This window comes from Trichomycterus rosablanca, chromosome 5 (genome assembly GCF_030014385.1).
Source record: "Trichomycterus rosablanca isolate fTriRos1 chromosome 5, fTriRos1.hap1, whole genome shotgun sequence".
NCBI classification, from domain to species: Eukaryota; Metazoa; Chordata; class Actinopteri; order Siluriformes; family Trichomycteridae; genus Trichomycterus; species Trichomycterus rosablanca.
In genome coordinates this window covers 45428756-45717113 of record NC_085992.1, presented here as the reverse complement: position 1 = coordinate 45717113, position 288358 = coordinate 45428756, and the positions used below count along the sequence as shown (strand labels likewise).

Below are 288358 nucleotides of genomic sequence, written 5' to 3'. Positions count from 1 at the left end.
CAGACAGACAGACAGACAGACAGCTCTCTTCAGAATACAGTCAGTTTTATTTGCTCGCCAGCTGTGTGATACACTGTGTTCACCAGAATGAAGTAAAAATACAAACAATAAAAACAATAAAGAACTTAATACAGTAAAAGCACACAGCTGTAGTCAAGTGTTACATCTGGTACAATATGAGATTTAACCAAACGTAAAATAGCGCTAACGAGTTTTTGTGTAAAGATACTAATTGCTATAGTAACGGTAACAATAGTATTTAATTATGGTAAATTTGTAACTAAAACGCTGTGATATACTCACTAAATATTTACAAACAACTGAGAATATAAACGCCACTACCTACAGACGATGCTTTGGTATTATACTGCTAGATAATTATTTATATTTATTATTATTGTTTACATTACTACCTGCGTTCTTTTGCCGTAAAAATCACATGGCTTCTAGCGAAGGTCAAAGTTAGTTGCCATGACTACGATGTCCCGTTGTCTCTTAAAGGCGCAGGAGCGCATTAAATTATAAGCGCGTCTCTGTAACGACTCGAACCATCACAACAATCATACAGTCGTTTAAGCTCTCGCGGGCCGGATCAAATGACGCGGCGGGCCGGATCTGGCCCGCGGGCCGTGAGTTTGACACCCCTTCCCTAAAGCATCTCAATTTAAAAACTTGACACCTGGCAACCCAAAATGCCTTTACTAAGGTTGCCAGATTTCTGCCTTAGAAAATCACTTCCACAACATAGCACGATACAGTGTCCAGTCCAAACGCATCTCAATTTAAAAACTAAACACCTGGCAACCCGAGCATAACTTAGCTGCACTATGGTAAACTTTTTCAACACATCGCACGATCCGGTGTCTACTCAAAACCCACAAGCATTTCAACTTAGAAACACCTGGCAACCCAAGCTGTGACACTTTCTTTACACATCAAAAAATAAATGCAAGCAAAAATACCCAGTAGTCAATGGGAGAGTCTTCTTTTCAGGTTTTATATCTCGCTGTCCCTGTGGCTGCACCAGTGTGGTGTTTATCAGCTCTCTGTTTATGTATGTATGTTGTATAGTGTCTGTGGGGAAAAGGCATGACATAGGTTCACTAAAAGTGCACATGTCGCTCCACTTTTTATTGCATTTGACTGACTTCAGTTGATTTGGAATGTCCCAGGTTATTTAAGTATCGAGTATTATAAGTTTGTGAGACCTAATTCATGCCAATGCAGCTTCAGGTAGAAATACATATTTTTTAGGACCAGGATCGTACTTGCTGTTTGACTATACAACAGGTTTGATTGGAACAGCACTGGCATGTGTTCCATTTGTGTGTCTGGAAGACTAAACATCATATCTGCTGGGTGGTAGAACAGAATCAAAACGTTCTCATTGCCATTAGGAAAAATTGTAGGCTGTGATCTAGCATGTAAGTAGTACACTTTGTAAAGCACATGCTGATATGGAGTGCACTAGCAATAGTGGCATTGCTGTTTGGAGCAACAGGAAGGTCTGGTTTTATTAGGAAACGCTGGTGCAAGGCACCTATATTCTGGAAAGGCTCGGCCACCTTCACCATTTGCCTCCCAATAATGATAGGCTATCATTATTGGGGGGCTGACGGTGAAGGTGATAGCCAAAAATTAGCCAAAGTAAGGACGTAACAACTAAACACACATTTTATTGATTACATTAATTACAATAAAGTGGTTTACCATTTACTCCCAATTTTCTGTGTCTGTGTGAACCCAATTCTGCACTGATTATGCCAAACAAGTACAAAATCAGTCTTGGGTTTCAAATCTGCTTCAAATGCGCTTTCCTAAACAGCTATTTTGTAACCGGACTATTTTTAAATGTCCAGGATAAATTTAACAGTTCTTATTCTATTTCATACCTTAAGACTCATTGCTGTTAGTTTATCTTCCAACCCTGTGATAATACACTGATGAGTCAAACATTCAGACCTCATGGACTCCACAAGACCTCTGAAGGTGTTTTGTGAAATCTAGTCCCAGAACATCCATTGTAAGGTGGATTGTTCTACAGTGCATCCTTGAGCCAACTCTTTCACAGGTAAATGATGCAGACCAGTCAATCTTCTTCCATTGCTCCTATGTCCAGGTCCAGTTTCTGCATGTCCAGTGTAGGAGCTCTCATCAATGGACAGGAGTTATCATGGGCATTTTGACTGACCTGCAACTATGCAGCACCATACACAGAAGGGTTCAGTGCTCTGTTCATTGTGACACAATCACCTCATCACCAGGATTAATATGGTCTGCAGTTTTAGTCAAAGTAGCTTTTCTGTTGGTCAGTACTAGACAAGTGTCTTTGGCATCAGTGAGTCTTGACTGCCCAACAACTTGTCGGCAGGTTGTGGCTTGTCCCTTTTCTGACCACTGTCAGTGGATCCTCAACCCAGTTGTCTGGCTGTAACAATTTAGCTCTTATCAAAGTATGTCAGGTCTACTGCATTTATCACTTGGCCTAGAAGGAACTCCCATCAGCCCAACATTTATTTTCCTGACCATGACCTGCACAATTGTAGCAATTGTAGGGTTTGGTCACAATGTTTTGGCTCATCTTTGTAAACGTGTGTAATTTGTCAGTTCTGTTTTGTTCAAAATGCCTCATCTCACTATACTGCCACCACTTGAAACACTACGGTACCACACTTATATTAACATTGCATAGATTCCTTGCACACAAACGATGCATCAATTAAATGCACACACTGCAACCATCTTATCTGTGATGCATAGTTAACAGCAAGTATGATCCTGGCCTAATTCTGCACATTGGTTCTGTTACGTCTGTTAGGGAAACTCCAGACTTTCATTCAGTGCTTTGTGTGTTTGCATTTTGAGGGAAGTATTTCTTTAACCTCTGTGGTTCACCATCAGTCCTGAATGGTACCACACAAGCCAACTGGTGTGCATGGGACTGTGTGTTTAAGCAGGGATTCGACTGAACTGTGCAGGACAGAGTGTGACAAACTCTTGTATTATTTTCCTTCCAAGAGAAACTGGGTTTAGATCAGCATAAAAGCAGAACCCTCGTTATCGCTCATCAGTTTCTTTTTTTTTTTATCACTTATGAATATTTTATAAACTCTGATCTATACCTTCTGTCTGATTTGCCATGTAAATGCATAACCTTCCTACAAATCAGCCAAAAATAATTTTGGTTGATTTTAGATCTGTCAGCCGCAAAAACCATAGTGTATTATTAATCATTTTTATACTCATCAGATAATCACTGACTGCTCATGCCATGTGAATGGAGGTATTGGAAAGGCTTTGCATTCACAGCACAAAATGGGCAGGAGGCACAGATCAGGTAGCAACAGTTCCCCACAAGCATTACAGTCAAAATGTCCTGAAGTTTTGGTGAACCTTACTGCTGTAGTTTTCTCACATACCTTCCTGATCACTAGTACAGAAGCCTGACCACACAGCTGCTACTGCTCTGCTCTGCCCTAAACATCACAGCACTATCCCGCTAAACCAGGAATGTCCAGTGACCCCATTTTTGAGACCCGACACAACACTTCAGCCCATCAGTGGAAAGGCCATGCTTTGGGGCATGTCCATAAGGTAAAGAACCTTTACGCTTGAAGGTCAGGCTGCCAGTAACTGTTCATGTCATGTTATGAAGTGGACATTTTTAGCCTGAGAGATTTTAGTCAGAAATGATCCACCATTGTGGTTCAGCTAGCAGTTTAGCTTAGACTTTGGCATCATTTACTTAAAATGTAGGAATTGATTCTGATTCAGGCTTCATAGATACACTTTAATATCCTTAAATTACTTCAGGGGACCAAATCCGGTCCATGCAGGAGCAGTAAGTTGACAATCTGATTGGCCTGAGTTGCATGCTAGGCTAGCTTGGCTCTTGTAAACAATAGCAAATAAAATAAAGTTTTAGCCTCCAACACTTCAGTAGTTTGCACTTTTATTATTTTAAATCACTGTGTCTTTTAAATACAGTCTCTTAAGAAGTTGGTGTCACACTATTGATCACAGACATGAATCCAACCCAAAAATGAAAACTCAATAAAATGTTGCCTGGAGTTTTAATCACCTCTTTACCCTGTGATGTTTTTGGGAAACCAAGCTTAGTCAGTCATCATTAAACAGCCAGAAACACAAGCAACAGTGTCTTGCCTAAACATTTGAGTCTTTTTAAGTACTGATTTTATTTGCTTAGTAATTTCTAAATGGCACTATTTAATATTTGTTTTTGTAAAAACATTTATCTTTTTTTATTCTTCCTCTTCATCAAGAGAAATCCAGTCCGCTTTTTAAGACGAGTCCATTTTTTGTAATTTTTTTAAGAACATATATCCTTGTTGTTGCATATCTGCACTTTTAAAAGTGACTCTGTGTCTTTGTTTGCGTCCTTTTTATTTGTGCTGTTGTTGCTGTGTAGTGTTTTCCAGAAAGCAGTTTTAGCCATGAATATCAAAACTCTACTGGAAGATTCAATAAAATTGTTTTAATATTTTGGACCTACTTTCTTCTTTGAACTAAATGTGTATTAGAACATGTGATTTTATTTGATTATCTTTCTGTTTCAACCAAGAAAATCAGTATTTTATTTACAGGATTGTCAGTGTGTGGTCGGCGTTCCAAAAAATCCAAAAAGGAGGCGGTGGCTGCTTATTTACATTTTCATTTCCAGCTTTAAGCAGATGCCTTTATCCAAAGTGACTTACAGTACTGTGACAGTATACAATCTAAACAATTGAGGGTTAAGGGCCTTGCTCAAGGGCCCAGCAGCAGCAACCTGGCAGTGGTGGGGTTTGAACCAGTGACCTTCTGATTACTAGTCCAGTACCTTACCCGCTAGGCTACACCTGCCCTGCTCATGTTCAACATGGACCACTGGCAACAATTATTTATTCTTTAGGATTTTAACATCATGTGTTACACATGACGTTACCTATACGACAGGACAGGTAATTACTGGTTACACAAGATTCATCAGTTCAAGTTTTTAAATGTCAAACACAGTCATGAACAATTTTGTATCTCCAATTTGGTTTGGTTTATGTTTAAATTTTTTTAATTATTTAAAAAAATGATGTCTTAAATTCAAAATGTCTGCTGCCAGTGCAGTGAAGGATCCAGTATGATGTTGGCAGTATTTGATGGAAAGCCTGATTGTGTAAGAACCAACAATTTCAATTTAATAAACAGTAAAAGCAATTTTAAATCAATGTCAGGTGGTTTAAAGTAACACTATTAATTAAAACTATAAGGGTAACCAAGTGTTTTGCCATTTAACCATTTTAATGCAAATATCTACTCTCAAATTTACATATAATCTATTTAGTAGAGGGGTGACACAGCTGTAAATTACAGTTGCCTGTTACTGCTGGGATCCAGGGATTGGGTGTCTACATACAGACGTGACTGGCTGTGTCTGTGTGGATGGCTGAGGCCTCGTGATGGTTTGGCGTCCTGCCCATGGTGTGTTACCGAATTGCTCCCACTGATTCCAGGGAAGCCAGACCCACTGCAACCCTGACCAGTATAAGACAGTGGCAAAACATAAAAAAAAACATTACATGAAAAATGTATTTAGTACATACTGTTAGATAGATGATAGATAGCAATTAGATAGATGATAGATAGATAGATACTTTATTGATCTTGAAGGAAATTAAAGCCCCAGTAGCATAATACAACAAATAATTAACAGTACAAAACAAAAAAAACAAAAGCGAACAGAAAAACTAGAACTGAGTATTTCTTGTAATTTACATAAAATGAATAACTGGTAACTGTAATGATGCATGAGGTATAGTTTCAGTGTAAAGATTGAATAGTAATTAAATTATTAGTAATTTAGGGTTAAAGGCTTTGCTGATGGTCCCGACTGATGGCTTTGGGGCTCAAACTAGCAACATTTTGATTACTAGTCCATTATCTTTACCCAGACTCTCAAACTCAAAGGAAGCTTTATTGGCATAACAAATAAGGACATTCGTATTACCAAAGCTCAGTTTCCTGATAAATTATAAAAAAACATTATAACAATTCAGTACAAAATAATATAATCGTTTCTAATCTTATTTGTGTTCCCTTGTTTTTATTTAAGCAAAAATAAATCACGTAAATATAATGACTTTTAGTTTGACACAATTGAACCTTTATTTTGACATGCGGTGCGACTCGGAATGAGACGTTAAACAAATAGCGTTCGAGCTCAATGTCACTGTGTGTGTCCCAAATAGCTCTAGTGTTGCTATGTTAGTGCTGTACACCATGAATAAACTAGGGGTCTTATCTAGCCTACATAGTGCACTAGCATAATAGTAAAATGCATTGTTTGAAATACGGCCACTATAAACAGGAGTAGAGAAGTTTATGAGGTTCTGTATTTTTGTGTCATTTTATCGCTAAAATAATGTGATGATTATTTGTTGTCAGTGAAAGATTTGATAATAAACAGGTAAGATTTAATATTTCAATTTAAACTTATCAACGAGTGTTTTGAATTTGTTAGGTTGTGATTGAATGTTTTGAATGAATTACTAAATATTTTCTGTTTTTAAATGTTATAGTTGTTAAACATGTTATGTGTTTATTTGTATGTGATATTAATAAACGGTTTGTCTGCTCAAACAATTATAGACTGATAATGTCACTGAGTTGAGCAATATGTTTCAACAAGATGTTTCATAATCCACTATATGGGCCAGGCACTCCGGGCAGTTGTAGCCTACCGGTTAAGGTACTGGACTAGTAATCAAAGGTTGCTGGTTCGAGCCCCACCACTGCCAGGTTGCCACTGTTGGGCCCTTGAGCAAGGCCCTTAACCCTCGATTGCTGAGACAATAAACTGTCACAGTACTGTAAGTTGCTTTGGATAAAAGCTTCTGCTAAATGCTGATAATGTAAATGAATCACTGGGCTCAAGACTACAAAGTGTGCTAGTCCATAACAGGACACCTTACACAATATGGGCAGGAGGAGAACATGCTAAGCACGAAAATTCTCAGCGCAAGGTAGGTGTGCACCCTAAACAGGATGTTAATTTACTGCAGGACAATTCATCCATTCATTTACTCAAAGTCAAGAGCTTGATTTTCTTTCTACATGATTTGTAGCAGAGCTGTGATTCAAACTCAAGAATTCAAGATGTCAGCTCTGGTGTACTAGCTTGTTTTTACTGATGCAGCACTTTCTTATTTTTTTGGTGGTGATTCCAAAGTACAGACAGATCAGATCAGAATATGCAGATAAACCAAAACAGTCCACTGTGGTGACTCCATATTTTTTGGGAGCAGCCAAGTTACATCCAACCACCTGAACAAATTCCCATAGAACACAGGGTAACAGATCAGGTTCTTTTTATTCTGTATGTAAACCTTTGACCTCAACTGTACCTCTCTGTCTAAAAGTCTGTGTGTGTTTTAGGACCGTGATCAGACCACAAATGGCTCCTTTAGGCATCCTTCCTCTTCAGCGCATGACAACTTTTAGTAAATGTTCCTCCCAAATCCTCCAAAGGACCAGACCAGAGGTGCGACGTGGTTCTGTTTGCGTCCTGTCCCACTGGAGAAGCGTCTCTGCGAAGCAGGCTTTAAGCCACCACGTGCAGGATTTAACAGACAGAGAGAGGACTGTACTCGACCGGCTCTACGATGGCCTGGTCAGGGGTCAGAGGTCATCACTGGCAGAGTGTATAACGTTGGTGGAGACGCAGCATCCGCGGAAAAAGGAACTGGCCCAGGTGCTGCTGCAGAGGGTTCTGGCATTTCGGCAGGAGCGAGAAAGGATCAGAAGGGAGAAACCGCTGGCGTTCAGAGTGGGTAAGTCAGGGGGGCAATGAAGGTAATGTTCAGGCGCTTGGGTGGCGCAGTGGTTTATTATGTTAGCCCAACAGCACTGAATTACATGGGGAACATTATTATCATGCACAAAGAGTCACATACTGATGCCCGTTATCCCCCGTCTCTGTTCATGAGGAATCCTTTCAACCTGCCCTCCCTCAGACATAGCCAGCCGTGTCTTGTAGGCACCCGGCTGGCTTATAGCAGAGCTAAGATTCGAACATGAGAGCTTGAGAGCTCAAGATCTAAGCGGTGGTGGTCTAGCGTTTACTCGAGCACCCCTGTTCTTAATTTTTAATTGAGGAAAACAAAGTGAGGTGTAGGAACAAAGATAATTGCTTTCTGTTCAATGTGGAACTGTTGTTACTGCTGAATTAAGGTCATCCTGCAACTTTTTTAAGTGACTGTAAGTTTTCCATTGCTGATTATTAAACCAGCTGCCCTGGCAGAAATGTTTAAGGTGTTTGTTGTGGCTCTGTAACTTTGTTTAATCATTTTGTCCCAGAGAACATAGCAAAAACGTTTGCTTTGACCGTGATTGCCGTTGTGTGGAATCTTCCCAACCCAATGAAACCAACTGAAACATGCACAATAATCTTAACATATTTAAATAGAAGCTTTACATATTTACATTTTATATTGCTGTGGATATATAGCTAGATCAAGCCCCACCACTGCCAGGTTTTCACTGTTCCACTGGTCCTTGAGCAACACTCTTAACCCTTTAACGCTCAAACTGTATTCGGTCACAATTATTAGATGCTTTTGATATAAGCATCTGGCAAATGCTGTAAAAGTAAATGGATGTATAGTTTTTCACCTACCCATTATCTCACACCTCATGAGTCAGCCCCCTTATTATCTATTGCTACTGAAATGCTTACAGTTATTATAATTATGTATCATCACAGGTCTGTCCGGTCCCCCTGGTGCTGGGAAATCCTCCTTCATAGAGGTGCTGGGCAAAATGCTGACTGGACGAGGCCACAAAGTCTCAGTGCTGGCGGTGGATCCATCTTCCTGCACTACAGGAGGTAAAATCATTCAGCTGGGGTGATAGTTTTTGAAATTGTCATTTTGATTTCATTCAGATGTAGTTTGAAACCAGTCATATGAATAGTAGTAGGAATTTAGTTGCTTTATCCTGGTTGGGGTCACGACAGGTCTGGTTTCCCTAGAATTACTGGGGGCAATGTGTTAACACACCTCAGACAGGGGCCGATCCATTGCAGGGCCTAGGCCATTCCTACCAGTATGTAGATGTCCTACCAGTCAATACCCTGCACATAAAACAGTTCAAAAAATAAATAAACTGATAGGAAAAAATTATTTAAACACCACAGATAATGATCTGTTGCAAAGCCCTTGTTGGCAATAAAAGCTCAACTGTGTCTACTCTTAGAAATATGTAGCTTTTTGCAGCATTGTGGTTGAATTTTATTAAAGAAACCAAACCTAGAAGTCATGTGACTGCAGCCTGTGTTTGTCACCTGTGGTTTCCTAAACTTTACATTTATTCCATTTATTTTTTTTATTTACTTCCCCCCTTTCCTTCCCTTTATCTCCCCAATCTAGTCATTTCTAATTCCCTCTTGTATATTGCAATCCCCCGCCGCTTACACCACCCCGCTCTGGCCACAGGATGGCTGCAAACTGTCACCGGCCACACTATTCTCCGCGTCAGTCCCATCCCTCGGTCAACGTTGACTGAGGGATGGGACTGACGCGGAGAATAGTGTGACTTTCTGTGGCTTTTGACTTTGAGATAGTGTTTTAAAGTGGCAGAGAGGAGAAACCCTGTCGACCTTCCCTTTAAACACTTCCAATTGTGTTTGATGGACGCTCGGTCAGGTCAGAGGCGTAGCTGAGATTTAAACTGGGATCTCAGCGGTGATGTGTTAGAGCTTAAAAACTCTGAGCCACCTGAGCGCCTCTTATTCCAATAATCAGACCAGCTGTACTGACAGGGACGTTTTAGATGTTTGCTGTGATTATGTTGGTTTTTCCACTCCAGTGTTTATTAATATTATCACTGAGAACTTCCGGAAGCTTCTTCACCTTTACCATGATTTCTACTCGTTGTGGGACGTCTTCAGCTGTAGCATTTATATCAAAACTTGCTTATTTTTATTGTCAACTTTACATGCACACACACACACACGTGTAACTTTGTGTGTTTATAATATAGTGTCTTGATAGTTCTCTTGATAGCTTTGGTAATTGTAAATAAAGAATTGTTATACATAATTGCTATGCATAATACATTAGTTGTGAAAAGTCAATATTTATGACCTCATGAACCAAAGCTAATTCTAGTCATTTTGCTTTTGCAGGATCTTTGATGGGGGATAAAACACGAATGACAGAACTCTCACGAGACATGAATGCCTTTATCCGCCCCTCCCCATCCTCAGGTACACTCGGTGGAGTGACGAGAACCACCAATGAAGCCATCGTCCTGTGTGAGGGTGCGGGATATGACACCGTCCTAGTGGAGACAGTGGGTAAAGAGATTTTCTCATTCTGAACTTGTATTTTGTAATTTGTGTTATTAATTTTAGTATAACAGGTGTTTTTGTATCGTGCTTAAACTAAAGTGAATGTGAATTTACATGCTGTAATGTGTGCAGGTGTTGGACAGTCTGAATTTGCTGTGGCTGATATGGTGGATCTTTTTGTTTTGCTGATTCCACCAGCAGGGGGCGACGAGCTGCAGGTAAACAAAGCTTAATGTAAGGTAACCATGTTTCGGTTTTCAAAAAATAAGACACTTGGGGCAGCATGGGGCAGATGGGCACCTGTACTGGGTGGAAGGTTGAGTTCGGTTGTGGGGGTTGAATTGGCAAAGTAATTGAATGTAATTGGTGGCAATATGGCAATGTGTATGGGGTAGGGGTTTAAATATTTGACAAATGCATCGATAACCATGTAACAATGATATTGAACTTTAATACATTAACAGTTACTTTTTAACAAGACAGCTACCAAATGCATTTATGGTCAGATAATCTTATTACTTTCAATTCAGCATTTGGCCCTAAACAATAATAATAACAAATAAAATAGTCCATCAGAAGAGCTATTTTGACAGAATGTGGCGCTATCATAGCGTTGAGAATAACCATTATCTTAGTACACGCACTTGTTCGGGCTGTTTCAGACTTTTTATCAAGGCAGGCATGCAGTTTATTGATCTACATATAACTGTTGTGATGCTTTGTGGTGTGAAATGCAAAAAAGTCCCTCTACAGCAGTAACAGCATCTTCTGTTTTACCCGATCTTACAAAATAGTTTTTTTTTTTTACCAAATTTACCTGACAAACTCTCTTTAGCTGCAGTTTTGTGTTTTGCTGAACTGGCACCTTTATTTAACACCGACACACGTGCCAGCTTTCCATGCTATGCATTCTGCTTCCCAAGGATCTGGATTTTTGTTGTAATTCATCTGTGAATTTGTATTTGCAGTTGGGCATTTTTTAAGAGATGTGCCAGAAGGTGTGACCTAAAGAAAAAAGTAAAGTCAGGGTAAAAACACACAAAGAATAGCGTTCACAGACTACAAAAACTGAATCCCATACATTTTTGGTGATTTAGAAATCCCGGCCGGACACATTTTTTAGGTCCAAAAAAGAGGACGTATGGTCACCCTACTTAATGTGGTTATTGGTACTTATTAAACCAAAACTTTCTTCTTTATTTAGTTTTTTACTGCACATATTAGAAAAAACGAGCTTGTTAACATTCCTGCCATAACATTCTTTTTATTTACACAAAAGGGAATCAAGAGAGGGATTATTGAGAAGGCCGACCTGGTGGTGGTGACAAAGTCAGACGGTGATTTGGTGGCTCCAGCTCGTAGAATTCAGGCGGAGTACATAAGCGCTTTAAAACTGCTGAGAAACAAATCCAAAACCTGGAAACCTAAGGTGAGATTCTACAAGAGAGTAGTAGTAAGTGTTTTGGTTTCTAAAAACAGAAATGCTTTTGTATGCAACTACCACACCAAATAAATACGTTTGATAACTGTAATAGTACATAAGTAGTAATATTATGGTACTATGCTTTTGTCAACAATACACACATGCATGAACTTGATTCACGACATTTAGCTGAGACTTTTATCCAAATCGACGCACTTGGCCCGTTTTGACCAATGTGAAACGGTTTCCATTGCAGTTTGCGCACCAGATTGAACAGCAGTTACCCATAACACCTCCCTACCTCTACTGCGCTGACCTCCACTCCTGACTGAGGAGGGCTGTAAATAACACACGCCGTCTTCAACATGTGTGCAGTAGTCCAGTGGTCCCTAACCTTTTTGGCACCACGGACCGGTTTCATATAAGATATAATTTTAGAATAGAATAACTATACTGCTCACAAATGAGCTTTTTTTGCTGCACCAACATGCTGCTTCTACCTGGGGGTGATATGAGACGATAAACACCTGTGTGTTGGAAATAAAAGCAGTGTTTTCATTGCTGATGTAGCGATCTCTAATTATTTATTCTTTCTGTGCTGCCCGGTAATAAATGACCCATAGACCGGTACCGGTCTGCATCCCGGTGGTTGGGACCACTGCAGTAGTCGACCGCGAGGTGGGTTCATATGGGGATCTGCATCGCTCACAGAGAGTCATGCACCAATCTTTGTGAAGGCGGCATTGACCGACCAGCAGAGGTCGTAATTGCAGCAGTTATGAGAAATCCCTCCTGTCCTTTCCCAGACAAGCCAATTACTGTCCGCCTAGCCGGACAATAGCAGAGCTGAGATTTATCAAGACTCATGATAAATTAGAAATTATTGTTTGTTCAGCTTTAAATATAACTAGATTATTGCTTTCTTCATGACTTTATTTTGTTGTTTCCACTCAACGCACCCTTAAGTGAGCAAAGAAAATAATCGCTCTGTCTTTTCCTGCCGCTTTCTTCTGGTAAGCACTACAGATCTATAAAACCTTTAAAACTCGCTTTTAAAACAGCTTTTTTTCCTACTGCAATAAGGTTACTAAACTGTTTTGAGTTGTGCACATAATCAGGCAAGGCAAGGCAAGTTTATTTGTATAGCACCTTTCATACACAGTGGCAAAGTGCTTTACATAAGGAAAAATTAAAAGCATTAAAACATTCCTGCCGCTCAGGTGGCGCAGCGGTAAAGTACGCTAGCTCACCAGAGTTGGGGTTTCGAATACATCGTATCGAATCTCAGCTCTGCTTTTCCGACTGGGCTGGGCGGCAGTATGAACAACGATTGGCTGTTGTTCAGGGTTAGGGGTAAGAAAGTCAGGTCATAGGTCCTCATAACTGGTGCGATTGCGGCCCCTGCTGGCTGACTGATGGCGCCTGCACAGGGCTGAGGAATAATGCTGATGGGGGTGTGGCCCTCCGTACACAGTGCCCGTCAAGTATATGAACTCGACTTGTGCGGGTGAAAAATGCAGTCTGTACTGACTGTGCGTACCGGAGGGGGCGTATGTCAGTTGAGGACTTGTGGGAGGAAACCGGAGACACAATGAGAACATGCAAACTTCAGACAGAAAGAACCCAGTCACTTTGGCCAGGGAATTGAACCCAGGCTGTAAGACCTATTTGTATGATTCTCCTGAACCAGATGTGTATTGTATTGTCTATTGTTTACTGTATATGTATTATATTGAGTTGAATTGGATGCAGTTACCACTGGCACATCTTGTGGCAATAAAGGAATCAATCAGCATTCGAGCAACTCATCTTTGTTTGATGGCTTGTGACCACCCGTGTTCCTCTTGATAACATTTCAGCATTTTTTTAATAGGGTTCAGGTCTGGACATTAAGCTGGCCATGACTGAGTCTTAATCTGGTGGTCATTCATCCACACCTCAGATGACCCATCTGTGTTAAAAAACAATTCTCAGAGATAAGGACCACGGTCACAGCAGAAGGAAGCAGCCTTGTACGCGGCTTTATTCTTGCGTCCATTACAAAGACAAATCCTCCCTGATTCCAGCCCTGCTAAAGCACCTCAGGTCACCGATTCACCACCACATTTCACTGTGGATGTGAGACACTGTGGCTTGTAGGTCTTTAGGTCTGCATCCATCCACTAGATGACCAGGTGTTGGGCCATGCTGAACTAATCTGGACATGCTGGACTAATCATAGATGATGACCCTACTCCAGTGCTCTATGGTCCAGTCATTCTGGTATTTTGCACACCTCAGCCTTGCTCTTTTTTGCTTCTTATTGATGGGGGGGAGGGGGCGAGGGGGTTCAGCCCTGTGTCTAGGGGCCTGTTTTACATTTACATTTTCAGCATTTAGCAGACGCCTTTATCCAGAGCGACTTACAGTACTATGACAGTATACAGTCTGAGCAATTGAGGGTTAAGGGCTTTGCTCAAAGGGCCCGACACCAGCAACCTGACAGTGGTGGGGCTTGAACCACTAGGCTACAACTCTTTTACACTGCCCTTGCTTTGTGCTTTACCCTAGCTGCTGTTTGCCATTTTTATTTTGTAGGTTACATTCTGTCATCATATAGTTGTTTGAATGAATTGATGGTATTCCGGTTGGTTAAGAGTTGTGTTCGCTCTCTGCCAGTCTGTAGCTTTGTTGTCCCCAGTGTCTCCTGCTTGACTTTGTGTCCCTTTGGTCATAAAGACTGAATTTAATTCAAATTTTTTCCACTCTTTTTACATGTTTGTTTTATTCCAGTTACTTTTAAGGTACCACTGGCTTTGTTTTGCCACCCAGGTGGTCACAGGTGGTCCTACTGTGAGAGGATAGTGATCACTGGCTTCTATATTTTTCCTTCTTGATAAGATTTGGTTCAGGTAATATTTTGCATTTTTCCCCCAATTCTCCTCCCAATCTAGTTGTATCCAATTACCCAATTGCATTACACTTCCTCTATACTGATGTTGACCCCCCACTCTGACTGAGGAGAGCTGTAACTAACACACACCCCCTCCGACACGTGTGCAGTACCGACTGCATCTTTTCACCTGCACAAGGAGAGTTCATATGCAGATCAGCGTTGTGTACAGAGAGACACACCCTGATCCCATTATCACTCGTCTCTGTGCAGGCACCATCAATCAGCCAGCAGAGGACATAATTGCATCAGTTATGAGGAATAGCTATATTATAGAAACTGATGTGTGGAATTTAACACACATTGGAATGAATTATCCTCAGTTTCCAAAATACTAAAAAGTGTCATTAATGTAAAAGGTGATGTAACACAGTGGTAAACATGCTTCTGTCCCAAATGTTTAGTGTATTGCAGGCATCAATTTTTTTTCTATTTTATTTATGCATTTTCCCAATTTAGCTTAGTCAATTTGTCATCCGCTGCTGGGGGATCTCTGATTGCAGTCGAGGTGGGTATATTGCTGCTCATGCCTCCTCCGACCCGCCCGCATCTCTTAGTGGAACCCTTTTTCACGTATGCACTCTGTGCCTCTCTATCTGCCAATCAGGGTCCTTACACAGAATTTGAAGACCCCACCCACATAGTCCGGTCATCCCGCCCTAGCAGAAATGGGTCTGCTGCAGGCACTGGCAATTATGCTCGCTCTGTGCTGGTGTGCTAGCAGAATATCTCACTGCGCCACCTGGGCCCCCTAAATCAGCTGCTTTTTGGTGCATTTTATGCCGCCTCAACCAGTTAATTATTGGGAAAAGAACTCAAGGAGTTCAAGGAGAACAAAAAGCAGCTTGTTGAGATATCTTATGAATGTATATAGTCTGTTTGAGACTTCACCTTGATCATCAAATCCAGTCCCTGTGCTGCCCACATCCTCTTAAACATCTTTATTAATAAATTATTTCTTCTAAATTTGATTTTTTTTTCAGTCTCAGTCTGAGCTGGAACCTACTTAGTCATTTTGTATATAATCTGATCTGACACTGATTGCAATGGAAACTGGCCAGGATCGATATTGCATCTCAAAAGTGGTCTTGGTGGTTGAAACTGGCACTTTGGCCAGCAGGAGAGGCTGTTTTGCATCTATTAGAATGCTTGCGCTTCCATCTCCGTGCATGCGGTCTGCAGATGTCAGCCGGGGACGCAAACCGATCCTCATCCGTAATACAAATAGCAGTTGCTATATACAAAGAGTCGAGGCGAGTGTGTGCACATTTCTGCTTTTATCCTGGCATGTTTGTTTATTTGCAGTAATTAGCACTTGTGCAGGAATGCCAAAGCTGGTCTGCATGGCAGGATGAGTGAGATCTACTTCCAGCCAGTACAGAGCATTCTTTCCTTCACATGTCCAACAGGATGATGATTCACATGCACACGGTTTAGGATGGGGGTTGGGGGTTATGTACTGTATATAGCCACTTGTAATGTCTAGTTTTCCGGCATGCTCGGCTCTTTGGACACACAACCCTTTGGGCATACAGCCCTTTGTGTTCTGCCCCTACAGCAGTACATCTGCTTACTGGCACTGTGCCAGCATGGCATTTCACTGATTAAAGGCCACCCACTCGGACGAGAGTCACTCACGTCTTTGTCCACGGCGCACTTTCAGTGCAGCATCCCTTTAACTAGTCGAAGCCTTGGCCGTATTGATTTCTTCCCCTCCTCTTTCAGCCTCCCTGAAGACATTCAGCCTGTAGTTCATCAGTCATTGTAACAGAGACGACCTGTGTGGGTGTGCTTAACCATCCTGCAGGGCCATCATCAATATTTTTAAAGGAGATATAGACACCTTCTGAGCCTATGAATTTATAGGAATATGAGCTAATATACAGGGTTGTGCAAAAGTAATTGTGCTCTTTCTGATCGCTTCTGTTATCACACAGTCACACCAAATGAAAACCTTAGCATTATGTTTAACATCATTTATTTCATTTATTGAAGCAGCAAAGTTATCCAACACCCATATCCCTTCTGAAAATCTAATCATCACAGTAACCCAGTTGAACAGATAACCAGATTTAATTTGTCAGCCAAAATGTAGCTAACTAACCACAACCAGGTTTTATCAGCATTTTACATTTCCATCATTTAGCAGATGCTTTTTATCCGAAGCGACTTACAATTGTACGAGGGATCTTCAAAAAGTTTGTGCACTTTTTAGCACCATCTGATTTCCACCTTTTTGGACGCTCAAAGAAGCTTTGAAGAAGATGTGGAAGAAGATTTTCATGTGATGATGATGTAAAAGCAGCGCTGCAACAGTGGCTACGAGCTCAACCAAAAACATTTTTTGCTGATGGCATTAAAAAGTTGGAACGATGCTGGGAAAAATGCATCAGGACTATGTAGAATAGTGATGTCATTTGTTGTTGAAATTCTTAATAGAGTTTTAAAAAAAGTGTGGAAACTTTTTGAAGAACCCTTGAATTTGAAAGCACTGCAAGCAATTGAAGGTTAAGGACCTTGCTCAGTGGCAGTTTGGTAATAGGGCTTAAACCAGCGACCTTCTGATCAACAGTCAAGTATCTTAATTGCTTAGCTACAGTAAAGAAATCATAAATTTTACTTTCAGTCCAGCCTTCAGTATAAAGTTTGTATAGCAGCACTTTACCTTGATATAAAATACAGCTGTTAATGGTCATGTTAAGACTTTCAGTTTGGTTCCCTTGGTCCATACCAACCAAAAATGACACAGTTACATTAAGATAGTCGGGGGGATATTAAATAAACAATGAAACAATAATAACAATAATAATAATAATATGTAGAATAAATAATTGCTAGCATTGTAATTGGTCACAATAGTAAGACACTTCAGATAAAAGCGTTTGCTATATGCTGTAAATAGATAAAGGTCAAATCATTATGGCCAGGTGACTGGGTTCTTCAAAACAGCAAGTGGTGCTTACAGGCAGCCATGCTGAGTACCAACCAACAAAGGTCTGAGGAGGGACAAGCCATAAACGGCTGACAGGTTGTTGGGCGGCCAAGACTTATTAATGCCGGAGGAAATAAAGGCCATGAGGTTGGTTAGAGATCAACAGAGGAGCTGTGTCTCAGAATGCATGATCTAAATCAGGACACAATGGGGGTGAAAATTGTAAAAATTGAAATTAAATGAATAAAGCTGAATGTTATGTATGGTGCAGATATGACTGATGTGATTTCATTTGTTTATATGATTAGGATTTTGGTGTGCTGGTCTTGTGTATACAGTTTTTGAATGTACTGGATTTACTAGTACTTTCTCTATATATCAGGTGGTGCGGGTTTCCTCTCAGACGGGGCAGGGTGTTCCTGAGCTGTGGGACGTCATGCTGCAGTTTCGGGATGCCATGTTATCCAGCGGTGAGCTGCAGTTCCGCAGATCTGAGCAGCAGAAGGTCTGGCTTTGGAATCTGATCCAGGAAAACGCACTTCGCCATTTTCAGGAACATCCGGCAGTGCGGGAGACGCTGCCCGAAATGGAACGGCAGGTGATGCAGGGTGATGTCTCGCCCGGACTGGCAGCAGATCTGCTTCTCAGAGCTTTCAGGAACACCCAGTAACACAAGGTCCACAAGTTCATGCAAACATCTGTCTGAGGAACTGGGAAATGTGGAATTATGCTGCTCATTTTTAAAGGTTTTGGACAATAGGCCTTTGTCAGGACTAACAACAGTTATTTGTGGAACACAGAAAATCTGTAATATAAATGGTAAATATTTTAGTATTTTGTGTGCTTGGGTATTGGTATTGGTGCAGGTCTGCAATCTTCTGCACTGTTAAAGAAATTCTCTTATATGTCTGATGCAGAAAATGTGAAGTGCTAAAACTAAAGAATGTGCATTAAAACGGTTCTAAAATTTAATAAGGTCATAATCTGCACGAGTTTTAATGCCATGTTATCCAGCGGTGAGCTGCAGTTTCGCAGATCTGAGCAGCAGAAGGTCTGGCTTTGGAATCGGATCCAGGAAAACGCACTTCGGCATTTTCAGGAATATCGGGCAGTTTGGGAGACGCTGCCCGAAATGGAACGGCAGGTGATGCAGGGTGATGTCTCGCCCGGACTGGCAGCAGATCTGGTTCTCAGAGCTTTCAGGAACACCCAGTAACACAAGGTCCACAAGTTCATGCAAACATCTGTCTGAGAAACTGGGAATCATTCTGCTATATGGAAAAGTTTAATGTTTTGGACTGACAGTAGGCCCTTTTCAGGGCTAACAACCGTTATTTGGGGCATACAGAAAATCTATAATATAAATGTTAAATATTTTAATTTTTTGTGTGACTGGGTATTGGTGCAGGTCTGCAATTTTCTGCACTGTTGAAGGAATTCTCTTCTCTTATACATCTGATGCAGAAAATGTGAAGTGCTACAACTGAAGAACGTGCATTAAAACGGTACTAAAATTTAATGAGGTCATAATCCGCACAAGTTTTAAAGCCCTCTTGGAGGAACATTCATAGTTTACATTTACATTTTCGGCATTTAGCAGACGCCTTTATCCAAAGCGACTTACAATATACAGTCTTTAAGGACCTTGCTCAAGGACCCAACAGCAGTAACCTGGCAGTGGTGAGGCTTGAACCAACAACTTCAAACCATGTGCATTTCAACTCTGAATAGCTGAATAACTAAATGGCATAGACATTCCGGTGACACAGGGGTCTACTACACTAGCCCACGACCGCTGAGATCCGGGTTCGAATGTAAGCAGGTGCTATTTGCCAGCCGGGTACCTACACAGACAGGATTGGCTCTGTGCGAGAAATGAAGACAGGCTGTCCTGGGTGTTTTCCTGCCTTGTATGCGTGTTTTCGGGAGAAACCAGCCCACCGTGACCCTGGCGGTGGTAGGTGGTAGAAAATTAAAAATGACTGAATAGCAAATATAATCAAAGTTAAATTTAAACACTGATGGTTAAATGAAATGTTTTATTTATTTCAGTGAAAATAAGGTAAGAATTCCACTGTGTAAAAGAAGTTTCATGCTTAATTACTGTTTATTTGCTTAATTAAACATATTGGAAGAAATACAACACATTAAGTGTGGTTTGTTTGAAACAGATGTTGTCTTTCACATAATTTACCAGGTTAAATAATGCAAAATGTGCACCAAAATAATTACAAAAATAGTTTATTTCTGGTCGAGGACATGCTACTTTTTTCTTTTTACTTTTCATTTAACAAAACATAGAGTATCACCAGATGTGATTTTTGCAAGAATCAGTAAACTGAGAAAGTGTAATAATAATATAATGTAATATTAATAATATTTTGTCTTTATAAACCACTGGTACAAAACATGGATACATGTTAGAATTTGCCCAGAAAATGATTTTCATCATGTTTTGTAATTGAAGTATTAAGTAAGTAATTAGTTCCAGCCATAACATTAAAACCACCTTCTTGTTTCTACACTCACTGTCCATTTTATCAGCTCCACTTACCATATAGGAGCACTTTGTAGTTCTACAATTACTGACTGTAGTCCATCTGTTTCTCTGCATGCTTTGTTATCCCCCTTTCACCCTGTTCTTCAATGGTCAGGACCACCACGGGGCAGGTATTATTTGGGTGGTGGATCATTCTCAGTACTGCAGTGACACTGACATGGTGGTGGTGTGTTAGTGTGTGTTGTGCTGGTATGAGTGGATCAGACACAGCAGCTCTGCTGGAGTTTTTAAATACTATGTCCACTCACTGTCCACTCTATTAGACACTCGCTCATCTATTGCTGTTTGAGTTGGTCATCTTTGAGATCTTCATCAGTGGTCACAGGACGCTGCCCACATGGCGCTGTTGGCTGGATATATTTTTGGTTGGTGGACTATTCTCAGTCCAGCAGTGACAGTGAGGTGTTTAAAAACTCCAGCAGCGCTGCTGTGTCTGATCCACTCATACCAGCACAACACACACTAACACACCACCACCATGTCAGTGTCACTGCAGTGCTGAGAATGATCCACCACCTAAATAATACCTGCTCTGTAGTGGTCCTGACCAATGAAGAACAGCAGTGTCACAGTGGGTCAGGCTTCCCCAGAAATACTGGGCACAATGCAGTAACTCACCCTGGACAGGATTCCAATCCATATTCTATATGGTAAGTGGAGCTGATTAAATGTACAGTGAGTGTAGAAACAAGGGGGTGGTTTTAATGTTATGGTTGATCAGTGTAATTAATTAAAACATTATTTGAAACGGTTCATTTAGGTGACGCAGCGGTAAATTATGCCGGTCCATTACAGCTGGAATCCAGGGTTTGACTCACCAGTGGTGCTGTCGTCTGTTTGGCATCTACATACAGACATGGTTGGCTATGTTGGGACATGGCCGAAGCACTTCGATGGATTGGAATCCTGTCCAGGGTGAGTTACTGCATTGTGCCCAGTATTTCTGGGGAAGCCTGACCCACTGTGACACTGACCAGGATAAAGCAGTGCAGTGGTAAAATATGAAAATGACATGTTAAGTTGTACAACACACTAAGCTAACCAGTTGTTCAAACCATGTCTCAATTACATTTTCAGTAATTAACTGAAGCCTTTATCCTGTTTGACTTACAGAAGAGCTTCCACAGTAAACATTTCCCTACTCTAAGTAAACAACAGTCCAAGAAATAAGTAAGTGGTAGTAGGTACATGTTAGTTCTCAGTTTAAGTGCTTAGTAAAGAGGTGATGAAGGTCTTTAATTGTCTTTTGAAGACAGTGAGAGACTCAGATGTTCGGACAGACATGGTAAGCTCGTTCCACCACTTGGGTGCAAGTACAGAGAAGTGTCTTAATGCGTCTTCCTCGAGTTCTGGGTGGAGGATCTAGCCCGTGATGAGTTCTCTAAGGTAGCTTGGGGCTGGTCCATTCTTGGTTTTTTACGCAAACATAATTTTTCTCCCTTAATCTAGTCGTGTCCAATTACCCTGATTACGCGTCCTCTATACTGATTCGGCCCTTCACCGCTGACCGAGGACGCCTCTCAACTGACATACGCCCCCTCCGGCACGTACAGTCAGTACAGACTGCATTTTTCACCTGCACGAGTCGAGTTCATACACTGACGGGCACTGTGTATGGAGGGCCACACCCCCATCAGCATTATTTCTCAGCCCTGTGCAGGCGCCATCGATCATCCGACCTATGATCCGACTTTTTTACCCTCTAACCCTGAACAACAGCCAATCGTTGTTCATGCTGCCGCCCAGCCCAGTCGGAAAGGCAGAGCTGAGATTCGATACGATGTATTCGAAACCCCAACTCTGGTGCGCTAGCGTACTTTACCGCTGCGCCACCTGAGCGGCAAACATTATTGTTTTAAACAATACAGCTACAGGAAGCCAGTGAAGAGAACGCAGCATTGGGTTGATGTGGCAGCGTTTAGGTTGGTTGAAAACCAGGTGAAGAACTGCATTTCAAATGAGTTGCAAGGGTTTAATAGTGAACATGGGTTAACCTACCAGGAGGGAGTTGCAGGAGTCCATCCGTAAGATTACTAATGATTGGACAAGAATCTGAGTGGCTTTCATGGACCTCACTTTGTACACTCGGGCACAGTAATGCTTGAACAGAAATGGGCCTTCAACAAAATATTCCCACGGAGTTGGAAGCACAGAGTTCATTTTATCTTATAAGCACAGAAACTTCATGATTAGTTGCATTTTTACCTTTCTGGAAATATTGACAGGTCAACACTAGATGGTGCCATCAGATTGGGGAGAGGGACTTGGTCATTATGTAAATAAGGGTTCGTGCATGCCACAGCTGTGAGTCTCAGTCTGCAGTGGTTTGTCATGAGTGTGTTGTGCCAGTAGGAGTGTGTGCTGCATTTATCAGTGCTGGTAACCCTCTCACATTCTGTCTGTGGTCCTACAGGGGGTTTGAACATTGGAACTATGTTTAAGCTTTATATACGGATGATCTTGGGTTTCACGTTTGAAATAAACACAGAACTGCACATGCATACAAGCTTGCTTGGTAACTCGTCCTTTGTCCTACGAGGATTTTGTGTGTGTGTGTGTGTGTTTGTGTGTGTGTGTGTGTGTGTCTGTCTCATGCAAGTGCCCTCTGTCTTATGACTCCATTCAGCATGCATGGTGAATGCTAATAAGCTCTTAAGACCTGAGGACCTCCCTCCCTATCAATCACACACAGGAGCTCGTCTCCTTCGCTCTTCACGTCGAAAACACTCTGGACTCCATCCATACATCGCAAATGGATTGATGCTCTGCTGGAACGCCCAACCTGTATTCTGTCATATCCTGTTATGCTATTTAGCCTAACAGCCTAGCGTAGCATACATATGTTTTGCATTTAGAGTGGTTGGTAGAGCATAAGTGGAGAATCAAGGTGAGGCCACGTAAGGGCTTGTTTTGCCCTTTCTTCGGGAAGGATTGTTAAATTTTATTTATAGTTTCATCCTGGTCAGGGTTGCAGTCACTCTGGCACCACCTAGAAACAGTCGAAGGTGTTTAGTCCTGCGGGACAGGGTGTCAGTCTATAATAAGGCAGCACCCACACATTCACCAACTTAATCACACTTAGAGACAATTTTGAGCAGCCGGTCCACCTTCGGCATGCTTTTGGGAGGTGTAGGATGTACCCGAAGAACCTGAAGAATAAATTTCAGTGACCTGTGACAAGGATCGAACCCCAGTCCTCAGGACCCATCTTTCTTTGTGGCATTCACATAACTTACTGTGCCACTGTCCTACTGTCTGGAAAACACTGAGCTTGTACTTAGTTCGTAATCCTCCAATATCCCACTACAGTGGTCCCTCGCTACTTCGCGGTTCGCTTTTCATGGACTCGCTGTTTCGCGGGTTTTCACTTAAATATTAGTGTAAAATATTTATCGCGGTATTTTCGCTGTTTCGCTGGTTTTTGCGGTACTCGTTCTTCACATGCGTAGGATGAATACTGTACACACCAAAAACGCAAAGTAGGACCTACCCAGCGGCCGCTTGAGATGCTACTTGCCGACGTGAGATTGTAAACAACACATGATTGGTTGACTGATGGAAAGCAACCAACCAGAGAATGCTGCTCTGTATACCAGTCGCTGATCAAATTTTAAAAATTATGTATCTAGGTTTAAGAGTTTAAAACACTTTTAGTGTACAGTATGTATGAACATTTAAGGAGTGTTTTAAAAGAAACAGGTACAGTGGGAAAGGTTATTAAGGGAATGGGAAAGTGTTATGTAGTGTATAAGTGAGTGGGGAGGGTTTATAAAAACTTAAAATAGTGTATAACTACTAAAATAATGTATAAATATTAAAATAGATATAGCGTCGCTACTTCGCGGATTTTCACTTATCACGGGTGGTCCTGGAACGTAACACCCGCGATAAGTGAGGGATCACTGTACCTCCCAAAACATGCTGAAGTTTAATTAGCTGCTCTAAATTGCTCCCAGGTACACTATGTGGTCAAAAGTATTTGGACAACTGACCACAAGCTTGTCGGACATTCCATCTCAAAACAAATGGTATTAAATTTGTGACCTATATGTGATATTTTCAGCTATAACAACAGCCACTCTTCTGAAAAGACTTCACAGGACATTGAAGTGTGTCTGTGTGAATTTGTGCCCATTCAGTCAATTTGTATGGGTGTTGCAGCGGGATATTGTGCTAGTACACCAGCGCCGGGATTCTAAACTGCTACCAGTCGGCTGAGTATCATCTAGTGGGCACGATTGGCCACTGTGTCTGCTGGGTGGGGAAATAACCAGACTAAGTGGGTGCTATTTAAGGACCCTGGTTAGTGGATAGAGGCGCCTATGTAGAGCACTGGCATAAAGAAAAGGCACGCTAGGACTGCGCACGTGTAGAATGTATGGCTTTGTATGGCTGGGCACTGATATTGGTCAAGAAAGGCCTCAATTGGAAGCCGCTCAGGTGGCACAGCGGTAAAGTACGCTAGCGCACCAGAGTTGGGTTTCTAGATGCATCGTATCGAAACTCAGCTCTACCTTTCCGACTGGGTTGGGCGGCAGTATGAACAACGTTTGGCTGTTGTTCAGGGGCTTAGGGGTAGAGTCGGAGCATAGGTCCTCATAACTGGTGTGACTGCGGCCCCTGCTGGTTGACTGACGGCGCCTGCACAGGGCTGAGGAATAACATTGAGAGGGGTGTGACCCTCCGTGCGCAGTGTCTCTCGGTGTATGAACTCGGCTCGTGCAGGTGAAAAATGCAGGCTGTACTGATTGCGTGCCGGAAGGGGCGTATGTCAGTTGAGAGGCGTCCTCAGGCAGCGGTGAAGGGTCGAATCAGTATAGAGGATGCAATCAGGGTAATTGGATACGATTAGAATGGGGATAAAAGTTGGGGGGAAAAAGTGTGTGGGGGGGGGGGTCCTCAATTGATGTTCTAGTTTATTCTAAAGCTGGCTGAGGCCAGGGCTCTGTGCAAGACATGTGGTGCATTCATAATGGAACAGGAAAGAGTCTTCCCTAAACTGTTGCTGCAAAATTGGAATTTGGTGTGGCTGAAACACATGAATTCAGTCGTTAGAATGAATGTCCCAATACTTTTGTCCATATAGTGTATGAATTAATGTGAGAGTGTGTTTGCTCTGTGATAGGTCCTGAGGACCTCAGTTCAGTCCTTCACTTCACTTTGTCTGTGGGTATTGTGTCGTATAGGGTATCATATAGGCTTTTTCCGTTTTCCCTCAATAATCCAAAACCTTGCAGAAGGTGGATTTGCTGCTCTTGCCTAGGTGTAAATGAGTAAATAAATGTGTAAACCTGTTGCCTCGTGATTGGCAACCTATTCAGTATATGGTCCTTCCTGGTGACCAGTGTTTCTGGTGGTGCCAGATTCACTGTGATCCTGACCAGCATTAAGCGGTTGGTGAAAGTGAAGGGAAATAAATGAATGCAATGACAGGATGTAAACAGGTTCTCAGATTAGGATGGAAAATACTGGGGAAAATACCATGAAAAAATCTGCTCAGCCGTCATGACAAAAGCCTGCTGGGTTTGCTGTACCCTTCCCTTCGCTCAAATACATTCACACACTCACACTTACTCACTCACACCGCCTGTCAATGACTGCTCAACTGCCTGCCTTTGTATCTGGTGACAGATGAGTGTGTGAAGCATTTTCTCCAGGGTGGTGGGCTCCGATTTAAGAGTTAAAAAAAAAGAAAATCTCATGAGTGTGAGTAATGGTGCTGGAGCTGTTCTACAGGATTTACAGACGCGCTAGAAGTGCTTCTGTTACAGAAACCCACTTCAGTTCCCTTCGGCCACAGCAGGGAATGAAATGATCAGTGTTAGGGATTCTAGCCAGGAAGGACTAACAGATTAAGTCATGCTTGGTTTTATGTAAAAGCTGACATGCCTGTAGGTGGTCAGTGTGATAAGACTTTATTAGATGCAGTAGAAACCCATGGGCATGAGTGCGGATCTCAATTTCTCTGTGTAATTCCCCTGTCTGCCTCTGGGCCGTGCTTCATTCCACAGAGGAAGCGCCGACGGGAATAATCAAAGCTAACAGTGAGCTGAGACGAACGCTGTAGACCTCTGGTAATGGATCAACGTGAATAATTATTTCTAGCTAGAACTGGGACCATGCTATCACAGAAAGATGAGTTCTACTCCATGACTCATTGGCATAAAGGGAGCGATGCCTGCGCTCAGTTAATGAATTCCATCTGGTCTCCATCACCAAATCAGCACTGGATCAGACCAGGGTCTCCTGCTCTGGCCTTTCTAAGAAACCCTGATGCATTTCCCTCTTTTAGACCCATTTTGGCTCCTCCCCTCGGTCTTCTCATTTATCCTGTCAGCCCCTCGGAATAGCTCCTGCTTACCATGGTAATGAAGACTCTCAAGTTGGCGCCCGGACCTTCCTCAGGCCAGAGGAACCCAATCTGTTCAGCTCTGCCCTCTAATTGCTCAGTTTGCCAGTTTAAGAGAAAACAGCTGTATGCTGACTGCAAAGCCAACCCAACCTTTCATTACATGCCAAAACGCCATGTTACAGATGTATGCATTTTAAAATAAGCAAGCAATGATGGCAGCAACATGGCAGCCTGCCTTTTACTGAGATGAACACAGTTTTTTCAAATTGTCAATTTATATAAAGTTATGGTACTCAAAGTCTATGACACTGTCAGTGGTCTGCAATTTTATTTATAAATGGGTTCCTATTTTACTCATCACTTGAATTTAAGAAGTTTAGCATTAATACACACAGAATTTAAAAATTGTAAATTGATATTATATATATATATATATATATATATATTTATTTATTTATTTATTTATTTATTTTTTCTCCCACGCATCCAATTTCTGCCCGTCAATCATCCTCTCACTAATGCTGGTCCCTGCTCCTGATTGGGGAGGACGAGGCAGCTCCATGCATCTTTCGACATGTGCACAGCAATTGAACATCTTATCACCTACACTTGACGAGTGTAGCGCGGCACAGCGCTGTGTACGAAAGGCCACACCCTCTACCGCACTCCTTCCCCATCTCCGTGCAGGCGCCACCAACCAGCTAGCAGAGGTCGTAATCGCACTAGTCTGAGAGAGAGTCCCCATCCGGCTTAGTCCCTCAGTCCCCGGCTGTAAATGGATATTATACTGTACTTGATGCAAAGTAACTGTGCTAACAGCTTCCTCTTTCGGAGAGATGTCTATCTGCCAAATGACTCAGGTACCGTTGCTGTATGGGACATGTCAATTTTTAAAAAAATTGTATTATGTCTGAAACTGTTTTAGAAGGTTCTCAACTCTTTTGTAAAATATTTACATACAAATAATTTAGGAAGTATTCAGACCCCTTGACTTTTTGCATAATTCATTGTGTACTGAATTAAATTTTGCACAAATATTCTTCAGTCAATACTTTGTAAAAGCTCATTTGGCAGCAATTACAGTTGCAAGTCTGCTTGGATATATCTCTACAAGCTTCTGGATTTGGGCAGTTTATCCCAATCTTCATGGCAGATCCTTTTAAGCATTGTCAAAATGAATGACAAGCGTCTGCTATTAGACATTTTTAGGTCTCTCCACAGGCTTCAGCTGGGCCACTCAAGAACATTCAGAGACTTTCCACAAAGCCACTCCAATGATGTCATTATGGTGTTAAAAAGTGAGTCTCCCCAGTCTGAATTTGTAGTCAGGTGAAGTTTTTCAACACACATAAGTGGGTGTTGTTTTGGCCATCAAGTTTGTTGACCCAGCAGATCAGAAAATCTTTTACCTGCTATTTAACAAACCCCAAGCATGCTGTTAGCCAAGGTTAAGCCAAGCTACTTCCATTTCAAATGGTGGAAGACCCAGGTGTGTGCCTTTTCAAACCATGTTCAGGCAATTTAAAGTTCCAGACACATCTCAAGGACAAGTAAAGTATTTTTAATTCTTTGATTCATTTAAAAACATTTTCTATCATTAAATGTCGATTGATGGGTAAAAATGCCAATTACATCAATTCAAAATCAAATACACAAAGTGTGCATAAAGTCAAGGGGTCTAATACTTATATATGGGTGCATTGTATATACACTGATTAGCATGACCAAGCTTTTCTCTATATTGTGCATGTAATGATCAGGGAAATATTAAACGTTGGGCTGATGATAGTTGCTCAGAGTGCTTGTGTTAAATGCAGCAGATATGGGCAGCATAAAGACCTCTGTGAATTTGACAAGGGCAAAATCATTATGGTCAGACAAGTTGAAGTATGTCCGAAACAGCAAGGGGTGCTCACAGGTAGCTGTGACAAGCCATAAGGTCCATAAGCAACAGGTTGTTGGGCATATAGGAATTATTGGACATGAAGGCTATGGTGTCCACTACAGACTAAAAGAAGCCTTTTTTGGGTCTGCATAGTTGCAAGCCAGTCGAAGTACCTAGGCTAACTCCTGTCCACTATTAAAAGCCTCTGCAGTGGGCACACAGGCATTGGAAGTGGACATTAAAGCAATGAAATAAAGTCGACTGATGCACTGCTGAAGAGATGGCACCAGAAGGCACCTAGGATTGTTTCCACATTACATATAGTGTGGAAATATATTTAAAAAAAAGATTTAAATTTCTGCATGCTTTGTTAGCCCCCTTTCATGCTGTTCTTTAATGGTCAGGACTCTCCCAGGACCACTACACAGCAGGTATTATTTAGGTGGTGGATCATTCTCAGCACTACAGTGACACTGACATGGTGGTGGTGTGTTAGTGTGTGTTGTGCTGGTATGAGTGGATAAGACACAGCAATGCTGATGGAGTTTTTAAACACCTCACTGTGTGAAGTTTGCATGTTCTCCCTGTGTCTGTGTGGGTTTCCTTCAAGAGCTCCGGTTTCCTCCCACAGTCCAAAGACGTGCAAGTGAGGTGAATTGGAGATACAAAATTGTCCATGACTGTGTTTGATATTAAAGACTTGAACTGATGAATCTTGTGTAACGAGTTATTACCTGTCCTGTCATGAATGTAACCAAATTGTGTAATTTAAATCAGACATTTAAATCCAAATAAATAAATAAAATATCCGTCAAAAAAATAAAAAAATAATAAAAGGTGATGGGTTCTACTTTCAGGATGCAGCAGCACGAATGCTACATTCAATTGCACCTTCAAGTCTCTTACTTTTCTGGTTTGACGCGAAGGTCAGTTCTCTTTCTTAGTTAGCCTTCTTTGTTGTTCTTCATCGTTAAAGAAAGTTAATTCTGCTTACTATACCAACATGGGCAAGAGAGGATGCAGAGAGGATGCATTTTTATTGAATTACTATAAACCAGTGGGTAAAAATTCAGCCTGCAAACGTCTTGGCGTCGCCATTTAATTACAAAAATACAATCATCTTACCAAACAGTCTTTGTGTATGTTTTTAATTGAATGTAATTGAATATACTGTAAATACAACATTTATACAGATGTTTAAATTTTTTTTATACGGTTCCAATTTATACATTTGTAAATTTAAGTAGTCGCTACTAGATAACACGGGTCTTTCTGATAGCACTTGAATGTAGCATGAACGTATGACAACCTCGCCTGTGCAGGATCAGTGATGGAGCTTATAACTGTGCTTAATGAACTCCAGGTGAACTACAGGTGTAACGTGATTAATTACAGACCGGATGTGGATTAGTTACCTGGACGAGTGTGGTAGATAATATACACTGTTCAGAATCAGACCTGTCCGCCTTTACTTTCTCAGAGTTTATAAAAAGCACTTTTTTATTACTGAGAATTGTTCAGGCGGGTTGCGTTCAGTTTCTCAACTTCCTAAAAAAAGAAAAACCCACTTTATTTAATGCACCGTTCAAATCCTTCATTACAAGCTCAGAGAGCTTAATAACAGTTATGGTGCTGAGATGGAGTTAATGTTTGGACTCTAATTCATCCTATTGTAGGTATTTTATCTGTAAGTGCAGATGTTTCCTTCAGCTGGACTCTTTGCTGATACAGACTGTCTTCTTCTTATTTGGGGTAAATGTGAAAGACCCTACTGCCCCTACAACCACACCAAAGATGATGCAGGTAAACTTGCTTTGTGTTTGTAATGCACTATCACAGCTTACCAAGTCTTGGTAGGGTTGTTGTACTAAAGCTTGTAGTGAATTAGATTAGGGTAATTAAATAAAACACTGACTCATTGTTATCAAGTATTTTTTATCAACATAATTTTGTTTCTTAAGCCAAGACGCATGCAAACCATGCTACTCTTTCTAATACAGTTAATATGTATGTTTGTTTATTAGGATTTTAACATCATGTTTTACACTGTGGTTACGTTCATGACGGGGAACAGTAGTTACTCATTACACAAGGTTATATTGAACACAGTCATGGTCAATTTAGTGTCTCCAGTTCACCTCACTTGCATGCCTTTGGACTGTGGGAGGTAACCGGAGCACCCGGAGGAAACCCAAGCGGACACGGGGAGAACATGCAAACTCCACACAGAAAAGACCCGGACCGCCCCACCTGGGGATCGAACCCAGGACCTTCTTGCTGTAAGGCCACCGTGCTGCCCAATGCTTGTAGTCAATTAGTTTAAGGTAATTAAACTTAACTTTTTAAATGTATAATACTGTCTGACTTATTGTTATCAAGTACTTTTTAAACATAATTCTGTTTAATTTTGGTTTATAAGCCAAAACACATGCAAACCATGCTACTCTTTCTAATACAGTTAATATGTATGTTTGTTTATTAGGATTTTAGCGTCATGTTTTACACCTTGGCTACATTCATGACAGAAATGGTAGTTACTCATTACACAAGATTCATCAGTTCACAAGGCCATATCGAACACAGTCTTGGTCAATTTAGTGTCTCCAGTTCATGTTGAAGTTGCATGTCTTTGGACTGTGGGAGGAAACCGGAGCACCCGGGGGAAACCCAAGTGTACACGAGGAGAAGTTGCAAACTCCACACAGAAAGGACTCGGACCACCCCACCTGGGGATCGAACCCAGGACATTGCTGTGAGGTGACCGTGCTACCCACTTAGCCACCGTGCCGCCAATACAGTTAATGTAAATCTAAATAAATACCTTAGATGCTTTGTTTTAATGTACAGTTAGTTTCTATTACACTGATGTTCAGGTTAGGCAGAATCCCAAATGATTTACTTTCTCTAATAATAATAATAATAATAATACATTTTATTGATATAGCGCTTTCCAAGTTACTCAAAGACGCTTTACATTTTACATAAAAAGCAAATAATCATAAAAACGATACAAACCGTACAAACTGTAGTACAAAATTCACACACCACAATCAGCTTCAAGATAATAATTAAAACATACTAGGAGGAAGAAGAAAAAACAGCATTAAGACATTTCATTAAAACATATAAGCAACAATATGAGAGGTATAGATAGAAGTGGGGGAGAGTAGAAAAACAAACAGCAGTAAAACATACACTAAAACATATCAAAAGAATAGAAAATTTATGAATAAAAGCAAGTACATTGTTACAAGTTAAATGCAGCTCTAAACAGGTGGGTTTTACATTCATGCACTAAATATACTGTAGTAAACCAATGTAGTCTCTTTGCACAAGCTCATAAACACTGTAGCCAATTTGAATGTGTACTATTGGATCTGTTGGAGCCAGTAAATGGTGTTTGGGAAAAAAAGTGAATTCAGTGTTGCGCTTTGCTATCTGTCACTAACCGCTGTCACTTGAATTAAATACTCCCCTGCCAATTTGTTGTTTACTAGTGTGTATTGTAGGGTTTGTGGTACTTTGTAGTTCTACAATTACTGACTGTAGTCCTGTAGTACTTCTATATGGTAAGTGGAGCTGATAAAATGGACAGTCAGTGTAAAAAAACAATGTTATGGCAGATCTGTGTATATTGTTCAGTGTTCAGTGATATCTGAGCATAATTTGGCGGTTCAGCAGTGACAAAGTAATTCTGAAGCATGAAAAAATTAACTTTAATGCGCTCTCTACCAGCATGGAGTGTCATTTTTTTCCTCCACCCCACTAATAGAATAATAATCATTGTTGATTCCTTTCCACTGCTGAATAGGGTAGAGCTGGTTAATGATTAGGCCTAGGAACAAATTGTAAGTTGTCTGTAATATTATCTGTAATATCTACATGAATATTTTTTAGATTGCATTATGGCTGAAAGTTGAAGCGTGACCGTGTGGTTAAGTTCTTGGAGAAAGCTTTTATAAGTGTATTAAATGGTAACCATTTCTTCTTTTAAAATGTAGGTCATGGCAGTCACAGCACCACTAGTGGAAGCCTCGACAACCAAGAACCAAGCCAAACTTGTCTTTTAGAGCTGGAAAGGATCAACCAACAGATTGAAGCAGTTAAAAGTGAAGTGGAAAAAGAACAAAAGCGATTGTCTCGTTACCAGGCAGAGAGTGCTGGGGCTAGCTCTGAGGAATATTTAAAGAGCAGTTCAACTCTGTCTAAAGACCAGAATGGAAACCAGCTGAACTGTAAAAAGCCAACTGCTGCTGCTCTTAAATATGTGGTTGATCGCACCAAACCCAAAACCGATCTGGAATATGACCCTTGTTCAAATTTCTCTGCTGCTTTGCGATCTGGCAACTTAACAGATAAGGTGAAGTCAGCCATTAAAACTGATATAGAGTCTGAAACTGGCCCAAGTGTGGCTGCAGACCTGGTTCAGCTTTCTTCTTGTAACTCTGAGGATTCTGATGATGAGCGAATGCTAGTTATTGACATTCCACCTATTGAAAATAATAGGAACAAATCTGGCAGATCTCAGAAACAAGGCATAGCAGCCAGTGAAAACGCCACACAAAAGCACCGCTCCGTTGGTGATACACCACCTCTTCAAATGACAAATGAAACATTTTGTCTAGCCAAGAATGGTATAACTAACTCCACTGATCAACTGGATTCATCCCAGGAAGACCCAACCTTTGCCCTGTACCAGGAAAAAGATCAGGGAATACCAAGGCAGTCTATGCTGCAAAAGGTACAAATGTCTTCTGAAGGAGTCAACACCCCAGAAGCTCAGCATAGACTAGCAAATAATGATTCTAATTCATCAAAAAGCATAATGGAAATTGATTCTTTACATGTGGACGGCAATCAAAAGATGCATAAAAGCCTGAAACAAAACATGACCACTTCTAAGAGTGACGAGACCAAGATGGAAATCTTAAACTGTGTCACCAAGTTGTATGCAAGTACAGAATTCTCCTTAAGGGCAGATATTCCAGTGTCCTCAGAAGTATGCCAGTTGGAAAGTCCAGCCACTATGTATTTTCCTGCTTGTGAAAAACAAGCACAACATGGTGGAAATGTTGCAGAAGATATTTACACTTGTCTGGATCACCTAAGGCGTGAAAGTGAAAATATCTTTTGCCCTAATGGTGTGGAAGATCATAACTATATCCCCTCAGCCCCTGGTTCCTCAAACGTGGATGATTTTGCTTTAAGACCTCAAGTCCAGGTTTGTGCTCAAACTGATCATGACTTAAAAAACAATACTTGGCTTTCAGGAAACTTGACTGACACACAGTCAAAACAAAAAACTGATACCTCACCACAAGAGCCAACCACATCATCTTTTTCAGATATGCCAAAAGATCCCGAGCCGGCTCAAACCGAGCTGACTTTTGTTCAAGCAAGTTGTGCATCTCAACAGAAAGGCCACACTGAAATTGTCCCGAACTTACCTGGCTGCTCTTCAGGAAGCAATTCCATAGCCATTCCTTCTGTGCAAACAGTCATCAACTCCAAATGTACACCTATGATTTCATCTCAAGACCAGCCTTCATCTGCTGAGTTGGTTGAAGCAGATAATGAAGTGATACAAATTAATTCCAGTTCCTCTGATGAGCTTAATTATTCAGACCTAGACATTTCTGACAGTGATCCAATGGAGGAGTGCTACAGAATATTTATGGAAGAAAAAAATGCTGATCCAGGTGGCACACCAGTAAGTGAATGGGCATATAATGGGTGGGATAAACCATAAACGTGGATCTTGACTTTTTTGTTTGTTTTGTAGGATGAGGTTTCAATATCACCAGAGCCTGAATTAGCCAAGCCACCTCCTGCTCAGAAGAAGAGGGTAGCCCATGTGGCAAAGTTTGAGGTAAGTGTTCAAGTGTTTTCTTTGTTTAAGTAAAATGGCTACATTGGTTCTCATTTAAAGTTTAAATAATAATACCAACAACTTAAAATGGGACCTTTTGCAATTATGTTACCAAGAAAAATACCAAAATGTCTGTTTCTGGTGCTTTGCTAAATTGGACAGAACTTTACAGCCAAAGGGGTTTCCTTTGTCTACTGCTGGATCCCCAGTCATAGTGGCATAGAAGGAAATGAAAAAGCAGACAGCTTGGCAAAGGAAGCAGGAAACAAAGAGATTGCTTGGAGATACATCCCAATAACTGATGCTTACCCAGAAATCAAAGTTTACTACAGTATAAAATGGCAAGAAGGTCCACCAATACCCAAAACAAACTGCATGAAATAACTCCCAACATCAATATTAAACACGAGACTTCTTAAATAGGAAAGACCAGACAGTTATAACCACGTGCCGAATTGGTCATACTGCCCTTAACCACGACACCTCGTGGTTGGAGAGCAGGCACCAACCTGTCAGTTCTGTGCTACACCCCTGACAATATTAGAATGTCATACAATTTCAGCCATCAGAGACAATTTTTATAGGGTTGAGAACATAAAATAATTGTTTGAGAAGATTCCTCCAGTTAAAATTCTGAACTTTTTAGAAAGTCTTGATATTAAACAAATGACCTGAACATATAATGATTTACAGTTCCAATATCTGTCTCTGCCATAAAATAGCCAATATGTTGCTGATATGGCAATAAACCCAAAATAACAAACTGGTGCTTTGCAGTGTAATGTTGTTGTTATTTAGAACAATACTAGCTTACTGAGAAAGCCCTTGCTTGGATCAAGATCTTGTCAAGTATCAGCCAGTCTGTACAACACGAATGCCAATACTAAAAGATGTCAGGAGGTTCATGTACAGTGTCTTGCATAAGAACCCAGTATTCACTACCTTTAACATTTACACATTTTGTACTGCTAAGAACCCAGTATTCACTATCTTTAACATTTACACATTTTGTACTGCTAAACCTGCAACTGAAAGAAACATCACTGGGATTATATTTCATAAATTTACACAAAACGTCTCTTAATAAAGTGAGGAAAAGATTAATAGTTTGCCAAATGATTTTTTTTTTTGTACAAATATAAACAAGTTGTAATATTGCAACTATTTACTGCTATTACTGTGAATCTCCATAATTAGTTTTGTTTCAATATGCTGCCATCAGAAGTCTCATAATTAATTGACTGGGATAAAGTTGCAGTTGAAAGCACCAAAGTTTGTTAAGAACATACACTAATCGGCCATAACATTAAAACCACCTCCTTGTTTTTTACACTCACTGTCCATTTTATCAGCTCCACTTACCATATAGAAGCACTTTGTAGTTCTACAATTACTGACTGTAGTCCATCTGTTTCTCTACATACTTTTTTGGCCTGCTTTCACCCTGTTCTTCAATGGTCAGGACCCCCACATGACCACCACAGAGCAGGTATTATTTAGGTGGTGGATCATTCTCAACACTGCAGTGACACTGACATGGTGGTGGTGTGTTAGTGTGTGTTGTGCTGGTATGAGTGGATCAGACACAGTAGTGCTGCTGGAGTTTTTAAATACTGTGTCCACTCACTGTCCACTCTATTAGACACCTACCCAGTTGGTCCACCTTGTAAATGTAAAGTCAGAGACGATCGCTCATCTGTTGCTGCTGTTTGAGTTGGTCATCTTCTAGACCTTCATCAGTGGTCACAAGACGCTGCCTACAGGGTGCTGTTGGCAGGATATATTTTTGGTTGGTGGACTATTTTCAGTCCAGCAGGGACGGTGAGGTGTTTAAAAACTCTCAGCATTGCTGTTTCTGATCCATTCATTCCAGCACAACACACACTAACACACCACCACCATGTCAGTGTCACTGCAGTGCTGATGATCCACCACCCAAATAATACCTACTCTGTGGTGGTCCTGTGGGGGTCCTGACCATTAAAGAACAGGCTGAAAGAAACAGATAGACTAGAGTCAGTAATTGTAGAACTACAAAGTGCTTCTATATGGTAAGTGGAGCTGATAAAAAGGACAGTGAGTGTAGAAACAAGGAGGTGGTTTTAATGTTATGGCTGATCAGTGTATCTAAACAAACATCACGAAGAACAAGGAGCTTTTTTAAACCTGTCTGGGTAAAAGGTAGAGCATTTAGAGCACTATTAAATCCAGTAATTACAAACTAAAAAGAAGATTGCCCATAGGAAGTCACCTTTACGAAAGGATGACAGAGAAGAAATTGAATCGATAAATATAAATTTGAAAAAGCTGGAGAGAGCTACAGAAAGCGAGGCGCTATGGAAAGTTGTAAGAAGAAAGAAGTTATGTAGGAGACTCCTTTGAGAAAACCCTTCACCTTAAACCCCATCCCCAGTTGAGGTGGCAGAATTGTGGGATTTTTCTATTTTAACACACTGAAACTCGTCAGGACAGTGTGAAGGGATGAATCCCAAAAAAGATTTGAGACTTAGAAAGTTTTACCTTCCAATAGAGTATTGAGCCATTGAACCACTTTCTAGAGTCAGTTTTGTAAGCAACACTGTATGGACAAAACTATGTAGACACCTGTCCATGAGCTTGTAAAACATCCCTTTCCTACCATGGGTATTAATACATTAATCCCCCTTCGTGTCTATAAGAACCTCAACTTCTATTTGGAAGGGAGAGATTTTGGCAGTTTGTACACAAATCCCAAAGGTGTTCAGTGGAACTGAGGTCAGGCCACTGAAGTTCCATCACACTAAACTCAACAAATCATACAATCAAGGATATTGACTTTACACGGGGCCACAGTCATGCTGGAACAAAGAGTCTTCTGCAAACTGCTGCAACAAATTTACTAGTTTAAATTGAATGTAAATACTTGTTTGCAGTGGATAAATGTAAAGTGAGTTTAAGTGAAAGAGGTGATATAAAAATGCATTTTCTTGACTTGATCTAATGCAGTATAATTACGGTTGTCGCTCAGCAGGCCAGCCGGAGCACAGCACAGGTCATCGTACCTCTTCGAGACGGAGGTTCTCAGCTTCCCGTACCCAGCCAGACTCAGCAGTGCCAGAAGAGAGCAACAACCCTTTCAACTGCAGTGAAGGGGTGCCAACCCTTCATTGCAGCCACTGCTACCAAGAGAGTCATTACACCTAACGTCATTCATTCAACAGCTGTGCCAAACGGTGAGTGTTTATTAATATGATTTTTTTTTTTTTTTTTTTTATGTCAGAGCCGAAACTGAGTGGGGGACACAGACAACAAACAAACTACACGAGATACATCCAAATATACAGGTCCTTCTCAAAAAATTAGCATATTGTGATAAAGTTCATTATTTTCCATAATGTAATGATAAAAATTTAACTTTCATATATTTTAGATTCATTGCACACCAACTGAAATATTTCAGGTCTTTTATTGTTTTAATACTGATGATTTTGGCATACAGCTCATGAAAACCCAAAATTCCTATCTCAAAAAATTAGCATATTTCATCCGACCAATAAAAGAAAAGTGTTTTTAATACAAAAAAAGTCAACCTTCAAATAATTATGTTCAGTTATGCACTCAATACTTGGTCGGGAATCCTTTTGCAGAAATGACTGCTTCAATGCGGCGTGGCATGGAGGCAATCAGCCTGTGGCACTGCTGAGGTGTTATGGAGGCCCAGGATGCTTCGATAGCGGCCTTAAGCTCATCCAGAGTGTTGGGTCTTGTGTCTCTCAACTTTCTCTTCACAATATCCCACAGATTCTCTATGGGGTTCAGGTCAGGAGAGTTGGCAGGCCAATTGAGCACAGTAATACCATGGTCAGTAAACCATTCACCAGTGGTTTTGGCACTGTGAGCAGGTGCCAGGTCGTGCTGAAAAATGAAATCTTCATCTCCATAAAGCTTTTCAGCAGATGGAAGCATGAAGTGCTCCAAAATCTCCTGATAGCTAGCTGCATTGACCCTGCCCTTGATAAAACACAGTGGACCAACACCAGCAGCTGACATGGCACCCCAGACCATCACTGACTGTGGGTACTTGACACTGGACTTCAGGCATTTTGGCATTTCCTTCTCCCCAGTCTTCCTCCAGACTCTGGCACCTTGATTTCCGAAAACAGTACTTTGGACCACTGAGCAACAGTACAGTGCTGCTTCTCTGTAGCCCAGGTCAGGCGCTTCTGCCGCTGTTTCTGGTTCAAAAGTGGCTTGACCTGGGGAATGCGGCACCTGTAGCCCATTTCCTGCACACGCCTGTGCACGGTGGCTCTGGATGTTTCTACTCCAGACTCAGTCCACTGCTTCCGCAGGTCCCCCAAGGTCTGGAATCGGCCCTTCTCCACAATCTTCCTCAGGGTCCGGTCACCTCTTCTCGTTGTGCAGCGTTTTCTGCCACACTTTTTCCTTCCCACAGACTTCCCACTGAGGTGCCTTGATACAGCACTCTGGGAACAGCCTATTCGTTCAGAAATTTCTTTCTGTGTCTTACCCTCTTGCTTGAGGGTGTCAATGATGGCCTTCTGGACAGCAGTCAGGTCGGCAGTCTTACCCATGATTGCAGTTTTGAGTAATGAACCAGGCTGGGAGTTTTTAAAAGCCTCAGGAATCTTTTGCAGGTGTTTAGAGTTAATTCGTTGATTCAGATGATTAGGTTAATAGCTCGTTTAGAGAACCTTTTCATGATATGCTAATTTTTTGAGATAGGAATTTTGGGTTTTCATGAGCTGTATGCCAAAATCATCAGTATTAAAACAATAAAAGACCTGAAATATTTCAGTTGGTGTGCAATGAATCTAAAATATAGGAAAGTTTAATTTTTATCATTACATTATGGAAAATAATGAACTTTATCACAATATGCTAATTTTTTGAGAAGGACCTGTAAGCACTAAGCCAGGAACACACCAAGAAAGATGAGTGGACCAAGTTACACCGATAAGTCATAACATTAAAACCACCTCCTTGTTTCTACACACATTGTCCATTTTATCAGCTCCACTTACCATATAGAAGCACTTTGTAGCTCTAGAATTACTAAAACATATTCTAATCGAATGCCCCAAATACATCAGAGAGAGAGAGACAACAGCTACACATACCTGGGACTGTTAAAGAAGGCCGCAACCAAGAGGAGCACAAGAGCAATCCTAAACTTCCTGGCAGAAACAGAATTAAAAACAAAATTATAAATGGAGAAAAAGAAACAAAAAACTGATTTGAACATAACACAGATCATGCCATAAATAACTCGGTCAAGTGTATAAAGTGGCGTAAAAAAATCATAAATATGTCAGAGCCATCTTTACTTTAAGTACCTTAATTTAACAAAACCTGTGAAGTTTAGAAAAGTTCTCTGAAGATTGTTTTGTTGAGATTACTAGTGAAGTCTTCTGTGATGTCTCGAAAGATTTTATATAGCCTGACTATGTTCCCAACCAGATATGACTACTCTGTGGTATAATGGAATGCTATTGAATATAGCGTTTGTCTGCATTGCATTTGACCAATCCATTGTCTGCACTATTGCTAGCTTTAGACACATACTTTTTGGTGTGCATGTCCCAATCCAAATCTCCATTCATTTGGACAATATAAATGTCTAACTTCTGTTAGGCAGTACAGTGGCTAAGTGGGTAACACTGTCGCCTCACAGCAAGAAGGTCCTGGGTTCGATCCCCAGGTGGGGCGGTCTGGGTCCTTTCTGTGTGGAGTTTGCATGTTCTCCCTGTGTCCGCGTGGGTTTTCTCCGGGTGCTCTGGTTTCCTTCCACAGTCCAAAGACGTGCAAGTGAGGTGATTTGGAGACACTAAACTGCCCATGACCATGTTTGATATAAACTTGTGAACTGATGAGTCTTGTGTAATGAGTAACTACCGTTCCTGTCATGAATGTAACCAAAGTGTAAAACATGACGTTAAAATCCTAATAAACAAACAAACTCTTCTGTTAAGTTTTTAGTTGTGTACCTTGTGTATAAATGTCAAGTCTGCAGGGTGGCAGGGGTGGACGTGTATGTAATGTGTAACTGGAATGCCTCTTTAGGCAAGTTCTTTTAGCAATGATCATAGATTTAATAATCACCACTCTCACTTAAGAAACTGGACTGGTAATCAAAGGGTCACTGGTTCAAGCCCAGCCACTGCCTGGTCACCACTGTTGGGCCCTTGAAAAAGGCCCTTAAGCCTCTATTGCTTGAACTATATGTGATCACAAATGCAAGTTGCTTTGGATAAAAGAGTTTGCTAAATGTTAAATGGATGTGGCTGAAACACCTGAGCTCGTTATCTAGGAGGGGTGTCTACATACTTTTGGCCACATTGTTGTTGTTTTTTTTTTTTTTTTTTTTTCTCATTTTAGTTCTGTGTTCCAATAAATAAGCAACCTGTTTGTCAAAGGAATTAATTGGTGCCGGGTGAACCAGACATTAGGCAGACAACTTTATGGTACCCCTCACCCCTGTATGCTTATATGCAGGTGTTTGCATACATTTTTTAGAAACTACCTTGTATATTTTGACCGATTAGATACCATGATAATAAATGATACTACAGATAATGAAAAGAAAATGACCTGATTTCCTGATTGTATCAATTAATTAATATGTTATCTGTACTATGAAACATTGGATGCTTTATCCTGTTCAGGGTTCGCGGCAGGTCCAGTATTACCAGGATACACTGCGCACAAGGCAGAAGAACCCTGGAAGGAGCACCGGTCTCTTGCAGGGCTTTTGCAATGCCCCCTCAGACATAGCCAATCATGGTTGTGTAAATGCCCGGCTGGCCGATAGCACAGCTAAAATTAGAACCCAGATCTCAGTGGTATCAGATTGCTGTGCCAACTGAGCACCTCTGAGCTCTGAGCTCATGTATGATTTGATTCATGTGATTAACAGATCCTCGTTTTTTATGTGTAATAGTTGCATTGTTGGATACGTCTGTAAGCAGGATACATAATTCAATATATCACCCGTCACTTGCGCTCTGAGGGAGCCCAAGGGTGAGTCTGAATTCAGCATTGCTTCTGGACTTTCTGTACTGCTTGTGATGGAGCTTTAGCTCTGCTCTCAGTTCAAATCAACCATCAGCTGTTGGACATAAGTTGAAAGGGATTTTAAGCCATTTTTAAGCATTTATTGAACAATGCCACATTTGTTGGTTATTGGTTAATTAACAATCATACTGCAGTGTTATTGATTGGGCTTTTAACTGACTGGCTTATTTTAAATCACTATTTATTATGATATTATGTAGTATAAATCAATTCACCATGCAGTAATAATGACACCCTGTTATCACAGCATGAAACATGTAATAAAATAAAATCAGCAGAAAGCTGATTAATCTTTGTAACTCTATCCCACTAATGCTGCATTTTGTCACAATGTTTTAAAGGTGTTTTGTCTTGTAAATGTTTGTTTTTTAACTGTAGGCTGTGTGAACATCATCCCGGCTGGAGCAACCCTGCAACTCGGCCCAAACCTGCACCTGATCGTACCTGAAGGGGGCTGTGCTTTACCTGTTACAATCATTCCTGCTACTGCTGCTGTTGTACCTGCACGTCCGGTTCATCAACCGATACAACAGCCAGCACAACCAGTCAACTACACACCTGCCAAGGTGGGCACTGCTTGAAAAATAAGGCTTTCAGATTTCAGTGATCAGCTATCTATCTATCTGTCTGTCCGTCCATCTGTCCGTCCATTTATCCATCCATTCATGCTATCCTCCAAATCCAATTTCAGAAAAGTCGGGCCTTTAGGTGAAAAGCAAAAACAGAAAGCAGTGATTTATAATCTCTTTACAGGATTTTGATTGAAATTGGCACAAAGAAGATTTACATTTATGCCATTTGTCGAATGCCTTTATGCAGAGCGACTAAATACATTGCAAGAAGTTTAGGGAGCCAATAGTGGTAACTTGGTGGCGGTAAGGCTTGAACCAGCAACTTTCTGTGCACTAGAAGAGTGATGTAAAAGATAGAAGTGATGTAAAAAATGCCATGTTTAACCTTGTCAACTTAAATATACACCGATCAGGCATAACATTTCCACACTCACTGTCCATTTTATCACCACTTACCATATAGAAGCACTTTGTAGTTCTACAATTACTGACTGTAGTCCATCTGTTTCTCTACATACTTTTTTTAGCCTGCTTTCATGCTGTTCTTCAATGGTCAGGACCACTACAGAGCAGGTATTATTTAGGTGGTGGATCATTCTCAGCACTGCAGTGACACTGACATGGTGGTGGTGTGTTAGTGTGTGTTGTGCTGGTATGAGTGGATCAGACACAGCAGCGCTGGTGGAGTTTTTAAACACCTCACCGTCACTGCTGGACTGAGAATAGTCCACCAACCAAAAATATTGAGTCAATAGCGCCCTGTAGGCAGCGTCCTCTGACCCCTGATGAAGGTCTAGAAGATGACCAACTCAAACAGCAGCAATAGATGAGCGATCGTCTCTCTCATGATGCTCTCATTTTTGCCAACATATGCTGCCATCTAGATGTCTTTCAGAAACATCTCTGTTCCTGTTAGCAAGATGATTCCCAGTCACAGTTTCCACATGGCTGCGTAATAAGAGAGTACAAGTGCTAGACTGGCCTGCCTGCCATTTAGACCTGTCTCCTGTAACTGTCTTCTGCTGCCCCAACATTTTTGAAATATTTGTTAGTATAGTCAAGTTTATTTAATAGCAGAGTTTGATAAAACAAGTTAAGCTGAACTGGTATCCTGTTCACCTTGCACATTTTTTTTCCAGTTTAGTCTCTGATCAACCTAAAGCTGTTACTAAAGAGGAAAGATTGAATGAAACCTGATCCGGGTTAAATATGTCATTTTGTTGACTTGTTTTCCAGGCAATACCTACCAAGCGAAAAGCAAAAGCCCGTCCGGAGGCTTGCACGAAGGTTCCACACGACGTACGGCAGCGCTATGTGAATCTGTTCGTCGAGGAATTTTTAAAAACCTCGGCTACTGTGCAAGAGGCCTTTGAAAAGGTTTGCATAAGAATATATTAAAAGCATTTTTTATTATACTTGTACGCATAAAAAAATGCATTTTTGTTGGCACGTTTACTTCATCTCAGGCACTGGCAGAAGAAAAGACGGTGTTTGATCGCAGCATCAATAAACTCAAGTATCTAAGCATAGCGGTCAATGCACTCAAGAGGCTTAAAAACCAAAATGCTGCTCCTGCCAAATGTAAGTCAATTTACCAAGAAGCCTTTAGCCAAAATTTTTAGGCTGGTTTTATCTTTAATATTAATTTATGAAATATGCTAATTGTCAGTCACTAACCTCAACTTGATGTGCAGTTTCCTGTGAAAGAGATGTCCGGGCATCTAGGGGAAATGTACCACTCAGTACTCAAGCTCTTCTGGGACAGGGTAAGAGCACCATTAGCTTTTATTTTACGGTCAGTTTTATCTCATCATGTATAAATGCTTAGTGTTTAACACTGAACCTGAAATTGAAAAGATATTAACAGTTGGAGTGAATTATTGCATCCTGTAAATAATTATAAATTGCTCAGTGTTGATGCAAATTCTGTTAATGAAATTACACGGCAAATCAAGCAATTTACCAGTTTAATCAGCTAATTCTCTTGGCATCTGAATCTGAAGTAGAAAAAGGTGTGTAGAAAAACCAACACTCCTGTATGTAGGGGTACAGTTATTTAAAATGCTAAAAAAGAACTTCATCCTGGTCATGGTTGAGGTGGGTCAGACATTGCAAGGCACTGTGTACTCACGCAGGGGCAATATAAACATATAGAATTCGTCACTGTGACTGGTGATGGTGATCATAATGGACCTTAGTGACCTGGGTTTGTGTGTCACCAACTCACCCTAGCAGAATCACAGTTACCAAAAACTATAGCTACTTTTACATACAGTACTTCTATTCAACTTGTCTAACTTTTGCACCTCTAAGCCTCCACTCTTCTGGAAAGGCTTTACACAAGATTTGGAAATGTCTGCAGTAACTGATGCCCATATTGGCAACCATTTGTGTGGTGCTAATGTAACACGAGAAGGTCTGGCTTACAATCAACAATTTAATTCATCCCAGATTTGTTCACTGGGGTTGTGGTCAGGCCTCCTTACAGGCCACTGTACAGAGTTGTTCCTCTTCACGTCTGTATAGGTTCACTGTTATGTGGAAACAGGAAAGGCTCTCCCCTAAACTGTTGCCACAAAGTTCAAAACACATTTATGTTGTTGGTTTCATACAGTTGTGGCTGAAACACCTGAACTCAAAAATTAGTAGGATTGTCCACGTACTTAGCCATATAGTGTGCTTAAAAATGATCAAAACCATTTAACATAAGTAAATGGACACCAGTTTTAAAACAGTGATTATGAATATCCATTATACAGAGGGAATAGCTTTCGTCTGAGGGGAAAATGTGTTAATTTTTCAGTAGACCACTTTTACAGCTTTTACACCACTTGTTTAGATATACACCCATCAGCCATAACATTAAAACCACCTCCTTGTTTCTACACTCACTGTCCATTTTATCAGCTCTATTTACCATATAGAAGCACTCTGTAGTTCTACAATTACTGACTGTAGTCCATCTGTTTCTCTGCATGCTTTGTTAGCCCCCTTTCATGCTGTTCTTCAATGGTCAGGACTCTCCCAGGACCACTACAGAGCAGGTATTATTTGGGTGGTGGATCATTCTCAGCACTGCAGTGACACTGACATGGTGGTGTGTTAGTGTGTGTTGTGCTGGTATGAGTGGATAAGACACAGCAGCGCTGATGGAGTTTTTAAACACCTCACTGTCACTGCTGGACTGAGAATAGTCCACCAACCTACAGCGCCCGTGGGCAGCGTCCAGTGACCACTGATGAAGATGACCAACTCAAACAGCAGCAAAAGACGAGCGATCGTCTCTGATCTACATCTACAGGGTGGACCAACTAGGTAGGAGTGTCTAATAGAGTGGACAGTGAGTGGACATGGTATTTAAAAACTCCAGCAGCGCTGCTGTGTCTGATCCACTCATACTCAATGGTCCTGACCATTGAATAACAGGGTGAAAGCAGGTTAAAAAGGAATGTAGAGAAACAGATGGACTACAGTCAGTAATTGTAGAACTTCAAAGTGCTTCTATCTGGTAAGTGGAGCTAATAAAATGGACAGTGAGTGTAAAAACATTGCATTATGCAATACACCTATTGGGAAGTTCTGCACGTTTACCCAGTGTTTTCCTTTAATTTGTAACTTCTATGGATGTCTAAGAAGGTGCTAAATCTGTACTGTTTACTCCAGGTGATGCCGCTCTGTATGATCAGCTGACTGAGCATCTTTTAACCAAAGCCCTGCTGAGAGACAATAACTACCCACATAAGCACCCCAGCAAAGCTGGATTTGCTATCCAGTACAGTGACACCAAGAAGAGCATCGCTGATGGTGGGTCTACCGACAAAAGAATTTTCAAAAATGCTGCAGGATTTACTAATGCAATTTCTAATCCTGCCTTTGCCAAGGGAACCATGTTGTAGTTTCATTTCTGGTTTTATCTGGATTTTCTTTAAACCAATGAGGGATTTCTTCTGGGTACAAAATGTGAAAGCAGCCTTTCAAAAGCAGAAATATAATCTATTCTTTAATACATATCACTTTTTGGAATTTACACTTAAATACACAATGTACTGATTTATTCTGTGGAATAACTGTATACCCCTTGACTGTGGCCACAGGTTCTAGGAGAATCTGCTGTCGCTGTGGAACTTCTTTCTCTGTTAGCCAGACAGGAAAGCACACCCGTAAAGAGGAGTGTAACTACCATTATGGGAAAGTCATCGAAAACAGAGGTGAGATCATTAGGAATGTTTAACATTTCATATCTGGATGTCATATATTTATAAGAAAACACATATCATTGATGCTAAAGGCACTCTAGGATGAGTAGGATTGGAGGACAGGTGGCAACAGCTTTAAATCTTGTTAAATCCTGTAAGAAGGCAGCCAGACCACCTCTGGAACATCAGAAGAAACTAACTCTGCTCTGATGAAAAATTTTGGGTAGCAACTAGTGCTGTTATTGTTGTTCTAGCTTTTAAATGCTCTATTCATTTATTTATTAAAAGTCAGCAAGTGCTTTATCCCGATCAATGCTGCGGTAGGCCCAGAGTCCCTCTGTAAACACTGGTTGGTGCATCACACACATACCCAGTTATTCTAAACCCCCTTTCCTGCCATGAATATCACAAACATTTAAAAAAATTATCCAAAGCAGCTTACAAGTATGATCGTATACAATCCAAGTAATTAAGGGCCTAAAAGTGGTAACCTGGCAGATGTAGGGCTTGAATCAGCAACTTTCTGATTACTAGTCCTGTACTTTAACCACTGCTCTACCATTACATGCCTTCCATTATTAGCCTATCACAAGGTGACAAATGTTTGTTTGAAGGGTGGGGTGGATTATTTTTTATTTTTTCTATACAGTGTCTTCTGAAATGCATTTTGTAAAGAATTTATTTTACCATTTGGCTCAGTGGGTAGCACTGTCGCCTCACAGCAAGAAGGTCCTGGGTTCGATCCCCAGGTGGGGCGGTCTGGGTCCTTTCTGTGTGGAGTTTGCATGTTCTCCCCGTGTCCACGTGGGTTTCCTCCGGGAGCTCCGGTTTCCTCCCACAGTCCAAAAACATGCAAGTGAGGTGAATTGGAGACACTAAATTGTCCATGACTGTGTTTGATATAACTTGTGAACTGATGAAGCTTGTGTAATGAGTAACTACCGTTCCTGTCATGAATGTAACCAGTGTGTTTGTTTATTAGGATTTTAACATAATGCTTTACAAACAACTTTACCCCTCATATTTCATTGCTTACTAGTTTTAGGATTTGTCCATTGATATTTGTATGCTTACTGCAGGAATAACTGCAAACTAAAATAACACAGTTTAAATAAAAAGTAGAAAATTAGTGTACCTATACCTATACATTAGTGTACCTATACCTATACATTAGTGTACCTATGTCCATTAGTGGAATTATCATGACATGAACTAGGAGCCATTAAATCTGTCTCTTTTTTACATTATCATGTTTACTGTCAGTTCTGTATATTCCTGTATTCATTCCTGAATTTGTCTATTAAATCTTATAAATACAATAATGAAACATAGTGTTAGCTATTTATGGAAACTATGTGGAATACATGTAATTTATACCTGGTAATCCTAATCATACAGACAGAAACTCTCAATTTTCAAAGGAATAAAGATACAAATCTAGTTTAATAGTCTTTTTAGATGAAGACACTGGTAAACTGTGTAAAGCGATACAGCTATTGTATTTGTTGTGATGTTTTGGGCATCATGGTTTACCGTTGCCACTATTTCCCAGCAGCTTGTCAACTATTCGCCTCAAGCTAAATGTGATTAGAAGGCCATTCATGTGCAATTTGTGTGATGAGCTAATACATAAATGCTAATTTTATTAGCACATTATGCAGATTGGCACTTTGTACATGTAGTCCTTATTTTTATTTGTTGCCTTTTGCAGTTCCAGGAGGGGTGGAGACGCGCTATAGCTGCTGTGAGAATGCGGTCGGGTCACCAGGATGCCAGACGTTTAAGGTACAAATAGTCTGAGTCAACTATTATGGTATGTTAATAATCCATGAGATAATAAAATTTTCTTTTTTTCATACAGCGAGAACTGGACACTGTAGTTTAAATGTTTTCCTTACAGTTTACAAGTTTAGATTAACAGTAAAAACTACATTGTGCACCACCTTCAGATCACCACCAAATTGTGCAATAATACTGTGGTTTGTTCATGTGCAATACAGCCGCACTTCTTTGTATACTTTTTATATATATATATATATATATATACTTTTGCTTTTTATGTTTAGACCTTAATGTTTACAGACTTAATTGTTGTGTATTTTTCACCGTTTTAGTGTGTATGTAACAACGTATGTTTCTTGTTTTCAAGTAGTTGCACAGAAAATTCAGTTATATACACTGATCAGCCATAACATTAACATTCCTTGTTTCTACACTCACTGTCCATTTTATCATCTCCACTTATCCTTTAGGAAGAACGTTGTAGTTCTACAATTACTGACTGTAGTCCATCTGTTTCTCTGCATGCTTTGTTAGCCTTTTTTCATGCTGTTCTTTGTTGGTCAGGACCCCCACAGGACCACCACAGAGCAGGTATTATTTGGGTGGTGGATCAGTCTCAGCACTGCAGTGACACTGACATGGTGGTGGTGTGTTAGTGTGTGTTGTGCTGGTATGAGTGAATCAGACACAGCAGTGCTGATGGAGTTTTTAAACACCTCACTGTCACTGCTGGACTGAGAATAGTCCACCAACCAAAAATTTCCAGCCAACAGCACCCCGTGGGCAGCGTCCTGTGACCACTGATGAAGGTCTAGAAGATGACCAACTCAAACAGCAGCAATAGATGAGCGATCGTCTCTGACTTTACATCTACAAGGTGAACCAACCAGGTAGGAGTGTCTAATAAAGTGGACAGTGAGTGGACACGGTATTTAAAAACTCCAGCAGCACTGCTGTGTCTGATCCACTCATACCAGCACAACACACCACCACCATGTCAGTGTTACTGCAGTGCTGAGAATGATCCACCACCTAAATTATACCTGCTCGGTGGTGGTCCTGTGGGGGTCCTGACCATTGAAGAACAGGGTGAAAGCAGGCCAAAAAAGTATGCAGAGAAACAAACAAACAGTCAGTAATTTTAGAACTTCAAAGTGCTTCTATATGGTAAGTGGAGCTGATAAATGGACAGTGATTTTAGAAACAAGGAGGTGGTTTTAATGTCATGGTTGATTGGTGTATACAATGACAATAAAGGTGTTCATTAATTAATTAATTTATTCACCTTACAGCTCCATGTTCACGATGCAGTTAGTCTACAGGGCTTCATAAGCAGTCTGCCTCAGACTCATCCAGGCTGCCCGGGCATTTACGCCATCGATACTGAAATGGTAATTTTTTTTTCCCACTTATTGATTTTATTTTTGATCTTATTCTGTAAAACTCATTATGAATCAAGCTTTTCCAAGTACATCTGTTTCAATAGTGATCACTTCTCCTGTCCCATCTTAGTGCTATACCACTCAAGGCTTGGAGCTGGTGAGAGTAACCATGGTGAACAGCAGTCTGCAGGTCATCTATGACATGTTTGTGAAGCCCAATAACGAGGTCATTGACTACAACACCAGGTATTTATTAGAATTTTAACGTCATTTTTTACACACTTTGATTACATTCATGACAGGACAGGTAGTTACTGGTTACACAAGATTCATTATTTCAAGTCTTTAATATCAAACACAGTCATGGACAATTTAGTGTCTCCAATTCACCTCATTCGCACGTCTTTGGACTGTGGGAGAAAACCCATGCAGAGAGGAATTCCCGCTCCACCTGGGAATCGAACCCAGGACCTTCTTGCTGTGAGGCAACAGTGCTATCCACCGAGCCACCATGCCGCCCGATATCAATTTAATGTTACCCATCAATATTACATTACACACGGTGAACCAAATACAGCGGAACTGTATTCATACAATGCAGAACAAATAAAGATGCAATTATGCCAGGCCTCTGGTGTCTTACAACTTTACAGGAGTGCTTCAATACTTGTCACACACTCTTCAGCACAGCCCAGTTTTCACTATCTTACCAAAGCATGTGATGAATTGAAACACAGTGGGGTGGCACAGTGGTTTGATTCCCAGGTGGAGCGGTCCAGGTCCTTGTGTGGAGTTTGCATGTTCTCCCCGTGTCTGTGTGGGTTTCCTTCGGGAGCTTCAGTTTCCTCCCAGAGTCAAAACGCGTGCAAGTGAGGTGAATTGGAGATACAAAATTGTCCATAACTGTGTTTGACATTAAAGACTTGAACTAATGAATCTTTTTTTTTTTTTTTTTTTTTTTTTTACCCCTTTTTCTCCCCTTTTTAGCGCATCCAATTGTTCAATTAGCATCGTGCTTCCTCTCTGTCTATGCCGAACCTTGCCCTGACGGAGGTGATTGAAGCTAACCCGTATCCCCTCCGAAACACGAGCAGCAGCCAGATGCATCTTTGCCACCCACACATTGACGAGTTTGGCGCCACCTAGCGTTGCATGCGGAGAGACACACCCTAAGGGCACCCTCTCCCATCTCTGTGTAAGTGCCTCCAATCAGCCGGCAGAGAACGCAATCGCATTCTGACCCACATCCGGTTCTTTGTCCCACCCCCCACATGAGCAACCAGCCAATCGTTGCTCATATAGCCACTCAGCTTCGAACCGGTAAAGCAAGGCTGGATTCGATACCACGCTTCTCAGAATCGAGCCCTGGTTGCCAGTAATTACCTGTCCTGTCAAGAATGTAACCAAAGTTAGAAATATGACGTTAAAATTCCATATACATACATTGAAACCCAGCCTTAGTTTCATGGTACTTGTAGTAAGGTAGTAATTCATTAGGCAATCTCAAAGTTTGTAGATGTGCTTATCACTTATACACATCATAAAGATGCAAATACTTGGTTGTGGTCCATATGTTAATCTGTACACCCCCTTTTCCTCCATCATTGGTAAGGTACCACAATCATTTTTTTAAGGTAATGGATCATTTTCAGCACTGCAATGACTCTAACTTGGTCATGACATGATAGAGTGTGGTCTAGTACAAGTGTGTCCAGAACAAGTGTTGTTGGAAAATTTTAAATACTGCTTACAGGCCTCTTTATTGGGAAAACATGCACTGTTGAACCTTGTTTGAGGTGTATAGATAGACTAGCACTATTTTTGGTTTGAGGTTTCAGTACTGCCAATGAGGTATTTACAAATCCAACAACACACCTGCACCTGACATTCATTCCACTACAACACACTGCCATGTCAGTACTGTGCTGGATGGTTGACCACCCAAACAATATCTGGTCGAGAAATTAGGGGGTCTATGGAGTTCCCTTTCTATTGGTTGATGGGCTGATAGTGTTTTGGTAACTTTAAGAACTCTTTCTGTTGCTCTGTACAAAGGGCATCATAAAGACAGATGCACCTATTAGGGTCACAGATGGGTGTGTATGTGTGTATATATAGAGAGATTTTCATTCATTCTACAAAGAACTGAAGCTGTTCTAATATCTATTAGTGTGGTGCTCCTAATTAAAAATAAAACTTCTCAGAAATATACCTGTGGGTAATTATTGATTGTTATTTTTTATTGGTTATAGGTCTTAGTGAGTGTGATGCCCTGAGATTGGTTCAAACCCTGTGTGTGTTCACACTCAGCATGTACACTGTAGTGTTTTTGGGTAGGCTCTGGACTGACCGTGACCCTCACCAGGATAAAGTGGTTACTGTTAGTCACTGAAGTCAGTTGTATTATTTTGCTGACTGGAACTGAACACGTTTGTTCATAATATAAGTGTTGAGATGAATGAGATGGTCTCCTTTTTTGGTCCAGGTTCTCAGGTATCAGTGAGGACGATGTGAAGAACAGCAGCTCGTCATTGCAAGATGTCCAGGCTGTGCTCTTGAGCTTTATCAGTGAGGGCACCATTCTGGTTGGACATTGTTTGGAAACTGACCTCTGTGCTATCAAAGTGAGTTCTGTAGTTGCACACTTTGTTATCCACACAGTTTTGGTTCTGCTCAGATTCATCTGTTGGCACTCAAATATTTGTGTGCTGTCGTTTATCTGATAAATGATGCATTAAATGATATTGAAGAGGATCTAAAATTCAAACCTGGTACTGTTTTCAAAGCGCACTAGTCATCTAGTATTTGTCCCCCATGATTCTAATGCTTTTTGTGGTTTTTGTGAACCAATGAGAAGCAATTTCTCTCCATGTCTGGTTTATATGACGTAAACAGAAGCAAAGAACAATGATGGACACCGAGTCTATAGCAGATTTTCACCTCACAAACTAACTGTAGTAGGTACAGGACGTGGGTACATAAACAGGCACTTGCTTTTTGTAGACTAAAGGGTCATAAAACAGAGTTGTGAAGACTGTCATGTTTATTGCTGTTTTTAGCTTATTCACAGCGCAGTGGTTGACACATCTGTGGTGTTTCCTCATCGACTCGGTCCACCACACAAGAGAGATCTCCGGAGCCTGACGGCTGAGTATCTGAGGAAGATAATCCAAGAGGACGGTATGTTTAGCTGAGTAATATATTTGCCATGCAAGTCCAGTCTTTAATCAATCACGTGATTGAGTGTGGCTCACAACGGCAGGTTCTAACCATTTCTAATGTTGCTGTGCCTTTTTTATTTTTTTATTTATTTTTTTATTCTTTTTTTTTTTTAGGCTGCATTGTGTTACATTATGAACAGCATATTCTAATACCCTTTTGATTTTACCTCAACCCCCTCCTGACATAACAGCTACCAACCTGGGATGAGGACTTCTTCTGAGAAACCTGAACATCAACCATCATCTCTTCTTTAACTGTTATACATAACATAATACAACATTATTATGTTATACAACATAATAGAAAAGCACTATTATTTTCCTCAGTAAGCGTGAGCTCAAAGATTCTCTGACAGGACGTTGCAGCACTGTTTTGTGGTCCATGAGTTACCTGGTACCTGGTTTTCCACTGCTAAACATTACGATGGGTTTTGCTGTTGCATGACCTGGGTGTGTTTGCTTTACTCTTCATTGAAGTTATTAGTACAATTTAGCCAATAGTTTGCTGATTAAGTAAAAGAGATGGAGCCAAAAAGCTGTTTAGCTTTGAATCCATGTTAAGAATAAACGGCATAAAGCGTGACCATGTACAAGCCTCTAAAAATGACTTTGAACTGACTCATAATGAGCCAAAGATGGGCTTACAGTGACAATATGACTTAAGCAACTTAAACTGTGTACTATGTATATGGCACAGGAAAACATGAAAACATTTGCAGTAGTTTCATCACTGTTAACTTACTATTTGGTATGTAAAGTTTTGTTTATAAAATATACACCGATCAGCCAACAGATTAGAAATACCATCCAAAATGTACATGGCAATGTCTGTTTTGTAACTCTCATGCATGTTATAGTCAGGGAAATACTAAATCTTGGGCTGATGCTGGCTACTTGTGTTACATGTATATGTAACAGATATGATCAGTATAATGACCTGATTGAGATAACCACACTGATGTAGCCCATAATAGAAAAAAAACAGCAATAAGTGCTCATAGGCAACTGTGGGGAACACTCATTGACAATGGTCTGAGAAGAGATAAGCCCCAAACCATCAACCTTGATGCAGTGGGACATAAAGGCAATAACATCTGGTACTGACCAACAGATGAGCTAGTGCAGATCAGATTGCAGATTATTTTAATACTGGTCGCAACACCCTTAAGTGTAAGGGGCTGCATAGTCGCAGGTCAGAGTGACTGTTGCCTGCTGCCCGTTTAAAGTACTTTCAACAATGGACAGGAGTTATGGAAACTAGACATCAGAGCAATGGAAGAAGGTTGACTGGTTCGAAAGAAGCCTGCTTTTTCTGAGATCATGTTAAAGTCCAGGCACTTTGGCATTGTTCACCTTGTGGAGAAGCTGGCACCAGGATGCATTTCTTGATGGTCCATTTCAAACTTACAGATGTTAAGGGACCTGGAGCTAATGACCTGGTACCACAGGACACAGGTGGCAGATCACTGGCAGACTAATTAATTTATTTACTTAATTTTAACTAAAGTGTAACCATAAATATGCACTTTTATCAATACACAATGGACACAGCACAACTTTACAGATTCCAGGAACTTTCACTGAGGAAGCTGAGCACTTGATAAACATTACAAGAAGAAACCTTGAGAGGAACCAGACTCAATAGGAACCGCCATCCTCCTTGAGTATATTTGAAAAAATGGATAAATATTTACCAATCTATTATTTGGCAAAATGGATTGGAGATGTTTGTTAGGCTGGGAAAGAGTGTAAATTAAATTTCTAGTTTATCACAGCTCAGTGGCCAAGCTGTGCCATCTGCAAAGTAACAGACACATACTGACCACATTCAACAGACTCACTTTTTAGTTAAAATAAGTGCTACTCCCTAACCTAAATCATGTTAATTGCCTAAATAAGTGCTCCTTAAATGTGCTTTCTTGCCTTAAAGGATCATTTTGTATTTGTTCACAGTAGAGAGACATGACACACGAGAGGATGCTACTGCATGTATGGAGCTGATGCTGTGGAAGGTAAAAGAAGATGCCAAAGGAAAGAGATGGTGACCTGAATAAAAGTTCATCCTCAGTCCAGATGTGCACTGCAATACTGAAAGTTGTATTTAAACTTGTGTGTGAATGTGCTGTTCTTGTTTTCATACAAATAATTTATAGTTCCTTGCATATTAAATTACTGAGTCTAACACTTTTTTGTTAAACATAAAGGTTTGATTTTGTATTAAAGTCTTCAAATAAGGAGATTGTAGAAGGGGAGGGTCACAAATGATGCACTATGTAAAAGACAGTACACGTATACACTGGGATAAGAGAAGTAAAAGCACCGCAGTGAATCTGGTGTCATGTGATTTGTTAAAACCTTATAAGCAGCAGCTGTTGCCTCTTGAGCACCCACGTTACCTCGTTAATGAATTAGTTGGTTTAGTAATTAGCTAATTGGCTTTAAGGCCTGAATTGATACCATGTGCCAATAAATGCCCTCGGGTTAAGCCTGCTTTCATTCAACGATTGATTCTCACGCTTAACGTGTAGCAGCATTCGTTAGAGACCCAACAATAAATGAACAGCATTGCTGTTAGTTAATGCATACGAGTTTATTGAGAAATGTGCAAGCTAATTACTGCAATAACAGGACTCTATACACAGTTCCAACTCTCACTATAAAAGACACTTTGAATGCTACCAAATTATGAATCTGGGTCATTTATGAACTGTCTGTTAAGGTAACTCTCTGTCTTCTGTACTTCATTACATTTCTGCATTGATTACTAATAAAATGTGTTCTGATTTACACAATTTAACTCCTTTATTAACACAGCTGTACTGTTTATGCCTTTTATAGAGTCAAATGTGGTGGTGTGTAGATGTGGGGCTGCTTTGCTTCTGAAAGATCTGGATGATTTGTCTTAATGGACTGAACCATTAATTCTGCTCTCTATTAAAAACAAATCATGAAAATGTGATCCTTACATATAGTTTAATATCCTTGCTCTGATGTATGGCTTGCAATTTGATCACAGCGATCCAAAGGCAGTTAATTGGAATGTATGGCCTGGTTTTAGTCCTGACCATGCAGTGTATATTGTGGGCTCTTATAGACCAGGCTGTGTGTCTTTAATCTATTAATACAAACAGTTGTACTGTTCATGCCTTTTATAGAGCAGTCAAATGTGGTGGTAGTGTGTAGATGTGGGGCTGCTTTGCTTCTGCAACACCTGGATGATTTGTCTTAATGGACTGAACCATGAATTCTTACATATTGTTTTAAATCCTTGCCCTGATTAATGCCTTGTATCTTGATCACAGAGATCCAAAGACAGTTATTTACGGCTTGGTTTTAGTCCTGATCATGCAGTGGATAATGTGGGTTCATATAGACCCGGGTGTGTGCCTCTCCAAATTCTATCTAGTCAATGTAAATTGCAGCAGGTGGAGTTTAACACACATCTTAAGGATCATCAAAGCAAACTGGATGAACCTGACCACAATTTGGACTGCCACAGCAAGGGTCTATTCTGATTTTTCATTATTTAACTCTAAAGCAAGTTTTTAGGCGGCACGGTGGCTCAATGGGTAGCACTGTCGCCTCACAGCAAGAAGATCCTGAGTTCGATTCCCAGGTGGGGTGGTCCAGATCCTTTCGGTGTGTAGTTTGCTTGTTCTACCCTTGTCTGTGTGGGTTTCGTCCGGGAACTCCGGTTTCCTCCCACAGTCCAAAGATGTGCAAGTGAGGTGAATTGGAGAAACAAAATTGTCCAAGACTGTTAAACTTGTGAACTAATGATTCTTGTGTAACAAGTAACGTCCTGTCCTGTCGTGAATGTAATCAAAGTGTGTAAAACATGACGTTAAAATCCTAATAAATAAATAACTAAAGCAATTATGAGCAATTAAGTGTAGATCCATAAGTAAAAAATACAATTAAATCTGTAAAAAGTACAATTAAATCTGTTCATAATGAAATCCACAACACAAAGGGTGAAAGTCAAGATGTCTGAATACTTTCTGAATCCACTGTATTTATAGATGACAAAACACCAGCTTGTTTTGAATGTGACAGAGTCTGAGTAAAGAAAATATTACTGAGTCAAGCACAAGCACAAAACGTCAGAGAAGCAGACTCGAGACTTCCAGCCCTACTTGAACCTCGTCACTATCTCTTTTGACAGGTGTATGTGTGTGTGGGAGGCAGCTGATCTTGTGAGCTTATGTGGGCGCAGGGCGAGGCCAGCGTGCGAGCTGGCATAACGTTGTTCGGACATGGCCGGGCGCAGTGCCAGACCACCGCTGCTCCAGTCCGTTTGGGCTCAAGCTGCGAGAACATGGTCCAGTTGGCAGATGGGCACAGCTCAGTGGCAGCCATGGGCAACTGTAACAACGGTCAGATACACACTCTCACTGCTCTTGGCACTGGTGAGGGATGCCAGGTGGCCATTTCTGAGCCAGTTATGTGCATGCTCATTTGTGAATCTGATTGGCCTGTCTTTGTGATTAATGCATAAATGACATTTTCATTTGATTTCACCATCTATGTTGTTACATGTATTGTGATTGAGTGATGGCAGAGTTAAGAATGTTGAGTCAGGACTGTATGGTTAAGGATCCTGTATGAAACATGAATGGGGAGGGGCGTTTGATTTGGAGGAAGCAGCATTGTCATCTGTACATGCCGAGATGATTTGTAAAAACACATGGGTTTACACACGCCTAAAAATATGTGTGCTAGACTGCAGAACTACTCGTTCAGCAAAGTCACTTTGTAGTAATTTCAGATTGTGGGGTATACACTCTAGGAAACTTAGAGTTAAAGGTCTTGCACAAAAGCACATCAGTGGCACTCGGATAGTGGTGTGGATTGAACCAGTGATCTTGTGGTTGCTGGTCTTGTACCACTGAGCTACCACTGACCAACCTCTCTTTTGGAAAGGCTAACCATTGCTATTTTTAAATCTTACTGTAGGTCCCTTTATGCAAAACACCCCTGACATAACCCATCTAAATTCTAAATTATTTTATGACAACTGAATAAACAACTTGGTTTACAGTTGATCAGCAGACTAGATCATTTACCAAAATGATGGTCAGATTGGCTTCCCTTGATAATTGAATTACCATCCTTCTGGTAACCAGCAGCTCAACTTTCTAATCTGCACAGATTTAAAATTCTGTCTTCAAGATTTAGCATCTCATAATTCCAAAAAGCTGTGGCCATGACATAAAGTTCTGATGGATCCCAGGACACTGTGACATTAAAGGAAATGAACAAGCAGACCTGGCAGCAAAGTAAGCTGTAACATCCTTGATCCAACAATGCCCCTACCTGCCATTCAATCTCAGACCAGTTATAAAAGCATACACCACAGCAGTTTAGCAAAAAGAATGGGAAACTTACACCGATCAGCCATAACATTAAAACCACCTCCTTGTTTCTACACTCACTGTCCAATTTATCAGCTCCACTTACCATATAGAAGCACTTTGTAGTTCTACAATTACTGACTGTAGTCCATCTGTTTCTCTGCATTCTTTGTTAGCCCCCGTTCATGCTGTTCTTCAATGATCAGGACTCTCCCAGGACCACTACAGAGCAGGTATTATTTAGGTGGTGGATGATTCTCAGCACTGCAGTGATACTGACATGGTGGTGGTGTGTTAGTGTGTGTTGTGCTGGTATGATCAGACACAGCAGCGCTGCTGGAGTTTTTAAACATTGTGTCCACTCACCTTGTAGATGTAAAGTCAGAGACGATCGCTCATCTATTGCTGCTGTTCGAGTTGGTCATCTTCTAGATCTTAATCAGTGGTCACAGGACGCTGCCCACGGGGCGCTGTTGGCTGGATAGTTTGTTTGTTTTTTAAAAATGTATATAATTTCACATTAACAATGAACCGCTTTGTTCAGCACTCGGCTTGAGCGGTGCGGTAATACGTCATCAAAGTGTGATTATGAGACTAATCTGCATTTTTGTGGAATAACCGTTAGATTCACTCTGGAAGCTCTACATGTATCTGTGTTTAGCTGGATTCATTCTTACTGTTTCACTTTTAAACTTGTGTTATAGCTCAGGGTTCGGAGAAACTCTGAGAATCAGCTTTTTATTTTAGTGTTTTTATATTATATGTGTGTTATTTTCCGTGTAGAAGTGTCAAAAACAACCCCATTATTTTACATGAGCCTAAAATATATGCAAGTCCACGGGACCATGGAACACATTAACAGGTTTCCCATATATTCTTTTGGGAAAAAATACCTTGAAACTCAACGCCAGTTCCAAAACCAATTGACGTTGAGTTTTAAGGTATTAAGGAAATCTTCACCTCAGTACCCCCCTAATTCTTGGAAGCACTCAAAACCCCATAAAAGTTATGAAAAAACAGTTAAACTCTACACCCTCATAAACACTTTAACCACTATATACACACAAGAAAAGAAAGCAAATTAAATAATACAATTAAACAAGCAAACAATCTATCCTTCCGGCTCTACCTGTAATTTAGGATTCTGATCGAGCTGATAATAACTTGCTTTCCTCCTCTTGAACACCCTTGTCTAAACTGGTCAGGTCTTTAGGGACTTGTTGGTGATTCCTCTCTCTCTCTCACACTGAAACCACCCATTGTGCCTCCAGATTGACAGACCCCCCGCTAAGTGTTCTTGTGCTACAGTCTGGGTCTAATTTGCCGAGCGACATCACGGCTCTAGGTGCAGGCCAAGAAGGCGTGTGTCAGGTCAGCTGAGGATGGCAATAGGTGTCACCACACATCCTCTTGGAGCCCAATTTGCAAGCCACACTGTTTGGATTAGTAATCTCAGTCTGTGAATCTCTGGTGCCAATTACTGAGTAAACACACGAGCCGTGGCAGCATTACACCACATCGATCGCCTGATCCTCGGTTTCTGGTGGTTCTTCTATGCTCAAATATATTGAGAGGAGTGTAGAGGAGCCAAAGTTCATGCCTGTGGTATTTCCTCCAGCCTTAATCAGTTACAGAGCTGGATGATTTCTGCCTCTTTCTCTGTATACTGAGGTCAGACTCAAAATTCAGCACTCCTGATTCAGCACTTTTGATGTCTATAAAGCTGTGTGATTCTAAGCATTACATGAAAACGTGAGCAACCAGCTGTAATTAGCTGTATTAGTCACACTAAATATTTTACATACACAGAAATATCAGATGATTGCAGCAATCAGATTTTGGCAATTACATTATTGTCTGAATTACATGCACTCCAGTAATTTATACTGCAGGCCTTAAATTTGACAGGATCCAATGAAAAATTTTATTTCTTAGGTAGCGTGAGAGTGCTGGAGCTGTTATTTATACTATGAGGCCAAAAGTATGTGAACACTTGACTATGAGCTTGCTGTTCATCCCATTCCAAAACCAGTCAATGATATGATGTTACTTACTACTAATTCTCATATATTACGCTTATTACTGACTAACACATTAGAAACATGAAGGAAGAGATACATTCCCTTTGTATGTATTGATACAATTATGTACTGATAAAACATGTATTGATAAAACCATTTATTGTGTTGTGAGGTGTAAGGAGACCAATTTAAATGAAAAGACCCAGTAAAATTGACCAATCATATAATTCCTCATTTCATCTGTCCTCTGCTGCTTGGGGATCCCCGATTTTTTGGGGTGGGTATACTGCTGCTCATGCCTCCTCAGACCGGCACGCAGCCTTTAATGGTACACTTTTCCCCCCAGTCACTCAGCACAGGCGCCTCGATCTGCCAATCAGGGTCCTTACACAGCGTTTGAAGACCCCGCCCACATGGTGCGGGCATCCCTCCCTGCAGTCACTGCCAATTATGCTCGCGCCCAGCTGACCAGTGGCAGAATCTCGGCGCTGGTGTGCTAGCGGAATATCCCGCTGCACCACCTGGGCGCCTCGTTTAATTTCTAAGGTTGAAATTTTGTCTTAATTTTTGTTTCTTTATATTCTTAATAGAACAAGACATTTAAGTTTAAACTCATGTTGAAGAACACAAGCTAAGGTAAGATTTAGTATTTCTTTTCTTTGTATTTTTGCAGTGAAAACAGCATAACCAAATATTAAACTTTTGATTTTGAAGTTAAAGATTTTGATTAAACTTATTTATTTGAAGCAAAATGGCCAGAATAAATGTGATTGTGATGTGTTTGATAAAAACATTGTCAATGTTGATAAAAATACAGCTTTGTAGTATTGGTATGGGTCCTGCCCATGTCTGTGTGGGTTTCCTCTGGGTGCTCCAGTTTCCTCCGACAGTTCAAAGACATCGGAGGAAGTCAGGTACACTGGAGATACTAAATTGCCTTAGATGTGAAGACTGGGGTTTATGATTCATGGTTTGCTCTTGGCTTCTGTTTTACCTAGAAGAATTTTTAAATACATTTCTAGATGCAGCGACCAACTAACTTAACTAACAGGGTTTTTTTTCCCGAAGTTTTCACAAGCTTATTACAGAAGCATGTTGGTTTTTGACTTGTTCAAGGCCTGTGGGCAATCGATATTGTTTTTTTAGCCTCGCTCTTTACACACAGAGATTTCTCCAGATTATCTAAATCTTTTTATAATTTTATGGACTGTTGAACTGTTGACTGATTCCTTGCAACTGTGCACAGAGAAGCATTGCCCTTAAACGATACTGACTCATCCTTGTTCATAAACAACTAAACCTTTCCTTAAAGCTGCTTTTATCCTCAATCGGTGTTAGATGTTTTATTTTAGAGCGCTACTGGTCCCAACTTTTTGAAGTGTGCTGGAAATCTTTTAGAATTGGATGTGTAAATGCATCTAGTGAAGAACAGTTGCTGCTGGTATGAAAGCAGGGTTAAAGTTCCAAATATATAAAGCAGCTACAGTGCAGGCGAGTAGAACTGCTCATAGAAAAATAATAAATCAATGAAAAATGAACAGATGAAAGAACAAAAAGGAAATGACTAAGCGAGAAAACAGAGGAGGAAGAGTGTTGGGGGGGGGGGAAACCAACAAAAATTAATCAGAAAGCTGAGAAAAGTGGAACAGAGCTTCCTACCGCCAATCACTACTTTAAGCAGCTTTCTTCTCAAGGCCAGGTCACGCAAGGTCACGTCAGGATTACGGTTTTGGCAAATAGCAGAGAGCTCCACTCCTACAGCGGAACGAGAGACAGCAGCTCCCCAAAGACTCCGATCTGGCTGTAATAAAGCTGCGGCTGGCTTGAACCTACAAACAAAAAAGCCAACGGCCTATCGATCGCCTCTCCAGCGCCCATGTTGGGAGGTTGCCTCTCTGCACAGACACACTCCCGCCTCAGGTTGTGCAGAGAAAAACTAGCCGCCTGGCTTCCGAACCATATATGACCAACGCCGTTCTTCACACATTAATCCCTGACCTGCTGGAGCAACATTTGGGCGTAGAATAATATAGAATCTCATCCTCAAGAGAAAAAAGCTTCCTCCCGGTCAGAAAGAGACAAATAGTCCTAAGTATGCGATGATAATTTTGTGCTTAGGTGCCCGTAAGACTAAATTAGCCCAGTGTGAGATAGATAGCATGTGTATGACCTGATCACTCCGGAGACCTACTTCTTAATCAACGTTTCCACACTAGTGGGGGTCAGGCAGAGCCGAGACGAGCCGAGCTGCTTCCTGGCCTCCAGTGTTGCTTTGAAGTTAATTAAGATGTGTGGGAGCATGGTGAAGAGGATTCATTACAGCTAACAGTGTGTCGCTTCAGAGTGGACATGCCATCCAGCAGGAGTAGGAGCCAGAAGGAGAGGTTACACCTATGAGGCAGCACATGTAGTCAGAGAAGATGCCAGGAGCATTTTAGCAAGGGTGCTTTAGGGTAGCTGGAGGAGTTTAAGCACAGAGCTGAAGTTTAAAGCACACATACACTACATGGCCAAAAGTATTTGGACAACTGACAATGATCTTGTTGGACATTTCATTTCCATAACAGTGGGATCTGCTTTCCTATAGATTATGTGTGTGTCTGTGGAAGTTTGTGCTTTAAGCATAGGAAGCCTAGCCAAGGGACTGTAGGGACTGGTCTTCATACTGGAACAGGAAATGACCTTCCCCAAACTGTTGCTATGAAGTTGGAAGCAAATAATTAATTGTATGTGGGTAATTTTACACATCTGTTAGCAACAGGTGTAGCTAAAACAATGAATTTGAAGGTTTGGAAAGATTGTTTACTTACCTTTGGTCATGTTGTGTATGTCACTCTTAGAATTTCTGCAACTGTTCTTTTTCTGTGACAGAATACATTTAATGTGGGTGTTTTTAATATTGAATATTATTGGTGAAGAAGGTCCAATTTTGTACCCGATTGCATTATGCTTCCTCTCTACTGGTGCTGACCCAAGCCCTGATTGAGGAGAGCGACCTGACACCCCCTCCGACACGTGTGCAGTAGCCGACTGAATCTTTTCCCCTGCACAAGGCGAGTTCATATGTGATCAGCCTTGTGCATGGCGAGCCACGCCCCGATCAACATTATTCCTCTACTTTGTGCAGACGCCATCAACCAGCCAGCAGAGGTCATAATTGCACCAGTTATGAGGTCCCTATCCGGCTCCCTACCTGTATGAACAACAGCCAAACGTTGTTCATATAGCCGCCCAGCCCAGCCGGATGGCAGAGCTGAGATTCAATACGATGTATTTGAAATCCCAGCTCTGGTGTGCTAGCATATTTTACCTGAAAAACAACACTTTTATGCTGTTATTATACAAGTGATGCCAATTACACTGTGGGTAATGCTGCACTGTGGGTAATGCAGGCCTGGGTGGTGGGTGTGAAATATTCTGCAGTGACACGTGTGCTTAATTTACTGGAAATGAGGACAAACATAACGTTGTGCTTTGGCTACAGAGGACAAAACGTTGTATGAACATGAGAATTTACAAAGCTACGCTGACATGAAGCACAGTGTTGTTTTTCTGGTGAAATTCTCATCCAGTTTGCTGGTCACACACCTACCAAGATGGCGGCATTCAAGATGGCAGGCTAACATGTTTCCCCCTTCCACCACAGTTTGTGTCTGAAATTTGATCTGCTATTACTTCCAGACTGAGCTGTAGCATTAGAAGCATTTGCGAAATGTATAAAAAAGTGAATAAAGCTGCATTGGAGCCAAACTGTGTGCTGTTAATCATTAGCAACGATGCTGAGAAGTACAGCAGTGCATAGGAACACTGATAATTGTGGTGGAAAAACCCTGAATAACTTGGAGACTGTAATTTTTATTATGAGTAGAATAGAGTTTTAATCTTGTCTGTAGAGAAGGATCACACTGACAAATGTGATAAGAAGGAAAGAAAATAATCATGCTTTATACTCCCATCAGTGAGCTTGTAGGACAGTGGATAATTCCATCGTTAACAGAGATTTCTTAGCTAGAACAGGAACTGGTCTAAACCAGCTAGAACTGGGTTTTGGCTGTCATACAATGTAATTGATGCACTTCTTGTCACGTACACCAGGTATGCATCCAGTAACATTCCATTGTAGCAATATTCTTGGAATATTGGAATATGACTACTGGTAATCATGCCCTAGATATATCTACACATTCTAAGCATTAGTGTAAATGAACATTTCTCTCACACTAAAGAGAACTAAAACAAATGGCATGTCTATTTCTGAAACATTCATCTTTAAGTCTTGGCTAGTTTGAGTTCAAGACGTTTTGTGTGAGTTGGGCTCAATTGTAACACTGTCCTGTATGGCCAAAAGTATGTGGACACCTGTCTGGGCTTGGGTTCTTAAAGTCTCAAAGTTTTTGGGAAGGCTTTCCACCATATTTTTGGCTAATTCAGTCAAATGAGGAGTACATACTGATGTTGTACAAGAAGGCCTGGCTTGCAGTTGATGTTCCAGTTCATCCCAAAGGTGTTCAGGACTTAAAGTCACTGGAGTTCCTCTGCGCCAAACTCGACAAACCAAACCAAACCAAACCAAACCATGTCATGTCATGTCATTTTTTACTGACTTACCCAAAATGTCAAATCTTGATAAGAGAATGGAAACTGGCCTTGCAAAGCTAATGAACTTGTTGACCTTCTTGATGAACATAGTTTTTCCTTATTGGACTTATTAAGAAAATTCAAAACTGATTTAAAACTTATTATCTGCAAGAGCTCCTACATCCTTACATTCCCTGTTGCTCCTTAAGGTCCACAGGTGGTGGGTTCCTCTCTACACCTCTGACTAAACTGTCCTCAATGGGTGGCAGATCTTCTAGTGCTGTTGCTCCTAAGCTCTGGAACTCTCTGCCTCAATTCCTGCGAGATTGCTCTTCTATCTCTTCTTTTAAGTCCCTACTGAAAACATCTCTTTGAGCAGTATTTTTGTTCCCTCTCTGCTGTAAAGCCACCTTGAGACTGTAAAAGGTGCTGTATAAATACAACTTATTATAAAAATTTTAATTCCTAGTTTAGTTACTAAAAACCCCAAGTTTAAGGCTAAATACTTTTTTAAAGACACTGTAATTCAGAACTGCTTCTTTTTTCTACATTTAGCTCGTAACACATGATAAAATGTGGATAGCTGATGCATTCTGTAGTATCACAGCTCATGGCAGCGGATGGCGCATATAAATATAATGGGTGAGTAGTGGCTGAGCGGGCACTAAGATGCTGGGTCTCTGCAGTATGATTGAAGGATGTGGGGAACGAGTAGTCTCTGTACAAGGTGCTCTGAAGCCCCCGGGCTAAGCGTGATGAATGGAGCCCCTAATGGCCAAAAACACTTTATCTCTGCTTCATCTGTTTTCATTAGGCAGCCGCAACCTTTGGCTCAGCCCGAGCGCTCAGCTGCCTGCTGGACTGCTGCAGACGGGGTTCACCAAGCTCGCCTCTGCCTTCAGGGCTTTAACCCCGCTTTCTCCACTGCTGCTAAGAAAATCGCTTCAGAATATGTCTCAATTCAAGTCTGGAGTCCAAATATAGTGCTGCTTTAAACCTGAAACAGTTCGGCTTGAGTTAAGTGAGCAAAATTTTTAGATTTAATTCAGCCAAGACAAGTTTAGACAAGAATTCTATTTCTTTCGTTTGCACCAGAGCTTTAGGGCATGATAATTGAATTTGTAATGGTGAGATAAGATAAGGTATGAACCGATGCTAACTCTTCCCCAGTTGTGTTGCACATGGCCGTTAACGTGGCTCTGTAATTTGTGTTTGTAATTAAAATCTAGCAACAAGCTTTATTATAAAAATACTGTATTAATATACGATGATCCAAACATTAGGAGCACTCACCTAATATTTTGAGAGTTTTGAAACCCTAATACATGGATACATTACCAGCAGGTCCTTTAACTTCTGCATGTTGCAACGTGGATCATCCTACAGTGCACATCCTCCACAGGTAAATGATGCCCACGTCCCCCGGCTGTCCACACGATCTTGGCCAAAACAGGATTTGTCAGACCAGTTTACCTTCCTCTTTTGCTTTGATGTCCAGTTCTGATGCTTGTGTGGTTTTAATAGTGGACTGTTCATGTAGGGGCCCAACCTGCCGGATGGCAGAGCTGAGATTCAAAACGACGAGTTCAAAATGTCAGCTCTGTCGTGTTTTACCGCTGTGCCACCTGAGCGGCCACGTTCATTTTTTATTCAAATACAAACTGTTTCATGTCTCCTTACATCCTCTATAGATTGTACACTTCTAAACGGAGCTAAAAAAAAGACCAGAAGACACGTTTAATATCTGATGTAAGCTTTACTTTCAAATCTTGTTACATTTAGAACTGGCAATCTGAACATAAGAAATGTCAAACCGAGGAGAAAATCATACAAAACAAAAATGAAGGTACAAATGGTCTAATCACCAGTTATTGTCACAAACAACCCTGTACAGCCTTAAGAATGACGTAATAAAAAAAGCTTTTTACAGCATGTCTTAGCATATACTGAGTGCCAAAATAACACAAAATGTTCATCGAGCCTTATTGAGTCATAAAATACAGCAAGGAACGCAAAGCAAACAAAAATGTGCTGAAAAATAGCAAGATAAATGCAAAGAGTTATTTTTTTAAGGAAGAAAGAACATAAGTGCTACAAGTTAGAAAAAAGATCAATTTCATGCATCTTTTGTAGGGCTATAAAGGTAGTCTCGCGTAACGCACAATGACGTGGAAAACAAAAAGTGTCGCTGCTTTGTAATTAAGCAAAAGAAACCGGAACCGAATAAGTGCTCATACATATTGGTGTCAGCACAAGTTGGCATTTTCGTCCCCCTCTTCCGGTGCACACGATCAGACGGGGCCAAGCTGCAGCCATCATCTCTAACACATCATCATTATCTAACTGACTTCTTTTTTTTCCCCCAATTTTCTCCCCTAATCTAGTCGTGTCCAATTACCCTGATTGCGTCCTCTATACTGATTCGACCCTTCACCGCTGCCTGAGGACGCCTCTCAACTGACATACGCCCCCTCCGGCACGTACAGTCAGTACAGACTGCATTTTTCACCTGCACGAGTCAAGTTCATACACCGACGGGCACTGTGTACGGAGAGCCACACCCCCATCAGCATTATTCCTCAGCCCTGTGTAGGCGCCATCAGTCAGCCAGCAGGGGCCGCAGTTGCACCAGTTAGGAGGACCTATAATCCGACTTTTTATCCTATAACCCTGAACAACAGCCAATCGTTGTTCATGCAGCTTCCCAGCCCAGTCGGAAGGCAGAGCTGAGATTCGATACGATGTATTTGAAACCCCAACTCTGGTGTGCTTGCGTACTTTACCGCTGCGCCACCTGAGCGGCCTGACTGACTTCTGATCTGAACAAACATCTGACAGTAAGGGTCCTGAGAATCAGTCTGACTTATTCTGGCCCACTGCTTTTCCACCAAGTGGCACTACAGCATTAAATAAAACTGATGTTTCTGAAGCTACAGGTGAAGGGTTCTGATAGCACTTCAGTCTGCACACTGGGCATCTATCCAGACAACAGATCACATCCATGGCATGGAAAGGAAGAAAATTTCAGAAATAAACTACAGCTTTTTTATGTAGCATTGTTGGTCAAACCAACTCACAAGCTTATAAATTCACAACTTGGTCGTAATAATTCATATCGTCTTGATTCACCTTCTGCAAAGGCAAAGAAGAAGAAACTTAATTAGAAAGTGAATCTGTTTCCCTTTTTCAAACCTGAGGTCACCTCTGTGAGTAATGCTCCAGGCTTTCTAATAAGCATTATTGCCATCTGTAAGTGAACTCCAGTGCCAAGAAATATTGATACTAAAAAGTGATTTATAAAGGAGTACATGCGAAGCACAGAGCTTAACAGATGCTATACTAATAATGAAAATGCTAAGAAAGTGACTTACTGATTTATAATGTATTATTTCTGTCATTCATTCATTAATTTCATCTTATTTGAGTATTTCTTTTTATTAGATTTCTTCCTTTTTAATCTTTTATTTGAATTCTTGTAGCTGTCCATTTTTCTGTCATTGTAAAGCACTTTGAACTGCTGCTGTATGAAATGTGCTACATAAATAAAGATTATTATTATATTATACTATTATTTTGCTTTGCATAATGCATCACACCTTTTCAGTAGGAAACAGGGCTGGAGTGCAAACAGGCGATCCAAAACAACAAAATAACAAAGTGCTGCTTGCTATTTCATATTCCAGTCTAACTTTTCTAGGATTAAGTTTTGTAAACCTAGTTTTTCAGTTTTTATGCAAGTTGGTCCACAAAATCCTGACTAACATGCAGAACGATGTAATCATACGAATAAAATACCACAAGTTAGATTATTATTACATACTGCTCAGAAACTCACTTACACACTTTCTTAACCGCATATCTGCGGGGGTGGGTTTGCTGAAGACTATGCCAGCTTTTCAATGGACGCAAGGCACACAGTAACACCCTGGACGGGGCGCCAGTCCATCGCAGGGCAGACACACATACACACACACACCCATTCATTTTTAAGGCAATTCAGTGTCTCCAATTTAACTGACGGCATGTTTTTGGACTGTGGGAGGAAACCGGAGCTACCAGAGGAAACCTACACAGACACGGGGAGAACATGCAAACTTCGCACAGAAAGGAACCGGACTGCCCCGCCTGGAGATCAAAACCCAGGACCTTCTTGCTGTGAGGCGAAACTACTGTAGGCAAAATAATCTAGTTTTTTAGGCTTTTAGTGCTCTACAAAAGTCACTTGTGTTCAGGTGTAAGGGAAACATTTGAATTGATGATCCATTCAGAAAAAGGAAAGCTCATGCTCATCAAATTGGTATTTAATACCATTTTTTCCCCCAAAATACTTGGCTAACAGTTATGTAGTGAGTCGAGTGGAACACTAATAGAATCTACATTGTGTAAACCATTGTCTAGGCTGGAAGACCATTACCCAGTAGCTTTAGTTGTATTTGTATAAGGTCAAAACTAAAACACTGATAACTGGTATACATGCACTGAGCAACATAATTACTAGACTACAATGACATGGGCACCTTATTAATTTATCTACATTTACAGCACTTAGCTGATGCTTTTTATCCAAAAGAACTCACAATCGTGACTGAATACAATTCAAACAATTAAGGGTTAAGGGCCTTGCTCAGGGGGCTAAAAGTGGCAACCTGGCAGTGGTAGGGTGAACTGGAAACCTTCTAATGTCTAGCCTAGTATTTGCTATTTTATTTATGCATTTTTTCTTGCATTATTATTATTATTGCATTTTCTCCCAATTTAGTGTAGTCAATTTGTCTTCCGCTGCTGGGGGATCCCTGATTGCAGTCGAGGTGGGTGTATTGCTGCAGTCCTTAGCGGAACCCTTTTTCACTTATGCATTCTGCACAGGTGCATCTCTGTCTGCCAATCAGGGTTCATACACAGCGTTTGAAGACCTCACCCACATAGTCCGGTCATCCCACCCTAGTAGAATCGTGTCTGCTGCCGCACTGCCAATTACGCCCAGCTGACCGGTGGCAACGTTGAGTTTTGAACCGAGGAGTTCAGAATCTCGGTGCTGGTGTGCTAGAGGAATATCCCGCTGCACCACCTGAGTGCACATTCTTTTTCTCTTATATTTATGCATTTTCTCCCAATTTAGCGTAGTCAATTTGGCCCAGTATTCTAATCTGCCCAGCGTGCAAATCTAAGCTAACACCATATCAGATAAATGCTGGAATAATGGTGAGATAATTATTGGATTATAAATGTGCATGTAAACTCTAAGAGTTCTGGTACAATAATTTTGTTCTGAGAGACACAAGTATGTCATTTTTTTCTTTTAATTTATAAAACGATGTTGACTAAAGTGAATCTGTACCCTGTAACAAAGCCCTGTATTAGCTGCGAAGCAAGTTTTGGAATTTTTTTAACCTGGAGCATTACTACAGTGTGACTTCTCAAGATCCTTCCAACTAATATTTGAGGTTGACGTTGTTCACCGTGCTTTTAATCACTAAGTTTAAATTCTACTTTTGATTCACTGATTTATTTGTAATTGTGCAACTTTTAAACAGCACTGTACAAAACTGCCGTTTTAAAATTTAGCCTGGCTCTTTTGTTCCCAGGTAAAGGTTTTATGTTTAATTTATTTATTTGTGCATAAATAAGCTTTATAATTTTCAATTTACCAGCCTGTATGGCAGACACTGAATCAGACTTTGCATAACCGACTATGCTATGGCCAGACACTTGGCATTAAAGAAAATCTGTGATTAAGTGCTTATAATTGAAACGTTTTAAGTGCAATTAAAATAAAACAGAAAGTGAGAGGGGAACACAGTACCATGTTTGCCCGCTTTAGAAAAAGCCATGCTTTCACAAAAAAAAAAAAATCATCCTCAATATAACGGCTACCTCCACATTGCACGAGAGCCATTATCCAACGGGATTTCATAATAGCTTGTTAGTACTGGATATATATTTATATATTTTACATTTCAGGCTCGTGAAAAGGAAAATAAGAAATAAAAACAAGCTAAAAAAAACAACCTTGAAAAATTAAAACCGATTTCCCATTAGTTCTTATATCGATTTAACAAAGCCCATCTTATACCCATCTACCTCTGCATCACTTAAAACAAAAACCAACAAAAATGTACATTCATTCAAGTCATTTTGGAACAGATTTCTTCTTTTTTTGTACACAAAAATTACAAAAAGCACCATTGAATCGGCCTGGTGTGACGGATATTTGGGTCTCTCCCCCCAGCAACCTGCCACTTCATAAATCTTTGTAAATATTTTCCTACATAGGTGCGTTACATATGATAGCTATGCACACGGCACTCGACTGCTCGCTCATTTCATTACCTCTGTTAAATATTGGCACAGTCTGTGGCAACGGGTAGTAACTGCTCCGGTAAAAGAACGTAATAAACATAATAGCTTGGGCCACTGGTGTAACCAAATGGCTTGTGGTTAGTTTTTCTTTTTTTAATAATGCCAGTATTTTCTGTCATGGGCTGTACGTGACGAATCCAAGCTCAGATTTTCAGGAATGGCAAAGTTACCAGTCCTGTAAATCATTCAATATTAAGTAGCACAGATTTGGGACGTGAGGAAAATGACTACAAAAAGCTATATACAGTTCGATAAATAATCAATAATAATCAAGTGCGTGATTTGAGGCGACTTTTCAAAAGAAGCAATTCCAAAATTTATTTTCCTTTTTTGTCGTGCTGCACACGGGTCACTAATAAATCCCTAAATGACAGAAAAACGCAGGCGAGCATGCAACCCGATGCTTGGCAAAAAGACATATTAATGCACAAAAGAAAAATTCAAGCGCTTGATAACTTGCATTGTTGTTTTTTTGTTTTTTTTCATCAAAAAATAAAAAAACGTCTTTAAAAATATCCCACGGAAATCACTACTGTCGGATTCCTGGTCGAGATCTGCAGAGAACTTGAACAGAAAGTAGAGAAAACGAGCAACAAAAAGGCAGAACTGGGTTAATTATAGAGAAGGAGAAGCAGCTTTGATATAAATTCATTAAGCACATACAGCCTTTTTCCTTAATGCTTCACATGTCTGAGTTCAGTTTCTCTGGAGCAACTTCCTCTTGATCATGGTCCTGGTGCTGCAGTGAAAAAAATGGCAAATTAACGAATGAACGAATAGAAATGGAGAGGTAGGTTATAGACGGGCAGCTCAGACTGTCTTCGCTCTCTCCGTCAGTCCCAGATACGCTAGGAAGGAGTGTTTGGGCGACATGGATAAAGGCGGGGTCTGTGAGGATGGGCGTGGCCAGAGTCTGGAGAAGGGCGGGGATTGTGAGGGAGCAGGGCTATGGAATGTGAAGCGGCGGCGAGTGCTGAAGAGCGTGGTTAAGGGAATAAGATGAGCCGGGTCCGAGTTCCTAAACTGCTCGAAGTAATGAGCAGCCAGAGTCGCTGTTGGCGTCGACGTTGGTGAGGCTCCGTTGGCACAGAGGTAGCGCAGGGAGGATGCAGATGCGGGCAGCATTCCCGAGACGGACAACGCGACCGACTGCAAAGCCTGCGAGGCGGTCAGGCTCAGAAGCGGGCTGCTAGTACCACTTCCAGGCAGGAACAGTGGCTCGTTGAAATTGGCGCTGAGTGGACGTGCCGTTACCGATCGGTTCTGGTTCTCCTCCAGGATGCTGCCCTCCCCGGTCTCGTGTTTTCGGACGTGCCGGCTATAGACGAAGGGATGCGTGGTGGTGAAGGTGCAGCGGGTGCAGCCGAGCTCGTGGCGCGGCGCATGCTTGAGCCTCTTGTGTAGGTTCAGGTTGTCCTTGCGCTTGCAGCTGTAACTGCAGCGGTCGCAGTGGAACGGACGCTCGCCCGTGTGCACGCGCCCATGCTCGATCAGCTTGTTGGCCGTTTTGGCCAGGTAGCCACACTGCTCGCAGCGGTAGTGGTTGCCCAGGCGGTGGGTGCGCGCGTGCCGCTCCAGTTCGGCCCGGCTCGCCCACGCCGCCTGGCAGATGCGGCAGCGGTGCTCCATCTTGTAGTGCGTCTTCAGGTGGCACTCCATGGCCGCCGCCCTGCTGGTGGAGTACATGCACAGAGGGCACCTGTGCACAAATGCATCAAGCACAGAAGGACGTTTTATTATTGTGGATGCCAAACATGGCATTCTTTAGTGGCATTTTTAGTCTTTTAAAAACGATAATGGATAACATGCACAAACACACACACACACAAACACACACAGAATGGACGAAGGGAAGGAATGAAGGATGCACTTAATGTACTTGACCCTGAAAGTGTACACAGCTACAGTCTATGTGTGTGCAGCCTTATGTGTGTGTGTACTGTATGTATGTGTGTGCGTATATAAATCTGTGTGTTTAAAGTGAGTTTACGGACAGGTTTGAAACAGGGGGGATTCAGACGGAGGTTAAGTGAATAAATGAGGAGCACTTACATTTAAATAGCACCTTTCATCTGCTCAGGGCCCCAAAGCGCTTCACAAACCCTGCAGAACAGAATGACCTCAGAAAGCACACCAAGAAGAGCGCTTCACTACACTAGACTACACTACACTTCCTCAACCCTAAATCTTAGTGCTCAAACTCAACACTGAACCTCAACGCTGAACCTTTACACTTGACTTTAATGGTCTCTAGTTCCCTCGTCCTCAGTGAGAAGCAGAGCAGATGTAAACGCCCAACTCTTGTATACAAAATTAAAATGAAATGATCTCAAAAATGATCTTCCTGCTGCTCATTATTGTTTTTAATTCTGTCTCTAAGGCTGTAAAGCATTCTTCGACATCCTACAATTTTAATTCAAAGTCCCAGGAAACATCCAGATGCTCAGCCTATAGACCAGTGCGGGGGTGATGGAGGGGAGCTGCAAACTAGCGCCTGTTGCTGTCAGGTCAATTAAACATGACTGTTTTTAATGTTTAATATAATTAAATACAATTACTAAATGTAATGTTTTTTACATAAACTAAATTTAGGAGTAAACCAATTGATTTTCATAGTTATTTACAAATCATATGTTTGCAAATAGAAAGAAAACTGTTTACAATTTAAAAATGACTTTTGTTAGTTTTCTACAGAGGGCTGCAGTGTGTGTGTGTGTGTGCGTGTGTGTGTGTGTGTGTGTGTGGGAGGGGCATTTTATCAGGTACACCATCTATTCTGACTGTAGTCTATGTGTTAATATGCACCATTCGATAGACTCAATCACCATGAGACCATCACAGGGCAAAACTCAAACTTACAGCACCTTGGTAGGGCTTCACTCTTAGTACAGCAGTGACAGCAGTAATAACCAGAACTACACAGTGTTTAATAAAACTGTACCAGTGTTGCACCCGCACATAAACCAATACAACACACATTATCATGTCAGAGCTGTGCTGAAAATGGTTCACCACCCAATTTCTATCTGGACTGTGGTGGTCCCACACATGGAATTAGGGCCCTACAAATCATGGATGTTTCATTTTCCTACCTTATAAGTATGCAAAACCTTATAAGGTAGGATTTAATAACTATTACACTAATACCCTATTTATTTTATCTAAACAAGTAGATTTCATGGAAGTCTTGAGATTTCAGTGATTATTAGTAATTTAACTGTGTTGTTAGTGATTATGATTGACTAAATCCTGTGGCTTTTTTGTGCCCAAATAAATTGGACTAGTTTTACTGCACCCAATAAAAAGTCTCTCTTTGCCAAAGTTGTAAAGAAAGTGTCGTTTTAGATAGATAGATAGATAGATAGATAGATAGATAGATAGATAGATAGATAGATAGATAGATACTTTATTTATCCAGAGAAAAATTATTCAATCCCGAGGGAAATAATAAAAAACTGGAAATTGTTATTATTATTTTAAGTTCAGCACCAATAACAGATCTGCCTTGAATAGTTCCCGACTGGAACACAGGTGAGCCAGTCCAGAATCGAGCAAGCTTAATAATAATAAAAATAATATTATAATTAATAATAATAATCACTATTTTAAGTTTATATTTACCAATGACTATTCTTACAGATTTTAGTGCCAAGCTAAACAAATTTCCTTTCTATTTTCTGTCCTTTTATTTTAATATCACAACTCTAGTATTTACTTAAATTCTAGTATTTATTATTTTACATTTATGAATTAATTCCATTTTCATCAGCACTTTAATCTGGTCAGGATTGTCAGGAATGAGTCACATGGAAACACTGGGTGCAATCATGCCACCCTTCATAGCCAAACATGTCTGTGTCTATGCCCAGGCAGCACAGCTGAGATTCAAACCCGGGTCTCAGAGGTGGTAAACTAGCGTAATACACAGCTGCGCCAACAGAATAGAATATAGAATGTTTTTATTTGCCATATATACAAATACAGGTGTATAGCCCAATGAAATTTATTTTTTTGCATATTCCAGCTTGTTTGAAAACTGGGGTCAGAGCGCAGGGTCAGCCATTGTACTGAGCCCCTGGAGCCAAGAGGGTCAAGGGCCTTGCTCAAGGGCCCAACAGTGGCTGAATGGCAAAGCTGGAATTCAAACTCTCAACTTTTCAGTTGATAGCCCAAAGCTCTACCCACTAGGCTACCACTGTCCCAGAGCATCTCATTTATAAATTCATGCTAAAATATCATACCGTTGTTTAGACTAGATGTCTGAAGGAAGACCTACAATTCTGAAATGAAGAAATGTTTGTAAGTAGGGATGTAACGATGCACCACAAGACAGTTAATAACCGATTCGAATTCCACGATTCAAATCGATTCGACATGTAAAATTAATCGATATTCACTTTAAACAGCAGAGGGCACTGGTGCTATATACCTTTGCCCGGTTGACGTCACTGGTGCTATACGCCTAGTTGCCAGATTCGGGGGTTTTCAGCCTAATTGGGCTTAATTCAAAATTGTTTTGCATGTTTTGCATAGGAAAAAATCTTATTGTGAACCCAGTATCGTGAATCGCATCACACTGTGGGTAAATTGTATCGTTACATCCCTACTTGTCAGACTTTAAGTGTAGGAGCATGAATAAGTGGATCTTGACATAGAAAAGGTTTAGGATTGGTGCTGTAAACCAGGCCACAACGTTAAATGAAAGATTAGAACTTACTGCACCACTAAATTAATAAGCTGTTGTATGTATAATTTTGTCCTAGATTATTTTTTGGAAACCAATGATAAACTTTTTAAAGAATTTGAGTAACCAGTATGCATGTCAGTGGGTCAAAACAAGCAGCAGAAATCATTAAAATTCCTAACACTGGTACCTAAGCGGGTGTGTAAACTTTTAACATCAACGGTAACTATTTTACTCTTTGTTCCCTGGGACAATAAAGGTAAACAGGTATACAGAGACACAGTACTCTGACCTCTTATTGACCTTTGTGTAATTACTAAAATACGAGGTTGAGTCTAAGTTTTAAAACTAGTTTTAATATGTTAATAGTGGAAGAAATTGAAATCAGAAAAAAGCCAATGCACTCTGCTCTCGCCCTCCTACGCATGTCTGAGACTGTCCCAAAAGGCATGGCTGTCACTTTCTAACTCCTGCTGTGCGATTTGCTAAGCTCTAACTCCAGGCTAAGGTGGCTAACTACAGGCTAAGGTGGCTAGCATGGGAAAGTACAGCCATATTGTGACGATGATGAAGCAATGACATCTGAAATACACACAGGACTCTGCAGACATGAATAATGTATGTCACACAGCTAGACAAATACCACAGAACAGGAGAAAAGACTGGACTGTGTGCTCTACAGGGGAAGAAATGGTAACCACAGAGGGGTCAGTGTGTGCGTTTGTGTGGCGTGTGTCTGGTGGGGTGTAGTGTAGCTGGGCATGTGTGTAGTGTGTGAGTGTGTGCGTGTGTGTGTGTTTAGCTTTGTGGAAGTGCTGGCGACTGGGACAGGCTGGGAAAGAACAGTGTGAACTGTAGTCAAATAGTCTTGGCAGTGTGTTTGTTTAACAGATGGACTGGTGCTGACTAGGTCCTCGTGATTTCTTCACATTTTGCACATGCAGAACCAGACTTCGTGCTGGAATGAGCTACTGTCGCATGGCAGAGACAGATTTGTTCCTGAAAGTGCTTCAGACTTTGTGCTTCAAAGCAACACTCCAGTGTTTTTCATTATAGTGTCTATTAAACCTTTTAAATATTAAAATATCCAAACGTATTCCAGGTTTCATTTACTTAATCTGGCTTTAAATGGGGGGAGGTGAGTGTTATTTAGATTAAAAATTAAATATAGATGTTGGTTGAACATTTTTTGTTCTAAGCCTGGTTTATTGTACCACTCAGCTCGGTATCTGGTTTAAATTGGGTGGCGCTGAGGCCGATCATAAAACCAGTTTTTTGGATTGTCAAACCAGAAAATTACGAGCATCTTAGTAGTAATTGCTGAGTAAAGATGTGTGAATGCTCGGCTGGCATGGCTTCATGAAAGAATTACACTCTTTTCTTTATTACTACTGTTTGATATATAAAAAAACATGCTGCCTTGTGCACATAATGTAAAAATAGTTATGATCTGAATACATTTTACTGTATTTTCCCCCATATTTCTCTCAATTTAATCATTGCAATACCCTTCCTACATATACCGCCCCCGCACTGGCCAAAGGGAGCTGAGACTATCAATTGCTCCTCCGACAAGCGCAAAGTCACCTGTCAGTGGTGGAGTCTCACAGATAGCTGTACCGTGTATGGACAGACATGCTATGAACTCTACGAATACGCCACCACTAGTGCAGGCGCTGTGACCAGACAGCAGAGGTCAGAACTGCACAGCAGAAATAAATCCCTCCCTCAGGCACAGCCAATTGTGTCTGTTTGGATGCCCGGCCAGGTTGATAGCAAGCATGACATTCAAACTTTCTAGCTCAAGGTTTTCAGTATTCGCACCCAAAGTAAAAACAATGTAATGGGCTTTTTTTTATAGCTTGATATTTTTGATACATTACATACATTAAGCCATGTAAGTTTGTGGGCTTTAGAACTACGATGCTAAAGAAAACTGTTTGCCTTACCATCTGAAGATTACTAGTTCTACTACACTTAAGTCTTATTAACCTTCTAAATAAACTACTATAAAGGACAATTTATTCTATTTTTATACTTCACTTTAATTTTCATCCAAGTTTCCTCTAATTTGTGGTGATAATAGCTCTCACTGGGGTTCAGTAAAGTCTTTAAAGCCCTAGAAGTGGCAATTTGTAGACAATTGGTGGGTAAATTTTAGACTGAAAATGCTGGAGTGTTACTTTGATTAATCTGGTTTGTATGTGGTCTGATTATTGTCTAGCTCTGCTTGCTATTAGAATCATTTAATTAATACTAATTATACAGTTTATTAAAGTTTGTGTTTGGGCACATTCAGGAGCTTTCTGTATTATGTTTCATTCTGTGAACGTGTTTCCCTAAATGCTGCTATCAGATCAGGTGTTTGAACCAAAAAAAAAGATCTCATATCTACCACAGTTCTTTATTAACTCTATGCACTAAAGACGGAGTCACACTTAGAGAGCAGTATTGTGTATGGAGAGTCACGCACTACTGTCCGTGATATTTACCCCATCAGACACAGCCAATCGTTTCTGTGTAGGTGCTCAGCTGGTCGATAACACAGCTGAAATTTGAATGCGATTGCAGTGGTGGTTGTGACTGATATATTTATGAGCCATGAATATTTCACACATGCTTTGCTGAGGGCAACTGGTACAAGATTTACGAAATATTTCACTTTTCTTAATTGGGACTAATGGGTACAAAGATTGACCAGTAGGCACCTGCATTAGGATTGAAAGTTGCAGCTCTTTTACTAAGACTGATAGATACAAAGGTTATCCTTCACTGGGATTGATGCCAACAAAAGCCTGCATTAAGACTGCCGGGTTCGAGAGGCCATGAATCCTTCTTTAACAATGAAGGGTAGAAGGGTTAGGCACCACTTACAGGGACTTGTGGGCCCAAAGTCTGACTAACAGGAACTAACAGGTACAGAGGGCACACCTCTTTTACTGGAACTAACAGGTTCAGAGGGCACACCTCTTTTACTGGAACTAACAGGTTCAGAGGGCACACCTCTTTTACTGAGACTGGCAGGTACAGATGGCACACCTTTTTTACTGGGACTGACAGGTACAGAGGGCACACCTTTTTTAAAGGGACTGACAGGTACAGAGGCCACACCTTTTTTACTGGGACTGACAGGTACAGAGGGCACACCTTTTTTACTGGAACTGACAGGTACAGAGGGCACACCTTTTTTACTGGGACTGACAGGTACAGACGGCGCTCCTCTTTTACTGGAACTGACAGGTACAGACGGCGCTCCTCTTTTACTGGAACTGACAGGTACCGACGGCGTTCCTCTTTTACTGGAACTGACAGGTACAGACGGCACACCTCTTTTACTAGGACTGACAGGTAGAGAGGGCACACCTTTTTTACAGGGACTGACAGGTTCAGACGGCACACCTCTTTTACTAGGACTGACAGGTAGAGAGGGCACACCTCTTTTACTAGGACTGACAGGTAGAGAGGGCACACCTCTTTTACTAGGACTGACAGGTAGAGAGGGCACACCTCTTTTACTGGGACTGACAGGTTCAGACGGCACAACTCTTTTACTAGGACTGACAGGTAGAGAGGGCACACCTCTTTTACTGGTGTGTGGAACTGTATGTGGACAGGTCTGATCCGAAAGCAGCATTGCAGGATGGTGTGGTGGCTGATAGGGGTGTGTGGTGTGGTGGGAGGGCAGAGGGGTGGGGCAGATAGGAGAAAGGTGGGGTTTGTGAGGTGGTAAAGGAAGCTCGTGCTGTACTTGCTTTCCTTACTTGAGCCCTCCGGCAGGGACCGTGTGGCACTTCTTGTGTTCAAGCAGCTGCTCGGGCGTCTTCATGAACTTGTGGCAGACGTCGCACTCGAACATGCGGGTGATCAGGTGGATCTGCAGGTGCCGCTCGTACATCGCCCGCGTCTTACACACAAAGTTGCAGAACACACATTCAAAGCCTTTGGAGAGAGGGGACATACATAAATAGGTTTATGCAGATAGTACGCACTTGGCAGATATTTGAATCTACAGCAAAGCAAAAGTGTGCAGACAACAGATGGTACAAATGCACAAAAACAAAGCAACACTGTTTTAAAGCCACACTCCTTATTTTTAGATTAAGGGCGCATTCACGTGAGAAGCGTTTTGCACTACGCTTACTGTTAGCCTCGACGCCAACTGCCGCTTTGTTTAGCCCTCGGCTTGAGCATTGCAATACAACGTCATCAAAGAGTGAATATAAGACAAATCTACATTTGTGTGGAATAACCAACAAAGTCACTCTAAAGCATCCACATGTATCTGTGTTTATCAGTATTTTCCACACTGTTTCACTTTTAAACTTGTGTTACAGCTCAAGGTTCTGAGAAATTGTGAGAATCAGCTTTTCAGAGAGTCTAAAATGTTTATTGTTAAAAAAGCTTAATGTGGTTTTATGTACCAAAAGAACAACATAAGAACACTAAACTCCTCTTAATTATTACTGCTCACAAGTTCTCTCCAATAATGAAATTTCTCAGTCACTGTTTTAATACAATAAGTCACTTTAAGTTTTGTTCACGTTAACTGTTGTTCGTATGGCCTGAGTTGCTTTAACTGCATCATATCAAACAGTTCGTCTCATTGGAGGCGCTTTGAAAAGGTCAAAGCTCAATCAGGTAAATAATTGGAAAATTTAATCAAAAGTGTGCACTGTGCAGCACTTAGGGAAGCGCAGCGGCAGGCAAGCTAAGCAGAACTGCCACACACCATAGGAAACAAAAGTGGTTTTGCAGCTGCTCATGTGAATACGCCCTTACATATGTTAAATTAAAAAAAGCTAAATCCTTTTAACAATTGAAAGTTTAAAAATATCTATTTACATAAATTGTACGAACCCTATTTCCCCATTCGCTGAATCTTTTAATAATACTATGTATGGTAGATGGTGAATGACCTGATTTAGACTGCAACGGTCTATTACGCTAGCCCACCATGCTTAAGCCTGGGGTTTATCAGGGTACACCTAGAGTTACACTTAAATCCAATTAGACCACACAGTGTTTTTTGTTAGCGAGTCTTGTGTGGTGTAAATCTATCAAAGCACATCAGTCAGGTAACCCCGTCCTGACAGTAAAGTATGGAGGTAGTAACATTATCTCAGAGGGATGCTTTTCAGCAGTAGGTACTGATAAGTGTCATAAGTGTCAGAAATTTAAGACATTCCATGGATGCTTTTATCAACAGCACAAATACAATGTGAGAAACTCAGGGTGGCTTACAACTTGGCAGAGGTGGGGCTTGGACTTGGACTTGAAACCTTCCAGTCAATCATCCAGTACTTTAACAGCTTATCCACAGTCCTTTTTTCTATTGGTTACTCTCATATTTAGGGGTCGCCACAGTATTTGGGTCAGCGTACTCAATTTGGTGCAGTTTTTCTGCCGGATGCCCTACCTAACACAACCCTTCTTATGTTTATCTGGGCTTCAGAACAAGTGCATCTCCCAGTAGCCAGGCTATTTGGCCATAGCCCATTCCCCAAATTCTCACAGACATACTTCAAAGTCTTGTGAGAAGCTTTCTCAGAAGAGTGTATGTTTTTATCACTGAAAAGATCACATAGAGGTCACTCTATCTTAATATAATAGTTTTTTAAATGGGATGTTCACGCTCCCAGTCAGGTGACAGGTACTTTTGGCCTTATAATGTATACTGTGATATAAAAACCCAAAAAAAACAAGGGGGTTCCCTTTGAACCCACACCAACTAGAACCTTCACATTAACCAAACAGAAAACAAATCTCAGTACATGAGGAAGTATTTAAAATACCCCCCACCATCACAACACTGAATGTCAACTTACCTTTTTCTGATTTCTCCTCTGTTCCTGACGCTGAACTCGATTGGCTGCTTGCGGATGAGGGTGGGGCCAGCAGAATTTTGAGTTCCTCGCCACCCTGGGTGACGTCTCCACCCTCCGAGCTATTCAGGGAGTCGCTGAGAGCAGAAAGAGATGATGAGGTGCTCTTACTCTCGCTTAAGGGACTTCTCGAATTCAGACCTGCCCGGAGAAATCACAGACACCGAACGTCACTCATCACAAACCATGAATCCCAGTTACAATCCCAGCTGCACAGGTGAGCGTGTTAGCTTGACCACTGAAGTAAAATGAGGTGCTCTGTGATCGGTTCCCAATGAAAACTGTACATCATGGAATTTTAATTTACATTTAAGTCTTTCCACAGACACTTTAATTCAAAGCAACTTATAATTGTGACCCAAATACAATCAGAGCAACTGAGGGTTAAAAGCCCTCAGGGGTCCAACAGTGGCAGCTTGGTAGTAGTGGGGCTTCAACATGCGACCTTCCAGTCAATCATCCAATACCTTAGCTGCTTATCCACAGTTCTATTTTCCCTATCGGTCACTCCAATATTTAGGGGTCAATACAGCAGATCACAGTTTTTACGCCCCATGGCACAAGTGCACCTACCAGTGGCTAGACTGTTAGGCCACACTCCTCAGAAAAGTATGACTATTGCAACCATTTCTTTATCCTGGTCATGGTCACGGTGGGTCTGGTTCACCCAGAAACACTGGATGCAAGGCAGGAATATTCTGGACAGGATGGGAATTTATTGTCGGGCTTCGGCCAGCGCCCTCTCAGACATAGCCAATTATGTCTGTGTAAACCCCCTGACTGGCCGACAGTATCACTGAGATTCAAACCCCGGACCTTAGTGACACCTTCTGTATTTGTAAGCCCAGCCCAGGATTCAAACCCTTTAGAACACAGGCTTCTACCACTACGCCACACAAACTCACCCCTATCTGTTGACCTAAAGGGAGCACAAAACAAGGACCTGTGATATAGTAATAATATGGTCTGCTACATCAACTTTTACAATATTGTTGGTGGGTTAGCGTATTAGACTGATAGCACATCCTCCACCTGAACGTCATGGCCCTGTTTTAACAAATGATTGCTGCTAGAACACCAGCGCTGGGATTCTGAACTATCTGAGTTTAATCTCAGCTCTGCTATCGGCCAGCTGGGCGCCCCCTAGCAGGCACAATTGGCAGACAAAATAGGCCACTAATCTGCTGGGTACGAAAAGACAGGACTAGAAAGGGGGTGGGGTCTTCGATGCTGTGTAAGGACTCTGGTTAGTTGCTGAGGCGCCTGTACAGAAGTAGAGGACTTCCTGTACATCAGTGCATGACTCTCCATGCGCAGGACTGGTGTCACGCACAAATCTAGGGTTATTAAAGTATAGGTGAATAAGAAGGGGTCAGTGGACTGCACATGCATCATAGGGAGCGTGTGACAGATGAATATAGCCTCCTTGGATGCAATCAAGGTCCCCAGCAGTGGAAGACTAATTAGCTATGCTAAAATTGGGGAAAATGCATAAATAACATAGCAAAAATGCAATCTCATTTGTACTCGGTAGTCACCAGCGCTGAGACAATTCACTGCTATTCATTCCATCTTTATCTGGATGAATGAAGAGCCTGCTATATTGATGGATGACCCCGAGCTATGCAAACACTACCGTATGCGCCTCGTTTGAAGAGCCTCGTTTGAAGAATGAAGAAATAAAAGCGTGTTTGAGAGAAAAAGCTGGTCTGTATTTCACACCAACGGTGCGGCGCTTGCTTGCGCATTATAAGGTCGTGGATCCTGATCTCCCGCAGCATTAGCCTGTCGTCTGTATGCAAGCAGGCTGAATTATCAAGGCTGCTCCGTATTGATCTAATCCGTCTGCGGGAGCCGGAGGGCGGGGGCGATCGGGTCACGCCTGCTAGAGCTAAGATGGAGGGAGCATCGCAGGGCACGACTCTCCCCCAGGGCTCCTTCAGCTAATGAAATGGCCGATGCTAGCTCACCAGCTCGGTCTGTGTGCACCGGGCCAGACTTTCCATCCAGACCGGGCTGAGCAGAGCAGACTGGGTGAACACGTTTAATCCTAGGCATATTGGATGATGTGATTTGAAGAAATTGGCTATAATCGAGTGCGAGTGAAGTCAGCGGCCTCTATTACGATACGCGAAGCCGATGCTCTGGACGGCGAAGATGGATTAGCATCCCAAATGGACAGAAAGCTCGCAGGAGAGAGAGAACAGCTCTGATTTCTGAAATGAACACCAGCCGTCAGTCCCATTCAAACACACGTAGAGCAAATGGCCAAAAGTATGTGGACACCTGGCCATGGGCTTGTTAAAAAGTTCCACTTTAAAACTATGGCCATTATTATGAAGTTCCTGGGAGATTCCATTTATTAGGATTTTAACGTCTTTGGTTACATTATTGACAGGACAGTTAGTTACTGGTTACATAAGATTCATCAGTTCAAGTCTTCAATGTCAAACACAACCCACACAGACACAGGGAGAACATGCAAACTCCACACAGAAAGGACCCGGGCTGCTCCACCTGGAAAGTGAACCCAGGATCTTCTTGCTGTGAGGCAACGGTGCTACCCACAGAGCCACCCGGTATGACATACGGTATGAGTCACGAATCCACCCTCTCTTGTGCAGGCTCCTCAACCAGCCAGAAGAGGCTGCAGTTCCAGCAGCAATGAGGAACCCATTCAACCTCCCTAACCCCCTCATGCCCGGCCGGTATGATAGCACACTGAGATTTAAACTCAAGATTTCAGCAGAGGTAGGCTAGCACAGTAGACCGTTGGGACTCCCAATTCCAGAATGACGCAAAATTATCTGCCATTATATTTTTTACAAAAAACTAATAGTAAAGAGTACAAAATTAATATATTTGCCTGATTTTTGACAAGTCAAGTCAAGTCAAGTCAACTTTATTTATATAGCACTTTTTACAATAGACATTGTCTCAAAGCAACTTTACAAAATCCAGGACCAACAGATACAAAAACCCCTGTTGAGCAAGCCGAGGGCGACTGTGGCAAGGAAAAACTCCTTGAAAATTACAGGAAGAAACCTTAAGAGGAACCAGACTCAGCAGGGCCCATCCTTCTTGGGTGGCCTGGAGGATACTTTAAATAAATACACGATTTACAAAGAGCATACAAACAGAATTAAATGATCTAAAAGTTATAACTGGTAATAAATAGATAAATAATAATAGAGTTGTTCTTCGCTCTAGTCTTCAATAAAGTCTGTAGTGATTTCTTGTCATTCTTGGTGCAATTACTCCAGACCCGTCACATCCGGCAGGAGCAGCATCGGTTTTGCGGTCCACAGAAAAATGAGTTTGTCTGAAAACCTAGTGATCTCTCTACATAGACGCATTTTACGTCATCCTACACACGCTCCCGAGAATAAGGCATGTCTAAATTCTTAGATACCTTAAAATGCTGCTTGCTAAGGTGCCTTATTCTGAGCAATAATCTGACTGAATAACAACAGAGCATCCGATGCTTCCTTAGCGGTGAAGGCAATGCCAGCATTCAGTGCGACACAACTTTTTTCACAAAAAATTACAAATACGGCACCTTTAATTTGTATGAAGGTGCACAAGTGTAATTCATTTACAAATTCGGGCTCATAATTTTTGAAAGACGGTTAGTGGGCCGCCTCAGTTCATTGGTTTGAATTTAGTTAGGGCAGTTGTAGCCTAGCGGTTAAGGTACTGGACTAGTAATCAAAAATCAAAAAGTCGCAGGTTCAAGCCCCACCACTGCCAGGTTGCCACTGTTGGGCACTTGAGCAGGCCTCTTAACACTCAAATTCTTAGACAGTATACTGTCACAGTACTGTTAGTCGCTTTGGATAAAAGTGTCTGCTAAATGCCGAAAATGTAAAGGAAAATGAATGGCCTGAGGCTAACTGTGTTAGCTTAGTGAGCTAAAACTGCAGTGACATAATCGCAGTAATCGCTGTGTAAGTAGTGCGTCTAAATAATCTGCCTCATGAGTTGATGTCTTATTAGAATCCTCTCTATTTAGGCAGCTGTCCAGACAGACCTATTGTTTCCAGTCTGAACTTCATGCAGTTAAAATTTCAGTTCCTCTCTCAACACACTCACACTCCTGAATCTGGCGCTGTGGGGACAGACTGATTAGAGGTGAGCTATTCAGTGGCCGGTAGTGTCCCTGGCACAGATCTAAATTACACCTGACACGCAGGGCTGGCCTTTCTCTGTCATTCTGCCCAGTGGACACGCCGCTCTGGCACGCTGTAAATGCCAGCGGTGGGTGAGAATGAGTGGGAGTCCTGGCCTGGGTGAGTGCACAGGGACTGTACTGGCTATTGATTTCTCAACCTTCTGTGTCTGATAACGCCAGGTCTAGATAAATACACACACACACACACACACACACACACACAGCTGTTTCTGGCCCACCCTCAGACAGAAAGTGTGGTAACAGCAGGCTGGTGCACCTTGGCGATGAAACTATCAAGCTCTTATTGTCAAAAACACTGATATCGACCTTCAGATTTGGACTGAGAATCTATAGAAGGTTAAATGTTTGAATCTATGGGAGGATAACAAAGCTCTGTTTACCCGCTGTTCTCTTAAATCTGTTGTTTGCCAATGAATTAAAAATGCCAGCTGTAACCCAGAATATCTTGGTTAATTACAGATTGTATCCACAAAAAACATACATAATGACAAAAATAATGATTTTTATGCTTATTGACCAGCAAGTGGATGTAAAGAAGACATGCTGGCAACCTTTATTTTTGTAAAGCAGGGGCTGCACAACTTATTGTGTTTATTTTAGGGCTGTCATTAATTGTGTTAATTAAAGTGATTAACACATTAAAAGTTTAATCACGTTTAAAAAATTTATTGAGATTAAAATTTTTAATCAAAGATTTTTATTGGGCTATGTTTGTACCACTTTAAACATAAATCACTGTAGTAATTTGTGCTGTTTTAACACAGCAACATTGTGTTTATACTGTATAACGATAACACCGGTCTTTTTCCAGTTTGCGGTCGTGAGTTAGAAATCACTTGAGCTGCTGCTGCTGCTACATATTGGCGAAATATAAGGTTTTAAATAATTTTTGTTTTCAAAAAACATGAGAAATCATCACTAGACAAAATTACAGTTATTAATAGATGCTTTAATATCATCTTTGGTCAGAGCACGCATTTGTCTCGTTGGGCGTCTGCGTGCATGGATACGCGTTACAGGCTAAATGAGCTCAGACTCAGTCTAACTTTATTTCAGAGGAATTTGGATGGAAAGTCCATGAACTGTACACGTCGTGGGATCATTACAAACACTGGTGTTAAATGGATCGCAATGGACTGTAGACGCTTTAACATAGTTAACGATGTGGGTCTACATGATGTTATACGTGTTGCATCTAGAAATGGTTGATTGTAGTACCCTGAACGCCTGTTTCCAGTGTCAGGGTTACCAACAGGAAAAGATTCTCACTTTTGCCAGATAATGTGAACAGACTTGTCATTTTAAATAACTGGCTGAAAGATGGGTAGCTGTTAACAGGCTTTGTAAATATAATTTAGACTGAATAATTTTATTATAATTTTATTTTTTTTAAATAAACATTTTCAAACTGTTCAAATCTTGTTTAGTTATTTTTGCAGTCAATTAACCGCGATGAATTTGGTTCTTTAATCACGATTAATCTCAATTAAAAATTGTAATCGTGTGACAGCTGTAATTTATTTATTTTATGCTTATGATTGGCGTACATTTACATTTGTAGCATTTGGTGGACGCTCAACAGTGGCAGCTTGGTGGTGGAGGGGCTTGAACCAGCATCTTTCTGATTACTTATCCAGTACCTCAACTGCTGAGCTACCGCTGCCCTGTTGTTTGAATAAAAGTTTAGTCCAGATTAAAAAATAAAGTTATAATATTATAGGGTCTTTTTTTTGCTCATGGGCCTTTATGTACATACACACAACATGATGGACATTAGAACCCTTACAAATAATTAAGTTGCTGTTCAATTATTTATTTATGGAAACACTGGGTGCATGGGAACCTGGACAGGGTGTCAATCCATCGCAGGGCAACACACACACACACACACACTCACACATTCTATGGCTCGCTGACTGACTCGATCAGTTTAAAGCAGCCTGTTTACATCCTGCTGGTTTTCTGAAAAGACATGGGGAGAACATGCAAATCTCCCCACAGAGCAGAGATGTTCACAAGTCACAAAATACGAGTCCGAGTCAAGTCATGAGTCTTTAGACTAGAGTCTGAGTCAAGTCACGAGTCAATATAATTGACACAAAACATATATTGGAAATGTAGCGTAGAAATAAACAAATCATATTTAAGTTCAGATAAAAACAACAGATTAGAAACTGTATTTTGCAGTTTTACTTAGTGTCTTTACTTTCCTAGTCATTGTGCAAATGAATGTAATTTCCGTAACAAGAAGGTTCCAGTTAAAAACTTAAACTGATACGTTTTGTTTTCATTGCAAAACAAAAGCACGTGATAAATCACGGCACAGCGGCCAAAATCCAAAACACAGCAAAAAAAATCATAACCATTGCTTACCTTAGCTTTTGTTCTTCCAGATGCTATTAAATGTATAACCGTGTGTCCCATTAGGAATATAATCTGTTACTTTGTGAATGTGCTTATAATTAAAAACATCCAAGTTTTTCCCGGATGTGAAGTAAAACACAAACTCGTTAGAAAGCCAATCAAGCGTTTCATTGACACATCATCTGTGTGACCCAAACTGAATGAATGCAAATAACAGCATTTCTTACTAAAAATTAAATTCAGAAGGTCTGATTGGTTAAGAAAGCGGTCCTTTAACCATTAGCACCAATTCTGTAGGAGCGTTCCAGTCACACCAGTTGTTCCTGTGAAGTGCACTACGTAGGGTATTGCACCATTTTAGAGTGAAATTCCAATCCAAAGGTAACGAAAATGTTCAAATGAAGTGAACTTCAAACTGTGTAGGGAGTAAGGAGCGACGCTTCATCACTACGCCTGAAGCTGGCTGTAACATTTACTGATTGCGTGCGTTGCGGGTATATATGTATATATAATTGTAACACGTAACAAATGTTAACACATGCTGACGCTAGGGACTATTGTTGTTTATGAGTCTTTTTTTGCGATGAGTCGAGTCCGAGTCTGAAGTCGCTGTGTGTGCGACTTACGTGCGACTCCCCATCTCTGTCACAGAGAGTGACCAAAGGCTAGTATCAAACACTAAATTCAAGAACCTATATTGCTATGCCAGCGTGTTACCCCAGTGAAGCCTTTAGTTCACGTGTAATTACAATAGCAAGGTCATAGTGTTTATTAAAAACTCGATTTCTTCTTTTTTTCATTTTCCTTAACCGCTTCATCCAGGTCAGGGTTGCAGTGGGTCCGGTTTCACCATAAAGCACTGGGCACCAGGCAGGAATAGCTCAGATGAACACCAATCCATAGCAGAGCTTTGGTCATTACATGAAATGTGAATGTCCAGTGTGAATTTCTACCTTATACACAGTGATTCCAGACCCACAGTGACCCAGACCAGGATGAAGTGGTTAGAGAACAGGAAAACAAGTGTGAGTGTGGTGATCTTGTGGCGTGCAGGAAAATCTGACCTGTGTGTTCAGCGTTGATGTGAGTCTTCATCTCAGCCTCGTCCACTCCCACGTATTCACACGAGTTACAGCACAGAGAGAACATCCACTGCTCCTTATCCACATGCACAGACATGTGGCTCACGAACTTCGCGTTCAGCTCTGTCTGGAATCCACACACTCCACAGCTACACACACACACAGTTACATTGTTGGCATCCTCCAATAACAAATTGATGGCATAGATTTCAGTAAGAACGTGTAGTTAAACCACACACACCAACATGAGTGTTGTTAAAATGGTTTGGAACTTATTAAAAAAGGAACTCAGGAACAAAACTCTAAATAATCAACCCAAGACTGAGATTAGAAATAAATATATTCACTTAAGCAGCATCTTTTACCCTTTTAAACAACATTAATCTAAAACAATGTCTATACATTTTCAAATACAGTTATGCATTGTTTCATTTTTATCAACCAACAAGAAACACAGTGGGACAGTGGTAGCCTAGTGGGTAGAGCTTTGGGCTATCAACCAGAAGACTGGCGGTTCAAATCCAGGATCTGCTATGCAGCCACTGTTGGGTCCTTGAGCAAGCCCCTTAACCCTGTCTGCTCCAGGGGCGCCGTACAATGGCTGACCCTGCGCTCTGACCCCAGCTTCCAAACAAGCTGGGATATGTGAAAAAGAATTTCACTGTACTGTACATCTGTATATGTATATATTTCAAATAAAGGATATCTATATTGATATCTATTGAGGACACAAGGCAGGAACACACCTGGACAGTGTGCCAATTCATGTCAGACATAGGAATACCCCTCAGACGTAGCCAATCCATTATTCCCCGTCTTTGTGCGGGTGCCACCGATCAGCCAGCATCATTTAACCTGATGAACGAGCCAATCATTGTACATATGGGCGCCCTGCCTGCCAATCACTTTCATACACCTGCATGAGGCGAGTTCATATGGGGATCTGTATCGTGCACAGAGAGTCACACACTGATCTCCACTATCCCCCATCTATGTGCAGGCACCATAGACCAGCCAACAGAATTCATAACTGTAGCAGCCAATCATGTCTGCAGATGCCCAGCAATCCGTCAGCACCACTGAGATTTGAGACTTAATCTAGTTGAATCCAATGACCTGATCAATGATCCTCTACTGCTGCTGACCTCTAGTCCTGATGAAGTAGAGCTGTATCTAACACACGCTCGCTCCGACGTGTGCAGTAGCCGACTACATCTTTTCTCCTTCACAAGGCAAGTTTATATAGAGATCCGTATTGTGCATGGAGAGTCACGCACCTTTCTCCATTATCCCATTATCTCTATTATCTCCATTATCATTGTGCGTATAGGCTCCCTGCCTGCAAATCGCTTTCTTTCACCTGCATGAGTGAAATTCATATGGGGATTTGAATCGCACTGATCTCCACTATCCTTCGTCTATGTGCAGGCACCATAGACCAGCCAACAGAAGTCGTAACTGCAGCAGGTATGAGGAATCCGAACGGCCGTTAGCAGAACTCAAGATGTCAGCACTGATGGGCTAGCATGCCTTACTGCTGCACCACCCGAGCGCCCCTTTTAAGTATCAAGGTCATTTTAAGGTTGTTTAAAATAAACTCAACAATTTATCAAATAATGGGACTAAAACACTGATAAACTGAAAGTCTTTTATTATTACGGGTGTGTTCGAAAACCGAGGGAGCTGCCTTGCTGTCTTACTGCCTACATAGGCAGCTGCCTCAGTAGAGAGGATTCTAATAAGTCAATGACTTATAAGTCAGGTTATTCGAACGCGCTACTTAGACAGCGATTCCATCGGGTTTCGCATTTAGCATCTTGTCATTCAAACCAATAGGATGGGGAGGCACAGCGTGCTAGCATGTCAACTAACATCTCCCTTCGTGCACCGAAAACAGTTACATTCACTGACAAGCCCGAACTTGCAAATAATTCACACTTGTGCAAGTTTATACAAGTTAAAAATCAATAAAAATTTAAGTATGTTTGAAAATAACTCCATTCGTTTCCCTGCACCGTCATCCATGTTTTCTTTATTTTTCTGTGAGAGAAGAGCTGCCGCACTGAATGCTGGGATTGCCTTGATCACTATGGACGCTTACGATGCTCACTCGTTCTTGAGTCAAAATGACATTGAAATTTTAAGATGCCTAACTAGACAGCTTATTAAGGCATCTAGGATTTCGAACAGCCTCCTTCTCGGGAGCACGTGTAGGATGACGTAAAATGCGTCTATGTAGAGAGCTCACTAGCTTTTCGAACACACCCATTGTCTCAACTCTCCAAGTCAATTGGAAAGAAAGGCTCTTGTCTTTAAAATAAAGACAATAAAAATAGAGGTGTATTTAGGTCGACTGCTTCTTATTGGCCTGGTTATTATATTACTTTACATCATGTGAAGAATAAAGCTGGTTACCTGTAGTAGTAGGGGCAGTTCTTGCGTTCTCCCCTGTCAGTGGTAACCGAGTTCACTATGTGCTCCGCGTCTGTGCTCACTAGTTTGACGGAGTGGATGGTGAGGTGCTGGTTCAGGTTGGCACGGCACTTTGCTGCATATGGGCACAGATGACACTTATACTTTCTCTCATCTAAGAAAAGACACACATATAACACGACAAATGCAAGAACAGACATACACTCAACGGCCACTTTATTAGGCACACTTGGGCGTTTATGTACGTATCCAGTCAGCCAATCATGTGGCAGCAGAACAGCATAGAGAATTTAAGGACTTAAAATTAAATCCTTAGTTAATGGTCACACAAGACATTAAAATGATGAAAAATGGGATCTTAGTGACTTTGGCCAAGGTATGATGTTTGGTTCCCGGTGGTCTGTGGCATTTTGTACGGCCAAAAGTATTTACACACCTGACCATGAGATTGTTGGACACATTAATAGTATTAACATAGAGTGACCTCTGTGTGATCTCTGCAGCCGTAAACCTTTGAAGAATTTGTGCTCATTCAGTCAAAATAATGGCTGGGCACTGATGTTGGTCAAGAAAGCTTCAGTTGATGTTCTAGATTATTCCAGAGTGGTTTAGTGAAGCTGAGGTCAGGGCTCTGTGCAGGACACTGGAGTTTCTTTACATCAAGCTTTTCTTCATGTCTTTATAGACCTTACTTTGTAAACATGGGCACAGTCATGAACAGGAAAGGGCCTTTCCTAAACTGTTGCTGCAAAGTCAGAAGCATATAATTTCATGGTGGCTAAGTGGGTATCACAGCAATAGGGTCCTGGGTTCGATCCCCAGGTGGGGCGGTCCGGGTCCTTTGTGTGCAGAGTTTGAATGTTCTCCCCGTGTCTGTGTGGGTTTTCCTCCGGGAGCTCCGGTTTCCTCCCACAGTCCAAAAACATGCAGTCAAGTTAATTGGAGTCACTGGATTGCCCTATAGGTAAATGGGTGTGTGTATGTGTGTGTGTATGTGTGTCTGCCCTGCGTTGGACTGGCGCCCCGTCCAGGGTGTTACTGTGTGCCTTGCGCCCATTGAAAAGCTGGGATAGGCTCCAGCATCCCCCCGCGACCCTGATTGGATAAGCGCTTAAGAAAGTGAGACGTGAGTGAGTGAGTAATTGATTTTACACCTGGTAGCAGCTGTTATGTAATAAACACATACATTTAAAAATAAGAAGGGGTGTCCCAATACTTTTGTCCATATAGTGTATATCTGTGTATGAACAGATTTGTGTTCACAAATGTTAAATTTTTTTATTTTATTTTACTTTTTTTACTTTAGGTAGTTTTGGAAGTTCTCTCACCTGTGTGTAACGAGAGGTGTCTGGAGAGAGTCTGCTGGCGGCCGAACACTTTGCCACACACCGGGCAGGGATAGAGCTGTTCGTTGAGTCTCCACTGTGCCAGGCCATTACCCGTCTCGCACAGCGGCTTATCTGTATCTGCAGAGAAACACACAGAGTCTTCGGTAAACCGCCAACACATCAACAGCTCAACAGACACTCCAGAGTCACATTACATCCAGAGAAACACAACACAAAGAAACATCACTCACAACAAAACTCTAAACTGTTCACTAACAGTCGGGGTAAACATGTGCTAAAGGAACTGGCAACTGGACGCTTGAGTGGACAGTGGCCGTTGGGATACAGGTTTTAATTTCGGTGGTGCTGTCAGCCGTCTGTAAATCTAGACAGACATGATTGGCTAAGTTGGTGCCCAAAACCCTGCAAAGGATAAAATCACTCACTCACTCACTGTCTTAACCGCCTATCCAATTAGGGTCACGGAGGGTGCTGGAGCCTATCCCAGCTTTTCAATGGGCGCAAGGCACATAGTAACACCCTGGACGAGGCGCCAGTCCATCACGGGGTAGATACACATACACACACATATATACACACCCCCATTCACCTACAGGGCAATTCAATGTCTCCAATGAACTTGACTGCATGTTTTTGGACTGTGGGAGGAAACCGGAGCTCCCGGAGGAAACCCACGCAGACACAGGAAGGACATGCAAACTTCGCACAGAGAGGACCCGGACCGCCCAACCTGGGGAACGAACCCAGGACCTTCTTGCAGTGAGGCGACAGTGCTACCCACTGAGCCGCCGTGCCGCCCTCAGGATAAAACCGATTAATGAAAATAAACTGGTATTGAATTAAAGTCAAATCGTGCAGAAATACTTTGAAAGACTTCTGAGAGAACGGAATTAAATGGTAAGCCTAATTCTAAAACTTTTAATTGAATTCCCAGATTAAGGTTGTTTGTTTGAGACACTGTTTACTTGTGCCATGGATTAAACACCTCTAGCTTGAAATGAGGTTTTACTGCTTTTCTCTGTCCTCTCAGTTTGGAAGAAAAAAGCCAATGACTGGCTTTACAAGTCTAAAAAACTCAAAGATATCTCCAGTAAGTTGACGTTTACCCATACAAATCACTCACTCACACACTCACTTACTGTCTTAACCGCTTATACAATTAGGGTGGCGGGGAGGGGTGTGTGTGTGTGTGTGTGCTGGAGCCTATCCCAGCTTTTCAATGGGCGCAAGGCACAGAGTAACACCCTGGATGGGGCACCAGTCCATCGCAGGGCAGACACACATACACATACACTCACTCGTTCACCTATAGGGCAATTCAGTGTCTCCAATTGACCTGACTGCATATTTTTGGACAGTGGGAGGAAACCGGAGCTCCAGGAGGGAACCCACGCAGACACGGGGAGAACATGCAAACTCCACACAGAAAGGACCCGGACCGCCCCGCCTGGGGATCGAACCCAGGATCTTCTTGCTGTGAGGCGACAGTGCTACCATACAAATCAGTTCTTATTATATATTATAAACATTTTCTCTCACCAGAAACGCTGTCCTATAGATTACTTGCTGCTAGGCAATGAAATAACATATAATTTAATGCAGTTATGGATCAGTGGGTCGACGGCAGTGCTGGTCCAGATTTATCTTTCATTCAAATGTTTCCTTTCTGTATAATTACTTCTAAGGTGTCTGAACTACAAAGTTAAAGAAGTGACCAAATCAAGCAATACAAAGAAAAATATATATAACAAATGGCTTGTTAAGTATGTAATGAGTTATTTTACAGGTAAACGTTGTAAGTGCAGCTGAACTTGTATGTATAACTGGTATCAAACAGGGCATCACTTCACTGGTTGTGTGTTTATCAGCACAGTGTCCACATCAGGCTGCCAAAATGTTGGATAAAGGGCAACAAAGGATACCAAATTTACCCTTTTAATGTCACATTATTTTCAGAGTCTGACCATAGTACAATGGACAACAAACAAGTTGTACTGTTTAATCCACACCAAACAACTACCTGTATAAATAAATACACTTACTCATTTTTCAAACCCTGGGTCGTGACCCCTAGGTGGGTCGCGAGCCAACAAAACGGGTCACAGTGAAAAAACAAAACAAAAAAAACCCCTTGTACTCAAATGCCTCCTTGTGGAGGCTTTATGTTACATCTTGTAAACCACAGTGGGACCAGATGGTACAGAGAAAAACAGAGCAGAGAGAGTAAGATGCATTGTTTGTGTTGCCTGGGTCGCGTAAAAGATCATGGACATAATGTGGGTCACTGCAAGCCTCATCTACATCATGGGTTCATTTATTGGCTGTTTCATAAGCTGCATTGTGCATCCCTTCCAACACCGTCTATCAATGGAAAGGGACCCCCTATACCCAGATTTGAGTTATTCAGTTCAAGTTTTTAATGTCAAACACATGGACAATTTTGTATCTCTAATTCACTTCACTTAAATGTTTTTGGATTGTGAGAGGAAACCAGAGCTAACCCATACAAACACGGGAAGCAAACTCCACACAGAAAGGACCCAGACCGCTCCACCTGGGAATCAAACCCAGGACCTTCTTGCTGTGAGGCGACAGTGCTACCCACCGAGTCACCGCATGACACTGACATGGCGGTTTGACATAAGTGTATCAGATGAGGCCGTATATCTGGGTTTTTAAACACTATGTACAGTCATGTAAAAAAATGAGGACACCCCATGAGAACCTTTGTCTTTTTGAACATATTTAAACATATGAACATTTCAGCTTCATTTGAACAGTATTGAGAGATGGAGCTAAAAAGTTGTAAAATGTAATGAACAAAAATGGAAATTGATTGTGAGGAAAAAGTTAGGACACACTATGTCCTAATAGCTGGTATCTCCCCCTTTGGCTGAAATAATCTCAATTAGACGTTTCCTATAACCATCTACCAGTCTTTGACATCGACTGGGAGAACGTTTTTCCCACTCCTCCATGCAGAATTTCCCTCAAGCACCCTTTGATACAGTGAAGAATTCATTGTGGAATCTATAATGGAGAACTTGCCAGACCCTGCTGCTGCAAAGCAGCCCCAAACCATGACATTTCCACCTCCATGCTTCACAGTTGGTATAAGGTTCTTGTGCTCAAATGCTGTGTTTGGTTTACGCCAAACATGTCTTCTGTTACTGTGTCCAAATAATTCAACTTTGGATTTATCTGTCCAAAGCACATTGTTCCAGAAGTCCTGATCTTGGTCTAAGTGTTCTCTGGTAAACTTTAGTCTTGCCCTGATGGTTTTTTTTTTGACAACAAGTGTTTCCTCCTTGCCCACCTCCCATGAAAATCAAACTTGTGCAGTCTCTTTCTGATGGTAGATGCATGTACCCTGACATCAACTGTGGCAAGAGCTACCTGTAGTTCATATGTTTAAATATGTTCAAAAAGACAAAAGTTTTCATGGGGTGTCCTAACTTTTTCACATGACTGTACTTAATGGCCTTTTTATTAGAAACACATACCCTGATAGCACTCGTTTGTAGGTATACAGTTAAACCAGATATATTTTTTACAAACACAACATTCTCAAGTATGTTCTCCCCGTGTCTGCGTGGGTTTACTCCGGGAGCTCTGGTTTCCTCCCACAGTCCAAAACATGCAAGTGAGGTGAACACTATTGTCCATGTGTTTGATATAACCTTGTGAACTGATTAATCTTGTGTAATGAGTAACTACTGTTCCTGTCATGAATGTAACCTAATAAAACATGACGTTAAAATCCTAATAAACAAACAAACAAACATTCTCCAGTCTTTTATCAACACACAATCAGGCAAATCACAGGATGTAGGTTATATACAGTGCCTTGCAAAAGTATTCAGCCCCCTTGAACTTTTCAACCTTTTGCCACATTTAAGGCTTCAAACATAACGATATGAAATTGTAATTTTTTGTGAAGAATCAACAACAAGTGGGACACAATCGTGAAGTGGAACAAAATTTATTGGATATTTTAAACTTTTTTTAGAAATAAAAAACTAAAAAGTGGGGCGTGCAATATTATTCAGCCCCTTTACTTTCAGTGCAGCAAACTCACTCCAGAAGTTCAGTGAGGATCTCTGAATGATCCAATGTTGACCTAAATGACTGATGGTGATAAATAGAATCCACCTGTGTGTAATCAAGTCTCCGTATAAATGCACCTGCTCTGTGACAGTCTCAGAGTTCTGTTTAAAGCGCAGAGAGCATCATGAAGACCAAGGAACACACCAGGCAGGTCCGAGATACTGTTGTGGAGAAGTTTAAAGCCGGATTTGGATACAAAAAGATTTCCCAAGCTTTAAACATCTCAAGGAGCACTGTGCAAGCGATCATATTGAAATGGAAGGAGTATCAGACCACTGCAAATCTACCAAGACCCGGCCGTCCCTCTAAACTTTCAGCTCAAACAAGGAGAAGACTGATCAGAGATGCAGCCAAGAGGCCCATGATCACTCTGAATGAACTGCAGAGATCTACAGCTGAGGTGGGAGACTCTGTCCATAGGACACAATCAGTCGTACACTGCACAAATCTGGCCTTTATGGAAGAGTGGCAAGAAGAAAGCCATTTCTCAAAGATATCTATAAAAAGTCACCTGGGAGACACACCAAACATGTGGAAGAAGGTGCTCTGGTCAGATGAAACCAAAATCGAACTTTTTGGCCACAATGCAAAACGTTATGTTTGGCGTAAAAGCAACACAGCTCATCACCCTGAACACACCATCCCCACTGTCAAACATGGTGGTGGCAGCATCATGGTTTGGGCCTGCTTTTCTTCAGCAGGGACAGGGAAGATGGTTAAAATTGATGGGAAGATGGATGGAGCCAAATACAGGACCATTCTGGAAGAAAACCTGTTGCAGTCTGCAAAAGACCTGAGACTGGGACGGAGATTTATCTTCCAACAAGACAATGATCCAAAACATAAAGCAAAATCTACAATGGAATGGTTCACAAATAAACGTATCCAGGTGTTAGAATGGCCAAGTCAAAGTCCAGACCTGAATCCCATCGAGAATCTGTGGAAAGAGCTGAAAACTGCTGTTCACAAACGCTCTCCATCCAACCTCACTGAGCTCGAGCTGTTTTGCAAGGAAGAATGGGCAAAAATTTCTGTCTCTCGATGTGCAAAACTGATAGAGACATACCCCAAGCGACTTGCAGCTGTAATCGCAGCAAAAGGAGGCGCTACAAAGTATTAACGCAAGGGGGCTGAATAATATTGCACGCCCCACTTTTCAGTTTTTTATTTCTAAAAAAAGTTTAAAATATCCAATAAATTTCGTTCTACTTCACGATTGTGTCCCACTTGTTGTTGATTCTTCACAAAAAATTAAAATTTCATATCGTTATGTTTGAAGCCTGAAATGTGGCAAAAGGTTGAAAAGTTCAAGGGGGCTGAATACTTTTGCAAGGCACTGTATTTATAGCTGGATCACTCTTTTCCTCCCTGCTACAAACCACCCTGATATCATGTGATTATGGGATTTAACCAATCCAGCCCAGATCTGTAGATTTGATTCTGCTTAATTGGACAATGAACAGTGAAATTCTTTATCTGCTTATGTAATTTTTTAAAACTCAAACTGGTAGAAACACAAGCCAGGTCTTAAAAATGACCGTGGGCTCCGGCACTAGACCACTCGCGATAATTACCTAGTCAAGTGACCGCAATTATCTGAGCTGACCGCAGTTATTCTCCACAGTTGTTAGATTTCACAGTGTTATGTGAACTTTGAACAAACTGTGTGAATTCGATTGAATTTAATCAGTCGGAGTGATTAAATCTGAACACACTGCACTGAGACCAAATTCTCATCTGTCATGTTAGGATCATTATGTTATTTTTTATTAACAAAACCTTTAGAAATAAGGAACAACGATGGCGTCCTTGGAGTAAAACAACATTGCTTTTGAATATAATTTATGGTCTTTTTTATCCCAGTACTTTTATTTGCAAATTGCCAATATGAAACACCTGTTTTTTGAGTCACATGTCAACAGTCAGGAAGAGTAATGGCTAGCATGTGCTTCCACCAACACATCTTCCAACTGCATCTTTAAAATGTGCAAATGTAACTGTATAGGCTTTCCATCCACTCCCAATACATACGTTAATACCAGGATTGGTAGACATTGCATGGTTAATAGTGAGGACACAACGGTCGTTTCTTTCACCCAGCAAGCAAAGACCAATCAGCTCTCAGCTTCAGGCCACAGACAGCTTGTGGGATTCAGGGTTGTGAGGAAAAGCTGTTTAAACCAGGTAAAATGGTACTTTACACCACACACGCAACACTGTGTGCTTAAAAACTATGTGTTTACTGACCATGAGCTTGTTGGACATCCAGTTTTCTTCACTGGTGATCTTTTTAATTGAGCTATACTGAAACAGTTCAACAGCAACATTATGCCCACTGACTGACAGGTGAAGTGAATAACACTGATTGTCTCTTCATTACGGCACCTGTTGGTGGGTGGGATATATTACGCAGCAAGTGAACATTTTATCCTCAAAGTCGGAAGCCTTTCCAGAAGAGTATAATAAGCTGCTATAGTAAAATAAGAAAAGGACAGGGGTGTTAATTTCATATTAAAGCTCATGTAAAGCTCATGGTTTTGGAACGAGATGCCTAAGAAGATCACAATTAGGTGTCTACATACTTGTGCGTATGCTGTCTGTACAAAAGAGGTACACGCTTGCATTACGGACTTGTTGTTGAGTCTGACTGGCATGATATATCGTACTGACCACGGAGAAAGAGAGGGGAGAAAGAGACTGAGAAAGGGCGAGATAATGCTATAGTGAGAGGGAGAGAGAGTGAGAGATAGAGAGGGAGTGGTACTCCACAAGGAGACAGACAGAATTAACCTTCTGATGAAGGTGGTTTGGCTTTGCGCCAAATTAAAATGCACTTCCACGCCTCCCCTCTCTCCGTTAGGGGAAGATAAATAAACGAGGTGCTGGATAAATAAATAAATCAGAAAGAAATCCCGTCATTGCACTTTACAGCCTTTTCTAATAAATGGCTGGGTTGGCGCAGTGTGTGCGTATGCCCTCTGTTCGCATGCGGTCACGTACGTCGACTGGCGCACTGACCGCACAAGCTTCACACACGACCCCGGACGCGGTACAGCGCCCTCGACGTGACATTACCCCGAGACAAACAGGTTCAACAGCACAGCTACAATCCTGCAGCACGTGGAATGTAACATCGTGTATCTGTGGGTGTTTGGAGGTCATGCAAATGACTTCTACAGCCTCTTTAGCCTTTTTAGCTTCCTGTCTACACCCCCCAACTACACAGGACTTTTTGACTTTGTGTGTATGCTCCCGTGTGTGTGTGTGTGTGACTTTGGACTGCCGGTTCCTCATAAACAGACACATTTTTCCGGAGGCTGTACAGGCCAGAGCAGTCTCAGGATTGATGGGGTTAGGGAGGAGGAAAAGGGACAATAAGGGTGTCTCAAAGTACCACGTTTTGGCATGTTGGGGAATATTTAATAGTAGCCATTAAGGAGCAGATGCACTGACCTTGGACACCCAGTCTGAAGGATGTCTCATCGCTAACCCCACCCAATATGTGATTTAAAAAGCAGCAGAAACTAAGCAACTCCAAACACACATGCATGGAGGGGTGCAGAGGTTAACAGTGAACTCGCCTCTCCAAAGACCTTCAACAGTACAACAGTAAAACCAAAATCACACTACTGTAAATATAAGAGTTACCAGAGTGGAACTGAACGTTTGATGACTTTAAATATTTTTGCTGTTAGCAAGTTAGCTGTGACTTAGCAGACAAGTTTGGGACTTTATTTGGCTTTGCCAGCCTCAATGGTACTAGATTAAACCCTAAATTAACACAAAGCGTCTGTCCGAAAACCTACTGAGCTCTCTACATAGACCCATTTTATGTCATACTCTCTCGAGAGGAAGGCTGTTTGATTTCTAAGATACCCTAAAATGCTGCCTACTAAGGTGCCTTATTTCAAAGTTCTAATTTGACTGAATGATCTGACTGAGCATACAATGCTTCCTTAGCAGTAAAGGCAATCCCAGCATTCAGTCCGGCACAACTTTTCTCACAAAAAATTACAAATATGGTGGACAAATGCAGAACAACCAACGGAGTTCTTTTCAAATGTAAATAAATTCTCATTGATTTTTAATTTATATAAAGGTGCACAAGTGTCATTTATTTGCAAATTATGGCTTGTCAGGGACAATTTAACCCAGGGGTCACCAACCTTTTCGAGACCGAGAGCTACTTCAAGGGTACTGAATTATACGAAGGGCTACTTGTTTGATACAAACTTTCTGAATAACATAAAGTTGCACAGTTCACCTTCAATTATGTTATTATTAATATTATTATTATTATTATTATAAATATTCATATATAAGAAGAGTCTTAACAATGATTTACCATGGTAGGAAACAGATACATTTCAGCATGTAACATTATTTATCTCTATTAATCTAAATCTGTTTCAATATTTGAAAGTCAGAGCTATCACATCTGATATTTTTGTAAATATTGTTTTTGACAGTTTTGTATGAATGAGGCACATTTCTTGCATTTTGATCAACATCACAAAATTTTTTTTTTTTTTTTACAATTGATCACTTCTGTACCATTTTTTTGGAAATCATTAACAGTCACATCTTCAAATCATGTTCCGTTTGTACTTACCACTTTCTTTGTAACGTTTTAGAACAAATCATGAACTCGGTCCCATGTTTGTACAAATGATCAATTATGCACGATTTAAATAAAGCTGCAATGTACATGGAAGTTTTTGTAACACGTACTGAAGTGTCTCTCCACATTCCTAACGATCATTGTGAAACTATTGTCATTCTCAAATATACATCAATGCAAGTGTTATTGATTCAAAAAGAACAGAAACACAAATCTAGTTTTTAGACGGAGCTCTATAGTCACTAGTGCTATTTTCGAACATGCCCTGCGGGCGACTCACGGGGTTGGTGACCCCTGATTTAACCGACGGTACACGGAGGGAGACGTTAACTGGCATGCTAGTGGGTTGTGCCGCCTCAGCTCATTGGTTTGAATGGCCCGAGGCTAACTGTGTTAGCTTAGTAAGCTAAAACTGCGGTAATGTAATCGCCATCTAAGTAGTGCGTCTAAATAATCTGCCATATAAGTTTGATGTCTTATTAGAATCCTCTCTACTCTCTACCTCTCAGGTAGGCACTAGGCAGCAAGGCAGCTCACTAGTTTTTTGAACAGACTAAATGTGTCACACTGCATGGTTATTTTCAGGGAAAATAGGGGGTCTCCCAAATATATGTACATTATTAGTTTGAATGATTCATTTGTTTTCTCAGAAAGTCTTCTAAGATAACGAGACAGGCAAGCACTTAGACCTCGCTACTGTTTTGATCCAGTTTCTTTTTGACAGGGCTGCTTGCAAAGTGATGTGAGAGACCATGAACCAGTCAACAAGCACTCATGTTGTGTGATGTAACACAGCACTGATTGAATTGTTTCACTTTCATGTGTAATGGATAACACATTAATATAATGTAGTTTTTCCTCTAAGTATTATGTGTGAATCATGTTGCATTGTAGCTTTTTTAATGGTTCTACCTTCTTTTTTGCAACATCAGTGTGATGGCAGAGCAGTCGAACCAGTATCAAACTCCAGTTTAGGATCTCATCTGCATATCTTTAAACTTTTATGATGCGTGTTTAATACTGACACACCCTGAGAGCACTCTTTTCTCATCTCTGTGCAGGCGCCATCAATCAGCCAGCAGAGGTCGTAATTGCATTAGTCATGGGAGAGAGACCCCATCCGGCTTAGTCCCCCCCATATCTGAACAACAGGCCAATCGTTGTTCATGTGGCCGCTCAGCCTCAGCCAGCAAGGCAGAGCTGAGATCCGATACGATGTATTCGAGATCCCAGCTCTGGTTTCAGCATGTGTTTTTACTGCTGCGCCACCTGAGCGGCTAAAAAAATGACTGTTTTTAAACGGGTTCATCAGGCAGGGGTAGGAAAGACCCTGGACATAGTAGCTCCAATTAACCTGACTGTATGTCTTTGTACTGTGGGAGGAAACCGGAGCACCCAGTGGAAACCCACACAGACACAGGGAGAACATACAAACTCCAAACACTATGTGTATACACACATACGCACGCACCCACACAGAGAGAGCAAAAGAGAATTTTTTTTAAAACACTCTGCTCTTCCAAGCCTGAAAAACACTAGTTCTTCATTTTGTGCTTCTTCCAATGGTTTTCTGAGGGCAGTTGTTGTGTCATTATTAACATGTATATGCTCAGTTTGTGAAGTAGACAGGTTTTCTGTTGTTTATGTTCTTTCCTGTAGTATCCTCCATATTAGAGATGACGTGACTTTCAATTCAACTCAACTGCGGATGTTATAACTTGGCGGATCAGACGACCTTCTAAGCTATAATGCAGAGTGAGAATATTCAGTATGGTACCAAGCTTTGCTACAATGCACTGTCTGGAATCAAACTGGGTGATCTACTTTCCTCTGTTAGCTCATGTAAGCTGCTGAGTCTGTAAGTTTCTCAAAACATCTACTTCTGCTAATAAAAACTAAAAGCTGAATGTCCCTGAGTTTAGGTGACAAGGTTGATAATGTTGTGACCCCACTGAGCCGGGCTGGTTAATAGATGCTCAAGTATACGTGCTTCAAGTGCCTAATGGCTTAATTGGCATCATTTAATGGTGGCACTAATGGAGCAGTCTGACCTGAGACAGGAAGGAGTAAGGACATGCCAATGCTTCATGTACAGCCCAGATCTTTGTGGGTAGGACTTTGCTCCTACAACAGCTACAATTTTTGTGGTACAGATTCCACAAGGTGTTGGAAATGTTTTTTTTTCTTTACAGTTTCACACCTTTTCTTCCAAATCCAATTCCCCTGAATGTTATACCTCTGCTGCTTGCACCACCGAGGCATAAGAGTGAGGGCAGGGGTGGTAGCAGACTCCATAATAGTTGAGATTCAAACCTGAAATCTCAGCTGCAGTAGATCCCTCGGGCACCCGAAACACTCCTTTATTGATTCTGTCCCGTGTTGACATGAGTGAATCAGTTGTAGCCTAGCAGTCAAGGTACTGGACTAGTACGCATAAGGTTGCTGATTCAAACACCGGACTGCATAGACTGTAAGTTGCTTTGGATAAAAGTGTCTGCTAAATGCTGAAAATGTAAATGTAATGTAAATAAATCATAACTATGCTGGCAGGCAGAGCTGAGACTCGATACGATGTGTTCAGCATGTGTTTTACCACAGTGCCACCTGAGCTGCACTGCGGGAGGGAACCGGAGCTCCCGGAGGAAACCCATGCAAACTCTGCACAGAAAGGACCCAGACCGCCTGGGGATCGAACCCAGGACCTTCTTGCTGTGAGGCGACAGTGCTACCCACTGAGCCACCGTGTCACACCATCAGCAGTTTCTGACTATAATTAAACCATGCCAGTCAAAATCCAGATCACCCCCCTCAAAGTCCAAAATCCAGATCACCCCCCTCAAAGTCCAAAGTTCAGATCACCCCCCTCAAAGTCCAAAGTTCAGATCACCCCCTCCCTTTTTTGATGTATAATTTATGAAGATCTTGACCTGCGTCTGTATGACTTTATGCAGTGTGCTGCCACCTAGATGATGGGAAGTTTACATAAATAAATTTATGTTGTGTATATACAGTGTATCACAAAAGTGAGTACACCCCTCACATTTCTGCAAATATTTTATTATATCTTTTCATGGGACAACACTATAGAAATAAAACTTGGATATAACTTAGAGTAGTCAGTGTACAACTTGTATAGCAGTGTAGATTTACTGTCTTCTGAAAATAACTCAACACACAGCCATTAATGTCTAAATGGCTGGCAACATAAGTGAGTACACCCCACAGTGAACATGTCCAAATTGTGCCCAAAGTGTCAATATTTTGTGTGACCACCATTATTATCCAGCACTGCCTTAACCCTCCTGGGCATGGAATTCACCAGAGCTGCACAGGTTGCTACTGGAATCCTCTTCCACTCCTCCATGATGACATCACGGAGCTGGTGGATGTTAGACACCTTGAACTCCTCCACCTTCCACTTGAGGATGCGCCACAGGTGCTCAATTGGGTTTAGTCCATCACCTTTACCTTCAGCTTCCTCAGCAAGGCAGTTGTCATCTTGGAGGTTGTGTTTGGGGTCGTTATCCTGTTGGAAAACTGCCATGAGGCCCAGTTTTCGAAGGGAGGGGATCATGCTCTGTTTCAGAATGTCACAGTACATGTTGGAATTCATGTTTCCCTCAATGAACTGCAGCTCCCCAGTGCCAGCAACACTCATGCAGCCCAAGACCATGATGCTACCACCACCATGCTTGACTGTGATACAGTTGTCTTGGTACTTCTCACCAGGGCGCCACCACATATGCTGGACACCATCTGAGCCAAACAAGTTTATCTTGGTCTCGTCAGACCACAGGGCATTCCAGTAATCCATGTTCTTGGACTGCTTGTCTTCAGCAAACTGTTTGCGGGCTTTCCCAGCTTCCTTCTGGGATGACGACCATGCAGACCGAGTTGATGCAGTGTGCGGTGTATGGTCTGAGCACTGACAGGCTGACCTCCCACGTCTTCAACCTCTGCAGCAATGCTGGCAGCACTCATGTGTCTATTTTTTAAAGCCAACCTCTGGATATGACGCCGAACACGTGGACTCGACTTCTTTGGTCGACCCTGGCGAAGCCTGTTCCGAGTGGAACCTGTCCTGGAAAACCGCTGTATGACCTTGGCCACCATGCTGTAGCTCAGTTTCAGGGTGTTAGCAATCTTCTTATAGCCCAGGCCATCTTTGTGGAGAGCAACAATTCTATTTCTCACATCCTCAGAGAGTTCTTTGCCATGAGGTGCCATGTTGAATATCCAGTGGCCAGTATGAGAGAATTGTACCCAAAACACCAAATTTAACAGCCCTGCTCCCCATTTACACCTGGGACCTTGACACATGACACCAGGGAGGGACAACGACACATTTGGGCACAATTTGGACATGTTCACTGTGGGGTGTACTCACTTATGTTGCAAGCTATTTAGACATTAATGGCTGTGTGTTGAGTTATTTTCAGAAGACAGTAAATCTACACTGCTATACAAGTTGTACACTGACTACTCTAAGTTATATCCAAGTTTCATGTCTATAGTGTTGTCCCATGAAAAGATATAATGAAATATTTGCAGAAATGTGAGGGGTGTACTCACTTTTGTGATACACTGTATATATGTTTGAGTACCTGTCCATGAGAAGTTTGGAATGTCCTTTCATGTCTATGTGAGTTTCCTCTTTGTTGTTGGGTTTCCCAAAAACATGAAGAGGGTTGATTGGCTACCTCATGTTTCTCTCAATGTGTGTGTGTGTGTGCATGTCAGAAAACACCCCAACACGTCGCCAGTCAGGGTAGACACACACACACACACACACATATATACACAAACACTTATGGCAATTTTTAGTATCTTCACTTGGCCAGACTGGATGTTTTTAAAAAGCATTTGGACACAGGGAGAACATGCACACAGAACTCTACACAGAAAGGATCCTGGCTGCCCGGACGGGGAATCTGACCCAGGTTGTTCTTTCTGTGACATGACAGCGGTGCCCACTGCGCCACTGTGCCGCCCCTCAGCTGATAATTTCTGTATCTAGATGCCCGACCGTCCGATATCGCCACTAAGGATGTGATTTACCTCTACGCCACCTGAGCTCCCTAAATAAATGAAAAGACAATTCCAGAAATGACAAGAACATACTGGAAACCGACTAAAAAGAAACAAAATCTAATAAAAAAATATAAGAACAATGTCAAGCAAACACTTTTTACACAACTACAGTGAGAAAGTAACACATGTGCAGCACCTAAAAACACTTTCCAAATAAAAGCTGCATTTTTACACTTCGATCATTGCAAAAATAAAACAAAGTGTGTAAAAGTTCTATGTGCTGAATGTATTGTGGGTGTTTCTACCCACACGGGTCACAAAGGTGCGAACCATTTAAAAAAATCACATAGACAGGATGAGATAGAAAAGGAAAGAGAAAACTTCAGTAGTGTACAGTGTGTGTGCGTGTGTGCGTATGTGTGAATTAACTCTCAGGGCGCCCTGGACATGGACAAGCCAATCATTATTTCATTAACTGGTGGAGGGAAATGGGCCAGGCTGGCACTCACTAATTACCCTTTGCCAAAGAGGCAGGACGAAAGGGGACACACACGGCACAGCTGCCCAGTGCCAAGGCCTTGGGGCTGGGCATGCATATGAAGCCTCGACGTCTGGCAGTGGGCTGCAGATTCATATCCAGCATGCCAAAGTTAGGATACCAGTGAGGGCCAAAGGTAGTGACAATACCAGATGAGGAAGCTCATTCATTTTGGGTTAAAGTGAAATTAATAGAAGTAGGTACCGCAGCAGACGTGCCCTAATGCCTCACCTGGTTTCATTTTAAGTTCTTGCACTATTTATAAAATACATTAAATGGCCAAAAGTATCTGGACACCCCTCCTATTTATTATGTTTGGGTGTTTCAGTCACAGTTTTTGATAACAGGTGTATAAAAATGATTTGTGGCATTGTTGGACCGAACGTTAATGCTAATTACAGTTCTGGAATACAGTGGTCACTAGGGGTGTAACGATACACTCTGCTCACGATTCGATTCGATTCACGATACTGAGCTCACGATTCGATTTTCTCACGATTTTTTTTTTTGAAGTGTAAACAGTGCAAAACAATGCACATTTTCTTGTACATTTTTTAAACAAAAAAAAAACTTCAGTCCCTTGCAATTAAAGGTAATTACCAAGAACAGAGTACTTTACTGTAACCTAACAGGTTTACCAAATTTAAGTTACTTATTGCCATCTTAAATTGAAAATCAAAGTAATCAAACAAGCTCATTGAGCTGAGCTGAGTCTTTAAACAAATTTTATTTGTTGCTTGAACTAATGTATTAACAAATTACATGTAAAATGAATTACTAATGTAAAAAAAATTGTTTATTATTTAAATGGCTTTATTTATATACTCAACATGGAACAGAGTGCTACAACAATAAATTATAAAATACAAAAACAAAGACCAATCTCAATTAGACCAAAAGGTCTGATTGTGTATATTACTTGTAAATTTGCATCTAGAGTGAAAGAACACATCAACAAAGCATCACTCAACAAAATATAAATGAAAATGTGCAAAAGAAAAAGCAGCATCTAGGTGACAGTATTTGTAAGTATTTAGTGAAGATTAACATTCAGAAAAACCGAGCTCATCTTTGAGTGGTTGATCCTGTTTCTCCTTTCTGTTATGATCTGCCATGTTTTGGAAAAGATTCTCTCTGAGGGGACAGATGTTGCTACAATACACAGTGACATGTATAACATGTGGGTCTCAGTGGGTCTGAACTTCTCTGTTAAAGTGGTTCCTCGTGTCCAAACTTTACTGTTTCCTGTCACTCATTTTCCTCACCTTTCCAGCGTGTAATGTCTGGCTACGTAAAGCGCAATGTAAAACTTCATCAAGTGCTCTCTCACTCTCTCTCTCTCTCTCTCTCTCCCTCCTGTTCATGTGCACGGTGTCCGTGTGTGTGTGTGTATGTAACCCCGCCCCTCCTGCTCAGTGTAAACACACAAACGTCACCACGCATCTTGACCAATCACGTGTGGCTTTAACGAAAAAAAAAAACCCGGAAAAAAAACACGAATCGGCTCCGGATCCCGTCGTTCACTTTAAAGAGCCGACTCTTAGAGCCGGATTGTTCGCGACCGACCCATCACTAATAAATTACAGAACGTACGTGCACTCGTACAATCGCGCAGATGTCCACGATGCACATCGCTACATTTTTGCATCGCGATGCATCGTGAAACGATGTATCGTTACACCCCTAGTGGTCACTCATACATGAGCTGTGCATTAATAAACTCGATTTAGCACTTCAAACTGGAGCAACGAGAGCATAGAGAGTCTATATGAACGTTACCGAAGAGTCATGACATTTGCTGCAACTGTCTTTAACTAGCACACAGCGGGCAATCGTAGTTCAGTGGTTAAAATACTTGGACACTAGTGATCAAAAGGATGCCACAGTTGGGCTCTTGAGCAAGGCCCTGAATACTCATCTGCTTGGATTGTATTTAATCACAACTGCAAGTTGTTTTGCACAAAAGCATCTGCATAATTAATTCAATAATGGTAAAAGTAAGAACTAAAACAATAGACACCTGACCATGAGCTTGTTGGGCATCCCATTACATCCCTGCTTTTGCCACTATAACAGTCTCCACTCTTCTGGTCAGGCATTCCACAACAATTTGCAGCGTGTCTGTGGGAGTTTGTGCCCATTCAGTCAAAAGAGCATCAGTCAGAGACTGATGTTGGCTGAACAGACCTACAGTCAACACTCCAATTCATTCCAAAGGTGTTCAGTTAATCAACTTTTTTTCAAGCAACCCACATTATGTCCATAATTTTTAACACGACCCAGTCAACACAAACAATGCATCTTACTGTCTCTGCTCTGCACATTCTGGTCCCACTGTGGATTACAAGATGTAACATAAAGCCTCCACAAGGGGACAGTCACGTACAAGTTAATTTCGTGTTTGTGCTGTTAAAATTTGTTTAATTATTATTATTTTTTTTTTCTCTGTGACCCATTATTTGGCTCGCGACCCTTAGGATTTGAAAGACCCTGCAGTAGAGTAAGGGTCAGGGCTATGTGCAGTCCAGTGGCATTCCTCCACAACAAGTGGCATAGTCTGGACCTTCCCAATATTCTAAACCCAATATTGTTTGTTTATTAGGATTTTAACGTCATGATTTACACTTTGGTTACATTCATGAAAGGAACATTATTTACTCATTACACACGATTCATCAGTTCACAAGGTTATATCCAACACGGTCATGGACATTTTAGTGTCTCCAATTCACCTCACTTGCATGTCTTTGGACTGTAGGAGGAAACCGGAGCACCCGGAGTAAACCCACACAGACACGGGGAGAACATGCAAACTCCACACAGAAAGGACCCAGATCACCCCACCTGGGGATCGAACCCAGGATCTTGTTGCTGTGAGGCGACAGTGCTACCCACACAGCCACCATGCCATGTAATGTGCCATAGCGCATGAACTCTTTCATTTAATCTGACACTGTATGCATGGACAGGACATACCTTGCTGCTGGACTCCTCGAGTAGAAGAACCGGCCTCGGCTGGAGATGAGCTCTTGGAGCGCGAGCTGAATGGCGATTGTCTAAAGCGGTCATCTAGGAAAGGGCTGCAGCAGGACAGAAAGCAACAATGGAACATTTTCCCCTAATACGCAGTGTAATGAAATAATGAAAGAGTGAAAGTGGGTGTGAGTGTCACCTGGTCATGCCGAACGATGCGCTGTCTTTGTTTTCGTTAGCTTTGCTTACTTTCTCTGTAACAGAAAACAGGAAGGTCACTCCGGTTAAACTGTGCATGTTAAACAGCAGAAACAAAGAGCTGTTCTGAAAACCACAGTGTTTTCTACCCTTCGTTTGAACCCGGTGCAGATGGTTTATTAGTCAGCAATACAGCAAAACAAACACATGAGAAATAAATGTCTGATTGCTGCTGTTATTGCATGTTTGTTGCTCTAAATCAGAGATTCTCAACCTGATTTGGTTAATGATCTTGTTTAACAACTTGAAAAATTGTGACCCCACCACAACCCCATCCCTCACACCATGGATTCTCCAGTGCAGTACGGCTCAGACTTACGATTTATGATTGTAATCAAGTACAACTTGAGCAATTGAGGGTTAAGGGGCTTGCTCAGAGGCACAACAGTGGCAACTTGGTGATGGTGTGGCTTGAAATGGCAACCTTCTGGGTTGTAGTCCAGTAAGGTAACCACTGAGCTACCGCTGCGTAGACTGCAATCGCTGCTGTCTATTTGTGTACGTTTGATACAGTGACAATGTTTTTCTCCTCCAGCTCTCTAAAAAAGGAGTGTACTGTTTCACGAAGTGGAGATAAAGCATGTACTGCTTTGCTCAATTGCTCCTAACTTGCATACAGTTAAACTTCGTTCAACTTCTTTGTGGCGCTAACGTTCGATCTGTCTCCTGTTGCCGGAAATCGTCATCGGCTGTGTTGTGTCACTTTGCTGCCGGTCTGAATGTAGGGTAAGACAGGAACTTCAAATTGGTAGACTTCAAAATTCAAGTAGACTGAAAACAATACATTGTGTGCTATTAACTTCATATTATTCTTTATTATTATTATTATTATTATTGTTATTATTATTATTATTATTGTTATTATTATTATTATTAATATTATTATTGTTATTATTATTATTGTTATTATTATTATTATTGTTGCTGTTATCATTATTATATTATTTTATTATATTATTATTATTATTGTTATTATTACTATTATTATTATTATTATTACTATTATTAGTATTATTGTTGTTATTATTACTATTGTTATCATTATTATTATTATCATTATCATTATTGTTTTTATTATCACTTGTATTGTTATAATATAATACTTATTATTATTATCATTATTATTGTTATTATTATTATCATTATTATTATTATCACTTTTTTGTTATTATTATGATTATGATTATTATTATTATTTTTATTATTATTGTTGTTATCACTTTTATTGTTATTACTATTATTATTATTATTATTATCATTTGTATTATTATTATCATTTTTATTATTATATTATTGTTATTACTATTATTATATTTATTATTATTATTATTGTTATTATTAATTATTATTATTATTATTATTATTATTATTATTATTAATAATTATATTATTATTTTTATTATTATTATTATTATTATCATCATCACTTTTATTGTTATTACTATTATTATTTTTATTGTTATTATTGTTATTATTATTATTGTTATTATTATTTTATTTTTTTGTTATTATTATTATTATTATTATTGTTATTATTTCCAATGTTACATTTATCTATTTAAAACTATATTAATGGTCCCCATCAAGAACAGTTGAACAGGTTTGAAAGAAGGTTTTTTATCCTGTTCATGGTTGCAGTGGGTCCATGGTGTTTCTTTCTTGCTTCCAGTGTTTTGTGTTTAAACCAGACCGGTCTGGACCTTGACAATGACATAAAAAACCAATAGTTGTTCCACTCACATTTGCTTTGTGTAATATTGTTTTGATCACGATACAACCAGCATCTTTTGGTTCAGGTAGGTGGCACCATGCACATGAGAAAATCAAGCTGATGTTTTGCAGCTGGACGATACAGGCAGTTCTGTTTTCTCTTCATTTGCCGGAGGGTGATGGTAATGACCCTGCTCTTCGGGTGCCACTTCCTAGGCTCCTTCTCCTCGACACTCGGCATCACATGACACAAAGAGGATGAGAGGGCTCTCTACGTTGCCATGACGATGCGGCAGGAGATGCAGGGAGACTGCAAGAGGGACGACGGTGGTCAAGGCGAGGAGAGAAAAGGACGTACCGTACGCAAACGAGTCTGAGCCAGGACGCTCGGGAAGCAAACAAACAGAGGACAGGCCTTCAGTGGAGAGGGCTCACACACACACACACACACTCCTGTGCTGTTGTAATGGACCGTGAATAGCATCCATGAGGACGTGTGTGTGATTTTCTCTGGCTTCAGTGGTGCTGCGTGGCATTTCACCTGAGAACGCCAACCGGCAAAGCGAGTAGCGGGGGCAGCCCTGCTTCAGCTAATCCTCTGTCTGCTCTTGAGTAGAAAGCTCAATCGTACACGGTTTAACACCTCACACACATCCACTCGCCCTGCGGCCAGGCTGAGCCAGCGGATGAGAGCCCACAGAGGGCAAACACACACACACACACACACACACACACACTCACCAGACAGTTTGAAGAGCAGCTCGGAGGCCATTTTGACTGATATGTCTTGGGAGAAGAGGTCTTTGTGGGGGCGGGGCAGAGGCTCGGGGAGGCCGGCTATCGGCTTTTTCTTCTCACATGCCCCTAAAGTGCTGAAGCCTAGCAGGTGAGAGGGGGGCGGGGCCACTTCCGTAGGGGGGTCCACCTCCATTGGCTCTGCCTTCACTGACACTTTCGGCAGACCGGCGTCCTTGATGTTCTCTACAAACAGACAGAGACAAAATCATGCGTTAGATCAACGGGTCATCTGGTAACGGCCGAAAGTATGTGGACACCTGACTACGGGCTTGTTCGATATTTCATTCTAAAACAATGGGGCATTAATATAAAGTTCGGAAACAGACTGTGTTTAGTGACTTCGGTTTTCCGAAGAACTCCAAAGCCAACTTGGCTATATTTATCACAGCAGCATGATGGTTTCCCATCTTGCTCTTCCCTACACTGATAATTCTCCAGATTCCCTGAATCTTTTTACTCTAATATGACCAGTAGATGGTGAAGCACTAAATTATTTGCAATGTTAGGCACAATGTGGTGAGCCATGACCCATGACCCATAATCATTCATTCAGTTATTGTCTGTTTTTACCACCGCTTTATCCTGGTCAGGGTCGCGGTGGTTGTGCTTCACTGGGAAAAAGGTGGGAAACACCCTGGACAGGTAGCCAGTCTACCACAGGGCAAACCCACTCACACACACCTAGGGCAATTTAATATCTCCACTTAGCCTAACTGCATGTCTTTGGACTGTGGGAGGAAACTGGAGCTCCCTGGAAACCCACAGGGAGAACATGCAAACTCCACACAGAAAGGACCCAGATTGATTCACCTTGGAATTGAACCCAAGATAGATAGTTACTGGTTACACATTCAATACCAAACAGTCATGGACAATTTTGTATTTCCGGATCACCTAACTTGCACGTCTTTGGACTGTGGGAGGGAACCGGAGCTCCAGGAGGAAACCCAGACACAGGGAGAACATGCAAACCTCACACAGAAAAGACCCGGACCACCCCACCTGGGAATCGAACCCAGGACCTTCTTGCTGTGAGGCGAGAGTGCTACCCACCGAGCCACCCGGGCTCTTCACTGTGAAGTCTGTGTCTATTTAGTTCTTTTATTCTTTACTCCTGATAATGAACAGAATTAAAGTTCACGATGTTTGATGATCCGTGCAGTGAGACAGCAGCGCCGGTAGATCCGCACCAGCTCGAATGAACTGAGTCACAAAGCAAACGTTACAAGGCTACGAGGATCCGCTGAGTGACTCACGATTATTAAACCAAACCCTAAACAAAGACCTGCTTTTACTCAACCCTCCACACACCAAATCTGCTTTTAAACATAACACAAAGGAGCGCCGGATAGATGCATCAGAAACAATGTGAACTGTCTCAGATTCATCAACAGAAGTGCTGGAGGAGAGATGAGGGAGAGCTGAAGAAGAGCTGGAGGAGAGCTGGAGGAAAGATGGAGGAGAGGAGAGATGGAGGAGAGATCGAGGAGAGATTGGAGGAGAGCTGGAGGAAAGATGGAGGAGAGGAGAGATGGAGGAGAGCTGAAGGACGGATGAAGGATAGATAGAGAAGAGCTGGAGGGGAGGTGGAGGAGAGAGGGAAGAGAGACTGAGCAGAGACGGAGGAGAGATGGAAAGCTGGAGGAGGAGAGATGAAGGAGAGACAAAGGAGAGACGGGAGCGATGGAGGAGAGCTGGAGGAGAGATGGAGGAGAGCTTAAGGAGAGATGGAGGAGAGATGGAAAGATGGAGGAGACAGGTGAGCAATGGAGGAGAGATGAAGGAGAGATGGAGGAGAGATGGAGGAGACAGGGGAGCAATGGAGGAGAGATGGAGGAGAGCTGAAGGAGAGATGAAGTAGAGATGGAGGAGAGCTGGAAGAGACAGGGGAGAGATGGAGGAGAGTGGAGGAGAGATGGAGGAGACAGGGGAGCGATGGAGGAGAGATGGAGGAGACGGGAGAGATGGAGGAGACAGAGTAGAGATAGGGGAGCGATGGAGGAGAGTGGAGGAGAGATGGAGGAGACAGGGGAGAGATGGAGGAGAGATGGAGGAGAGTGGAGGAGAGATGGAGGAGAGTGGAGGAGAGATGGAGGAGACAGGGGAGCGATGAAGGAGAGATGGAGGAGAGTGGAGGAGAGATGGAGGAGACAGGAGAGCGATGGAGGAGAGATGGAGGAGAGTGGAGGAGAGATGGAGGAGACAGGGGAGCAATGGAGGAGAGATGGAGGAGAGTGGAGGAGAGATGGAGGAGAGTGGAGGAGAGATGGAGGAGACAGGGGAGCGATGGAGGAGAGATGGAGGAGAGTGGAGGAGAGATGGAGGAGAGATGGAGGAGACAGGGGAGCGATGGAGGAGAGATGGAGGAGAGTGGAGGAGACAGGGGAGCGATGGAGGAGAGATGGAGGAGACAGGGGAGCAATGGAGGAGAGATGGAGGAGAGATGGAGGAGAGTGGAGGAGAGATGGAGGAGAGATGGAGGAGACAGGGGAGAGATGGAGGAGAGCTGGAGGAGAGATGGAGGAGAGTGGAGGAGAGATGGAGGAGACAGGGGAGCGATGGAGGAGAGATGGAGGAGAGTGGAGGAGAGATGGAGGAGACAGGGGAGCGATGGAGGAGAGATGGAGGAGAGTGGGGGCGAGATGGAGGAGACAGGGGAGCGATGGAGGAGAGATGGAGGAGACAGGGGAGCGATGGAGGAGAGTGGAGGAGAGATGGAGGAGACAGGGGAGCGATGGGAGGAGAGATGGAGGAGAGTGGAGGAGAGATGGAGGAGACAGGGGAGCGATGGAGGAGACAGGGGAGCGATGGAGGAGAGATGGAGGAGAGTGGGGGCGAGATGGAGGAGACAGGGGAGCGATGGAGGAGAGATGGAGGAGAGTGGGGGCGAGATGGAGGAGACAGGGGAGCGATGGAGGAGAGATGGAGGAGACAGGGGAGAGATGGAGGAGAGATGGAGGAGACAGGGGAGAGATGGAGGAGAGATGGAGGAGAGTGGGGGCGAGATGGAGGAGACAGGGGAGCGATGGAGGAGAGATGGAGGAGACAGGGGAGAGATGGAGGAGAGATGGAGGAGACAGGGGAGAGATGGAGGAGAGATGGAGGAGGTCATTTCGCCTTCCGTGTAAAGCTTTTTTTCCAGCGAGGCTCTGAAGAATCAGACGGTGTGTAATTAAGCTGTCAGTGCTCACATAATATCAATTATACTCAACACCACCAGCACGTAGATCTGCACGTTACTGCTGTGTCAGCATCCAACAAGTCGTGCTTAAATGCATGCACGTGTGGGTGGTGCCGGCATCCGGCGCTCTCTTCTGAACCCTGGGTGGAAGGTGTTTCTGCTCAGTTATTGGTCTTGGCATGTGGGAGCAGGGTCTAACACAAACGTGGCTCAAATGATCTCTCTACATAGATGCATTTTACATCATCCTATGCTCCCGAGAAGAGGGCATGTCTAAATTCTTAGATTCCTTAAAATGCTCCTACTGAGGTGCCTTAATTCTGAGTGATAATCTAACCGAATTACGAGGGAGTGTCTGATGCTTCCTCAGTGGTGAAGGCAATCCCAGCATTCATTGCGGCACAACTGAATGCAATGAACAGAGTTCTTTTCAAATGTTGATAAATTCTTATTACTTTTTGATTCGTATAAAGGTGCACAAGTAGGTACACAGAGGGAGACGTTAGCTGGCATGCTCGTGGGTTGTGTTGCCTCAGTCCATTGGTTTGAATGGCCTGAAGCTACCTAAGTAGTGCGTCTAAATAATCTGCCTCATGAGTTTGATGTTATTAGAATCCTCTCTAATGAGGCAGCTGCCCAGGTAGGCAGTAGGCAGCAAGGCAGCTCACTAGGTTTTCACACAGACCCCTGGTATACTTAGCAGCTTTATAACATCACAGAGCATTCATTTATTCATTTTAATAACCACTTCATCCTGATCAGGGTTGTGGTGGTTCCTGCACCAACCAGAAACACTGGATGCAACACAGGAATACACTCACTCACTTACTCACTTAATCACTCCCTCACTCACTCACTCACTCTCACACTTACTCACTCTCACACTCACACACACACTCTCATTCACTCACTCACTCACTCAATCACAGACTCTCACACTCACTCATTCACTTACTCGCTCATTCACTCACTCTCACACACACACACTCACTCTCACACTTACTCACTCTCACACACACACACACTCTCATTCACTCACTCACTCACTCAATCACAGACTCTCACACTCACTCATTCACTTACTCGCTCATTCACTCACTCTCACACTCACACACACACTCTCATTCACTCACACACTCTCTCATTCACTCACTCACTCATTCACTTGCTCATTCACTCACTCTCACACTTACACACACACTCATTCACTCAATCACACACTCTCTCATTCACTCACTCACTCATTCACTTACTCGCTCATTCACTCACTCTCACACTTACACACACACTCTCTCATTCACTCAATCACACACTCTCTCATTCACTCACTCACTCATTCACTTACTCGCTCATTCACTCACTCTCACACTTACACACACACTCTCTCATTCACTCACTCACACACTCACATACTCTCACTCATTCACTCAATCACACTCTCACTCACTCTCACTCATTTACTCACTCACACACACTCACTCACTCACTCTCACTCATTTACTCACTCACTCACTCGTTCACTCACTCCCTCAAACACTCACTCACTCACCTAAAGACAATTTGGAACAGCCGCCTACAGCGTATTTTTATATTTTGCTGTCTAAAGAGAGACACAGACTATCAAATGCACCCACCGGCATGCATGCAGTTGCCTAAAAACTTCACATTATCTGCCTATAGTGGGTACCCACCTCACATTAGCTGAAGGACCTGTAGGTAATGTCCTGGTACCAGATACAACAGGACTTGTTTCAGACATTTAAAAAAGTCATGACAGCTCAGAGCGGTTTTGACAGCATACTAGGGGGGTGGGGTGGCACTGGCACTCGGTGGGTAGCACTGTCGCCTCACAGCAAGAAGGTCCTGGGTTAGATTCCCAAGTGGAGCAGCCCAGGTCCTTCTGTCTCCCCGTGTCCGTGTGGGTTTCCTCCGGGTGCTCTGGTTTCCTCCCACAGTACAAAGACGTGCAAGTGTCTAGAGATACAAAATTGTCCATAACTGTGTTTGACATTAAAGACTTGAACCAGTAACCAGTAGTTACCTGTCCTGTCAGGAATGTAACCAAAGTGTGTAAAACATGCCGTTAAAATCCTAATAAATAAAATAACTAAATACAAGGGCGTGGTCCTAATGTTTTGGCTCATGTGTGATGCCGTTTTCTGGAATTAATTCTGTCTGGATAGCGGATTTGCAAGTATATCTTGTACAGATTTTCTGCACATGCCCGGTGTATGATGTGTGACTAACGGCTTTTATGTTGAGTGAAATCCTAAAATGGGTTCAGTCACCTCTGTATCTAGAACCTTCTCAGGTCCACTTAAGCAAAGAGCAGATGGAAACCGATGCCAAAACCATAAAAAGCTCTTTTGGTCCAGCGGGTGTCTTAATGAAAAACTGCTCTCATCAATAATATCGGGAAATAAAAAGGTCTGTGGTGGAGAAAAAAGAGAAGAAATAGGGAAAGAGAGCAAGAGAGCGAGAGAGAGGAAGACGTGGAGTAAAGGATGGTGAACAGAACGGACACCCCTCTTCCACCTCTGGGATGGGGTAAGAAATGTGGTTGTTTGTTGCTGTAGGCTTATGAATTATTCTTCACTGTAAGTCCTTTTAGGTAATGGCAGTTTGTACAGAGAGAGAGAGAGAGAGAGATGGAAAGTGAGCAAGCGAGCGAGAGAAGGAGATGGAAGGAAGAATAAAACCAAAAAGAAAGACTGGAAAACGAGAGGTGGGTGGAAAATATTGGCCTCTTCAGAAATCTTCAGTGTTGTTGCAACCTTTCCCCTGCCCTCCTTATCAGATCAGTTCCAAAGGTTAGCCAAACAGCCAGTTATATATAGCGTGTGGGTAGATGGCATCCGCGCCCAGCCAATCCCGTTGAAGGACCCAGTGAGGGTGGGCAGAACTAACGGGCAGGGTGGATCTGGCCCGGCTGTGACCTTGGTCCCTCCATCGTGCGGAGAGCCGAGCGATGCTGGGTGTGTTTACGTTTGGTTTTGACCTAGATAGCGTGAGTAGTGTGTGTGTGTGTGTGTGTGCCCGTGCACCCAGGTGTCGGGCGCTAGAGGAGGCAATGCCACACGGAAAACCAGCAGATCGCTAATCCCTTAATAAAGGGCCTGGAGCAAGCTCAAGAGCAGGGGTCACACAGGGGACATGCAGTCTCACACACACACACACACACACACACACACCTCGGGTTCACCACTGTGGATAACTGCTTTCAAAAACACACACAAGCTAAGAGAGCAAAGGGGCGTGAACTGGTCTTACAAAATACACGTTCTAGTCCACACTCACAGTTTCCAGACCCTTCACGGATAGAATGGTAACGAATAACAGGAGTGTGTGTGTGTGTGTGATGGATTGGAGTCCTGTCCAGCGTATTCCTGCCTTGTGGCCAGTTTTTCCCGTTAGAACAGAGGACATGAAGACAGTGGCGTCTGGTACTGACCAACAGAAGAGCTACTGTGGCTCAGACTGCAGATCATTTTTATATTATTATTATTTTATTTACAAATTTTTTTCCGTTTTCTCCAAATTTAGCAGTCAATTTGTCTCCCACTGCGTGAAACTCCGGTCGTGTCCGAGGAGGGTATATTTACCTGCCTCATGCCCCCTCTGACACGTGTGCAGTCCACAGACCCCTTCTTATTTGCCCACACTTACGGTCAGCCATGCACTAATCTCCGCCTCAGGCTATCAACCAGGGTCCTTACACAGCGTGGAAGACCCTGCGCATGTTCAGTCTGGTCTTTTCCCACTGGGCAGACTTTAGACACTTAGACAGACTTTATGCCCGCTAGGGGACGCCCAGCTGACCGTAAGCAGAGCTGAGGTTTGAACTCGAAGAGTTCAGAATCCCAGCGCTGGTGTGCTAGCGGAATATCCTACCTGGGCACCTGCAGATAATTTTAATACTAGTGATGAGGTGAATGTGTCACAACAGAGCATCAAACCCTTTTGACTGGGGCTGTGTATTCTCAGACCCCTGCTAGCTCCGACCCACTGACAAAAGCACCTACAATTAACATGCAGGCACTTGAACTATACATCAGAGCAATGGAAGAAGGTGGACTGGTTCGACCAATCCTGTTTTCTCCAAGATCATGTGGACGGTTCTGCACATGTGCATTATTTACCTGTGGAAGAGTTGGCACCAGGATGGCACCTTACAGGTACAGAGGTTGAAGGATCAGAAGGTAATGTCCTGGTACCGGATACCACAGGACTCAAGGGTTTCAGATGTCTTGTAGGGTTTGTTATGAAAGGTCAGAGCTGTTTGACAGCATTTTAAGGGGTGGTCGTAATGTTTTGGCTCATGTCTGATGCTGTTGGCTTTTAGTTCCCCCATAAATGCTGGATGGGGTTTAGATCAGCTGACAGGGAAGGAAAAAGGTCGGTCCATGACAGTCAGCACTCCTCAATCTGCTTTGGTCTTCAAGTAGACTTTAAAGTCTCAGACTTTTGGTCCCTGACGTTAAGGTAGGAATACCCTGGACAGACTGCAGCCATCCACCAATGTTAGACATAGCCATCGTGTCTGTGCAGATGCACGGCTGGCCGATAGCAGCACTGAGATTCGAACCCGGACTGCTGCGCCACCCGAAGTGCCTGGCCCGCTTCGTAACAGTCTCAGTCTTTTTCCTGTGGCTCAGCACATGGACTCTACAGTTTTTGTTTACCCTGCACACCCACTTAGTCACCGCCTCTTCCTTCTGATTCACCCTGTAGTTCATCAGACCCAGCTGTTCCACAAGTCTCTCCTAATTAGTTTGTGTATGTCGTCCCCTCTCTGTGCAGTTTCCTGCTCTGGCGTTATTGATTACTCTGACCTTGTGTGATACTCTTCCATGTGGTCTCGCTCTGCCGGTTTCTCCTTGTGCCATTGTTCTAGTGATTTTCCAGTGCTTCCTTTGTCTTGTAATGCTAATTATTTTTTTTTATAGTTTGTTCCTTTATTTATCTGGTAATGGCTTACATTAGTTCTTAGTGTTAGTATTTAGAGGTAAGCGTAGCTTAGCATAAGGTGTAGCTTGTGTGTGTGTGTTTGTGTTTAGCATAGGGTTTAGCTTATTCTTGTTTCTTCTATCTGGTACCTCTCACTCACTGTCTTAACCGTTTATCCAATTAGGGTCACGGGGGGTTTGGGGAAACCAGAGCTCTCAGAGGAAATCCACGCAGACACGGGGAGAACATGCAAACTCCACACAGAAAGGACCCGGACCACCCCACCTGGGGATCGAACCCAGGACCTTCTTGCTGTGAGGAGACAGTGCTACCCACTTAGCCACCGTGCCGCCCCCACATACCTTGAAACAGTTTTATGCCGGATTCCGTTTCTGACACAAAGCTCTATTTTATTTTTGCATTTTCCCCAATTTCCCCTCTAATCTACGTAGTTGTATCCAATTACCTGATTGCATTACACTTCCTCTCTACTGATGTTGACCGGGTGGCAGAGCTGAGATTCGAACCAACGAGTCTGGTGTGCTAGCGTGTTTTACCGCTGCGCCACCTGAGCACCCACAAACCTCTATTTTATCCGGGCTTGGGACTAGAACTGAGAGCAGTGGCCAGGCTAGTTGGGTAAACCCCTCCCACCCCAAGTAATATCTCAGTTGTAGGAAACTGGTGTATTTACTGCTGTGCCAACCAAGTGCCCTTGGGTTACTCTGTGATGAGTTTCACATCCATCTATATCCATCCATCCATCCATCCATCCATCCATCCACCCATCTCTCTATATCCATCCATCCATGTCCATCCATCCATCTATGTCCATCCATCCATCCATCTTTCTATATCCATCCATCTTTCTATATCCATCCATCCATCTGTCCATCCATCTTTCTATATCCATCCATCTTTCTATATCCATCCATCCATCCATCTGTCCATCCATCTTTCTATATCCATCCATCTTTCTATATCCATCCATCCATCTGTCCATCCATCTTTCTATATCCATCCATCTTTCTATATCCATCCATCCATCTATGTCCATCCATCCATCCATCTTTCTATGTCCATCCATCCATCTCTCTATATCCATCCATCTTTCTATATCCATCCATCCATCTGTCCATCCATCTTTCTACATCCATCCATCCATCTATATTCATCCATCCATCTTTCTATATCCATCCATCCATCTTTCTACATCCATCCATCCATCCATCTATATTCATCCATCCATCTATCCATCCATCCATCTTTCTATATCCATCCATCTATATTCATCCATTCCCACCCCAAGTAATATCTCAGTTGTAGCAAACTGGTGTATTTACTGCTGCGCCACCCAAGTGCCCTCTGGTTACACTGTGAAGAGTTTCACATCTTGTCTTTATGGCACGTTGGTTTTCCTTCACCTCCTAAAAGCATGAGAAGGTAAATTGGCTCTTTAATTCGTCCCTTGGTGTGTGGCCAATGTGGGTGAGTTGATGAATGATTTCGGTGATGTTTGTAATTACAGCTGGAACAACTAATGGATAAACACGATAAAAAAATCCTGGCTACAACTTCCATTATCGATTAGTGGGTCTGATCTGAACTGATCTGAAACTGCTGATCTGATCGCTCTTGGTCATGTCAGCGTAACAGATTCCTAAATTCACTCCTAGTTTGTATTTCCATGCACTACACAGGGTAAAACAGTTATTGCTTCTACTTTTACTAACTAACTAATATTATTTTAAATTGAATCACTAATATGATCATTTTATTGTAAGTGTATTTACTTATATTGATGAGCCAAATCATTTGAATCAGCGGTCTAATAAGCTGTCAAATCAAACCTGACCCACCAAGATATTTGAAGAAGTCCTGTGGTGTCTGGTACCACGATATGACCAGCAGTACCAACAACTGTATAATGCAAAAATGATGATCCTACAGTGCACCCTGAAGCCATCTCTTCTGCGGGTAAACAAGGTACACATGCCTGGTCATCCACATGATCTGGAAGAAAACAGGATTCATCGGACCAGTCAACCCTTTTCTGCAGTGATGTCTTGATGCCTGCATGTACATTTAGCATGGACACTTTGACTGGTCAGAGATTACGCAGTCCCATACACAGAAGAGTTTAATGCTCTGGGTGCTAATTTACCATTCACAGGTATTTAAATGATCAGCAATTTGAGCCACAGTAGGCCTGCTGTTGGTCTGTCCCAGACACCATAGCTTTCACATTTCTGCAGAATTTGGCATAAGCAGCATGTTGTTGCTATTCATATAACTTCTGTCTGGATGATTTAAAGCATTGTGTTCCTGACCAATAACTGGTGTACAGGTGAGCCAGTGAGAGTTTATCTCATGTTGTGGAAGAGTGAGTACTGTGGTATTGTACTGTTTTATAATTTCAGCCCTGAATCCCTATACAGCACCAATATAATCTAATCTAATCTATAATATAATGTATGATCCCCACACCTGCAGGAATTGAAGATGAACCCAATTTGCAGAATGCTTATACAAAGTAGAGCAATTCTGCAGCTAAAATCCACAAAAAAGTCTAAAGGGTAAATAAAAGTGGTTAACAAAATAATGAAAACAAACAAACAAAAACAACAAATAAAAGACAAAAAAAAACAAAAAACTGCAGCCCGCAACAAAGAACATTGATAGAAGAGGGATAGTGCAGAAACATGATTGGCACAATATGGCAGGCTGCACAGTGAGCTTTCACAGTAATGCATGACATGAAACCCAGAGCAATGCATGTATGGCACACCATCCCACTAACTACAGTGCCCCCGCTCAGCATGGGTCCCAATGTGGGGCCAGCTCTGGAAACTGGCTGTCACGTTGTCTCTGGGGCAGCTCGCTTATCCAAGACGGTTCTGTCTTGAAGGCCAAATAGTGCTGATGCCAGCTGAGTTCCAAGGAAAAGATAAAAGAGTGCCAGCATATGCACTGGCAAAAACCTATTGATTGAGCCAGGCATCACAGTTTCAGAAAAAGCAGGTTGCCAACAGAGGAGCCGGCAACTCTGTGAGGAAGAAACTGTGATAAATAGAAACATTTCCACCTGTAGCGAATTAACACTGAATGAGAAACTCACATGTTAATCATCTGAGCCTCGATTCCCCATCTACTGACCATAAATGGCAGGTTATGTAGTCCAGCTCAGTTGCGAATCTCCTTGGAAACGAATGGATGGATGGATGGATAGATCGAGTTTGTTATTGTTTAGATGTTGTCACCGTTCTTACTCATTACACGTTGGAATTTCCTTGAATTGTAAAAACTGCATTTCCACAAACATCCCTGCACTTCTGGTTCCTTGTGTAACCAGTGTGAATCCTAACTGTAGTACTGGTGCATATACTAGGTGAGAAAATGATAAAAGACTGCATTACATCAGCATTCTTGTCCTGTCAACAGCCCCTGGGGCACCACAGCGCCTGGCATTACCCATTCAGCACATCCACCATCACACCTGGCCTTTTATGCTGTGTGGTGTAGCGATGCAAATAAAGAGTGCACCGAAACACACGCCGAGACGGAGGCTTCCCGAAAAGAGGTGCATCCACTGTACAGAGCGTCTGACGAAAGAACATCAGTACAAGCACAGAGAGGAATGGAGCAGGAAGTGGAAAATACTGCTGAGAAAAAAAAACACAAGACGTGGACAGAGGGCAAGTGAGAGAGGAAAGAAGAGCATCAGAGGGTGTAAAGGAGCGCAGAAGGGGTGGAGAGGATACATCAGGGGGGTAGAGCAAGAACGAGAAGAACCGAGTTTAGAACTGGGGACATTTTAATAACAGACATCTATCCATTCATCCATCCATCCATCCATCTCTCTACATCCATCCATCCATCTATATCCATCCATCCATCCATCCATCTCTCTACATCCATCCATTCATCCATCTCTATACATCCATCCAACCATCTACAGTGGGGCCAAAAAGTATTTAGTCAGCCACTGATTGTGCAAGTTCTCCTACTTAGAAAGATGAGAGAGGTCTGTAATTTTCATCATAGGTACACTTCAACTATGAGAGACAAAATGAGAAAAGAAATCCAGGAAATCACATTGTAGGACTTTTAAAGAATTTATTTGTAAATTATGGTGGAAAATAAGTATTTGGTCAATAACAAACAAGCAAGATTTCTGGCTCTCACAGACCTGTAACTTCTTCTTTAAGAAGCTCTTCTGTCCTCCACTCGTTACCTGTATTAATGGCACCTGTTTGACCTCGTTATTTGTATAAAAGACACCTGTCCACAGCCTCAAACAGTCAGACTCCAAACTCAACCATGGCCAAGACCAAAGAGCTGTCGAAGGACACCAGGAAGAAAATTGTAGACCTGCACCAGGCTGGGAAGAGTGAATCTACAATAGGCAAGCAGGTTGGTGTGAATAAATCAACTGTGGGAGCAATTGTAAGAAAATGGAAGACATACAAGACCATTGATAATCTCCCTCGATCTGGGGCCCCACGCAAGATCTCATCCCGTGGGGTCAAAATGATCATGAGAACGGTGAGCAAAAATCCCAGAACTACACGGAGGGACCTGATGAATGACCTGCAGAGAGCTGGGACCAAATTAACAAAGGCTACCATCAGTAACACACTACGCCGAGAGGGACTCAAATCCTGCAGTGCCAGGCGTGTCCCCCTGCTTAAGCCAGTACATGTCCAGGCCCGTCTGAAGTTTGCCAGAGAGCATATGGATGATCCAGAAGAGGATTGGGAGAATATCATGTGGTCAGATGAAACCAAAATGGAACTTTTTGGTAAAAACTCAACTCGTCGTGTTTGGAGGAAGAAGAATGCTGAGTTGCATCCCAAGAACACCATACCTACTGTGAAGCATGGGGGTGGAAACATCATGCTTTTAGGCTGTTTTTCTGCAAAGGGGACAGGACGACTGATCCGTGTTAAGGGAAGAATGAACGGGGCCATGTACAGTGTATCACAAAAGTGAGTACACCCTTCACATTTCTGCAGATATTTAAGTATATCTTTTCATGGGACAACACTGACAAAATGACACTTTGACACAATGAAAAGTAGTCTGTGTGCAGCTTATATAACAGTGTAAATTTATTCTTCCCTCAAAATAACTCAATATACAGCCATTAATGTCTAAACCACCGGCAACAAAAGTGAGTACACCCCTAAGAGACTACACCCCTAAATGTCCAAATTGAGCACTGCTTGTCATTTTCCCTCCAAAATGTCATGTGATTTGTTAGTGTTACTAGGTCTCAGGTGTGCATAGGGAGCATGTGTGTTCAATTTAGTAGTACAGCTCTCACACTCTCTCATACTGGTCACTGAAAGTTCCAACATGGCACCTCATGGCAAAGAACTCTCTGAAGATCTTAAAAGACGAATTGTTGCACTACATGAAGATGGCCAAGGCTACAAGAAGATTGCCAACACCCTGAAACTGAGCTGCAGCACAGTGGCCAAGATCATCCAGCGTTTTAAAAGAGCAGGGTCCACTCAGAACAGACCTCGCGTTGGTCGTCCAAAGAAGCTGAGTGCACGTGCTCAGCGTCACATCCAACTGCTGTCTTTGAAAGATAGGCGCAGGAGTGCTGTCAGCGTTGCTGCAGAGATTGAAAAGGTGGGGGGTCAGCCTGTCAGTGCTCAGACCATACGCCGCACACTACATCAAATTGGTCTGCATGGCTGTCACCCCAGAAGGAAGCCTCTTCTGAAGTCTCTACACAAAAAAGCCCGCAAACAGTTTGCTGAAGACATGTCAACAAAGGACATGGATTACTGGAACCATGTCCTATGGTCTGATGAGACCAAGATTAATTTATTTGGTTCAGATGGTCTCAAGCATGTGTGGCGGCAATCAGGTGAGGAGTACAAAGATAAGTGTGTCATGCCTACAGTCAAGCATGGTGGTGGGAATGCCATGGTCTGGGGCTGCATGAGTGCAGCAGGTGTTGGGGAGTTACATTTCATTGAGGGACACATGAACTCCAATATGTACTGTGAAATACTGAAGCAGAGCATGATCCCCTCCCTCCGGAAACTGGGTCGCAGGGCAGTGTTCCAGCATGATAATGACCCCAAACACACCTCTAAGACGACCACTGCTTTATTGAAGAGGCTGAGGGTAAAGGTGATGGACTGGCCAAGCATGTCTCCAGACCTAAACCCAATAGAACATCTTTGGGGCATCCTCAAGCGGAAGGTGGAGGAGCGCAAAGTCTCGAATATCCGCCAGCTCCGTGATGTCGTCATGGAGGAGTGGAAAAGCATTCCAGTGGCAACCTGTGAAGCTCTGGTAAACTCCATGCCCAGGAGAGTTAAGGCAGTTCTGGGAAATAATGGTGGCCACACAAAATATTGACACTTCAGGAACTTTCACTAAGGGGTGTACTCACTTTTGTTGCCAGTGGTTTAGACATTAATGGCTGTATATTGAGTTATTTTGAGGCAAGAATAAATTTACACTGTTATATAAGCTGCACACAGACTACTTTTCATTGTGTCAAAGTGTCATTTTGTCAGTGTTGTCCCATGAAAAGATATACTTAAATATCTGCAGAAATGTGAGGGGTGTACTCACTTTTGTGATACACTGTATCGTGAGATTTTAAGCCAAAACCTCCTTCCATCAGTGAGAGCATTGAAGATGGAACGTGGCTGGGTCTTCTAGCATGACAATGATCCCAAACACACCGCTCGGGCAACGAAGGAGTGGCTCCATAAAAAGCATTTCTCCAGACCTCAACCCCATAGAAAATTTGTGGAGTCCGTGTTGCCCAGCGACATCCCCAAAACACCACTGCTCTAGAGGAGATCTGCATGGAGGAATGGGCCAAAATACCAGCTACAGTGTGTGCAAACCTGGTGAAGACTTACAGGAAACGTTTGACCTCTGTCATTGCCAACAAAAGTTATGTTACAAAGTATTGAGTTGAACTTTTGTTATTGACCAAATACTTATTTTCCCCCATAGTTTACAAATAAATTCTTTAAAAATCCTACAATGTGATTTCCTGGATTTTTTTTTCTCATTTTGTCTCTCATAGTTGAAGTGTACCTATGATGAAAATTACAGACCTCTCTCATCTTTCTAAGTAGGAGAACTTGCACAATCAGTGGCTGACTAAATACTTTTTGGCCCCACTGTATATCCATCCATTCATCCATCCATCTCTCTACATCCATCCATTCATTCATCTATTTTCATTTATCCATTCATTCATCCATCCATCCATCCATCCATCCATCTCTCTATATCCATCCATCCATCCATCTCTCTATATCCATCCATCCATCCATCCATCTCTCTATATCCATCCATCCAACTCTCTACATCCATCCATCCATCTCTCTATATCCATCCATCCATCTCTCTATATCCATCCATCCATCCATCCATCTCTCTATATCCATCCATCCATCCATCTCTCTATATCCATCCATCCATCCATCCATCTCTCTATATCCATCCATCCATCTCTCTATATCCATCCATCCATCCATCCATCTCTCTATATCCATCCATCCAACTCTCTACATCCATCCATCCATTCATCCATCCATCCATCTATATCCATCCATCCATCCATCTCTCTACATCCATCCATCCATCTATATCCATCCATCCATCCATCCATCCATCCATCTCTCTACATCCATCCATCCATCTCTCTACATCCATCCATTCATCCAACTATCCATCCATTTATCTATATCCATCCATCCATCCATTCATCTATATCCACCCATCCATTCATCCATCCATCCATTCATCTATATTTATCCATCCATCTCTCTACATCCATCCATTCATCCAACCATCCATCCATTTATCTATATCCATCCATCCATTCATCTATATCCACCCATCCATTCATCTATATCCATCCATCTCTCTACATCCATCCATTCATCCAACTATCCATCCATTTATCTATATCCATCCATCCATCCATCCATTTATCTATATCCATCCATCCATCCATTCATCTATATCAATCCCTCCATTCATCTATTTCCATTCATCCATTCATCCATCCATCTATATCCATCCATCCATCCATCCACCCATCTCTCTACATCCATCCATTCATTCAACTATCCATCAATTTATCTATATCCATCCATCCCTCCATCCATCCCTCCATCCATCCATCCATCTCTCTATATGCATCCATTCATCCACCCATCCATCTATATCCATCCATTCATCCATACATCCATCTATCCATCTCTCTATTTGCATCCATTCATCCACCTATCCATCTATTCATCTCTCTATATTCATCCATCCGTCCATCCATCCAGCCATCCATCCATCTCTCTAGATACATTTATTCATCCATATCCATCAATCCATTCATCCATCCATCCATTTATATCCATCCATCCATTCATCTCTCTACATCCATCAGGGCGGCACTTTGGCTAAGTGGGTAGGTCCTTTATGTGTGGAGTTTGCATGTTCTCCCTGTGTCTGCGTGGTTTCCTCCGGGAGCTCCGGTTTCCTCCCACAGTCCAAAGACATGCAAGTGAGATGAATTGGAGACACTAAATTGTCCATGACCATGTTCGATATAACCTTGTGAACTGATGAATATTGTGTAATGAGTAACTACCGTTCCTGTCATGAATGTAACCAAAATGTAAAACATGACGTTAAAATCCTAATAAACAAACAAACAAACATTCATCCATCGATCTCTGTATATCCATTGACCTTAATAGCGACCTATAAAGAAAGTTTATCAGCTGTGCCACTGTGCTGCCAAGTAAGACAGCAAGTGAGTTTTATCGGTGAGTTTTGAAAAAAAACAGATATTGGGGAGGGAGGATAAAGATCTTGTCTGAGAGAAGAAGTGATGGGAGCAGTGATTCTGTAAAGCTTCTCCTGCAGGTGAGGAGTTCAGCTGCTTCAAAGTGCTGCTGGTACAACGGGCACAGCGGGCACTCGTGAAATACCCACTGCTCCGGCCACGCTCTGCTCAATAATGTAGCACATCGTGTGCATCACTCACACACACACACACACACACAATTAGCAGCGGACAGTGCAGAGACAGTGGGATCATCTTTACTACAAGTGCAGAAACAGGATGAAGGTTACATAATGTTCTTATAAAATACAATAAAATTATATAACAGTGTGTGTCCCAGCGGCAACAGATCCAAGAATCTGAACTTCTCTTAGTCTGGACTTTTTATTCCACAATCTGTTGAGAAGTCTCTGAAATCAGACTCTTAGAGGTGCTATCAACTGGGCGGGTCCTCACAGAAATGATTGGCTATGTCTGAGGTGTGAAGAGAAAGGGAGAATGGCTGAAGCCCCTGTACAGGGTATTCCTTGCACACAGTGTATCACAGTGCAAAGACACAACTAACTATGTCTGTGTGTTACGGCCGAAACCTTGTGATGAATGAGCGCCCCTCCAAGGTACTTCTGACTTATACTGGACTCACTATTATTCTGAGATACCAGGATAAAGTGATTGAGGAATCCATTCGTTCATCCATCTTTATATATTAATCAATCTCTCATATCCATCCATCCATCCATCTCTCTATATCCATCCATCCATCCAGCCATCCATCATCCAACCATCTCTCTATGTCCGTCCATCCATCTCTCTATATCCATCCATCTCTCGATATCCGTCCATCCATCAATCTCTCTATTATCTATCCATCCATCTCTCTATTATCCATCCATCCATCCGACCATCCATCATCCAACCATCTCTCTATGTCGTCCATCCATCCATCTCTCTATATCCATCCATCCCTCTATATCCATCCATCCATCCATCCATCTCTCTATATCTGTCCATCTATCCATCCATCCATCTTTCTATATCCGTCCATCTATCCATCTCTCTATACTGTATCTGTCCATCCATCCATTTATTTATCTATATCCATCCAAACATCCATCTATCCATTCATGTCTCTATATCCATCCATCTATCCATCCATCTCTCTATATCCTCCATCCATCCATCCATCTCTCTATATCCTCCATCCATCCATCAGTTTATCTCTCTATATCGATTTATCCATCCATCCATTTATCTCTCCATATCCATCCACCAACCAATCAACCATCCATCCATCTCTCTATATCCATCCATCCATCCATCTATTTATCCATCCATCCATCTCTCTATATATCCATCCATCCATCCATCCATCTATTTATCCATCCATCCATCCATCTCTCTATATCCATCCATCCATCCATCCATCTATTTATCCATCCATCCATCCATCCATCCATCCATCTCTCTATATCCATCCATCCATCCATCCATCTATTTATCCATCCATCCATCCATCTCTCTATATCCATCCATCCAACCATCCACCCACCAATGGAACAATAAATGGAACAATGACTTAAATTCCATAGGTTATTGGTTAACCAGTTAACTATTCACATCTTTATTTAATGGACAAAAGCAGAAAAAAATAAACACTCCAAAACAGTTGGGACAGAGACGTGTTTACCCCTGTGTTCCATCATCTTTCCTATTAATGAGATTTTTTACTGTTTTGGGAACTGACGACACTAATTGTTGCACTTTTGCAAGTGGAATTTCCTCTACTTCTCAGTAGTGGAGGAGACACGACTGGGTAATTGGATACGATTAGACTGGGAGAAACAAGGAAAATACGCATAAATTATATGGCAATTGGTAATTTGTGAAATGAAGCCTGTGTGAGTGGTGTGTATACAGACAGGGACAAAGGATGCGGTGTTTGGTTTGAATAATATTTAAATTGTGTTTTCCTTTCTGTATCACAAATGTAAACATGATTTGTGTATTATTACACCCCTACACTCGCATTTGTAGTGTGTGTGTACATAAGTGAGTGTGTGGCTCCAATACAAACCAAATTGTACAATTTGTGTATTATTACACCCCTACACTTACATTTACTGTGTGTGTGTGTGTGTGTGTGTACATAAGTGAGTGTGTGGCTTCTCATCAGCGCCCATCTGGTGAAACCCAGACGAGGCTTGTGCAGAGGGACTAACAAGGCAGCGGCAATTAGCTGCAGGGCGCTAACAGCACCCATCAAAAAGACAAGAGGGGAGAAGTGGACGCACCGCTAACTGCTAACCGTGCTGATTAGAATTGGAGGGGGACAAACTGACCTACTTAATGTAACGCATGATGCAACTCTTCACCATGAGCAGAGAACAGTGATGGAGACGTGTAATATACAGCTGCATGCTTACACACGCACACACACACACAAACACACACTCGATGTACTAACAGTCATGACAGCAGCAGCCTCAGTTACCAGCTCTCTGCTGCCCTGAGTCTGTCGTTTCTACTAGAGAAGAACATGTAAAGCACAGTTTTAGAAAGATGCATTCATACCAAGTGCAAAAAAATGTCCCAGGTACACTTTTTACTCATCGTCTTCAGGTCTAGCCAGGAATGTTTAATTAGGCCAGTGTGGGTACGACAGGGGGGCATGTAATATCTTTACATTTATTATACAATGATAAGCAGAACTTTATACTAAGACATGGCACTGCACAGCAATCTCTTATACAAGCCCACCACCACTGGGATCCGAACTGAGATTTGAATCTCAGCTGTGCTATCAGCCGGTGACCGGGAGTCTACATGCAGACGACTGGCTTTGTCTTGGTGACGGCTGAAGCCCAGTGTTGAATTTGCATTTCATGTAATTTCATTTCATTTTCATGTTTTACGAACGATCTATCCTGGCCAGGGTCACAATGGGTCCAACTTCCATGGAATTACTGGGCACAATGCAACACACCCTAAACAGAACACCAATCCAGCATGGCGCTTTGGCTTTCCCGCCCCCGCAGACATATCCAATCATGTCTGTATACAGAACCCCAGATCTCTATACTATATAAAGTGGTACCTTGTAACTCAACGTCCCCTAAACTCAAAATCTTTGAAACTCAAGGCCCTTTGTCGAGAACTTGACGTTTTCCTTAAACTCAACATGTTTAGTTTGTTTTTAAAGAATGTATTTATTTAATTTCAAATTAACAAAGAACAGCTGCTTTGTTCAGCGCTCGGCTTGAGCGGTGCGGTAAAACGTCATCAAAGTGTGCATATGAGACGAATCTGCATTTGTGTGCAATAACCATCAAATCCACTCTGAAAGCTCCACATGTATCTGTGTTTATCTGGATTTTCCTCACTGTTTCACTTTTAAACTTGTGTTACAGCTCGGGGTTCTGAGAATCAGCTTTTTATTTCAGTGTTTTTTTTATATTATATTTGTGTTATTTTCAGTGTATAAGTGTCAAAAACAACCTCATTATATTACATATTTCTAAAATCTACGCAAGTCCATGGGACCATGGAACACATTCACAGGTTTCCCATACATCCTTACGGGAAAAAATACCTTGAAACTCAACATCTTTTAAACTCAACGCCACTCGACCCAGAACCAAATGACGTTGAGTTTCAAGGTACCACTGTACTATAGACAGTGCAGTTCCACAGCTGTTATAATCAGTTTAGGGAAAATGCAGGACTGTTTTTGGCTCATGGCTTTTGAACTCCACAACATGTTTATGTAACAGAGTTAAAAATGTATATATGCTTTAATGTTATAACTACACAAAATTCTTCTCTTTAATATAACCGGTATTGGTGCTGGGCAGTTTACATTGGGACGTCCCGTTCCCATTTTTCCTCTCTTAATGTCTCCTCCCCTTCCCCAGCCTCCTTCCTTTAGATTTTTGTCTTGTATGAGGAGGTAGGTATCAGAATATGCCTCATATCTAATCTGTATTAATTGTACATTTGTAGTTCATAAAAAGCTCACCAGGTTTATATATATATTATATATATATGTTCCTGGGTTCATTATCAGCAATTGTGCTGTATTATATTTTGCTAATGGTCAGTTTTAGAGTAAATTATACTTCTGCACATGTTGCTAGCATTAAACAGCATGGTCCACGCAGTATACCTGTCAGCTGAGCTTTTCCTTTTATATTCTTTTTATATGAGGAGGTGAGGAGAGTAGAGACGAAGCAGGGCCTCGCTAACCAATACTAAAGGCTGTATTATTTCTGTTATCTGGTATGCATAATTTTATGTATAAAGTTGTTAAAGCCTGATATTTACAGCATTTAGCTGTTGGGCTGCATATAACTGGAACAGACTGCCAGGAGATATTAGATGTTCCTCAAATGTAGAAATCTTTAAATCCAGGTTAAAAACATTTCTTTTTTCTTGTGCCTATGATTGAGCTCGAAATTTTTGCCATTACCCTCATTTTACCATATTTCTTTTAGTTTTTCATGCTCTTCTAAATTGTAGTGTATATTTTACTATATTTTCTTTTAGTTTTCATGTTCTTAATTTTTTATCTCTCTTGTTTTAATTTCCCTAAATTTTAGGTTATACTTTACAATAATTTCTTTTAATTTTTCATGTCCTTAATTTTTTTTATCTCTCTTGTTTGAATTTCATGTTCTTAATTGTAACTAAATGTTTGCAAGAAGTCTTTCTGAGGTTTTAGATCTCAGGAATGTTTTAATGCTTTTAATTAATTTTTTTTTCCTTATGTAAAGCACTTTGAATTGCCACTGTGTATGAAAGGTGCTATACAAATAAACTTGCCTTGCCTTGATATATATTATGGCAGGCATGTCGGCCCGCGTCTTCTGTCTTAAATTGCATTACTTGTGGACCGTCAGCACAGTCAAACAGAAAAAAAAAATGTCATCGCTGTCTGATTAAAAACACTTTTAGCGGTTTTCACTTTTTTACATGTGTTGATTGTGGGTATAAATCTCTGTCTGTCCATAGCAGCGAATATCAAAATGACCAATAAAAAGATAAATGAAATCATGCAATCTCTTTAACGAGTATCTCCATTGGCTGCAAGACCTGTCAATCAAACCGCATATCTCCTCCTCCTTCCCCTCCAGTACTGTTTGAGAAAGAAGTGAAACTTGTTTGCTGCGTGATGTTTCATCTCTACAGTTTATTCAGATTATTCAATCATATGGATGTAAACATGATTTATATTTGTGATGTTTGTAGTTTTTTAAAAACACATTAGTAGTTGATATTTATATGGACTAAGCGTTTACATGGACTGTATTAATTAACACAATTGAACTTTATTGAAAGATATTGTCTGGAACCTGGACTGTTTCAGGTATTTATAGGTTTTTAAATGCAAATTTAGAGCAGTATTTCCCAGTCTTGTTTCTGCACATTACAGTATTAAAAGGTTTTCTTAATAGATCTATGAAATAATCATATCTGTGTTTTGATGCCTTATTGATGCATAATATTAGAAAAGCATGATTTCTATGTTAGCCAGATAACTTAATCACAGTGTCAAGGTTTGTTCAATATGAACGTCTTTTTTCTCTTTGGTCTTATGGTTATGTATGACAGAAAATACTCCAAAGGTAGCCATGCATTGTTATAGTTTAAACCCAAACCATGTTTGGCACCTGAATGCTTATATTTGGTTGTTGTTCACTGTGTGAAAATAATTATTAAATAACAGCTTATTATATGCATATTTTATGTTTAAAATAATGTCATCAGGGACTGTTGGCCCTCGGGCACTTTCACATTATCAAATCTGGCCCTCCTTGAAAAAAGTTTGGACACCACTGTATTATGGTCATGTTAACGGTTATATTAATGAAGCGATGTGCAGTAGAGTGACGTCACTGCTGTATGCGCCCGTCTATTCTGCAAACAAATCCAAGTTATTGTTATCGGTAATAAGCTGTAGTTTTTGTAATTTTCATGCCTTACATTGTTATCTTCACTGTAAGCCCTGCTTTCGTGGGCCTTTTGATTTTTGTCTTGTATGAGGAGGAGGTGAGGAGAGTAGAGACGAAGCAGCGGCTCGCTAACCAATACTAAAGGCTGTATTATTTCTGTTATCAGAATAAAACCAATGAAAAAACAATGCAGAGTTCCTTTGTTTATTGGTGGCAGCGGCATCTACATCCACCGGTTACATTTAGCTTTTCAACAAGTGTTTGTAATGTGTGAGAGCTGTTTACTACCTGCAATCTTCCTTAATGGTTGGTTTAAACCTTTTATTGTTCTGATACAGAATGAAAGGCCGGTCTGAGATGCGTTTTTGTGAAAGTAAAAATCATACCCTGTACCCACATAATAGTGAGTCATCCGGTCTGATTTTTGACCCAGCCGAAACACAAAAATGAAAATAAAAGGCCCGACACCACACATGACTCACATTATGAAAGCATTTATGTTCACCTATTAATCAGATTCACACTGAGTACTAGAGTGTGTTGGTTGAGCAGGTGAGCTTGCACCCTGTCAGCTGCTCTGTGACACGGCTGGCAAATATCTTAGTGGAAGCACGTGCTAACCCAGACTGTGTTTGTTTCATGATAGGGCGACTGGGTGGAAAAGAAACAGTGTGTGTGTGTGTGTGTGTGTGTGTTGTAGTGTCTATAGAGTTCAACGCTGCTGGACATGATGATTTAATCTGAGCTGGAAAAACCGCTGCTGTTTTGTGTGTGTGTGTGTGTGTGTGTGTGTGTGTGTGTGTGTGTGTGTGTGAACTACTGACACACCGACCACGAGTTTCAACACATCAGATCAACCAATCAGATTGGATTCTCTCACTCAGTCTGATACTTACTCCAGTCCACGCTTTCACACTTATGATTTCTCACATTCTGGTCATACATACACACACACACACACACACACTCTGAATGTGACTCAGGGCCAGTGGCTTGGATGTACAAATGTAAAGCGGTTTATGATAGCAGGAGCTAGGTCATAGCACTAAGACAAACACACACAAACACACACAAACACACACATACACACACAATCACTCACACAAACATACACACACAGAAACAAACACACACACATACACACAATTACTCACACAAACACACACACACACACTGCAAAAAATTGACCAAACACACCAACAGACAGGCAAACACACACACACACACACACACACAAACACACACACACTGATTGTGACTTGGGGCCAGTGGCTTGGCTGCACAAATGTACAGTGGTTCAGAGTAGCAGGAGCTAGGTCATAGCACAGCGCAGGACTAACACACACACACACACACTCACATAAACATGTTCACACACTCACATAAACATACACACACACTAACATAAACATGCACACACAGAAACACACACCCACTCCAAAAAATGGACCAAACACACCAACAGATAGTGGGGACCTAGTGGTAGCCTAGTGGGTGGAGCTATCAACCGAAAGGTTGGAAGTTCGAATCCCAGCTCTGCCTAACAAACAGGCAAACATATACACACAAACACACACTAATTGTGACTTGTGGTCAGGTGGTTCAGCTGAACAAATGTAAAAAGGTAGCAGGAGCTAGGTCATAGCACAACACAGCGACTAACACACACACACACACACACACAAACACACACAGTGATGGTAAACTGGAGTCAGGCAGTTTGGCTGCAAACATGTCACAACACAGACACTGAGAGAACAAGAGTATAGCAGCAGGACCTGTCAAACACACACACACACACGGATTTGTTTATTCAATGCAATTGTTGTCAAATACTGAATAATGAGGGTTTAGGGCCTTACTCAGGGGCCCAAGAATGGCACTGTGGCAGTGGTGGGGCCTAAACTGGCAACCTTCTGATTATTAGTCCAGTACCTTAACCCCTGGCTACTACTCCCTGCCACAAGCATGTACGTACACATTTGCTGTTGCAGACACACACACACACACACACACACACACTAAATTACTCTCCGCCAGGCTCTATAATGGACTCTCACTCCTCTCCCTCTATGTCCTGTACTCACCGGCTCAATCGAGAACTAAAACTAATTTCATGACAATTTTGTGGCAGAAAGATCAACTGCTGTTTACTCCACACGTTTCACAGACTGAGACGGGACTGGATGATTGTACTGACCTGTAATTACTGACCTGCATGATCAACATCATTTCTGAACAATCTCTAACAATTCTAACTGTAAAACATCAGCTGTAATACAGACTGACAGTGGGAGTCACCTGACGAAACCTCTACGGCTCCAATTTATGATCTATAACTGTCTGGTTTTAAAAGAACACCAAGAGAACTTGTATTCTTGCACAGTGGCATTTAATAATAATAATAGTAATAATAACAATAACAGGATCCACATGGGTGGAAAAGAGCCCACCAAAACAAATACATTCAAACCTAACTGTGGTTTGGGCAACAGCCATAGACACGGGGCTGAAATGCTCGATTTACCACTGGTAAGAGCTACGATCACCAGAAATAACACTGCAGTCTATATGACTCAGTTTATACAGAATCGAGAATCAAAATTATTACAGGAAGTGAACCTTGAACCAGTTTGGCTCTTAAATCAGATTTAGTAACAGAAGGAATTCCCAATCTGAATTTACTAAAAGAGTAACGGAGGTGACTATCAATTCAAATTTGGTAATGGAAAGAATTCCCAATTTGCCTAACAACATACAACACACATATAGTGTGATTAGTATAAGATGATAAACAATGATGTGCAAAATATCCACATTATTTTTTTAAAAACAAACTAACATTACACACAGTTTAATGTCTAACTAGGACGGTGGTAGCCTAGTGGGTAGAGATTTGGGCTATCAACTGAAAGGTTGAGAGATTGAATCCCAGCTCTGCCATGCAGCCACTGTTGGGCCCTTGAGCAAGGCGCTGTACAATGGCTGACCCTGAGCTCTGACCCCAGCTTCCAAACAAGCTGGGATATGCAATTTCATTGTACTGTACACCTGTATATGTATATATGACAAATAAAGGCGTTCTATAACATGCAGACACAAGCCATGTGTACCACTTTATTGTACAGTAGACCCTTGACTTACAAATTTAATTGGTTCTGAAGGGCTGTTCTTAAGTCAAAATGTTCGTTAGTTAAACCTATTTTTCCCATAAGAAATAATGTAAACAGAATTAATCCGTGCCAGACCTCCCAAACCCCCCCTTACCTAACCTTTCTAATGTCTTAAATGGTCTTTTTTGTTATAAATACAAGTATATTTTCCATTAAATCTTAAATTATAGAATAGATATTCCTGTAATATACAATAATAAACAACAATACACAGTAGTACTGTACTGTACATAAACACACATCACATTTCAGTACAGTACGTGTGCTGTACCATACACCATAATACATTTCCTTCTTTTTATATAAAATGTATCTACCAGAAACAACAATAACTCTCATATTCCTCTATTATTTCCTTCTTTATTTCAATAGTGTTGTATTTTGTAGGTGCAATTGCACGAAAGAATAACTTCCTCTCTCACTCACTGTCCCCTCTGTCTGATACACAGTGACACCTACTGACAGGAGTAATTATACAACACAACAAATGTAATAGATTTGTTCATTTTCTCAACATTGCGCTTTCTCTGCACATTCTTTGGGGACATTTTAATATAGAATTTTACAAAATATAAAGAAAACACAGAAAAAACAGCGTCCGCTGTCCGAATGTTCACTCACTGTATATATAGAGCGAGAGACGCTCGGAGTCAACTTGTTCGTGATGTCATGTGTTTCGCGAATTTTGGTTCATAATCCGAAATTTGTTCGTACGTTAAGTTGAAAAAGATCGTTCGTAACCCGAAATGTTCGTATGCTAAATCGTTCGTCACTCAAGGGTCTACTGTATATTAGACAGGGTACTTGCACAGCATTTGAAGACCCTGCCGATTTATTTGTCCCAGCAGACTTGATGGCCAATATTGTCTGTTGCAGGCACTGCCAATTGAGCCCGCTAGAGGGCGCCCAGTCGGGGAATCAGGAAGTTCAAACTCTCAGCTCTGGTGTGCTAGTGGAATATCCCGCTGCACCACCTGGGAGCCAATAAAAAGTTCTTGATTGTTTGGATTAGAGCTGCGACTCACATTCTGTACAGCTGTAAGCAGAACTGGCACATTCACACTGAGGGTGGGTGAGGGTGAGTCTTAATTCGGCACTCTCACTCTTTCGCTTTAGTGTGTAGAGACCTGTATCTGCGTTCTCAACTAAAATCAAGTGTCAGCTGATGAAAATGAATTTAAATGACATTTTTAACCAACAGTATTATTGAAACAACAAAGAATTCGATGATGGTTATCAGTTAACATACCGGTTGTTGATTTGAAGTGGATAATTGCACTGAAATTACATTAATTAAAAACAAAAAAGGGCTGAATGTGTTTCCTCTCACTGTGAATGTTAGGTGGATCTCACATTGGGAATATAATATACACCTTTATAAAAAAATATAGTAAGACATTTCTGCATGAAATCAGCTCTTTACATGATGTGTACCGCTCTATTAAATTAGTTTGAAGCACTGTGAGCTGCAAATCCAGCTTGTGCGGTTAAATATTGCTACTTGCCAATCAAGTAAAAGGTCAGTTGGACTTATGTATGGACTAATGAGGTCCAGGTGGAGCTGAGCCTAATCAGGTCACCTTTAAAAAAGCTCTTCGATGGAAGCTCAGGTCACAGCAGGAAAAAAGCAACACTAATTTTCTCATCGTTTGGTTACGTGATTAGATAAGAGAGGGAGGAGGCTGCTGGCAGGCTGGAGAAGTTTAGAATGAAGCACATCCTGATTGGCAGGATGGAGAAGCATGAGAGATCGGATCACCTTCTGACCAAAGACCCCACAGGGCCCCCACAGGGCATCAGGAGATGATGTAAGGTCCTGCAATTTCTACACACAGTGTTTTACAGCGGTGCTGCTCTTAAACCATGAGAAAACAGCTCTGAATGCTGATCATTTACAGCAAGTTTGCGGATTTAGTTGAAACAACGTGCGCCAGCCGAGAGACGTGATGGAGTAAAACAGAAACATCCGCAGCCTGCAGCGGAGAACATGGATAGGAAAGGGATAGTGCAGAAAGCAAACTGGTTGTTACAGTATAGAGAGCTGATCAACACAGTTTTCAGAAAGGAAAGCAAATAAAAGAAACCCAGAAAAAGCCAGGACGGCAATACAAAACCGGCACCTCACCAACTGGCATGGCACCAAACAACCTCCATGGTAAGAGGGCATACAGAGTGCTTCTACAAGTCTTTCTGTATAATAGAAATCTCAGACCTGCACTGTTCTCTTGGTATACACCATGCATGTCATAAAACACTGGACAAGAAGGCCTGGCTAACAATCTAAGTTCCAATTCATCCCAAAGAAGTTCAGTAGGGATGAATGATGCCAGGGCTTTGTGCAACTACACTGGAGTTTCTCCACACCTAGCTTGTCCAATGATGCCATTACAGACCTCGCTGTTCACCATGAGACACAGTCGTGATTGAACAGGAAAGGGCCTTTCTTAAACTTTTGCCTCAAAATTAGAAGCATATCATTTCATATAATTGATTTTATATCCCTGTTGGCAATAAGTGTGGCTAATACACGTAAACCTAATAATTAGCATGAGTATCCATAAACTTTTAGCTAGTTCCCATGTAAAAACATACATACTAACGGTAAAAAATTGGAGGTACCATGTTACTCCCCTGTTTCTGAGAGTGTAAGATGTTCACTATATGACACAGAACACCAGGCTGACCGCACTTCACTCATTATGTTATTTCACTGATTTCTTTGCTTTGTTTTTTTTCATTTTTACCCGCCTGTGTGTTTTATTTCTATAGCTCAGTGGAGACAGGGATCAGGTTAGCGTCTGTGTAATGGACAGATGTTTAGTGAGAGAGAGATGCTCTTAGTGTCGAACTGCACTCACCCATCTTCTAAAGTTCACGTAAAGATTGGGCTGATGGCCCCAATAGAGCAATCGATGGGTTTGTTTTGGCACAGAACTACTAGTGCCAGGCATGAAAAGCATATTGACCGCACACCACAAAAAATGGACCCTTCGGTTTCTGCCTAAAATGCAGGAGTGAGTGATGGAGGGGCGTAAAAAATAAAGGACAGTGGGGTGAGAGAAAAGAAGAACTAGAAAAAGGAGAGAATTAATTATTATTTTTAAATGTATTTTTCCAAAGGCCTGGTCACAGAAGGAACATGCTGACTGTACTGCTTTAACAAGAGGGTAGGATTAGAAAACAAGTGGGAGATTTTAGCTGAAGATGGTCACGGTGGGTTTGGTTTCCCTAGAATCACTGAGGCAATGCAGTAAAGACCTCAGACAGGGCCAATCCATTGCCCTTTTTTCCACCAGACACAGCCAATCATGTCAGTATGTAGGTGTCTGACTGGCTTATAGAACCACTGAGGATCAAATCCTGGATCCTTGCTATGTAGAAGTATGATTTACTGTAAAAATAAAGTATAAAATAAAGTTGGATAGCCAGACTTGGCCTACATACATCTAATGTTTGTTGGGCATTAGCCTTGGGCATGTTGCTGTTAGCAAGCGTAGCCAACTTTTCCCCTATAAACTACTGATTTAGCAGATTGCTGAGCAGTATCTTAACCATTAGTGGTGGCAGTAAGTGGTGAATAAACAGCTCAGGTGGTGCAGCAACCAGTGCACCTGGCTGGGTGTCCAACAGGTAAGTAGGAGGTAAGACTGGGCTTTCTCCCAAACCGTTCCGCCAAACCGTCAACATTGGTCATTTATTCATCTCTGTTTTACCAGTTTTATCCTCGTCATGGTTACAGTGGGTCCGATTCATTGGGTGGAAGTTGGAAAACACCCCAGACGGGTCGCCAGTCCATCACAGGGCAAACACACACTCACATCAAGTGCAGTGTTTTATATCTTCAATTAACCTGACTGCATGTCTTTGGACTAACACAGGGAAAACATGCAAACTCCACACATAAAGGACCCTTGTCACCTAGCCAGGGAATCAAACCCAGGCTTTTCTCGCAGTGAGGAGAAGAGCTACCCACTGCGCTGTTGTGCCTGTCCCCGTCAAGATTAAGTGAAATAACAATCTGGCCAAGTAGTTTTTATTTAAAGTGAAATTTTTCAAGAAGTGAATGACAATTATTTCTTTGTGACACAAAACATTATTTATGTTCTACAATGAATTATATTAAAAAAACTGTATAAGTGTTAAGATTTAAAGGCAAATATGAAGAATCCATACTAGATATAGATGATCTTGGTATTTGGGATTGACAACTACATGAGAATTGGGTATCAGACTAGAAATCAGATAAGAAAGTATCAGTGTATCAGTATACTCTACAAAAAAAAAAAAAATTCTCTGCCACAAAACCCACACCCCCTTCCCCTAACAACAGTAATTAGGACAGTGGTAACCTAGTGGAGCTTTTTCTTTCTCTCTTTCTCCAAGTTTTTTCCCCCAATTTTCTTCCCTAATCTAGTCGTATCCAGTTACCCTGATTGCGTTACGCTTCACCGCCACCGATACAACCCTCCACTGCTGACTGAGGGGCTTCGCAACTGACACATGCCCCATCCGACACGTGTGCAGTACTAACTGCACAAGACGAGTTCAAATGGGAATCACCTTGTGCACGGAGAGCCACACCCGGATCAACACATTATTCCCCAACTCTGCGCAGGCGCCATCAATCAGCCAGCAGAGGTCGTTATTGCACCGGTTGTGAGAAACCCTGGTCTGGTTCTTCCCACCCTGTGGGCAACAGCCAATCGTTGTTCATGTAGCCACCCAGCCCAGCCGGAGGTGGGTAGAGCTTTGAGCTATCGATTGAAAGGTTGAGAGTTTGAATCCCAGCCCTGCCATGCAGCCACTGTTGGGCCCTTGAGCAAGGCCCTTAATCCTCTCAGCTCCAGAGGCGCCTTACAATGGCTGACCCTGTGCTCTGACCCCAGCTTCCAAACAAGCTGGGATATGCAAAGAAAGAATTCCACTGAACTGTACACGTGTATATGTATAAATGACAAATAAAAGTATTCTACTCTATTATATTCTATTCTAGCATAACATGAAATAGAAATATGACCCCTCAGTTAGAATGGCAAAAATATCAGGTCAATAAACTTAGATTAAATTAGTACATGTCTCAAGCAGAACAGAAGTCATTCAGTGCTTTCACTTTTTGCACATAGCAGGACATAAATATGACAGAATTTCAGCTTGGAAAGTGAAACTATTTTATAGTGCAATGAGAACACAAACAGTTATGATAAATTAATAAACTAATAGATTAAGATTCTTTTCGTGTATGTGTAGCATTTTCCTGTGGAAGCTATGAAGATGATTTATCAGATGCCAAATCTGCTTGTAGGAACAACTCAGATTACAAGAAGCTAAGAAAAGCATTAATACAGCATTCATTTCTTTGCAGCTGCTAAAGTCACAAAGGATTTGACTGTTGAAAACAGGTACAAAACATTTTACACGCAAAGCCTCCCAATCCACACTAAACACACATAGAAGCATCCCTTCATGCCTTACCTGAGAGTTTCATGAGCAGCTCGGATGCCACCTTCATGTTGATGTCGTGGCTGAGGATGCTGCCCTCTTGGCGAGGCCTGCTGGGCACCCTAGGGGCATCATAGCCCAGGCTGAACGACTGGCACCTGGTCGGGCTTAACGCCTCCTCCGCCTCAGGCTCCTCCTTCACACTGAACCCACTCTTCAGCGCCTCTTTCTGGTTGGCTGCTGCAGAAAAAAGGATGAGAGGAAGTTTGAAGCATCTTTCCTTTTAACAGCTGAGCTGCTTTATCACCAAAACAATAGCAATAACAGTCACTGATCAGTTGTAGCAGGGCAGTTGTAGCCTAGCGGTTAAGGTACTGGACTGGTAATCAAAAGGTCACTGGTTCAAGCCCCACCACTGCCAGGTTGCTGCTGTTGGGCACTTGAGCAAAGCCCTTAACCCTTAATTGCTCAGACTGTATACTGTCACACTACTGTAGGTCGCTCTGGATAAAGGCATCTGCTAAGCATTTGAAGTGCTGAGGAATTCATTTCTTTATACATTTCTTCTTTTTTGTTTAATGCTTTGGGTGCTGAATGGGTTTAGTGGGCTCATTTTGCATCTGGGCCACACAGAAAGAGCTCGGAAGGTAAAATTTAGGACGGAGGTAAGTCAGGAAATACTGCAGGGTTATTTTAGGAGGCACATGATCGTAGAGTTGTGGCATCCTGAGACTCTTTACACACCCTAAGATAGATACGTTTTTAGAACACACTCCTTAAAATGTGACGGCTGTCATTCACTTTTAATGAGTCGGCAAAGCAAAAAAATCGAACAAAGATTACTTCTATGCAAATCAGGAGCAAAGCGATGGGCCGATAACCAATAGGAATGGAGCATTAAGCACAGCGGTCAGCGCATTATCTCCCCTCCATGAAACAGTACGCTTTATTTTTGGTTCCTAGATAATAGTTCCTACAAGAGATGGAAGAGAAACACAGAGTCATGGTGGCAAACTTCCACAAATAGACGTCAGCGATAGCTGAGAACAAACACAGTTTGTCATGTTGGCTGCACAGACAGTAATGGACTACATAGAGATGAAATTTATTGAAGGTTCTTTATTTTATTATAAGAGGGAACACGTCAGATTTGTGGTTAAACACCGGGTGAGAAGGAATCAGAATTATGATCAAATTTGTAGATACTACGCTGTACTGTAATGGCATTTGCTTTTTCGACACAGGGCGATGAGCGATCAGTGATTCAGGCGACAAGAGGAGGTGGTGTCTTCATGGCCTTTTGCTCACCTTAACTTTCTGCTTTTATTTGTGCTTTTAGCACAGTGCACAACAAGCACAAGCCACAATGACTCAACTAACACACCAATAATTTTTCTAAAAGTAAATACATTTGCATAAATAAACAGAAATATGGCCTTACAGGTCTTCTGGTAATTAGAGTCTCTAAACACAAAATTGGTTAAATCTGAGGCCGAATAGGCAAAATTACCTTCTCGCCCCTGTAACAGTCACCCCTACTGTTTGATTGAGTGGTACAAGTGGTGAGGAATAAAGTGAACATGACAGTTAAGTCTTTCTATAAAGAAAAGTCTTCAGTAGGCTTCTGATATGCATCTCTACCAGCTTTGCACATTTGGATGCTTTATTATGGTCATTCTTTTTTTTTTATTTTATTTTTATTTTTTTCTATTTTTTCCCACTTTTCCCCCCAATTTTTCTCCCCTAATCTAGTCGTGTCCAATTACCCTGATTGCGTCCTCTATACTGATTCGACCCTTCACCGCTGACTGAGGACGCCTCTCAACTGACATCCGCCCCCTCAGTACAGACTGCATCAGGCGCCATCGGTCAGCCAGCAGGGGCCGCGGTCGCACCAGTTATGAGGACCTATGATCCGACTTTTTTTTACCCTCTAACCCTGAACAACAGCCAATCGTTGTTCATGCTGCCGCCCAGCCCAGTCGGAAAGGCAGAGCTGAGATTCGATACGATGTATTTGAAACCCCAACTCTGGTGCGCTAGCGTACTCTACCGCTGCGCCACCTGAGCGGCTATTAGGGTCATTCTTATGGGCAAAGCCGCTCAAGCTCTGTCAGACTGGATGGGGCCCGATGGTCAACATCAGGCAGCAGGATTCTGGTCTGGGCTTTGACTTAGCCATTCTAACACAATAAGGTTTTAAGTTCTGAACTAGTCTTTTGTGGACTAGTTTTCCTTTAGAAGAGACCTGCATTTTACTTAATTGATATTGTATTCCACACTAAACATTTTTACAGCCCCTGCACATGAAAAACATCCTGAAAGCATGATGTTATCAACCACAGGCTTTACTGTGCAGACGGTGTTCTTACAGAGATAACAGTGCTGGTCTCTGTCGAACATGGTGCTTTGCATAAAGGCCATAATGTTTAATTAGGGTCTTATCTTAGAATTTTTTTTATAATAAGAGTCTTTGTTAAGAGTATAACCACCATCAAAGTGCACTTCCCAACTGACTGGATCTCTCCTGACTTACAGAAAAAAATCACACACTGATAGAAACTAAATCAGAGTATAAAATCACATTTAAATACATTCAAGTGTCGAAGCCGCCTAACATTTCTACTAGGGCTGGCTCAGTACTACTTTTGTATGTCCGATACCGATACTGCAAATTGAGTATCTGCCGATACCAATCTGATACCGTCATTTCTCCTCTCAAACAACTAAGCAGTGATAATACATGTCTCACTGCACCATGGCTAAACTAGCTAAATAACAATGCTCAGACTGTGAAACAAATATTCTAAAGGAATAAATACAGAACCTACAACATCACACTTATACAAAACTGCTGTTTTTATTTTCACTTTTACACACAGAACATTTAGCTGCATTTTTAACTTGTTTATCAGCACCGTACAAACATTTAAAATAAAATTTAAAGTGCTACTTTATCTGTATTTAACAAATAAATATAAAATAAATAATAAAAAATATTATTTATAAACAATAAAAATGAAACAATTAAATAATAAAAAATAAACAAATGTATCTATATTGTCCCGACTTGGAGATCTCTCACATCCTCAACGATTAATCCATTAGTGTTATGAAATAACTATACCGTTTCCCGTTTAGCCACAGACGTTCTCTTCAAAATCCAGCAGGGTTTTTTAATAAGCGCTCTTTGGTGCACAGCAATCAAACATCTTATCACCTACACTTGATGAGTGCAGTGTAGTACAGCGCTGTGTACAGAGAGCCACACCCTCTACCACACGCCTCTCACATCTCCATTCAGGCGCCACCAACCAGCCAGCAAAGGTAGTCATCGCACTAGTCTGAAAGAGAGTCCCCATCTGGCTTAATCCCGCCCCTATCTGAACAACAGGCCAATAGTTCTTCATGTGGCCACTCAGCCTCAGCTGGCAGGCAGAGCCAAGATTCTATACCATGTATTCGAGATCTCAGCTCTGGTGAACAGCGTGTGTTTTTACTGCTGCGCCACCTGAGCGGCTCGCTCTTTGGTTTTTAATGAAAACGTGACAGAACTTTAACGGAAAATCTCAACCAAACTCTGCGCCAATTCTAATTGGTCCATCGCGTTTGATTGACATCCAATCTTCCAATTGTAGACACTTTGGATGACATGCCGTAAAACAGTGTTTTTAGATGTGGCAGTAGTAGATGATTTTTTTAAGTGCTAAACGTTTAAGTAGATCAGTGTGTTTTAATTTCTGAATGGCCTTATTTACATTAAGTGTTATTTACATTAAGTGTTATTTACATTAAGTGTTATTTACATTTACATTTTCAGCATTTAGCAGACGCTTTTGTCCAAAGCGACTTACACAATGAGCTGAACAGAATGAGCAATTGAGGGTTAAGGGTCTTGCTCAGGGACCCAACAGTGGCAACTTGGTGGTGGCGGGGCTTGAACCGGCAACCTTTCGTTTACTAGTCCAGTACCTTAACCACTTTCGTTCCGATATCCGATCCAGTGATTTGGGCCACTATCGGACCGAGTATCGGATCAGTGCCAGCCATAATTTCTACCATTGCACTGAAGTTACAATTTGGAAAATAGATATGACTAAATTGGGAGGAAAAGGGGAACATGCAAAAAATACAAAAATTGGAACAATTAAAATGGAATTTGGGAGAAAAATGACAACATACTTTGCTACAATAATAATAAAAGACATAAAGTAAAAAAATATGTCTAATCATCAATCTACCCATCCATCATCCATCCATCTGTTATCCTTTATCCATCCATCCATCCATCTTTACACCTATTATCTATCCATCCATCCACCCATCCATCCATCTTTACACCTATTATCTATCCATCCATCCACCCATCCATCTATCCATCCACCCATCCATCCATCATCCATCCATCTTTACACCTATTATCTATCCATCCATCCACCCATCCATCCATCCATCCATCATCCATCCATCTTTACACCTATTATTTATCCATCCATCCACCCATCCATCCATCATCCATCCATCTTTACACCTATTATCTATCCATCCATCCACCCATCCATCTATCCATCCACCCATCCATCCATCATCCATCCATCTTTACACCTATTATCTATCCATCCATCCACCCATCCATCCATCCATCCACCCATCCATCCATCATCCATCCATCTTTACACCTATTATCTATCCATCCATCCACCCATCCATCCATCATCCATCCATCCACCCATCCATCTATCCATCCACCCATCCATCCATCCATCTTTACACCTATTATCTATCCATCCATCCACCCATCCATCCATCATCCATCCATCCACCCATCCATCTATCCATCCACCCATCCATCCATCATCCATCCATCTTTACACCTATTATCTATCCATCCATCCACCCATCCATCTATCCATCCATCCACCTATCCATCTATCCATCCATCCACCCATCCATCCATCTTTACACCTATTATCTATCCATCCATCCACCCATCCATCCATCATCCATCCATCTTTACACCTATTATTTATCCATCCATCCACCCATCCATCCATCATCCATCCATCTTTACACCTATTATCTATCCATCCATCCACCCATCCATCCATCCATCCACCCATCCATCCATCAATCTTTACACCTATTATCTATCCATCCATCCACCCATCCATCTATCCATCCACCCATCATCCATCCATCTTTACACCTATTATCCATCTATCCAACCACCCATCCATCTCTCTCTATATATGCATCCATTCATCCACCCATCTCTCTATATCCATCGATCCATCTATCAGTCCGTTCTTCAGTTATAGCTAATGAAGTAGGAAAAGTGCATAATGTATCAATTGAGATGGAGCTTTACATTTAAGATAATATTGGAGAAACTAATACAGCTTCATCACTTAATTTGATTTCATTTTACTTCAAGTTCAGCAACTGCTTTATCCTGATCAGGGTTGCGGTGAGCCTAGTTCCACTGGGAAACACATAGCGCAAGACAGGAACAGGGCCTGGACAGGGCCACAATCCATCACAGGGCTAAGCCACCTCCACCCCACCACCCCATCCTCAGACATAGCCAATCATGTCTGTGTTGACACCTGACTTATCAATAGCACTGTTGAGATTTGAACCTGGATCACAGAGGTGGTGAGACTAGTGTAATAGCAAGCTCGCCCTCCGAGCGCCTTCAATACACCTGTACTCCAGGTAAAATGAGAATTTATATCTGCTCTTCAAAAATAAAGTGAACAATTTATTTAGTGTTAAAGTGAAGAATTTGCTTTAATACCAGCATGTTCATATCTCTACCTAACACATGATTAAACCGACATACAGCGTTATGAATACTGCAGCATTATTATTATTGAATGATTTTTTTACATACATCGTAGAGTTTATTAAATTAGCTTTTGGTTATGGTTTTTCTAACTAGCTAAATTAGCAGTATAAACGCAGAGGTATAAAGTTATCAGGTCAATTTCCTGGCAGATTAAAACGACGTGGGCTGAAGATGGCCAGGGCTCAGAGAGTAATTAACGGCGCTTGCGGCCGCAGGGCTGAGTTACAGCCAGGTCAGATATAACTAACTGACTGCACACCACGTTTGTTTTGACGTCTCAGTTATGCCTGAAGGCTGCTGAGTAGGGTGATGTGTTTTTATGTGCAGTGAAGTAACCAGGAATAGAGCAGAGCTGGTTCACAAGTTAGCACCAAGCTAATGGCGCCTCTCGTCCGCGTGCTATACACTGTAAAAGTAGGGCATTTCTAATCAGGCTTTGATTCATTATTAATATCGAGAACTGAACACAGTCTGATGCCTCCTTCTGACACATAACACACATCTCGAACCCTTCTTCATGCTCCAGAGGGCTTTTCAGTATATCAGAATATCAATTATTCACAATGTATTCTGTATTTCTTCAGTAAGGCTCTGTGTTTAATATGTGATGAACGTTTCATAAATGAATGATATAAGTTGGTGCTACAGCAAATGTGAGGAGTTTGCATCCTCCTGTAAGAGACTCACGTATGTATGACAGACTCATTGTTTTATTATTTGACTTCACGGCTGAAACTTTGAAGCCCCTAAGGGGTCATGGTTAACAAAAGAGGAAAGGTAATGATATTGCAAAAAAAAAAAAAAACAAGCTAAAAAACCCACATGGCCCCTCTGGGCTTCCGTAGATTTTGATGAAGGTAAAATCATGTAAAAATAATATCACCAAGCCTAAAATGTGTTTATGTATTAGTCAACATCTCCTTTACTAAGAAAGATGCAACACCTTCACTAGAACTAATAGGTAGAGGCTAAAAACCTCCTTCACTAGGACTCACACATACAGACTCAACACCTTCACTAGAACTCATACATACAGACTCAACACCTTCACTAGGACTCATACATACAGACTCAACACCTTCACTAGAACTCATACATACAGACTCAACACCTTCACTAGAACTCATACATACAGACTCAACACCTTCACTAGAACTCATACATACAGACTCAACACCTTCACTAGGACTGACAGGTACAGACTCAACACCTTCACTAGAACTCATACATATAGACTCAACACCTTCACTAGAACTCATACATACAGACTCAACACCTTCACTAGAACTCATACATACAGACTCAACACCTTCACTAGAACTCATACATACAGACTCAACACCTTCACTAGAACTCATACATACAGACTCAACACCTTCACTAGGACTGACAGGTACAGACTCAACACCTTCACTAGAACTCATACATATAGACTCAACACCTTCACTAGAACTCATACATAGAGACTCAACACCTTCACTAGAACTCATACATACAGACTCAACACCTTCACGAGAACGCACACATACAGATTCAACACCTTAACTAGGGCCGAAAGATACAGACTTAACACCTTTACTATGACTAATAGGTACAGACTCAACACCTTCACAAGGACCGAGAGGCGCATACTAAACATCTTCACTATGACTGTCAGGTACAGGCTAAACACTTTCATTAAGACTCACACATACAGACTCAACACCTTCACTAGGACTGACAGGTACAGACTCAACACCTTCACTAGGACTGACAGGTACAGACTCAACACCTTCACTAGAACTCATACATACAGACTCAACACCTTCACTAGAACTGACAGGTACAGACTCAACACCTTCACTAGAACTCATACATACAGACTCAACACCTTCACTAGAACTCATACATACAGACTCAACACCTTCACTAGAACTCATACATACAGACTCAACACCTTCACTAGAACTCATACATACAGACTCAACACCTTCACTAGAACTCATACATACAGACTCAACACCTTCACTAGAACTCATACATACAGACTCAACACCTTCACTAGGACTGACAGGTACAGACTCAACACCTTCACTAGAACTCATACATATAGACTCAACACCTTCACTAGAACTGATAGGTACGGTTTAACACCTCCTTCATTGGTACTGGACTAGTGATTAGAAGGTCACTGGTTTAAACCCCTACACCGCCAAGTTGCCACTGTTGGGCCCTTGAGCAAGACCCTTAAGCCTTGATTGCTCACAATTGAGTTATTATGGATAAAAGTGTCTGCCAAATATCATGAATGTGAATAAGAGTAAAAGAGACATAGGACATGATTTATTTAGTGTGACAGGCTTCCTTTACTGGGACAGTTTAAGAGAATTGTTGCTATTATAAAATGTAACCTTAAAGTTAAAACTACGAATACATTTTATACAATTAAAAACCCTCAAATGGATTTTAAAGTCTTTTTTTCCGTCGTCTCTCTGCTTTCATCTCTAATTCATTTCCCCACAGGTTTTAGTTGGACGTGATCCCTCACTCCTGACACGGTTAAAGCTCGTCTCCCAGCAGCCATCTGATAACCCTCTGCCCTGCCCCGTGTAAATAAAAACTCTATAACAGCAGAAGTGCACGTCATCAACCTGCACTCTGAGCTCACCCACAGTCCTGAACTGATGGCTCTGATTAACGACGATGCCAGAGTGAAACGACTGAGATCCGGTTCAGGTGACGGACGCGGCGAGAGGGTACGTGACCTTCATGCGGAGAAGCGGGTAGTTGGTACTGAGGCACTGGACGGGGCATGACACGGGCACCGGCTGGAAATGTCACCAGTCAGGCGTCAACGGACAAACGAAGCAGAGTCTGGTCAGCACTTGGAAGGGTGTCGTGTAATTAAGAGCATGTCGGGTCACGTGTCTTACACACCCCCTCCGACACACACATATGCACACGCACACACACTTTCTCTCCTAAACATGTAGAAAAGTACGAGTTGGAGACGCGAGTGCAGCGACAAGTCAGTCCACTCCAGTGACCTTTTGTATTGTGGCTAAAAATAGGGTGAAAATTTCTATGCAAATTCATGTTACAATGAGCGCGGAATAATTTAGCAGCCCGGTCAGTCAGACAGTTTGTGGGTTTTCAAATTTAAGTAAAATGTGTTTTTGGGCGGCACAGTGCTTCAGTGGGATGCACTGGGTTCGATTTCCAGGCAGAGCATTCAGGTCCCTTTCTGTGTGTATTCTCCTTACCATGTCAGCATGGGTTTCATAGAATACCTTAATTTGTCATAAACTACATTCACTCACCCATCCAAATCATTGAATTCAGGTGTTCCAATCACTTTCATGGCCACAGGTGTATAAACCAAGCACCTAGGCATGCAGACTGCTTCTACAAACATTAGTGAAAGGATGGGTCGCTCTCAGGAACTCAGTGAATTCCAGAATGGTACCGTGATGCCACCTGTGCAACAAGTCCAGTCATGAAATTTCCTCACTACTAAATATTCCACAGTCAACTGTCAGTGCTATTATAACAAAGTGGAAGCGATTGGGAATGAGAGCAACTCAGCCACGAAGTGGTAGGCTACGTAAAATGACAGAGCGGGGTCAGCGGATGCTGAGGAACATAGTGTGCAGAGGTCACCAACTTTCTGCAGAGCCAATCGCTACAGACCTCCAAACTTCATGTGGCCTTCAGATCAGCTCAAGAACAGTGTGTAGAGCTTAATGGAATGGGTTTCCATGGCCGAGCAGCTGCATCCAAGCCTTACATCACCAAGCGCAATGCAAAGCGTCGGATGCAGCGGTGTAAAGCACGCCGCCACAGGACTCTAGAGCAGTGGAGACGTGTTCTCTGGAGTGACGAATCACGCTTCTCCGTCTGGCAATCCGATGGATGAGTCTGGGTTTGGCGGTTGCCAGGAGAACGGTACTTGTCTGACTGCATTGTGCCGAGTGTAAAGTTTGGTGGAGGGGGGATTATGGTGTGGGGTTGATTTTCAGGAGTTGGGCTCGGCCCCTTAGTTCCAGTGAAAGGAACTCTTAATGCTTCAGCATACCAAGAGATTTTGGACAATTTCATGCTCCCAACTTTGTGGGAACAGTTTGGGGATGGCCCCTTCCTGTTCCAACATGACTGCGCACCACTGCACAAAGCAAGGTCCATAAAGACGTGGATGAGTGAGTTTGGTGTGGAAGAACTTGACTGGTCTGCACAGAGTCCTGACCTTAACCCGATAGAACACCTTTGGGATGAATTAGAGCCAGGCCTTCTCGTCCAACATCAGTGTCTGACCTCACAAATGCAGTCAATTTACCTGCATTTTATAGTGCTTTGAAGGCTTTTATCTCAAAATCAGGATGGTATCAGTAGCCGATGACCGCATTAGCGTCAGAGTGCATCCAAGACTCAAAGCCGACCGTTTAAAAATGACAGGCTGATTATGTCAGAGGTCAGAGAAAGTTCAGTGTGAATGAGAGTGTGAGTGAGTGAAGGAGAGAGAGTAATGCCAGAGGATGTACAAGCACTACTACTACTCTTTACTCTACTGTCACTACTTTACTTCACCCAACCGTGGTGGCACCGTGGCTTAGTGGGTAGAGCTGTCGCTTCACAGCAAGAAGGTCCTGGGTTTGATTCCCAGGTGACAATTCTGGTTCTTTTCTGTGTGGAGTTTGCATGTTCTCCCCATGTCTGTGTGGGTGAATTGGAGATACTAAATTGTCCGGACTGTGTATCTTGTGTAACCAGTAACTACCTGTCCTGTCATGAATGTAACTAGTGTGTAAAACGTGATGTTAAAATTCTAATAAAATAAATAAATAAATAAATACTTTACACAACCTTTATCTGTTTTTACCTTTCATCCCTCTATTATTTCTTTTTTCTTTAATTCTCAGTTAAATATGTCTCTGAACCATCTTTTTTGAGATGTGTGCAGCTATCAGCCTCAGAATGAGTGTATATATTGTGGCGCTGACACAGACTGAGACGAGTCGGAAGTATTAAATTAAATTAAGTATTAAATTAAATTACTCTTAGTATTAAAAAGAATCGACTCGCTTGATGATGTGAATCAAGCCGCTTGTCCTAATCAGGGTTGCAAGGGTGCTGGAGCCTATTCTAGCTCTCAATGGGTGTGAGGCACAGAGTAAGGACTGTGGGAGGAAAACCTAAGCACCCAGAGGAAACCCAGGGAGAACATACAAACTCCGCACAGAAAGGACCCATGCAGACCCAGACCCAAATTCTACACATGTGGATTATATAAATACGTACATAACAAACATGACTCTGGTATTTCACCTGATGCTCGAATATAAAGGTCGGGGTCTGCTGACCTTGTCATGCTAAAAAATGTTTAGCTTTGAGACAGCGTCTGCATCTTGATTAGCATATTCGACTGGCGTGAGCTGCTAGCTACCATCCAGCTCAGCCAGCAGCGGGTCACACTCTGGAGCCGAGGCTGCTAATCACTTCCAATTACAGATTCCTTTTTAATTATGAATTATGCATGAATTTTTTAATTAATCTAATTTTCCGATGGTTTTCCATTTTTTCCCAGATGCCACAATCTCAATCTAATTACTGCGCATTAGGCGTGGGAACGGCAGCCCCCCATGTCTGACCTCACTGCAGAACCCAGGGCGAGCCTTCGCATCAGTCCTGCTGTTGACTCACAATACATGCTGTGATTGAGTTCATCACAAATAATCACTGGGATTTTATTTGGTAAATAATGCACTCTCTACACTCAGTGCTTTTTACTCAGACACTAAAAAATCCAGAGGGAGGGCTGGATTTGTACCTGGAATGATTTTATAGCCTAAATTTAGCAACAACAACAAGTTCTTGGCCAGCATTGTAGTTATTAGCTGGGTTTACTCTATTAAGTAAAGACCAGAATAACCAATTAGACCACAGGTCCTGCCAAAAGGTTACTGGAGCCAATGGAACTACAGTTGGGCTGCAATTTTGGAGCAGATACAGACTGCAAATTACAATTCAAGGGGATGTCTGGGGGCAACACAACACTTACCCAGGAAAAAAAAACACACTAAACCAGGATTTACTGTTTCTTTTTTAACAGCTAAATGAGATAATGCAACAACCTCACAAATAAGACTGCAGTTCCCAAAAGGAGCACTGTAACCAATCAAACCACAACTCCCACCAAGGAAGCCACTGTAAACAATCACAGATCCATTTAAAAAGTCCACTGTAGGGTGCTTGGTTGGTGCAGAAGTCTAACGTGCTAGCACACCGCTGCAGAGTGTATGAACTCATGACTTTGAACCTTAGCAGAGCCGGGCGTCCACACAAACAAAACTGGCCGTGTTTGAGGGAGGTAAGGTCGAACGGGATCTTTTCCCCCTGCCGCTGCCGGGTGTATGAACTTGTGACTTTGAATCCTAGCAGAGTCAGGCATCCACACACACAATCAGCCGTGTCTAAGGGAGGGCAGGTCAAACGGGATCTCTTCCTGCTGTGACATGCAATATTTGGGACTGGTCCGGGTGCTAAAGTAACATAGAGCATTGCCTGCCTCTAAGTACACAATATTGCTTTGTGTGGGACCCCAACACTGGCAGGTGAAGTGGCTGGCTATTAGTTGTTAATCGTAGTGCATGTGTGTGGTCCACAGCAGCGTTTCCCAACCTTTTTTGCACCACGGACCAATTTTATATAAGATATAATTTCACGGACCGGCGGGGGTGGGAGGATTTATTAATATTGCTCACAAACGATGTAAAATGAGCTTTTTTCGCTGCTATGAGACGCTGCTCCCATCTAGGGGTGACAATATAACAATAACACCCAAAATAGAAGAAGTAAAAACTGCTTTTCTAGCTATTTCTAATTATTCATTATTTCTGTGCGGCCCAGTAATAAATAGCCCACGGACCGGTACCGGTCCACGGCCTGGTGGTTGGGGACCACTGGTCTACAGAACTCATTGGTCAGAATGGAGGTTGTGAAACCAGCAGCTGAGTAACAATCTTGAAATGGAAGTGACTCGATTGGGAAAAACTTAAACACTGAAACAAATCAAGACACAGTTTCCAACAAATATGTGACGAACATTTTACACCACAAATTTTACAGAAAAGTCAGAAAAATATTATTATTCGGGTTACAGATTCCCTTTAAAAGGCCACTACAACAAATATCACCCTAATGTCCACTAAAAAAGACACTTTAACAAACTGGAACACTGTTTCTGGCCAACATGCCAAATCAAAATTTCACTGTACAGAATCACACCACAGTTCCCATTAACCACAAACACCCTAATGTTTGGCCAAAATGCCACTGTACCTCATTAGACAATATATATTTTAAGTATGCTGTATCTAACGGAACGAAAGTGCTTGCAAAAAAAGGCCAGTTTCAATGATTTCCCTTGGGATAAATCTATCAATCAATTAATCAATCACCCAATCAATCACCGTCTATCTCTATGTCTGTCTGTCTGTCTGTCTGTCTATCTATCTGGCTGTCTGTCTATCTCTCTATCAGTCTGTCTGTCTGTCTGTCTGTCTATCAGTCTGTCTGTCTGTCTATCTATCTGTCTGTCTGTCTGTCTGTCTATCTGTCTGTCTGTCTCTGTCTGTCTATCTCTCTATCATTCTGTCTATCTACACTATATTGCCAAAAGTATTCACTCACCCATCCAAATAATTGAATTCAGGTGTTCCAATCACTTCCATGGCCACAGGTGTATAAAACCAAGCACCTAGGCATGCAGACTGCTTCTACAAACATTAGTGAAAGAATGTGTCGCTCTCAGGAGCTCAGTGAATTCCAGCGTGGTACCGTGATAGGATGCCACCTGTGCAACAAGTCCAGTCGTGAAATTTCCTCACTACTAAATATTCCACAGTCAACTGTCAGTGCTATTATAACAAAGTGGAAGTGATTGGGAACGACAGCAACATAAAATGACAGATCGGGGTCAGCGGATGCTGAGGCGCATAGTGCGCAGAGGTCGCCAACTTTCTGCAGAGTCAATCACTACAGACCTCCAAACTTCATGTGGCCTTCAGATCAGCTCAAGAACTCTGTGCAGAGCTTCATGGAATGGGTTTCCATGGCCGAGCAGCTGCATCCAAGCCTTACATCACCAAGCGCAATGCAAAGCGTTGGATGCAGCGGTGTAAAGCACGCCGCCACTGGACTCTAGAGCAGTGGAGACGTGTTCTCTGGAGTGAAGAATCACGCTTCTCCATTTGGCAATCCGATGGATGAGTCTGGGTTTGGTGGTTGCCAGGAGAACGGTACTTGTCTGACTGCATTGTGCCAAGTGTAAAGTTTGGTGGAGGGGGGATTATGATATGGGGTTGTTTTTCAGGAGTTGGGCTCGGCCTCTTAGTTCCAGCGAAAGGAACTCTTAATGCTTCAGCATACGAAGAGATTTTGGACAATTTCATGCTCCCAACTTTGTGGGAACAGTTTGGGGATGGCCCCTTCCTGTTCCAACATGACTGCGCACCAGTGCACAAAGCAAGGTCCATAAAGACATGGATGAGCGAGTTTGGTGTGGAAGAACCTGACTGGCCTGCACAGAGTCCTGACCTCAACTCGATAGAACACCTTTGGGATGAATTAGAGCGGAGACTGTGAGCCAGGCCTTCTCGTCCAACATCAGTGTCTGACCTCACAAATGCGCTTCTGGAAGAATGGTCAAAAATTCCCATAAACACACTCCTAAACCTTGTGGAAAGCCTTCCCAGAAGAGTTGAAGCTGTTATAGCTGCACAGGGTGGGCCGACATCATATTAAACACTATGGATTAATAATGGGAGTCACTCAAGTTCATTCGCGTGTGAGGGCAGACGAGCGAATACTTTTGGCAATATAGTCTGTCTGTCTGTCTGTCTGTCTGTCTGTCTGTCTGTCTGTCTGTCTATCTATCTATCTATCTATCTATCTATCTATCTATCTATCTATCTATCTATCTATCTATCTATCTATCTATCTATCTATCTATCTATCTATCTATCTATCTATCTATCTATCTATCTATCTATCTATCTATCCACAATTAACCCAGCACTTACCTGAAAGTTTCATGAGCAGATCGGTGGCTGTCTTGGTGCTGATGTCAGGACTGAAGAGTGAGGCGGCAGCGGTTCCGGTGCCAGGGCCGGGTGGACTGCCGCTGATCCCGGGTAGATCCAGAGAACTGCCGCTGCTGCCTGGCCGCTCCCTTCCTGGAGGAAAAGGTGGAGTCAACGCCACATCCAGAGGCTCCTCTTTGATGTGGATGTGATTGAAGGACTCGCCTGGTGGTTGGGACAGCACGAGCGTAGGTGAAGCGTCCATGCCAGGCACTCGATCAGTCTCGGTCTCCTCTGTGTCGGTGCAGGGTTCGTCTTTTACTTTAAGCTCGGTGCGTGGGAAGTGCTGGTGGCAGCGCATGTGCAGCTTTAAGCTGAAGTGGCGCGATGAGGTGAAGGGGCACAGCTCACACTGGAATGTCTCACCCCTGTCCTGGTGCTGGTGCACCTGATGAGAATCAACAGCAAGTGTTTAGTCATTTACAACTATTATATTAATAGCATATTTCATTATCATTTAATGTCTATTAATATACTGGACAAAAAAACCTTTTCATCATTTTATTTTCATCAACAGCTGTGTCAGGGTCACAACAATTCCAGTTCTACTGGGAAACACTGGGTGCAGGGCAGGACACCCTGCAGAGGGCACCTATCCATCACAGAACTTCGACCATCACCCCCAAACATAGCCAACCACCTGTGCCACCTGAGCACCTCAGTGCCTCCCAGAACCTTCCTAATTTTTTTTTATATCATTTGTGGGGGCGGCACAGAGACTCACAGCAAGAAGGTCCTGGGTTCGATCCCCAGGTGGAGCGCTCCGGGTCCTTTCTGTGTGGGGTTTCCTCCGGGAGCTCCGGTTTCCTCCCACAGTCCAAAGATGTGCAAGTGAGGTGAACTGGAGATACAAAATTGTCCATTGTTTAACAATTGACTGTGTTTAACAATAAATTTGTGAACTGATGAATCCTGTGTAACCAGTAACTACCGTTCCTGTCATGACTGTAACCAAAAGTGTAAAACATGATAAAATCCTAATAAATAAATAAATAAACATCATGTGTGATGTGTGAAACATCTGTGGTTAAAAAATCATGAATTATGCTTCATGACTTTTTGAAGAGGTGGGTCTTCTGCATCCTGATCCAATCAGAAGAATAGAAAAGTCTTTATTTGGGGTGGTTAAAAACTGCCCTTTAACTATGTGACTGGTGTTGCTGGGCAGAACTGCCAACTTGATTTGAAACATTTGGGTGAAAGGTCATGATGCTGTAAACAAACCTGGCACCCGACTTTTAACACAAGATTTTTTGTAATTGGACACTTACAGACAGTGACATATTGGATTTTGCACCAGGACTTTCTCCCAACTTCATCAGAAAACCAAAAATATGTGGATCTATGTTGATGCGCTGAGTGAACAGAAATTTCAGATTTCCAATTTTTTTGCACAGATGAAGCTTTGAACGTTTGAATGTTTTTGGACAAAAATAAGAAAAACCTGGCACCTAGTTGGGCAATTTAGAGAAACAACAGGCATGTCTGTGAGAGGAAAGGCTGGATGGGAAAACACCATGAATTCCTACTGTCAGGTCAAAGCCCTGGCCTTCTTTTGCACAGATGAGACTTTGAATGTTTACAGAAATAATGTTTGGCACTATTGTACCAGATGTTCTTTTATTCTGAAGGGGGTTGCTGATGATTGTTGAATTACAAAACACTGAGAAAATGCTTTTGGGTGGAAATAAGGAAAGCTTGGTACCTAGTTGGGCAATTTAGAGAAACAACTGGCATGTCTGTGAAAGGAAAGCCTGGATGGGAAAACACTACTAATGCCTACTGTCAGGTCGAAGCCCCGGCCTTCTTTTGCACAGATGAGACATTGAATGTTTACAGAAATAATGTTTGGCACTATTGTACCAGATGTTTTGAAGATTTTTGCTGTTTTTTGTTGAATTAATTACAAAACACTGAGAAAATGCTTTTGGGCGGAAATAAGGAAAAGCTGGCATCTAGTTGGGCAATTTACAGAAACAGTTGGCATGTCTGTGAGAGGAAAGGCTGGATGGGAAAACACCACTGATGCCCACTGTCAGGTTGAAGCACTGGTAAAAGTAGCAGGTGACTACAAAAAGCATGTGTTCCTCTGTACGTCTTCTATGTGCAGAAATTTGAAAAATGAAGCTGGTGCTTCTCTGTGTCCTGTATGCGGCTGAGGTTGCAAGTGCAATGAGTAATTGGCTATTTCTAAGTTGGTCAGCAAAGGGAGAAAATGCACATATCTTGCACATGAAAATATCTTGGCTTAAAACCAATATTAATAACAACAAAAAACCCCAAGTCAAAGATTTCAAGATCAAGTCAAGATCAAAGACCATTCTGTTAGCTACAAGTTCCAGGCTTCATACCCAGATCAGCTTTTCATTATAACCACAACTAACTAGTACAATTACAAGTATAACAAATGTGTTCACAAACACAAGGCAAGTCAAGTTAAATTTCTTTGTATAGTGCAGGACCAACAGACCAAAAACCCCATGTTGAGCAAGCCGAGGGCAACAGTGGCAAGAAAAAACTTAAAATTACAGGAAGGAACCTTGAGAGGAACCAGACTCAGCAGGGACCTCCATCCTCCTTGGGTGGCCTGGAGAGTAGGTACATTTACCATGCTTACCAAAACTGATTAAAACTAGAATGCATGTAGTCAGTGGCGCCCATGTATTCATTTATTTATTTATTTTCTATTTAATTTATACATTTTCTCCCATTTTCTCCCAAGTGTAGTCAATTTGTCTGCCGCTGCTGGGGGATCCCTGATTGCATTTAAGGTGAGCATACTGCTTCTCACGCCTCCTCCGACCCGCGCGCAGCCCTTAGTGGAACCCTTTTTCACCCATGCACTCTGCACAGGCACCTCTCTATCTGCTAATCAGGGTACTTACACAGCGTTTAAAGACCCCACCCACATAGTCCAGTCATCCCGCCCTAGCAGAACCATGTCTGCTGCAGGCACTGCCAATCATGCCCACTAGATGGCGCCCGGCTGACCGGTGGCAACGCCGAGTTTCAAACCGAGAAGTTCAGAATCTCGGCACTAGTGTGCTAGAGGAATATCCCGCTACGCCACCTGGGTGCACGTATTCATTTATTAACTTTAATACGTTTTAACCACATTAAGGTTGTGATTGGTCCAGAGCCATTAAAAACACTGTTCCCAGGACGGTGCATCGTCCATCACAAGGCATTACACAATCATAGATTTATTGACCCAAGCACAGTATGCGGACATCCCATTTCAAAACCATGGGCATCAATATGTACAGTAGTTTCCTCCTAACCCCCTTTTTTCTTCCTTGTTTCTTTAACAGCCTCCACTTTTTTGGAGTGTCTGTGTCCTTTTAGTACAAAAAACGATCTGTAAGGTCAAGGACTGGTGTTGGTCAGCCATAACATTAAAACCACCTCCTCGTTTCTACACTCACTGTCCATTTTATCAGCTTCACTTACCATATAGAAGCACTTTGAAGTTCTACAATTACTGACTGTAGTCCATCTATTTCTCTGCATGCTTTGTTAGCCCCCTTTCATGTTGCTCTTCAATGGTCAGGACCCCCACAGGACCACTACAGAGCGGTATTATTCAGGTGGTGGATCATTCTCAGCACTGCACTGACACAGACATGGTGGTGGTGTGTTAGTGTGTGTTGTGCTGGTATGAGTGGATCAGACACAGCAGCACTGCTGAAGTTTTTAAATACCGTGTCCACTCACTGTCCACTATATTAGAAACTCCTACATAGTTGGTCCACCTTGTAGATGTAAAGTCAGAGACGATCGCTCATCTATTGCTGCTGTTTGAGTTGGTCATCTTCTAGACTTTCATCAGTGGTCACAGGACGCTGCCCATCGGCTGGATATATTTTTGGTTGGTGAACTATTCTCAGTCCAGCAGTGACAGTGAGATGTTTAAAAACTCCATCAGCGCTGCTGTGTCTGATCCACTCATACCAGCACAACACAGTAACACACCACCAACATGTCAGTGTCACTGCAGTGCTGAGAACGATCCACCATCCAAATAATACCTGCTCTGTGGTGGTCCTGGGAGAGTCCTGACCATTGAAGAACAGCATGAAAGGGGGCTAACAAAGCATGCAGAGAAACAGATGGACTACAGTCAGTAATTGCTGAACTACAAAGTGCTTCTATATGGTAAGTGGAGCTGATAAAATGGACAGTGAGTGTAGAAACAAGGAGGTGGTTTTAATGTTATGGCTGATCATTGTATGTGCATTTATGGCCCCGAGATTTACAGTGTTCTGACTTCAGAAGTACAAACAGACAGGAATGTACCTTTACCTTCATGTGCGACTTGAGATTGTCTTTGCGAGCGCAGCGGAAGGGACACAGCGGGCACTGGTGGCTTTTTAAACCGGTGTGAATCACCATGTGTCTCTTCCAGTAGCTCTTTCGTTTGATGACCAGACCACACACGGGGCACTGGAAGGGCTTTCCGCTGTCCTCCGGTGAACCTGAGAAAAGGGCGCACAAGAGACAAAAATATATTACACGCCATAATCTTTATGACTCTGACACCGTAAGCGGACTGCTCGACAGCAAAAAGGGCATTTCAGATCATATCTCAGTCAGTCACGGAGCGGTGCAGAATGGTCGGCGACGTTCTCCAGTTCAGTTTCAGTGTTAATTATTATTATTAGACATGACTGCACTTTCTGAGCGAGGAAATATTAGCCTGATTTGAAATGTACTTCCACTGCACTCAGATGGTGGGCATAACCTTTTCTAATGACCATGTGACAATTGTGAACTGCGTGCCTGGGTTGTGCCAATCAATGCCAAAAAAGCCACTGAAAAATACCCTCCAATTAGAGTTTTAATAATGTTAGATGTAAACAGAGCTGTCTCATGTGGGTCCGTCATCTCCCATCAGTGTTCATTCACTCTTTCATTCTTGAGTCTGTTTGACCACCACATTACCCTGCTCAGGGTCACGGTGGGTCCAATTTACTAGGCGAAAGGTAGTAAACACCCTAAACAGGCTGCCAGTCCATCACAGGGCAAACACACACACACACACACACACACACACACATTAACAACTAACCTGATTGCATGTCTTTGGACTGTGGGAGGAAACCAGAGCACCCGTAGGAAACCCACACAGACACGGAAAGAACATGCAAACTCCAAACAGAATGGACCTGAACCGCCTGACCTGGGAATCAAAGCACTTTGTAATTCTACAATTACTGACTGTAGTCCATCTGTTTCTCTACATACTTTTTTAGCCTGTTCTTCAATGGTCAGGACTCTCCCATGACCACTACAGAGCAGGTATTATTTGGGTGGTGGATCATTCTCAGCACTGCAGTGACACTGACATGGTGGTGGTGTGTTAGTGTGTGTCGTGCTGGTATGAGTGAATAAGACACAGCAGCGTTGCTGGAGTTTTTAAACACCTCACTGTCCCTGCTGGACTGAGAATAGTCCACCAACCAAAAGTATCCAGCCAACAGTGCCCTGTGGGCAGTGTCCTGTGACCACTGATGAAGGTCTAGAAGATGACCAACTCAAACAGCAGCAATAGATGAGCGATCTTCTCTCACACCCTTTACATCTACAAGTTGGACCAACTAGGTAGGAGTGTCTAATAGAGTGGACAGTGAGTGGACACGGTATTTAAAAACTCCAGCAGCGCTGCTGTGTCTGATCCACTCATACCAGCACAACATACACTAACACACCACCACCATGTCAGTGTCACTGCTGTGATGAGAATGATCCACCACCTAAATAACACCTGCTCTGTGGTGGTCCTGTGGTAGTCCTGACCATTGAAGAACAGGGTGAAAGCAGGCTAAAAAGGTATGTAGAGAAACAGATGGACTACAGTCAGTAATTGCTGAACTACAAAGTGCTTCTATATGGTAAGTGGAGCTGATAAAATGGACAGTGAGTGTAGAAACAAGGAGGTGGTTTTAATGTTATGACTGATCGTTGTATACTGTCACAGTACTGTCGCTTCTTCTAAATTCTGTAGGGGCCAAGCATTCAGGCCTGTACTGTTCTCTTGGTGTATGCTGAGCATCCCGAGAAACACATAACACACTAGCAGTCTGAAGCTACTGCCATTCACGCCCCAATATCAAACACACCCTTAAATTAAAGTCATTTGTTACTGTAAAAACACCCACAAATGGCCCTGTAGGCATCACCCTTGCCGCCACTCTTGACCGAGGTGCCCACTGTGAGCTCTGATCACGCCCACTGGAGCCAGCGACGCTCCTCACACCGTGAGCGAAACGCCAGAAGGTTTTCTAGGAAGCAGATTATTGTTGTTGGCTCCGTTTCCGGTGTGCATTAGTGCTTGATTGGTCTAATTAGAAGCTGGCATGATTGCATTAGAGATTCTACAAGGCCTGACAGGATGCCTCCGTAACGTATTCTGGTCGCGTCCCTCGAAAAACATCTGGTAATCAGTGTTTGGCAAAATTACCGTGCTCAGCCGTTCGTTGACCCAGAGTGCGAAACTTGGAGACCACCTATTTGCAACAATAAACCACCATCTGTGGCGAGGAGATCACCGTGGAAACTGCTCGCCAAGCACAAAGACGTTTAAGGTCTCGGGTGCGGAGGGGAAGGGACACCGGCTATTAACGGCTTTCACACTCGCTCCAGCCATTAGGCGAAAAGGAAGGTTTCAATATCAGCAAAAAAATGAAAAGATTTTCTACCTGACAGAAGCAGCGATTTTCACATTAAGAGCTCACGTGGTCGTTCTGGTGGCGGCTGCATTAGTGGGCACAGCCTTCGATGGTACATTTGAACAAAAAAGGAACATTGGTGGGCGTCACATTTTAGGAGACCATTCAACAATGAATGAATCATGAGTTTAAGCACGCTGGCCATGTGACGTTCGTTCATTCACTTTTGCTTATGCCTAGTTCAAACTACTCGATTTTTGCCCTGATTTTCGCTCGCCGACAGGTCGCCGCTAGATGTGCCAGCTCGGCTCTTGATCATCATGTGTGAACTGTTGAACGACTCTCGCTTGACGTGGTTTAATGGAGGAAACCCATGCAGACATGGGGAGAACATGGGGAAAAGTGCAGGGTTTATTGTATTTTTTAATTGATTTTTAACAGTTTTCAATTCTATTTCAATGTTTCTATATTATATTTGTGTTATTTTTGGTGTATAAGTGTCAAAACAACCCCATTCTTTTACATTAGCCTAAAATATATGCAGTTCCACTGGACCATGGAACACATTACAGGTTTCTCAAACACCCTTATGAAAAAAAAATACCTTGAAACTCAACACCTTTTAAACTCAACGCCACTCCCAGAACCAAGTGATTTCTAGTTTTAAGGTACCACTGTACTTGACTTCCAACTCTATCTGCAGAACAGAACAGACAATCACTGCTGGTCGCGTAGCCAAATCCACTCCTTCAGCCAGATTCATTTATTTACTTTTTCTACTTGCTGTTACACTGCACATCAGCGCACAAACCACTTTGATTGCTCGCTTCTTGTTGATGAGCATTTTTAGATGTGGTATCCTTACGCCCCTTGTCACTTCTCGCGTGTGTTTTTTTGACAAAAAGTAGTTTGGGAGACCAGACAGACTCATCTGAGATTCCTCATGATGATAGATGGTGTAGTGTGTTACCCCCGTTGCTGATCAGTTGTATAGTGTAAAAACCACAAAGACTTAAAAGACTCTCGTCGTGTACTGTGAAATGTAGAGCGATCTGAACACCTTGAAAGTCGTGTAGTGTGAACATTACCAGTTCCTTGGATGATGGAGGCTGGTACTAAGAATAAATAGAAGTGCCAATGTCTACCGGTCAGCAATGCAGCTTGCAGAAGTTAATATTAGGCAATGAAGTCTGCTGGGTGTGAAAAGACCAGACTAAAAAGGGGGCGGGGTCGTCAATGCTGTGTAAGAAACCTGGTTAGTCACCCGAGGTGTCTGCACAGAAGTGGAAAAACTATGATTTTTTTTTTTTTTTTTGAATAAGCTGCCAAATACACATCCCTATTTATATTGGTACAGAGAGGTCACCAGCTGCACATAATCATTATCACTAACAAGGTATTGCGTGGACGTGCCAAGGTTTAATAACAGTTTAAGACTTTCTACGCCAACAAATGCTGTATGTATATTTTGGACCATTTCAGTTCTGCAACACATTCCAAAAAAAGTTGGGACGGTAAAGCATTTACCACTTTTTAATGTTGCCATTTCTTTTCACCACACTTAAAAGACATTTTGGCACCGAGGAGACCAAGTGATTTAGTATTTCAGCTTTTATTTTGTCTCATTCTTCCTGCAAACACGTCTTAAGATGTGCAACAGTACGGGGGTCGTCGTTGTCGCATTTTTCCTTTCAAAATTCTCTATTGGGGACAGGTCAGGACTGCAGGCAGACCAGTCCAGTACCTGTACCCTTTTCTTCTGCAGCCATGCCTTTGTAATGTGTGCAGCATGTGCTTATATCAGCTATTGTTGAGTGGCGGTTCTTGATGCAGTGCCGTCTGAGGGATCGAAGATCACGAGCGTTCAGCTTAAGCTTGCGCCCTTGGCCTTTACGCACTGAAATTCCTCCTGATTCCTTGAATGGTTTAATGATATTATGCACTGTAGAGGGAGAAATATACAAATCCCTTTCAATCTTTCTTGGTACATTGTTTTTAAACATTTAAATCATTTTCTCACACGTTTGATGACAAACTGGAGATCCTCTGATCATCCTTGCTCATCAAAGACTCAGCCTTTCCTGGATGCTGCTTTTGTACCAAACCATGATTACAATCATGCCCTAAATTGCCCCCGTCCCAACTTTTTTTGGAATGTGTTGCAGACCTGAAATGCAGGAATGAAGGTTTGTTAATAAATGAAATAAAGTTGAGCAGATAAAATATGAAATATCTTGGGTTCATCCTGTCTACAATCAAATAAAAGTTAAAGTAAATGTAAGGAGCACTGCAGTTTTATTTTATTTGCATTTTCCATACTGTCCCAACTTTTTCTGATTTGGGTTTGTATTTTTCCTGACATTAAACCTTTAGTGACCAATAATCTTGGACAGGTTCAGGATGGATCTTGAGATTATCCTGGGCACAACACAAAAATACAGCCAGTCACTCACACATACAGCCCTTTTCAACCAGTGTGGAATGGGTTCTGTTCTAGTTCTCAAACCTAATTTGAACAATTCTGCACATTTTAACCAAAAATAAAAAAGGAATGTTTGTTCCCAGTTGGAACCAAAGATTAGTAGGTTTTTCAGCACAAACCATGACAACATCTGTATGTCAAATAATAGTGGAAAGAAAACATCATCTCATCACCAGTAGTTAATCCATGATTGCTTTTTGGATAAAAACAAACATCTGTAACAGCACAAATGCTCGCAGGCAATCCACATGTTCCGCCAGCTTATTACTACTGTTTATTTTCATTGTGGGTTGTCCAGCGTACTTTACTGATGGCGCATCCTTGGTTTCAATAAAAACTGGTGCAAACACGGGCCGGTTCTCTGAATAGCACCAAGGTTCTAAGAAGCCTGAATGGAACCAGTTCAAGATCCAGAGTTGTTTTGATTGAAAAGAGCTGCTAGTGGTAGTTTGGAGTTTACAATCCACCTAGTGACAACCAAGGAAAACCAAAATGTACACAGACAGTAACTGGAGCTGAGGATCAAACTCAGGTCCCTAAGGCAGTGTGGCATAGGCACTACCAAAACTTGCCATGCCACTGTTCCAACTAGGTATTTTTATTAGGAAAAAGGTCAGTCTTAGTCATCGTGGTGTGTTCAAATACTGCAAACTTATACAGAAAAACATAAGACATTTAGAGTGGCCTTTAGTTCCTCAGTGCTAGTTTGGCATGGTACAGCCTCTTCGTTTTCTTCAGCTTGTACATTTCCTGTGCTTCCCTTAATGTCTATAACAGACTGATAAAGCTGCCAGCATGATGGTTCATCACGGTTTGATGAAGAACGGCTCTGAAGTTTGACGCTCTCTGCTGGCCTTGTGCAGAGCGGAAAGTCGGATGCGCCTCTGAAGCGCTGACCTAAATTCCTGGGGAATCTGTTGAGATACACTAACAGTGCTCACTTTCCATGCTTGCACACAAACACACAAACAAAAACACACACCCACCACCTCCGGTTGGCAGCCGGTACGGCTGAGAGCGAGAGTACAGGTCTAGGAATGGAACAGTTATTTCAGCAGCCCCCCCACAGAGTGAACAGAATTACGTCCAGAGTCCAAGAGGAATACCCAGTGCACACATCTTCATTTCTAGCCTGATTTTACAGTCACCCTCTTAATTTAAGGAGCATTTGTGTATCACTAAACAGCCCAATTTCTAGTCTAGAAATCAGACTGCCAATGAAGGGGAGAGAAAAACTAGCACTGGAGGTTCCAATAAAAACTAGTGCAAACACAGGCCGGTTCTCTAAATAGCACCTGAATAGAAACCTGAATGAATTTGATTGAAAAGAGCTACTAGTGGCAGTTTGGAGTTCCCAATCCACCTAGTGGCAACCAAGGATAACCAAAATTCACAAAGAGAGTAACTGGAGCTGAGGATCAAACTCAGGTCCCTAAGGCAGTGTAGCATAGGCATAAAAACTAGTTGCTGAGCCACCATTCCAAATAGGTATTTTATATTTACAAAACACAAACCTTGGCCGCTTAGGTGGCACAGCGGTAAAACACACGCTGGGATCTCAAATACATCATATCGAATCTCAGCTCTGCCTGCCGGCTGGGCTGAGCAACCACATGAACAACGATTGGCCTGTTGTTCATATAGGGGTGGAATATTAAAGCCAGATAGGGACTCTCTCAGGACTGATGCAATTACGACCTCTGCTGGCTGATTAATGGCGCCTTCACAGAGACGGGAAAAGAGTGCTGTCAGGGTGTGTCTCTCTGTACACAGAGCTGAAACGCATTGTACTCGTCAAGGTGTAGGTGACAAAATGCATACAGCTTCTGCCCACGTGTTGGAGGGGGCATGGGTTAGCTTCATTCTCCTCAATCAGAGCCGGGGTCGACATTAGTGGAGAGGAAGAATGATGCAATCGGACAATTGAACACGCTAAAAAGAAGAAAAAGGGAGAAAATGCATAAACAAAAATAAAAAATAAAAAAACATTGTGGTGTGTTCAAGTGCTGCAAAAATTGTACAGAAAAACATAAGTTTGGTTTGGGACACAGCTTTTTAGCTAAACTATGAAGCAGCACCTCTATGCTCAGCCTAATACAGCAGGTTTTGTCTTAGCTTCAGCAGGATCCGCATTGACAACTGAATTGTAATCTTTTTTAGTGCCCATCCGCTGACCTTTGCATTTTTAAGGCGAATAAATCAAATATTCACATTTGCATTTTTAGCAGATGCCTTTATCCAAAGCGGCTTACAGTACTGTGACAGAACACAGTCTGAGCAATTGAGGGTTAAGGGCCTTGCTCAAGGGCCCAATAGCAGCAACCTGGCAGTTGTGGGATTTAAACCAGCGACCTTCTGATTACTAGTCCAGTACCTTAACTACTAGGCTTAACTGCCATGTCTAACAACTTGTCATGCCTAAATATGACATCACAAAAAATACATGACATCTCCTGTATGCTAACAGCCCATTAATTCTACCGTCCCGTCACGTGTGATTATTTTTCTCTTCTCAATAAAATTCAACAGGACCCTCCTCTGGTCTCACTAATCCCCCTAGTGTGCTGCGGCCCCGTGGTTGAGAACCAATGCCATAAATGACAGAACCATGAATTCTGCTCTGCACCAAAAAATCATACACTTGCTGAGCACTTAGGTACACCCATCTGGTACATAAAGGGTGTGTTCGAAAACCTATTGAGCTGCCTTGCTGTCTTACTGCCTACATAAGCAGCTGCCTAAGTAGAGAGGATTCTAATAAGTCATCGACTTATAAGGCAGGTTATTCGAACGCACTGTTTAGACAGCGATTCCATCAGTTTTTGCTTACTAAGCTTAAACAGTTAGCCTTATGCCACTCAAACTAATGGGATGGGGTGGCACAACGCGCTAGCATGTCAACTAACATCTCCCTCTGTGTACAGAAAATGGTTAAATTCGCTAACAAGCCCGAACTTGCTAATAAATCACACTTGTGCAAGTTTATACAAGTTAAACGTCAATGAGAATTTATTTACGTTTGAGAATAACTCGTTTGTTTCTCCGCACCGTCCACCAAGTTTTTTTATTTTTCTGTGAGAAAAGTTGTGCTGCACTGAATGCTGGGATTGCCTTCACCGCTAATGCCAAGTTTACACTACACGACTTTCTAAGTCGTCAGGTCGCTGTACAGTTCACACTACACAACTGGATCTCTTGTAATCGGGAGTCTTTCAAGTCTGTGTGGCTTTCACAGTACACGACTGATCGGCGGTAGGGGGTTTCACACTACACCATCTATCACCAACTGGAATCGCAGGCGAGCTTCTCTGGTCTCCCAAACTACATTTTGTCACGAAAACAAAGGCGAGAAGTGACGAGGGGTTTAATGATACCACGTCCAAAAATGCGCGTCAACGAGTAGCGAGCAATGAAAGCAAGTAGGAAAAATAAATGAATCGGAGTGGATTTGGCAACGTGACCAGCAGGGATTGTTTTGTTCTGTAGCGAGTTGGAGGTTAATAACTATTTTTTTGTTATGCAGTGTTGGTATTATGGTTTGGCGTGGACGATAAGTTCACAAATATTGTAAAGCTTGTGTGTGTGCCGATGTATATTGATTATATGTAAACTATATTACCCCCCTCACCCCACTCATTGCCAGTCGCAGCTGACTGATCCAGATATTCAACATACTAGATATCTATCCTCAGTCGCTCGGCGAGCCGCTCGGATCGAGTTGTTGAGTAGTTCACACATAGCGATTGAGAGCCGAGTTTAGATCGCCAAGTGAACGCCGAGTTGCTCCCGAGCTGCGACATCTAGCGGCAACCAGTAGTGTGAACTAGGCATAAGGCAGCATCGGATGCTCACTCATTCTTGAGTCAATATACCGTTGAAATTTTAAGATACCTTACTAGTGAGCATATTAAGGCATCTAGGAATTTGAACAGCCTCTTTCTCGGGGCACGTGTAGGATGATGTAAAATGCTGTCTATGTATAGAGCGCACAAGGTTTTTGAACACACCCACAGTCTACATTGACCATACAGATTAAATTAGTGCTTATACATTAACTCACTGATGCCCATCTGGAAAGGACATGAATCCGGCACTGACTGGTGAAAAGACGAGCTTTAAACCGCCAGTCTGTGGTTCTGCTTGGCCAGCGTGGATGTCGCACCTGAGGCTGGCACAGCAGTCCCGGGTGTATTGGATATGTCTAAATTATAAATCAAATAAACCAGAAGCTGCTAACCTGGGGCTGAATACGGAAAGAAACAGGCGCTGTGAAGGGACGACATCCGACCCTCAGGGGATGCTGTTGCTTCACTGGTTCTACTAAAGCCAATTACTGAAACTTTTTTTGTACCGTGTCAAACCGAATTTGCATAAAGTGGAAAATAAATCTCAATCTAAATGTCACACATCACACAGTGAGCGTGTTGCTTTGTTGCTTGCTGGTGTAAACTCAGAGTAAGAGCTGTCAGTGGTGACTGATGGTGTGGTGTGCACTACCCAGTCATCACTAAATGACAGACTTGACTTTAAACGGACTATAAAAAAAAGAATGTGACCACAGTAGGAAAAAAATCCCAAAAATATGCAGAAGGTGGACTGGCTATTCTTTGTATTTTATGTTTCTGCATTTTTCCTCAAATTTTCTCCCAATTTGGTCATACTCAATTACCCAATTGTATTCCACCTCTACTGCTGCAGACCTCCACACCTGGCAAGGAGGGTCGCAAAGGTCACACACCCCTCGGACATGTGTGCCTGCACAAGGCGGTTCATAGGGAGATCCGTATCACGCACAGAGAATCATGCACTGACCCCCATTATCCCCCGTATCATTGTGCCGGCACCATTGATCAGCATTTATAAGGATCAGCCATTGTTCCCGCCCATTACAGACACACAGCCAATAGTGTGCCTGTGTAGGCACCCAGGTGACTGATAGCAGAGCTGAGATTCGAACTTCAGAGTTCGAGAGCTCAGCTGAGCAAGCATATTTTACCACTGAGCCACCTGAGTGCCTTTTGTGTGCATTTTCTCCCCATTTTCCTCCCGATTTTGAGCACTCGATTTGTCTGCCGCTGCTGAGGGATACCCGATTACATCCGAGGAGAGCACGTCGCTGTACACGCCTCTTCCGACACGTGCACAGCCCTCCTCTTCTCGCCCCTGCATTCTGCACAGGCGTCTCTTCCGCCAATCAGGGTCCTTAAAAAGCTTATGAAGACCCCACCCACCCACACATAGTCCGGCCCCCAACCTGCAGATACGGTGGCCAATTAGTGCTCTCCTAAGCAATTGAGCGTTAAGGGCCTTGCTCAAGGGCCCAACAGCAGCAACCTGGCAGTGGTGGGGCTTTGAACCAGCGAACCATGGATTTCTAGTCCAGTACCTTAACTACTAGGCTACAACAAGGGCTGAAACGATTCCTCGAGTAACTCGAGTAATTCGATTACTAAAAATGATCGATTCAAAATTTTCGCATCGAGGAATCGTTTATTCCATACACCGATACCTAGCTCACAGTGTTCCGCACGGGACACGCGTTTACGCTGTGTTCAGGTGACGCGAGGAAGCCCCAGGGCTGCGTCCCAAATCTCTCAATTAAACAGTACCTAACAGGACTTAATCCGGGTACTTTTCACCTGTTTGTACACACTCGTACTGTTCAGTATGTAGTAGCGATTTGAAACGGAGCCGAGATTTGAAAGCGCGGACTGTAAAATGGAGAGAGAGAGAGAGAGAGAGAGAGAGAGAGAGAGAGAGAGAGAGAGCGAGAGAGAGAGAGAGAGAGAGAGAAAGAGTATAGCGGGATGAGCAGAGAGGAACAGAGAAAACGACTGAAAGTTTGAGATCAGTTGCACAAATTAGAGGCAATGTTTATGTTTTATTGTTTATTATATATCATATATATACTGTATATGTGTGTGTGTGTATATATATATACAGTCCCCTCCAAAAGTATTGGAACAGTGAGGCCAATTTCTTTATTTTTGCTGTAGACTGAAAACATTTGGGTTTGACATTAAAAGATGAATATGAGACAAAAGATCAACATTTCAGCTTTTATTTCCAGGTATTTACATCTGGATCTGATACACAGTTCAGAAGATAGCACCTTTTGTCTGAACCCACCCATTTTTCTTGTGAGCAAAAGTATTGGAACAGGTGACTGTCAGGTGTGTTTTGTTGCCCAGGTGTGTCCTGTTACACTGATTATTTAAACAATAAATAGCGCTGATTGTCTATGCTCACAAGAAAAATAGGTGGGTTTAGACAAAAGGTGCTATCTTCTGAACTGTGTATTAGATCCAGATGTAAATACCTATATATATATATATATATATATATATATATATACAGTGTATCACAAAAGTGAGTACACCCCTCACATTTCTGCAAATATTTTATTATATCTTTTCATGGGACAACACTATAGACATGAAACTTGGATATAACTTAGAGTAGTCAGTGTACAGCTTGTATAGCAGTGTAGATTTACTGTCTTCTAAAAATAACTCAACACACAGCCATTAATGTCTAAATAGCTGGCAACATAAGTGAGTACACCCCACAGTGAACATGTCCAAATTGTGCCCAAATGTGTCGTTGTCCCTCCCTGGTGTCATGTGTCAAGGTCCCAGGTGTAAATGTGGAGCAGGGCTGTTAAATTTGGTGTTTTGGGTACAATTCTCTCATACTGGCCACTGGATATTCAACATGGCACCTCATGGCAAAGAACTCTCTGAGGATGTGAGAAATAGAATTGTTGCTCTCCACAAAGATGGCCTAGGCTATAAGAAGATTGCTAACACCTTGAAACTGAGCTACAGCATGGTGGCCAAGGTCATACAGGTCATTCCAGGACAGGTTCCACTCGGAACAGGCTTCGCCAGGGTGGACCAAAGAAGTTGAGTCCACGTGTTCGGCGTCATATCCAGAGGTTGGCTTTAAAAAATAGACACATGAGTGCTGCCAGCATTGCTGCAGAGGTTGAAGACATGGGAGGTCAGCCTGTCAGTGCTCAGACCATACGCCGCACACTGCATCAACTCGGTCTGCATGCTCGTCATCCCAGAAGGAAGCTGACGCACAAGAAAGCCAGCAAACAGTTTGCTGAAGACAAGCAGTCCAAGAACATGGATTACTGGAATGCCCTGTGGTCTGATGAGACCAAGATAAACTTGTTTGGCTCAGATGGTGTCCAGCATGTGTGGCGGCGCCCTGGTGAGAAGTACCAAGACAACTGTATCTTGCCTACAGTCAAGCATGGTGGTGGTAGCATCATGGTCTTGGGCTGCATGAGTGTTGCTGGCACTGGGGAGCTGCAGTTCATTGAGGGAAACATGAATTCCAACATGTACTGTGACATTCTGAAACAGAGCATGATCCCCTCCCTTCGAAAACTGGGCCTCATGGCAGTTTTCCAACAGGATAACGACCCCAAACACAACCTCCAAGATGACAACTGCCTTGCTGAGGAAGCTGAAGGTAAAGGTGATGGACTAAACCCAATTGAGCACCTGTGGCGCATCCTCAAGTGGAAGGTGGAGGAGTTCAAGGTGTCTAACATCCACCAGCTCCGTGACGTCATCATGGAGGAGTGGAAGAGGATTCCAGTAGCAACCTGTGCAGCTCTGGTTAATTCCATGCCCAGGAGGGTTAAGGCAGTGCTGGATAATAATGGTGGTCACACAAAATATTGACACTTTGGGCACAATTTGGACATGTTCACTGTGGGGTGTACTCACTTATGTTGCCAGCCATTTAGACAGGGGTGTGAGGGGTGTACTCACTTTTGTGATACACTGTATATATATACTGTGTATATACAGTGTATCACAAAAGTGAGTACACCCCTCACATTTCTGCAAATATTTCATGTTCACTTATGTTGCCAGCTATTTAGACATTAATGGCTGTGTGTTGAGTTATTTTCAGAAGACAGTAAATCTACACTGCTATACAAGCTGTACACTGACTACTCTAAGTTATATCCAAGTTTCATGTCTATAGTGTTGTCCCATGAAAAGATATAATGAAATATTTGCAGAAATGTGAGGGGCGTACTCACTTTTGTGATACACTGTATATATATATATATATATATATATATATATATATATATATATATATATATATATATAAACAAAAGTATTTCTTATCCGATTACTCGATTAATCGCTGGAATAATCAATAGAATACTCGATTACAAAAATAATCGATAGTTGCAGCCCTAGCTACAACTGCCAAAACATGCCAAAAACATGCAGTTTTAAGGTTAATTGGGGATACCAAATTGCCCCTAGGTATGTGTGTGTGTGTGTGTGTGTGTTTGCCCTGTGATAGACTGGCGACCTGTCCAGGGTGTTGCCTGCCTTTCACCCAGTAATTCAGACCCACTGCAACCTTAAATACATTTTTGGCATTTAGCAGATGATTTCATCCAAAGCGACTTCCAGTACTGTGACAGGATTTTGTCTAAGCAACTGAGGGTTAAGGGACTTGCTCAAGGGCCCAACAGTGGCAACCTGGTAGTGGTGAGGCTTGAACCAGTGACCTACTAGTCCAGTACCTTAACCACTAGGCTACAACTGCCTACAAAAAAGGCTACAAATAGGATAAAGCGCAGTAAAACAGACAAAAAAAATGCAACGACAAATATGCAACGGTACACTCTATCCGCAGGGGGCAATTACTTTTTCTCATTATTTTTAAAATGCTTCACTTTAATGTACAGGTGGTTTTGTGCGTACAGGAACACTCGGCCAAACCACCTGCTGGCAGCCATCATTATGACACATTAAAAAGCTGTTTACATGCATCTGTGACAGTTGGGACAAGCTGTTACCTGCTTGGCTGCTGGGCTTGGTGTGTCCCTTGGGGGCGGCGGGCAGCAGAAGCTCGATGCTCTGGGTGGGCGTCGGGGCCTTGTGGTTCCTGTCTAACAGGGGTTTAACGTCCTCCGTGTTGGCCGGTGCCAGCTGCGGCTCCTTTTTATCGGTCATCATGTTCCTGGCGGCCCGGGCCGCCACCTCCTTGAGCAGCGCCGCTGAGGAGTTCATAGACGTGAGGGATAAGAAGGAGGCGGCGGGTGGCGGCGGCGGCTGCTGCTGCTGCTGACTCCGCTCGGACACTTTCTTGGAGAGCGCGGCGAGAGTGGAGCTGGCAGATTGCGAGCTGAAGGGTGAGGCAAAAGAGTCGAAGCGTACTGCGTCGTCGGTGCGCCCCGCCAGAGGCGGCGCCGAGGACGACGAGGAGGAGGAAGAAGAGGAGGAGGTGACTGAAGAAGAAGAGGAAGAGGAGGATGACGACGAGGTGGAGTTCTTGTCCTGAAGAACGGCGTTTGCCGCAGCCTTTAGTTTCTGGATGGCCGAGTCGGGTGATAAACTTCCAGACGGCCATTTATCCACCATGCCAACCCAAACAAACCCGGCGCTGCCCGAACTGGTCGGCTCGGACGGTCCAAACGGGTCTGTTGGTTCTTGTTTCACGGCGTGCACCGAGGCGGGCGACGTGGAGGTGGAGTTACCTCCATTGTTACCGCCTGCAAGTCTGCGTGCGAGTGCGCTCAGCTGCTGAGCATGGTGCGAAGACGGGGACAGGGTCAGACCTGCGGGCGGAGACTCCGCCCCTCGGCCCACCCCTCGCCCGATCAGTTCCCCTGATTCCAGCTTTACTGAGCCGGCCTCGAGCAGCCTGCGCAGGTTGCTGCTGAGCGGTTTAGCCAGGCCATGGGCCGAGTCGCCGTACAGAGAGGACACCATGGACGACAACGACACCGACGACACAAGGGACATGTCCTGAGCGGACAGGACGCGAGAGTCCAGCCCGAGCAACTCCAGCGAGGCCCGCTGAGCCGGTGTGGTACAGCCCGATGGGCTCCTGGCCAGAGAAGCATGGTCCGTGCGTGCTCCGTTTTCCGGAGACTCCCGCTGGTCGTCCTGAACATCGCCGAAGGACGACGTGGACGGGCTGTTGGAGACGTTCCCATACCAGCCGTCCTCTACCACCGAGCCGCTCGCTCCCGAACCATCCTCGGCATCTGTAGGAGAACACGAGCATTGGTTTCAGTTACACAAACTGGCACTTACAGCATACACAAACACACGAGCAAACACATATACTAGATACACTCAGCGAGCAGTTTATTAGGAACACCTATCTGCAGAACATCCAGCGTACATTTATTTATCATTTTCTAAGCAACACCTACCATACAGATAAACTTTATGGCTATACGGCCGCTCAGGTGGCGTAGCGGTAAAAGCACACGCTGGAACCAGAGCTGGGATCTCGAATACATCGTATCGAATATCAGCTTTGCCTGCCGGCTAAGGCTGAGCGGCCACGCGAACAACGATTGGCCTGTTGTTCTCTCATGACTGGTGCAATTACGACCTCTGCTGGCTGATTGATGGCGCCTGCACAGAGATGAGAATAGAGTGCTCTCAGGGTGTGTCTCTCCGTACACAACGCTGAGTTGTGCACTGCACTCATCAAAGTGTAGGTGATAAAATGCATACGGCATGCTGCCCACGTGTCGGAGGGGGCGTGGGTTAGCTTCGTTCTCCTCAATCAGAGCAGGGATCGGCATTGGTGGAGAGGAAGCATGACGCAATCGGGCAAATGGACGCGCTAAAAAGAGAGAAAAGGGGGAGAAAATATGGGTATACAATCACTGACTGTAGACATTTGTGGCTCTTTACACTTTGTCAGCCCAGTGTAGCACATTTCTCAATCGAAAGAGACCCTCACAGGACCACTATTGACCAGATGATGTTAGGATGGTGGACAGTTCTTAGCACTCTCTACAGTGTAGTTCTGCCTTGCCATCTGTTTCCAGAATACAACACTAACTTCACTTATAACTGGTTTCAACCTAAAGATCAGATTAGTTTGGGATGAACCTGCTCGAGTACCGCTTGAACACCCAGACACACACCAGGCAAGACAAACTATAAATGAAACATACCAGCAAAAGTGAAAATTTATGGACTGACGAGAACTGACTAAGAGGTGCAATCAAAATACCATGATGCTGGTGAAAATGACATCAAATCAGCTTGTAACTAAGAACTTTTAGCCTATAGAATCTCAATACCTGTCTGTAAAACAGCATTTATTTATAGACACCGACTAAGCATAACATTATGACTGAGGTGAAGTGAATAACACTGATTATCTCTTCATCATGACACCTGTTAAGCCTAGTTCACACTACATGATTTTTGGCCTGATTTTCGCTTGGCGCTTGATTTTCCGGCTCGGGAGCGTTCAATCGGTGATCAAAACTCGCCTCTCGATCGCTAAGTGTGAACTATCCAACAACTCGATCCGACCGGCTCGCCGACCGCTCGGCGACTGGATTGAGTTTTCTAGCACGTCAGATATCTGATCTCAGATGTGCGACTGGGAATGAGTGACATGTCGAACAGCCAATGAGAACACAGGATACAGCGTGAGGGGAAATGCAGGAGAGGACAGGGGACAGGGGCTTAATTAATATAGTTTATATCAGGATACACCGGCACACACACGTTTTACAGTATTTCTGATTTGACCGTCCTCTACAAAACATAATACCCACGCTGCATTGCAAAATTATTAATTAACCTCAAACTTACTATAGAACAATCTATACTGTTTGTGTTGCCAAATCCACTCAGATTCATTTATTTTACCTCCTTGATTTTACGCTGCACATCTGCACAAAAACCCTTTGATCTCTCGCTACTTGCCGACGTGCATTTTTGGATGTGGTGTCATTAAATCCCTCGTCACTTCTCACGTGTGTTTTTGTAAAGAAAAAAAAGGGAGACCAGAGAAGCTCGCCTGCGATTCCAGTTGGTGATGGATCGTGTAGTGTGAAAGCCCCTATCGCCGATCAGTCGTGTAGTGTGAAATATAGACCGACTGAAAGACTCCCGAGTGCAAGAGATTCAGTCGTATAGTGTGAACTGTACAGCGACCTGACGACTTGGAAAGTCGTGTAGTGTGAACTTGGCATTAGTGGGGGGGATATATTAGGCAGCAAGGGAACATTTTATCCTCAAAGTTGATGTTAGTAGCAGGAAAAATGATCAAGTGTAAGGATTAGAGCGAGTTTGACAAGGGCCAAAATGTGATGGCTACACGACTAGGTCAGAGCATCTCCAAAACTGCAGCTCTTGTGGGGTGTTCCCGGTCTGCAGTGGTCAGTATCTATCAAAAGTGGTCCAAGGAAGGAACAGTGGTAAACCAGCAACGTGGGGAGCGAAGGCTGGCCTGTGTGGTCCGATTCAATAGAGAAGCTACTGCAGCTCAAACTGCTGAAAAAGTTAATGCTGGTTCTGATAGAAAGGTGTCAGAATACACAGTGCATCACAGTTTATTGTGTATACGGCAGCAAAAGGGGGACCAACACAATATTAGGAAGGTGGTCATAATGTTATGCATGATCGGTGTGTTTATAACAATAAATGTAATAATAAATGTACTGTGGGTGCTGCACGGAAGAGGTTTACATTTCTTTTTATCTTTATGTGGGCTTCCTTCCAGTAGGTTCTCCTCATCTGTGCAGGGGGGAGATTGGCGGCTCTGAATTGCCTGTAGCTGTAAGTGGGTAAATATACTCCTAAGTGAATCTGTGCACTTTACAGGCTGTATTCTCACCTTGTGCTAATTGTTTCTGAGTGACGCTTAAACCTACACAAACCTGTCTCAAATACACTGATCAGCCATAACATTAAAACCACCTCCTTGTTTCTACACTCACTGTCCATTTTATCAGCTCCACTTACCATATAGAAGCCCTCTGTAGTTCTACAATTACTGACTGTAGTCCATCTGTTTCTCTTCATGCTTTGTTAGCCCCCTTTCATGCTGTTCTTTAATTGTCAGGACCCCACAGGACCACTACAGAGCAGGTATTATTTAGGTGGTGGATGATTCTCAGCACTGCAGTGACACTGACATGGTGGTGGTGTGTTAGTGTGTGTTGTGCTAATATGAGTGGAACAGACACAGCAATGCTGATGGAGTTTTTAAACACCTCACTGTCATTGCTGGACAAAAATATATCCAGCCAACAGCTTCCTGTGACCACTGGTGGAAAATGACCAACTCAAACAGCAGCAATAGACGAGCGATCGTCTCTGACTTTACATCTACAAGGTGGACCAACTAGGTAGGAGTGTCTAATAGAGTGGACAGTGAGTGGACACGGTGTTTAAAAACTCCAGCAGCGCTGCTGTGTCTGATCCACTCATACCAGCACAACACACACTAACACACCACCAACATGTCAGTGTCACTGCTGTGCTGAGAATCATCCACCACCTAAATAATACCTGCTCTGTAGTGGTCCTGTGGGGGTCCTGACCATTGAAGAACAGCATGAAAGGGGGCTAACAAAGTATGCAGAGAAACAGATGGACTACATTCAGTAATTGTAGAACTACAAAGTGCTTCTATATTGTAAGTGGAGCTGATAAAATGGACAGTGAGTGTAGAAACAAGGAGGTGGTTTTAATGTTAGCAGCAAAACTTAGGTCCAAACATAAAATATGATGCACATTGTGTCTGGTTTATTTTACCATGAAGTTTAAATTAAAATCACACTAAAACATAGAGAGCAAAATAAAACGAACTCTTCTCATCAAGATCCTTGTAGTTTTACTGAATAAACAAACCTGTACTGTTTTCCCCACTGTAATAAAATTCTCCCTAATAGATAAATGACAAAAACAAAACACGATTTTTTTTAGCTGTTTGCTCTTTTGTAAGTCACATTTCTTATTGACATCGATGTAACGTTATGCGTGTCAGACATTTCGCAGGCATGAGCAACATCACACCAAAATCAAATCTGCTTTCTGTACCACCGCGCCATCCACAACGCTGGAACGACTCGATCCTCGGCCCTTTTTTCTTTTCTTTTTTTTTTTTTAACCGTTTTCTTCTTCCCAGGGTCTAAAGGAGCCTAGTGAAGGGGTTACCATGGCGACGGGCGCTTCGGGGAGGCTAGACAGCAAAGATTAGGGTAATGGAGGTTACAGGAGCGCATTAATATTCATGAGACTGCGGATACCACCAGAGAGCCAATAAGGATAGGGTTAAGGTCAGCCAGGGTCATTAATATACACTTCATGTATCAATATTCATAAGCAAAACATTACAGCTTGCCAGACAAGGGCGAACAAAGAAAGTGAATATTCCTGATACATATTAACAAAGCTTGTGTCAGAAAAACACATCGGGCAGCGCCTCGTACGTGAGAAACGCCAATGCCACCTCCCCCCCCTTTTTTTTCAGTGTATGGTTACGTTACCCGATTTGAATGGCGCCGCCTCTACAGGGGCAGGCAGATCATAAAAAACCGTGGCGGCATAAAAGGTCGGCGCACCTCTGACACCAGAATATGATCTGTAAGAGAAAAAAACAGCAAGATTCATTTGAGCGCTGTGTCGTTCCTACCACGGCCTCCCTCACCTCTCCGACCTCGACATAAGCCCCGCTAGTTCTTCTCTGTTTACAGGGAATTGGCAAAGCCGTTGCCAGGCAACATAGTCCGCTATAACCCGCCGGGATCTTACGGTCGGCACACATCTGGCAGCACCACTGACTAAGCTGGACAGTCATGACCTCATGACCTGTACAGTTAAAAATGAAGTGTTAGGACTTTCTTTTGGGTTTGGTACTACTGCCCCTCCGCCACCTTCATAAGCTCTTTGCTCTTTGTTCTTGGATGTTGAGTTTTCAAACTTTTACAGTCTAATTAACCATCAGGCGTGAACATTATTCACCAAACACAAATGGAAGGTGTGTCAAATTCAATCGCTGCCCAAGCTCTGTTCAAAAGCCAGCCAGTCCAGTCCAGAGGTTCTCAATTATTTTGAAGGCAAGGGATCATAAACACAGTGAGCAGAACCAGTTTGGAGTGTAGATTTTATATGTCAACAGCAAACAGCAATAGATGAGTGAATAAATAATAAATAATGACGTTACATTAAAGATATTCCTACCAACATAATTTTTTACTGGGCTCGGTGGGTAGCACTGTCGCCTCACAGCAAGAAGGTCCTGGGTTCGATCCCCAGGTGGGGAGATCTGGGTCCTTTCTGTGTGGAGTTTGCAGGTTCTCCCCGAGTCTGTGTGGGTTTCCTCCGGGAGCTCCGGTTTCCTCCCACAGTCCAAAAACATGCAGTAAGGTTAATTAGAGACACTGAATTGCCCTATAGGTGAATGGGTGTCTATCCTGCGATGGACTGGCGCCCTGTTGAGGGTGTTACTGTGTGCCTTGCGCTCATTAAAAAGCTGGAATAGGCTCCAGCATTAATTGGATAAGCGATTAAGAAAGTGAGTGAGTATTTTTTTACTGTGACATGATGCAAAATACCCACATCATACACAGATCCACGTGTGTAGCATTTAACATGCAGTCGGACACAAACCAGCTTCCCTGACAGGACTAGTAATCAGAAGGTCACTGGATTAAGCACCAGGTTGGCACTGTTGAACCCTTGAGCAAGGCTCTTAACCTTTTCGAAGTCAAGAACCCTTGTTAGATTTATTTTATTAATACACTGAATGTTAAGAACAGTTAGCAAAAATGCACAATCGTGTTTATTTCTTGCTGCTTTTTATTACTTAAACTGTTTAACTTGTTTAGCAGGTTGAAGTTTATCCACAAGGGGGAGCTGTTAGTGCAGAATCAATGTGCAGTTTCTTTTCTGAATTCCTAAATGCCCTAAAATGCTGCCTACTAAGGTGGCCTATTTCGAAGCTATAATCTGACTGAATAACAAGAGAGCATCCAATGCTGCCTTAGAAGTGAAGGCAATCCCAGCATTCTGTGCGGCACAACTTTTCTCGAGCCAAAGATTTCAAATATGGCAAAACCTGAGGCTAACTGTGTTAGCTTAGTAAGCAAAATCTGTGGTGACGTAATCTCTGTCTGAGTAGTGCGTCTAAATAATCTGCCTTATGAGTTTGATGTCTTATTAGAATATTCTCTAACGATGCAGCTGCCCAGATAGGCAGTAGGCAGCAAGGCAGCTCACTAGGTTTTCAGACAGGCCCATCGTTTCTTAAAATTCAATGTACATCAATGTTGAACCTCAAGTGCCGCTCTTAAGGTACAGGATTAGGACTCTGTAAGATGCTGGTTTAAGCCCAGTTGCCTGATTGCTTGCATTGTGTTCAGTCACAATTGCAAGCTGCTTTGGATTAATAAAGCATCTGCTAACTGCCATAAATGAAAATGTAGAATATACAGACCCCTTAACAATACATTCCAGACCCCCAATGGTCCCAGATCCCACTTTGAGAACTGCATGATTTGAAGTGCACGAATAAGAGTCAGTGCAAATCTGCAGAATGTGCAAATGTTAATCTGTAATCATACTGCAACTGACGTTAGTGTTAAATTTACTTAAGCAGTAGCTCACCACACAACTAAACCACCTTATAATTGAGCTTTATTGAAATAAATAATTGTGCTTTTGATTGAAAAATGTCAATAAATTGATTTTTTTTTTCTTCAAATGAACACCCCAGCACCCCAACAAATGATACGACTGATAAACCAGTTAATACAGATAACTGGTTTTATCCTGAAGGAAGCAATAATGTAAAGAAAAGAACTGTATGTAAAACGTATTGTGCGAACACTCAGGTGGTGCAGCGGTAAATCATGATAGTCTACTACCTCTGGGAATCAGGGTTCGAATCCCACGGGTCTACATACAGACATGATTGGCTATGTCTAAATGGGGATAGCCAAGGCCCTGCAATGAACTGGCATCCTGTCTGGAGTGTGTTGTCTTGCGCACAATGTTTCTCAGTGAAACCTAACCCACTGCAACCATGCCCATGAAAAAAAGCTAATAAAAAAAAAAAAAATTATAAAATAATATAATAATTTTAAATAATAATAAGAAAAAATTAATAAATAATTATAAATAATAAAAAGAAAAAAAATATATAAATAATAATTAATATAATAATTACAAATAATAATAATAAAAAAAAATAATAATAATAAATATAATAATTATAAAAAATAATAACAAAAACAATAAATAAATAATATATTTAATATATTAATTATTAAGAATAATAAAAATGAATAAATAAAATAAATAAATAAATAAAACATTTAATAATTTTGAACTCAATGCGTCACAGTTGTTTTATGTATTGCTTATTGTCAGGGAAAATACAGAGGGGCTACAGTCAGTAATCGTATACCCACAGGGTGCATCTATATTTTAGGTGTAGCTCATCAAATAGACAACGGATGTACGTACAAGGAAAACAAATCGAATAAAGCGCCGGGAGGTGAACATACGTGTCTGTGTATGAGTTCTGATCTCGACAAGCCGTGTGAAGCTAAGGATCACCTGAGCGCCGCTCCGGGTCATCGCGAGTGACCCGATTCCATGTGACAGTGTCGAGGACGGTCACTAATGGCCCTAATGTGGTTAGAGAAAAATGGCTAGATTGCTAACCCAAGGTCTCGGAGGCAGGAATACGCACACACACACACACACACACACACACACACACACACACACACTTAGGCTGAACTTGGCACTATGGTAAGCTAATCTAGGCAGCACTTCACTCTACTCTCTCACTCCACTCCCTCACTCCACTCACTCACTCCCTCACTCAGTCAGTCAGTTCCTTCTCTCTGTGGGCAGTCTGACATTTTTCAAGGTCACGACTCCAGGCTCCAGTTCCACATGGCTTTGTTCGAAACACCCCCTCCCCCCCCCCCCCCCCCCCTCTCTCTCTCTCCCTCCTTCGGTTTCTCTCGTTCCCTTTACCCTCGCCAAATCCTTTTTTTCCTTCCGACACTGTCTTCAAGGGCTGGAACCGCTGAATCCAAGTGCACACTAGACGATTCGGTATACAGTATATGTGATTGTCATTTTGGGATCACAGGGAAGTGTGCACTCTGCGTCCCTGATAACTGATTTTTACAAGTGATTTACAGGTCGTCTGCATGCTGCGTCTACTCACAAATTATTTACAGCAGATCATTCAGGTCCTCATACCTGACTTGGCACAGTTTTTTTTCTGTTTATTAATGCATGTTCTCCCTTTTTCTCCCAATTTAGCGTAGTCGATAGTCTTCCAGGCGGCATGGTGCGTCGAACTGTCGCCTCACAGCAAGAATGTCCTGGCTTTAATCCCCAGGCTTTCTGTGCGGAGTTTGCATGTTCTCCCCGTGCTTGTGTAAGGTTCCTCTTACACAGTCCAAACAATAGACTGGCACCCCATCCAGGGGGTTCCTGTGTGTCTTGCGCCCACTGAAAAGCTGACCAATTTTTGTCTGCTGCAGGCACTGCCGATTATGCCCGCTAGATAGCGGCCAGCCAACCGGTAGCACAGCTGAGATTTAAACTGGTGTACTAACGGAATATTAAACTCGGCACAGTTTTGATGCCGGATGCCCTTCCTGATGCAACCCTTCTCATTTTTATCTGGGCTTGGGACCAGCATGGTGCACCTCCCTATGTCCGGGCTGTTTGGCCAACCCTCCTTCCCAAACAAAGCCAGTTATACTTATGTCTGTGTGGACGCCCGACCAGTCGACACTCTGAGCCTTTGGAAGTTTTCAATGAGAGTGGAGGATGTTACAGCCACTCCATATCAACAACCATCATTTTGGAATGAGATGTTTAACAAGCTCATGATACCTGGATTCAATCATTAGAAGCGGTGTCTAAATACTTTTGACTATACAGTTTGTGTGAAGCTAATAAAATAGTCTGTGATTATAAATGTATTTATCAGGCTTCAGCTTACGCCAAATAATTCAAATGACATTTTTAACTAAATGCTTTTAAATGTGCCGTGTGTAGTTTAGTGGTTTAGATGCTGGACCTGTTGTATGTTCTAAGCCCCAATGCCAAGTTGCCACTGTTGGGCCCTTGAGCAAGGCCCTCAACAGCTTACACTGTATTATATAGAAGCATCTGCTAAATACCTTAAAATAAATGTAAATAGGTTTCGTAGTGGTAAATTGTGCTGGATCACTACCACTGGGACCATTGGGCAAGCTGTAGCCTAGTGGTTAAGGTACTATACTAGTAATTGAAAGGTCGCTGGTTCAAGCCCCACCACTGCTGGGTTGGTGCTAGGGCTGAAACGATTCCTCGAGTAACTCGAGTAATTCGATTACTAAAAATGATCGATTCAAAATTTTCGCATCGAGGAATCGTTTATTCCATACACGGATACACAGCTCACGGTGTTCCGCACGGACTTTCACATCGCGTTCACGCTGTGTGCAGGTGACGTGAGAAAGCCCAAGGGCTGCGTACCAAATCTCACACTTAAACAGTACTTAACAGGACTTATTCCAGGTACTTTCCGTCTGCGTACTGTTTAGTATGAAAGCAGCGATTTAAAACGCAGCCGAGATTTGATAGCGCGGACTGCAAAATGGAGAGACAGAGAACATAGTGAGGCGAACAGAGGAACAAAGAAAACGACTGAAAGTTTGAGATCATTTTAAACTGGAAAAAAAAAAACTAAAATTTAGAACAACATCCAGACCATTAGAGAGTCGTGTTGATACTTTTCTTTATCGCAACCACCACATGCTTTTTTGAGGGCTCAGGCAAACACACACACGTACACACGTCAGAATATTAAAGCCTTATGTTCTGTGTGAGCTGTAGCTAAAACTTTTAGTTTTGAAAGTTGCACAAATTAAAGGCGATGTTTATGTATTATTGATATATATATATATATATATATACTGTATATATATATATATATATATACAAACACACACACACATATATATATATAAACGGTTTGTCTTTAAACTGTCCTGTATGCAAGTAATAAAAATATACAGTTTGTTTTAAGATAATTGTCATATTTAATCTTATATGTATTTATTTTTGCTCTTTATTAAAGCAAAGTATTTCTTATCCGATTACTCGATTAATCGTTGGAATAATCGATAGAATACTCGATTACAAAAATAATCGATAGTTGCAGCCCTAGTTGGTGCTGTTGGGCCCTTGAGCAAGGCCCTTAAGCTCAATTGCTCAGACTGTATACTGTAACTGTACTGTAAGTCACTTTGGCTAAAATCTGAAAATGTAAATGGGTTCAAATCCCCAGCTGTGCTATTGATTGGCAATGTCTGGGGTTGAGGGGAAACCTCGTGATGGATTGGTGTCCTGTCCAGGGTGTGTTCATGCATTGCACCTAGTGATTCAGGGAACAATGGACAGCTTTTCAATGGGCGCAAGGCACACAGTAACACCCTCGACGGGGCGCTAGCCCATAGCAGGGCAGACACACACACACACACACACCCATTCACTTATAGGGCAATTCAGTGTCTCCAATTAACCTGACTAGGGATGTCCCGATCAAGTTTTTTTGTTCCCGATCCCGATCTTTAATTTTGATCCCGATCCGATACCGAGTCTCAAACCGATACTTGTATTTTCTAGATATTGTCCAGATAAGAACTAGATAATACTGTTCACTCAGTGCACACTTCAAGTACATTACAGTTATTCAAATTAATCCAATGTATTTGTTGACATGAACAATAGCTCAGTACAACTGAATAGCTCTGAGTGCTGTAGGAAAAAAATTGCCTGCCGTGTTGTAACTGTAACAAACTTTTCTGTGGTTGTATTGTGACAATGGTTTGATGGACGTTTCTACGTGAAGTGAGTGTGTTTTGACCCTTTGGGGCTTCCATAGTGCATGGAATAGCGTGCTCGGCTAACGCGATGACTCTAGCTGTCCGCTATTCGGTACTGTAACAGAAGAAGTTAATAAAGTGTTATGCCCCCGACAATTTGTGAATATACCGTGTATTTATTTCTTTATTAAGCGAGTGCATCACTACAACGCTCGGTTACATAACTAAGCCAATCAGAGTGCTTGATACTGAGATGTCGTTCAGTCTTGTAACACGTAAACTCGTAAAAGCTGTATGTTATGGTGCTGAAGTTTTCATACTCGGATTAAAAGTTATTGTTTTGTAAACCGGTGTGATCCTTGACTCACACCATATAAACAGTAAAATTCTACAGTAATGAACGCAGCTCTGCTCCCACCGCCTCGTGAAACACTCACAGTGCAGACATTACACTTCACTGTTGGACTTGTTTCACTTTCCAATTTAAAGTATTTCCACACAGCGGACATGCTGACGTAAAACAAAGGATCGGGATTAAGATCGGCCTTAGTAAAGCCCATACCGATCAGTTAAAAAATGCCTTGATCGGCCCCGATTCCGATCTTTGAGATCGGATCAAGACATCCCTAAACCAGACTGCATGTTTTTGGACTGTGGGAGGAAACCGGAGCTCCCGGAGGAAACCCACGCAGACACAGAGAGAACACGCAAACTCCGCACAGAAAGGACCCGGACCGTCTTGCTGCCTAATCCAGACATTAATAATCGATAACATCCCTGTTATATACACACTTACTGGAACTTCCGCTAGCCGTGAACGTACAGGAGCGGCGGCACGTTATAGCAGAACGTGAAAACGTATTTAGGCAATACTGCAGCATGAAAGCACCACGCCGCTGGATTCGACCCTCAGCAGCCGTGTGTGTGTGTGTGTGTGTGTGTGTTGGAGAAAAGCGGTGAGATGGCAGCGCCTCTTTCAGACACGCCGTTTAGCAGCAGCGAGGATGAGCCTCTGTATTCTGACACATCAGTGCAGTTCAGATTGGTTTCTCTCTCGCTCGGAGAGCGGTCGAGTCGCGCTCGTTACCCTCCAGCTGACTGCTGCTAGTGCACTCTGAATGACCTCACACCAGCTCCCTCCCTACACCACCACCGCCGCCGCCGCCGCCGCCCTCCCGTCTACGTCCAGCGCTATCTCGCTCTCTCTAACGGAGCCGACGGCCGTACACGACTGCGGAGACCGTCCTGCTGCAGCCACCCGAGGTTAAACAGCACGCTCAAGGGTACAGTGCTTACAGCTACCGGCCAAAATCCAATCCGTGACCTCCTGAGTCATAACCAAGCGCTGCTGAATCAGATCGACTGTACAAATCATGTCCATCAGTGTACAGAGGCATCACAGTGGGGATTTCTGCTTGGGTAGCCTTTCTACATCCAGCTTACAGCATTTACACACAACAGGGACTGTATTTCATTTATTTATGCTCTGATCTCACAGTACGCTCACAGTATTTAAACTACACATACCCTATATGGCCAAAAATATGTGGACCATATAATATCTGACCATGAATTTTAGACATCCAATTTCAAACGCAAATGGTATTAAACTAGAGTGACCTCTATGTGATCTCTTCTCACAAGACTTTAGAGTATGTCTGTGGGAATTTGTGCCTCAATTAATGTTCCAGTTTATTCCAAAGCTGTCTGTGCAGGTCACTGGAGTTTCTTTAAACCAAGTTTTCTTTATGTCTTTATAAACACAAGGAGACATTCATGCTGGAACAGGAAGGGCCTTCCCTAAACTGTTGCTGCAAAGTCAGAAGCATGTAATTTCCTTGATGTAACTGATACCTGTTAGCAACTGTTGTGGCTGAGACACATGAATTCAGTCGTTAGAAGGGGTGTCAATACGTTTGTCTATATAATGCATGTGGCTCTAACAGTCTCCACTGTTCTGATATGCTTCTCACAAAATTATGGACTGTATCTGTTGGAATTTGTGCATTTTTTGATGTTTGTTAGCAACAAATGTGGCAGAAACGCCTGAACTAAGAGAATAAGAGGCGTGTAAAATACTTTTGATCATACATTGTGCATTTGATTCTGTATTTATAAATAAATAATAGTAATATTAATAACAATGGTGAAGTAACTGTCACATCCTACACCATGACTGATTAATCACTGATGTTGGCCAACAACGACTCAAGTAATGTTCCAGTTCATTCCAAAGTTAACTGTGCAGGTCACTGGAGTATCTTTAAGCCGAGCTTTTCTTCATGTCTTTATAAACACAAGGAGACAGTCATGCTGGGACAGGAAGGGCCTTCCCTAAACTGTTGCTGCAAAGTCAGAAGCAAGTAATTTCCTTGATGTATTTGATTTATTACACCTGTTAGCAACTGTTGTGGCTGAGACACATGAATTCAGTCATTAGAAGGGGTGTCTCAATACGTTTGTCTATATAATGCATGTGGTTCTAACAGTCTCCACTGTTCTGATATGCTTCTCACAAAATTATAGACTGTATCTGTGGGAATGTGTGCATTTAAAAATGTTTTCCCCCATTTTCCTCCCGATTTAGCTAACTCAGTTTGTGTTTCGCTGCGGAGAGATACCAGATTGCATCCGAGGAGAGCACGTCACTGTACACGCCACTTCCGAGTACCCGCTGACTATAAAGATGTGGAGGACTGCAATGCCCAGGAGTCAGCGGACAATCATGTGACACATTCAGCCAATCAGAGTGAGTCAACTACGAGGGATCTTCAAAAAGTTTCCGCACTTTTATATTTTGGTTGGAAATGGTGAGGGCGATAGGAGTAGTAATTGGTCGTGTCTGAGACGCTTATAGTCCAGATTTAGCTCCATCTGATTTCCACCTTTATGGACACTCAAAGAAGCTTAAAGGAGAAGAAGATTTTCATGTGATGATAATGTAAAAGCAGTGCTGCATAAGTGGCTACGCACTTAACCAAAACCATTTTTTGCATCGGAAGGTGATTATGTGGAAAAGTGATGTCATTTGTTTGAATAGAGTTAAAAAAATGTGTCTAATTAAGCGTGAATGCAATCATGATACTTTGCGACGTATTGCCAATATTTATTCTGCGTACTGAGCGTTTTTCATGTGTCAGGGTATTTTTGTGTACGACCCTTTTGCCCAGTATTTTGACTACGACGTCTTTGTTTGCCCTCTGATTGTGTTTTGCCAGGTTTGTCTACGTGCTGACCTAGCGCTTGTTTCTGACTACTCTCTGGATTACCCTGTGTACTTTGAACTGGTTATTAAATGTCTTTTTTTATTACACACGAGGGTCAAGTTTTCTGTTCACGTGCGTGACACAAAATTAGCCACTGATTTGCTGAGCATGTCACACTGTGCAGACCACCGATCCTACAGGGTGTCGCTAAAGTCTAGACACATAGGAAATGTCACTAACTACAACTAACTATACACCGATCAGACATAACATTATGACCACCTTCCTAATATTGTGTTGATCCCCCTTTTGCTGCCCCATATGCAACAAACTGAGATGCACTGTGTATTCTGACACCTCTCTATCAGAACCAACATTAAATTCTTCAGCAATTTAAGCTGTAGTAGCTCGTCTGTTGGATCGGACCATACGGGCCAGCTTTCGCTCCCTACGTGCACCAATGAGCCTTGGTCACCCATGACCCTGTCGCCAGTTTACCACTGTTCCCTCCTTGGACCACTTTTGATAGATACTGACCACTGCAGACAGGAAACACCCCACAAGAGCTGCAGTTTTGGAAATTAAGTGACCCAGTCGTCTAGACCAGTGTTTCTCAACCTTTATTCAGTCACGGCACCCTTTAAAAGTATGCAAAATCACCCCAGTCACCCCAGTCTAAAATGTCTTAAAAAACTTACACTCTGCATCCCTCGGACTGCTAACACACACGCACACACACCATAAGGTGTCATTTAGGGAGGGAGGGGTAAACGTGACTTACTTTTAATGGGAAACCTGAGCCTGGGATGATGCCGACAGCATGTTTCAGTTGTGGTCCATTTCAAAGAGTAAATACATGTCATCTTAAGAGACAATGCATGAAACATCACAAAATTAAACTGCAATAATTAAACGTAGCCCTTAATTAAAACGGAAAAAAACAGTAAATCAAACAAATACAGTGAAAATAATGCAATCATTAAATTTAGGCCATTAATAATTTTAACACGAAAAAACAGTATATTACATAAAAGCAGTCAAAATTGCAGTCATTAAACTCAGACCCTGGGTTATTTTAAAACGAATAACTGCAACCATTAAATGTAGATATTGAATTATTTTTTTAACGAAAAACAGCAAATTAAACAAACGTTGTCTGCATAGCGTCACTGAAATCGTGCAGTTGTGATAGGTCTTAAATTAATTATAGATGAAATATAACAGCAGCTATATAAAATATGAAACGTTTGAAATTAAACATCTGGGCCTGTTTTTAATGGGGAAAAGTCCCATCTGCCCAACGGACTTACTGGTTCTTAATGTTGAGCTTTAAAGGCATATTTATTTTCACAAAGAGTAACATTTCAGCTTTCTGTTCCTCTTTTCAGTCAGTATATTTGAAGCGACGCTAAACAATCTTTTACTATCCACGCTTGTGCACGCCGCGTATTGCAGTATTGAATGTTTAATTTACTGTTTAAAAAAAATTCGAATACGTTTTAAAACAATTCAAGATCTACATTTAATGGTTGCAGTTTTTCATTTAAAATAACCCAGAGTCTGCGTTTAATGACTGCAGTTCTGACTACATTTATTTAATTTACTTTTTATGTTTTAAATTAATTAATGGTCTAAATCATTGCAGTATTAGATAGATAGATAGATAGATAGATAGATAGATAGATAGATAGATAGATAGATAGATAGATAGATAGATAGATAGATAGATAGATAGATAGATAGATAGATAGATAGATAGATAGATAGATAGATAGATAGATAGATACTTTATTAATCCCGAAGGAAATTAAGGACTGTATTTGTTTGATTTACTTTGTTTATTTACTGCTAATTTTGTTAAAGATATTATGCTGTTTCACATGAGCTTGTTAAAAATGGTAATAAACCAGTTTAGACCATGTTTCATGTCTTTCTTGCGCTAAAAATTGCATGTTGTCCTGCCGTGGCATATAGCCCTGCCCCCGATCGGTATTGGCTATCGGCTGATCGCGCTGAAAGGTGAGAAAGGCTGGTCTAGACATCACAATTTGGCCCTTGTCAAACTCGCTCAAATCCTTACGCTTGTCCATTTTTCCTGCTTCTAACATCAACTTTGAGGATAAAATGTTCACTTGCTGCCTAATATATCCCACCCACTAACAGGTGCCGTGATGAAGAGATAATCAGTGTTGTTCACTTCACCTGTCAGAGGTCATAATGTTAAGCCTGATTGGTGTATGTTTACTAAAATACACACACATAGATATTGCATTACAAATGGTGGAAAACACATTAAAGATGTTATTGATTAATATTCTAATGAAATAAAATGTTGAAAAATATATTGAAATGTATTGAAAATTTGCATTTTGCCTTTGAGTGCCGACTTTAGGGACACCCTGTAGTTCAAGCACAACGAAAATCTTTAACAATAAGCGATTTCATGTATAAGAGCAAACTCAGGTTGTTTATCACGCAGTATAATGGCTATAACATGAACTATAAATCTGTTCATGAGCTTATAATGCATAGATCTAGAGAAAAACAGAGACAAGCTTCAGTGAGAGCATCCATGTTTTCCCACCTTGCAGCCCGTATGTGCGGAGCTGGTGTAAATGTGAGCTTCTCAGTTCTGAGGTGAGTCACATGAACGCAGCACAGAGTCTTTACTTAAACACTCTACTGTCTATGTGAGAGATCAGAGCCGGCGGGAGGAGACGCTGACGTCCCTCTCGGGATCACATGGCTCGTGTGAGGTTGTGTACAGACGTACTGCGGCTATTCTGCGCTCAGCGGGCCGTAAAAATCGGCCGTGCTGACCCGGGGTCGGAGAGAGGGCACGGGGTGGGGTGGAGGGAGGAGGAGAACGGAGGGCAGACTGATATAGCTGAGTGCAAAGCAGGAACAGAGGCCATTAGTCGATTAAACTAGGGCACAGGCATCGTTATTGCTCTCAGGCAAAAGAGAGAGAGGAGAGAGAGAAGAGAGGGGAGAGAGGAGAAAGCTCCCAACTAATTTAACTCCCTCAAAAATACAGGAGTTTAAAGAGTGCAGTAAACGTACTCTCATTCCAAGTACTAAAGGGCAAGAAAACTATCTTTTGCCCACTGCAGCGGGTATTTGCTAATATTTGGTCATACATTATGATATAATAATCCATTAAATATAATCACACTAATATCAGTTATTAAATATTGTCATAACCTCATTTTGATTGTCACTTTGTGCTCCCTGATGTCACTGCTGGATGTACAAAGGATGCACTGATACTGATACCATGCCGGTACTGATGCTGTTACTGGCACTAAATTACGAAGAAAGAACCAGTACTGCGATGTCATTTCTTTCTTTCAATTTTCCACTCAATCTTGTCATATTCAATTACCCAATTGCGTTGTATTTCCTCTCTACTGCTGCTGACCTCCACTCCTGACCAAGGAGAACCGTGACTAACACACGCCCCCTCCGACACGTGTGCAGTAGCCAACTGCATTTTTTCACCTGCACAAGACAGGTTCACATGGGGCTCAGTCTCGCATACAGAGTCACATATTCTTGTGGCATGGGACAGTGGGAGCCTAGTGGGTAGAGCATTGGGCTATCAATCGTAAGATTGTTGATTTGAATTCAAGTCAAGTCAAGTCAATTTTATTTATATAGCGCTTTTTACAACAGACATTGTCTCAAAGCAACTTTACAGAATCCAGGACCAACAGATACAAAAACCCCTGTTGAGCAAGCTGAGGGCGACAGTGGCAAGGAAAAACTCCCTTAAAATTACAGGAAGAAACCTTGAGAGGAACCAGACTCAGTAGGGACCCCCATTTTTCTTGGGTGGCCTGGAGAACAATTTGAATAAATATGATTTACACAATATCATACACACACCAATTAAAATGAACTAAAAGTTATAACTAGCAAAATTAATTGGAGTTATTATTCAGTCCAGTCTGTGATAAAGTCTGTAGTGAGTTCTTGACATTCTTGGTGCAAACACGCCAGGTTTCCATCATATCTGGCAGGAGCAGCATTGTTGGCACGGCAGTCTCGAATTCAGGCTCTGCTATGCAGCCACTGTTGCAGCCACTGTTGAGCAAGGCTCTTAACCCTGTCTGCTCCAGGAGCGCCGTGCAATGGCTGACCCTGGGCTCTGACTCCAGCTTCTAAACAAGCTGGGATATGTGGAAAACACATTTCATTTCATGTTTGATCTATTTTTCTGATGGGCATTTGGAGGCAAGGCCTTGCGATGGATTGGCGTCATGTGTGGGATGTGTTACTGCGCTGCGCCTAGTGATTCCAAGAAAACTGGACCCTTGGATCCTTATCCATATTCTATCCATATTCCACCTAAGCAGGGTCTTGAGTCATCAGTTCAGAGTCTTGCCGATGCCACCAGCCTGGTTGAGCTCCTAACAGACACAAACTATGTATGTCTGAGGAAGGAACGGCCAGATGGGTTATAAACTCCTAGCCGCTGCAACAGCAACTTTTGCTGGTGCTGACATGAACTGTCTGACAATGAACATATCATGTCTGTCACATCACAGGTGGTTCATTAGGCTACAATAAAATCATTTAAAAGAGTATTAAAACATTACACAATTAAATAAAACTAAAGGTACTGGACTAGTGGTTTGACGATCACTGGTTACCACCCAAGACCACCCTGAGCAAGGCCCTCAATTGCTTGCACAATTAAATCTCTCTTCGAATAAAAATGCCTGCTCTTCGACACATTAAAGTCACCAGATTCATTATTATAATTACTCACATTCTTCTTTTCGCACCAGTTATGAGGACCTATGATCCGACTTTTTTTTACCCTCTAACCCTGAACAACAGCCAATCGTTGTTCATGCTGCCGCCCAGCCCAGTCGGAAAGGCAGAGCTGAGATTCGATACGATGTTTTCGAAACCCCAACTCTGGTGCGCTAGCATACTTTACCGCTACGCCACCTCAGCGGCTTTACATTATTCTTATGATGTTTATTTTTGCATTGTGGTGCAGTTAATAGTGTGGATGTCACACAGCAACATGGGTCCTAAGGACCTGGGTTTAATCCGTTCAAGTCTGTTTACTCCTACCTCCCAAAAACATGCAAAGAGGTGAATTGGCTGCTTTCAATTGCAACTAGATATGAGTGAGCGAGTAAGCAAATGTGTTCAAGTCATGTGTGTTTGTGATGCACCAGAATGAATCGGAACCCTGTACAGGGCGTGTTCCTGCCTTGTACCCAGAGTTTCCAGGTGGCTCTGAACCCACCGTGATTCTAATTTTAAATGAATTAACTAATAAATGAATAAAAACAGGTGTGTTAAGAAATAAAGTGTGAACATCACAGTGTAGCAAGTCCAAACCTACAAGCCAAACCAACTGGCACCATTTTGCTAGCCCTCTCTATCCCTGGCCCTTCCAGGACATGCTGGGAACTTGTGCCAGTGCCAGCAACAGAAGGAAAAGGGGTGTTGAGAACTGGTGGTGAGATAGGCGAGTGGGATGGGTTTGGGTTGGAGGAAGATGACGAGTGGCTGGTAACGGTAATTAAATGTCCAGTTGGAGTCTGGCTGGGTGTTGATATGGCCGCAAGCAATGCTAATGAGTGTGTCTGCTGGTCAGCGCTGCCTTATTAGTGTGCGGTCAAGAAAATGGCGGGAATCCACACACACACACACAGGGCCGGGTCTCGAATGAGTAACAGGGTTCAGCGGGAGGGAGGGGATCCTGTTAATTGGGGAACTCTCCGATTCAGGCAGATCTGATAAAGAGAGCGAATAGTTGTCACAAGAACTACTCAGGAGACGTGAGAGTCCAGACTGGTGCAGACTGTTCTCAATAACGTTTGTGCTATATTAAGAATGTAATCTGTCCGGGAGGTGCCAATGAGACAAACCAAAAAGCAAATCAAGAAAACCTTTGTCATTTCACCTAGAGTCTTAGGGTGCACTCACATGAGAAGTGGCAAAGCCGCTTAATGCGCCCTAAGACTAGGTGAAAAGGGAGGGGTGTTGGGGAAGGGTGGCTATGCCGTTGTTTCCTATTGAGTGTGGCACTCCTATGAGACGAACTACTTGATATGATGTCATAAAAGCATCATAGTTTTAGTCTCAGTGCTGCCTGGTCCTTGGTCAGACACTTTACAGGGAGAATTGGCCTTGACTGAGAATTGTAAGGCCGGATGAGGAGTTGCCTCCCTGCCACTTTTGCAGAGACTTCTGCTGTCTAATCAAGGCAGCACAAGTGGTGGAGAAATGCAGAGAGCATAGTGTGTCCTCTATATGTTTTTAAGCTCTTTGTGGGTTGCTCGAGTGGTGCAGAAGTCGAATATTAATCTCTGGCACGTGAACAGTACAATTAAATTCTCTTTCCTTCTTGTTTGGAAGCTGGGGTAAGAGCGCAAGGTGAGCCATTGTACAAGGACCCTGGAGTCAAGAGGGTTAAGGGCTTTGCTCAAGGGCCCAACAGTGGCTGTGTGGCAAAACCTAGATTCTAAATTTTTTCCCAATTTTCCTCCCAATCTAGTCGTATCCAATCACCATGATTGCATTGCACTTCACCTCTACCGATACAACCCTCCACCGCTGACTGAGGAGCTTCGCAACTGACACACGCCCCCTCCGACACGTGTGCAGTACCGACTGCCTCTTTTCACCTGCATGAGGTGACTTCAGATGTGAATCAGCTTTGTTCACAGAGAGACACACCCTGATCAGTGCACTATTCCCCAACTCAATCAGCAAGCAGAGGTCGTAATTGCACCAGTTGTGAGGAACCCTGGTTCGGCTTTTCTCACCCTGTGAACAACAGCCAATCGTTGTTCATGTGGCCACCCAGCCCAGCCGGATGGCAGAGCCGAGATTCGATACGATGTATTCGAAATCCCAGCTCTGGTGTGCTAGCGTATTTTACCGCTGCACCACCTGAGCGCAAGACATCACTTTTTAAAATCAGCTTGTCAGGTATTTTATTTATTTATTAGGATATTTAACGTCATGTTTTACACTTTTACACTTTACACTCAGATCAAGGTTTAATGTCAAACAGTCATGGACAATTTTGTATCTTCAATTCTGCTCACTTGAACGTCTTTGTACTGTAGGAGGAAACTGGAGCTCCTGAAAGAAACCCACACAGACACAGGGAGAACATGCAAACTCTACACAGAAAGGACCCGGACCACTCCACCTGGAAATCAAACCCAGGACCTTCTTGCTGTGAGGTGACGGTGCTACCCACCGAGCCACCGTTCCGCCCAATCAGCTCGTCAGATTTCTTGTATGTTTGAAGTCCCAGGATTTGAGCTCTAGCTTTTAAATAAACTTGATCTAAGTGATCCCAGCATTTCCTCGTACAGTTCTGAAAGCATCTGTGTGGAACACTGTACACCTTGATCTTTGCCGGTGCTGGAGGAAGAGCGCGCTAGCAGCACGACCCCTGCTATATATAATAACGACCATGTCGTACCGAGGTGTACTACATATTACCATCTGTGTATTTTCAGCATGGCCTCGGCGCTCTGCGGGCACAGACGGCTCGGTGCCAGAGGTGAAACAGGAAAGAGAAGTGTTCTCGGAAGAGAATGAGATGCCTTTGGCCTGGAGACCTATGAAATTCCTCTTTGCAGATGAATCGCTGTTTGGCTTGGCCGTTTATCTACCACCACCAACCCGCCGCCCACCCCTTCTCTGCTTTTTCACTTGTAATAGCCCCACACATACAACAAAAAGGGAAACTTTTAAATGAATAACCCTGGCTTTACCTTTGAAGGAGGTAAAACGTAAAATAAGTGATCTGAACTGTGAATCTGTGGGTGATACTGTGGCAAAAATACTCTATTCAGATAAATAACATGGACAAAAGTATGTGAACCACAGTACCTTACTATGACCTTGTTAGATGACCCTTTCAAATACATGTAGCATTATTATGAGGATGCCACCAACCGACCTCACCCCTTCCCTTGCTCCTCACCCGTGTCCACCTCCACTCTCCTGCAAAGACTTTCCACAACATTGTTGGTATCTGTGGGAATTTGTGCTCACTCGAGTCCTGCTGAAACACTCACTTACTCACTGCCTTAACCGCTTATCCAATTAGGGCCTATCCCAGCTTTTCAATGGGCGCAAGGCACACAGTAACACCCTGGACGGGGAGCCAGTCCATCGCAGGGCAGACACACATACAGTGTATCACAGAAGTGAGTACACCCCTCACATTTCTGCAGATATTTAAGTATATCTTTTCATGGGACAACACTGACAAAATGACACTTTGACACAATGAAAAGTAGTCTGTGTGCAGCTTATATAACAGTGTAAATTTATTCTTCCCTCAAAATAACTCAATATACAGCCATTAATGTCTAAACCACCGGCAACAAAAGTGAGTACACCCCTAAGAGACTACACCCCTAAATGTCCAAATTGAGCACTGCTTGTCATTTTCCCTCCAAAATGTCATGTGATTTGTTAGTGTTACTAGGTCTCAGGTGTGCATAGGGAGCAGGTGTGTTCAATTTAGTAGTACAGCTCTCACACTCTCTCATACTGGTCACTGAAAGTTCCAACATGGCACCTCATGGCAAAGAACTCTCTGAGGATCTTAAAAGACGAATTGTTGCGCTACATGAAGATGGCCAAGGCTTCAAGAAGATTGCCAACACCCTGAAACTGAGCTGCAGCACAGTGGCCAAGATCATCCAGCGTTTTAAAAGAGCAGGGTCCACTCGCGTGGACAACAGACCTCGCGTTGGTCGTCCAAAGAAGCTGAGTGCACGTGCTCAGCGTCACATCCAACTGCTGTCTTTGAAAGATAGGCGCAGGAGTGCTGTCAGCATTGCTGCAGAGATTGAAAAGGTGGGGGGTCAGCCTGTCAGTGCTCAGACCATACGCCGCACACTACATCAAATTGGTCTGCATGGCTGTCACCCCAGAAGGAAGCCTCTTCTGAAGTCTCTACACAAGAAAGCCCTCAAACAGTTTGCTGAAGACATGTCAACAAAGGACATGGATTACTGGAACCATGTCCTATGGTCTGATGAGACCAAGATTAATTTGTTTGGTTCAGATGGTCTCAAGCATGTGTGGCGGCAATCAGGTGAGGAGTACAAAGATAAGTGTGTCATGCCTACAGTCAAGCATGGTGGTGGGAATGCCATGGTCTGGGGCTGCATGAGTGCAGCAGGTGTTGGGGAGTTACATTTCATTAAGGGACACATGAACTCCAATATGTACTGTGAAATACTGAAGCAGAGCATGATCCCCTCCCTCCGGAATCTGGGTCGCAGGGCAGTGTTCCAGCATGATAATGACCCCAAACACACCTCTAAGACGACCACTGCTTTATTGAAGAGGCTGAGGGTAAAGGTGATGGACTGGCCAAGCATGTCTCCAGACCTAAACCCAATAGAACATCTTTGGGGCATCCTCAAGCGGAAGGTGGAGGAGCGCAAAGTCTCGAATATCCGCCAGCTCCGTGATGTCATCATGGAGGAGTGGAAAAGCATTCCAGTGGCAACCTGTGAAGCTCTGGTAAACTCCATGCCCAGGAGAGTTAAGGCAGTTCTGGGAAATAATGGTGGCCACACAAAATATTGACACTTCAGCAACTTTCACTAAGGGGTGTACTCACTTCTGTTGCCGGTGGTTTAGACATTAATGGCTGTATATTGAGTTATTTTGAGGGAAGAATAAATTTACACTGTTATATAAGCTGCACACAGACTACTTTTCATTGTGTCAAAGTGTCATTTTGTCAGTGTTGTCCCATGAAAAGATATACTTAAATATCTGCAGAAATGTGAGGGGTGTACTCACTTCTGTGATACACTGTACATACACACCCATTCACCTATATGGCAATTAGCCTGGCTGCATGTTTTTGGACTGTGAGAGGAAACCGGAGCTCCTGGAGGAAACCCACACAGACACAGGGAGAACATGCATACTCCACACAGAAAGAACCCAGACCGCCCTGCCTGGCGATCGAACCCAGAACCTTCCTGCTGTGAGGTGACAGTGTTACCCACCTAGCCACCATGCCACCCCCTGCTGAAACAGAAAAGCCAAACTTCTACCACACAGTGGGTATTCCTTTTTATGGAATGCATTTACGGAATTTATCTGTTACAGATGGGTGTGGCTGAGGCACCTTAATGAACCTAATAACTGGAAAGGGGGTCATCTGTTTGGTTATACATTTACATTTGTGGCATTTAACAGACGCTTTCTTATCCAAAGCAACTTCCATAATGACTGAAAAAAGTCAAAGCAAGTATAGGGCTGAGCTCAGGGGTCCAACAGTTGCAACTTGGTAGCAGTGGTGCTTGAACCGGCAACCTTCTGATTACTTGTCCAGTACCTTAACCACCTTTCTCCCCTTTTTAGTGCGTCCAATTGCCCAATTGCGTCATGCTTCCTCTCCACCAATGCCGATCCCCGCTCTGATTGAGGAGAACAAAGCTAACCCACGCCCCCTCCGACACGTAGGCAGCAGTCGTATGCATTTTGTCACCTACACTTTGACGAGTGCAATGTGGATCAGCACTATGCACGGAGAGACACACCCTGACAGCACTCTTTTCAATCAATCAGCCAGCAGAGGTCGTAATTGCATTAGTTATGAGAGAGTCCATTATTTGAGATTATATATGAGAGAGTATTTGAGATCCCAGCTCTGGTGGCCATACTTTGCATTTTTAAAGTCGTTATCATTTATGTCAATCAATATGTCAAGATGCTAGTCTGCAGTCCTCCTCGGTCAACGTGGGGGTGGTAAAAGAGGAATAAAAATTGGAATATGTGATAGGATTTGACTTATTTAAAAAAAAAATGCATTTTCTTCTCTTTTTCTCCCCCTTTAGCGCGTCCAATTGCCCAATTTGCATCACGCATCCTCTCTGCCTCTGCCAATCCCTGCCCTGACCGAGGAGATCGAAGCTAACCCACATCCCCTCCGACACGTGAGCAGCAAGCCGTATGCATCTTGCCACCCACACATTGAAGAGTGTTGCGCCACCTAGCGTTGCGTGCGGAGAGACACACCATAAGAGCACTCCTTCCTCATCTCCGTGTAGGCGCCTCTAATCAGCCAGCAGAGGTCGTGACAGCACCATTCTGACAGAGAGAGATCCACTTCCGACCTTAGTCCCGCCCATCTGAACAACAGGCCAATCGTTGTTCATATAGACGCTCAGCATCGGCCGGTAAGGCACAGCTGGATTCGATACGACGTACTCGAGATCCAGCTCCGGTTGCAGTGTGTGTTTTTACCGCTGCGCCACCTGAGCGGCTGGTGACTAATTTTAAAATAGAAAAAAACAGCCCTGCTGACACACAAAACATCTCACAGACGGTGACTGGAGGCGAGAATCAAACCCAATTCCACTGGACCCAAGCTGCTGTGCAGCACCTACTCTGCAAGCTAATCCATGTGCTGTCTGCTCCATAAGTATGTTAAGCAAAAAAATGGGATTAGGCTTTTAAAAGAATCACTGAAAACCAAAACCAAAAGAGTGGAAGGATGGCTCAGGGTGGTATAACTGTGCCAGGCAGAAACAGAAGAAGGAAGATAAAATTAGCCGTGTAAGTAGCATCGGGACAGGAAGCAGGGGCAAGTACGAGTAGGTGCCATGACGCTCGTGGCACAACAGACATTTGCTCCGGTACCGTGGCCGCCTACCCAGGCAGGGAAGGGTTAGGGCTGCCAGGAAATCGCTCCAGCTACTGTAAATCACACTCGGTTTGACTAACACGGGCGGAGGATGCTGCCAAGCCGGAGCACAGCCACCCGGAGACAGTGGGATGGAGAAGGAAGAAGACATCACAAACGGAGAGTGGAAGGATAAAGAAAAGAAGGGGGTGGAGGCGGCGGAGGAGGAGGAGGTTCGGCGGTTAAGGAAAAAAGATGGCTCCTTTTTTTTCACAGTGATATTGGTTTGACAGCAGCTTGGCAGCACAGCCCAAGGCTGTAGCTTCCTTGGATGTGAGCCTGTCACTCAAACGGGGACACTAATCAGGACTGGTCCCAGATCCAGCCCCGGGAAAGGGGGAGGCAGCATCTAGGGCATCAGAGAAAGGACAAGGGAGGAAAAAAGAGAGACAGAGAGAGAGAGAGAGAGAGAGAAGAGATTCATCTCATTTACATGCAGGTCCAGGAGGACGAGGGACTGATTCCTTTTCCAATCTCTATGTTAAACGGTGGCATGGACAGCATGTGGTTACTGCTGCATTGTTCTCTCTGTCACACTGATAGCCATTCTTAAAAACATGAAGACACGCGAGCCAGATAAGACCCCCTGAAAAGCCCATTCCAAAAGAGGACGCCACAGTAGTTATTTTTATCTTTTGTATACACAAACCTCCGTTTTTATCTCTTTGGTTTGTCCAGATCAGGCCAGGTGCGTCAACCCAGACGCTACAGCATCCCTTGGACAAATGATGCAAAAGAAGTGATGATCACTATGACAACAGAGGCTGTGCCTTTGGCAGGGGGAGGAATCTAACATTTTCTGTTGACCTCAGAGCTGAACTGAGGCGTTACTCGAAGCGAAGGCGACATCCGAGCGGAGTCACTACGACAACAAAGCATCGTCGATAAAACAAGCGCACAGGTGGTGCAGCAGGATAATCCGCTAGCACACCAGTGCCGAGATTCTGAGCTCCCGGGTTTGAATCTCGGCTCTGCTACCAGTCGGCTGGGTGCCTGCAGCAGACAAAATTGGCCTCCCAGTCTGCTGGATGGGAAATTACACATCAATGCTGTGTAAGGACCTTGGTTGACCAGGGCACCTGTACAGAAAGTGGAGGAGTGCAGGGATCAGGGCGTGGCTCTCCGTTCACTTGAATTTGAGGGTTAATTGCTTTGCTCAAGGGCCCAACAGTGGCAACCTGGCAGCAGTGGGGCTTGAATCTGCAACCTTCTGATATAACCCATACTGTTATACTTTTAAAGGCAGCATCTGAGCAGTCACTACGCTACTAAGCTTACTATATGTCTTGTATCAGGCTTAAACGCTGTGATAGGCGGCAATATGCACCCATCCTCACAGTGAACGAAGCTCAAAATGCTTATCATGTAAAATCTGCCTTAACCTTTATAATGGCTCACTGCAAAACAAACACTCAACACAATTTGTGCTTTTTGCCTTTTACAAAAAAGCTAAAATCTTTAGATTTCTTTCACTTAGCAAAAACTAAAATAAGGATGTAGCCCTTTGTCAAACTGAAGTGGTGTGAAGTGAACTTTCGAAAGCGGAGGATACTGTACATCTTACTTATAAGCTGATTGAACATTTGAGAAGTCGTTCTCATCACCATGTCAACCAGTTAAAAAAAAAATCCAAAGCACTTGAAGGTTCTGCATGTAAGCCTTGTTTGAGTTTGGGTTTGAGGATTTAAACTCACAGCCTTATGATTAGTAGACTGAATCCTTTGTTAAGAACTATTTCATAAAACCAGACACATTTGAATAGACATGATCACAAAGCAGCTCTGCAAAGATCCAGGTCAAGAACTCAAACAATCAAGCAGAAGGTAAGAAGAAAAGACTCGGATATGTGAAAGGTGTGAGGAGGAAACCTTGAGAAGAATCAAGCTGAGAAGAGGAACAAATCTCTCTCCAGGAGACACAGGCCAAGCTTTTAACGAATTATATATAATGGTGCTAGAAAATATTAAATATATCAAGTGCAGACATTATAGACGTCCCCATAAGAGACACCCTAATGCCACCACCTACACCAGGGTTAGGATCAAACTTGTGCTTGATACTTGACTGTCATCAGGTGGTAAATCAGATTCCTGTTCACTGTGGTACTGCTGGGTTTTGTTGTGTCTGAATGACTCCGAGTGATTTCTAATTTTACACTATTTGGCCAAAAAATGCAAACACTTCTCAATTACTCCACTTAGTTCAGCTGTTACAGAAACACTCATTACTAATACACTTAAAAATAACTACTAAAATGAATTACAACCCCAAATCAGAAAAAGTTGGGGCAGTACGGCAAATGCAAATAAATTAAAAAAAAACACAGTGTTCCTTACATTTACTTTGACTTTTATTTGATTGCAGACAGTTTGAACCCGAGATAGTCCTTGTTTTGTCTGTTCAACTTTAAGCCTGCAACACATTCCAAAAAAAGTTGGGACAGGTCCAATTTAGGGCTAGTAATGAGGTGAAATACTAAATAATGATGTGATTCCAAACAGATAATGTCAACAGGTGATTGTAATCATGGTTTGGTAAAAAAAGCAGCATCCAGGATCTAGTATGGACCATCACACAGTGGAAACGTGTATTGTGGTCAGATAAATCAGTATTCCAGGTCTTTTTTGGAAAATAATAGACGCCGTGTGCTCCGGACCTAAGACGAAGAGGACCATCCAGACTGATACCAGCAACAAGTCCAAAAGCCAGGGTCTGTCATGGTATGGGGGTGTGTCAGTGCCCTTGGTAAAGGTCATTAACACTTCTGTGATGCAGCATTAATGCAGAAAAGTACACTGAGATCTTAGAGCAGATCTCCGGAGCAGTCAGTTACGCTGGCCAGGCAACTACACAAACATGACTGGCTATTGCGATGCGATGGATTGCAGTCCTGTCCATGGTATTCCTGCCTTGTGTCCAGTTTTCCAGTAGAACTAGGCCCGCTATGACCCTTACCAGGATTAAGCTGTTGAGTAAAATGCAATTTGGAAAATTTTACATCATTTCAAACTAGGGTTGGGTGGTGGGGGGGAAGGGGGGGGTATATAATGTTTTATTATAAAAAGATTTAACAATCTGAACGTCAAACATTGCTTATCTTGTCTGATCTATAATAAATACGCATAAGTATAAATGCATGTGTATCAATTACACTTTAACACAAACATTAACACAACATTTTGGCATTGTAATCTCTCTCTGCCCACACAAAACAGAATAATAGCAGCTACACACTTCAATATATTTCAAAAGTTAACTGCTTAGTTTATAGTTACAGATATTTCTTAAAAGTGTATGAACGTGTACGATTAGTTCTGCCTGTAATCCAGAATTAAGTTCTATACCGTAACAAAAAATATGAATGTAAATGTTCATGTTGCGATGACGGTGATGTAAAGTAATGTTAAAATAATTCAAAGTCCAAACATTTGAGTGGTTAACGAGAACGCTACTTTACATGTCACACAAGCTCAGTGCAAAACACGAGCACGGAAACGGTACAAATCCGATCTATTCCCTACACACTCGCTCCCTACGCCCTATAGTGCACTTAACATTCTTAAAGGGCCAGACAATATATTTTATAATTCACATTACACGACAGGTGAGACGTTCTTTTTTCTTAATATAGCGCTTTTATTTAGGAAAAAATAGTTCTTACATAGGCAGGAAAATCTATGGCAGACAAGAGTCAGAACAGCGGATTGGGCGTAACGTTATTATTACTGTTTGCTCCTTTTTCTCAACACTTGTGCTCGATTTACACTGAAGATATATTTAGTAAATAAGTACATGTCCGCGCGTGCACGCGCTTGTGTTCATTTCCGGTTGAACTGATAAAAAAATGTTGATTTTGAAAAATTTAAAGACGAGCCGTTTTTCAGTTTCTGCTTGTTAGCTCACAGCTAACGCTAGCCAGTGGGGATTTTCACTCGTCTCTCTGTGTTATCGCCTTACACCAGTGAGAACCCCACAGCCAATCAGCGAGCTCCAACTGCCTACCCCTCCCACCCCTCCCTTACTGTGGATGCGCGCATGTCCTAAAGTCTCAGTTTTCAAGGTAAACCTGAAGCAGAAATTTGGCGTTTCACATTTAAAAAATACCGTCACCATTTTTGAATACCGTCACCATTTTTAAATACCGTAATACCGTCATACCACCCAACCCTATTTCAAGATCATAATGGCTCAATAATATAATGCATAATAACATTCTGCATAATCTGATGCCTTCCGCTCTGAGAGCCAGAAGAAAAAAGTTTGAGATATTTTGATATCTAGGCCTCCTCTTCTCCCAGCTCTACAGTCTGGCCCTCCTCTGCCTCATCTCCAGACAGCTCTAAATCTCTATAATTTCTGAATAAAATCTTCTCTGCCTTACTCAGCCCTTTGCTTCCTTGTATAGAAATAGACTAAAAACAGGAGGTAGTAAGTCCTACTGTCCACTACAAAGGACATTGAATAAATGTTGAGTTTTGAAAGGGGTAAAATTGCTGTACATTTCTGAAATCCTAAATTGAAGTTAAGACTCTCATATTGACGAAACAATTTGATTATTAGCAACAGAAACATAATATCAGCAAAGAACTGCTTGCGTGTTGCCATACAATGTGGAATATGAGATTGTAGCCACTTTGAAAAAAAAAGTTCACGAGCTATGTTTGCCACACCCCCACATTACTGAAAAGCCCAGGATGTACTCTATATAGAACAGTAGTACTCAAATGAATTGCATAAGTGGTGCTTAAGTTAGAGATCTCAGACTCATGTCCACCACAGAGGACAAAAATGAATTGCTGGATAGGAGGATATGTTCAGACTAAGTGGAACATTTCTGTTAACAAAATTAACAAATCATTTTCATTAATTTCACTGTGTGAATCAGCATTGTTCCATCCAATGTTGCTGGCCGTCTTCTTCCAAAATAAGAAAGCTTCAGTTTGGTTATCTAAGCTTAGTGAGAGGTTAGGTCTGATTTTCTTTGCCATTCAAGGTTCTGTTAGAAAAGTCTTCAACAACACCAACGTTTAAGCTTCTTCCTGTCCTGTTATTTTCAAAAATAACCACACAGAAGACCACAGTCAATAGGCAATTCTGATCTTTGCTTGAAGGGACAAATCGATACATCTGAAGATATTTTCCAGTTCCTTCATTCATTCTTTAATAATTGATTCAAGTAGGAAAAAGCTGTCTACCACTTTCTATATACCTTACACATACACTGATCAGGCATACCATTAAAACCACCTCCTTGTTTCTACACTCACTGTCCATTTTATCAGCTCCACTTACCATATAGAAGCACTTTGTAGTTCACCTGTTTCTCTGCATGCTTTGTTAGCCCCCTTTCATGCTGTTCTTCACTGGTCAGGAGCACCACAGACAGGTATTATTTGGGTGGTGAATCATTCTCAGCACAGCAGTGACACTGACATGGTGGTGGTGTGTTAGTGTGTGTTCTGCTGGTGTGAGTGGATCAGACACAGCAGCACTGATGGAGTTTTTAAACACCTCACTGTCACTGCTGGACTGAGAATAGTCCACCAAACAAAAATATCCAGCCAACAGCGCCCTGTGACCACTGATGAAGGTCTAGAAGATGACCAACTCAAACAGCAGCAATAGATGAGCGATCGTCTCTGACTTTACATCTACAAGGTGGACCAACTAGTTAGGAGTGTCTAATAGAGTGGACAGTGAGTGGACACGGTATTTAAAAACTCCAGCAGCGCTGCTGTGTCTGATCCACTCATACCAGCACAATACACACTAACACACCACCACCATATCAGTGTCACTGCAGTGCTGAGAATGATCCACCACCTAAATAATACCTACTCTGTGGGGGTCCTGACCATTGAAGAACAGGGTGAAAGCAGGCTAAAACAGTATGTAGAGAAACAGATGGACTACAGTCAGTAATTGTAGAACTACAAAGTGCTTCTATATGGTCAATGGAGCTGATAAAATGGACAGTGAGTGTAGAAACAAGGAGGTGGTTTTAATGTTGTGGCTGATCAGTGTATAGCTTAATGTTTTACAATATAAAACCTGTACTGTATCAGAATGAGTATTTGATTTTCCTCTTCATTCCTCGGAGCTCTTCAAACATAAAATAAAATCATACCATTTTAAAAACCTAAAAGAATCACCATCTAAATGAATCGTTTATCAAAATTTAACGATATGAAGCAAATATATGATAACATTTTATGCCATATCGCCCGGTGGTGACTGATTAGCAATATAAAATGCACAGTGCTCCGTGCTAGAGGGCGCTAATCACCTTCTTTATGTGGTGACTGATTAGCAATATAAAATATACACTGTGCCAGAAGACGCTAATTACACACTTTATGTGGTGACTGATAGGCAACATAAAATACAACAAGCTAGTTTCATTCCAGTACCATCACTGATAATGGATCCAAGCTGATAATGACAATAGTTTAGCAAAAATAAAACGCTCCAATTTTTCCCCTCATTCAGTTTATGTTTGGTGTTGAAATGATCACGCTGGTCCCGCACATCAGGGATAATTGCTAAGTCGTTGTTCGTGTATCTGCGGAAGCACGCAGCCCATCAGGTTTAGTAATATACACCTGCAGTTTTAATCCTGTAAATCAAACCTGGCTTCAGCAACGATGATGGGCATAACTCCTCGCCTTTTGTGAGAGAGCCAAACGCCTCAGCTCTTGCCGCTTGATATATCGCCTCCCATGAAACACGCCGCCGCTCGGTGTCTGTTTCGCCGCTGGCACTTTTAATCTTCTCAGTCATAAATGGGCGCTGGCACCGAAAAGGGCTCTGAGCCCAGCTGCTAACACGCTGGTTAAACTCATTAACATGCCTCCGCTCGTGGTGTTGGCCGGTGGAGACACTGCGCTCACTCGCAGCTCCGATAGAGATGAAAATGATGTTTGTGTAGGAAAAATCACTGCTGTAGTAAAGGAGTCAATATAGATGTCACGACAAGAAACACTAGAGAGTGAAAAGTAACTGCGTTTATATAGACTTGACTAAATCAAATGTTAAATAGAATTGTATTTAGTTATGAAATAAGGTAATTCGACAGTCAAGTCAACCTTTCACAATGTAACTGCCCCCTTGGTCACATAAACAACTGGTTGACCATATTTAATTGGTGTGCCAATATAAATCCTTAAAGCTTGTGTCTGTGGGGGCTAAGATGTTGGGAGGGCGGAGGAGAGACTTGTATTTCAGGACTGTAGAAAGTTCGAAAGCGCTAATGTTTGAAGTAGATGCTTCTACATTATGGGTGAAGGGATGTAGGTGGTATGGTGTTTTGCGCTGTGCAGGTTTGTGAGGAGGTGTTGGCAAGAGTGGAATATGGAGACAGTGGATGGTGAGTATTGTTTGGTAGTAATCGGTCATCGTTTGCAGCTTAGCTGTTGAATGATGTTGTAAAACTGTTTAATCTCTGATATGAAGTTTAGATGTTAAAATCCATCTTAAAGGGTCTAAGTTTAAAGATCTAAGTTCATAGATCCTGTAGTTGAGACTGCTTAGGATGCATTCACACTGGAATATCCCCTCATAATTTCTGTGTGTGTATTCCTCAATCACATAATCCAAGAGACTTGCTCGAAGACTCCCAAAAAATATCTAGCATGCTAAACATCTGGACCTGTCGACGACTCCACATCCAGTAGTGTGAGGAGTGTTGCGATCAGATTATAACGGACAGTGAATGCAGTGTCAAGCTACAGCCAATGAGAATGCAAGATACAAAGTGAAGGGAAAGCAGAGCATGGCTCATGAAGGAAGTCACGTTTCGTGAGCTGGCTTGGTGGGTATATAAGGTGTGCGATAGGCTGTCTGCACATATATCCCTCGTTGCTGTCATGGGTTAAAGTACCATAGTACCAAAATCATCTTCCCTGGGGCGAATGGGATCTTCCAGCAAGGCAATGCGACATGTCACACGGTTAGAAATGTCCAACATTGGTTGGAAGAGCATGACCAAGACTTCCAAGTACTACCATGGCCCCCTAATTCCCCAGATTTTAACTTAATTGAGCATCTGTGGGACCACCTTGATCATCGTGATCACTCTATGGATCCTTCCCCATGCACCCTCCAGCAGCTGTGAGAGTCCATCCCAGCCCATCTAGCTGCTAGTTACTCTGGATATTAGCTGGTGGTCAAAATACAGTATTTGTGACCTTATCGTCCATGCCAAACCATAATGCCTACGTTTTCATTGCAAGAATATTTATTTACATCCAACTCTCCTGGCAAAACTTAACAGACGTTCCCTGCTGGCCATGTATCCCAATCCACTCATTCACCCAGATTCTTTAGTTTTTTCCCCTTGCATATCAGCAAACAAACAATTTGGATCAGTTTTTAAAAGGAAAGACTCATCTGCGATTCTTCCTCGTCGTGAAAGATGCTTGTGAAAGCATTTGTAGCCTAGAGGTTAGAGTATAGGACTAGTAATCAAAAGGTTCAAGCCCCACCACTTGCCAGGTTGTCGCTGCTGGGCTCTTGAGCAAGGCCCTTAACTCTCAATTGCTTAGACAGTATACTGCCCCAGTACCGTAAGTTGCTTTTGATGAAAGCATCTGCTAAATGCTGAAAATGTTAATGTAAATATAATGTGTGACAATCATTGATTAGTCATGTAGTGTGCAAACCACAATGATTTAAAGATTCATTATTAGTAGGGCTGTCACACGATTACATTTTTTAATCGAGATTAAAGAACCAAATTAATCGCGATTAATCAACTGCAAAAATAACTAAGCAAAATTTGAATAGTTATGCACATTTATATTGCAGGAAAATGTTTATCAATAAAAAAATTTATAAAATTATGATAAAAGGATTAAATCTTAATTATTTTTAGAAAGCCAGCCAATGCCTATATAGAGTTGTTAAGAGCTACCCATCTTTCAGCTATTTAATTCAGTTATTTAAAATGACAAGTCTGTTCACATTATCTGGCAAAAGTGAGAATCTTTTCCTGTTCATAACCCTGACACTGGAAACAGGCGCTCAGAATATGAACCATTTCTAGATGCAACACGTATAACGTCATGTAGACCCACATCGTTAACTATGTTAAAGTATCTACAGTCCATTGCGATCCATTTTCAGGTCAAAATTCAACACCAGTGTTTGTAATGATCCCACGACGTGTACAGTTCATGGGCTTTCCATCCAAATTCCTCTGAAATAAAGTTAGACAGGGTCTGAGCTCATTTAGCCTGTAACGCGTATCCGTGCGCACAGACGCCTGACGATACAAAGGCGTGCTCTGACCAAAGATGATATTGAAGCATCAATTAATAACTGTAATTTTGTCTAGCGATGATTTCTCACGCTTTTTAAAAACAAAAATGATTATTTAAAATAGCCTACATTTTACAATATGTAGCAGCAGCAGCTCGAGTAATTTGTAACTCATGACGCAAACTGGAAAAAGGCCGGTGTTATTGTTATACAGTATAAACACAATGTTGCTGTGTTACAGCATTTTACCGCAGCGCAAATTACCGCAGTGACGCATGTTTACGTGGCACAAACATAAAACACAGCCCAATAAAACATCGTTTGATTAAAATTTTTAATCTCAATAAATTTTTTTATCGTGATTAAAATTTTAATGCGTTAATCGCATTAATTAACACGATTAACGACAGCCCTAATGATTAGTGATTAGTACAGAGATAAGTACAGCAATCTGACTACTTTGAAAGTTGTGTCTTATGTCAAATCATGTAGTGTGGCGTGTCTCTGATATGAACTTTTGGGTGGAATCCAAGTTAGCACAGCTCTTCGGTAAAGAGCCACGACAGAAAACAATGACTCAGCTACGGCAGCCTGAAGGTGACAAGCCACCTCACCCCCTGGAAGCCATTAAGCCGGGTGTTAAAGGGTAAAGCAGACCAGTCCACTGTAAATCTATTAACGTTACCTGGTATGACAGGAAGTTGGCAGAACCTATCAGAAGTGATACCAGTCATGCCAGTACATCTCTCTATTTCACCCTCTGTCTCAATCTTTTCGACGTTTGCTTTCTTCCAGGATTTTTCATCCTCGGTTAACACGGCTGCAGACTTGCTTACTAATAAATCATGTCCCCTTGTCTTTCTTGGCAAGATCGGGTCATTGGTTAGCGTTAGCGGGCCGTTAAGGGCTATACCGCAAGGCTTGGATGCACTTGTGTGGTAAAACAACAGAGGAAAGCACCTCCAGGCTTCCCAAGCCTCGGCCTGCTCTCTGTTGCTCTTTCTTTCCGTGTCTTTCTCTCTCTCCTTCTCTTTTTGTACCCGAGCTGAGGGGAGGCAGCGAGCTGTTCTTTATGAAGCCGTGCCAGCCCGACACAGGCCCTGCTGCTCCTCCGAGATGGTTATTACTCCAGCCGGGGCTGCTGCTAGCCAAAGGGCTGCTCTCCATCTCCATGTTGTGACTTGTTGACATGCGGAAAATCGTTACCCCGTTCCAGCGCTGCTCTGACCAAAATGGGGGAAATGTCTATGTTGGGGGCCAGAGGGGGCGACTGTGTTTAGACTGGGGTTTTGTTTTGTTTGGTGGCAAATGCCAGGCTATGGAACTTACTCTAGATGCTCAGACTATTGGGGGCTTTCCAACCACCTTTTTATGCCAATTGTAAGTAGGGCTGGGCGGTATATCACAAATATCGATATATTCGATATTACTTTTTACACAATGTTGAAAATTACCATATTCGATATATCGAGGATGCCTAAGATATACAGGTTACCATTTGAAAATATTCAAAACAGAGCACAACGCGCTGCGCACAACGTTTTCTCTCACGCATGAGCGGGTGGGCGCGTGCACACACACATATGCAAACTGAATCACTGTCCGAAACGACTCTTTTCAAACGAATCATTCATTGGAATCGAATCAGGGAGCTGTGCTCTTATCTGTGGTCAAGATTCATTTGTCATGCTCACTCTATTTCATTATGGTGTTGTCGTGCGTAACTCCACGAATCGGTTCATTTGTTAAAGAGATTCAGTCGTAGTCCAGGCCTTGATAAACAGCTGTGTAAACCAATAAGCTTCCAAATTCAGATTTTGAGTGGAATTTCAATATATCTCTTTATTGGCTGTAGATGCAATAAGTGACAGTTTAGTGAACGAATTACCAGTTTCAGCTTTTTACCAGGAGGGCCGAGAGACTTAATGATATAAAGCGATTTTCGTTAGTTAGGAGGATAAACACAGTTGGATATGGATTTATATATATATTCTGGAAATATTCTGGAAACATACAAGATGGCCTCCAAAAAGAAAAACAAGTGGATTTTATCCCTAATGGAACAACACACAGATAAATAAAGATTTGGTCTAAACTGAAGAAGTGAAAATGAAATGAAGAAGAGAAGCTCAGGTAAGCAGCGGGTTATGATTTTATACTGCTGTGTGGTTGATCTGGGTCGCGGTGCTGCTGTTTACCGTGCACTTTCATTTTGCAATGATAGCCAAGCATTATCAAATATTGTCAGGAAACCTGACAGGGTTTTGATCTGGTGTACCTCCGTCCACACCTTGCTTGACCTGGCTGTGTGACATGGACATTAGAAAGTTCATATCTGAAAAAAGGACATAACCACCTCCCTTTTTTATTTCTTTTATTCCTCCTTACCTTTTCCATCTTTCTTTCCTTCCTTCCTTTTTTTCTTCCCTCATTCTTCCCTTGCTACTTTTTTTTTTTTTTATCCAAACAGAACAGACTAAGCTAATGTGACTCTCTGTGGTCGGCTTGGCTCGACTTCCATGGTGGGGTGGGTGGACGACCCACAGAACTCGTGATTTCACAGAACGAGATCTCGAGTTATTTAGGGGCTTTTGCCCATTCAGTGGGTTCTATAGTGGACTTGGGTGCCTATATGACCTCGCTGTTTCCGGTCCCTGAACCACAAATGTTTGAAACCTGTGATCCAAAGCTAAAATAATCTCAAGGCCTCGACTTATACAAACATTCGGCATGTGGAAAAGAACAAGCAATAAGAACAGATGTGAAGGGATTTAACACAGAGCTGAACAATATCACAACCTTATCTGTGTTCCTTCCTTCATCTATCCTACAGTTGTTCTTTCATTGATCTGATATCCTTTTATTTTCTTTATTATTACTATTCTTGTTATTTAGCTTAATATTTTCTAACCTTTATTCTGCTTGCTCTATGTGTATTTATATACATTGATCAGCCATAACATTAAAACCACCTCCTTGTTTCTACACTCATTGTCCATTTTATCAGCTCCACTTACCATATAGAAGCACTTTGTAGTTCTACAATTACTGACTGTAGTCCATCTGTTTCGCTGCATACTTTTTTAGCCCCCTTTCACCCTGTTCTTCAATGGTCAGGACCACCACAGAGCAGGTATTATTTAGGTGGTGGATCATTCTCAGCACTGCAGTGACACTGACATGGTGGTGGTGTGTTAGTGTGTGTTGTGCTGGTATGAGTGGATCAGACACAGCAGCGCTGCTGGAGTAAATACTGTGTCCACTCACTGTCCACTCTATTAGACACTCCTACCTAGTTGGTCCACCTTGTAGATGTAAAGTCAGAGACGATCGCTCATCTATTGCTGCTGTTTGAGTTGGTCAACTTCTAGACCTTCATCAGTGGACACAGAACGCTGCCCACAGGGCGCTGTTGGCTGGATGTTTTTGGTTGGTGGACTATTCTCAGTCCAGCAGTGACAGTGAGGTGTTTAAAAACTCCATCAGCACTGCTGTGTCTGATCCACTCTTACCAGCACAACACACACTAACACACCACCACCATGTCAGTGTCACTGCAGTGCTGAGAATGATCCACCACCCAAATAATACCTGCTCTGTGGTGGTCCTGGGAGAGTCCTGACCATTAAAGAACAACATGAAAGGGGGCTAACAAAGGATGCAGAGAAACAGATGGGACTACAGTCAGTAATTGTAGAACTGCAAAGTGCTTCTATATGGTAAGTGGAGCTGATTAAATAGACAGTGACTAGAAACAAGGAGGTGGTTTTAATGTTATATATATACAGTATATATATATATATATACAGGGGTTGGACAAAATAACTGAAACACCTGGTTTTAGACCACAATAATTTATTAGTATGGTGTAGGGCCTCCTTTTGCGGCCAATACAGCCTCAATTCGTCTTGGAAATGACATATACAAGTCCTGCACAGTGGTCAGAGGGATTTGAAGCCATTCTTCTTGCAGGATAGTGGCCAGGTCACTACGTGATGCTGGTGGAGGAAAACGTTTCCTGACTCGCTTCTCCAAAACACCCCAAAGTGGCTCAATAATATTTAGATCTGGTGACTGTGCAGGCCATGGGAGATGTTCAACTTCACTTTCATGTTCATCAAACCAATCTTTCACCAGTCTTGCTGTGTGTATTGGTGCATTGTCATCCTGATACACGGCACCGCCATTGGATGCACATGGTCCTCCAGAATGGTTCGGTAGTACTTGGCAGTGACGCGCCCATCTAGCACAAGTATTGGGCCGAGGGAATGCCATGATATGGCAGCCCAAACCATCACTGATCCACCCCCATGCTTCACTCTGGGCATGCAACAGTCTGGGTGGTACGCTTCTTTGGGGCTTCTCCACACCGTAACTCTCCCGGATGTGGGGAAAACAGTAAAGGTGGACTCATCAGAGAACAATACATGTTTCACATTGTCCACAGCCCAAGATTTGCGCTCCTTGCACCATTGAAACCGACGTTTGGCATCGGCACGAGTGACCAAAGGTTTGGCTATAGCAGCCCGGCCGTGTATATTGACCCTGTGGAGCTCCCGACGGACAGTTCTGGTGGAAACAGGAGAGTTGAGGTGCACATTTAATTCTGCCGTGATTTGGGCAGCCGTGGTTTTATGTTTTTTGGATACAATCCGGGTTAGCACCCGAACATCCCTTTCAGACAGCTTCCTCTTGCGTCCACAGTTAATCCTGTTGGATGTGGTTTGTCCTTCTTGGTGGTATGCTGACATTACCCTGGATACCGTGGCTCTTGATACATCACAAAGACTTGCTGTCTTGGTCACGGATGCGCCAGCAAGACGTGCACCAACAATTTGTCCTCTTTTGAACTCTGGTATGTCACCCATAATGTTGTGTGCATTGCAATATTTTGAGCAAAACTGTGCTCTTACCCTGCTAATTGAACCTTCACACTCTGCTCTTACTGGTGCAATGTGCAATTAATGAAGATTGGCCACCAGACTGGTCCAATTTAGCCATAAAACCTCCCACACTAAAATGACAGGTGTTTCAGTTATTTTGTCCAACCCCTGTATATATATATATATAATTATAAATAAGTAAATAAATAAATTACATGCTTTCAACTTTGTGGAAAGACCTTTTCTGCTCAAGCATGACTGGGTCACAGTGCACAAAACAAGCTCTATGAACACATGCTTTGACAAATGTGGTGTAAAAAAACTGGGGGCCAATCCATATAAATGTCCAACAAGCTCAAAGTCAGATGTCCATATAATTGTGGCCACTTACTGTGATACATACTGTTAAAATGCCCGTCTATATCACAATATATTTTGCCATATCACACCAATCATTAATTACTCTACTATTTGTGTTCAAATAAAAAAGTCAGGTCACTGGGGTACTACTTTTTGGCTGGTCGTTGTAGGGTATCGTTATATGTTGGCGCTATTAAAGTGCACTGATGAGCGAGTTTCTCCCTCTGCCATCCAGCTTGACTCCATCTTTAATTACCAGTCAGTGTGGAGCCTTTAAGAAAATACCTGTGATGAAAGCCAGCCGGTCCAGCGCGCCAGATTAATCTAAATGTTCTGGTTGGCCGTGCCCGGCTCCGGCTCTCCTGTGTGCGAGTGCTTGTTCGCGAGAGCGTCCGCCGTCCCCTTTCGCATTTGCCCTTTAATTCTTTTCTAAGCGAAAGCCTGTGTATCATTATTCGCTTGAGCTGAAGCGAGGAGACGCTGGCGAGAGAGAGAGAGAGGGTTGGTGGACGAAACAGAGGGAGAGGAAGGGGGACTTGGCAGATATTGCCAAAAAAATCGGATGCCAAGAGTGAAATAGAAACCTCCCCTTATTTTCCTCTTCCCTTAATCCAATGTTTTCAAGCCCCAGCCCGGCCAAGGTCGTTATAATCATAGAGGAGTGGACGAGTGCCAGTGAGCCCCATTACAGAAAAGGTACAGACTCCGAGATACCCCCCACCCCCAACACACACACACACACGCACACACATATACATCCATGTAACGCTCTGGTTTCTCCATTTGCAATATGCAGACGGCCTTAAAGCTCATAAGGGTGAAAGAGAAGGGTATAGCTCTGCCCGCTGGGAGACATTTTAGCTGATGCCAAAGGTCAGGGCGAGAGAATGATACGGGCTGTGGGTTTCCACAAAATGGTGGCCTTCAACTGAGACAAAGAACAGTACAGACACAGAAGGAAATAGGGGGAAAAGTAGTAACCTCATACAACCTCTGTGGTTTGGTGCAAGAGCTTTCACTTTTTCTTTCTTGTGCTCAACATTTGAAACCAGACCAGGTTCTCGTCTTCATCCTGCTGAACTCTTCACCTCACGGCTGATGAATAAATGAATAATCCAAAATTAGAAGAGTCAAGGTGTTTCAGTCTGTGTAGAATTCGGTGCAGCACTGAAGCTAAAGGTTTTATATTTAACTGGCAAAAGAGGGTCTGTAGCCTCACTGTAGCCTCAGTAGCACTGAAAAAAACACAAGAACAAACAAAACAAAAGAAACGACTCTTTTTTTTTTAGGCCGAGGTGAAGGTACAGAACCTTTTTCACCAGTTGAATATAAAACCTTCAGCTTCAGGGCTGCATTGAACTCTACAAGAACTGAAACACCTTGACCTTGACTTTTGTAATGTTTTTAATGCTGAATAATGCTGAATTAAAAGAGGGTAAAGCAGCATAGTAGTATTTCTAAATTTTATTTATTAAAAACAACAGGATTCCAAGTTTTTGGGGTTTCTTTTCTCTCTTTTTCTCCACTTTTCCCCCCAATCTAGTCGTATTCAATTACCTTGATTGCGTTACGCTTCACCTCTACCGATACTACCCTCCACTGCTGACTGATGAGCTTCGCAACTGACACACGCCCCCTCCGACACGTGTACAGTACCGACTGCCTCTTTTCACCTGCACGAGGTGAGTTCATATGCAGATCAGCCTATTGCATGGAGAGCCACACCCTGATAAACATTATTCCTCAACTCTGGGCAGACGTCATCAATCAGCCAGCAGAGGTCATAATTGCACCAGTTAGGAGGAACCCTGGTCCAGCCAATCGTTGTTCATGCAACCGCCCAGCCCAGCCAGATGGCAGAGCAGAGATTCGATACAATGTATTTGAAATCCCAGCTCTGGTGTACTAGCGTATTTTACCACCGCACCACCTGAGCGGCCAGGATTCCAAGTTTTGATAAATGTGTAATTACGTTGGAACTGTTGAAATGTGAAACGTGATCCCACTAAACCCTCCTTCCAAAAAAATATAAACACTAACAAGGAAAACACTCATGTGGTGCAGCAGTAAAATACACTAGCCTCAAATCTCAACAGTACTGTCGGCCAGTCAAACTTCTACACAGACGTGATTAGCTATGATGGGGTGGTGTCTGAACAGCCTGGCTTTTAGCAAGTGCACTTGTCAGTGTGCTCTGTTTGCTGCTCCCAGGCCCCGATAAAATAAGGAGGGTTGTGTGAAGAAGGGCATTCGACATAAAAACTGCGGTACATCAGGTATACAGGCCAGAATGATCCACTGTGGTGACCTCTAAATATACAGAAGACATACAACGTTTATGTGATTTTTTTTGAGAATTTACTGGGTCAAAAATATACATCCAGTAAAAGTTTGGTGGTGCAGAAATATTTGTGGGTATTTAAGTGGCTGACCCACTACAGCTGGGATCCTGGGTTTAAAGTGGTGTTATCGACCTGTCAGGCATCTACATACAGCACAGACATGACTGGCTGTGTCCTGGGGGGGAAGTGGCCGAAGCCCCGCAATGGACTGATGTGCTGTCTTGGGTGTTTTACTGCATTGCAGCGGACACGCTGCGTATAAAGCAGTGGTAAAACATGAAAATGAAAGATTGTCGAGTTTGAGAGAAACGTTGAGTTTAGGGGAGACGAGTTTAAGGAAAATGTTGAGTTTTGGGGAAATGTTGAGTTTTGGGGAAACGTTGAGTTTAAGGGAAATGTTGAGTTAAAGGGAAACGTTGAGTTTAGGGGAAACATTGAGTTTAAGGGAAATGTTGAGTTTAAGGGAAACGTCGAGTTAAAGGAAAACGTTGAGTTTAAGGGAAACGTCGAGTTTAGGAGAAATGTTGAGTTTAAGGGAAACGCTGAGTTTAGGGGAAATATTGACTTTAAGGAAAATGTTGCGTTAAAGGAAAACGCTGAGTTTAAGAGAAACGTTGAGTTTAAAGGAAAATGTTGAGTTTAAGAGAAACGTTGAGTTAAAGGAAAACGTTGATTTTACGGGAAACGTCGAGTTTAAGGGAAATGTTGAGTTTAAGGGAAACGTTGAGTTAAAGGAAAACTTTGATTTTACGGGAAACGTCGAGTTTAAGGGAAATGTTGAGTTTAAGGGAAACGTTGAGTTAAAGGAAAACTTTGATTTTACGGGAAACGTCGAGTTTAAGGGAAATGTTGAGTTTAGGGGAAACGAGTTTAAGGGAAACGTCGAGTTAAAGGAAAACGTTGAGTTTAAGGGAAACGTCGAGTTTAGGAGAAATGTTGAGTTTAAGGGAAACGATGAGTTTAAGGGTACAAATTTCTCGACAAAGGGCGTTGAGTTTTAAACATTTTTAGTTTAGGGACATTAAGTTACCAGGTATGACTGTATATCATCTCCACCTATTGGCTGTGCTAAATGAACCTCTGCTCTGTTTTTATTTCTTATCCATGTGATCAGCCCAATCAGAACGATGGAATAAAATCATGTTGTTTAGGTTTAGCAGAACTTGATACTCGATGTTAAATATGTAACACATTTATTATTTGTAAAGCCTCTAAACTTGAACATTCTGCAGGATTTAGTGTGGACCTGAAGCTAAAGGTTTTATATTAACTGCCTCACCTTTAACTGACTTTAACTTGGCCTCTGTGCCCTCCTGCACGCTTTATTCACACCATGCAGAAAAAAAACATGTGCGTAAGTTTTAAAAGTCAGGTTAAGCTGTAAGCTTTAGGTTGTTTTCTCTGCATCCTGACCATCTGAAGCTCAAGTTTATTACATCGTGGGTTCAGTTCAAGCAGCTCAGCTTTGATCCACGATGTAAGAGAATGTAATATGTGACTGGATAAATATATGACGATATTTTCGCAGAAACTATTTAAATCATTTACATTTAATGTTTTATAGGTTGGGACCTTATATTTCATGGACCTTTGTTTAAAAAATCATGGATTTTATGGATTTTTAAAATAGTGCCACATTTCACAGCAGTCATTAAAATACACTGATAAACGATAGAATTAAAGGAAGATACAACACACAACACAGCTACCTTAATGGTTGAATGTAAACCTAGAACATCCAGTGACAGTGTGAGCCTTCATGTTTTGTCTCAAAAACAAAAATTCTCATCCATGTTGTGACACCCCCTTGCCTTGATTAAAGAACTGGTTGGGAGTTTTCCAAACTCAGTTACCCGAGTCGTGTTTTTACACTTCAACATCTGAGACATTTTGACTAACTGATTGGTAAATCAATTGTTGTAGGATTGCTAGGACCGCCTTGTAGTGCAAATTAACCAGTAAACATGAGGCATTTGAACATTACACAAATTAAAAATGTTACATTGCTAAACACAAACCTTCAATTTGGAATTTTACAGCAAATGGCAAATTATATGGGAAACGGCTCATTTCGAGGTCCGTGACAAGATTTTCAAAGCCATAGATCAAGGAAAGAATTAAACAAGAATTAAAACAATTTTACCTGGATGATTGTTCAGTACGAGCAGTAGTGAAGCACTAGGTAAATGTGCAATACAGTGATTAAACTGACAATAATAAGAATAATAGCAACGTTTACTTTTAATCTCCTATTATGTCCTGCGCACTGAACATGACATTAAATTTGCACGATCCTGCAATGATGAGGCCCTACAGCAACATTCCCAAAATCAGTAGTTGGTACATGAAGTGTGAGCATTTGAAACCAAATATTCAAACCAACCTTAGTGAACACATGCCACGTTAAAATATTAAACATACTCCATGTAGAATAAATAAAGTAATGTTTTCATTACATTTTCATCTTATACCACAGTTTAATTCTAGTCCAGCTTTCCCACAATCACTGGGTTCAATGCAGTAACACAGTAACAACAGGACGCCAATCCATCGTGGGGCCGTAGCCATCAACCATCCCCTCTCAGATGTGATCAATCATACGTACATACAGAGCACAATTTACTAGGGCTGGCACCAATCCGATACTCGGTATCTGTATCGGTCCGATATTGGCCCAAATCACTGGATCGGATATCGGAAGGAAAAAAACATTTAATCCGATCTGATACCGTTGCTTAATGTAAATAACACTTAATGTAAATAACACTTAATGTAAATAAGGCCATTGTTTGTGTTTAAAACAAATAACACACGAAAATACGTTCCAACAGAGTACTGTTTATTGCCACTCACGCTTGATGACATCATTAACATGTGCCACTGATCGAAAACTCATCCGCAACAGCCATTCAAAAATTAAAACACATTGTTCTACTTAACCTTTTAGCATTTTTAAAAATCATCTACTACTGCCACATCTAAAAACACTGTTTAAACAATAAAAATCCCTTTAGAAATGATAAATCGCTCACCTGAGATAAATAACCTATCTTGTCCTGGCTTGGAGATCTCTCACATCCTCAATGATTAATCCATAAGTGTTATGAAATAAAACAAACTACTCCGTTTCCTGTTTAGCCACAGGCGTCCTCTTCAAAATCCAGCAGGGTTTAATAATAAGCGCACTTTCGTTTTTAATAATCTAAAAACATGACAGAACTTTAACAGAAAATCTCAACCAAACTCTGTGTCAATTCTAATTGGTCCATCATGTTTGATTGACATCCCCATCTTTCAATTGTAGACACTTTTGTTAAACAAGCCAAAAATGCTGCTAAATGTTCTGTGTGTAAAAGTTCAAATAATAACAGCAGTTTTGGATAAGTGTGATGTTGTAGGTTCTGTATTTATTCCTTTAGAATATTAGTTTCACAGTCTGAGCATTGTTATTTAGATAGCTAGTTTAACCATGGTGCATTGAGACATGTATTATTACTGCTTAGTAGTTTGAGAGGAGAAATGACGGTATCGGATTGGTATCGGTATCGGCAGATACTCAATTTGCAGTATCGATATCGGACATAAAAAAGTGGTATTGAGCCAGCCCTACAATTTATTGCTGCGTCATCTGAGCCAACATTGATATTTTGATTGAAACTGGTGCTGTGGATATTACACATCAGTGGCATGTAAGGAAATTCATGCTAAAATTTGATTCAGAAATTTGACCCTGTCAGCGCACATGCACCAGGTCAACACAGCACACAGCATGTTCCCCCCGATACTACTTTATACAGAATTCTGTGTGATTCTGTCAAAAACGAAGTGAAAAAATGAGAGCCATGAGATGGTAAAAGCCAGAGTGGTTCACACTGTAGAACTACAATCCAGATAAAGGTTTTCTATTTACCTGTCTACAGAGGGCATGAAGTCTCACCTTGGCCTCAGTGCCCTCTTGCATGCTTTCGACATGGAATGCAGAGAAAAACAGGTTTGTACTCTGGTTTATTTAAAGAACTACACCAGTGGCCTGTACTTCTACTGCCGTACACTTTTGTTCAACCAGGTTCTGCGTCACACAGGCGTTAATGAATCGTGAGGTTAAGAAGAGCTCCCAGCAAATAATAAAAATGAAATTATAACATGCAACATGACAGAGACAAGAACATGGTTAAAGAACCTGCAGAAGTCTTGGAATAAAATCTTGTGCATTTTTAACAGTGTTTGTGACGGTGGATGTACAAAGTCATTCAAAAGAAAAAACGACTTGGTTTCTGTGTGTCAGATACAGACGCCTGACTGGCTGATAGCACCACTGAGTATTCGAACCCTGGATCCCCGAGCAGTGAGCTAACGGTTAAGGGAAACGTTGAGTTTAAGGGAAACGTTAAGTTTAGGGGAAACGTTAAGTTTAGGGGAAATGTTGAGTTTGGGGGGAACGTTGAGTTTATAGGAAACTATGAGCTTAAGGGAGTTGTTGAGTTTAAGGCAAACGTCGAGTTTAAGGGAAACATTGAAATTAGGGGAAATATTGAGCTTAGGGGAAACGTCGAGTTTAAGAGAAATGTCGAGTTTAGGAAAAACGTTGAGTTTAGGGGAAACATTGAGTTTAGGGGAAACTATGAGCTTAAGGGAAATGATGAGTTTAAGGGAAACGTGGAGTTTAATAAAAACTTCAAGTTTAAGAAAAATGTTGATTTTAGGGGAAACGATGAGTTTAAGGGAAACGTTGAGTTTAGGGAAACGTTGAGTTCAGGGGAAACGTTGAGTTTAAGGGAAACAGTTTATTCAAAGCTAAAAAAAAATTAGAACTCATCACGCATAACATGTTCCCAGTATAGCCAGTAACGTTTGGTGATTTTTTTAGATCAGAAACGGCTGGTTAATCCTAAAAACAAAACATTTCTTCTTCAGACCAATAAATAAGAACCAACACAACACCTCCGTCTGTATCATACAGGGAGAAACAACTTCAACTCAACTCCCAAAAATCAATGTTACCATCTAATCTAGAAGGTCTATAATTTTTTATTAAAGAGGAACTCTGGGGAATATAGTTGAGTTCATATCCTGCTCAATACAGACACAATCATGTCACTGGTTCAGTTTCTGTAGTTTTTTCTCTCTGATGGTTTTAAGGTTTAGATTTTTTTCTAAGCGTCGGTGCTGCGCAGCCTTTTCAAAGATCAAAAATAGATAAGGGTGTTTGTTCATCTCTCTATTCAGTTAAAAACAGTTCAAATACAAGATCATTCACCTATTTAACCACATAAGCTTGAGAATCCAGCAGCATTTGTGGATGTTGTTGATCTATGGCTTACACTTATCCACAGTAACAATCTGTGTTTACTGCCAGGGGCAATTCTTTTATCATACAGTAAATAGTAAAGTACTATAAAGTAAATAGTAAAGTACCTATCCTGCATTACACTGAGGAGCTAAAGGTTTTGGGCTCTAAAGATATCAGAAGTATGCTTGAAAGAAAAAGATTAAAAAGTTAAGGCATTTAAACCCAACAACAAAACAGAGGATGAAAGTGAGAACAGAGGATAGGGTGGAGGAGAGGGGAGGGTGCATGACAGAATGGAGAAGAGGATAGAGGAGAGGATGGAGAGGACAGAAAAGAGGATTGGGGAGAGTATAAAGGACACGGTGGAAAAGATGAGAGAGGATGGAGATAATAAAGGATGAAGGAAAGGATGAAGGAGAGGATGGAGGAGTGGATGAAGGAGAGGATGGAGGAGTGGATGGAGCAGAGGATGGATGAGAGGATGAAGGAGTGTATGGAGAAGAAGATGGAGACTTTTTTTTACTTTTTACACTTCTTTATTTAAACCAATCTTTTCAGTACATCTGAACCACTCTATCATATTAAAACACTTCGAAATTAGTCAATGTGTAAAAATAAAAGGCATTTGTAAAATAAAAAGATCCTCTTTGGCTTAACTGAAATCGAGAGTGAAGCAGAGCTCTTCATCATTAACTGAGCACACCGCTTCCTCACAGCACCACACTTCTTTAAAAGTCTCCAGGTTTTTCTTACTTTTATAAAACTTAAAATCAATTAAAATCCTTGATCTCACCAGTCTTGATAAAATCCTCGTGGCTTCACAGTCCATACCAGTCACCACCTTATTCTTACCACTAATATATATTGCCATTTTTGCCTTCCCAAGAATGAAGTTGAGCAACTGACATTCTGACTTTTTTCTTTTGACATATTTAAAACCAAGGATAAAAGTCTGGATAGTAAAAGTCACATTAAAATACCTAAAAACATTCTTTAAAACCTCAAACAAGGGATGCAGCCTAAAACAGTCCATAAAAGCATGAAACACTGTTTAAAGATGAAGGAGAGGATGAAGAAAAGGATGAAGAAGAGGATGGATGAGAGGATGAAGGAAAGGATGGAGGAGTGGATGAAGGAGAAGATTAAAGAGAGGATGGAGGAGTGGATGAAGAAAAGGATGAAGAAGAGGATGGATGAGAGGATGGATGAGAGAATGAAGAAAAGGATGGAGGAGTGGATGAAGGAGAGGATGAAAGAGAGGATGGAGGAGTGGATGAAGGAGAGGATGAAAGAGAGGATGGAGGAGTGGATGAAGGAGAGGATGAAAGAGAGGATGGAGGAGTGGATGGAGGAGAGGATGAAGGAGAGGATGAAAGAGAGGATGGAGGAGTGGATGAAGGAGAGGATGAAAGAGAGGATGGAGGAGTGGATGAAGGAGAGGATGAAAGAGAGGATGGAGGAGTGGATGGAGGAGAGGATGAAGGAGAGGATGAAAGAGAGGATGGAGAAGTGGATGAAGGAGAGGATGAAAGAGAGGATGGAGGAGTGGATGAAGGAGAGGATGAAAGAGAGGATGGAGGAGTGGATGAAGGAGAGGATGGAGGAGTGGATGAAGGAGAGGATGAAAGAGAGGATGGAGGAGTGGATGGAGGAGAGGATGAAGGAAAGGATAAAGGAGAGGATGAAGGAGAGGATGGAGGAGTGGATGAAGGAGAGGATGAAGGAAAGGATGAAAGAGAGGATGGAGGAGTGGATGAAGGAGAGGATGAAAGAGAGGATGGAGGAGTGGATGAAGGAGAGGATGAAAGAGAGGATGGAGGAGTGGATGGAGGAGAGGATGAAGGAAAGGATAAAGAAGAGGATGAAGGAGAGGATGGAGGAGAGGATAAAGGAGAGGATGGAGGAGAGGATGAAGGAGAGGATGGAGGAGAGGATGGATGAGAGGATGAAGGAGTGGATGAAGGAGAGGATGAAAGAGAGGATGGAGGAGTGGATGAAGGAGAGGATGAAAGAGAGGATGGAGGAGTGGATGAAGGAGAGGATGAAAGAGAGGATGGAGGAGTGGATGAAGGAGAGGATGAAGGAAAGGATAAAGGAGAGGATGGAGGAGAAGATGAAGGAGATGATGAAGGAGAGGATGGAGGAGTGGATGAAGGAGAGGATGGAGGGGTGGATGAAGGAGAGGATGGAGGAGAGGATGAAGGAGAGGATGGAGGAGAGGATGGAGGAGTGGATGAAGGAGAGGATGGAGGAGAGGATGAAGGAGAGGATGGAGGAGAGGATGGAGGAGTGGATGAAGGAGAGGATGGAGCAGAGGATGAAAGAGAGGATGGAGGAGTGGATGGAGGAGTGGATGAAGGAGATGTTGAAGAAGAGGATGGAGGAGTGGATGGAGGAGTGGATGAAGTAGTGCATGAAGGAGAGGATGGAGGAGTGGATGGAGGAGAGGATGAAGGAGAGGATGGAGGAGTGGATGGAGAAGAGGATGAAGGAGAGGATGGAGGAGTGGATGAAGGAGTGGATGAAGGAGAGGACGCAGGAGTGGATGGAGGAGAGTGTGAACTCATTGCTGCTTTCAGACTGTATTTTTACAGTCCTTTTTTGGAGGAGTGGATGAAGGAGAGGATGAAGGAGAGGATGAAGGAGAGGATGGAGGAGAGGATGAAGGAGAGGATGGAGGAGTGGATGGAGGAGAGGATGAAGGAGTGGATGGAGGAGTGGATGGAGGAAAGAGTGAACTCATTGCTGCTTTCAGCACTATTGAAACAGGCAGTCTTGGTGTTTCCCTCAGCCATGAGGACTGAAAGCTCTCCCTCAGGAGAACTTCCTCTGTGCTGTGATCTGGTGGCCTGGTGGTTTGGTGCTGCTGCACTTTTAGTGTGTTGTGACATCATATTTCAGTGCTTCTTCCTGTTTAGATCCATTAGGGATCCACTGAAAGCTGAGAACGTGAAGCAGGAGGAGTGAAACCAAAGTGATGCTTCTTCACTTCAGTCAATAACTGACTGATCAATGATTTCTCTCCTCCACCCTCAAACTCTTCTCCATCATCTCCTCCACCCTCACCTCCACCCCTACCTCTGTCCTCTTCTTCACCCTCACCTCCACACTTACCTCTGTCCTCTTCTTCACCCTCACCTCCACCCTCACCTCTGTCCTCTTCTTCATCCTCACCTCCACCTTCACCTCTGTTCTCTCCTCCACCCTCACCTGCAAACTCTTCTCCATCCTCTCCTCTGTCCTCGTCCTCCCCCAGCCTCTGTCCTCTCCCTCACCTCTGTCCTCTTCTTCACCCTCACCTCCACCCTCACCTCTGTCCTCTTCTTCATCCTCACCTCCACCTTCACCTCTGTTCTCTCCTCCACCCTCACCTGCAAACTCTTCTCCATCCTCTCCTCTGTCCTCGTCCTCCCCCAGCCTCTGTCCTCTCCCTCACCTCTGTCCTCTTCTTCACCCTCACCTCCACCCTCACCTCTGCCCTCTTCTTTATCCTCACCTCCACCTTCACCTCTGTTCTCTCCTCCACCCTCACCTGCAAACTCTTCTCCATCCTCTCCTCTGTCCTTGTCCTCTCCCTCACCTCTGTCCTCTTCTTCACCCTCACCTCCACCCTCACCTCTGCCCTCTTCTTTATCCTCACCTCCACCTTCACCTCTGTTCTCTCCTCCACCCTCACCTGCAAACTCTTCTCCATCCTCTCCTCTGTCCTTGTCCTCCCACAGCCTCTGTCCTCTCCCTCACCTCTGTCCTCTTCTTCACCCTCACCTCCACCCTCACCTGTCCTCTCCTCCACCGTTACCTGCAAACTCTTCTCCATCCTCTCCTCTGTCCTCATCCTCCCCCAGCCTCTGTCCTCTCCCTCACCTCTGTCCTCTTCTTCACCCTCACCTGTCCTCTCCTCCAACCTCACCTGCAAACTCTTCTCCATCCTCTGTCCTCTCCTCCACCGTGAGTTACCGTGGCCTGTTTGCTTTGAACGTCTGCTGCAGAATGGCATCATGGTCTCACTTTTAATACCTTTTCCTACTTGTATGGCTCTCATGCAACTTCATGGGCAGTACAGAGTACAGTACTGGATTTATACGTGTACCATATTGCACTGTTGGGAACCGTTCAGTGTTCATATGGATAAACATTTGGATACTGGAGTTGAGTACTGGAGCTGTTTTACGCTGCAGTAATGTAAAACAGTAACATTAAGATACATATCAGGACCAGATCTAGTTTAGCATAATTGTACACAATGAACATCCGTAGCTAGCAGTTAATTACTGCTAAATATGCTAATCAATGTGCTGCTGCTAACTTTGAGCTACAATGAATAGAATTAATTAAAATAACATCGTCAGCAGAGTCTGTGGTTTTCATACTGGTGGAATATAATGTTTTACACAGATCCACACGTGCACGCTCTGGATTCTGAGGCACGTGAGACCTTCAGATTAACTACTAATTACAAATTAATTATTAGCTGCTGGAAAGGAATTTAAAATTTTAGCTTTTTAACACCAGTGTGAATCGAGCAATGTCTTTTCTGAGGATTATCAGTTAATTAATGTATCACTAACATCCTTAGCTGCAATAATCCTGCACTAGTTGCTTCTTCTAAACCTGATCGGAGCTGGCAACCAGTCACAGGCCAGAATCTCTGCATGGAACATGTGACGTGTAAATGAACCCAATGACAGTGAATTCAAGTATTTACATTTACAGCATTTAGCAAACGCTTTTATGCAAAGCTACTTCCATTTATGACTGAATAACATACAAGCAATTGAGGGGTTAAGGTTCTTGCTCAGGGGTTTCACAATAGTAACTTAGCGACAGCTGGGATTTAACCAGCAACCTTCTGATCACTAGTCCAGTACTGCTAAACTACCACTGCCCTGTTTTGACCAGGTATTTGACAAAGACAATAAAAACATGTTAGTTACTTATTTACTAACACGTGTATATGTATACACTGATCACCTCCTTGTTTCTACACTCACTGTCCATTTTATCAGCTCCACTTACCATATAGAAGCACTTTGTAGTTCTACAATTACTGACTGTAGTCCATCTGTTTCTCTGCATTCTTTGTTATTTTATATTCTTTCATGTTGTTCTTTAATGGTCAGGACCCCCACAGGACCACTACAGAGCAGGTATTATTTAGGTGGTGGATCATTCTCAGTGGTGGTGTGTGTTGTGCTGGTATGAGTGGATCAGACACAGCAGTGCTGCTGGAGTTTTTAAACACCTCACTGTCACTGCTGGACTGAGAATGGTCCACCAACCAAAAATATCCATCCAACAGCACCCCATGAGCAGCATCCTGTGACCACTGATGAAGGTCTAGAACAGGGGTCGGCAACCTTTTTTGTACTCCGTGCCGATTGAAAAAAATAGGTTGAAGATGAAGTACTAAGTGTGCCATGGAATACGTCATATAATACAAACTGTTGCTATGTATGTGACATAAACCAATTAATCAGTTAATTAATCTTACATGTCAGTGTGATCCTTGTCCCTGACTCTCTGCAAAGATGATCCATCTGTGGTGTATATGAGGTGAACTTACTGGCTTAAATTTTTTGAAGAACACTCGTCTGTTTCTTGTACCTTGAAATTGCTCGTTTGATTGATTCCATTTTGTCAGCATCATCCTTAAATGAGCTTTGGTGCTTTGTCTCAAAATGGCAGCGCACACTTGAGGTCTTGTTGAATTGAACAAACATCCACTTTTATATAGCCATGCTATACCACATTTTGCACAAAACTCAAAAGCTGACTCACTTCTGACACCTTGATTAACTTTAACTAGCATAAATTACTCAACCTTAACTGGCCATAGGTGGAGGCAGTTAAGGTGGAGTAATTTATGGTTGTTAAGGTTAATCAAGGTGTCGGGAGTGAGCATATGGCATAGGGTGTAAGGACGGATCCAACTAATAAGGCGCAACCCTGAGCATGAAATACATTTTTTACTCTTACCAAAGAGAGTGCCACACAAACGTGCTTCAAGTGCCAGCTTTGGCACGCGTGCCATAGGTTGCTGACCCCTGGTCTAGAAGATGACCAACTCAGCAGCAGCAGTAGATGAGCGATCGTCTCTGACTTTACATCTACAAGGTGGACCAACTAGGTAGGAGTGTCTAATAGAGTGGACAGTGAGTGGACACTGTATTTAAAAACTCCAGCAGCGCTGCTGTGTCTGATCCACTCATACCAGCACAACACACACTAACACACCACCACCATGTCAGTGTCACTGCAGTGCTGAGAATGATCCACCACCTAAATAATACCTGCTCTGTGGTGGTCCTGACGATTGAAGAACAGCATGAAAGCAGGCTAAAGAGTATGTAGAGAAACAGATGGACTACAGTCAGTAATTGTAGAGCTACAAAGTGCTCCTATATGGTAAAAGGAGCTGATAAAATGGACAGTGAGTGTAGAAACAAGGAGGTGGTTTTAATGTTATGGCTGATTGAGAATAAAAATGAGAATAATGGAGCACTGACATCCAAAGACGTCTATCATACACAGAGAAGCGTATCACAATATAAATATACCACAACATTATTATATAGTCTTATCTAAATCTAGTCCTATTATTTAGTCTTATCTAGATCTAGTATCTAGTCCTATTCATAACCTCACACACCACAAAGACAGGGCAGTTCTGGAGATTCTCACTAATAACACTGTGGCCCAAAACACACTATATGGGTGTTTGTTTACTGTTTGTTTATTAGGATTTTAACGTCATGTTTTACACTCTTTGGTTACATCCACGACAGAAACGATAGTTACTCTTTACACAAAATTCATCAGTTTAAGATTTTAATGCCAAACACAGTCATGGACAATTTAGTGTCTCCAATTCACCTCACTTGCATGTTTTTGGACTGTGGGTGGAAACCGGAGCACCCAGAGGAAACCCACGCAGACACGGGGAGAACATGCAAACTCCACACAGAAAGGATCCGGACCGCCCCGCCTGGGGACCGAACCCAGGACCTTCTTGCTGTGAGGCGACAGTGCTACCCACTTAGCCACCGTGCCGCCCCCTCAATCCCGGTCTCAAACAGATCAAATAAGGAAGGTTCACTTCAGAGGGAAGCATGGGGGCGTAAATGGACAACTAGATGCCACACAGCTCATGGGTCTTTAAAACTTGGGTTTGAACCTTGACTTTTCTTGACTTCTTGATTTCGCCCTAGGTGTAAGTGAATAAGTGAATGTGTAAGTGTGTCATGCTCTGTGATGGACTGATGTCCTGCTCTCTTTCTACCACGACCTTGATCGAGATAAAGTGGTTAGTAACAGTAAATAATGGAGTTCTGATCAAATCCATGCTTTCCTAGACAGTCTGGTAGTTGCATGTGCCCTCTAGCGACCAGCATGTGAAACTGCAGCTTTTCACCAGCTGATAAAAGCACAATCTCAGCGTCCTGCTAGACAGGGTCAACAAATGAACAAGCAAACTGCCAAAAACCAGCACAGGCGAGAACCAACGTCTAGCTCAAGATGTCTGGAAATGTGCGTGCCTGTTTTCCTCTTGTTCTTTGTCTCATCGATTCTGTTTTTGCCTGCAGTGTAATAAAAGCAGAGTAAAAAGGGGTGTATAGAGGAGCCCATGAAGAGGGGTAGCACTGGCTACGTGAGATCTGTCTGACCTGAGAACTAATGTGACACACCAAATTATCTTGATGAGTTATGTGGCCAAAATAACACAAATAAAATGTCTATGTTTGTTTTAAAATACTGTATCTTGTCTTGTGCTTTTAAACAGCGGTGAAGCTAAATAAAGAGGATGTGAATCCAGGGTCAAATGTCAGAGTAACAATAACCAGTGCCACTATAGATACAGTATGATCAAAAATCGCCACAAACATTGACACCCAAAAGTGAAAAAAAAACAAAAGCTGAGTGCAAACTGATTCAAATATTGTAGCTTAGTAAAAAAAATAGAAAGGTAATCTGGTTACCTTGAACAATCATGACATTTGGTTGTGACCAAAATTTCATCTGATCAGAATGCTTCTATTCAAACATTTGGAACGCTGGAATAATCCCATGATCATGCCAGTCCCAGTTAATCAGATACAGTAGAAAAATTGGTACTTCCAGCAATGAAGCCCAAAGTGACGGAAAAACTGCTTCTTATTTGGACAACTAGGTGCCACACAATTGTAATTGTATGGTGCAAGTTTGTGTGTGTGTGTGTGTGCACTAGGATTGTCGAAAATGTTGTCGTTTTAGGAGGGTGGTGCCCAGGGTAGCACTGACCATTCCTGACCATCCCTGATTAAACTGATTTAAAAAGTAAATAGGGTGGCACGGTGGCTTAGTGGGTAGCACTGTCGCCTCACAGCAAGAAGGTCCTGGGTTCGATCCCCAGGCGGGGAGGTCCGTGTACCATGTTCTCCCTGTGTCTGCGTGGGTTTTCTCCGGGAGCTTCAGTTTCCTCCCACAGTCCAAAAACATGCAGCCAGGTTCATTGGAGACACTGAATTGGCCTATAAGTGAATGGGTGTGTGTATGTGTATGTGTATGTGTGTCTGCCCTGCGATGGACTGGCGTCCTGTCCAGGGTGTTACTGTGTGCCTTGCGCCCATTGAAAAGCTGGGATAGGCTCCAGCACCCCCCCGTGACCCTAACTGGATAAGCGGTTAAGAAAATTAATGAATGAATGAATAAAAGGTAAATATTGAGTCAGCGAGGGTGGGTCCAAAAGAACACCACCCTCTGAGGAAGACCTTGTCCGTGTCTGATTTTATTGTAATTATCCAATTATTATTATTATTAATTATACTAATATATATATATAGTTATATAATATATTAATATTAATATATATTAATATTATTACTGATATTATATTATTATTATGTTGTATTAACTATTATAGTTTATTTATTCTAGATACTATTACGTTATAACTATTATTATTATTTAGTCATTACTGTTTTATTATTATATTGTTTTATTATAGTGTAACAAATATTATTATTTATTCTGGATATTATTCTTATTTTTATTATTTTTTTATTATAATTAAATATACAGTTCTTTAATTGGCACTGCCACACAATGACCTAGAGTCAGTTACCACATCTGTGCAAATAAGGCACTCAAAATAATGCAGACAACAAATGACAAGTAAAAACTTCACACAACCCATTTCGTACACACCACTTCACAAGTAAGCTGATTACAATGCTTTTCTCAGGTCATCTAAAATAACATCACGCCTAAAATAACACTGGTCATCCTTTTACCACCCCAGTATTCTGATCCAGAAATGCCTCTAACATACAGAGACACCTGAAGACAATAACTGTACCAGTTTCCCACCAAAAATATCAAAACAATGTTTGTGCAGTAACGTCCAGACATTGGGGTCTGATTCGTCATTCTTGGTGCCACCTCAGAATTTTTGCTAATTAGGATGTGTCCACCAAGCTGTGGTTTAAAAAAACCTTGATTGTTTGTTTATTGAACACAGTCATGGGCAATTTTGTATCTCCAATTCACCTCACTTGCATGTCTTTGGACTGTGGGAGGAAACCGGAGCACCCGGAGGAAACCCGCGCAGACACCTGGGGATCGAACCCAGGACCTTCTTGCTGTGAGGTGACAATGCTACCCACTTAGCCACCGTGCCTCCCAAAAAACCCTTGAAGATGCTCTTATGATCATCATGCCATAAACATACAAAAGCAGAGTGGAGTTTTAATATGGAACAATGACAGCTGTAGCTCTAGTAGATATTAATCAGCACGGCAGGGGCAGCAGGCAGACATCTAACCTTGGGTGCCATCCTAAATGTTTTAATGAATCTTAGTATCTGAAACAAATTTTACAAAGTATGTTTGATGCAATTTGGACCCAATAAAAGTCAAGATTTAAGAGGCTTTACTGTCATTTTAGCAAGCACATATTGAAATGGAACAATGTTCTTCCAGGATAACAAAGAACACACGTGCAAACAGAACAATAATAAACAGTGCAGATAGAAAACAGTGTAACAAATACAAGGCGCATTTTCTAACCGAAAAAAATGAAGGGGACGGGACCAAAAACACAAGTGTGTTGTTAGGTAGTATGTGGTACTGAGGTAAACAAATAAATGTAAAGTAAGAAAATGAATATACAACATATTTTGATAGATATCGCTGGGCAAACACACTGGATCTTGATTATTTGGACCCTCTATACAGGCCTTAGTCACCCCACACACATAGGTCTAGTATGATTAGCTAGTTTTGTGCGATGACATACAATAAAAAGAAAAAAATACACACTTTGGAACAGGACTGCAAACTGCTTTTAACTAATAACTGAACATTATTAGGTTAACTGGTCAACTAATAACAATATTTACATTAAAATGTTCTGCATTTAGCAGACGCTTCTATCCAAAGCAACTTATGATTATCATTGAATATAATGTGAGCAACTGAGGGTTGAAAGCTTTCCTCAGGGGCAACTCGGTGGAGATGGGGCTTGAACCAGCAACCTTCGGATTATTAGTCAAGTACCACGCTGAGCCACCACTGAACCCACTGAACATAAAACGTCACAGAGCTTCACATCAACACGTCTTTATGATTTATTTAATAAATTAATGCTGCTTATTTAATAATATGTAGCAGTGATGTAGAACAGTAATATGAACGTAAACACTGAGCAGAACCAGTTCATTAGCAAACAGTTCCTTACAAGTGCTAACTAAACATGCTAATCATAATAAAAAGAGATGTTCATTATTAAAATAATATAAATGAATAAAAAAGCGTTTCTGTTCTGAATGGATCAGCAGCGCTTTTTTATCTGGCCCATGAGCACTGAGGGTGAGTCTCATATCAGGGCTCTTAGCATGTGTGTGTAAAGATCAGCTTTGCTCTCAGTGTTCGAATCAAACGTCAGCTGTTGGAAATAAACTGAAATGTCACTATTAACCAACTGCATTAATCAAACAATGACTTATTTCATGGTTATTGGTTAACAAGTTCACTAACACACCTTTCTTGGAAGCCACCCTAAAATTCCGGCTGATTAAGATGCTTTAATGCAACCATTAGGTACAGTTTACAGGTCTAGAACTGCTATTGATAAGCAATGTCACCTGGAGTAAGAAAAGATACAGGGACAAAAACGTTTTCTAATAATGGAATCAACTACCCTTGACCTATAACCTTGTGCCACATCCAAATTAGAAATACACAGACCAAAAGTGTGTGCCTAACCCTCCAAATTATTAAGTGAAGGTGTTCAGTCCAATTGCTGTTTCAGTGCACTTGTGCACAAAGTGAAGTTCACAAAGACACATTGTTTGATAAGTTCAGTAAGCAACTCCACAGGCCTGCAGAAAGCCCTAACTCTAACCGCACCAAACACATCTGTGATGAATTGGAATGTCCACTGGGAGCCGGGCCTTCTCAAATCACACAGCACAGTGCATAAACTCAAATGCTTTAACTATATGACTCCAAAATCCCACAGACACACTCCAAAATCTTGTGGAACTCTGGTACAGCCAAACGGGGGAAAGAAGACAACTCAGTATTAATGCCTGTGCTTTTGGAATGGGACGTCCAGCAAACTCAACATAGGGAGTTTGATTTAGCAATCTAGACTTTATGAAATTGACATTCGCCCCCTTTTTACCACCCCAAAATACAGGATAACGTGTAAGAGTGACACCTGGATTGAGAGGGATTCCAGTGCCTATTTGGTGACCAAATTAACAAAATAAAATGTTTACAGCTGTGCTGTATGGTGGTACAGTGTGTAGCGCTGTCGCCTCACAGCAAGAAGGGTCCCGGCCGGGCAGTCTGGGTCCTTTCTGTGTGGAGTTTGCATGTTCACCCTGTGTCTGCATGGGTTTCCTCCATGTGCTCCAGTTTCCTCTCACGTTGCAAGTCCAGTAGCATGCAGTAGGGTTAACTGGAGATATTAAATATTGACCTAAGTGTGTGTGTGTGTGTGTGTGTGTGTGTGTGTCTGCCTGTTGATGAACTGGCATCCTGTCAGAATTGTTACCTGTGTTTCACCCAATGAAACAGACCCACTGTGACCCTGACCAGGATAAAGCAGTGGTACAACAGACAATAAATGAATGAATGAATTCAATGTTTACAGAAGGGTTTTGCATGTGAGGCTGTTTGCACCACCTCACTCTGGCCGCAGACTGACCTGTCCACTTCTTATTCACCGGTCAGCAGGAAGGGCTCATGCAGCTTTATCATGTATGAAGTGCCACACTAATCGTCATGTGAGTCCCTTCAGATAGGAGAAACCCTTGTGCAACCTCCCACCCACAGACACTGCCCACTGTGTCTGCTGGACGCCCGGTCAGGTCGGTGTAACAGCTGAGATTCGAACCAGGATGTCAGCTGTGGTTGCCTAGCATAATAGATCGTTGTGGCACCTGAGCGCCGTCTGAAAACATCTGTACTGTACTGTACTGATGTTTCTGTGTTTATGCATTTTGGACCAAGCCCCCCATGACCTTGGCCACTTCTTCCTCACCCTAGTGTACAATATATTTAGACCTGAAGTTTATAACTATGAAACAATACCTGTGCCTATCAGGCTCGCCAAAGCATTAATTTACTCGGATATAAATTTTTACTAACCCAATTCATCCTGGTCAGGGTTACAGTGGGACCGGTGCCACCTAAAAACACCAGCAAACACACATTTACACTTTCCACATCTAGGTGTAATTTACAGCACTCTATTCACATGCTTCGGAGGAAACTGAAGTACCCGGAGACGTTGGGAGAACATACCAAAGTGCTGACAGCCAGTGACAGGAGGTGAGGAGGAAACCAACAATATGTTGCAATAAAGAGGTGCACGTGTAAGGTGCACGTGTGACACCACCCCCTGGACCCCCCTCTGACCTCTGAGTAGATATACTATGTCCACTATATGACCAAAAGTATTTGGACACCTGACCATAAGCTTGTTACACGTCTCATTTAAAAAAAGAATACTATTAAAACAGAGTGACCGCTATGTGATCGTTTCAGTTCGAAGTATGTCTCTGGGAATTTGTGCTCATTCGGTCAAAACGAGCATTTGTATGGCTGGGCACTGATGTTGGTCAAGAAATCCACGATTGATGTTCCAGTTCATTTCAAAGCTGTTCAGTAGGGCTGAGGTCAGAGCTGAGGTCGAGCTCTTCTTCATGCATTTATAAAGCTTGCTTTGTGCACAGGGGCACAGTCATGTGGAAACAGGAAGGGGCCTTCCCTAAACAAATTTGAATTTTACATATGGTGGCAACTGTTGAGGCTGAAACACATGAATTAATTCATTCATCATTAGAAGGGGTGTCCCATTACTTTTGTCTATATAGTGTACCTATGGCACTGGGCATCCAGGGGTGCACAGTGTAGGGTGGGTGCCTCACAGCAATACAGGTCCTGGGTTCCTCAGGACTCCAGTACTTTGGTATCTTCTCCCTAGGTGTCAGTGATTGAGTGAGTGAGTGAGTCTGCACCGCCCTGTGATACATCTGTCCAGATGTTCTCCTGCCTTAAGTCCAGTGTTTTCTGCTGGCACCTGGCCCACTGCAACTCTGACCAGGATGAAGCTCAGTGTTTCTGGGTGGCGCCAAATGCAGCGTGACCCTGACCAGGATGAATTGACAAGTGATCCTCGCCTCTGATAAAGTTCTGCAAGGATTATTGGCATGTTCTCCTAATGTCTGGGACGGTTTCCTCGGGGTGCCTTAAGTCCAGTGTTTTCTGATGGCACCTGGCCCACTGCAACTCTGACCAGGATAAAGAGGGTTAAATAATCGATTACTCGGTAAGCAGGTTCCTAAGATGACATCTGCCAACCTGTCTCAACTAAATGCATTCTTGACCCCATCGAATGACCTCGACCACCCTGACCACCCTTGGGCTACTCCCTGTCCTCCAAGTGAGCACACAAGCTTTGTAGCTCTAGAGCTGAGCGCCAGAGGGTTGCAGCGGGTGCGTAAGAAGTTTAGCATGAACAAAGGCATGCAGAAGGTGGATTTACAACTCTAAATCACCACTAGGTCCAAGTGAGTATGTGAATAGACCCTGAGATGGTCTTGCACTCATTGTTTCTGGGTGGTGCCAAATGCAGCGCGACCCTGACCAGGATGAAGTGACCAGTGATTCTCGCCTCAGTAAAGTTCTCGCCAGTGATAAAGTTCTGCAAGGATTGTTGGCATGTTCTCCTAACGTCTGGGATGGTTTCCTAGGAGTGCTGGGCAGGCGATTTCTAATAGCTGTGCGTGAGAGTAAGCATGCTTGTGAGAATGAATGTGTTGTCCTTTGATAGACTGGTGGGTTGGACCCACCACAACCCTGACCAGAATGAAGTGACCAGAGATTCTCACCAGTGATAAAGTTCTGCGAGGATTATTGGCATGTTCTCCTAATGTCTGGGATGGATTCCTAAGAGTGTTGGACAGGTCATTTCTAATAGCTGTGCATGTGAGTAAGCATGCTTGTGAGAGTGAATGTGTTGTCATTTGATAGACTGGTGGGTTGGACCCACTGCGACCCTGACCAGGATGAAGCAACCAGTGATTAAGTTCTGCAAGGATTGTTGGCATGTTCTCCTAACGTCTGGGATGGTTTCCTAGGAGTGCTCGACAGGTCATTTCTAATAGCTGTGCGTGTGAGTGGGCATGCTTGTGAGAATGAATGTGTCGTCCTTTGATAGACTGGTGGGTTGGACCCATCGTGACCCTGACCAGAATGAAGTGACCAGTGATTCTCACCAGTGATAAAGTTCTGTGAGGATTATTGGCATGTTCTCCTAATGTCTGGGATGGTTTCCTAAGAGTGCTGGACAGCTCATTTCTAATAGCTGTGCGTGAGTAAGCATGCCTGTGAGAATGAATGTGTCTCCCTTTGATAGACTGGTGGGTTGGACCCACCGCGGCCCTGACCAAGATGAAGTGACCAATGATTCTCACCAGTGATAAACTTCTGCTAGAATTATTGGCATGTTCTCTTACTGTCTGGGATGGATTCCTCAGAGTGCTCCAGTTTTCTGATGGACAAGCTATTTCTAATAGCTGTGCATGTAAGTGTGCTTGTCGTCCTTCGATGGGTTGGACCCACTGCGACCCTGACCAGGATGAAGTGACCAGTGATTCTCGCCAGTGATAAAGTTCTGCAAGGATTATTGGCATGTTCTCCTAATGTCTGGAATGGTTTCCTATGAGTGCTGGACAGGCAATTTGTAATAGCTGTGTGTGTAAATGTGTCGTCCTTTGATAGACTGATGGGTTGGACCCACCGCGACCCTGACCAGGATGAAGTGACCAGTAATTCTCGCCAGTGATAAAGTTCTGCGAAGATTATTGGCATGTTCTCCTACTGTCTGGAATGGTTTCCTATGAGTGCTGGACAGGCAATTTGTAATAGCTGTGTGTGTGCTTGTCGTCCTTTGATAAACTGATGGGTTGGACCCACCGCGACATTGACCAGGATGAAGTGACCAGTGATTCTTGCCAGTTATAAAGATCTGCGAGGATTATTGGCATGTTCTCCTAATGTCTGGAATGGATTCCTAGAAGTGATGGACAGGCAATTTGTAATAGCTGTGCGTGTGAGTGTGCTTGTCGTCCTTTGACAGACTGATGGGTTGGACCCACCGTGACCCTGACCAGGACGAAGTGACAAGTGATTCTCGCCAGTGATAAGGTTCTGCAAGGATTATTGGCATGTTCTCCTAATGTCTGGAATGGATTCCTAGAAGTGCTGGACAGGCAATTTGTAATAGCTGTGCGTGTGAGTGTGCTTGTCGTCCTTTGACAGACTGATGGGTTGGACCCACCGCGACACTGATCAGGACGACGCGCTCAGAGAAACTGCATCCCACGCACTGACACGCAATGTCACCTGAAGTGTGAAAAATATACCTGTGCAAAAAACAATGACGCAAACAAAAGTTGCGCAAAAAAAGTTGTGCAAAGATGTAAGTTGCACGCGTGTGTGTGAGTGTGTGTAGTGTGTAAGTAAGTGTGTGTATTGTGTGTGAGTGTGTGTTTAAAAAAATGGAAGTAGTGTGCTAACGTTAGATAGCGCTGTAGCTTAAGGAGGAGGAGGGACCGAGCTGAGTGCGCCTCGTCTGATCCGACTGACCCTTGCGTTTTTTTTTAATCGAGTCTCGATTCTTGGGTACCACGCAAAATATACGCGCTAATGACAAAAGCGCAACCGAGTCATGCAACACACACACACGGACACACGTACACAAACACGCACATACACACGCATAGACAAGAGATACGACCGGAGCGGTAACGGCGCAACCTTTAGGCGGAATGGGACCTTTCCGTGGCTGGTTAAAGGCAGCCCTCTCGCCAACAACATGGCTGCCCTAGCACAGACCTTAAAACATACCAGGGGGGAGAGATAAAGCCGCACCGTTGCGCCCTTTTTTGCGCTTTTTCTTGCGGCCGCGCTCACCTTTCCCCCCGCGCCGCTAGAACAGGGTTAAAAAAGCGGACAGAAAATAGAAGCGCACTCACGCGAAGGAAGGCGCTTGGGTTGCTCCTGTTTCCTCCTGGGCATTTTTACCCCCTTCTTCTGCTCCTTCTGGTCCTACTGTAGCTTTCTGTACCCTCTCACATTCTCGCTCCTCTTTCCCTCCGCGGTCAGGCGCCAAAACACAGAAGCTCCTCCGCCATGGAAATGGAAGGCGCGGGCTCGACAGCGGTGGCGGCGGCGGCGGCGGCGGTGGTGGTGTTGCACCTGGCCGTCTCCTCCGCTCCGACTCTTGAGAGTGTGTGTGTGTGTATGTGTGTGTGTGTGTGCGCGCTAGAGCAGGAGGAGGTGCTGTTGTTGTACTCTTGCCTATGGCCGCGCTCCTCCGACTGTGTGTGTGTGAGCGTGTGCGCGCGCCCCTAACTAACACTAATGCAGGGATCAAAGGCCAGCAACAGCACACACAGAGAACGAGCGCGGGCGCGCGAACACGAGCACGCGCGCTCAGCCGCGAGAACGCGCTCTTACACATACAGTACGCGGAGATGCGTGGCCAGGGAACAAGGTGGACCGAACCTGAGTAAGGGGTGTGTGTGTCCCATACACACACACACACACACACACACTAACTGATCGTTATTACTACCTCATTACTGTAAACATTATAATTTTTATTGTTATTATTTTGCACTGTTTTTATTATTATTTTATTCTATTTTATATTTTGTGCACATGTAACTGTTTTGTATATATTTGTTCTTTCCTATTGTTATTTTTATTATTTCTCTTTAACTTGCTTTGGCAATACGAATGTCCTTATTTGTCATGCCAATAAAGCTTCTTTTGAGTTTGAGTGTGTGTGTGTGTGTGTGTGTGTGTGTGATGGGGGGGGGGGGCAATGCAATCGTAACTAATTTTATATTATTATTATTAATATGAAAGAAAGAAAGAAAGAAAGAAAGAAAGAAAGAAAGAAAGAAAGAAAGAAAGATAGAAAGAAAGAAAGAAAGAAAGCATAAACATTTTTATATTTACAAAAGTTAAACCACTTTTTAACAGAAGAGACACAGACCACAGAGATTTTATTACTTGAATTTGAACTTTATGTCTTTAAAATGATGCACTTTTTAGGGAAAACCACAGCAGATCTGAGCCCACATCAGATTTGGCACAGTGTTTATGCCGGATGCCCTTCCAGGCATGGGACGTCACTGAAAGTGCTCTAATAAATGGATCTCCCAATGGTTTGGCTGTTTCAGCCTCCCCCCAAACATTAGGCAATCATGTAAATGCAGATGCCCAACCGGCTGATAGCACAGCGGAAATTTGAGCGTGGGCTTGCATACTTTACCGCTGTGCCACTCTATACAACCCTAGCGCCAAAACTTTGCTCATATAAATGACTGTTTAAAATGTATTTCATTAAAAGTGATTTTATTATGTATTTTTAATTAAATTAATTTAGATTTTCAATTTATTTAAACTAAGCTGTACTGTAGATAGATAGACAGACAGACAGACAGACAGACAGACAGACAGAGATAGATAGATAGATAGATAGATAGATAGATAGATAGATAGATAGATAGATAGATAGATAGATAGATAGATAGATAGATAGACATAATTGTTTCTTTTCTATTAAAAAATCTATTGTCTATTATATTGTCTATTATAAAATCCATTATATTGCCTGTTATACTGTCTGTTATAGTACAGTATAATCTATTATATTGTCTGTTATATAATCTATTATATTGTCTATTATAAAATCTATTATATTGTCTGTTATATTATCTATTATGAAATCTATTATATTGTCTGTTATATTGTCTGTTATATAATCTATTATACTGTCTATTATAAAATCTATTATATTGTCTGTTATATTGTCTGTTATATAATCTATTATATTGTCTATTATAAAATCTATTATAGTGTGATTTGAAAATATTAATAAGTGGTTTTAAGGCGTATGGGTGGTACAGTAGTAAATTGTACTAACCCACTTCTGCTGGGATCCATGCTGGGTTCAAATCCCCAGCTGGCAGGCTATGTCCGAGGGGTGGATGAGGCCCCATGATGGATTGGCATCCTGTCTGGGGTATGTTACTGTATGCCTAGTAATTTCGCAGAAACTGAACCCATGCCTCCCTGACCATAGTAAAGCAGTGATAAAAATAAATAAATAAATAAATAAATAAGTGAGTGGTTTAGTTAAGTCTTAAAAACTACTGTATATGCAGCTGTGTAAATGTTTGACAACCGAGGGCCAAAGTACATTTTTGTTGATTTTTTTTTCTATTCATTTGTAAATTCTTTGTATCTCCTTTACTGCTTCGACCCCCGACCTTGGTCGAGGAGGACTGTACCCAACACACGCCTGCTCAGACATGTGTGTAGTAGCCAACTGCTTCTTTTCACCTGCAAAAGACGAGTTGACACAGAGATCAGTATCACATACGGAGAGTCATGCACTGATGTCTATTATTCCCCGTCTCTGTGAAGGTGCCGCAATTGCAGCGTAATGCAGAATCCCTTTGGCTTGCCCATTCTCAGACATAGCCAATCATGTCTGTGTTGGCACCTGGCAAAAGTATGATTTATATTTTTATATTTAATAAATGAAATAATTGGAACACTAAAAATATTTAAATATGTAAACAGAATATTAGCCTTTTTTGGAAAGGACCATTTAATAAATAACTATGCTAAAGACCGACTCTTCTTTAATTATTATTTAATTTATCTTCTTTTATTCTATTCTATTTTCTTCAACAGCGTCATCCTGGTCAGGGTGGAGGCATGTCCGGTTCCACCAGAAATACTGGACGCAACACAAGAAAACCCTGAACAGGGTGCCAATTCATCGCAGGTCATCAGCCATCATCAAACGTAGCCAATTGTAGTCTGTGTAGACGCCCGCCGGACGATAGCACCACTCAGATTCAAACCCAGATCTCAGCCATGGTTGTCCATCATAATGGATTTCTGTGCCACCCAAGCGCCTTTTAAATACATTAATACATTAAATTAAATGCAGCTGCCAAGGGTTGCACCCAAAAATGTGAATATAAAACATTTAAACCATCAAAAAAAATATTTTCAGTAGAATATCTGGTAGAAAAATGAAGGTTTTAATGTATGCAGGCTTGAAAGCATTAGTTCTTAATTTAACTTATTTCATTTTGAGATTTATATATTATATATAATTAAGTTAAAATAATACCTCGGACTTTGTCATTAAGAGAAGAACACTGTAATCTTTTCACTCTACAGTACATCCTGGCATTGGGTACAAAATGTTCAGACTGGGCAGCGATTACACACTGACTTACATGATTACAACCAGGTTATAATACAATTACAGAAAGGAGAAGAAAGCAGGTAAATGTAGTGCAATATTAATGAAATAATTGTCACGTTGAGACAAAAGGCTTTTTGTGTGGTTTGCATTTGCGCCGGCAGCTGACGGAGAGGACTGAGCAGCCGGTGGCTCACCACTCGCACCATGTCTCCATGCGTTGGCCGCTCTCGTTCTTTCACACCTCTGTGGTGTGAGCAGGCCGGCGCTGCCATGCTGCCGTCCCCCTCACACTGCCACCCGCACATGACGCCCGTCGTTTCTGTGGCAATTAGCACAGGCCCAAATTAGTCTGTTTTGCCCCTGAACAGGTGACTGACACACTAAGTACCCATCATACTCTGTCACTATTGTTTTTCTTTAGTGAGTCTGAAAAGCTTTTGATCAGCTGTAAACTTCTGGATAAAGGAAACGTGTGTGTGTGTGTGTGTGTGTGTGTGTGTGTGCGGCTCATGTGTGTGGTTTTTCCTTTAATTTTCTTCAATAATTCCTTAATATAAAACAGAGATGTTCACAAGTCACAAAGTCCAAGATTCAAAATCCAAAACACAGCAAAAAAATATATAACCACTGCTTACCTTAGCTTATGTTCTTCCAGATGCTATTAAATTTATAACCGTGTGCCGTCCCATTAGGAATATAATCTGTTATTTTGTAAATGTGCTTATAATTAAAAACCTCCAAACTTTTCCCGGTTGTGATGTAAAACACAAACTGGTTAGAAAGCCAATCAAGCGTTTCATCACATCATCTGTGTGACGCAAACTGAATAAATGCAGATAACAGCATTTCTTACTAAAAATTTAAATCAGAAGCTCTGATTGGATCAGAAAGCGCTTTCTCAACCATTAGCGGCAATTCTGTAGGAGCGTTCCATTCACCCCAGTTGTTCCTGTGAACTGCACTACGTAGGGTATTCCACCATTTTAAGTGAGATTCCAGTCCAAAGGTAATGAAAATGTTCAAATGAAGTGAACTTCAAACTGTGTAGGCAGTAGGGAGCGACGCTTCATCACTACGTAACTAATGTTAACACATGCTGACGCTAGGGACTCTTGTTGTTTCATGTTGAGTCATTTGAAATGAGTCCAAGTCAAGTCTGATGTCGCTGTGTGTGCGACTTACCTGCGACTCGAGTCCCCATCTCTGATATAAACACATTTGCTGTAGCGATATTAAACTAACTTAACTTATTTTTGTCCTCCAAAGACTAAAAATTTTACATACACTTGTAAGTAACATGTATTTCATTTCAGTCTGGGATTTTTTCTAGATTTTTCCCCTTTATCTCCTACTGTAGTCATTTCCAATTCCTGTGAATCCGCCGCCGCTTGCACAACCCCTGATCTGATCGAGGAGAGATGAATCACCACATGACCCTTCTGGCATCTGTCCAATCTGTGGCCGCTTTTTATCACCTGCCAGTGTTGGGTTTCCATACAAAAGCCGTATAACGTATAGAGAGCCATGCTAGGCTCCAAGTGATCCCTCCTTGACCCCTCCTCCAGGTGACCCTGATATCGCAGTGGCAGCCGGAAGAGACCCCGTTCAACCTTCCCTCCCTCAAAAACATCAATGTGTGTTTGTGTGGTGCCCGGCCAGGTCGGTGGCTCTCGCTCCACAGGGGTGTGCTAGCGCATGAGACAGCTGTGTCACACGAGCACCAGTCAGTCTGACAGCTGTTAGAACTCAGAACAAAAAATCAGCCAACATCTTAATAAACTGCATTGGCATTTGGTAACGTCACGTATCAAATACAAAATTCTGCTCTTTACATTTAAAGCCCTTCATGTTCTGGCCTCGGCCTATCTTGGAGAGCTCCTACATTCCCTCTTGCTCTCTAAGGTCCTCTGGTGGTAGGATCCTCTCTATGCCTCTTACTAGACTCTCCTAAATGGGTGGCAGATCTTTTATGGCTATAGCTCCTAAGCTATGGACCTCTCCAACTCAATCTCTGCGCGGTGTACTTTATAAGGTACACCTATCTGGTACGTAATATTGATAAAGGTACATCTATCATACAGATTCAGTTTTTGGGTATACAGTTACTGACTGTAGCCCATTTGGTGCTCTGTACACTGTCAATACCCATTCACCATTTAATAGTTGCCCCCACAGGACCTTTCAATTGATAAACAGGGTACAGGGGGTGACAAAGTGTACCGAGCAACAGATCCTTATGTTGGGCTAGTTGTACCCAAGCAAATAAGGACTAGTAATCCAAAGGTCATTGGTTCAAACCCCACCACTGCCGGGTTGCCACAGTTGGGCCCTTGAGCAAGGCCCTTAACCCTCAATTGCTTAGACAGTAGGATGTCACAGTACTGTAAGTCACTTTGGATAAAAGCCTCTGCTAAGTGCTGAAAATGTACAGTCATGTGAAAAAGTTAGGACACCCCATATGAACCTTCTTTGTCTTTTTGAACATATTTAAACATATGAACATTTGAACTTCATTCAAACATTCCTGAGAGATGGAGCTTATATAACTAAACAAATAAAACTGTAAAATGTAATGAACAAAAATGGAAATTGATTGTGAGGAAAAAGTTAGGACACCCTTTGCCCTAATAGCTGGTATTTCCCGCTTTGGCTGAAATAACCTCAATTAGACGTTTCCTATAACCATCTACCAGTCTCTGACGTCGACTGGGAGAAAGTTTTTCCCACTCCTCCAAGCAGAATTTCTTCAGCTGTGTGAGGTTTGAGGGGTTTCTTGCATGCACAGCCTGTTTCAAATCACCCCACAGCATCTCAATAGGATTAAGATCCGGGCTTTGACTTGGCCATTCCAGTACTCTCCATTCCTTTCTTTTGAGCCATTCCTTGGTGGATTTACTGGAATGTTCTGGGTCATTGCATGTTGCATGGTCCACCTCTGCTTTAGCTTTAGTTATTGGACAGATGGTCTTACATTTTCCTCAAGCACCCTCTGATACAGTGAAGAATTCATCATGCCAGACCCTGCTGCTGCAAAGCAGCCCCAAACTGTGACATTTCCACCTCCATGCTTCACAGTTGGTATGAGGTTCTTGTGCTCAAATGCTGTGTTTGGTTTGCGCCTTCTGTTACTGTGTCCAAATAATTCAACTTTGGATTCATCTGTCCGAAGCACATTGTTCCAGAAGTCCTGGTCTTGGTCTAGGTGTTCTCTGGTAAACTTTAGTCTTGCCCTGATGTTTTTTTTTTACAGCAAGGGTTTCCTCCTTGCACACCTCCCATGAAAAGCAGTCTTTTTCTGATGATAGATGCATGTACTTTGACATCAACTGTGGCAAGAGCTACCTGTAGGTCCCATGATGACATTGTAGGAATATTGGAGACTTCTTTACGCATCTTGCAGTCTGCTCTTCAGCCGAACTTGCTAAAATGACCTGACCTGACCATATTGGCATTTGTTTTAAATGTTCTCTACTTGTAAGTTATTTTCCGGACAGTGGAATGATTGATTTCTAATTGTTTTGAGATCTTTTTAAATCCCTTTCCAGACTCATCTGCATCTACAACTTTCTTTATGAAGGCCCCAGAGGGCTCTTTAGATCTCACCATGGTGATAACACTCACTTCAACAATCAAGAGCAAACCAAACTAATGTCTGAGGTTTAAATAAAACTCCAGTGTCCTCTAACAATGGTCTAATCATTATAGCTGATGTGGTGCACCGGATTCTAATTGTAAACATTTTAAGTAGTAATAAATGTGGGGGTGTCCTAAATTTTTACTCAAAATAAACTTCCATTTTTGTTCATTACATTTTACAACTTGTGTTTAAAAGTAATTTTTTATACATATATTTTTTAGTTATATAGGCTCCATCTCTCAGTAATGTTTAAATGAAGCTCAAATGTTCATATGTTTAAATATGTTCAAAAAGACAAAGGTTCTCATGGGGTGTCCTAACTTTTTCACATGACTGTAAATTTAAACATGAAAGACTTCTGAAGACTTTTCTTTTTAATATTTTTAGTTTTTCTGTCCTTCCTCTATTATATATTATTTATTATAATGGGCTGCTGTACAAGAAAGAAGCCCCTGCTTTAAAACCAGCACTTTAAAGCCTGACTGAAAACCGTACCAGTAATCTGTGATGATGTCCGTCTGTTACAAGCGTCTGTAAACTTTTAACTTAATCTGTATGTCAGTGACTCACAGATGAAGATGACTGTTCCTGATACGCAGATCCGTCGCCTGAAAGATCTCCATCGGTTTGTAACGTGGCAGGTCGAGTGAGCTCTCGGCTCTTGTTTTTGTTCAGGTTTAGCTCGGTCTCCATGGCGAGGTCAGGGGCTGCGCTGTGACCCTGCCCATGCCAGGCAGCTGAGGTAATGCAGTCGCCAGATAGTAGCTATGGCAACCACAGTCTGACCTCACACTCGGGTCGACCTAAAGGTCGTGGAGCAGACATTGGTTTTGCCGTGCGGCACTGTATCAACAGGACCTTGGCAGAGACAAATGCAGCCTGTGGATAGTTCTCCTTCATGTCCATTTGATACTTCACACACACACACACACACACACACACACACACACACACACACACTCACACACAAACAAATATTCTGTAGTATCATTTTACTAATCACCTTTAGCCCTTTATTCACCCGTGCCACATTTGCTGTTGTGTTGTCATCTACCCAGTTGTAGATCTCATGTATCATCTACAGTGCCTTAAAAAGTATTCAACCCCAAAGTGGCTTACAATACTGCAACAGCATACAATCTAAGCAATTGAGGAATAAGGGCCTTGCTCAGGGGCCCAACAATAAAAACTTGGCAGTGGTGGGGCATAAACCAGCAACCTTTTGATTACTTGTCCAGTACCTCACCCGCTAAAGGCCTCAGCATACTTCATGCGGATACGACGTTCGCCTGGCTTTGGCGACCAATGTGACGTAATTGCTGAGAAAGCAAACAACCACGGGCGCCTCGCAGAGGCTTTGTTCGCCTTGTCACGCACATGGAAGCTGGGCGAACTCCACGGACAACAACACTCCGTGATTTGTCTGTAAAAAAAAGAGGTGTGTCATGAAAACAAACATGGACAATTTTTCAGCGTGTCAACTGTGATCATCGGCTGCGTCCGAAATTGCATACTTGCCAGGGTAATGTGCCAGAATATGTAGCATTCATTAAACAGTACGTGAAAAGTACGCGGATAATCTACTGCTTGGGCAGCCATTTTTGTTTATGCAAACACAGCACACTTGCGTACTGAAAGAGCTACTTCTGTACCGGCCGAGCAGTGCGCACTGCCACTAATTTAGTACGTACTGTTTTAAGTTTGCGATTTCGGACGCAGCCATAGTTTTTCGGTAGTCATGGAACTTAACATCATAAATGTCACAGCATCACCTGCAGCTGTGGAGCAGAAGCGACAGGCAAAACGAAACCGCTGGAAGTATGCCATCTTGTAAGCTCGTGAAGGAGCGTTTGGCTTCATGCAACGCTCGCGAACTTAGTTTAGCAGGAAGTATGCGGAGGCCTTAAGCTACCACTACCAAACCTTTCGTACCACACATAATGTATGATTGTCACAGCCATGATTGTGCATCAATTTAGGTAGGACATCCATATTTTTCAGACATCCATATTCTAGGTAGATATTCTAAGCTATTATATCTTTGTATATAATGGATCCATTTTTAATTTCCGCCGTTACTGTGACAATTAGCACAGGCCCAAATTAGCCCGTTTTGCCCCTTCACATGTGGCTGACACTCTTAGTACGCAACATATAAGAATATGTGTGTGTGTGTGTGTGGCTCATTGTACAAGATGTGCATTTTCATGTTCAGTTTAATTGTTTTTCCTTTAATATCCTTATTATGAGCACATTTATTGTAGCAAAAAAAAAAACAATTCAACTTTTGTGTTCCAAGGAATAAAAGTACATACAGTGTATCACAAAAGTGAGTACACCCCTCACATTTCTGCAGATATTTAAGTATATATTTTCATGGGACAACACTGACAAAATGACACTTTGACACAATGAAAAGTAGTCTGTGTGCAGCTTATATAACAGTGTAAATTTATTCTTCCCTCAAAATAACTCAATATACAGCCATTAATGTCTAAACCACCGGCAACAAAAGTGAGTACACCCCTTAGTGAAAGTTCCTGAAGTGTCAATATTTTTTGTGGCCACCATTATTTCCCAGAACTGCCTTAACTCTCCTGGGCATGGAGTTTACCAGAGCTTCACAGGTTGCCACTGGAATGCTTTTCCACTCCTCCATGACGACATCACGGAGCTGGCGGATATTCGAGACTTTGCGCTCCTCCACCTTCCGCTTGAGGATGCGCCAAAGATGTTCTATTGGGTTTAGGTCTGGAGACATGCTTGGCCAGTCCATCACCTTTACCCTCAGCCTCTTCAATAAAGCAGTGGTCGTCTTAGAGGTGTGTTTGGGGTCATTATCATGCTGGAACACTGCCCTGCGACCCAGTTTCCGGAGGGAGGGGATCATGCTCTGCTTCAGTATTTCACAGTACATATTGGAGTTCATGTGTCCCTCAATGAAATGTAACTCCCCAACACCTGCTGCACTCATGCAGCCCCAGACCATGGCATTCCCACCACCATGCTTGACTGTAGGCATGACGCACTTATCTTTGTACTCCTCACCTGATTGCCGCCACACATGCTTGAGACCATCTGAACCAAACAAATTAATCTTGGTCTCATCAGACCATAGGACATGGTTCCAGTAATCCATGTCCTTTGTTGACATGTCTTCAGCTAACTGTTTGCGGGCTTTCTTGTGTAGAGACTTCAGAAGAGGCTTCCTTCTGGGGTGACAGCCATGCAGACCAATTTGATGTAGTGTGCGGCGTATGGTCTGAGCACTGACAGGCTGACCCCCCACCTTTTCAATCTCTGCAGCAATGCTGACAGCACTCCTGCGCCTATCTTTCAAAGACAGCAGTTGGATGTGACGCTGAGCACGTGCACTCAGCTTCTTTGGACGACCAACGCGAGGTCTGTTCTGAGTGGACCCTGCTCTTTTAAAACGCTGGATGATCTTGGCCACTGTGCTGCAGCTTAGTTTCAGGGTGTTGGCAATCTTCTTGTAGCCTTGGCCATCTTCATGTAGCGCAACAATTCGTCTTTTAAGATCCTCAGAGAGTTCTTTGCCATGAGGTGCCATGTTGGAACTTTCAGTGACCAGTATGAGAGAGTGTGAGAGCTGTACTACTAAATTGAACACACCTGCTCCCTATGCACACCTGAGACCTAGTAACACTAACAAATCACATGACATTTTGGAGGGAAAATGACAAGCAGTGCTCAATTTGGACATTTAGGGGTGTAGTCTCTTAGGGGTGTACTCACTTTTGTTGCCGGTGGTTTAGACATGAATGGCTGTATATTGAGTTATTTTGAGGGAAGAATAAATTTACACTGTTATATAAGCTGCACACAGACTACTTTTCATTGTGTCAAAGTGTCATTTTGTCAGTGTTGTCCCATGAAAAGATATACTTAAATATCTGCAGAAATGTGAGGGGTGTACTCACTTTTGTGATACACTGTACACTGGTAAGTAACATGTACATCAGCCATAACATAAAACCACCTCCTTGTTTCTACACTCACTGTCCATTTTATCAGCTCCGCTTACCGTATAGGAGCACTTTGTAGTTCTACAATTACATCTGTTTCTCTGCATGCTTTTTCAACCTGCTTTCACCCTGTTCTTCAATGGTCAGGACCCCCACAGGACCACCTCCTTTCCCTCCTTTCTTTCCAGATTTAGTCCCTTCCAAATCCGCAGCCACTTGCACAACCCTGCTTGCAACTATGTCAGTTTGACATCCTTGGAGAACAAGTTATAAGAAAAGTGCAACAAGGATTTGTCAAATTGTCAAGAGTATGGAAATTCAAGTCAATTAGCACCATCACTGAGCTACGACTGATGAAAGGCTTGGTCTGGCTGGCAGCCACATGTGGATATGACTCCTGAACACTAAAGAAAGAGGAAGAAGTTACATCCAGGCATTTCAGAAATGCTGAGGAATCTCATAGAGGAGGATGATCACCACTGAGTACGTTTACAAGATGGCCAAAACAAAAAATGAGCCACTGAAGCATATAAAGTCTTGCAAGTTCCATCAGGCATCTTACACATGACAACACTGAAGGCAGTCTTATGACAGGACTTATGGAAAGACTTAGAAGACGAGGTAGACCATCTGAATCAAATTAAGCTTTACAAATGCCCTTTCCTAAGTCCATTAACAATATCTTGACCACTACACTAGACAGAACAGTCAAGATACAACCAGAGTTGTCCCAGAAGCTTGGTACCATAACTGACCATTAGCTTGTCAGCTTGGACATCTGATTTCTAAACCATGTGGGTTAAAATCGAGCTGTTTCTCCACCAAATCCCCTTTGTGGCTATTAAAAGCCTTGGTTTTTTGGGTATGCTTTAACAAGACTTTGTAGTGTGTCTGTGGGAGATTGTGCCCACTCAGTCGAAAGAACCAGACTTACAGTCAACATTCAAATTAATCCCGGTAACATTATGTGGGGTTGAGGTAAAGGCCCTAAACAAGTCAATGAAGTCAGTGGAGTTCCTTCACAGCTTGTCTTTATGGAGCTCATTTTGTGCACAGGGGCACAGTCATACTAGAACAGGAAAGGTCCTTCCTTAAACTGTTGCCACACAATTCAAAAGCATAAAATGTACAAATGAATGAATGAATCATTAAATGAATCAGTACATGAATCAGTGAATGAATCAAATGGTTTATGCTGATTTGTCCACACTTTGGGTGTGTTCGAAAACCTAGCTCTCTCTCTACATAGGCAGCATTTGACGTCATCCTGTGCGCGCTCCCGAGAAGGAGGCTGTTCGAAATCCTAGATGCCCTAATATTCTCCCTTCTGAGGCATCTTAATATTTCAATGTTATTTTGACTAAAAAACGAGTGAGCATCCGACGCTGCCTTAGTGATCAAGGCAATCTCAGAATTCATTGCTCTTCTCTCACAGAAAAATAAACATGGCTGACGGTGCGGACTAACAAATGGAGTTATTTTCAAACGTAAATGAAGGGAGAATGTTATATTTACATGTTAGCGTGCTGTGCTACCTCAATCCATTGGTTTTAATGGCAAGATGCTAAATGCGAAACCCGATGGAATCGCTGTCTAAGTAGCGCGTTCGAATAACCTGACTTATAAGTCATTGACTTATTAGAATCCTCTCTACTGAGGCAGCTGCCTATGTAGACAGTAAGACAGCAAGGCAGCTCCCTCGGTTTTCGAACACACCCATAGACAGCATTTTACGTCATCCTAGGCAAGCTCCCGAGAAGGAGGCTGTTCGAATTCCTAGATGCCTTAAAATGCTCCCTACTAAGTCACCTTAAATCTGAACGCTATTTTGACAGAAGAACGAGGGAGCATCCGATGCTGCCTTAGCGGTGAAGGCAATCCCAGCATTCAGTGCGGCACAACTTCTCACAGAGTTATTTTCAAACGTACATAAATTATTATTCATTTTTAATTTGTATAAACTTTCACAAGTGTGATTTATTTGCGAATTCGGGCTTGTCAGCAAATTTAACCATTTTCGGTACATTGAGGGAGATGTTAGTTGACAAGCTAGCTCGTTGTGCCACCCCATCCCATTGGTTTGAATGCCGTGAGGCTAACTGTGTTAGCTTAGTCAGCGAAAACTGATGTTTTTGCTGTCTAAGTAGTGCGTCCGAATAACCTGCCTTATAAATCGATGACTTATTAGAATCCTCTGTACTTAGGCAGCTGCTTATGTAGGAAGTAAGACAGCAAGGCAGCTCACCCATTGTAAACCAGAACTCATCTACACAACAGCGTTTGAAATTCTGATCGAGTCACTCAAAAGCACATTTCTGACCTAGTGTTTTCCACCTGCTGCATATTTGTAAGATTGTAGGTACACACGACTTTATAAGCACCTCATGGCATCGTTTACGTTTTGCTTTTACAAGTCAGCGTGTAAGTGCGACAGCCCGTCTCGCCGTACGTGGCGGAGGAAGCCGAGACAAGCCGAAAAAAACGGTAACTCACACCGCCGTGTTTTGCCTTGAGGAGGGATATACTTCTTCTTTATCCAGCCTCCTTTATCCACTGAAGCACCTGAAATTCATTTAGCGTGCTAACAACCCGTGCTGCTGCAGGGAAGCCATTTTAATAAGTAGTAATAATGGCAGAGGACAGCACGAGTCATTTTTAAAAGACTGGCAGAACAATCAGCATTATCAATAAAGGTAAAAGAAACGTAATTAGCGGGACGGCTTTGAATCAAATATCATTTTTAGCTAAGAGAAAAGCACAAGGCAAATTTTATGTAGTTAAATAGAAAGCAAGGTCAGGTAAAAGCTGTGTATTAAAGAATAAGGACGACAATACACTCAGTCAAAGCTACAGTATATTACAGTACATTTCACAGAGCTAGCCTACATAACAATTGACCTAAATTACCCTGGCATTATTTATATACACCAATCAGCCATAACACTAAAATCACCTCCTTGTTTCTACACTCACTGTCCATTTTATCAGCTCCACTTACCATATAGAAGCACTTTGTAGTTCTACAATTACTGACTGTAGTCCATCTGTTTCTCCACATACCTTTTTAGCCTGCTTTCACCCTGTTCTTCAATGGTCAGGACCCCCACAGGACCACCACAGAGCAGGTATTATTTAGGTGGTGGATCATTCTCAGCACTGCAGTGACACTGACATGGTGGTGGTGTGTTAGTGTGTGTTGTGCTGGTATGAGTGGATCAGACACAGCAATGCTGATGGAGTTTTTAAATACAGTGTCCACTCACAGTCCACTCTATTAGGCACTTCTACCTAGTTGGTTCAACGTGTAGATGTAAAGTCAGAGACGAGCACTCATTTATTGCTGCTGTTTGAGTTGGTCATCTTCTAGACCTTCATCAGTGGTCACAGGATGCTGCACACGGGGCGCCGTTGGCTGGATTTTTTGCTTGGTGGACTATTCTCAGTCCAGCAGTGACAGTGAGGTGTTTAAAAAACTCCATCAGCATTGCTGTGTCTGATCCACTCATACCAGCACAACACACACTAACACACCACCATGTCAGTGTCACTGCAGTACTGAGAATGATCCACCACCCAAATAATACCTACTCTGTTGTGTACCTGGGAGAGTCCTGACCATTGAAGAACAAGATGAAAGGGGGTTAACTAAGCATTCAGAGAAACAGATGGACTACAGTCAGTAATTGTAGAACTACAAAGTGCTTCTATATGGTAAATGGAGCTGATAAAATGGGCAGTAAGTGTAGAAACAAGGAGGTGGTTTTAATGTTATGGCTGATTGGTGTATTTCACATCATTAAACAAAACATGACATTACACAAAGAGCATGTTTTCCCTTATTTAAGGAATAGAGTCACCCAACATCCATATCCTCTGGTTCGAATTATGGGGGGATTGCTCCAATGTCTAGATCCGATGCTGAACATGCTCTATTAACAAGAGACCCCTGAAGAAGAGCCGATTAGTCATCTAGAGCGACTACCTGTCGACTTGATCCCACGCTTACTCTTCTTGTCAAATCATGTCTCCCCTCATTATGTTTAATTGTAACAATGACCCTCAGTGCTTCTCTTAGCTCTGGCAGCAATCACTCTAGTTTGAAGAACCTTGGACTTGACCGTGCAATTGATCAAAAAGTCAAATTTATTTGTATAGCACTTTTTATAATAGACATTGTCTCAAAGCAGCTTTATAGAATCCGGAATTGATTCAGGGGCGACAGTGGCAAGGAAAAACTCCCTTAAAATTACAGGAAGAAACCTCAGGAGGACCAGACTCAGCAGGGGTGTTAGAACGTTCGGCCCAATTCTAACGCCCCTTCCCTGGCACTTTTTTTTTTGCATTTTCCCCCAATTTTTCTCCCAATCTAGTCATATCCAATTACCCGATTGCATTACGCTTCCTCTCTACTGATGTTGACCTCCACTCTGATTGAGGTCTCCTGTGATTAACACATGCCCCCTCCAACACATGTGCAGTACCTGACTGTATCTTTTCATCTGCACAAGGCGACCTTATATGTAGATCAGTTTTGTGTACAGAGAGACATACCCTGATCCCATAATCTCCCGTCTCTGTGCAGGCGCCATCAGTCGGCCAGCAGAGGTCATAATTGGATCATTTATGAGGAATCCTCTCCAGCATCCACCCTTTGAACATGAAACCAATAGTTGTCTGTGTAGGCACTCGTGTAGATTCGAATCGACAATTTCGAGCTGTCAGCTCTGGTGTACTATTAACAAGAGACCCGTGAAGAAGAGCCAATTAGTCATCTAGAGCGACTACCTGTCGACTTCATCCCACACTTACTCTTCTTGTCAAATCATGTCTCCCCTCATTATGTTTAATTGTAACAATGACCCTCAGTGCTTCTCTTAGCTCTGGCGTTGTTCCCCCCAACTTAAAACTGGCAGCAATCACTCTAGTTTGAAGAACCTTGGACTTGACAGTGCAATTGATCAAAAAGTCACATTTATTTGTATAGCATTTTTTATAATAGACATTGTCTTAAAGCAGATTTATAGAATCCAGAATTGACAGACCAAAAACCTCTGTTGAGCAAACCAGAGGTGACAGTGGCCTTAAGAGGACCAGACTCAGCAGGGACGTTAGAACTATCTAACCCAATTCTAACGTCCCTTTCTTGGTCAAGCTTCTTTTTGCATTTCCCCCAAAATTCTCCTCCCAATATAGTCGTATCCGATTACCCGATTGCATTACGCTTCCTCTCTACTGATACTAAGCTCCACACTGATTGAGGAGAGCCGTGACTAACAAACGCCCCCTCCGACACATATGCATTACACGACTACATCTTTTCACCTGCACGATGCGAGCTTATCGGTGGATCAGCTTTGTGTACAGAGAGACACACCCTGATCCCATAGTCCCTTGTCTCTGTGCATGAGCCATCAATCAGGCATTGGATCAGTTATGAGGAATCCTCTTCAGCATCCACCCTTTGAACATAAAAACAATAGTTGTCTGTGTAGGCACTCGTGTAGATTCGAACCGACAATTTTGAGCTGTCAGCTCTGGTGTACTAGCCTGTTTTTACTGCTGTGCCACCTGAGTTTCGATGGGCAGGCTTCTTGAGTGTGCAGTTGCTGCTCAGCTGTTTAAAGAGTACCAGTCTGGGTTTAGGGAAAATCACAACACTGAAACTGTGCTTGTCAGGGTTGCTAATGACCTAATGGCTGCAGCTGATCGTGGGTTATTGAGTATCCTTGTTCTGTTAGAACTGTCTGCTGCTTTTTACACAACAACTTGGCATTTGGGGTTCTGTCCTCTCCTGATACAGACAGCAATTTGTCTTAAAAGAAAGGTTTAGGTCAGATTCATCTCCCCTTTGTCAGGGTGTTCCCCAAGGCTCACTTCTTGGTCCACTGTTATTTATTATTTACATGCTCCCCCTCTGGTCATATCATCAGACAGCATGGCGAAGAATTCCATTGTCACGCTGATGATACACAGATTTATAGACACACTGAATCCTGACACAACCTGCCTGCTTCTGCTCTGGTTGAGCGCCTTACTGACCTACAGACACGCATGAAAGCAAACATCTTGAGGCTAAACAATAATAAGACTGAAGCATTATTGATCGTATCCCCGGCCACTTTAAAGAAAATAAAACATCAATCCGTGACCATTCCAGGCTTTATATCGTCCACCTCAGCACACCGTAGAAGCCTTGGTGTCACCCTGGACACTTATATTTCATTCTTACATTAAAAACATCACCAAATAAGCTTTCATTCACCTCAAGAACATTGCCAGACGTTGTCCCTTGCTTACCCTCTCTGCTGCTGAGACACTTCTATATGCGTTTGTCACAACTAGACTTGACTATTTTAATGCTGTTTTTCACAGACCTCCGATTTGGACAGGTTGCAATATGGGCAGACCTCAGCTGCTAGGGTTCTTACCCAAACAAGACCATGGGAACACATCATGCCCACTCGCAAACATCTACATTGGCCCTACTCTGGTCTTTAAGTAATTACACTTACATTTGCAATAATCCAAAGCGACTTACACTTATCATTAAATACAACTGAGAGTTAAGGGCCTTGCTCAGGGACCCAACAGTGGCAGTTTGACGATGGTGAGGCTTGAACTGACAACCTTATAATTTCTAGTCCAGTACCTTAACCTCTGAGCTACCACTGCCACTGCCCCTAAGGAAAGTCCCTGCATGGCCCCCACCTATTTTTCCCAGTCCCCTCCAATCATATTCACCTGCGCACACTCTCAGATCCTCTTATCAGACACACATTTGCTAGCTGTTCCTCCTTTTAGGCCTTGCACTTATACAGATAAGGCTTTTAGCATGGCTGCCCCAAAAGTATGAGACACTTTTCCTCTCCATATGCGTTCATGTACCTCTTTTCCCCACTTCAGACATACACTGATCAGCCATAACATTAAAACCACCTCCTTGTTTCTACACTCACTGTCCATTTTATCAGCTCCACTTACCATATAGAAGCACTTTGTGGTTCTACAATTACTGACTGTAGTCCATCTGTTTTTCTACATGCTTTGTTAGCCCCCTTTCATGCTGTCCTTCAATGGTCAGGACCCCCACAGGACCACTACAGAGCAGGTATTATTTAGGTGGTGAATGATTCTCAGCACTGCAGTGACACTGACATGGTGGTGGTGTGTTAGTGTGTGTTGTGCTGGTATGAGTGGATCAGATACAGCAGCGCTGCTGGAGCTGGAGTTTATAAATACCGTGTCCACTCACTGTCCACTCTGTTAGACACTCCTACCTAGTTGGTCCACCTTGTAGATGTAAAGTCAGAGACGATTGCTCACCTATTGTTGTTCTTTGAGTTGGTCAATTTCTAGACCTTCATCAGTGGTCACAGGACGCTGTTGGCTGGATATTTTTGGTTGTGGACTATTCTCAGTCCAGCAGTGACAGTCAGGTGTTTAAAAACTCCATCAGTGCTGCTGTGTCTGATCCACTCATACCACCACAACACACACTAACACACCACCACCATGTCAGTGTCACTGCAGTGCTGAGAATGATCCACCACCTAAATAATACCTGCTCTGTAGTGGTCCTGTGGGGGTCCTGACCATTGAAGAAGAGAGTGAAAGGGGGCAAACAAAGCATGCAAAGAAACAGATGGACTACAGTCAGTAATTGTAGTGCTACAAAGTGCTTCTATATGGTAAGTAGAGCTGATAAAATGGACAGTGAGAGTAGAAACAAGGAGGTGGTTTTAATGTTATGGCTGATGACCACCATGACCCCATCACCTGGCCCTTATCAAAGTCACTATTTACTTTATGCTCATCATATCAGCTGCATTCAACACATAAACTACAAGTTATAACCATCAGCCCAACATTTAACATCTCCATGACCATCAATTGCAAAAATACAAAATAAGCATTTCCATGAACATTTTGGGGGGTCAGAATGTGTTGGTTGATTGGTGTATAAGGCTAGAATTATTCAACCAGAGCAGCCTGACAGACTGTCACAACCAGTTCTCAGTTCTGCACTATCCCAGTTCTATCCACTTTCTCCATTTTTAGGATGATTTGTGTCTTTCATTTCTTTGTTTCCATTATTTTGGCCACTTGATTTACTTGTGATTCTCCCCTTTTTGTTAGTGGCTTTGTAGCGACAGTATTGTTCTACTGTACCTTGGTTAAACATTTTGAGCTTGGTTTTAATCCTTCCAGGTGCGGCGCTTCATCTCGACCCACCCTGTTACAATTATTCTGTATACAGTAATGATTTACCAGGATAAAACCAACTACCTTTCTTTAATATTGTACTGCGTACATGTAACATTAAAATGCTTTATTCAAAATTTCATTACTTATGCTACTGGCAGGCTGGGCGCCTACAAGAACAATTATTGGCTTGTCCGTCGGGTTGGTTGCTATAGGGGATTCCTTATAACTGATGTAATAACCACCTTTGCTGGCTGATTGATGGCGCCTGCACAGAGACGAGAGATAATAAGGATCAGTGCAGCAAACTCTATGTGAGCAAAACTGAGCCCCATTTGAACTCGCCTCGTGAAGGTGAAAAGATGCAGTCAGCTACTGCACACATGCTCCAATTGTGTGATGAGTTACAGCTTTAGTTAATTAAATGCTAATGTCAGAATAGATGTGAGTGCAGACAGTGATCAAAGAGTAGATTCGCATTGCAGCTCGACACTTTGGTACATCCAGCCCTCATTGTTTCTGGGGTAGGCTCTTAACCCTCACCAGGTCGAATAAATAAATACATATAATTATAACTGACAAAAGTCAATTGGCCTGCAACCATTATCACATACATCAAACAGTGTTCTTTTTCCACGGTGAGCACTTTTAGACGAAGGCATCATGTTTAACCCTGGACCTGAAATATTAAAGAGTTAACACTGAAACTTGCAGATAAAATGTGGATTAGCTACTCGTGAATCTATATAAATATACTGTATATATTATACACTCAGCCATATAATGTTTTATCTTGGGGTTCCAAAATAATTCCCTGAACATTTCAGAATCTTGCTCTGAGACACCTAATGTTGTTCTCATGACTCTCCATGCACGAAACTGAGCCCCATGTGAACTCGTGAAGGTGAAAAGATGCAGTCAGCTAGTGCATACTGTACATGCTCCAATTGTGTGATGAGTTACAGATTTAGTTAATTAAATGCTAATGTCAGAAGAGATGTAAGTGCAGACAGTAATCACAGATTGAGTGGATTCACATTGCAGCTGGATACTTTGGTACATCCAGCCCTTATTGTTCATGGGGTAGGCTCTTAACCATCAGCAGGTCGAAGCTGAAGAAGTCTGAATAGATGAATTGATATTTCTAAGCACTTCAAGGCTAATGTTATACATGTTCTTCAAAATGCGTTTGATGTGTTTTAATTACATGCATCAAACCACGAAACAAAAACAATCATAAAACCAGGGTCATAGCAGCACGGCATTCACAAGGTAGACTTACAGAAATGTATGCAGCCCATACAGTCCTTACAGAATCACTGAAGGAAGAAAGAAAGCAATGAAACAGACTCTGTCCTTGCATTCCAGGCCTCAAAGGGCTCTGTACCACATTATCTACATACTTTAATTCAGCCGCACATCGACTCCATTTCTCAACTTCAGCACATCTGGCATGTCCTTCTGAGATCTGAGCATGCTCAAACAGCAAGATCTCACTCTTTCAGGGTCCAGCCTTTCAATAAATAAATGAGCTTTCCCGTCTAGTCTGAACAGCCTTTTGTTTTAATTTAATCCAAGATATATAAGTAAAGTCTACACTTTACACAATTTGAATAGGACTTGAATGTACTACAGAAAGTGCCAAGCGAATCCCACACACCTGCAAACATTGAAATATCCGAATATCCGCAAATACATAATCAAGGTAGAAGAATACTGTGACTTAAAAGCCACTTCAATCACAAAAAAATAAGCAGCCAAATTAACACAAACAAAGGAACACGAATATGAAAGACACAAACATTTTCGCAACCCGCAACAGAGAAAGTGGATATGACAGGGATAGTGAAGAACTGACAACTGGATGTCATAATATAACCCACTGCTCTGGCTGTCTGTGACAAGCCCTTGGAAATAGAACAGAAAGGGAACTATTTGAACATGCTGGATCAGCTATGTGTGAACAGAACCCCTACCCAACGAACTGGTGTCTCCTGCACATGAAATTCACAGGCGGGTCTCTGGAAAGGGACGTCTGAACAGCCTTTGTTTTAATTTCATCCAAGATCTATAAGTAAAGTTTACACTTTACAATTTTAATGGGACTGGTACGCGCTACAGAAAGTGGCAAGTGAATCCCACACACCTCGAAGCATTAAAATATCGTACATTCGCAAATATATAATCAAGGTAGAACAATATTGTGACTAAAAAGCCACTTCAATCACAAAAAAATAAGCAGCCAAATTAACACAAACTAAGGAACACAAATATGAAAGACACAAAAACATTCTGCAATGGAGAAAGTGGACAGAACAGAGATAGCGCAGAACTGAGAAGTGGATGTCATAATACAACCGACTGCTGTCTGTGACAAACCATCCATGGGAAATTGAACAGACAGGGAATTATCAGAACATGCTGTATTGGCTATGCATGAACGGAAACCTCTACTCTACCAATTGGTGTCTCCTACGCATGAAGAGGTTTCACAGTTGAGTTCGCTTTGGAAAGAGACACTGTGCTGCCACTATGCTAAAATCCCACATCAGCGGAATACCAGACCAAGCATTCCGGCATCCCATCTTCAGAGAACAGCAAGTGTGCAAACACAGAAGCTGGTGAGAATTAAAGGAAGAAGCTGTAATATACAGTATAAGGGAATGTTCACCTGAAGCAAATCAATGCACACGAGGCACTTGATTGTCAATAAAGAGAGATTGACAGATCACACACTACAGCGCCTCTGTGCCCTATCTGCCTGCCAAAGTAGGCAGTGCAGAGGGACACGTCTCCTAACATGAAGCAGTTCTTAAATGGCTGCCACCACAGTACAGAAATATTTACATATAATCATAACTAACAAAGGGCAATGGTAGCTAAGCGGGTAAGGTGCTGGCTTAGTAATCTAATGGTTGCCGGTTCAAACCCCACCATCACCAAGTTGCCACTGTTGGACCTCAGTTTCTTGAATTGCATTCAGTGATAATTGTAAGTTGCTTTGGATAAAAGCGTCTGCCAAGTGCCACAAGAGTAAATGTAAACTAGCCTGCAACCATTATCACATACATGGAACAGTGTTCTCTTTTCAAGTTTGAAAATGTCAGGGGGTGGTGAGCACTTTTAGATGGAGGTACCATGTGTAACCCTACGTCTGTGATATTAAAAAGTGAAACCAGGAACTTTGAGATGAGTTGATTGGCTTTTGCAGATTGGAATAGATTTGTACTTTGCCCAGATGTCCATGGACCATTTGTGATTCTGATTGGGATGAATGAACAAAAGAATGACCAAGAAGTTCATAGTCAGGTGTCCACATACTTTTGGTCCTGCAGTGTTATATACTGGGATTACCTGAACATTTTACATCTATTATGTGACTCAGTATGAGATTATTGCTCTGTGGCACCTAATGTTGTTCTCTTTTTTAAGTTGGCACAACTGCTCCTGAATAAGCACACACTCTGCTACTATTGATTAAGATGCCACTTAGTGTGTCAAATGCAGTTAGAGTTTTTTTTAGGTTGGCATGGCAGTGGGTTTAGTGCAAGTGGAAAATGTTTAAAAGGGTTGGCACCATGTATTAATTGAAGTATCTTAAGGAGCAATTGATACATTTGTTCATTCATTCATCCATTATCTTTTTTTACCACTGCCTTATCCTGTTTAGCCTGTTCAGGGTCATTGTGGGTCAGATTTACTGTGTAAAAGACAGGAAACACCCACTGCCAGTCCATCACAGGGCGCACACACACACACACACACACACACACACACACATATCTAGGGCAACTCTTAGTAGTTCCAGTTGGCCTGACTGTATGTCTTTGGACTTGTGGGAGAAAACATGAGCACCCAAAAAAAAACCATATGGACACAGGGAGAACATACAAATTCCACACAGAATGAACCCAAGCCCTTGCTGTGAGGTGTCAGTGCTACCCACTGTGCTGCCGTACCGCCCACAATGGATACGAGAAGCTAGATCAGATTTAAAGTAAGATCTCTCCCTAACCCTGACCAGTCCAGGCTATCTTCATATTCCAGTACATCACCATTGCATACCCTAACCCAATTCCCATCATATTCCCCAAATACTCTGAACTTGTCCCAGCCTACCCGAACTCTGTCCCCATCGCTATACCAAGGCAGAAACACCCTATACAGGGCACCAATCTATCGCAGGGCTGCAATCCACCTCCCTCAAAGCCAGCTTGGAGGGGTGGGTGATAGTCATGGCTCTCTTCAGTCAGAAGTGCAGTATAGAAAGTAGAGGAAGCAATCAGGTAAATTGATACGACTAGATTGGGAGGAAAATTGGGGAAAATTAACATATTGAAAAAAATAAAAAAAATTATAAATTAATAATCAGTTACACAACACATTGTTTTTGTTTTTATACAGCAAAAGACTTAAATTTACTTTAATAATTAATTTTTAAGTCTATTTACTGTTTATTTATTTTTGCTTAATGAAATTTACATTTCCCCTGATAAAAATGAGAAATGAAGAATAAAAATGCAGTCTATTATTATTAACATGGTGTTTACATAAATTCACCATCATCTCATGTATTGTGGACCCAACATGCTTTTAGAGCAGACATATTTTATGTCATTTTACATCCTTAAATCACAGCTGTTTTCATACTTGTAGATCTCTTGGCCATGATTAGAGTGCCATTGTCAAACCCTTGAGCAAGACAGTAGTTTTTAACTTAATTGAACCTGCACGTTTTTGTGATCCTCACCCTGACACACACTCTTAACCCTTTGATGCACAAGCTAAGCAAACCCCTTCTAATGCGCAACATGGGTGGAAAATGACCCATATTCATCCATTCAAGAATATTTTCATATGCACATTATTCAGTTATTCATGTATTTACTGTCTTAGCTAATAAAAGCTATCTATACTAGAATATGTAAACAGCTTGCAAGCAAATAGTATTGGACATATCAGTAAAGATCAGTAAATATGTTTTTGACTACAAACACTTACAAATGTCAGTAGTTCCTGTCAAATTCCATAGTAAATACATAAGGGTCATTTTTGACCCATGTTGTGCATTAGAAGGGTAGTGATACAAAAATGATTTTTATTAAAAAAGTAAAAAATATAAAACTGAAATAAGGATTTGTGATTATCAAAAACAAGTTGATTGAGGAATTCATGGAAGCTTGAATGACGAAATTAATTTATTGCAAAGATATAGAAAATAAAAACTCAGTTGGGTCACTTTTGACCCAGGTTGTGCATCAAAGGGTTAATCCACTGGAAAACCAGTAGATATGAAGAAAATCCGGAACCATGGTTTCTGTGGTTGTGGGCTAGTCTTCCCAAGCACTCTAGACTTCTTACTATCCAGACAAATTTCCTCTTGGTAGTTTGGGTTTTCATCCTGACCCTGACAAGTCACCACTGTTTTATTTATTATTTCATCATGGAAGTTAAACTAGCCCTGTTTATATGGATTTAAAAATCACCAGCATAATAAGAAACAAGAAATTAGGACTACACTTTATGGACAATTATATATGGACACCCATCTTAATTACTGAGTTCAGATATTTTAGTCATATTCATTACTAAAAGGTGTATAAAATATTTCGGGGAAGACCTTTTCTGTGCTCACAGCAAGGTCCATAAAATATCATTTGATGACTTTGGTGTGGAACTCCAATGGCCCGGCCTCAACCTTATTGAACACTGCTGTCCAATATTATCCTTTCACAATTGCTTTTGTTAATATATAGGTACAAATGTGGAAGCCTTTCCAGCAAAGAGGGGGATTTAATTTTAGTGCCTGTAGTTATGGAATGGGGCACGGTGGCTTGGTGGGTAGCACTGTCGCCTCACAGCAAGAAGGTCCTGGGTTCGATCCCCAGGCAGGGCGGGGGTGGTCTGGGTCCTTTCTGTGTGGAGTTTGCATGTTCTCCCTGTGTCTGTGTGGGTTTCCTTCGGGAGCTCCGGTTTCCTTCCACAGTTCAAAAACATGCAGTCAGGTTAATTAGAGATACTGAATTGCCATGTGCGTGTGTGTATGTGTGTCTGCCCTGCGATGGACTGGCGCCTCGTCCAGGGTGTTACTGTGTGCCTTGCGCCCATTGAGAAGCTGTGAATAAATTGGCACAAATCATTCCAGGAAAAAGGTGAAGGTGGTTATGACAGGACAGAAGGGTAGACTTAATTTTAGTGCCCAGAGTTTTGGAATGAGATGTCCAATAAGCTCATAACCAGGTGTCCACTTTCTTTTGGCCATTTAGTGTATAAGAATAAAGGATCAAAGTTTAGGAATGTGCAAATTGGGGAAATAAAATAGGGGTAAATACCTTTCTGTTTGTACTATGCAAAATTTTAGCTATGAACAGGAGCATCTGCTTACAGTCTGACTACTGACACAGTGTGTTAAAACACATACAGCAGGAATCCGGTGCCAAGCATGCCACCTGTGCCCCTTTTTTCCTTCTCCCTTGTCCAGCAGTGTGACAGAAGCAGGTGCTCCCCTAGATATGACCTTTGGCCTTTACCACTGTCAAGGACACATCATCCACACGCCCCTCTGGACAGACCTATGGTAAGATGTTGGATCTACTGACTGATCTGGGATCAGTTTCGGCTCTACCGGTATTATAGGAGAAGGCAGGTCGCAGATGAGCTGCTAAAGACAAATTGTACAAAGTGATGACCCTGATTCCATAAACTTTCATTCATACATTCAGTGTTTAACACCACTTTATCCTGATCAAGGTTGCAGTGGGTCTGATTAAAAGGCAGGAAACACATTGGACTGGTTGCCAGTCCATCACACATTTACACTCACACTTTTGGTAGCTCCAGTTGGCCTGATTGCATGTCCTTTGACTTATAGGAGGAAAACAGAGCACCAGGAGGAAACCCACACGGACACAGGGAGAACATGCAAACTCCACACAGAAAGGACCCTGGCTGTCCGGCTGGGGAATGAAGCCCAGGCCCTTCTTACTGTAAGGTGACTGCACTGCCCACTGCGCCATGTGGAAAATCGAGCTTCCTTTGCCATTCATGCCATGGAAGGTATGACGGTGGTGGCTGACCTCTAGCTTGACACTTGACCTTCACGTCATTCAGTGCTGCATGTGTGAAACCCGGTGTGAGCTGACCGGGTCATCAGAAAAAATAGGATTAATAATAACAATCAGCGCTCTTACAGAACACTACCAAAGAGTTTAAATAGGAGTGGGAGTTTATTTAGTAATTTTTACTTACCGCTTTATCCTGGTCAGGGTTGTGGTGGTCCAGGAAGGTTACAGGAAAGAACTGGGTTTAGGATGGGAACACACCCAGCACAGAATGCAAATTTTATGCAGAGCATCACATACATTTACTCACCTTTCTATGTCGAGGAGCAGCCAGTGCACCTTCTGCATGGTAGTTCGAACCCATTTAGAACCAGAAACACTGGGCACAAGGTAAAAACACAGGGTGCGAATACATGGCACACACACATACACTCTGTAAAACTGACGTTTCACTCTTAACGATTTCACATTGTAACTACATCTTCCGTTGTTTTACCTCGAGGTGGTTCTGACGGAAACCTGTTCACCCTCTCGAGGTTAAAGACTGCAAGTCGAGGCTGCTGTGCCAACAATGCTGCTCCTACTAGATGTGACGGCAACCTGGCGTGTTTGCACCAACAATGTCCAGAACTTACAGCTTACTTTATCACAGACTGGACTGAATAATGAAGAACTCCAATTATTTTTTTGCTAGTTATAACTTTTAGTTCAATTTAATTTTGTGTTTGTATGATTTGTTTAAATCCTATTTATTTATAGTCTCCTCCAGGCCACGGTCCCTGCTGAGTCTGGTTCCTCTCAAGGTTTCTTCCTGTAATTTTAAGGGAGTTTTTCCTTGCCACTGTCACCCTCGGCTTGCTCAACAGGGGTTTTTGGTCTGTTGGTCCTGGATTCTGTAAAGGTTCCATTGTACAAAGTTCCATTGTAAAAAGCGCTACATAAATAAATTTGACTTGACTTGACACACACACTCACACACATTAACCCTCACTCACACACTTTCTCTCACCTAAAGCCACTTTACCACACACAGTTTGTGTATGTTTGTGGCAGGTTTGTGATACGTAGAGTTCTCTGAGATATCTTGTGTGGATTTGAGAGAACATGCCAAAGTACTCAGGGTAAAAATCAAAGTTTGGAATTGAACCTAGATCCCTACCACCCATGTCAATCTAAATTTAATTGGAAAGCTAATGTGGCTAAAGACAAGCAGATTTTATATTGCAGCAATGTGAAATATAAATATTACAGTCTTAAAAGTTTCTATAGAAACACTATGCCACAATTAAATTTTTTTTTTAAAGTGCTGAGAAATAGTATGTCTTGGAATACATCAGTCAGAAAAGGGTAACCAAGACATGGAAAACGCTTCTGGATTCCACCAAACCACACGTGAACCCATTATTACTTTTATTTTTAATCAACTCTAGCCTAAAGTATCAAATTCGCTTTTTTTCTCAAGAGCTTAGCAACAACTTGTCCATGAAGTCACAAATGATTGCAGAAAACACATCTAAACACTGCAGACTCAAGCCTAAGTGAAGCTTGGCCATTTCCACTACGTTTCATGTACATGGTTTATCTTGGTCAGGGTCACGTAATCACTGGGCTCTCCCTGTATAGGATGTCAATCCATCGCGAGGCCTTGGCCCCTCCCCTCCTTCAGTCACAGCCAATCATGTCTGCATGTAGATGCCTGACTGGCACATCTGGGATGGAAGCCAGGAGAAACTGCTCCACTACTAACCACATGTGGTTGTATGACTTTTGGAAAAAAAAAACCCTGGATGACATCCAACTCAAACCTTTCAGAGCAACATGGGTGGCTTATGTCTGGTGAGAATCAAATATAGCATTTTGTGGTAAACAAAACTAACCCAAAAATTAAACATGATGGTGGGTGTGTGATGTGGGGTGCATGTTGCATCAGGACCTGGTCAACATTACAAAGTGGTCCCAACGCTTTTGGAAGGCTGAAATGCATGAATGGATGTATAATAATAAATGAAATGAAGTTGACCGAAGAGGATATAAAATATTTCGGGTTCATTTGGTCTGCAATGGAATAAAGGTCAATGTAAAAATTCTGTTTTTTTTTTATTCAGTGGTACCTTGAAACTCAACATTAACTGGTTCTAGGAGTGGCGTTGAGTTTAAAAGGCATTGAGTTTTAAGGTATTTTTTCCATAAGGATGTATGGGAAGCCTGTTAATGTGTTCCATGGTCCCGTGGAACTGCATACATTTTAGGCTTATGTAAAATAATGGGGTTGTTTCTGAAACTTATACACTGAACATAACACTAATATAATATAAAAACACTGAAATACATTTAAAAACAGTTAAAAATCAGTAACAAATACAAAAAACACTGCTCTTTACCTTTACTTTTTATTGTTTCCTTATGCTTCTTAATCGAGTACTTATAAGTATAGTAATAATTAAAAGAAGTTTAGTGTTTCTGTGTCGTTCTTTTAACACATTAAGTCACATTAAGCTTTTTTTAAAGATAAGCATTTTAGACTCTCTTGGAAAAGCTGATTCTCACAATTACTAAGAGCCCCGAGCTATAACACAAGTTTAAAAGTGAAACAGTGAGAAAATCCAGATAAACACAGATACATGTGGAGCTTTCAGAGTGAATATGACGGTTATTCCACACAAATGCAAATCTGGACCACTCAAGCTGAGTGCTAAACAAAGCGGCAGTCACACACACTTTGAGTTTAAGGGAAACGTTGAGTTTAAGGGTACAAATTTCTCGATGAAGGACATTGAGTTTCAAAAATGTTGAGTTTAGGGGACGTTGATTTACAATGTACCACTGTATTTGCATTTTCCATATTGTCCCAACTTTTCCTAATTTGGGGTTGTAGAAAATTATTTAGTAGAATGTAAGGTAATCTGTCTGTGAGCTAAAACTGAGGAATGATAGGGTTATGTAGTAGCAATGAAAAAAAAAAAAGAAAACCTCACAATGGCAGTTTGGATTGGTCTAGTTATAATAATAAAAAAGTAAACTGAATTAAATCCAGCAACAGTGATGTGACGTGAAAAAATCCTCAACAGCACTGGGATCCACTAATATGGAGTGTAGTTACAGTCATTGTTGTTCATAAAAGTGCTACATAAAAGGAAACAGTCATGTTTGATCATTTATAGGTTGCAGAGGAAAACTGGAACTAAAGCCTATACCAGCTTTTCAGTGGGTGCAAGGCACACACTAACACCTTGGACAGGATGCCAGTTTATCACAGGGCAGACACACACACACCCATTCACCTATAGGGCTCCTATCTATTGTCTCCAATCTACCTGACTGCATTTTTGACTCCATTTTGGACTGTGGGAGGAAACCTGAGCTCCCGGAGGAAACCCACTTAGACATGGGGAGAACATGCAAATTCTACACAGAAAGGACCGGGACTGTCCCGCCTGGGGATCAAACCCAAAACCGTTTTGCTGTGAGGCGGCAGGGCTACCCACCGAGCCACCGTGCTGCCTTGCTTGATACAGACAAAGTGATATTATTGGTCCAAATTATTTGCCCTATTTTTTTCCTCAAAAATGCTATCCTGGTTAAATGAGCTTTTTTAAGCGTTCGGAAACATTCTCTGCTATAAAAACAGCCAAACTTGGCAGCATCCCTTTGTTAAGAGGTAATTAAAGAGAGTTGGATTCAATTTAGCATTAGAGATCATTAAGGCAGATAAAAAAGCCAGTGTAGAGTGTACATGCTCACACTGGCTCAACTGCACCACTGATAAGGTCAAAAGCACAGTAGCACAAAGCGTTCAGCAAGATCTAGCATTAAAAACAGAACAGAAAGCTAAAAGCATCTACAGACTGTAACGCCAAGCTGCAAAGTCCTACAGAGGGTTGGGTTGGGGTTGGGTTGGTCAACTTATATATTTGCTTTCTGAATTTGATTGTGTCCACTGCATATTGATGAATACTAAAATCAGCTAATTACAGTTATGGTCAACTTGTTTTATCTGTCTGTCTGTCTGTCCGTCCGTCCGTCCGTCCATCCATCCATCCATCTTATCTATCCATCCATCTTATCTATCTATCTCTTGTTTGTTTAGACACCCGGCCGGCTGATAGCACTACTGAGATTCAAACCTGCCTTCTCAACAGTGGTGGGCTAGCATAATAGTTTGGTCTGCTGTGCCACTACAGCACCTGTATATGTTTTAATCCTATCTTATATTAAAAACAGAATTATTTGGGAATTCTAGGCCCGTCTGTCTACTAACTTTGTTTACAATTATGTTTGACAAAAATGTGTAATTAAATGCATTACTTTTGTATATTAATAACATGTTATATTTAAATATCTGGCATCCCTGAAATCCTTCAGTGTGACAAATATGTAGTGAATATTCTTCAGTGATCAGATTGATCTGATTTTGCCAGAAGTGATAAAGAGCTGGTGGATTTTATTGTGTGCCATGGTTTCTTCTCTCTCTCTCTCTCTCTCTCTCTCTCTCTCTCTCTCTCTCTCTCTCTCTCTCTCTCTCTTTCTTTTCTTTTGTCTCTCTGTTTTCGCTCTCTTACCCGCTCTCAGACTCCTCCCCTCCCCCTCCCCCTGTCCTCCAATGGCAGACTCTTCAGGTGTTGACCTTATCGGGTGAAGGTCAATGCCAGGTCAGGGCTGTGTTGCTAGGCTACCATCGGATAAGTGGTGAGAAAGGCCGGGCGCTGGATTCCACTGTCATTCAGCTCCTGTCATGTAATCGCATTCATTTACTGACAATCGCCAGCTTGTCACAGAAGGTTATCAGGCCCATCCTGTCATAATGAAATGCATTAAAATATTAAACCGAGCTGAGCCGAGAGCTCTCCGCATCTGCTCTTCGGGGTGGGTTATGCCATGTTTAGACGTTCGCTTTGTTATTTTATATAATATTATTTAATAATGTTATTTATTCAAGATTGCACACACAATGTCTTAAGACTTTGTATTTATTAGTATAAACCAATAAATATGTATTTATAAGCATTATTATAACTGTAATTTACTTAATCAACTAATAGAGGGAAAAGTACTGTCATTACATTAAAATGTACAACCGCAAATCAGAAAAAGTTGGGACAGTATGGAAAATGCAAATAAAATAAGAATGCAGTGCTCCTTACATTTACTTTGACTTTTATTTGATTGTAAACAGGATGAACCTGAGCTATTTCATGTTTTATCTGCTCAACTTCATTTCATTTATTGATATTCCTGCATTTCAGGCCTGCAACACATTCAAAAAAAGTTGGGACAGTAAAGCATTTACCACTTTGTAATGTTGCCATTCCTTTTCACCACACTTAAAAGAAGTTTTGGCACCGAGTAGACCAAGTGATTTAGTGTTTCAGCTTTTATTTTGTCTCATTCTTCCTTCAAACACGTCTTAAGATATGCAACAGTACGGGGTCATCGCTGTTGCATTTTCTGTTTCAAAAATCTCCACACATGCCTTTGTACTGTGTGCAGCAAGTAGTTTTGCATTGTCTTGTTAAAAAATGTATGGACGTCCCTGGAAAAGATGACGTCTCCAATCTTTCTTTGAGGTTAATTTTTTTTAAACATTTCAATAATTTTCTCACACATTTGTTGACAAAATGGAGATCCTCTGATCATCTTTGCTCATCATAGACTCAGCCTTTCCTGGATGCTGCTTTTGTACCAAACCATGATTACAATCACCTGTTTACATCACCTGTTTGAAATCACATCATTATTTCGTTTTTTCACCTCATTACTAGCCCTAAATTGCCCCTGTCCCAACTTCTTTTGGAATGTGTTGCAAGCCTAAAATACAGGAATGAAGGTTTATTAATAAATGAAATGAAGTTGAGCAGATAAAACATGAAATATCTCAGTTCATCCTGTCTGCAATCAAATAAAAGTCAAAGTAAATCTAAGGAACACTGCATCTTTATTTTATTTACATTTTCCATACTGTCCCAACTTTTTCTGATTTGGGATTGTACATACATGATAAAATACAAATTCAAAATAATTAAACAATACTTAAATAGAAGAATCGTCAATGGACTGATGTGCTACAAAATATTTTACATTGTGTTCTCAGACTAACAAAGAAAACCGCAAGGTAGAAGCTAGGAGTCAATCTGAAAGATTTGCAGGATTACCTGAAAACAGCAGGAACAACAGGCCATCAGCTGCACCTTAAACTTCTCTGTTTTTTCATTCCACACAAGAAATCACAGAGATGGAAGTCAAAAATTCACACACAAGCAATATGATTAATCAAAACAATGATCGAATGAAGTAGAAGTAAAACTCTATGACTCTAAGGTGGGAGCATCATGATATGGGGAAGCTTTCCTGCTAATAGTCCTAGAATAATTCACTTCATTAAAAGAAACATTAATTAGCCGCTCAGGTGGCGCAGCGGTAAAAAGACACGCTGCAACCAGGGCTGGATTCTGAGTACCTCGTATCGAATCCAGCTCTGCTTCACCGGTTCGAAGCTGAGTGGCTGTATGAGCAACGATTGGCTGGTTGCTCAGTTGGGGGGCGGGACAAAGAACCGGATGTGGGTCTCTCTCTGTCAGAATGCGATTACGACCTCTGCCGGCTGATTAGAGGCGCCTGCACAGAGATGAGGAAGAGTGCCCTTAGGGTGTGTCTCTCCACATTCAACGCTAGGTGGTGCCACGCTCATCAATGTGTGGGTGGCAAAAATGCATCCGGCTGCTGCCCATGTTTCGGAGGGGATATGGGTTAGCTTCGATCTCCTCGGTCAGGGCAGGGTTCGGCATAGACAGAGAGGAAGCACGATGCAAATTGAACAATTGGATGCGCTAAAGGGGGAGAAAAAGGGGAAAAATGAAAAAAGGGTGTATCAGGACATAGTAGGGCATAGAAGGGCAGTTGCAGCCTAGTGGTTAAGGTACTGGACTAGTAATCAAAAGCCTCACCACTGCTAGGTTGCCACTGTTGGGCCCTTGAGCAAGGCCCTTAACCCTCAATTGCGCAGACAGTATAATGTCACAGTACTGTTAGTAGCTTTAAATAAAAAAGTGTCTGTTAAATGCTGAAAATGTAAATGTAGTAAAAACATCTGGATGTGGAGATTGAACCTTACTTGGATGTGTAAGGTCCTGGGTTCAATCCCCAGGTGGGGCGCTTCGTCCTTTCTGTGTGGAGTTTGCATGTTCTCCCCGTGTCTGTGTGGGTTTCCTCTGGGAGCTCAGGTTTCCTCCCACATTCCAAAGACGTGCAAGTGAGGTGAATTGGAGACACTAAATTGTCCATGACTGTGTTTGACATTAAAACCTTGTGAACTGATGAATCTTGTGTAACAAATAACTACAGTTTCTGTTATGAATGTAACCAAAGTGTGTAAAACATGATGTTAAAATCCTAATAAATACATAATTCAAGTCCAAATAAAAACAAAACAAATGTCTTTACTCAGACTGTTGATTAGTCTCTATAGACCAGGAATGTACAGCGCTGGTCCTGGGGGTTTGAGGTCTAGGTTCTAGTGGATTCCCTGATTTGTCTCACCTGCTGGCTCAGCAATTAATCAGTAAGTCATCAAATTGTGCCAGAGATGCTCTTATTTAGATCTCAGGTTGTTTACCTCTGCCTTACACAAGGGCACACAGCTTGTGGCTCACAGTCATAGAATTTGTGATAAAATTGCTGTTGTCGTGTCTTTTGCATATGATCACTCAGGTTTGTTGAGGTTTTTTTGCTTTTAATTTTCCACTTAAATTATGCTGTTATTGGCCGCTCAGGTGGAGCAGCGATAAAATGCGCTAGCACACCAGAGCTGGGATCTTGAGTACATCATATGAAATCTCAGCTCTCGGTGGCTTATGAACAACGTTTGGCTGTTGTTCATCCAAGGATAGAGCCGGATAGGGACTCCTCATAACTGATGCACAACCTCTGCTGGCTGATTGATGGCGTCTGCTACTGAGTAGAGGAATAATGCTGATCCGTGCACAAGGCTGATCCGCATATGAACTCGCCTCGTGCAGGTGAAAAGATGCAGTCGGCTACCGCTCATTTGTCGGAGGAGGTGTGTGTCAGTTTGCTCTCCGCAATCAGGGGCAGGGGTCAGCTTCAGTGGAGAGGAAGCATAACGCAACTGGGTAAAAATTGGACATATTGGAGTTCTGTGCTTTCCTAAGCACAGCTGTCTTCTCTTTATGGAATGTTATGTTCCTGACAGAGCTAACTGTCTCCTCTTCTTCTGTTCTCTAATTAGGTGACTCCTACTGAGAGACGTTTCATGCACAGAGGAACACGCTTGACTATAAATATTCCTTCTACACTTATGTCCAGGCAGTAGAAGTCACTATTCAAGCTTTAACAATGTGGACCCTCATCTAGGGTGCCCTCCCTCAGACACAGCCACTTGTGTTTGTAGAGCATCTAGGCAGCCTGAGCTGCTTGTAGCACAGCTGAAACCTAGACTTGAGCCTTAATTGTGATTGGCTCATGTAATGGACTTCCATTATTTACCGTAATATTCCAGATTAACTTGTTCCATCTACTCAGGGCTTGATCCTGTGGGTTTGAGGATGAAAAACCATCAAATCCATTACAGCTGGACTGTTGTATATTATGTGGATTTGCATTGACCGCTTTCCTAATAACCTTATGTCCAGACACTCACCACTAGGTTTTATTTATAATTAACTGAACACTAATACTGTAATCTATAAATTTAATCTAAATATCATCTGGACTGCCCAGGAACTCTCACAGTATCTTTTTTATATGTTGCATTCTCCTGTCCATATCACTCTAGACTTGCTTAGTAGAGGGTTTTGGACCAGGATCTCTGTAAAGCTGCTTTGAGACAATGTTCTCTATACAAAAGTGCTACAAAAATAAACTTTGATTTAACACGACTAGATGTTTGGCCTGTATTTACATGCCGTGTGTGTGTATGCACTTGTACGTACGTAATTTGAATGCATGCATATGAGGCTGCAGTGCTGCCAGTGTTTATTTGTTCACATCATTTTTTTGTGCATGCATCTTTTATGATGAGTCTAATTGTGTGTGTGTGTGTGTGTGTGTGTGTGTGTGTGTGTGTGTGTGCATGCTGTCCACTGGACCCATCCATCATGACTCATTAGAGGGACAAGTGCTCCTGATTGCCCCATATAGCACCAAACTGGAGCAGGAGAGGCAGCGTATTATATTTAGTCAGCATGTCCAAGGTCTTCACACGAATGTGACGCAGCCGCCCACTCGCTGCCACCTGGACTGTTCAGACAGCGCTGTTCCAGTACCCGTGTGGGTAAATGACAACTGAAAGACAAGTCCTGTTCACACCAGGCCGGAGACAGAGGCAGAACTCACATTCACACCTTCGTTATAGAAAGAGAGCAGAATGACAGGCAGCTGTGTCTCAAATGAAGCTGGATTTGGTGGCCTTTTCTGCATTTTTACTTTAAATTAAACGTTATCTGCAATTAACAATGCCAAGCTGATCTCTCTAGTCAGTTACTACTTAGAGACACTTGAATCAGCTCTACCTAACAGGCCAATGTAATTTTTACTGGGCTGCTGCTTTGTTTTGATGTTGTCTGTAAGTTGTTGTACATGCTCTCCCTGTCTGTGTGGGTTTCCTTCTGGTACTGTGGTTTCCTCCCCCTCTGAGAATGTACGTTAGGTGGTTGGGCTGCTCCAATTTGTCCCGAGTTGTGAGTGAGTAAGTACATTTACATTTACATTTACATTTTCAGCATTTAGCAGACGCTCTTATCCAGAGCGACTTACAGAAGTGCTTCTATAGTGAACATTTCATTTCTCAAGTTTAGGTAAACAACAGTCAAAGAACACAAATCTGCTAAAACCTGTTAGAACCAAAGTGCCTTTTTTTTTTTTTTTTTTTTTTTTTAATGGAAAAGAATGGAACAAAATGTTAGTAAATAAGTACAAGTCAGCCTAAGTGTTTAGTAAAAAGGTGGGTTTTTAATCGTTTTTTAAAGACAGCAAGAGACTCAGATGTTCGGACAGACAGAGGAAGTTCATTCCACCACTTCGGCGCTAGAACAGAGAACAGCCTTGATGCTTGTCTTCCTTTAGTCCTGGATGGGGGCTCAAGTCGAGCGAGACTAGAGGCTCGGAGGTTGCGTGGTACAGAGCGGGGTTTGATTAGGCCACGAAGGTAGCTTGGGGCTGGTCCATTTTTGGCTTTGTAGGCGAGCGTCAGTGTTTTAAACTGAATGTGTGCAGCTACAGGAAGCCAGTGAAGAGAACGTAGCAGTGGGGTGATGTGGCAGTGTTTAGGTTGGTTAAAAACCAGACGTGCAGCTGCATTTTGAATAAGTAAGAAAGTTGAGGAGTAAGTGTGTGTAGGTGGTGCCCTGTCCAAGGCGTATTTCTGCCTGGTGGCCAGTGTTTTCAGTTGGCCATGGGCCCACTATGATCCTGACCAGGATAAAGTAATGAGTGAGTGAGTGAGTGAGTGAGTTTAGAGCAGCTAAACCAGTTACAACCACACTTACAACCTCTATAGTTGTAAGTGAATGTGTAAGTGGGTAAGTGAGTGTACAAAGTGAGTGAGTAAATGAGTAAGTGAATGAATGAATAAATGAGTGAGTGTGTGAGTGAGTGAGTGAGTGAGTGAGTGAATGAACAAGAGAGTAAGTGTACTGGGTGAGGGAATGAATAAGTAAATGAGTGAGAGTGAACAAGTAAGGGAGTGAGTGTACTGAATGAGTGAATGAATGAGTAAGTAAATGAGTAAGTAAATGAGTGAGTGAATGAGTGACTAAGTGAGTACACCAAATAAACAAGTAAGAGAGTGCTCTAAACTGACTTCTCTAAATTCTCCCTAGGTGTAAGTGAATGAATGAGTGAGGTAGTGAGTGAGTGAATGTGTGCAAACTTGAGTAAGTGAATGAATAAGTAAAGTAGTAAGTGAGTGAATGTGTGCAAACTTGAGTAAGTGAGTGAACAAGAGAGTGAGTGCACTGAGTAAATGAATGAGTGAGTGAATGTGTGCTAAATTGAGTGAGTGAATGAACTAGAGAATACATGCACTGAGTGAGTGAATGAGAGAGTACAGTGAGTTAGTGATTGAGTGAATGCTCTAAAAATGCTTTTCTTAATTCTTCCTAGGTGTAAGTGAGTAAATTAGTGAGTTAGTGAGTGAGTGAATGTGTGCAAAACTGAGTGAGTGAATGAACAAGTTAGACAGTGAGTGCACTGAATGAGTGCATGAATGTGTGAGTAAATGTGTGCAAAATTAAATGAATGAGTGAGTGAATGTGTGCAAAATTGAGTAAGTGAATGGACAAGTTAGACAGTGAGTGCACTGAGTGAGTGCATGAATGTGTGAGTAAATGTGTGCAAAATTAAATGAATGAGTGAATGAGAAAGTACATTTAGTGATTGTGCTCTAAAATGCCTCCTCTTAATTCTTCCTGGATGTGAGTGAGTGAACAAACAAGAAAGTGAGTACACTGAGTCAATGAATAAGTGAGTGAATGTGTGCAAAATAGAATGAATGAATGAACAAGTAAGACAGTGAGTACACTGAGTAAGTGAATGAATAAGTGAATGAGTGAATGTGGGCAAATTGAGTGAATAAACAAGAGAATAAGTGCACTGAGTGAGTGATTGAGTGAATGTGCTCTAAAATAGCTCCTCTTAATTCTTCCTAGATGTGAGTGAGTGGATGAATGAGTGAAATGGTGTGTGGGGCCATGAGGTAGGTTGGCACGGTGTTCAGGGTAACACCGATCAGCCATAACATTAAAACCACCTCCTTGTTTCTACACTTACTGTCCATTTTATCAGCTCCACTTACCATATAGGAGCACTTTGTAGTTCTACAATTACTGACTGTAGTCCACCTGTTTCACTGCATGCTTTGTTAGCCCCCTTTCATGCTGTTCTTCAATGGTCAGGACCACTACAGAGCAGAAATTATTTAGGTGGTGGATCATTCTCAGCACTGCAGTGACACTGACATGGTGGTGGTGTGTTAGTGTGTGTTGTGCTGGTATGAGTGGATCAGGCACAGCAGCGCTGCTGAAGTTTTTAAATACCGTGTCCACTCACTGTCCACTCACTGACACTCCTACCTAGTTGGTCCACCTTGTAGATGTAAAGTCAGAGACGATCGCTCATCTGTTGCTGATGTTTGAGTTGGTCATCTTCTAAACCTTCATCAGTGGTCACAGGACGCTGCCCACAGGGCGCTGTTGACTGGATATATTTTTGCTTGGTGGACTATTCTCAGTCCAGCAGTGACAGTGAGGTGTTTATAAACTCCAGCAGCATTGCTGTGTCTGATCCACTCATACCAGCACAACACACACTAACACACCACCACCATGTCAGTGCCACTGCAGTGCTGAGAATGATCCACCACCCAAATAATACCTGCTCTGTGGTGGTCCTGAGCATTAAAGAACAGAGTAAAAAGGAGGTTAAAAAAGTATGTAGAGAAATAGATGGACTACAGTCAGTAATTGTAGAACTACAAAGTGCTTCTATATGGTAAGTGGAGCTGATAAATTGGACAGTGAGTGTAGAAACAAGGAGGTGGTTTTAATGTTATGTCTAATCGGTGTAAATTAATGAATAAATGAACATGGCCGCTCTGAGTTACAGACAGTACCAGACTACAGTGAAAGTTGTGCTTTCAGACTGAACATCTCGCCGTGTCTGTGCCGTGATGTGAGCATTCTGTTACCGTCTGCATCTACGGGTTAACTGCAGGTCAGTGGATTGGATGATGGACTCCCTCTATGATGAAGCGTCTGGCCGATTACACGGCGGCTGACATGGAGCCCGGGTGAGACTGGCGCACTGCGAGGGGCAAAGGCTTCCAGGTTGGGCGCTTGCCAGCTGACATTCCAGGGAGACAAAACCGAGAGAGAGAGAGAGGGTGGGTAAAAGAGAAGGAGAAAGTGGTGGAGGCAGATTTACCACGGCACGGAGTCACTTCAGGAATGTCGGCGTAACACTGCACGTCTGTGAAAAGGATAACGATGAGTGTGAAGCGTTCACTCCGTCTGTCAGATTTCATTTTCCTCTCCGTCACTCTCATATTTCTACCTCGTGTTCTACAGTCAGCGTCAAGTACTTCTGTTCCGGCTGTTCATCACATATACATGTTTACATGTCACATCTGTTACAGCTTTAAGGAATCTACTGGAAAAAAAATAACTAGCTTAAACAGCATTGTGGTTCAATTTTTAACAAACCATTATAAATTTTCCAAGGTTACCGGGTGCAGGTTAATCAGTGTGCAAATGTCATACAGTGTGAAGTGTATAAATGTCACATGTACAGTGAAATGTGAAAGTGCAGTGCGGTGCAGTGTGCAAGTTTCAGTTAGGCGAGGTTGGTATGGTGGGCATGTCCGTGGTAAGGAGTCTGATGGCCTGGGGAAAGAAGCTTCTCCTGAGACTCTTAGTTTTAGCCATCGGACTGCAGAAGCGATTACCTGATTGCAGAAGGCTAAACTGGTAGTCGCCTGATGCAGTGCTTTGTGATACTAAACATGACCTGAACATGATTTCCTGATCTTTCCACCTGATGTATTATCAAATTAAGGGTTCAGGATTTGTAGGTTTTTACATTTGTATTTTTTTTTTGTTGCATTTTTCCCCTCTCTACTGATGTTGACCTCCACTCCGACTGAGGAGAGCCGTGATTAACACACACCCCCTCTGACACGTGTGCAGTAGCCAGCCGACTGCATATTTTCACCTGCACGAGGTGAGTTCATATGTGGATCAGCTTTGTGTACAGAGAGCCACACACTGATCCTCATTATCCTTCGTCTCTGTGCAGGCGGCATCAATCATCCAGCAGAGGTCGTTATTGCATCAGTTATGAGGAATCACCTCCGGCGGAGGTCAGACGAGGTCAGACGAGAAGCGGCCACGTTGGCCCTCGCTCGGAAGGCACAGATGAGTGAATCACACCTCCTCCACAAGATCGTCACAGAGACACCACAGCGCATGCGCCTCAAGTCCCGACGCCCCTTTGCCACACATGCCCAGGAACCGCTCCGCACAACACCAGTTGACATCTCCAAGGCTTCCTGGGTGAAGGCAAGATGGAGGGACCAGTGGAAGGCAGCAGGGCCATCTACGCTTCATCACTATATTAAAGATCCAATGGATGTTCCTGGCCAGCACCTCACCCGTAAGGAGTGGACAACCCTTAATCGCCTGAGGACAGGGGTGGGACGATTTGGAGCAGCAATGCAGAAGTGGGGTCTTGCAGACAGTGCCCACTGTGAATGTGGGGACCCATTACAGACAGTGGAACATGTGATGACCAGCTGCCCCAAATTCTGGCCACCAAATGGCGCTCGTGGGTTAATGGATCTGGATGACGAAACACTAGACTGGCTTGCAACAACAGAGCTGAAGGTCTAAGGACATACGCCAGAAGAAGAAGAAGAACTATCTTAAGTGACTATCTTGAGCAATTGAGGGTTGAGAGCCTTGCCCAGGGGCCCAACAATGGCAACTTTGTGGTGGTGGGGCTTGAACCTGCAACCTTCTGATTACTAGTCAAGTACCTTAACCGCTCAGCTACCACTGTCCTAAAACAAGCCAATCGTTGTTTGTGTAGGTGCTCAGCCTGCTGGATGGCAGAGCTGAGATTTGAACCGACAAGTTTGAGATGTCAGCTCTGGTGTGCTAGTGTGATTTATATTTGTCATGTTTAATCATTTTGTCCCTAAAATATTTAATATTAGGTCTGTTTTAAAGCCTGGTGAACTCTCTACAGCAGTGGTTCTCAACCAGGGGGTCTCAGTGACCCTAGAAGGTTGCATTTAATTGAGAAGAGTCACATGTGAAGGGACAAGAAAATCAACAGGTTATTGGAATATGGGAGATTACTTATGATGTCATATAGATCAATTTAAAACTGCCTTAAGCCTACGGTGGGTCTTTGAGAATTGACACACACTGTATTTGATTTGCCCACTACGGAAGTGGGGTCTTGCAGACAGTGCCCACTGTGAATGTGGGGACCCATTACAGACAGTGGAACATGTGATGACCAGTTGCCCCAAATTCCGGCCACCGAATGGCGCTTGTGGGTTAATGGATCTGGATGACGAAACACTAGACTGGCTAGCGTAGTCGTTGTTGATGCAGATCACAATACCTTTTATCATCCTTGCTAAAAGCATAAGAATAATATCATAACCCGTGTCAAGGGGGTCCCAGAAAATAAATTAAACACAGGGGGTCTAAGAGATAAAAGGTTAAGAATCATTGCTCTACAGTCTTCATTTTACATCCTACACATGCTCTCAAGAGAAAGCCTGGCTCAATTCTTAGATGCATCAAAATGCTGCCTACTGAGATGCCTTATTCTGACCGATATTTTGACTGAATAACGAGGGAGCATCGAGCTCTTTCTCAGCGGCGACGGCAGACAAAAGCAGAGCAGCAAGCTAAATTATTGTCAAATGTAAGTAATTGTTATTATTTTTTAATTTTTATAAAGGTGTACAAATGTAATTTATTTGTAATTGTGGGTTTGTCAGTGACAGTGTAACAGTTTTCGATGCATGATGAGGGAGATGTGTTGGGGTTGTGTAGCCTCAGCCCATTAGTTTGAATCGCCTGAGGCTAAGTTTTAAGCTTAGTAAGCTAAAATTGTGGAGGTGGCCGGGGACAGTCGATGACGTGATCACTGTCTAACTAATAATCTGCTTTCTAAAGTTTGATGTCTAACCTAGTGAGCTAGTGAGGCAGCTCACTAGGTTTTTGAGACCCACCAAGTCTAAAACTCTAGTACAAAGTAACAAAATAAAAAGTGGTTTAATACTTGTTATCTCTTCACTGTACAGACACAGAGAGACTGCATCATTGCGCAATCCTCTTGCATAAATTATAAACGAGAAGCTGTAGGTTCAGAAGTGTACGTCTGTTCATCTCGTCTCAATAAATATTCAGCGTTGAGAGAAAGCTGGAGCTAGGCGTCTGACTCAGAGTTCCTATATTTTTTGACCATCGGAAGCACAGAAGGTACAGAGGGCTGAGTGGGAGTCAAATGATGGAGATAAAGACAGATATAAAGAAGGGTAATCAAAGCACAATCTATGCGAGTGATTTCAATGTACCCAAGACCTGCCACATCACCCCACTGCTGCTTTCCCTCCACTGGAAGTGGCCCGCATCAGATTTAAAACAATGATGCTTGCCAACAAAAATAAAACTGGACTATACCCCACATACATTGAGAATGACAGGCATCAAGGCTCTTCTCTGTGCTAGCACCCAGGTGGTGGATTAAACTCCTTCATCACCTATTTACTAAGCACTTAAATTAAAACAAATCTGCCAGTGTAGGGCCAACTCCATATTAATGCTCATGAGTTTGGGGTGGGATGTCCAACAAGCTTGTGGCCAAGCGTCCTACAGTAAATTAATTAATTAATTAATTAACCCACTCAATCATTATCCAACAGTAATTTAGCTGAATAATTTTAACTATTGTAATAAAATTTTAACCAAAGAAAGATCTACACTGCAGACAAGCCAGTCTAGCACCTTCACCTTTATACTGTGTAGACATCTTGTTGTAACACATGCAGAATGTTTTCTAAAGTAGGTTGGCACTGGGTTATTTTTGGCTTTGTATGCAAGCATTGTTTTAAATTAAATGAGGGCAGCCACAGGAAGCCGGTGAAAAGCACTCAGCAGTGGGTTGATTGAAAACTAGGTGGGCAGCTGCATTTTGAATCCATTGTAAGGTTTTAATAGTAGACATGGAAGCTCCTGACAGGAGGGAGGTGCAGAAGTCCAGCTTTACAATGACAAGTGACTGGACAAGAATCTGTGTGACTTCCATAGAGAAAAATGATCCAATCTTTATGTTGTTTTAGAGAAGGAATCAGTATGATTTTGCCATGTTACCAAAATGAGCTGAGAAGGACAACTGGCAAGCACAGTTTAGTAATTTCGGAAGATCTTAGAGTCATTTATATAAATGACTGGGTCTTGGCATGGTGGCAGATGTCCAAGGAATGTATATTAGCATAGTCCTCCTGTGGTTAAGTTTTAGTTGAGGAGCTGACATCAATGATGAGATATCTGCCAGACATGCTGAAATGTGAGCTGAGACTTTGGTATCTAAAAGAGGAAATAATAGGATGGGTTGAGCATCTTTAGGGATTGTAGGGATTTTAGGGATTGTAAAAGAAACCATGAGAGCCAAGAAAGTCAAGCGCTATGCCCTTACCAAGAGGAAGCCAGTGAGGAGAGCACAGCAGTGAAGTGATGGGACAGTGTTTAGGTTGGTTGAAAATTAGGTGAGCAGCTGCATTTTGAATCAATTATGGGGGTTTGATAGTAGACATGGGAGCTTCTGCTAGGACGAAGTGGCTGTAGTCCCGCCTTAAAATGACGAGCAACTGGACAAGAATCTGAGTGGCCTCCACAGAGAGAATGTTGGAGAGGAGGAACCAGCATTATCTTACCATTTTGGCAACATTCTAACTATTCTAACTCTATTTCAAACACTTTATATAGAAAACAGAAGAGGACCAAGTACAGAGGCCTGTGGGATACCGGTTGAAAGATTGTATAGAGGAGATATACACCGAACAGCCATAACATTAAAACCATTTCCTGGTTTCTACACACACTGAAGAACAGCATGAAAGGGGGCTAACAAAGCATGCAGAGAAATAGATGGACTACAGTCAGTAATTGTAGAACTACAAAGTGCTTCTATATGGTAAGTGGAGCTGATAAAATGGACAGTGAGTGTAGAAACAAGGAGGTGGTTTTAATGTTATTGTAATCTGGTAAGAATGCCCTTCAAGGTAGAAACCATGCATTGCTAAACCTGTTATTCCAAGGCTGGAGAGTGTGGACAAAAGAATGCTGTGATTTACTGTATCGAAGGCTACGGACAGGTCGAGGAGAATCAGAACTGACGACAGTTTGGCTGCTTTGGCAGCATGAAGCTTCTCAGTGACAGTCACAAGTGCTGTTTCTGTGAAGTGTGCTGCCTTGAAGCCAGATTGATACTGATCTTGGATGTCATTCTGGGTAAGAAAAAGAGATGACTGATCGTAGATAGCCCGTCCAAGAATTCTGGACAGAATGGACAGGAGTTATATGGGTCTGTAGTAGTGGGTCTGGTGTTTGTGGTGTCTAGTGTAGATTTCTTAAAAAATAAAGAAATACCTGTTTTTTCATTTATCCATTATCTCCCATTTTAGCATAGCCAATTAGTCTTTTGCTGCTGGGGATCCCGACTGTGTCTGAGGAGGGTATATTCGCCTGCTCCATGCCCAATCCAACATGTGTGCAGTCCCTTGAGCCCTTATTTTTCGTCTGTACCTCGGTAAATTCGCACATGAGATCTCCATGCTCCACCAACCTATTAGTCCGGTCTTTTCCCACACAGCAGATGGCCAATTTTGTTTCTTGCAGGCACTGCTAACTGCGACCCCTGGATGGCGCCCAGCCGACCGGTAGCAGATTCGAACCGGGGAGTCCAGAATCTCAGACTGGTGTGCTAGCTAACTTGCTGTGCCACCTGGGCGCTCCTGTTAGTGTGTGTTGTGCTGGTATGAGTGGATCAGACACAGCAGTGTTGATGGAGCTTTTAAACACCTCACCTGACTTTACATCTACAAGGTGGACCAACTAGGTAGGAGTGTCTAATAGAGTGGACAGTGAGTGGACATGGTATTTAAAAACTCCAGCACAACACACACTAACACCACCATCAACATGTCATTGTCACTGCGGTGCTGAGAATGACCCACCACCTAAATAATACTTGCTCTATAGTGGTCCTGTGGTGGTTCTGACCATTGAAGAACAGCATGAAAGGGGGCTAACAAAGCATGCAGAGAAATAGATGGACTACAGTCAGTAATTGTAGAACTACAAAGTGCTTCTATATGGTAAGTGGAGCTGATAAAATGGACAGTGAGTGTAGAAACAAGGAGGTGGTTTTAATGTTATGGCTGATCAGTATATAGTATTTATACTGGTTTCAGTGTATATGTGAGTAGATAAAAGTGCAGATTGCTTATAAAATAAAACAGATTGTGGGACAGTATGGCAGAATGTTTCAGGACGCTGGAAGAACTCATCATAAAAGCAAGATGGAGGGGCTTTGTTCCAAATGTCACGATGCATATTTATGGCCACGGTGGAGTGTTTTCTTTTGTATAAGCACCGACCGTTCACTCCGCAGTCTCAGACACTTCAGCATACATCACATGACTGACAAACACAATCGAACCAATACAGTTCCAGTATGACCCAACCTTTTAAGCCGGCGTGGCCTTTTAGATAAAAGATCTGAAAAGGTAAAGCAAAATGCAGAGAGGGCACATTTACCACTTCCATATCGAGAAAAAAATTAAATATACCTTTTGTCCTTCTATTAGTGTAATATGGTTTTCTAGCCTGAGGCACAGAGTCACCTTTAACTTCACACCTAAATGGAATTCTGCAGCATTTTCAACCTAATAA

General features: G+C 42.3%; 3 protein-coding genes across 5 annotated transcripts; 2 read left to right on the top strand and 1 right to left on the bottom strand.

The window, feature by feature from the left end:
* The first annotated feature begins 6262 nt into the window (after positions 1–6262).
* mmaa (metabolism of cobalamin associated A) lies at positions 6263–19764 on the top strand. 2 transcript variants are annotated; one of them, XM_062995274.1, is made up of 7 exons: positions 6263–6457; positions 7426–7820; positions 8753–8875; positions 10175–10345; positions 10472–10557; positions 11619–11768; positions 18009–19764. In XM_062995274.1, exons 2-7 carry the CDS (start codon positions 7445–7447, stop codon positions 18294–18296), a joined length of 1194 nt encoding a protein of 397 aa, XP_062851344.1. In that variant the 5' UTR covers positions 6263–6457; positions 7426–7444; the 3' UTR covers positions 18297–19764. The 2 variants fall into 2 exon arrangements, with proteins under 2 accessions (XP_062851344.1, XP_062851346.1); XM_062995276.1 differs by lacking the exon at positions 6263–6457 and adding an exon at positions 7174–7340.
* A 10356-nt stretch (positions 19765–30120) lies between these two features.
* On the top strand, positions 30121–54658 carry zgc:152968 (uncharacterized protein LOC564848 homolog). The gene is made up of 18 exons (XM_062996386.1): positions 30121–30226; positions 32425–33003; positions 33421–33540; positions 33961–34133; positions 34206–34292; positions 37300–37504; positions 41745–41863; positions 43175–43315; positions 43405–43519; positions 43633–43704; positions 45602–45742; positions 46033–46146; positions 47846–47919; positions 49209–49307; positions 49429–49544; positions 51784–51922; positions 52358–52478; positions 54473–54658. Exons 1-18 carry the CDS (start codon positions 30121–30123, stop codon positions 54562–54564), a joined length of 2613 nt encoding a protein of 870 aa, XP_062852456.1. The 3' UTR covers positions 54565–54658.
* Positions 54659–71198: 16540 nt separating this feature from the next.
* On the bottom strand, positions 71199–242963 carry znf827 (zinc finger protein 827). Of its 2 annotated transcripts, XM_062995272.1 has the most exons (15): positions 242729–242963; positions 177338–178531; positions 163645–163817; positions 159283–159730; positions 144412–144618; positions 112798–113037; positions 110288–110342; positions 110092–110195; positions 92798–92935; positions 91452–91623; positions 89019–89185; positions 81342–81539; positions 79278–79455; positions 72885–72935; positions 72430–72531 (listed from the first exon to the last, which is right to left on the bottom strand). In XM_062995272.1, the coding sequence occupies exons 1-14, from the start codon at positions 242769–242771 to the stop codon at positions 72887–72889; spliced, it is 3366 nt and encodes a 1121-aa protein (XP_062851342.1). In that variant the 5' UTR covers positions 242772–242963; the 3' UTR covers positions 72430–72531; positions 72885–72886. The 2 variants fall into 2 exon arrangements, with proteins under 2 accessions (XP_062851343.1, XP_062851342.1); XM_062995273.1 differs by lacking the exon at positions 72885–72935 and having other exon boundaries at positions 71199–72531.
* Positions 242964–288358: the final 45395 nt, after the last annotated feature.

Coding starts and splice junctions, on each gene's coding strand:
- mmaa (XM_062995274.1), top strand. CDS start 7,445: ATGGCTCCTTTAGGCATCCTTCCTCTTCAGCGCATGACAACTTTTAGT. Junction 8,876..10,174: donor ATCTTCCTGCACTACAGGAG/GTAAAATCATTC, acceptor TTGCTTTTGCAG/GATCTTTGATGGGGGATAAA. Junction 11,769..18,008: donor CCAAAACCTGGAAACCTAAG/GTGAGATTCTAC, acceptor TCTATATATCAG/GTGGTGCGGGTTTCCTCTCA.
- zgc:152968 (XM_062996386.1), top strand. CDS start 30,121: ATGTTTCCTTCAGCTGGACTCTTTGCTGATACAGACTGTCTTCTTCTT. Junction 33,541..33,960: donor GGATCACCTAAGGCGTGAAA/GTGAAAATATCT, acceptor TTTCATCTCAAG/ACCAGCCTTCATCTGCTGAG. Junction 41,864..43,174: donor TTCCTGCTACTGCTGCTGTT/GTACCTGCACGT, acceptor CTTGTTTTCCAG/GCAATACCTACCAAGCGAAA.
- znf827 (XM_062995273.1), bottom strand. CDS start 242,771: ATGCCCAGGAGGAAACAGGAGCAACCCAAGCGCCTTCCTTCGC. Junction 163,818..177,337: donor CAAGCCCAGCAGCCAAGCAG/GTAACAGCTTGT, acceptor CCCTTTTCTCAG/GTTCACCGGAGGACAGCGGA. Junction 72,532..79,277: donor GTCCCTGCCGGAGGGCTCAA/GTAAGGAAAGCA, acceptor ATTTGTGCACAG/GTGCCCTCTGTGCATGTACT.